Below are 241,844 nucleotides of genomic sequence, written 5' to 3'. Positions count from 1 at the left end.
AGGTTAGGTGTTAGGTTTAGGGTTGGGGTCAGGGGTTAGGTTTAGGGTTGGGGTCAGGGGTTAGGTTTAGGGTTGGGGTTAGGGTTAGGTTTAGGGTTGGGGTCAGGGGTTAGGTTTAGGGTTGGGGTTAGGTTTAGGGTTGGGGTTAGGGGTTAGGTTTAGGGTTGGGGTTAGGTTTAGGGTTGGGGTTAGGGGTTAGGTTTAGGGTTGGGGTTAGGGTTAGGTTTAGGGTTGGGGTTAGGTTTAGGGTTGGGGTTAGGTTTAGGGTTGGGGTTAGGTTTAGGGTTAGGGGTTAAGGTTAGGGGTTAAGTTTAGGGTTGGGGTCAGGGGTTAGGTTTAGGGTTGGGGTTAGGGTTAGGTTTAGGGTTAGGTTTAGGGTTGGGGTCAGGGGTTAGGTTTAGGGTTGGGGTTAGGGTTAGGTTTAGGGTTGGGGTTAGGTTTAGGGTTGGGGTTAGGTTTAGGGTTGGGGTTAGGGGTTAGGTTTAGGGTTGGGGTTAGGTTTAGGGTTAGGTTTAGGGTTGGGGTCAGGGGTTAGGTTTAGGGTTGGGGTTAGGGTTAGGTTTAGGGTTGGGGTTAGGTTTAGGGTTGGGGTTAGGGGTTAGGTTTAGGGTTGGGGTTAGGTTTAGGGTTGGGGTTAGGGGTTAGGTTTAGGGTTGGGGTTAGGTTTAGGGTTGGGGTCAGGGGTTAGGTTTAGGGTTGGGGTTAGGTTTAGGGTTGGGGTTAGGGGTTAGGTTTAGGGTTGGGGTTAGGTTTAGGGTTGGGGTTAGGGGTTAGGTTTAGGGTTGGGGTTAGGTTTAGGGTTGGGGTCAGGGGTTAGGTTTAGGGTTGGGGTTAGGGTTAGGTTTAGGGTTGGGGTTAGGTTTAGGGTTGGGGTTAGGTTTAGGGTTGGGGTTAGGGTTAGGGTTAGGGTTAGGGTTAGGGTTGGGGTCAGGGGTTAGGTTTAGGGTTGGGGTTAGGGTTAGGTTTAGGGTTGGGGTTAGGTTTAGGGTTGGGGTTAGGTTTAGGGTTGGGGTTAGGGGTTAGGTTTAGGGTTGGGGTTAGGTTTAGGGTTAGGTTTAGGGTTAGGTTTAGGGTTGGGGTCAGGGGTTAGGTTTAGGGTTGGGGTTAGGGTTAGGTTTAGGGTTGGGGTTAGGTTTAGGGTTGGGGTTAGGGTTAGGTTTAGGGTTGGGGTTAGGTTTAGGGTTGGGGTTAGGGGTTAGGTTTAGGGTTGGGGTTAGGTTTAGGGTTGGGGTCAGGGGTTAGGTTTAGGGTTGGGGTTAGGTTTAGGGTTGGGGTTAGGGGTTAGGTTTAGGGTTGGGGTTAGGTTTAGGGTTGGGGTCAGGGGTTAGGTTTAGGGTTGGGGTTAGGTTTAGGGTTGGGGTCAGGGGTTAGGTTTAGGGTTGGGGTTAGGGTTAGGTTTAGGGTTGGGGTTAGGTTTAGGGTTGGGGTTAGGTTTAGGGTTGGGGTTAGGGTTAGGGTTAGGGTTAGGGTTAGGGTTAGGGTTAGAGATTTCCATTGGCCCAAATTCCTGCTTTTTTTTCTGCTGGATGGTCTCCATGGAGCTCCTCACCTGGGATCAGCCAGGGTTAGGGTTAGGGTTAAGGTTAGGGGTTAAGGTTAGGTGTTAGGTTTAGGGTTGGGGTCAGGGGTTAGGTTTAGGGTTGGGGTCAGGGGTTAGGTTTAGGGTTGGGGTTAGGGTTAGGTTTAGGGTTGGGGTCAGGGGTTAGGTTTAGGGTTGGGGTTAGGTTTAGGGTTGGGGTTAGGGGTTAGGTTTAGGGTTGGGGTTAGGTTTAGGGTTGGGGTTAGGGGTTAGGTTTAGGGTTGGGGTTAGGGTTAGGTTTAGGGTTGGGGTTAGGTTTAGGGTTGGGGTTAGGTTTAGGGTTGGGGTTAGGTTTAGGGTTAGGGGTTAAGGTTAGGGGTTAAGTTTAGGGTTGGGGTCAGGGGTTAGGTTTAGGGTTGGGGTTAGGGTTAGGTTTAGGGTTAGGTTTAGGGTTGGGGTCAGGGGTTAGGTTTAGGGTTGGGGTTAGGGTTAGGTTTAGGGTTGGGGTTAGGTTTAGGGTTGGGGTTAGGTTTAGGGTTGGGGTTAGGGGTTAGGTTTAGGGTGGGGGTTAGGTTTAGGGTTAGGTTTAGGGTTAGGTTTAGGGTTGGGGTCAGGGGTTAGGTTTAGGGTTGGGGTTAGGTTTAGGGTTGGGGTTAGGTTTAGGGTTGGGGTTAGGGGTTAGGTTTAGGGTTGGGGTTAGGGGTTAGGTTTAGGGTTGGGGTTAGGTTTAGGGTTGGGGTCAGGGGTTAGGTTTAGGGTTGGGGTTAGGTTTAGGGTTGGGGTTAGGGGTTAGGTTTAGGGTTGGGGTTAGGTTTAGGGTTGGGGTCAGGGGTTAGGTTTAGGGTTGGGGTTAGGTTTAGGGTTGGGGTCAGGGGTTAGGTTTAGGGTTGGGGTTAGGGTTAGGTTTAGGGTTGGGGTTAGGTTTAGGGTTGGGGTTAGGTTTAGGGTTGGGGTTAGGGGTTAGGTTTAGGGTTGGGGTTAGGTTTAGGGTTGGGGTTAGGTTTAGGGTTAAGGTTGGGGTTAGGGAGCTCCTCACCTGGGATCAGCCACCAGAACGCCGATCACACCATCGAATCCTAGCGTGTGGGCAGCCATGCATGCAGCGGCCATTGTGTTGACGTTATTGGGGGCCACGGGGCACAAGCCACGCACTGGACCTTCATATAGAATTGTCCGACCATCAACAGCTCGATTCTTCTGTGCTAGCTCACCCTTCAGATGAAGACTGTCCGGGTGTTTGGTCATGGTGATCCTCAGACCCTACAAGAAAGAAAAACACTGGAGAATTGTCTGCAGTCTATGAACTATGATGTCATAGATCATCTATTTCTGTCCTACACCCCTCAATCCAATTTTGGGGCCCTCCACACTTATGTTCTCTGTTGTGGTGACCAATTACTGACCTCAGTGATCAATCAGTGAGCTCGGTGACCAACCAGTGAGCTCGGTGACCAATCAGTGAGCTCTGTGATCAATCAGTGAGCTCGGTGACCAATCAGTGAGCTCTGTGATCAACCAGTGAGCTCTGTGATCAATCAGTAATCTCTGTGACCAATCAGGTAGCTCTACAATCAATCAGGGAGCTCTGTGACCAATCAGTGATCTCGGCGATCAATCAATGAGCTCTGTGGCCAATCAGTGAGCTCTGTGAACAATCAGTGAGTTCTGTGACCAATCAGTGAGCTCTGTGATCAATCAGTGAGCTCTGTGATCAATCAGTGAGCTCTGTGACCAATCAGGTAGCTCTACAATCAATCAGTGATCTATGTGACCAATCAGTGATCTCTGTGATCAATCAGTGAGCTCTGTGACCAATCAGTGAGCTCTGCGATCAATCAGTGAGCTCTGTGACCAATCAGGTAGCTCTACAATCAATCAGTGATCTATGTGACCAATCAGTGATCTCTGTGATCAATCAGTGAGCTCTGTGACCAATCAGTGATCTCTGTGATCAATCAGTGAGCTCTGTGACCAATCAGTGAGCTCTGTGACCAATCAGTGAGCTATGTGACCAATCAGTGATCTCTGTGATCAATCAGTGAGCTCTGTGACCAATCAGTGATCTCTGTGATCAATCAGTGAGCTCTGTGACCAATCAGTGAGCTCTGTGACCAATCAGTGAGCTATGTGAACAATCAGTGAGTTCTGTGACCAATCAGTGAGCTCTTTGACCATCAGTGAGCTCTGTGAACAATCAGTGAGTTCTGTGACCAATCAGTGAGCTCTGTGAACAATCAGTGAGTTCTGTGACCAATCAGTGAGTTCTGTGACCAATCAGTGAGCTCTTTGACCAATCAGTGAGCTCTGTGATCAATCAGTGAGTTCAGTGGGTGAAGCCATTAATTCTGTTACAATTCATCAATTTATTCTCTTCCCCATCCCCCGCACGTATTTTTGGAAACAAGAGGAGTGCAGAAAAAAAAGAACATGATAAAATGTAAAGAGACCACGAGAACGTGTCCGGTGTGTTAGGACCGGTTCTCTTTCTTGTCATCTAAAAACTTGAAATCACCAAAAAAACACAAGAAATGGTTTGATCCGTAATTGAGACCACGTGAGATCATAATCAGTGATTGCGACCACGTGAGATCATAATCAGTGATTGCGACCACGTGAGATCATGATCAGTGATTGCGACCACGTGAGATCATGATCAGTGATTGAGACCACGTGAGATCATAATCAGTGGTTGCGACCACGTGAGATCATGATCAGTGATTGAGACCACGTGAGATCATAATCAGTGGTTGAGACCACGTGAGATCATGATCAGTGATTGAGACCACGTGAGATCATGATCAGTGATTGAGACCACATGAGATCATAATCAGTGGTTGCGACCACGTGAGATCATGATCAGTGATTGAGACCACGTGAGATCATGATCAGTGATTGAGACCACGTGAGATCATGATCAGTGATTGAGACCACGTGAGATCATGATCAGTGATTGCGACCACGTGAGATCATGATCAGTGATTGAGACCACGTGAGATCATGATCAGTGATTGAGACCACGTGAGATCATGATCAGTGATTGAGACCACGTGAGATCATGATCAGTGATTGCGACCACGTGAGATCATTATCAGTGATTGAGACCACGTGAGATCATGATCAGTGATTGAGACCACGTGAGATCATGATCAGTGATTGAGACCACGTGAGATCATTATCAGTGATTGAGACCACGTGAGATCATGATCAGTGATTGAGACTGTAAAGGCTACCCAGGTAGTGAGAGGGTATCAGCCGTTGGAGACGTCCTTTTCCCTGGCAAGTTGCTGTATGCAAGTACCGCCGGTATATCCCATCCACAAGATCCAGAGAGAGAGTCAGGCTCGGCTGTGAAAGGAGCAGAATAATAGTCCCATAGAATCCCCTTTTCAAGAACGAGACGGGGCTGCGTTTTAAAGGGCCAAAAAAGACTGACTTTTTAATGGTACATTCACCTAGCTTATATGTGGCTACAAGCTGTTACAGGAACAATGACTCTCCGCCCCCCCTCCTCACACAGTGGGGGGGCTTCAATACAGATACTTTAAAATAATGACATCTCCTTGAGTTAATCACTTAATCAGTATCTAGATGTTTCGGCCCCGAGATACATTTAACATGACCTGATCAGGCACATTCCTTTCTCAATAGAATTCAATTAACCTTTAGAACAATACACACTCACAGATAATCCCATCAGCCTACACCTGACAGAAGACTGCTAACCACACAAAAGAGAGTCAATTAGCTGAAGAAAGGGGGGCATTAGAATTTAGGAGTGAAAGAGTCACTCTACAATTAACCCTTTGTATGCCCCACTGCATGAGGATTATAGATGTCCAGGCAAGATACCTAGTTCCGTTACAGAGACCACCTGAGATCATGATCGGTGATTGAGACCACGTGAGATCATGATCAGTGATTAAGACCACGTGAGATTGTGATCAATGATTGAGACCACGTGAGATCATAATCAGTGATTGAGACCACGTGAGATCATAATCAGTGATTGAGACCACGTGAGATCATGATCAGTGATTAAGACCACGTGAGATCATGATCAGTGATTGAGACCACGTGAGATCATGATCAGTGATTGAGACCACGTGAGATCATGATCAGTGATTGAGACCACGTGAGATCATAATCAGTGATTGAGACCACGTGAGATCATGATCATTGATTGAGACCATGTGAGATCATGATCAGTCATTGAGACCACGTGAGATCATGATCAGTGATTGAGACCACGTGAGATCATGATCAATGATTGAGACCACGTGAGATCATGATCATTGATTGAGACCACGTGAGATCATGATCAGTGATTGAGACCACGTGAGATCATGATCATTGATTGAGACCACGTGAGATCATGATCAATGATTGAGACCACGTGAGATCATGATCAGTGATTGCCCATCTGCATGCCTCACTGTGCCCATCTGCATGCCTCACTGTGCCCATCTGCATGCCTCACTGTGCCCATCTGCATGCCTCACTGTGCCCATCTGCATGCCTCACGTTGTCCATCTGCATGCCTCACTGTGCCCATCTGCATGCCTCACTGTGCCCATCTGCATGCCTCACTGTGCCCATCTGCATGCCTCACTGTGCCCATCTGCATGCCTCACTGTGCCCATCTGCATGCCTCACTGTGCCCATCTGCATGCCTCACTGTGCCCATCTGCATGCCTCACTGTGCCTATATTTCTGTGCCAATCTCCCTACCTGATGTGCTGAAAAACTCGGCTTATACTCGAGTATATACGTAATAAAAAAATAAGTCCATAAAAATGCCTAAAAACACCGGAAACCATCACCATTCTCCATTCCACTTGCAGGCAACATTTTACCGGGGGGTAGGTATATTGACGACATCCTTCTCCTATAGAGGGGAGATCCGGAGTCCCATGATACTTAATTGGAATGATCGGGGTATGTCTGAGCTATGAGGCCAGCTTTACCTCCATTCATTTCCCTGTGAGCAACATTTTACCGGGGGGTAGGTATATTGACGACATCCTCCTCCTATAGAGGGGAGATCCGGAGTCCCTTGATACTTAATTGGAATGATCGGGGTATGTCTGAGCTATGAGGCCAGCTTTACCTCCATTCATTTCCTTGAGATAACAGTCGCTGAGCAACATTTTACCGGGGGGTAGGTATATTGACGACATCCTCCTCCTATAGAGGGGAGATCCGGAGTCCCATGATACTTAATTGGAATGATCGGGGTATTTCTGAGCTATGAGGCCAGCTTTACCTCCATTCATTTCCTTGAGATAACAGTCGCTGAGCAACATTTTACCGGGGGGTAGGTATATTGACGACATCCTCCTCCAATAGAGGGAGATCCGGAGTCCCTTGATACTTAATTGGAATGATCGGGGTATTTCTGAGCTATGAGGCCAGCTTTACCTCCATTCATTTCCTTGAGATAACAGTCGCTGAGCAACATTTTACCGGGGGGTAGGTATATTGACGACATCCTCCTCCAATAGAGGGAGATCCGGAGTCCCTTGATACTTAATTGGAATGATCGGGGTATTTCTGAGCTATGAGGCCAGCTTTACCTCCATTCATTTCCTTGAGATAACAGTCGCTGAGCAACATTTTACCGGGGGGTAGGTATATTGACGACATCCTCCTCCTATAGAGGGGAGATCCGGAGTCCCTTGATACTTAATTGGAATGATCGGGGTATGTCTGAGCTATGAGGCCAGCTTTACCTCCATTCATTTCCTTGAGATAACAGTCGCTGAGCAACATTTTACCGGGGGGTAGGTATATTGACGACATCCTCCTCCTATAGAGGGGAGATCCGGAGTCCCTTGATACTTAATTGGAATGATCGGGGTATGTCTGAGCTATGAGGCCAGCTTTACCTCCATTCCTTTCCTTGAGATAACAGTCGCTGAGCAACATTTTACCGACGGGTAGGTATATTGACGACATCCTCCTCCTATAGAGGGGAGATCCGGAGTCCCTTGATACTTAATTGGAATGATCGGGGTATGTCTGAGCTATGAGGCCAGCTTTACCTCCATTCCTTTCCTTGAGATAACAGTCGCTGAGCAACATTTTACCGGGGGGTAGGTATATTGACGACATCCTTCTCCTATAGAGGGAGATCCGGAGTCCCTTGATACTTAATTGGAATGATCGGGGTATGTCTGAGCTATGAGGCCAGCTTTACCTCCATTCCTTTCCTTGAGATAACAGTCGCTGAGCAACATTTTACCGGGGGGTAGGTATATTGACGACATCCTCCTCCTATAGAGGGGAGATCCAGAGTCCCATGATACTTAATTGGAATGATTGGGGTATGTCTGAGCTATGAGGCCAGCTTTACCTCCATTCCTTTCCTTGAGATAACAGTCGCTGAGCAACATTTTACCGGGGGGTAGGTATATTGACGACATCCTCCTCCTATAGAGGGGAGATCTGGAGTCCCTTGATACTTAATTGGAATGATTGGGGTATGTCTGAGCTATGAGGCCAGCTTTACCTCCATTCCTTTCCTTGAGATAACAGTCGCTGAGCAACATTTTACCGGGGGGGTAGGTATATTGACGACATCCTCCTCCTATAGAGGGGAGATCCGGAGTCCCTTGATACTTGATTGGAATGATCGGGGTATGTCTGAGCTATGAGGCCAGCTTTACCTCCATTCCTTTCCTTGAGATAACAGTCGCTGAGCAACATTTGGAATTTAAAACTTATTTCAAGCCTAGCGACCGGAATGGTCACATCGATAGTTGCCACCATGCACAGCGGCACAAATCAATGCCACGCAGCCGGAGGAACTGATTTCTTATCACAAAATCGATTTTTAGAGAAGTGTTATAGATCTCTAGATCTCGATACAGATCACCTTTCCTTGCTGATTGAACGCCCCAAACCTGACAATAAATTCAGATGGTCCTTTTTCACCATTTATTCCCCTCCATCCCGACAGATTAAGGAGATAATTAAAAAACATTGGGGAATCCTTCTGAGCGACAGATATTTCCAGAACAGGCTGGTGTTATATTTAGAGGGGCTCGGTCAATAGAAGGGAAAATTGCGCCTAATGTGATCGATCCCCATTCTTTCTTTCAGCAATGTAAGGGCCGATCAATCCATGCCGGGAGTGTAATGTGATAGACAACTTGTGATAGACGTAAAACACATTCACTTCATCGGTCACACAACATATCTACTCCATGAAGAACTACGAGATTCATCCTTTCCTTATTGACTTGTCCCTCTCATGGGACGTACTATCAGGACGTTTTTGGTGCAGGTCAACGAACGTTTGGCCAACATCAGGAAAGGAAAGTTTAGTCAAAGTGTTCCCCGTCATTATTTATAACGTCATCATAAAGATCCCATTGGAACAGTTTCAAATCATTGATAAGTTTGTTCAATCACAACCAATCACTATTTATATACTATTGGTACATTGTTCACTGTACACTACATTTCACATCAACATTTTACAGATAAACCAAATGGGATCATGCCAACTTATAGGCCTCCAGGGGGTTCAGGATCGCCAAACCTTGAAATACATCGAACATTTGAAGTTGAAACATTTCTCACTTTAAGGGTCCCGCGGTCTGCCATTCTCTGGATATCTTCTCCTCCCCATAATGCACCACTGGGAACGTACAATGTATGTCCAGAGGTGGTCGCTGTCTCCCTCAGTCTGCGCTCAATGTCGGGATCTGATAATACGGTGGGGGATCCGATCTAAACAGATACAGGAAGTCCATAATACCATGGTGGACAGCATTGTCTTCTGTACACTCTATATATTCTTTGGGCACCCATAGACTTCCACATGTTCTCAAACATGAGGAGGGGAGGGGATGGTGACGAAGGGAGGGGATGGCGAAGAAGGGAGGGGATGGTGAAGAAGGGAGGGGATGGCGAAGAAGGGAGAGGATGGCGAGGAAGGGAGGGGATGGTGACAAAGGGAGGGGATGGCGAAGAAGGGAGGGGATGGTGAGGAAGGGAGGGGATGGTGAAGAAGGGAGGGGATGGTGAAGAAGGGAGGGGATGGTGAAGAAGGGAGAGGATGGTGAAGAAGGGAGGAGATGGTGAAGAAGGGAGAGGATGGTGAAAAAGGGAGGGGATGGTGAAGAAGGGAGGAGATGATGAAGAAGGGAGAGGATGGCGAGGAAGGGAGGGGATGGTGACGAAGGGAGGGGATGGTGAAGAAGGGAGGGGATGGTGAAGAAGGGAGAGGATGGTGAAGAAGGGAGGGGATGGTGAAGAAGGGAGGAGATGGTGAAGAATGGAGGGGATGGTGAAGAATGGAGGAGATGGTGAAGAATGGAGGGGATGGTGGGAAAGGGAGGGGATGGTGAAGAAGGGAGAGGATGGCGAAGAAGGGAGAGGATAGTGAAGAAGGGAGAGGATGGTAAAGAAGGGAGAGGATGGTGAAGAAGGGAGGGGATGGTGAAGAAGGGAGGGGATGGTGAAGAAGGGAGGGGATGGTGAAGAATGGAGGTGATGGCGAAGAAGGGAGGGGATGGTGAAGAAGGGAGGGGGTGGCGAAGAAGGGAGGTGATGGTGAAGAAGGGAGGGGATGGTGAAGAAGGGAGGGGATGGTGAAGAATGGAGAGGATGGTGAAGAAGGGAGGGGATGGTGAAGAATGGAGGAGATGGTGAAGAAGGGAGGGGATGGTGAAGAAGGGAGGGGATGGTGAGGAAGGGAGGGGATGGCGAAGAAGGGAGGGGATGGTGAAGAAGGGAGGGGATGGTGAAGAAGGGAGGGGATGGTGAAGAATGGAGAGGATGGTGAAGAAGGGAGGGGATGGTGAGAAAGGGAGGGGATGGTGAAGAAGGGAGGGGATGGTGAAGAAGGGAGGGGATGGTGAAGAAGGGAGGGGATGGTGAAGAAGGGAGAGGATGGTGAAGAAGGGAGGGGATGGTGAAGAAGGGAGAGGATAGTGAAGAAGGGAGAGGATGGTGAGGAAGGGAGAGGATGGTGAGGAAGGGAGAGGATGGCGAGGAAGGGAGGGGATGGTGAAGAAGGGAGAGGATAGTGAAGAAGGGAGAGGATGGTGAGGAAGGGAGAGGATGGCGAGGATGGGAGGGATGGTGAAGAAGGGAGAGGATAGTGAAGAAGGGAGAGGATGGTGAGGAAGGGAGAGGATGGTGAGGAAGGGAGAGGATGGCGAGGATGGGAGGGATGGTGAAGAAGGGAGAGAAATTGAGAGGATGGGGGAGGGGGAGATAGGAGATGGAGGGGAGGGGACACAGACAAAACACGGAACGTTCCTTACCATAACGTTGGCTGCAGATAGGAAATGTTCTCCGTAATCTCGGGTTATATCGGGGTGAGCCACTTCCACAATCAGATCCGCCTGCCTGTAATCAGAAGTTATTGATCGATAAAGTTTTATACAGGAATGGAATTATTACGCTCCATGTTTTTGGCGTCATTCTTTTCATCTCTTGGAAGGTTTCAGAATTTCCACAAAGGGGGAATATTAAAGGAGACGCCCCCTGTGTGATGACATCATCCGATGTCATCAATGTAATCACATGTCCTGCTTATTGATCTATAGATGAATCTTCCTCCAATTGTATTATTTATTGATATAACCCCTCCCCCCCCCAGCATGTGTTACCGGGTCTGGAATTGGGAAAGTTGGTGGAGTTGTAGCCGAGGGTCGATCACCCCATCCATCTTCTTCATCGTTCTGTTCCAGACAAAGGCCAGCTCCAGACCACACTTCTCTCCTTCCTCCAGAATCTTCTGGGCCAGGAAATGGCCTGTCAGTGAGAAGAGGACCTGTCACTACAAACTCATCCATGACATCACAAATCTCATCCATGACATCACAAAACTCATCCATGACATCACAAATCTCATTCATGACATCACAAAACTCAACCATGACATCACAAAACTCAACCATGACATCACAAAACTCAACCATGACATCACAAAACTCATCCATGACATCAGAAAACTCATCCATGACATCACAAAACTCATCCATGACATCACAAATCTCATCCATGACATCACAAATCTCATCCATGACATCACAAAACTCAACCATGACATCACAAAACTCATCCATGACATCACAAATCTCATCCATGACATCACAAAACTCATCCATGACATCACAAAACTCAACCATGACATCACAAAACTCATCCATGACATCATAAACTCATCCATGACATCACAAAACTCATCCATGACATCACAAAACTCAACCATGACATCACAAAACTCAACCATGACATCACAAATCTCATCCTTGACATCACAAAACTCATCCATGACATCACAAATCTCATCCATGACATCACAAAACTCATCCATGACATCACAAAACTCATCCATGACATCACAAAACTCATCCATGACATCACAAAACTCAACCATGACATCACAAAACTCAACCATGACATCACAAATCTCATCCATGACATCAGAAAACTCATCCATGACATCACAAAACTCATCCATGACATCACAAAACTCATCCATGACATCACAAAACTCAACCATGACATCACAAAACTCATCCATGACATCACAAAACTCATCCATGACATCACAAAACTCATCCATGACATCACAAAACTCATCCATGACATCACAAAACTCAACCATGACATCACAAAACTCAACCATGACATCACAAATCTCATCCATGACATCAGAAAACTCAACCATGACATCACAAAACTCAACCATGACATCACAAATCTCATCCATGACATCAGAAAACTCATCCATGACATCACAAAACTCATCCATGACATCACAAAACTCATCCATGACATCACAAAACTCAACCATGACATCACAAAACTCATCCATGACATCACAAAACTCATCCATGACATCACAAAACTCATCCATGACATCACAAAACTCATCCATGACATCACAAAACTCAACCATGACATCACAAAACTCAACCATGACATCACAAATCTCATCCATGACATCAGAAAACTCATCCATGACATCACAAAACTCATCCATGACATCACAAAACTCAACCATGACATCACAAAACTCATCCATGACATCACAAAACTCAACCATGACATCACAAATCTCATCCTTGACATCACAAAACTCATCCATGACATCACAAATCTCATCCATGACATCACAAAACTCATCCATGACATCACAAAACTCATCCATGACATCACAAAACTCATCCATGACATCACAAAACTCAACCATGACATCACAAAACTCAACCATGACATCACAAATCTCATCCATGACATCAGAAAACTCATCCATGACATCACAAAACTCATCCATGACATCACAAAACTCATCCATGACATCACAAAACTCAACCATGACATCACAAATCTCAACCATGACATCACAAAACTCATCCATGACATCACAAAACTCATCCATGACATCACAAAACTCATCCATGACATCACAAAACTCATCCATGACATCACAAAACTCAACCATGACATCACAAAACTCATCCATGACATCACAAAACTCATCCATGACATCACAAATCTCATCCATGACATCAGAAAACTCAACCATGACATCACAAAACTCAACCATGACATCACAAAACTCAACCATGACATCACAAAACTCATCCATGACATCACAAAACTCAACCATGACATCACAAATCTCATCCATGACATCACAAATCTCATCCATGACATCAGAAATCTCATCCATGACATCACAAATCTCATCCATGACATCACAAATCTCATCCATGACATCACAAAACTCAACCATGACATCACAAAACTCATCCATGTGTGATCAATACATGGAAATCCCGAGACTCCACACACATTGATCATCTGGTGACAATGACATCTGAAAGTGGGAGGGATCTATTAGGTGACCCGTTTCCATCCAATCCGCCGGACAGATGGGGAACAGACCGGACCGGATTGGACTGGATGCCGGAGGGTATCAGGCAATCCTATGATAAGAACGGTACCGGAAATCACCTTACCGACATGGCCAAAGCCAACGATCCCGATCCTCCTCTTGGCCTCCATAGATCGGGTTTGATAACTGGAAATAAAGAAATGCCGTGTGTTGGGTGATTGGCACCTCAATGTCATCTCAGAGTAATCGATCACTTACCTGCTATCCAATGTATGATATCCAATCTCACTTTACAAGCCAGAGATCAGGCCATAAACGTATCGATTGGTCAGATAATGTCCCCTCCCCCAATGACCAAGGTTACGGCTTCCCTGGACAATCTCCAAGTATTCTTATGAAATGGGAAATCTCTTCATGATTGTAACATCTGAGAAACGATCGTTTTCCTGCCTTTCCCAGAAATAAAATCTCCAATCATTGGTCCTCCTCCCCCGGGAATGCTGTGCGGAGTGCGCATGCCGGGACTTTGTACCTCCAATCACCTCTGCAGGGAAAGTTCACCTGAAGACAGTCAATTATTTACTCCGCCGCTGGTGACTTCCTGTTGTGTAACTCAGAGAGACCAACAGCATTGTAACACCCTGAGCCCAATACCATTCCCATCAATTCATTCCCATCCATCCATTCCCATCCCTTCATTCCCATCCATCCCATCCATCCATTCATTCCCATCCATCCATCCCATCCATCCATCCATCCCATCCATCCCATCCATCCATCCATTTATTCCCATCCATCCATTCCCATCCCTTCATTCACCCATCCACCCATTCCCATCCATTCATTCATTCCCATCCATCCATCCCATCCATCCATTCCCATCCATTCATTCCCATCCATCCATCCATCCCATCCATCCATTCCCATCCATTCATTCCCATCCATCCATCCCATCCACCCATTCCCATCCATTCATCCCCATCCATCCATCCCATCCATTCATTCCCATCCATTCATTCCCATCCATCCCATCCATCCATCCCATCCATCCATTCCCATCCCTTCATTCCCATCCATCCATCCGATTCATCAATCCATTCCCATCCATCCCCATCCACCCATTCATCCATCCCCGTCCATCCCATCCATCCATTCCCATCCATTCATTCATCCATCAATCCCATCCATCCCATTCATTCCCATACATCCATTCCCATCCATTCATTCCCATCCATTCATTCCCATCCATTCATCCCCATCCATCAATCCCATTCATCAATCCATTCCCATCCATTCATTCCCATCCATCAATCCCATCCATCCCATCCATCCATTCCCATCCATCCCATCCATCCATCAATCCCATCCATCCCATTCATCCATTCCCATCCATTCATTCATCCATCAATCCCATCCATCCCATTCATCCATTCCCATCCATTCATTCCCATCCATCCCATTCATCCATTCCCATCCATTCATTCCCATCCATCAATCCCATCCATCCATTCCCATCCATCCCATCCATCCATCCATTCCCATCCACCCATTCATCCATCCCCATCCATCCCATCCATCCATTCCCATCCATTCATTCATCCATCAATCCCATCCATCCATCCCATCCATCCATTCCCATCCATTCATTCATCCATCCATTCCCATCCATTCCCATCCATTCCCATCCATTCATCCCCATCCATCCCATCCATCCATTCCCATCCATTCCCATCCATCCATCCCATCCATCCATTCCCATCCATCCATTCCCATCCATCCATCCCATTCATCAATCCATTCCCATCCATCCCATCCATCCATCCCATCCATCCATTCCCATCCACCCATTCATCCATCCCCATCCATCCCATCCATTCATTCATCCATCAATCCCATTCATTCCCATCCATCCATTCCCATCCATCCATTCCAATCCATCCATTCCTATCTATTTATCCCATCCATCCATTCCCATCCATCCATCCATCCATTCCCATCCATCCATTCCCATCCATCCATTCCCATCCATCCATCCCATCCATCCATTCCCATCCATCCATCCATCCATTCCCATCTATCCATCCCATCCATCCATTCCCATCCATCCATTCCCATCCATCCATTCCCATCCATCCATCCCATCCATCCGATTCATCAATCCATTCCCATCCATCCCCATCCACCCATTCATCCATCCCCGTCCATCCCATCCATCCATTCCCATCCATTCATTCATCCATCAATCCCATCCATCCCATTCATTCCCATACATCCATTCCCATCCATTCATTCCCATCCCTTCATTCCCATCCATTCATCCGATTCATCAATTCATTCCCATCCATCCCATCCATTCATTCCCATCCATCCATCCCATTCATCAATCCATTCCCATCCATCCCATTCATTCCCATACATCCATTCCCATCCATTCATTCCCATCCATTCATCCCCATCCATCAATCCCATTCATCAATCCATTCCCATCCATTCATTCCCATCCATCAATCCCATCCATCCCATCCATCCATTCCCATCCATCCCATCCATCCATCAATCCCATCCATCCCATTCATCCATTCCCATCCATTCATTCATCCATCAATCCCATCCATCCCATTCATCCATTCCCATCCATTCATTCCCATCCATCCCATTCATCCATTCCCATCCATTCATTCCCATCCATCAATCCCATCCATCCATTCCCATCCATCCCATCCATCCATCCATTCCCATCCACCCATTCATCCATCCCCATCCATCCCATCCATCCATTCCCATCCATTCATTCATCCATCAATCCCATCCATCCATCCCATCCATCCATTCCCATTCATTCATCCATCCATTCCCATCCATTCCCATCCATTCATTCACATCCATTCATCCCCATCCATCCCATCCATTCATTCCCATCCATTCCCATCCATCCATTCCCATCCATCCATTCCCATCCATTCCCATCCATCCATCCCATCCATCCATTCCCATCCATCCATTCCCATCCATCCATCCCATTCATCAATCCATTCCCATCCATCCCATCCATCCATCCCATCCATCCATTCCCATCCACCCATTCATCCATCCCCATCCATCCCATCCATTCATTCATCCATCAATACCATTCATTCCCATCCATCCATTCCCATCCATCCATTCCCATCCATCCATTCCTATCTATTTATCCCATCCATCCATTCCCATCCATCCATCCATCCATTCCCATCCATCCATTCCCATCCATCCATTCCCATCCATCCATTCCCATCCATCCATCCCATCCATCCATTCCCATCCATCCATCCATCCATTCCCATCTATCCATCCCATCCATCCATTCCCATCCATCCATTCCCATCCATCCATTCCCATCCATCCATCCCATCCATCCATCCGATTCATCAATCCATTCCCATCCATCCCCATCCACCCATTCATCCATCCCCGTCCATCCCATCCATCCATTCCCATCCATTCATTCATCCATCAATCCCATCCATCCCATTCATTCCCATACATCCATTCCCATCCATTCATTCCCATCCCTTCATTCCCATCCATTCATCCGATTCATCAATTCATTCCCATCCATCCCATCCATTCATTCCCATCCATCCATCCCATTCATCAATCCATTCCCATCCATCCCATTCATTCCCATACATCCATTCCCATCCATTCATTCCCATCCATTCATCCCCATCCATCAATCCCATTCATCAATCCATTCCCATCCATTCATTCCCATCCATCAATCCCATCCATCCCATCCATCCATTCCCATCCATCCCATCCATCCATCAATCCCATCCATCCCATTCATCCATTCCCATCCATTCATTCATCCATCAATCCCATCCATCCCATTCATCCATTCCCATCCATTCATTCCCATCCATCCCATTCATCCATTCCCATCCATTCATTCCCATCCATCAATCCCATCCATCCATTCCCATCCATCCCATCCATTCATCAATCCATTCCCATCCATCCCATCCATCCATCCATCCATTCCCATCCACCCATTCATCCATCCCCATCCATCCCATCCATCCATTCATTCATCCATCAATCCCATCCATCCATCCCATCCATCCATTCCCATCCATTCATTCATCCATCCATTCCCATCCATTCCCATCCATTCATTCCCATCCATTCATCCCCATCCATCCCATCCATTCATTCCCATCCATTCCCATCCATCCATTCCCATCCATCCATTCCCATCCATCCATTCCCATCCATTCCCATCCATCCATCCCATCCATCCATTCCCATCCATCCATTCCCATCCATCCATCCCATTCATCAATCCATTCCCATCCATCCCATCCATCCATCCCATCCATCCATTCCCATCCACCCATTCATCCATCCCCATCCATCCCATCCATTCATTCATCCATCAATCCCATTCATTCCCATCCATCCATTCCCATCCATCCATTCCCATCCATCCATTCCTATCTATTTATCCCATCCATCCATTCCCATCCATCCATCCATCCATTCCCATCCATCCATTCCCATCCATCCATTCCCATCCATCCATTCCCATCCATCCATCCCATCCATCCATTCCCATCCATCCATCCCATCCATCCATTCCCATCCATCCATCCATCCATTCCCATCTATCCATCCCATCCATCCATTCCCATCCATCCATTCCCATCCATCCATTCCCATCCATCCATCCCATCCATCCATTCCCATCCATCCATCCATCCATTCCCATCCATCCATTCCCATCCATCCATTCCTATCTATTTATCCCATCCATCCATTCCCATCCATCCATCCATCCATTCCCATCCATCCATTCCCATCCATCCATTCCCATCCATCCATTCCCATCCATCCATCCCATCCATCCATTCCCATCCATCCATCCATCCATTCCCATCTATCCATCCCATCCATCCATTCCCATCCATCCATTCCCATCCATCCATTCCCATCCATCCATCCCATCCATCCATTCCCATCCATCCATCCCATCCATCCATTCCCATCCATCCATTCCCATCCATCCATTCCCATCCATCCATCCCATCCATCCATTCCCATCCATCCATCCCATCCATCCATTCCCATCCATCCATTCCCATCCATCCATCCCATCCATCCATTCCCATCCATCCATCCATCCATTCCCATCTATCCATCCCATCCATCCATTCCCATCCATCCATTCCCATCCATCCATCCCATCCATCCATTCCCATCCATCCATCCCATCCATCCATTCCCATCCATTCATCCCCATCCATCAGTGAACTCCAGTTATCTGGCCCTGCAGACAACCCTTTTCCTTCTTTGACCATCTCTGTGTTCCTCTAGTGCTGGGGGGGGGGGGGAATGAGCCCAGCAGAGAGCAGTGTGGGGACTGTAGTCTCCTGAACAGACATCCTGATTCTGCAGAACTATTTCTGGACTACACATCCCAGCATGCCATCTGCCCCTAAGAAGGAACTGTGGGAGAGGCTTTAAAAAGGGTCATCAGACTAGACCCAAGCCTCTTGCTTCCCGGGGTCCATCAAGTAAACTCCCCTCCACTGCTGTTGCCTACCACGCGCGACGTGGCAACCCCAGCTCTGCCCTAGGCGGGTTTAACACCGCTTTCTACACAAGAGTACATCACTGCAGCATCACTGTAACCCGCTAGATCAGACGACTCACCGTCCCAGCAGCTTGTCTGGCATCTCCGCTCGTTCTGCAGAATGATGCATCCATTGAATAACTCTTCAGGAGGTTCCTGTGTTGTTCTTCAGTTTGGTGAGAGGGTATCCACTCGCCAATACAATCTTTGCTTTATCGTATCTCACAGAACACTGTATATAGACACCTCACACCTGGAATTGCCTTATCTTATCTCACAGAACACTGTATATAGACACCTCACACCTGGAATTGCCTTATCCTATCTCACAGAACGCTGTATATAGACACCTCACACCTGGAATTGCCTTATCGTATCTCACAGAACACTGTATATAGACACCTCACACCTGGAATTGCCTTATCCTATCTCACAGAACACTGTATATAGACACCTCACACCTGGAATTGCCTTATCTTATCTCACAGAACACTGTATAGACACCTCACACCTGGAATTGCCTTATCTTATCTCACAGAACACTGTATATAGACACCTCACACCTGGAATGGCCTTATCGTATCTCACAGAACACTGTATATAGACACCTCACACCTGGAATGGCCTTATCCTATCTCACAGAACACTGTATATAGACACCTCACACCTGGAATTGCCTTATCCTATCTCACAGAACACTGTATATAGACACCTCACACCTGGAATTGCCTTATCTTATCTCACAGAACACTGTATATAGACACATCACACCTGGAATGGCCTTATCCTATCTCACAGAACACTGTATATAGACACCTCACACCTGAAATGGCCTTATCCTATCTCACAGAACACTGTATATAGACACCTCACACCTGGAATGGCCTTATCCTATCTCACAGAACACTGTATATAGACACCTCACACCTGGAATGGCCTTATCCTATCTCACAGAACACTGTATATAGACACCTCACACCTGGAATGGCCTTATCCTATCTCACAGAACACTGTATATAGACACCTCACACCTGGAATTGCCTTATCCTATCTCACAGAACACTGTATAGACACCTCACACCTGGAATTGCCTTATCTTATCTCACAGAACACTGTATATAGACACCTCACACCTGGAATGGCCTTATCCTATCTCACAGAACACTGTATATAGACACCTCACACCTGGAATTGCCTTATCTTATCTCACAGAACACGGTATATAGACACCTCACACCTGGAATGGCCTTATCGTATCTCACAGAACACTGTATATAGACACCTCACACCTGGAATTGCCCTATCCTATCTCACAGAACACTGTATATAGACACCTCACACCTGGAATGGCCTTATCGTATCTCACAGAACACTGTATATAGACACCTCACACCTGGAATGGCCTTATCGTATCTCACAGAACACTGTATATAGACACCTCACACCTGGAATTGCCCTATCCTATCTCACAGAACACTGTATATAGACACCTCACACCTGGAATGGCCTTATCGTATCTCACAGAACACTGTATATAGACACCTCACACCTGGAATTGCCCTATCCTATCTCACAGAACACTGTATATAGACACCTCACACCTGGAATTGCCTTATCCTATCTCACAGAACACTGTATATAGACACCTCACACCTGGAATTGCCTTATCTTATCTCACAGAACACTGTATAGACACCTCACACCTGGAATGGCCTTATCCTATCTCACAGAACACTGTATATAGACACCTCACACCTGGAATGGCCTTATCCTATCTCACAGAACACTGTATATAGACACCTCACACCTGGAATTGCCTTATCCTATCTCACAGAACACTGTATATAGACACCTCACACCTGGAATTGCCTTATCTTATCTCACAGAACACTGTATATAGACACATCACACCTGGAATGGCCTTATCCTATCTCACAGAACACTGTATATAGACACCTCACACCTGGAATGGCCTTATCCTATCTCACAGAACACTGTATATAGACACCTCACACCTGGAATGGCCTTATCCTATCTCACAGAACACTGTATATAGACACCTCACACCTGGAATGGCCTTATCCTATCTCACAGAACACTGTATATAGACACCTCACACCTGGAATGGCCTTATCGTATCTCACAGAACACTGTATATAGACACCTCACACCTGGAATTGCCTTATCTTATCTCACAGAACACTGTATATAGACACCTCACACCTGGAATGGCCTTATCCTATCTCACAGAACACTGTATATAGACACCTCACACCTGGAATTGCCTTATCCTATCTCACAGAACACTGTATAGACACCTCACACCTGGAATTGCCTTATCTTATCTCACAGAACACTGTATATAGACACCTCACACCTGGAATGGCCTTATCCTATCTCACAGAACACTGTATATAGACACCTCACACCTGGAATTGCCTTATCTTATCTCACAGAACACTGTATATAGACACATCACACCTGGAATGGCCTTATCCTATCTCACAGAACACTGTATATAGACACCTCACACCTGGAATGGCCTTATCCTATCTCACAGAACACTGTATATAGACACCTCACACCTGGAATGGCCTTATCCTATCTCACAGAACACTGTATATAGACACCTCACACCTGGAATGGCCTTATCCTATCTCACAGAACACTGTATATAGACACCTCACACCTGGAATGGCCTTATCCTATCTCACAGAACACTGTATATAGACACCTCACACCTGGAATTGCCTTATCCTATCTCACAGAACACTGTATAGACACCTCACACCTGGAATTGCCTTATCTTATCTCACAGAACACTGTATATAGACACTGTAACAGCTACCCACTGGTAGTGAGGGGTATCGGCCGTTGGAGACGTCCTTTTCCCTGGCAAGCTGCGATATGCAGGTACCGCCGGTATATCCCATCGAACGCCCTTCCAAGAAACGAGACGTGCTACGTTTGAAGGGTCAAGTAGACTGACTTTATTTGGCATATTTCACCTGCTTATATCTGGTTACAACTGTTACAAGAACAATGACAGTTTCCGCCCTCCCCTTTTCCCAGTAGGGGGCTTCAACACAGACCCCCTGAAACAATGACATCTCCTTGAATTAATCACTTGACCAGTCTCTAGACGCTTCGGCACCTCACCCCACTTAACATTTCCTGGCCAGGCACATAGAATTCAATTAACCTTTAAAACAATTATCACTCACACATAATCCCCATCAGCATACACCTCACAGGGGGCTGTTTACCTGCACACAAAAGAGGGTTCATTATCTATGCGAAGGGAACATTAGCATTCAACAATGAAAAGAAACTTGTCCAATTAACCCTTTGAGCTCAGAATACAATGTGGTGCATCCACTTGTGACAGGCCATGCAGTTCCTTGTAGTCCCCCTGCACGAAGATTATAACTGTCTCGGCAGCATGCATGTGTCCGTTACACTACTCCCCCTTTGTGGAACACTCCGGCAGACCCGGATTGATCCTTTTCGGATCAACTTGGGGATGTCCGGTCTGCTGTTAGGGTAAAAGTTCAGTTTGCCTGGACAGTCCGTCGGCATTCCTATTGAATCTGCCAGGGCGGTATTGGATAGAAAAATTGTAGGGTTGTAGGGCCAAGCTCCATCTTAGCAAGCGCCCATTATCTCCGGCTACTCGGTTCAGCCATACTAGTGGGTTATGGTCCGTGATCAGGGTGAATTCCTGACCATACAGGTAGGGTGTGAGCTTCTTTAAGGCCCAAACCAGGGCTAAACATTCCTTTTCCACGGCCGCGTAGCTCACTTCCCTGGGTAACAGTTTTCTACTCAGGTACGCGACAGGGTGTTCTCCTCCATCCTCCCCAATCTGGCTTAGAACTGCCCCCAGTCCGTACATGGACGCATCTGTATGAACGACAAATCTTTTGTTAGGGACGGGGGCAGATAGGACAGGTGCGTTGATCAATGCTTGTTTCAAGGTTTGGAATGCTGTTTCACAGGCGGGAGACCACAGGACTACTCTAGGCAAATTCTTTTTGGTCAAATCCGTCAGGGGTTTGGCAATGGTACTATAGTCAGGGACAAATTTTCTGTAATACCCCGCTGTCCCTAGAAATGCCAGTACCTGGGTCTTAGTGTGCGGAGTTGGCCAATTGGCTACAGCCTCAACCTTAGCGGGTTCAGGTCGTTGTTTCCCACACCCCACTCTGTGTCCCAAGTACTGGACTTCTGCCATCCCGAAATTACATTTTTCTGGTTTCAGGGTTAGGCCGGCGGCCCTAATCTGATCCAGTACAGCCTCAACATGCCTCAAGTGTTCCCCCCAAGTCTCACTATAGATCGCAATGTCATCCAGGTACGCGCAAGCAAAATCCTGGAAGCCATCAAGGAGGCGGTCCACTAAGCGCTGAAATGTGGCTGGGGCGTTCTTCATCCCAAATGGCATGACCTTGAACTGGAATAAGCCAAATGGGGTGACAAATGCCGACTTAGGGATAGCCTCCTTGGACAGGGGAATCTGCCAATACCCCTTGCACAGATCGATTGTGGTCAGATAGCGTCCCCTGGCAATACGATCTAATAGCTCATCTACTCGGGGCATGGGGTAGGCATCGGTCACTGTTCTGTCATTGAGGCGTCGGTAATCGACACAGAATCTGGTTGTTCCGTCCTTTTTGGGTACTAGGACAACGGGCGAGGCCCAGGGGTTGTCAGATGGTTCTATGATCCCCAGTCTTAACATTTCTTGTATTTCCTTCCTCATCTCCTCTTTTACTGCCTCAGGGATTCTGTAGGGAGTCTGTCTGAGAGGGTTTTGTCCTGGGGTCTCTACGTAGTGAGTCGCTAAGAGAGTGTACCCGGGCTCCTGGGAAAATGTCAGTCCTTTCTCAGTTATCAATTGTCGCATCTGTCCCTTTTCTGCGGGAGGTAACCGCTCCCCTAGCTGTATCGTATTGAGCAGAGTCTTAGGTTCCGAATCTGCTAATAGATCTGGGATGGGTAAGCTGTCGGGGTCTTCAGTGGCTGGAATACATATGGCTGCTACATCCTCTGGTCTTTCCTGATACTCTTTTAATAAGTTTACATGAAAGGACTTCTGGACCCTTTCATCTTGGCTGCTGGCGATTACATATGTAGTATCGCAGACTTGCGCTACCACTTTGTAAGGGCCCTGCCATGAGGTCTGGAGCTTATTCCCTTTGACAGGCCTAAGCACCAGCACCTTCTGGCCCACTTGAAACGTTCTCTGACGGGCGCCCCGGTCGTACCAGTGTTTCTGTCGTCCCTGGGCTGTTTGGAGATGGTCCCGTGCCATCCGAGCTAAATGTTCCATGCGGTCCCACATTTCCAGCACATATGGCACAATGGGGACACCTTCATGTTCTGTCTCGCCCTCCCAGTGCTCCCGGATGAGGTCGAGGGGGCCTCGCACTCTCCGTCCATAGAGCAGCTCGAATGGGGAGAACCCTGTGGATTCCTGCGGTACCTCTCGATAGGCAAACAAGAGGTGCGGCAAAAATCGCTCCCAGTCTCTGTATTCCGCCGTAAAGGTCCGCAGCAATTGCTTGAGGGTACCATTAGCGCGTTCACAGAGACCGTTGGTCTGAGGGTGGTACGGTGAACTAAGCAGGGTCTTAATACCGCAGACCTTCCATAACTGTTGGGTTAGATCTGCAGTAAACTGGGTCCCTCGGTCGGACAGGATTTCCTGAGGGAACCCCACTCGGGTGAATATCCCGACGAGCGCACTGGCAACAGTGTCCGCCTGAATATTCGTCAGAGCGACGGCCTCCGGGTAGCGGGTAGCATAGTCTACTACGGTAAGAATGTATTTCTTACCTGAGGGACTGGGGTTAGGTAGAGGTCCCACTAGGTCGACTGCTACCCTGCTAAACGGTTCCTCGATCACGGGCATAGGTGACAGTCGAGCCTTAGGGTGGTCCCCTCTTTTTCCTACCCGTTGGCATACGTCACAGGTGCTGCAGTAACGTCGCACATCCTTCGAGATCCCTGGCCAAAAGAAAGTCTGGGTGATCCTGTAGGTGGTGCGGTTACCCCCTAGGTGCCCTGCCAACGGAATGTCGTGGCCGATTCGTAGAAGTTCCAACCGGTACTTTCTGGGTACCACTAGTTGGCGCTTTTGCGAAGGGACACCGCCTCTCTTTCTGCCTTCAGTCAATCTGTATAACCTGTCACCATCCCATACAAAACGTTCCCGCTCATCCCCTCTACTGTCTGCTAATTCTCGATACTTTTGAAGGGTGGAGTCCTCCCTAGTTTCCCTCGCAAATTCCTCTGGGGTGTCCCAAGCTATGGGTCTCTCTACCGTAGTGGGGTTACATGTCGGTTTTTGGCTTACCTGGGTCTCCTGGCCTGTTGTAGGATCATCTGTGATACGGGTCTGTGAGCGGGTGGTCACGGGGCAAGCTGCATCAGGTGTAGGTAGATACGCCGAAGTCAGAGGGCCAATGTCGTTGCCCAGCACAACCTCGGCCGGTAGGTTGTCCATGATACCGACTGTGGTCTTTCCTGACCCGACTCCCCAGTCTAAGTGCACCCGGGCGTTGGGTAAGCGGAATACAGCGCCCCCTGCGACCCGGACGGCAACTGTACGAGTGGACACGTTCTCTGGCTTTACCAGATGTTTTTGAACCAGAGTGATAGTGGCTCCGGTATCTCTCAAGCCTTGTGCTACTTGTCCATTCACCCGTACCTCCTGACGGTGATGCTGACGGTTATCCGGAGAGGTAGCTTGTATTGGGTCTGCCTCATACCAAATTCCCAGACATTCCTCCGGGCCCCCCTCGGTCTCCAGGCAGTGGGCCGCAGAGGGACGTGATGGAGTGACCTCTGTGTTGGGTGTTGTACGTCTCCAGTTGTTATTTGTAGCTCTTAGAGGGCAATAACGAGCAATATGTCCCGTGTTGCTGCAGTGATGGCACGTCACCCTAGATGAATCCCGGGGGTAGTTGTTAGGCCCCTGAGGACGTGGTGGTCCTGGTGGAACTGGAGCCCGAAACTCTGAGCGTGGGGTGACGGGTGGAGTACGCGGTTCTACCTTCTGAGCCAGCCGCATAGTACCCTGGCTTACTCTCCTTGTCTCCGCGTACTCATCTGCTAGCCGAGCCGCCTCGTTTAAGTTAGCGGGACGGCGATCTCGTACCCAGTCTTGTATGTCTGCGGCCAGGTCTTGGAAGAAATGTTCCATTAGGAACAGCTGCAATACTTCCTCCCCGGTGTTGGCCTTGCACCCTTGGACCCAAAGGGATGCCACCCTTTGTAACTGGTTTGCCCATTCCATGTGGGAGTCCACAGCCTTCTTCTTGGACTCCCGGAAGCGCCGGCGGTAGGCTTCTGGCGTTACGGCGTATCGGGTTAGCAGCGCCTTTTTAACTTGCTGGTATTGTAAAATATCCTCCGGAGCGAGAGCCCGAAAGGCTTCATTGGCTTTGCCCGACAATTTCCCCGACAAAATAGTGACCCATTGGTCTGGTGGTACCTGGTGTAGTGAGCACTGCCTCTCAAAGTCCGCCAAATATCCATCGATTTCCTCCTCACTTTCTACAAAAGCTTTGAATGCAGTGAACGGTATTTTCTTTCCTGTAGCAGCAGGTGGGGGGGTAGGAACTGCAGGTGTAATGGGCTGTCTCGCTCTTACCAGTTCCAGTTCTTGTCCCCTCTTAGTTTGTATCTCTTCCCTTGCTTCCCGGAACAGCTGGTTGATTAGTTCCACGGACGTTTCTGGATACAAGGATAATCTCCGCTGTACAATCCCAGTAATTACATCTTCCTCGCTGACCGGTGCAAGGGGCTCCGTTCCTTCCATGGATCCATCCATTTCGTCCAGCTCCAGCAGGTCAGCTATCAGCTCCCTCCGTGGTCTGTTGCTGGCGCTCCTACCACGAATCTCCAATAGATCTTTCAGTGTGTATCTTTTCAGCCTGCGTACTGCGACTCCATTCAGCACTTGCTCTTTGGATAAAAGGACCATCCCACCGCTGCCAACCAATGTAACGGCTACCCACTGGTGTGAGGGTCTCAGCCGCTGGAGACGTCCTTTTCCCTGGCAAGCTGCGATATGCAGGTACCGCCGGTATATCCCATCGAACGCCCTTCCAAGAAACGAGACGTGCTACGTTTGAAGAGTCAAGCAGACTGACTTTATTTTCCACATTTTTCCTCCTTATATCTGGTTACAAACTGTACAGAAACAAATGACACTCCCCCCCCCACCCAGGGGGGACTTCAATACACACACTTTGAAACAATGACACTCCCTTGAGCCAATCAGCTGCTAGACGTTTCGGCTCCTCAACTTAACTTGATCAGACAATAGAATTCAATTAACCTTTAAAACAATTATCACTCACACATAATCCCCATCAGCATACACCTCACAGGGGGGCTGTTACCTACACAAGAGAGAGTTCATTAGCTATGCGAAGGGCACATTAGCATTCAGCAGTGAAAGAGACTTGTCCAGTTAACCCTTTGAGCTCAGAATACAATGTGGTACATCCAATTGTGACAAGCCATGCAGTTCCTTGTAGTCCTTCCTGCATGAAGATTATCGATGTCCCGGCAGCATGCATATGTCCGTTACAACTATATCCTGTGATCTCTATCCCGTATACTATATCCTGTGATCTCTATCCTGTATACTATATCCTGTGATCTCTATCCTGTATACTCTCTCTCCTGTGATCTCTATCCCGTATACTATATCCTGTGATCTCTATCCTGTATACTATATCCTGTGATCTCTATCCTGTATACTCTCTCTCCTGTGATCTCTATCCTGTATACTCTCTCTCCTGTGATCTCTATCCTGTATACTCTCTCTCCTGTGATCTCTATCCCGTATACTATATTCTGTGATCTCTATCCTGTATACTATATCCTGTGATCTCTATCCTGTATACTCTCTCTCCTGTGATCTCTATCCTGTATAGTCTCTCTCCTGTGATCTCTATCCTGTATACTATATCCTGTGATCTCTATCCCATATACTATATCCTGTGATCTCTATCCCGTATACTATATCCTGTGATCTCTATCCTGTATACTATATCCTGTGATCTCTATCCTGTATACTATATCCTGTGATCTCTATCCTGTATACTATATCCTGTGATCTCTATCCCGTATACTATATCCTGTATACTATATCATGTGATCTCTATCCTGTATACTATATCCTGTGATCTCTATCCTGTATACTATATCCTGTGATCTCTATCCCGTATACTATATCCTGTGATCTCTATCCCGTATACTATATCCTGTGATCTCTATCCCATATACTATATCCTGTGATCTCTATCCTGTATACTATATCCTGTGATCTCTATCCCGTATACTATATCCTGTGATCTCTATCCCGTATACTATATCCTGTGATCTCTATCCCGTATACTCTCCATATACTCTCTCCTGTGATCTCTATCCTGTATACTATATCCTGTGATCTCTATCCTGTATACTATATCCTGTGATCTCTATCCTGTATACTATATCCTGTGATCTCTATCCTGTATACTATATCCTGTGATCTCTATCCCGTATACTATATCCTGTATACTATATCCTGTGATCTCTATCCCGTATACTATATCCTGTGATCTCTATCCCGTATACTATATCCTGTGATCTCTATCCCGTATACTATATCCTGTGATCTCTATCCCGTATACTATATCCTGTGATCTCCATACACTCTCTCCTGTGATCTCCATACACTCTCTCCTGTGATCTCCATACACTCTCTCCTGTGATCTCTATCCCGTATACTCTCTCTCCTGTGATCTCTATCCTGTATACTCTCCATATACTCTCTCCTGTGATCTCTATCCTGTATACTATATCCTGTGATCTCTATCCTGTATACTATATCCTGTGATCTCCATACACTCTCTCCTGTGATCTCCATACACTCTCTCCTGTGATCTCCATACCCTGTGTAACGGATTATGGACTATTCTGCCTGGGCATTGATAATAATTGCAGGATCTTGAGAGACTACAAGATGTTGGTTAATTGTGACCCCAACCAGTCAATATTCTATGACTCAGTCTAGTGACATGCTAATTGCGTCAGGGCCTGGGAGGCAGTCCATTGTCCTTGTATAAAGGTGTTGTAATGGACAGGTGTTAATCCCAGGTCTGCTCTCAGAACTATAATTATGCATGCTAAAAACTGTTTATGTGTAATAACACTGTCTCTGTATGCGGAGACGAAACGTCTGCCTAGGAGACGGAGTGGGTGAAGGTTTTGTTGTTATTAATTAACCACTTAAGCCCCGGACCAATATGCAGCCTAAAGACCCAAGGTGTTTTTACAGTTCGGGACTGCGTCGCTTTAACAGACAATTGCGCGGTCGTGCGACGTGGCTCCCAAACAAAATTGGCGTCCTTTTTTCCCCACAAATAGAGCTTTCTTTTGGTGGTATTTGATCACATCTGCGGTTTTTAGTTTTTGCGCTATAAACAAAAATAGAGCGACAATTTTGAAAAAAAAGCAATATTTTTTACTTTTTGCTGTAATAAATATCCCCCAAAAACATATATAAAAACATTTTTTTTCCTCAGTTTAGGCCGATACGTATTCTTCTACCTATTTTTAGTAAAAAAAATCGCAATAAGCGTTTATCGATTGGTTTGCGCAAAATTTATAGTGTTTACAAAATAGGGGATAGTTTTATTGCATTTTTATTATTTTTTTTTTTTTACTACTAATGGCGGCGATCAGCAATTTTTTTCGTGACTGCGACATTATGGCGGACACTTCGGACAATTTTGACACATTTTTGGGACCATTGTCATTTTCACAGCAAAAAATGCATTTAAATTGCATTCTTTATTGTGAAAATGACAGTTGCAGTTTGGGAGTTAACCACAGTTGGCGCTGTTGGGGTGCACCTAGTATGTGTTTACAACTGTTTGGGGGTGTGGCTGTAGGAATGACGTCATCGATCGTGTCTTCCCTATAAAGGGAATGACGCGATCGATGCGCCGCCATAGTGAAGGACGGGGAAGCCGTGTTTACACACGGCTCTCCCCGTTCTTCAGCTCCGGGGAGCGATCGCGACGGAGCGGCTATAAACAAATTGCCGCGCCGTGGTCCCGGATCGCTCCCCGAGCGGACCCGACCTCCGCATGTAGCGGGGGGGGTCCCGATCGGACCCCCCACCCGCTAATAGGCGAGGACGTACGTGTACGCCCATGTGCCTGTACGTGCCATATTGTGGACGTATATGTACATGCGGGGGTCGGGAACTGGTTAAAGAATGTTTAGTAATTAGCCTTAGTGTGTGATGAGGGGGGGAGTGTCATTTGTTTCTGTACAGTTGTAACCAGATATAAGGAGGAAAAATGTGGAAAATAAAGTCAGTCTGCTTGACTCTGCAAACGTAGCACATCTCGTTTCTTGGAAGGGCGTTCGATGGGATATACCGGCGGTACTTGCATATCGCAGCTTGCCAGGGAAAAGGACGTCTCCAACGGCTGAGACCCTCACACTACCTGGGTAGCCGTTACATTGGTGGCAGCAGTGGGATGGTCCTTTTATCCAAAGAGCAAGTGCTGAATGGAGTCGCAGTACGCCAGGCTGAAAAGATCCACACTAAAAGATCTATTGGAGAGTCGTGGTAGGAGCGCCAGCAACAGACCACGGAGGGAGCTGATAGCTGACCTGCTGGAGCTGGACGAAATGGATGGATCCATGGAAGGAACGGAGCCCCTTGCACCGGTCAGCAAAGAAGATGTAATTACTGGGATTGTACAGCGGAGATTATCCTTGTATCCAGAAACGTCCGTGGAACTAATCAACCAGCTGTTCCGGGAAGCAAGGGAGGAGATACAAACGAAGAGGGGACAAGAACTGGAACTGGTAAGAGAGAGACAGCCCATTACACCTGCAGTTCCTACCCCCCCACCCGCTGCTACAGGAAAGAAAATACCATTCACTGCATTTAAAGCTTTTGTAGAAAGTGAGGAGGAAATCGATGGATATTTGGCGGACTTTGAGAGGCAGTGCTCACTACACCAGGTACCACCAGACCAATGGGTCACTATTTTGTCGGGGAAATTGTCGGGCAAAGCCAATGAAGCCTTTCGGGCTCTCGCTCCAGAGGATGTTTTACAATATCAGCAAGTTAAAAAGGCGCTGCTAACCCGATACGCCGTAACGCCAGAAGCCTACTGCCGGCGCTTCCGGGAGTCCAAGAAGATGGCTGTGGACTCCCACATGGAATGGGCCAACCAGTTACAAAGGGTGGCATCCCTTTGGGTCCAAGGGTGCAAGGCCAACACCGGGGAGGAAGTATTGCAGCTGTTCCTAATGGAACATTTCTTCCAAGACCTGGCCGCAGACATACAAGACTGGGTACGAGATCGCCGTCCCGCTAACTTAAACGAGGCGGCTCGGCTAGCAGATGAGTACGCGGAGACAAGGAAAGTAAGCCAGGGTACGACGCGGCTGGCTCAGAAGGTAGAACCGCGTACTCCAACCGTCACCCCACGCCCAGAGTTTCGGGCTCCAGTCCCACCACGTCCTCAGGGGCCTAGCAACTACCCCCGGGATTCGCCTAGGGTGACGTGCCATCACTGCAGCGACACTGGACATATTGCTCGTTATTGCCCTTTGAGAGCTACAAATAACAATTGGAGACGCACAACACCCAACACAGAGGTCACTCCATCACGTCCCTCTGCGGACCACTGCCTGGAGACCGAAGGGGGCCCTGAGGAATGTCTGGGAATTTGGTATGAGGCAGACCCAATACAAGTTGCCTCTCCGGATAACCGTCAGCATCACCGTCAGGAGGTACGAGTGAATGGACAAGTAGCACAAGGCTTAAGAGATTCCGGGACTACTATCACTCTGATTCAAAAACATCTGGTAAAGCCAGAGAACGTGTCCACTCGCACAGTTGCCGTCCGGGTCGCAGGGGGTGCTGTATTTCGCGTACCCACCACCCGGGTGCACTTAGACTGGGGAGCCGGGTCAGGAAAGACCACAGTTGGTATCATGGACAACCTACCTGCCGAGGTGGTGCTGGGCAACGACATTGGCCCTCTGACTTCGGCTTATTTACCTACACCTGCTGCTGCTTGTGCCGTGACCACCCGCGTTGCTGGAATCAACCCACTTGCTGCTGAGAACCGGGTAAGACTACCTTCCCCGACATGTACTGTAGATCCGGCACAATATCACAGTCTAAAATGGGAATGTGACAAGTTGGCCAGTGAGAAATCAGAGATGCAACGACACTATGTCATGTATTATGAGATGTCCCGTGGCTTGAACATTGAAATGCACAAACAGGCTGAAATTGTCAAAAGATTAAATGGGATTTGCATCCAGGTGGTGCCGTATCTGTCCCAAGAGCATCAGCAACAGGTTTTGGGAGCCATTGAGAGAGCAAAGCAAGTGACTGTTCCAGAATTGAATTCTATTATTCACCGTCACCATCAGCTACCGACCTGGTAAGTCAATGGGAAGGCCGACGGACTGTCCAGGCAAACGGAACTTTTACCCTAACAGCAGACCGGACATCCCCAAGTTGATCCGAAAAGGATCAATCCGGGTCTGCCGGAGTGTTCCACAAAAGGGGGGCAGTGTAACGGATTATGGACTATTCTGCCTGGACATTGATAATAATTGCAGGATCTTGAGAGACTACAAGATGTTGGTTAATTGTGACCCCAACCAGTCAATATTCTATGACTCAGTCTAGTGACATGCTAATTGCGTCAGGGCCTGGGAGGCAGTCCATTGTCCTTGTATAAAGGTGTTGTAATGGACAGGTGTTAATCCCAGGTCTGCTCTCAGAACTATAATTATGCATGCTAAAAACTGTTTATGTGTAATAACACTGTCTCTGTATGCGGAGACGAAACGTCTGCCTAGGAGACGGAGTGGGTGAAGGTTTTGTTGTTATTAATTAAAGAAGGTTTAGTAATTAGCCTTAGTGTGTGATGAGGGGGGGAGTGTCATTTGTTTCTGTACAGTTGTAACCAGATATAAGGAGGAAAAATGTGGAAAATAAAGTCAGTCTGCTTGACCCTTCAAACGTAGCACGTCTCGTTTCTTGGAAGGGCGTTCGATGGGATATACCGGCGGTACCTGCATATCGCAGCTTGCCAGGGAAAAGGACGTCTCCAGCGGCTGAGACCCTCACACCAGTGGGTAGCCGTTACACCAAGTATCCTGTGATCTCTATCCCGTATACTATATCCTGTGATCTCTATCCTGTATACTATATCCTGTGATCTCTATCCTGTACTCTCCATATACTATATCCTGTGATCTCTATCCTGTACTCTCCATATACTCTCTCCTGTGATCTCTATCCTGTATACTATATCCTGTGATCTCTATCCCATATACTATATCCTGTGATCTCTATCCTGTACTCTCCATATACTCTCTCCTGTGATCTCTATCCCGTATACTATATCCTGTGATCTCTATCCTGTACTCTCCATATACTCTCTCCTGTGATCTCTATCCCGTATACTATATCCTGTGATCTCTATCCCGTATACTATATCCTGTGATCTCTATCCTGTATACTATATCCTGTGATCTCTATCCCGTACTCTCCATATACTATATCCTGTGATCTCTATCCTGTATACTATATCCTGAGATCTCTATCCCGTACTCTCCATATACTCTCTCCTGTGATCTCTATCCTGTATACTATATCCTGAGATCTCTATCCTGTATACTATATCCTGTGATCTCTATCCTGTACTCTCCATATACTATATCCTGTGATCTCTATCCTGTATACTATATCCTGTGATCTCTATCCCGTACTCTCCATATACTCTCTCCTGTGATCTCTATCCTGTATACTATATCCTGAGATCTCTATCCCGTACTCTCCATATACTCTCTCCTGTGATCTCTATCCTGTATACTATATCCTGAGATCTCTATCCTGTATACTCTCTCCTGTGATCTCTATCCTGTACTCTCCATATACTATATCCTGTGATCTCTATCCTGTACTCTCCATATACTATATCCTGTGATCTCTATCCTGTACTCTCCATATACTCTCTCCTGTGATCTCTATCCCGTATACTATATCCTGTGATCTCTATCCTGTATACTATATCCTGTGATCTCCATACACTCTCTCCTGTGATCTCCATACACTCTCTCCTGTGATCTCCATACTCTCTCTCTCCTGTATACTCTATCCTGTATACTATATCCTGTGATCTCTATCCTGTATACTCTCTCCTGTGATCTCTATCCCGTATACTCTCTCCTGTATACTCTATCCTGTATATACTCCCCCTGTGATCTCCATCCTGTATATACTCCCCCCTGTGATCTCCATCCTGTATATACTCCCCCCTGTGATCTCCATGCCGCCCCCCGCGGCCTTTGTCCCGTTCTGCCGGCGTTGCTGATTGCAGGCACAATGTCACATCAGCACTTCTCCCTCCAGAGAGTTCCGTATTCTCCGCATTGTCCTCGGGGAGGCCGGGGGGGTCTTTATAAAGAAGGGACCCCTCCCAGGGACATGCAGCCGCCGCGGGTCACTCTGGTTCTGGGATGGAGACGAGGACATAAGGTAAGTCCTGAGATCCGATCACAAAATACGGGACCATCGATATCCGAATTGCCGCAGATAGTCTGACACATATATAGGACTGTATGGGGGAGAGATATAGGACTGTGGACTGTATAGGGGGAGAGATATAGGACTATGGACTGTATAGGGGAGAGATATAGGACTATGGACTGTCTAGGGGGAGATATAGGACTGTATGGGGGAGATATAGGACTATGGACTGTCTAGGGGGAGATATAGGACTGTATGGGGGAGATATAGGACTATGGACTGTATAGGGGGAGATATAGGACTATGGACTGTATAGGAGGAGAGATATAGGACTGTATAGGGGAGAGATATAGGACTGTATAGGGGGAGAGATATAGGACTGTATAGGGGGAGAGATATAGGACTGTATAGGGGGAGAGATATAGGACTGTATAGGGGGAGAGATATAGGACTATGGACTGTCTAGGGGGAGATATAGGACTGTATGGGGGAGATATAGGACTATGGACTGTATAGGGGGAGATATAGGACTATGGACTGTATAGGGGGAGAGATATAGGACTATGGACTGTATAGGGGGAGAGATATAGGACTGTATAGGGGGAGAGATATAGGACTGTGGACTGTATAGGGGAGAGATATAGGACTGTATAGGGGGAGAGATATAGGACTATGGACTGTATAGGGGAGAGATATAGGACTGTATAGGGGGAGAGATATAGGACTGTGGACTGTATAGGGGAGAGATATAGGACTATGGACTGTATAGGGGAGAGATATAGGACTATGGACTGTCTAGGGGGAGATATAGGACTGTATGGGGGAGATATAGGACTATGGACTGTATAGGGGGAGAGATATAGGACTGTATAGGGGAAGAGATATAGGACTGTGGACTGTACAGGGGGAGAGATATATGACTGTATAGGGGGAGAGATATAGGACTGTATAGGGGAGATATAGGACTGTGGACTGTATAGGGGGAGCGATATAGGACTATGGACTGTATAGGGGGAGCGATATAGGACTGTATAGGGGGAGATATAGGACTGTATAGGGGGAGATATAGGACTGTATAGGGGGAGATATAGGACTATGGACTGTATAGGGGGGAGATATAGGACTATGGACTGTATAGGGGGGAGATATAGGACTATGGACTGTATAGGGGAGAGATATAGGACTGTGGACTGTATAGGGGGAGATATAGGACTATGGACTGTATAGGGGGGAGATATAGGACTATGGACTGTATAGGGGAGAGATATAGGACTGTGGACTGTATAGGGGAGAGATATAGGACTGTGGACTGTATAGGAGGAGAGATATAGGACTGTGGACTGTATAGGGGAGAGATATAGGACTATGGACTGTATAGGGGAGAGATATAGGACTGTGGACTGTATTGGGGGAGATATAGGACTGTACAGGGGGAGAGATATAGGACTGTATAGGGGGAGAGATATAGGACTATGGACTGTATAGGGGGAGAGATATAGGACTGTATAGGGGGAGAGATATAGGACTATGGACTGTATAGGGGGAGAGATATAGGACTGTATAGGGGAGAGATATAGGACTGTATAGGGGAGAGATATAGGACTGTATAGGGGGAGAGATATAGGACTGTATAGGGGGAGAGATATAGGACTGTATAGGGGGAGAGATATAGGACTGTATAGGGGGAGAGATATAGGACTGTATGGGGGAGAGATATAGGACTATGGACTGTCTAGGGGGAGATATAGGACTGTATGGGGGAGATATAGGACTATGGACTGTATAGGGGGAGAGATATAGGACTATGGACTGTATAGGGGGAGAGATATAGGACTATGGACTGTATAGGGGGAGAGATATAGGACTGTGGACTGTATAGGGGAGAGATATAGGACTGTATAGGGGGAGAGATATAGGACTATGGACTGTATAGGGGAGAGATATAGGACTGTATAGGGGGAGAGATATAGGACTGTATAGGGGGAGAGATATAGGACTGTGGACTGTATAGGGGAGAGATATAGGACTATGGACTGTATAGGGGAGAGATATAGGACTATGGACTGTCTAGGGGGAGATATAGGACTGTATGGGGGAGATATAGGACTATGGACTGTATAGGGGGAGAGATATAGGACTGTATAGGGGGAGAGATATAGGACTGTATAGGGGGAGAGATATAGGACTGTGGACTGTATAGGGGAGAGATATAGGACTGTACAGGGGGAGAGATATATGACTGTATAGGGGGAGAGATATAGGACTGTATAGGGGAGATATAGGACTGTGGACTGTATAGGGGGAGCGATATAGGACTATGGACTGTATAGGGGGAGCGATATAGGACTGTATAGGGGGAGATATAGGACTGTATAGGGGGAGATATAGGACTATGGACTGTATAGGGGGGAGATATAGGACTATGGACTGTATAGGGGGGAGATATAGGACTATGGACTGTATAGGGGAGAGATATAGGACTGTGGACTGTATAGGGGGAGATATAGGACTATGGACTGTATAGGGGGGAGATATAGGACTATGGACTGTATAGGGGAGAGATATAGGACTGTGGACTGTATAGGGGAGAGATATAGGACTGTGGACTGTATAGGAGGAGGGATATAGGACTGTGAACTGTATAGGGGAGAGATATAGGACTATGGACTGTATAGGGGAGAGATATAGGACTGTGGACTGTATTGGGGGAGATATAGGACTGTACAGGGGGAGAGATATAGGACTGTATAGGGGGAGAGATATAGGACTATGGACTGTATAGGGGGAGAGATATAGGACTGTATAGGGGGAGAGATATAGGACTATGGACTGTATAGGGGGAGAGATATAGGACTGTATAGGGGAGAGATATAGGACTGTATAGGGGAGAGATATAGGACTGTATAGGGGGAGAGATATAGGACTGTATAGGGGGAGAGATATAGGACTGTATAGGGGGAGAGATATAGGACTGTATAGGGGGAGAGATATAGGACTGTATAGGGGGAGATATATAGGACTGTATAGGGGGAGAGATATAGGACTGTGGACTGTATGGGGGGAGAGATATAGGACTGTGGACTGTATGGGGGGAGAGATATAGGACTATGGACTGTATAGGGGGAGATATAGGACTGTGGACTGTATAGGAGGAGAGATATAGGACTGTATAGGGGGAGATATAGGACTGTATGGGGGGAAAGATATAGGACTGTGGACTGTATGGGGGGAGAGATATAGGACTATGGACTGTATAGGGGAGAGATATAGGACTGTGGACTGTATAGGGGGAGAGATATAGGACTATGGACTGTATAGGGGGAGAGATATAGGACTGTATAGGGGAGAGATATAGGACTGTATAGGGGAGAGATATAGGACTGTATAGGATAGAGATATAGGACTATGGACTGTATAGGGGGAGAGATATAGGACTGTATGGGGGAGATATAGGACTGTATGGGGGAGAGATATAGGACTGTGGACTGTATGGGGGGAGAGATATAGGACTGTGGACTGTATAGGGGAGAGATATAGGACTATGGACTGTATAGGGGGAGAGATATAGGACTGTGGACTGTATAGGGGGAAAGATATAGGACTATGGACTGTATAGGGGGAGAGATATAGGACTGTATAGGGGAGAGATATAGGACTGTATAGGGGAGAGATATAGGACTGTATAGGGGAGAGATATAGGACTGTATAGGGGGAGAGATATAGGACTGTATAGGAGGAGAGATATAGGACTGTATAGGGGGAGAGATATAGGACTGTATAGGGGGAGAGATATAGGACTGTCTAGGGGAGAGATATAGGACTATGGACTGTATAGGGGAGAGATATAGGACTGTATAGGGGGAGAGATATAGGACTATGGACTGTATAGGGGGAGAGATATAGGACTGTCTAGGGGAGAGATATAGGACTGTGGACTGTATAGGGGGAGCGATATAGGACTATGGACTGTATAGGGGGAGCGATATAGGACTGTGGACTGTATAGGGGGAGATATAGGACTGTATAGGGGGAGATATAGGACTGTATAGGGGGAGATATAGGACTATGGACTGTATAGGGGGGAGATATAGGACTATGGACTGTATAGGGGAGAGATATAGGACTGTGGACTGTATAGGGGAGAGATATAGGACTGTGGACTGTATAGGAGGAGAGATATAGGACTGTGGACTGTATAGGGGAGAGATATAGGACTATGGACTGTATAGGGGAGAGATATAGGACTGTATGGGGGAGATATAGGACTGTATGGGGGGAGAGATATAGGACTGTGGACTGTATGGGGGGAGAGATATAGGACTGTGGACTGTATAGGGGAGAGATATAGGACTATGGACTGTATAGGGGAGAGATATAGGACTATGGACTGTATAGGGGGAGAGATATAGGACTGTATAGGGGAGAGATATAGGACTGTATAGGGGAGAGATATAGGACTGTATAGGGGAGAGATATAGGACTGTATAGGGGGAGAGATATAGGACTGTATAGGAGGAGAGATATAGGACTGTATAGGGGGAGAGATATAGGACTGTATAGGGGGAGAGATATAGGACTGTATAGGAGGAGAGATATAGGACTGTATAGGGGAGAGATATAGGACTGTATAGGGGAAAGATATAGGACTATGGACTGTATAGGGGGAGAGATATAGGACTGTCTAGGGGAGAGATATAGGACTATGGACTGTATAGGGGAGAGATATAGGACTGTATAGGGGAGAGATATAGGACTATGGACTGTATAGGGGGAGAGATATAGGACTGTCTAGGGGAGAGATATAGGACTATGGACTGTATAGGGGGAGAGATATAGGACTATGGACTGTATAGGGGGAGAGATATAGGACTGTATAGGGGGAGAGATATAGGACTGTATAGGGGGAGAGATATAGGACTGTATAGGTAGAGATATAGGACTATGGACTGTATAGGGGAGAGATATAGGACTGTATGGGGGAAAGATATAGGACTGTATAGGGAGAGATATAGGACTGTATGGGGGAGAGATATAGGACTGTATAGGGAGAGATATAGGACTGTATGGGGGAGAGATATAGGACTGTATAGGGGAGATATAGGACTGTATAGGGAGAGATATAGGACTGTATAGGGGGAGAGATATAGGACTGTGGACTGTATAGGGGAGAGATATAGGACTGTATAGGGAGAGATATAGGACTGTATAGGGAGAGATATAGGACTATGGACTGTATAGGGGGAGAGATATAGGACTGTATAGGGAGAGATATAGGACTATGGACTGTATAGGGGGAGAGATATAGGACTGTATGGGGGGAGAGATATAGGACTGTATGGGGGAGAGATATAGGACTGTATAGGGGAGATATAGGACTGTATAGGGAGAGATATAGGACTGTATGGGGGAGAGATATAGGACTGTATGGGGGAGAGATATAGGACTGTATAGGGGAGAGATATAGGACTGTATAGGGGGAGATATAGGACTGTATAGGGGGAGAGATATAGGACTGTGGACTGTATGGGGGGAGAGATATAGGACTGTGGACTGTATAGGGGGAGATATATAGGACTGTATAGGGGGAGAGATATAGGACTATGGACTGTATAGGGGGAAAGCTAAAGGACTATGGACTGTATAGGAGTAGAGATATAGGACTATGGACTGTATAGGGGGAGAGATATAGGACTGTGGACTGTATAGGGGGAGAGATATAGGACTGTATAGGGGAAGAGATATAGGACTGTATAGGGGGAGAGATATAGGACTGTATAGGGGGAGAGATATAGGACTGTGGACTGTATAGGAGGAGAGATATAGGACTGTATAGGGGAAGAGATATAGGACTATGGACTGTATAGGGGGAGAGCTATAGGACTATGGACTGTATAGGGGAGAGATATAGGACTGTATAGGGGAAGAGCTATAGGACTATGGACTGTATAGGGGGAGAGATATAGGACTGTATAGGGGGAGAGATATAGGACTATGGACTGTATAGGGGGAGAGATATAGGACTGTCTAGGGGAGAGATATAGGACTATGGACTGTATAGGGGGAGAGATATAGGACTGTATAGGGGGAGAGATATAGGACTATGGACTGTATAGGAGGAGAGATATAGGACTATGGACTGTATAGGGGAGAGATATAGGACTATGGACTGTATAGGGGAAGAGATATAGGACTATGGACTGTATAGGAGGAGAGATATAGGACTATGGACTGTATAGGGGAAGAGATATAGGACTATGGACTGTATAGGGGAAGAGATATAGGACTATGGACTGTATAGGAGGAGAGATATAGGACTATGGACTGTATAGAGATCGTCTATGTGAGAGAGATCGTCTATGTGAGAGAGATCGTCTATGTGAGAGAGATCGTCTATGTGAGAGAGATCGTCTATGTGAGAGAGATCGTCTATGTGAGAGAGATCGTCTATGTGAGAGAGATCGTCTATGTGAGAGAGATCGTCTATGTGAGAGAGATCGTCTATGTGAGAGAGATCGTCTATGTGAGAGAGATCGTCTATGTGAGAGATCGTCTATGTGAGAGAGATCGTCTATGTGAGAGAGATCGTCTATGTGAGAGAGATCGTCTATGTGAGAGAGATCGTCTATATGAGAGAGATCGTCTATGTGAGAGAGATCGTCTATGTGAGAGAGATCGTCTATGTGAGAGAGATCGTCTATGTGAGAGAGATCGTCTATGTGAGAGAGATCGTCTATGTGAGAGAGATCGTCTATGTGAGAGAGATCGTCTATGTGAGAGAGATCGTCTATGTGAGAGAGATCGTCTATGTGAGAGAGATCGTCTATGTGAGAGAGATCGTCTATGTGAGAGAGATCGTCTATGTGAGAGAGATCGTCTATGTGAGAGAGATCGTCTATGTGAGAGAGATCGTCTATGTGAGAGAGATCGTCTATATGAGAGAGATCGTCTATGTGAGAGAGATCGTCTATGTGAGAGAGATCGTCTATGTGAGAGAGATCGTCTATGTGAGAGAGATCGTCTATGTGAGAGAGATCGTCTATGTGAGAGAGATCGTCTATATGAGAGAGATCGTCTATGTGAGAGAGATCGTCTATGTGAGAGAGATCGTCTATGTGAGAGAGATCGTCTATGTGAGAGAGATCGTCTATGTGAGAGAGATCGTCTATGTGAGAGAGATCGTCTATGTGAGAGAGATCGTCTATGTGAGAGAGATCGTCTATGTGAGAGAGATCGTCTATGTGAGAGAGATCGTCTATGTGAGAGAGATCGTCTATGTGAGAGAGATCGTCTATGTGAGAGAGATCGTCTATGTGAGAGAGATCGTCTATGTGAGAGAGATCGTCTATGTGAGAGAGATCGTCTATGTGAGAGAGATCGTCTATGTGAGAGAGATCGTCTATGTGAGAGAGATCGTCTATGTGAGAGAGATCGTCTATGTGAGAGAGATCGTCTATGTGAGAGAGATCGTCTATGTGAGAGAGATCGTCTATGTGAGAGAGATCGTCTATGTGAGAGAGATCGTCTATGTGAGAGAGATCGTCTATGTGAGAGAGATCGTCTATGTGAGAGAGATCGTCTATATGAGAGAGATCGTCTATGTGAGAGAGATCGTCTATGTGAGAGAGATCGTCTATATGAGAGAGATCGTCTATGTGAGAGAGATCGTCTATGTGAGAGAGATCGTCTATGTGAGAGAGATCGTCTATGTGAGAGAGATCGTCTATGTGAGAGAGATCGTCTATGTGAGAGAGATCGTCTATGTGAGAGAGATCGTCTATGTGAGAGAGATCGTCTATGTGAGAGAGATCGTCTATATGAGAGAGATCGTCTATGTGAGAGAGATCGTCTATGTGAGAGAGATCGTCTATGTGAGAGAGATCGTCTATGTGAGAGAGATCGTCTATGTGAGAGAGATCGTCTATGTGAGAGAGATCGTCTATGTGAGAGAGATCGTCTATGTGAGAGAGATCGTCTATGTGAGAGAGATCGTCTATGTGAGAGAGATCGTCTATATGAGAGAGATCGTCTATGTGAGAGAGATCGTCTATGTGAGAGAGATCGTCTATGTGAGAGAGATCGTCTATGTGAGAGAGATCGTCTATGTGAGAGAGATCGTCTATGTGAGAGAGATCGTCTATGTGAGAGATCGTCTATATGAGAGAGATCGTCTATGTGAGAGAGATCGTCTATATGAGAGAGATCGTCTATGTGAGAGAGATCGTCTATGTGAGAGAGATCGTCTATATGAGAGAGATCGTCTGTAACGGACTTATGAACTATTCTGCCTGGACATCCTATAATACTCCTACAGTGAGGTCTACAAAGAACTGCATGGCTCGTTACAATTGGATTTAACACATTGTATTCTGAGCTCAAAGGGTTAATTATACAAGGGACTTTTTCACTGCTGAATGCTAATATTCCCTTTGCATAGCTAATGGACTCTCCTTTGTGTAGTTAATCCCCTCAACATACGGAGGCTGTTATGTGGGAGTGTATAATTGTTTTAAAGGTTAATTGAATTCTATTGTCTGATCAAGTCATGTTAAATATAAGGTTGGAGCCGAACGTCTAGAGACTGATTGATTCAAGGGAATGTCATTATTTCAAAGTATGTGTGTGAAGGGGGGGCGGAGAGTGTCATTGTTCATGTAAGCTTGTAACCATATAAAAAGCGAGGTGAAATGTGCAAATAAACTCAGTCTTGTTTGACCCTTCAACGTAGCCTTGTCTCGTTCGTGAAGGGGAATTCTCTCTCTCTCTCTCTGGATCTATTGGACGGGGATACCGGCGGTACTTGCATATCGCAGCTTGCCAGGGAAAAGGACGTCTCCAACGGCTGAGACCCTCACACCAGTGGGTAGCCGTTACATTGGTGGCAGCAGTGGGATGGTCCTTTTATCCAAAGAGCAAGTTCTGAATGGAGTCGCAGTACGCCAGGCTGAAAAGATCCACACTAAAAGATCTATTGGAGAGTCGTGGTAGGAGCGCCAGCAACAGACCACGGAGGGAGCTGATAGCTGACCTGCTGGAGCTGGACGAAATGGATGGATCCATGGAAGGAACGGAGCCCCTTGCACCGGTCAGCGAGGAAGATGTAATTACTGGGATTGTACAGCGGAGATTATCCTTGTATCCAGAAACGTCCGTGGAACTAATCAACCAGCTGTTCCGGGAAGCAAGGGAGGAGATACAAACGAAGAGGGGACAAGAACTGGAACTGGTAAGAGCGAGACAGCCCATTACACCTGCAGTTCCTACCCCCCCACCTGCTGCTACAGGAAAGAAAATACCGTTCACTGCATTTAAAGCTTTTGAAGAAAGTGAGGAGGAAATCGATGGATATTTGGCGGATTTACACCAGGTACCACCAGACCAATGGGTCACTATTTTGTCGGGCAAAGCCAATGAAGCCTTTCGGGCTCTCGCTCCGGAGGATATTTTACAATACCAGCAAGTTAAAAAGGCGCTGCTAACCCGATATGCCGTAACGCCAGAAGCCTACCGCCGGCGCTTCCGGGAGTCCAAGAAGATGGCTGTGGACTCCCACATGGAATGGGCCAACCAGTTACAAAGGGTGGCATCCCTTTGGGTCCAAGGGTGCAAGGCCAACACCGGGGAGGAAGTATTGCAGCTGTTCCTAATGGAACATTTCTTCCAAGACCTGGCCGCAGACATACAAGACTGGGTACGAGATCGCCGTCCCGCTAACTTAAACCAGGCGGCTCGGCTAGATGAGTATGCGGAAACAAGGAGAGTAAGCCAGAGTACTACACGGCTGGCTCATAAGGTGGAACCACATACTCCAACCGTCACCCCACGCCCAGAGTTTCGGGCTCCAGTCCCACCAGGACCACCACGTCCTCAGGGGCCTAACAACTACCCCCGGGATTCGCCTAGGGTGACGTGCCATCACTGCAGCGACACGGGACATATTGCTCGTTATTGCCCTTTGAGAGCTACAAATAACAACTGGAGACGCACAACACCCAACACAGACGTCACTCCATCACGTCCCTCTGCGGCCCACTGCCTGGAGACCGAGGGGGGCCCGGAGGAATGTCTGGGAATTTTGTATGAGGCAGACCCAATACAAGCTGCCTCTCCAGATAACCGTCAGCATCACCGTCAGGAGGTACGGGTGAATGGACAAGTAGCACAAGGCTTAAGAGATACCGGGGCCACTATCACTCTGGTTCAAAAACATCTGGTAAAGCCAGAGAACGTGTCCACTCGCACAGTTGCCGTCCGGGTCGCAGGGGGCGCTGTATTCCGCTTACCCACTGCCCGGGTGCACTTAGACTGGGGAGTTGGGTCAGGAAAGACCACAGTTGGTATCATGGACAACCTACCGGCAGAGGTTGTGCTGGGCAACGACATTGGCCCTCTGACTTCGGCGTATCTACCTACACCTGATGCGGCTTGCCCCGTGACCACCCGCTACCCGGAGGCCGTCGCTCTGACGAATATTCAGGCGGACACTGTTGCCAGTGCGCTCGTCGGGATATTCACCCGAGTGGGGTTCCCTCAGGAAATCCTGTCCGACCGAGGGACCCAGTTTACTGCAGACCTAACCCAACAGTTATGGAATGTCTGCGGTATTAAGACCCTGCTTAGTTCACCGTACCACCCTCAGACCAACGGTCTCTGTGAACGCTTTAATGGTACCCTCAAGCAATTGCTGCGGACCTTTACAGCGGAATACAGAGACTGGGAGCGATTTTTGCCGCACCTCTTGTTTGCCTATCGAGAGGTACCGCAGGAATCCACAGGGTTCTCCCCATTCGAGCTGCTCTATGGACGGAGAGTGCGAGGCCCCCTCGACCTCATCCGGGAGCACTGGGAGGGCGAGACAGAACATGAAGGTGTCCCCATTGCGCCATATGTGCTGGAAATGCGGGACCGCATGGAACAGTTAGCTCGGATGGCACGGGACCATCTCCAAACGGCCCAGGGACGACAGAAACACTGGTACGACCGGGGCGCCCGTCAGAGAACGTTTCAAGTGGGCCAGAAGGTGCTGGTGCTTAGGCCTGTCAAAGGGAATAAGCTCCAGACCTCATGGCAGGGCCCTTACAAAGTGGTAGCGCAAGTCTGCGATACTACATATGTAATCGCCAGCAGCCAAGATGAAAGGGTCCAGAAGTCCTTTCATGTAAACTTATTAAAAGAGTATCAGGAAAGACCAGAGGATGTAGCAGCCATATGTATTCCAGCCACTGAAGACCCTGACAGCTTACCCATCCCAGATCTATTAGCAGATTCGGAACCTAAAACTCTGCTCAATACGATACAGCTAGGGGAGCGGTTACCTCCCGCAGAAAAGGGACAGATGCGACAATTGATAACTGAGAAAGGACTGACATTTTCCCAGGAGCCCGGGTACACTCTCTTAGCGACTCACTACGTAGAGACCCCAGGACAAAACCCTCTCAGACAGACTCCCTACAGAATCCCTGAGGCAGTAAAAGAGGAGATGAGGAAGGAAATACAAGAAATGTTAAGACTGGGGATCATAGAACCCTCTGACAGCCCCTGGGCCTCGCCCGTTGTCCTAGTACCCAAAAAGGACAGAACAACCAGATTCTGTGTCGATTACCGACGCCTCAATGACAGAACAGTGACCGATGCCTACCCCATGCCCCGAGTAGACGAGCTATTAGATCGTATTGCCAGGGGACGCTATCTGACCACAATCGATCTGTGCAAAGGGTATTGGCAGATTCCCCTGTCCAAGGAGGCTATCCCTAAGTCGGCATTTGTCACCCCATTTGGCTTATTCCAGTTCAAGGTCATGCCATTTGGGATGAAGAACGCCCCAGCCACATTTCAGCGCTTAGTGGACCGCCTCCTTGATGGCTTCCAGGATTTCGCTTGCGCGTACCTGGATGACATTGCGATCTATAGTGAGACTTGGGGGGAACACTTGAGGCATGTTGAGGCTGTACTGGATCAGATTAGGGCCGCCGGCCTAACCCTGAAGCCAGAAAAATGTAATTTCGGGATGGCAGAAGTCCAGTACTTGGGACACAGAGTGGGGTGTGGGAAACAACGACCTGAACCCGCTAAGGTTGAGGCTGTAGCCAATTGGCCAACTCCCCACACTAAGACCCAGGTACTGGCATTTCTAGGGACAGCGGGGTATTACAGAAAATTTGTCCCTGACTACAGTACCATTGCCAAACCCCTGATGGATTTGACCAAAAAGAATTTGCCTAGAGTAGTCCTGTGGTCTCCCGCCTGTGAAACAGCATTCCAAACCTTGAAACAAGCATTGATCAACGCACCTGTTCTATCTGCCCCCGTCCCTAACAAAAGATTTGTCGTTCATACAGATGCGTCCATGTACGGACTGGGGGCAGTTCTAAGCCAGATCGGGGAGGATGGAGGAGAACACCCTGTTGCGTACCTGAGTAGAAAACTGTTACCCAGGGAAGTGAGCTACGCGGCAGTGGAAAAGGAATGTTTAGCCCTGGTTTGGGCTTTAAAGAAGCTCACACCCTACCTGTATGGTCAGGAATTCACCCTGATCACGGACCATAACCCACTAGTATGGCTGAACCGAGTAGCCGGAGATAATGGGTGCCTGCTAAGATGGAGCTTGGCCCTACAACCCTACAATTTTTCTATCCAATACCGCCCTGGCAGATTCAATGGGAATGCCGACGGACTGTCCAGGCAAACGGAACTTTTACCCTAACAGCAGACCGGACATCCCCAAGTTGACCCGAAAAGGATCAATCCGGGTCTGCCGGAGTATTCCACAAAAGGGGAGCAGTGTAATGGACTTATGAACTATTCTGCCTGGACATCCTATAATACTCCTACAGTGAGGTCTACAAAGAACTGCATGGCTCGTTACAATTGGATTTACCACATTGTATTCTGAGCTCAAAGGGTTAATTATACAAGGGACTTTTTCATTACTGAATGCTAATATTCCCTTTGCATAGCTAATGGTCTCTCCTTTGTGTAGTTAATCCCCTCAACATACGGAGGCTGTTATGTGGGAGTGTATAATTGTTTTAAAGGTTAATTGAATTCTATTGTCTGATCAAGTCATGTTAAATATAAGGTTGGAGCCGAACATCTAGAGACTGATTGATTCAAGGGAATGTCATTATTTCAAAGTATGTGTGTGAAGGGGGGGGGCTGAGAGTGTCATTGTTCATGTAAGTTTTTGTAACCATATAAAAAGCGAGGTGAAATGTGAAAATAAACTCAGTCTTGTTTAACCCTTCAACGTAGCCTTGTCTCGTTCGGGAAGGGGAACGCTCTCTCTCTCTCTCTGGATCTATTGGACGGGGATACCGGCGGTACTTGCATATCGCAGCTTGCCAGGGAAAAGGACTTCTCCAACGGCTGGGACCCTCTCCCTAGCTGGGTAGCCATTACATCGTCTATGTGAGAGAGATCGTCTATATGTCCATGCAATAAAATGTACGCAGGTAAAACCAAACGACAGCTCCGCATCCGAATTGGCGAACACATCAGTAGTATTAAAAAGAAAGATGATGATCGGCCAATCCCCTTACATTTTGTCAAGTTTCACAATGGTGACCCAAAAGCTTTAACTGTTAAGGGGACATATGTTCTGAATTTACCCCCTAGAAGGGAGACTTTGATACCATCCTCCTCCAAAAGGAGAAGAAGATGTGGATATTCAGATTCCATGATACCGCGGGGGTTAAACACAGAATGCAACTTCCAGCCCTTTCTAGAGAAATAAAATTCCCTGTCAATGTAATAGTGACTGGGCGACATTTCGTCCTCCTTTTACCTATTAATTCATCCGTTGTGATTATTGATTAGGAAAATGATCCCTGGATTGATATTCTTCAATTGACAAGATATTTGCAGCTCTATACTTGAGAAATAATTTACTGTCTATGAAGAAATCCTAATTGATCATTACCCGACTATTAATTGATTACCTGATGTACTAGCTTCTATTTACTTAATCTTATTCATTTCACCAATTTTTATCTATTAATTACTATGTCCTTTATCTTTGGTTGTTACCCTCAACAAACGTGATACTTTCTCCCGTGGAAAAAAATATATCTCTTAATCGATATCACAGAAGAACAGCTTGGACTGTAAGGACTTTGGACTGAATGGAGGAATAGCTATAGGACTATGGACTGTATAGGGGAAGAGCTATAGGACTATGGACTGTATGGAGGAATAGCTATAGGACTATGGACTGTATGGGGAAGTTCTATAGGACTATGGACTGTATAGGGGAAGAGCTAAAGGACTATGGACTGTATAGGTAAGAGCTATAGGACTATGGACTGTATAGGGGAAGAGCTATAGGACTATGGACTGTATAGGGGAAGAGCTATAGGACTATGGACTGTATAGGGGAAGAGCTATAGGACTATGGACTGTATGGATGAATAGCTATAGGACTATGGACTGTATAGGGGAAGAGCTATAGGACTATGAACTGTATAGGGGAAGAGCTATAGGACTATGGACTGTATGGGGAAGTTCTATAGGACTATGGACTGTATGGGGAACTTCTATTGGACTATGGACTGTATGGGGAAGTTCTATAGGACTATGGACTGTAAAGGAGGAGAGATATAGGACTGTGGGGGGTTAGGATTAGGACTAGGGTTTGAGTTGGGGTTAGGATTAGGGTCTGAGTTGGGATTAGGACTAGGGTTTGAGTTGGGATTAGGACTAGGGTTTGAGTTGGGATTAGGACCATGGTTTGAGTTGGGATTAGGACTAGGGTTTGAGTTGGGATTAGGATTAGGACTAGGGTTTAAAGTGGGATTAGGATTAGGGTTTGAGTTGGGATTAGGACTAGGGTTTGAGTTGGGATTTGGATTAGGACTAGGGTTTAAAGTGGGATTAGGATTAGGGTTTGAGTTGGGATTAGGACTAGAGATTGAGTTGGGATTAGGACTAGGGTTTGAGTTGGGATTTGGATTAGGGTTTGAGTTGGGATTAGGACCATGGTTTGAGTTGGGGTTAGGATTAGAACTAGGGTTTGAGTTGGGATTAGGACTAGAGTTTGATTTGGGGTTGGGATTAGGACTAGGGTTTGAGTTGGGATTAGGACCATGGTTTGAGTTGGGATTAGGAGTAGGGTTTGAGTTGGGATTAGGACTAGGGTTTGAGTTGGGATTAGGACCATGGTTTGAGTTGGGATTAGGACTACAGTTTGAGTTGGGATTAGGGTTAGAGATTGCTTAGTCTACCAGTCTGTCAGGAATTGCTGATGTTGATATCACACTATTTCTCGTAGGCCTCGGACAGGTAGAAGTCTGAACATGTACACTTTGATGGGCGGCGGTCTGCTATGTGCAGTCTCTGGATTGGTTCTGCTCATAGTTGCCACAGCGACTGACTTTTGGATGCAGTATCGGTACTCGGGGAGTCTGAGTAACCAAGGTCTGTGGAAGTTCTGTGTGGCAGGAAAATGTCATCCTCATACCATCACTGTAGGTGAGTGGCCATAAACCTATAATTGTGATATAACCAGATTTGGGGTCATTGGGAGGCCACAATGCAATGATTGGCTGGAGACTCAGGTCAGATCTGTATGGCCACCATGTTACGATAAGTCCATGTATCACTTGCCGCTCTCCCCTTCCCCAGCACTTTTCTCATAGATTATAACAGTGGCGGCTGGTGCTCAAATTTTTTGGGGGGGCGCAAACGGAAAAAAAAAAAACAATTGCAGCCTCACTGGGCCCATCAATTATCACCACTGTGCCATGCCATCAAACGCAACCACTGTGCCATGCCATCAAACGCAACCACTGTGCCATGCCATCAAACGCAACCACTGTGCCATGCCATCAAACGCAACCACTGTGCCATCAAAACGCAACCACTGTGCCATAAAATGCAGTCACTGTGCCATGCCATCAAACACAGCCACTATGCCATCAATTGTCACCACTATGCCATGCCATCAATTGTCACCACTGTGCCATCAATTGTCACCACTGTGCCATCAATTGTCACCACTGTGCCATGCCATCAATTGTTACCACTGTGCCACCAATTGTCACCACTGTGCCACCAATTGTCACCACTGTGCCCATCAATTGTCACCACTGTGCCCATCAATTGTCACTGTCCAGACATCCATCCACCTCAGAGCCTTATTGTATATGAAACCTGCTGGGACTTGTAGTTCTCCATCTTCTCATGGAGAAGATGGAGATTGGAGAACTACAAGTCCCAGCAGATTATACATACAATATGGCTCTGAGGTGGATGGGTGTGGATTGCATGCACCTATCAATCCCGGGGGTGTGCAGGATCGGATAACACTGTTATCTGATCCTGCCCCCCCCCCCCCCGGGGATTGATAGGTGCATGCAATCCACACACCCATCCACCTCAGAGCCTTATTGTATGTATAATCTGCTGGGACTTGTAGTTCTCCAATCTCCATCTTCTCCATGAGAAGATGGAGAACTACAAGTCCCAGCAGTCTAACTACAATAACAGGCTCCAATCGGGATGGGGATCAAGTAGTGCAGGATTGGCTTGATCGCCCCCAAAGTCATCAGCCGTGACGTGACACAACAACCCAGGCAGGCATCCATCGGCTTACCGTTCCGCTCGGGCTGTATGAAATGATGTGCGCTCCCGCGTGACGTCACTTCCGCTTTTCGTCTAAAAGACGAATGGCCGGAAGTAACAATGCTCCCGCCTCCCAGCGCCAATAGAAGCACTGTCAGGGGGACGGGAAGCTCATCAGCGCTTTGCAATGCGCTCGATAGGCGGGGATTGAAAAGCCGCATATGAAGCACCATGTATGCAATCTAAAGATTGCATTGATACGGCGCTTCATAGGGCAATGGTGGCCGGCGCTCAAACATGTTTTAAATAAAGGAAAAAAAAAAAAATTCAAGTTTCTTAAAGGGGCAACTGAAAAAAAAAAAATATATATATATATATATATATATATATATATTTTTGTGCCTACAGGAGGGGGGCGGCGCCCGGGCGCCCCCTATGGGCGGGCCGCCACTGAGTACAAGTCTAGATATATCTGGATTCCCCCTGATAGGAATCATGAGAACTCAAGGAGCAAAGGGATTAGTATCCAAGTTTTATGCAGGCCAAGATACGGGACTCTCCGCTTCAGATTAAGAGGCAAACGGTAGGTCCATCTATGACGGAGGAGATTTGGGGGGAAGCCTGCAAACCACATTGGACAGTATCACCCGCAAGCAATAATAGATTGGTACAGTTTTCCATAATACACCAGGTTTATCTTACACCGTATAAACGAAGCCTGATGGGGGAGGAGTAAACGCCGAGTGTCACCTCCCACGGGCGGACTTCCAGCACATGATATCCGGCATCAGTAGATATTGGAGAGGTTTTGGATATATTATCAGAAGTGGTGGGGGAGGCATCCCATTTTCTCCAGAAGTATGTCTATTGGGGTTAATCGAGAGTCAGAGGTGGAATGTAAATGCTAAGACTTGTCTACAAGAAACTTTATTTATGGCCCGCAAATTGTACTTGGATGGATGCAACCTACGCCTCCTTCGAAGGGACGACCTACACCTCCTTGGGGGGGGGGGGGTAAACCAAATCCTTCTATATGAGAAACTATTGTACGATCATAGAGGGACACCCCAGAAATATTATAGAGTTTAGGATGAGTGGTTGAACTCGGGTTAACTCTTAGTGGTGAAAAAGTAGAAGAGGGGCACTAATAGAAGGAAATTCTGATTATTGGAAGTCAGTAAAAAGGGGGGAGGGGCGCTGCAACCAGGGTAACGGGGTTGTTTGTCTTTATTGTTTTGTTTCCTTTTTGTTATCTGTTGTTTTTTCTTTTTCAAGGTGGAATGTAATGGATAATGACACTTTGTTTCTGTTGATGTGGTTGTATTTATGAAATGGGAAAAGATTTAATGAAGAAACATAATAATATTGACGGATGTAGACATGTGAAAGAATAAAATAAAAACGTATTTTGTGAAAGTATAAAATGCTGAGGGAGTGGAAGCTGAAAGGATACGTGTGCTAAAAGACAACCGGCCCTTTTATTTGTGTAGGACTTGGGCTCTGTGTAATTTTATAAATTGTTTACAGGTATGACGGAATTAAGTATGGCATTATGGGAAGTGTTAGGTATGGAGGTATGGTTAGGGTTAGGTGTGTAGTTAGGGTTAGGTGTGGAGTTATGGTTAGTGTTAGTTGTGGAGTTATGGGAAGTGTTAGTTGTGGAGTTATGGTTAGTGTTAGGTGTGGAGTTATGGTTAGTGTTAGGTGTGGAGTTATGGTTTGGGTTAGGTGTGGAGTTATGGTTAGTGTTAGGTGTGTAGTTATGGTTAGGGTTAGGTGTGGAGTTATGGTTAGTGTTAGGTGTGGAGTTATGGTTAGGGTTAGGTGTGGAGTTATGGTTAGTGTTAGGTGTGGAGTTATGGTTAGTGTTAGGTGTGGAGTTATGGTTAGTGTTAGGTGTGGAGTTATGGTTAGGGTTAGGTGTGGAGTTATGGTTAGTGTTAGGTGTGGAGTTATGGTTAGTGTTAGGTGTGGAGTTATGGTTAGTGTTAGGTGTGGAGTTATGGTTAGTGTTAGGTGTGGAGTTATGGTTAGTGTTAGGTGTGGAGTTATGGTTAGTGTTAGGTGTGGAGTTATGGTTAGTGTTAGGTGTGGAGTTATGGTTAGTGTTAGGTGTAGAGTTATGGTTAGTGTTAGGTGTGGAGTTATGGTTAGTGTTAGGTGTGGAGTTATGGTTAGTGTTAGGTGTGGAGTTATGGTTAGGGTTAGGTGTGGAGTTATGGTTAGTGTTAGGTGTGGAGTTATGGTTAGTGTTAGGTGTGGAGTTATGGTTAGTGTTAGGTGTGGAGTTATGGTTAGTGTTAGGTGTGGAGTTATGGTTAGTGTTAGGTGTGGAGTTATGGTTAGTGTTAGGTGTGGAGTTATGGTTAGTGTTAGGTGTGGAGTTATGGTTAGTGTTAGGTGTGGAGTTATGGTTAGGGTTAGGTGTGGAGTTATGGTTAGTGTTAGGTGTGGAGTTATGGTTAGTGTTAGGTGTGGAGTTATGGTTAGTGTTAGGTGTGGAGTTATGGTTAGTGTTAGGTGTGGAGTTATGGTTAGTGTTAGGTGTGGAGTTATGGTTAGTGTTAGGTGTGGAGTTATGGTTAGTGTTAGGTGTGGGGTTATGGTTAGTGTTAGGTGTGGAGTTATGGTTAGTGTTAGGTGTGGAGTTATGGTTAGTGTTAGGTGTGGAGTTATGGTTAGTGTTAGGTGTGGAGTTATGGTTAGGGTTAGGTGTGGAGTTATGGTTAGTGTTAGGTGTGGAGTTATGGTTAGTGTTAGGTGTGGAGTTATGGTTAGTGTTAGGTGTGAGTTATGGTTAGTGTTAGGTGTGGAGTTATGGTTAGTGTTAGGTGTGGAGTTATGGTTAGTGTTAGGTGTGGAGTTATGGTTAGTGTTAGGTGTGGAGTTATGGTTAGTGTTATGTATGGCGTCATGGTTAGTGTTAGGTGTGGAGTTATGGTTAGTGTTAGGTGTGGAGTTATGGTTAGTGTTAGGTGTGGAGTTATGGTTAGTGTTAGGTGTGGAGTTATGGTTAGTGTTAGGTGTGGAGTTATGGTTAGTGTTAGGTGTGGAGTTATGGTTAGGGTTAGGTGTGGAGTTATGGTTAGTGTTAGGTGTGGAGTTATGGTTAGTGTTAGGTGTGGAGTTATGGTTAGTGTTAGGTGTGGAGTTATGGTTAGTGTTAGGTGTGGAGTTATGGTTAGTGTTAGGTGTGGAGTTATGGTTAGTGTTAGGTGTGGAGTTATGGTTAGGGTTAGGTGTGGAGTTATGGTTAGTGTTAGGTGTGGAGTTATGGTTAGTGTTAGGTGTGGAGTTATGGTTAGTGTTAGGTGTGGAGTTATGGTTAGTGCTAGGTGTGGAGTTATGGTTAGTGTTAGGTGTGGAGTTATGGTTAGTGTTAGGTGTGGAGTTATGGTTAGGGTTAGGTGTGGAGTTATGGTTAGTGTTAGGTGTGGAGTTATGGTTAGGGTTAGGTGTGGAGTTATGGTTAGTGTTAGGTGTGGAGTTATGGTTAGGGTTAGGTGTGGAGTTATGGTTAGTGTTAGGTGTGGAGTTATGGTTAGTGTTAGGTGTGGAGTTATGGTTAGTGCTAGGTGTGGAGTTATGGTTAGGGTTAGGTGTGGAGTTATGGTTAGTGTTAGGTGTGGAGTTATGGTTAGTGTTAGGTGTGGAGTTATGGTTAGTGTTAGGTGTGGAGTTATGGTTAGTGTTAGGTGTGGAGTTATGGTTAGTGTTAGGTGTGGAGTTATGGTTAGTGTTAGGTGTGGAGTTATGGTTAGTGTTAGGTGTGGAGTTATGGTTAGTGTTAGGTGTGGAGTTATGGTTAGTGTTAGGTGTGGAGTTATGGTTAGTGTTAGGTGTGGAGTTATGGTTAGTGTTAGGTGTGGAGTTATGGTTAGTGTTAGGTGTGGAGTTATGGTTAGTGTTAGGTGTAGAGTTATGGTTAGTGTTAGGTGTGGAGTTATGGTTAGGGTTAGGTGTGGAGTTATGGTTAGTGTTAGGTGTGGAGTTATGGTTAGTGTTAGGTGTGGAGTTATGGTTAGTGTTAGGTGTGGAGTTATGGTTAGGGTTAGGTGTGGAGTTATGGTTAGTGTTAGGTGTGGAGTTATGGTTAGAGTTAGGTGTGGAGTTATGGTTAGTGTTAGGTGTGGAGTTATGGTTAGTGTTAGGTACGGAGTTATGGTTAGTGTTAGGTGTGGAGTTATGGTTAGTGTTAGGTGTGGAGTTATGGTTAGTGTTAGGTGTGGAGTTATGGTTAGTGTTAGGTGTGGAGTTATGGTTAGTGTTAGGTGTGGAGTTATGGTTAGTGTTAGGTGTGGAGTTATGGTTAGGGTTAGGTGTGGAGTTATGGTTAGGGTTTTGATTAGGGTTAGGGTTATGTATGGCATCATGGTTAGTGTTAGGTACGGAGTTATGATTGGTGTTATGGTTAGTGTTAGGTACAGAGTTATGGTTAGGGTTATGTATGGCGTCATGGTTAGTGTTAGGTGTGGAGTTATGGTTAGTGTTAGGTACGGAGTTATGGTTAGGGTTATGTATGGCGTCATGGTTAGTGTTAGGTGTGGAGTTATGGTTAGTGTTAGGTGTGGAGTTATGGTTAGTGTTAGGTGTAGAGTTATGGTTAGGGTTAGGTGTGGAGTTATGGTTAGGGTTAGGTGTGGAGTTATGGTTAGTGTTAGGTGTGGAGTTATGGTTAGTGTTAGGTGTGGAGTTATGGTTAGGGTTAGGTGTGGAGTTATGGTTAGGGTTAGGTGTGGAGTTATGGTTAGTGTTAGGTGTGGAGTTATGGTTAGTGTTAGGTGTGGAGTTATGGTTAGTGTTAGGTGTGGAGTTATGGTTAGTGTTAGGTGTGGAGTTATGGTTAGGGTTAGGTGTGGAGTTATGGTTAGGGTTTTGATTAGGGTTAGGGTTATGTATGGCATCATGGTTAGTGTTAGGTACGGAGTTATGATTGGTGTTATGGTTAGTGTTAGGTACAGAGTTATGGTTAGGGTTATGTATGGCGTCATGGTTAGTGTTAGGTGTGGAGTTATGGTTAGTGTTAGGTACGGAGTTATGGTTAGGGTTATGTATGGCGTCATGGTTAGTGTTAGGTGTGGAGTTATGGTTAGTGTTAGGTGTGGAGTTATGGTTAGTGTTAGGTGTAGAGTTATGGTTAGTGTTAGGTGTGGAGTTATGGTTAGTGTTAGGTGTAGAGTTATGGTTAGTGTTAGGTGTGGAGTTATGGTTAGTGTTAGGTGTGGAGTTATGGTTAGTGTTAGGTGTAGAGTTATGGTTAGGGTTAGGTGTGGAGTTATGGTTAGGGTTAGGTGTGGAGTTATGGTTAGTGTTAGGTGTGGAGTTATGGTTAGTGTTAGGTGTGGAGTTATGGTTAGGGTTAGGTGTGGAGTTATGGTTAGGGTTAGGTGTGGAGTTATGGTTAGTGTTAGGTGTGGAGTTATGGTTAGTGTTAGGTGTGGAGTTATGGTTAGGGTTAGATGTGGAGTTATGGGAAGCGTTAGGTGTGGAGTTATGGTTAGGGTTAGATGTGGAGTTATGGGAAGCGTTAGGTGTGGAGTTATGGTTAGTTGTGGAGTTATGGGAAGTGTTAGGTGTGCAGTTATGGTTAGTGTTAGGGTTAGGTGTGGAGTTATGGTTAGTGTTAGGTGTGGAGTTATGGTTAGGTGTGGAGTTATGGTTAGTGTTAGGTACAGAGTGATGCTTAGGGTTAGGTGTGGAGTTATGGTTAGTGTTAGGGTTAGGTGTGGAGTTATGGGAAGTGTTAGGTGTGGAGTTATGGTTAGTTGTGGATTTATGGTTAGTGTTAGGTGCGGATTTAGGGTTAGTGTTATGTATAGCATCATGGTTAGTGTTTGGTGTGGAGTTAGGGTTAGGTGTGGAGTTAGTGTTAGGTGTGGAGTTATGGGAAGTGTTAGGGTTAGGTGTGGAGTTATAGTTAGGGTTAGGTGTGGAGTTATGGTTAGTGTTAGGTGTAGAGTTATGGTTAGGGTTAGGTGTGGAGTTATGGTTAGGGTTAGGTGTGGAGTTATGGTTAGTGTTAGGTGTGGAGTTATGGTTAGGGTTAGGTGTGGAGTTATGGTTAGGGTTAGGTGTGGAGTTATGGTTAGTGTTAGGTGTGGAGTTATGGTTAGGGTTAGATGTGGAGTTATGGGAAGCGTTAGGTGTGGAGTTATGGTTAGGGTTAGGTGTGGAGTTATGGTTAGTGTTAGGTGTGGAGTTATGGTTAGGGTTAGATGTGGAGTTATGGGAAGCGTTAGGTGTGCAGTTATGGTTAGTGTTAGGGTTAGGTGTGGAGTTATGGTTAGTTGTGGAGTTATGGGAAGTGTTAGGTGTGCAGTTATGGTTAGTGTTAGGGTTAAGTGTGGAGTTATGGTTAATGTTAGGTGTGGAGTTATGGTTAGGTGTGGAGTTATGGTTAGTGTTAGGTACAGAGTGATGGTTAGGGTTAGGTGTGGAGTTATGGTTAGTGTTAGGGTTAGGTGTGGAGTTATGGGAAGTGTTAGGTGTGGAGTTATGGTTAGTTGTGGATTTATGGTTAGTGTTAGGTGCGGATTTAGGGTTAGTGTTATGTATAGCATCATGGTTAGTGTTTGGTGTGGAGTTATGGTTAGGTGTGGAGTTAGGGTTAGGTGTGGAGTTAGTGTTAGGTGTGGAGTTATGGGAAGTGTTAGGGTTAGGTGTGGAGTTATAGTTAGGGTTAGGTGTGGAGTTATGGTTAGTGTTAGGTACAGAGTGATGGTTAGGGTTAGGTGGGGAGTTATGGTTAGTGTTAGGGTTAGGTGTTGAGTTATAGTTAGGGTTAGGTGTGGAGTTATGGTTAGTGTTAGGTACAGAGTGATGGTTAGGGTTAGGTGGGGAGTTATGGTTAGTGTTAGGTGTGGAGTTATAGTTAGGGTTAGGTGTGGAGTTATGGTTAGTGTTAGGGTTAGGTGTGGAGTTATAGTTAGGGTTAGGTGTGGAGTTATGGTTAGTGTTAGGTACAGAGTGATGGTTAGGGTTAGGTGGGGAGTTATGGTTAGTGTTAGGGTTAGGTGTGGAGTTATGGTTAGGGTTAGGGTTATAGAGAAGAGCTTGGTTGGGATATGCTGGTGGAGGGTCATTACTACAGATTTATGGCAGAGAAGAATGCACCAAATTTACTCTCTAATTTTCTCTTCCATTTGCTTGTATTCAGCGTTCTGGGACGCCACCCGTGCATTCATGTTGTTGTCTATCCTGTCCAGTTTTGCTGGAATAATCCTCGGCCTTACTGCTTTCTCCAGTGGGGCCAAATCTGCTAGAACCCGCTCTGCAGGAGTCACATTACTGGTTGCAGGTAAGTGTTACCTAATGTCCTGGCTACCATCACAAAGAAAGGTATGCCAGAATTTGTGCCATATATATATTATTTTATACAGGATAAAGCACCAGCACTTTGCACAGCCCCTCCAATATAAAGGGAGAATTCAATGCAAAGGGGTTAGGTAGGCCCCGCTCACAAGAGCTTACAATCTATTCTCATGAAGATCCTTTGAAAAGCTTTTTTCCTTTTTTATATAAATTCATCCATCAAGCAGCAATGAACGGTTATCTATCAGTCTGATCTCTTCTGGCATCTGCCAGTGCTGCAATGCTGCCAACATCCACAGTGTCCTCGTCCATTCCCAGCGAGTGTCTTATACACCTCCATCCACTAGGTGTCAGCAGACTGTAAGTAGAACATTGTAGACAGATTTATACAGGGGAATTGTGAACATGGCTTCAGTCAGGTCTGATCGTCTTATTCCCTCGGCTCCATCACTTTTACCTCGAAAGAATCGCCTGTAAGTTCCCCTCGTCCAAAGTTCTGTTTTCAGCCAGGCAAGTAAAATATAAAGAGTACCTGTTGGACTCTCTGAAGTCTTTGAATTCAGCCTATTCCAGGAATTGGAGGAGAAGCTTCTTCAGATGCAGAGGAATGAATGGTGGTGGTGGAGGCCTTGTGACACAGAAGTCCAGACTTACTAAAGAGGCCGTGTGCGTCCCTATTGGCTGGATGAAGCCACAGACATCAGACGCTTTCTTCTGGGTCCGACCCGTTAGAAGCATTGAAATGGGGTCTCATAGTACGTGGGATGTGGGGGGACGGACCTGGAAGGAACGTGGACTTCAGACCAGTCATTGTTTAAAGAGGGAAATGAAATCTCAATTACAAAGTGTGAGCAAAAGTTTAATTTCTCAAACAATGGACAGCAACGTATCGAGGCCTTCCCGGTCCTTGTATCAAAGCCTTCCCGGTCCTTGTATCGAGGCCTTCCCGATCCTTGTACCGAGGCCTCCCGATCCTTGTACCGAGGCCTTCCCGGTCCTTGTATCGAGGCCTTCCCGATCCTTGTACCGAGGCCTCCCGATCCTTGTACCGAGGCCTTCCCGGTCCTTGTATCGAGGCCTTCCCGGTCCTTGTATCGAAGCCTTCCCGATCCTTGTATCGAAGCCTTCCCGGTCCTTGTATCAAAGCCTTCCCGGTCCTTGTATCGAGGCCTTCCCGGTCCTTGTATCGAAGCCTTCCCGATCCTTGTATCGAAGCCTTCCCGGTCCTTGTATCAAAGCCTTCCCGGTCCTTGTATCGAGGCCTTCCCGGTCCTTGTATTGAGGCCTTCCTGGTCCTTGAATCGAGGCCTTCCCGGTCCTTGTATCAAAAGCCTTCCCGATCCTTGTATCGAAGCCTTCCCGGTCCTTGTATCAAAGCCTTCCCGGTCCCTGTATCGAGGCCTTCCCGGTCCTTGTATTGAGGCCTTCCCGATCCTTGTATCGAAGCCTTCCCGGTCCTTGTATCGAGGCCTTCCCGATCCTTGTACCGAGGCCTCCCGATCCTTGTACCGAGGCCTTCCCAGTCCTTGTATCGAGGCCTTCCCGGTCCTTGTATCGAAGCCTTCCCGATCCTTGTATCAAAGCCTTCCCGGTCCTTGTATCGAGGCCTTCCCGATCCTTGTACCGAGGCCTCCCGATCCTTGTACCGAGGCCTTCCCGGTCCTTGTATCGAGGCCTTCCCGGTCCTTGTATCGAAGCCTTCCCGATCCTTGTATCGAAGCCTTCCCGGTCCTTGTATTAAAGCCTTCCCGGTCCTTGTATCGAGGCCTTCCCGGTCCTTGTATTGAGGCCTTCCCGGTCCTTGAATCGAGGCCTTCCCGGTCCTTGTATCGAAGCCTTCCCGATCCTTGTATCGAAGCCTTCCCGGTCCTTGTATCAAAGCCTTCCCGGTCCCTGTATCGAGGCCTTCCCGGTCCTTGTATTGAGGCCTTCCCGATCCTTGTATCGAAGCCTTCCCGGTCCTTGTATCGAGGCCTTCCCGATCCTTGTACCGAGGCCTCCCGATCCTTGTACCGAGGCCTTCCCGGTCCTTGTATCGAGGCCTTCCCGGTCCTTGTATCGAAGCCTTCCCGATCCTTGTATCAAAGCCTTCCCGGTCCTTGTATCAAAGCCTTCCCGGTCCTTGTATCGAGGCCTTCCCGATCCTTGTACCGAGGCCTTCCCGGTCCTTGTATCGAAGCCTACCCGGTCCTTGTATCGAAGCCTTCCCGATCATTGTATCGAGGCCTTCCCGGTCCTTGTATCGAAGCCTTCCCGATCCTTGTATCGAAGCCTTCCCGGTCCTTGTATCGAGGCCTTCCCGGTCCTTGTATCGAGGCCTTCCCGGTCCTTGTACCGAGGCCTTCCCGGTCCTTGTTCGAGGCCTTCCCGGTCCTTGTATCGAAGCCTTCCCGATCCTTGTATCGAAGCCTTCCCGGTCCTTGTATCGAGGCCTTCCTGGTCCTTGTATCGAAGCCTTCCCGATCCTTGTATCGAAGCCTTCCCGGTCCTTGTATCGAGGCCTTCCCGATCCTTGTATCGAAGCCTTCCCGGTCCTTGTATCGAGGCCTTCCCGGTCCTTGTATCGAGGCCTTCCCGGTCCTTGTATCGAAGCCTACCCGGTCCTTGTATCGAAGCCTTCCCGATCATTGTATCGAGGCCTTCCCGGTCCTTGTATCGAAGCCTTCCCGATCCTTGTATCGAAGCCTTCCCGGTCCTTGTATCGAGGCCTTCCCGGTCCTTGTATCGAGGCCTTCCCGGTCCTTGTATCGAAGCCTTCCCGGTCCTTGTATCGAGGCCTTCCCGGTCCTTGTATCAAGGACTTCCCGGTCCTTGTATCGAAGCCTTCCCGGTCCTTGTATCGAAGCCTTCCCGGTCCTTGTATCGAGGCCTTCCCTGTCCTTGTACCGAGGCCTTCCTGGTCCTTGTATCGAAGCCTTCCCGGTCCTTGTATCGAGGCCTTCCCGGTCCTTGTATCGAAGCCTTCCCGGTCCTTGTATCGAAGCCTTCCCGGTCCTTGTATCGAGGCCTTCCCGGTCCTTGTATCGAGGCCTTCCCGGTCCTTGTATCGAAGCCTTCCCGGTCCTTGTATCGAGGCCTTCCCGGTCCTTGTATCGAGGACTTCCCGGTCCTTGTATCGAAGCCTTCCCGGTCCTTGTATCGAAGCCTTCCCGGTCCTTGTATCGAGGCCTTCCCGGTCCTTGTATCAAAGCCTTCCCGGTCCTTGTACCGAGGCCTTCCCGGTCCTTGTATCGAAGCCTTCCCGGTCCTTGTATCGAAGCCTTCCCGGTCCTTGTATCGAGGCCTTCCCGATCCTTGTATCGAGGCCTTCCCGGTCCTTGTATCGAGGCCTTCCCGGTCCTTGTATCGAAGCCTTCCCGGTCCTTGTATCGAGGCCTTCCCTGTCCTTGTACCGAGGCCTTCCTGGTCCTTGTATCGAAGCCTTCCCGGTCCTTGTATCGAGGCCTTCCCTGTCCTTGTACCGAGGCCTTCCTGGTCCTTGTATCGAAGCCTTCCCGGTCCTTGTATCGATTGTGAAAAGCCCCCACGTGTTTTCCACAATTGTGAGACAAGCGAAAAGGCTTTTCTTTCCAGAGGGACGGCGCTGTGCCGAAGGGAACGGTTTGCACGTGAAGGTAGATGATAGATATAGGGGGACTCAGGCCAAAGAATAACACTCCAAAGATTTGGTTTGAAAAGCTGCATAAGAAGTGGGGAATAACGGGGCGGCAATGTGACCCGACTGAATGGCCAGCAGGCTTGTGATTGGGGTGCACTAAATGAAGAAACACCCACTGAGAGATCTTCTGAGATCTACCGAGATCTACCGAGATCTACCTACCAGCAGCTCACAAAGGGAATTCAAAATGGAGAGGTTTGAGGAGATGAGGTATAAATCAAGCAGGTTTGACCCCTGAGGGTGACTGAGGCCTGGGAAGGTGATTTTTCCACATACACAGAAATTTCACAGCCCCCCCCCCATCTACTGTATCTCTGTGAATGGAATGGTCGTCCTCAAGGCCTGGTACATGTGGGGTCCAGATAACTCCCTCCAAACAGAGCCAAAATAACACAATTAATCAAGATACAGAAATAGGTGACTGTCCAGCGACTGGAAGTATTTACACCCCCGTCTACGATTAATGATTACCCACCTGATCGTGAAGAAGACCGGATTCCATGTCAGTAGACTATTGTACTACCCAGATCTATTCTGTACATTATAGCCTGGTCAGTACATTCTCTATAATACTATATACACTGTAGATATAAAGTGGGGAGGGGGGGGGGGGGAATACCGATCGTCTCCCCTGAAGATTGTTACATAGAAATGAAGGGTCTATCATTTCTCTCATAGGTGTATTTATATGATAGAGACAGAATATCAACCAAAACTCCAGAGAGGTCACATGATACAAATGTTATAAATGGAGGAAAATAAGTATTTGACCCCCTTAGTAGTTGGGGGAGGTTCCTTGGTAGTTGGGGGAGGTTCCTCAGTAGTTGGAGGAGGTTCCTTAGTAGTTGGGGGAGGTTCCTTAGTAGTTGGGGGAGGTTCCTTGTTGGGAAGCACAGAGGTCAGACGTTTCTTGTAGTTGGTGATCAGGTCACCACACATCTCAGGAGGGATTTTCTCTTCTTCTTGAGCCCCTCCTTTGTTGCCTTGGCGATATGTTTTGGGTCATTGTCATGCTGGAAGACCCGTCCATGACCCATCTTCAGTGTTCTGTCTGAGGGAAGAGGGTTCTCCTCCAAGATCTTACAATACGTGGCCCCGCCCATTGGCCCCTCAATGCGGCAAAGTCGGCCTGGACCTTTATCAGAGAAACCCCCCAAATCCTCATGTTTCCCCCTCCCCCGTGTGACTGTAGGGAGGGAGTTCTTAGGGTCATAGTCACCATTTTTCTTCCTCGAAACACGGCGAGTCGAGTTGATGCCAAAGAGATGAATTTTGGTCTCATGTGACCTCAGAACTTTCTCCCGATCTTTTCTGACCTCAGAACTTTCCCCCGATCTTCTCTGACCTCAGAACTTTCTCCCGATCTTCTCTGACCTCAGAACTTTCCCCCGATCTTCTCTGACCTCAGAACTTTCTCCCGATCTTCTCTGACCTCAGAACTTTCTCCCGATCTTCTCTGACCTCAGAACTTTCTCCCGATCTTCTCTGACCTCAGAACTTCCTCCCGATCTTCTCTGACCTCAGAACTTCCTCCCGATCTTCTCTGACCTCAGAACTTTCTCCCGATCTTCTCTGACCTCAGAACTTCCTCCCGATCTTCTCTGACCTCAGAACTGCCTCCCGATCTTCTCTGACCTCAGAACTTCCTCCCGATCTTCTCTGACCTCAGAACTTTCTCCCGATCTTCTCTGACCTCAGAACTTTCCCCCGATCTTCTCTGACCTCAGAACTTTCCCCCGATCTTCTCTGACCTCAGAACTTTCTCCCGAACTTCTCTGACCTCAGAACTTTCTCCCAATCTTCTCTGACCTCAGAACTGCCTCCCGATCTTCTCTGACCTCAGAACTTCCTCCCGATCTTCTCTGACCTCAGAACTTTCTCCCGATCTTCTCTGACCTCAGAACTTTCTCCCGATCTTCTCTGACCTCAGAACTTTCTCCCGATCTTCTCTGACCTCAGAACTTCCTCCCGATCTTCTCTGACCTCAGAACTTTCTCCCGATCTTCTCTGACCTCAGAACTTTCCCCCGATCTTCTCTGACCTCAGAACTTTCTCCCGATCTTCTCTGACCTCAGAACTTTCTCCCGATCTTCTCTGACCTCAGAACCATCTCCCGATCTTCTCTGACCTCACAACTTTCTCCCGATCTTCTCTGACCTCAGAACTTCCTCCCGATCTTCTCTGACCTCAGAACTTTCTCCCGATCTTCTCTGAATCATTTAGATGTTCATTGGGAGACTTCAGACGTTCTGTACTTGTGTCTTCCTGAGGAGAGGGCCTTGTGGGGGCTGCAGGATTTCATTGTGTCCCCAATGGTGTGTTTGGTGACTGTGGTCCCAACCACCTCCCATGTAGTTCTGGGCTGATGCCTCACTTTTCTCATGATCACATGTCTGGGTTTCAGGCAATCTGAAACCAGGACATTTGATTCAATACCCGGAATGCCCGGGTGAATTCTGGACAGGTGGCAACCCTACACCTAGACTGGGGGGTCCTAAAAGGCTCCCCTCGATTGGATAATATTTTCATAAAAAGTGGATCGTTCTTGTCCCCCATACCATTTTTCTTCACCCTCCTTTCTGGGTTCCCCGCCGTTGTCTTCCCCCAATCTTGCTGTCCTTCATGAATAGATGAGAAAGACACAGAAATCCCAGAGCCGAGGTTCAGGGAAGGTTGGTGCGTCTGCTTGTCCTACTCGGGATGACGGCAAGAATTAGCACTAAGCCGACCCGGGGCCCAGTCCTATACACTGGACAATAATTCTACACTAATAGTGGCCCCTGTACTGCACTCAGCAATCCATGGGGCCACTCCTGCAAAGGTCTCTGGGTTTAGCCAATCAATGGATGTCATAATATCTAGAAGGTTGTGTATTTGTAGTTTAGGAGCCACAGGGCCCCCCATATAGTTCCCTACAGTCAGGGTTGGGGACTCCGTAGTGAGGAGTAGGTACTTAGGAAGCCCCTAGAATAGTGAGGGCCACAGATAGCTAGGAAGTGACAAGTCTGAACCCCAATAGTGTGGGGCATCATCTGTATGTCTAGCCCTGTGGAAGTCTACCTAGGATGCAGTACAAGGTCCATGGCATGGAAATAGGCCCCTTTAAGGGTCCAGCTCATGGGAGTGTCCCCTCCCCCCCCCAGAGAGGAAGTAATTATCAGGCGAACCCCTAAAGGTATGGCGCTGATCTCTGCTGCTTGTGGTGTCGGAAATATTCCATCTCCTGACCTCAAGAGGAGAACTTTTTCTGAAAACAAAACTTGTCCTGAACTGGGGTGCAGTGAGGCCCGAGGAAAATATGGAATGGGGTGCTGACATGGCCCGTCCTGGGGCCTCCTGGGGCCGCCTCTGTAGTGGTGTTTAGGGGACAATCCCATGTGTAAAACTAAGGAGACCACCTTATGAAGGATACATATCAGAATGTAAGGGGCCCCCCCCACCCCATGGATGGTACACGTGGAGGACACGGAGCTCACACACGGTGGGTACAATATATTTATTGGGACGCCGGCCTTTACACACATGAACTTTATTTTTGAAAAAGTAAAAGTTTAAAAGTAGAAAACCAGAGCGGAACACACATGTGAAATGTGATGAATTAGAGTGGAGACTGTGAGCCAGGCCTTCTCATCCAACATCAGTGCCTGACCTCACAAATGGTTAAACATTCCCATAGACACCCCCCTAAACCTTGTGGACCGCCTTCCCATAGACACACCCCTAAACCTTGTGGACGGCCTTCCCAGAAGAGGTGAAGGTGTTATAGCTGCAAAGGGGGCGGGGTCCAACTCAATATTGAACCCTCCGGACAAAGACTGGGGGGTCATGTGCGTGTAAAGGACAGCGTCCCAATACTTTTGGTGATGTAATGTGTTATATATGGTATGCTGTGACCTCCTCTTCTCCTCTGCAGGCTTCTTCGCTCTCCTGGCCCTGTCCGTATACACCGGGGTGACCGTGAACTTCTTCGGGAAGCGATATGCTGATTGGCGATTTTCCTGGTCCTATATTCTGGGCTGGATCGGAATTATTCTTACTGTGTCCGCAGGTATGAGAGTTTTCCATGTATAGAGGAACGTTTCCTCCAGCATGCTCCTCACACTGTACCATTGTTCCTCACACTGTACCATTGTTCCTCCAGCATGCTCCTCACACTGTACCATTGTTCCTCTAGCTGCTCCTCACACTGTACCATTGTTCCTCAAGCATGCTCCTCACACTGTACCATTGTTCCTCTAGCATGCTCCTCACACTGTACCATTGTTCCTCACACTGTACCATTGTTCCTCCACCATGCTCCTCACACTGTACCATTGTTCCTCCGGCATGCTCCTCACACTGTACCATTGTTCCTCAAGCATGCTCCTCACACTGTACCATTGTTCCTCTAGCATGCTCCTCACACTGTACCATTGTTCCTCAAGCATTTTCCTCACACTGTACCATTGTTCCTCAAGCATGCTCCTCACACTGTACCATTGTTCCTCCAGCATGCTCCTCACACTGTACCATTGTTCCTCCGGCATGCTCCTCACACTGTACCATTGTTCCTCAAGCATGCTCCTCACACTGTACCATTGTTCCTCTAGCATGCTCCTCACACTGTACCATTGTTCCTCAAGCATGCTCCTTACACTGTACCATTGTTCCTCTAGCATGCTCCTCACACTGTACAATTGTTCCTCCGGCATGCTCCTCACACTGTACCATTGTTCCTCCAGCATGCTCCTCACACTGTACAATTGTTCCTCCGGCATGCTCCTCACACTGTACCATTGTTCCTCCAGCTGCTCCTCACACTGTACCATTGTTCCTCAAGCATGCTCCTCACACTGTACCATTGTTCCTCTAGCATGCTCCTCACACTGTACCATTGTTCCTCCAGCTGCTCCTCACACTGTACCATTGTTCCTCAAGCATGCTCCTCACACTGTACCATTGTTCCTCCGGCATGCTCCTCACACTGTACCATTGTTCCTCAAGCATGCTCCTCACACTGTACCATTGTTCCTCTAGCATGCTCCTCACACTGTACCATTGTTCCTCTAGCTGCTCCTCACACTGTACCATTGTTCCTCAAGCATGCTCCTCACACTGTACCATTGTTCCTCCGGCATGCTCCTCACACTGTACCATTGTTCCTCAAGCATGCTCCTCACACTGTACCATTGTTCCTCTAGCATGCTCCTCACACTGTACCATTGTTCCTCCAGATGCTCCTCACACTGTACCATTGTTCCTCAAGCATGCTCCTCACACTGTACCATTGTTCCTCAAGCATTTTCCTCACACTGTACCATTGTTCCTCAAGCATGCTCCTTACACTGTACCATTGTTCCTCTAGCATGCTCCTCACACTGTACAATTGTTCCTCCGGCATGCTCCTCACACTGTACCATTGTTCCTCCAGCTGCTCCTCACACTGTACCATTGTTCCTCTAGCATGCTCCTCACACTGTACCATTGTTCCTCTAGCATGCTCCTCACACTGTACCATTGTTCCTCCAGCATGCTCCTCACACTGTACAATTGTTCCTCCGGCATGCTCCTCACACTGTACCATTGTTTCTCAAGCATGCTTCTCACACTGTACCATTGTTCCTCTAGCATGCTCCTCACACTGTACCATTGTTCCTCAAGCATGCTCCTCACACTGTACCATTGTTCCTCTAGCATGCTCCTCACACTGTACCATTGTTCCTCTAGCTGCTCCTCACACTGTACCATTGTTCCTCAAGCATGCTCCTCACACTGTACCATTGTTCCTCCGGCATGCTCCTCACACTGTACCATTGTTCCTCAAGCATGCTCCTCACACTGTACCATTGTTCCTCTAGCATGCTCCTCACACTGTACCATTGTTCCTCTAGCTGCTCCTCACACTGTACCATTGTTCCTCAAGCATGCTCCTCACACTGTACCATTGTTCCTCCGGCATGCTCCTCACACTGTACCATTGTTCCTCAAGCATGCTCCTCACACTGTACCATTGTTCCTCTAGCATGCTCCTCACACTGTACCATTGTTCCTCCAGATGCTCCTCACACTGTACCATTGTTCCTCAAGCATGCTCCTCACACTGTACCATTGTTCCTCAAGCATTTTCCTCACACTGTACCATTGTTCCTCAAGCATGCTCCTTACACTGTACCATTGTTCCTCTAGCATGCTCCTCACACTGTACAATTGTTCCTCCGGCATGCTCCTCACACTGTACCATTGTTCCTCCAGCTGCTCCTCACACTGTACCATTGTTCCTCTAGCATGCTCCTCACACTGTACCATTGTTCCTCTAGCATGCTCCTCACACTGTACCATTGTTCCTCCAGCATGCTCCTCACACTGTACAATTGTTCCTCCGGCATGCTCCTCACACTGTACCATTGTTTCTCAAGCATGCTTCTCACACTGTACCATTGTTCCTCTAGCATGCTCCTCACACTGTACCATTGTTCCTCAAGCATGCTCCTCACACTGTACCATTGTTCCTCAAGCATGCTTCTCACACTGTACCATTGTTCCTCAAGCATGCTCCTTACACTGTACCATTGTTCCTCAAGCATGCTTCTCACACTGTACCATTGTTCCTCAAGCATGCTCCTCACACTGTACCATTGTTCCTCAAGCATGCTCCTCACACTGTACCATTGTTCCTCCGGCATGCTCCTCACACTGTACCATTGTTTCTCAAGCATGCTCCTCACACTGTACCATTGTTCCTCACACTGTACCACTGTTCCTCCGGCGATGGGAAATCCTGGAGAGACGATCGATTGACTGATTGATCTCTGTGTTTTCTGCTTCCAGGAATCTTCCATCTCTGTGCCTACGCCAGAAGCAGCCCCCAGGATGTGGGCAATGTGTCCAGCGGATGAGACCCTTCCAGCTCCTCCCCCTTTATTATCTGTGACCCGGCCCCCGCGGGGAGAGTCACATGGATCCGCAGCACCTCCCCCGCTGTCTCTGTATTCACCGTTTTTCTATTTTGTATGAAGACACTTGCTTTTATACTGTGTATGGACTGACTGTGTCTAGCCAAGATCTCTCACTGGACTGCAGTTTGAATATTGATGAAATGATCTAGAAAATGTCTCGGTGTCAATAAAATCTACAAGTAAAAGCGCTTTCTGATCATCGATATGTTGGGATTGAAGTGTATGTACCGCCATGGTTGTCGTTAAGTAGAGAACTCTGTCTGTGTATCATTGGAGACATTTCCCTTCACTTCCTGACCCCGAGACACAACAGGAAGTTAGAGAAAATCTGTGATGGGGTTCCCCTCTGAGGAAAGCGTCCCGCTGGAAGACTAGCACTTACCTCTTATTCTGAGGATAAGTAACATCTGTAGCGCCCCCCCTGGGTCCTCTAAAGGCAGGGCGCCACCTCCAGAGACAGGGAGAGAGTTGGCATTTACCCCGGGGCCGCGCTCATGGCAGAGTCCAGGGCCGCGTCCAGGGCAGAGTCCAGGGCCGAGTCCAGGGCAGAGTCCAGGGCCGACTCCAGGGCCGAGTCCAGGGCAGAGTCCAGGGCCGCATCCAGAGCAGAGTCCAGGGCCGACTCCAGGGCCGAGTCCAGGGCAGAGTCCAGGGCCGCATCCAGAGCAGAGTCCAGGGCCGCATCCAGAGCAGAGTCCAGGGCAGAGTCCAGGGCCGAGTCCAGGGCAGAGTCCAGGGCCGAGTCCAGGGCAGAGTCCAGGGCCGAGTCCAGAGCAGAGTCCAGGGCCGAGTCCAGGGCCGCATCCAGGGCAGAGTCCAGGGCAGAGTCCAAGGCCGCATCCAGAGCAGAGTCCAGGGCCGAGTCCGGGGCCGAGTCCAGGGCCGAGTCCAGGGCAGAGTCCAGGGCCGAGTACGGGGCCGAGTCCAGGGCCGAGTCCAGGGCAGTGTCCAAGGCCGCATCCAGAGCAGAGTCCAGGGCCGAGTCCAGGGCAGAGTCCAGGGCAGAGTCCAGGGCCGAGTCCAGGGCCGAGTCCAGGGCAGAGTCCAGGGCCGAGTCCAGAGCAGAGTCCAGGGCCGAGTCCAGGGCCGAGTCCAGGGCAGAGTCCAGGGCAGAGTCCAAGGCCGCATCCAGAGCAGAGTCCAGGGCCGAGTCCAGGGCAGAGTCCGGGGCCGAGTCCAGGGCAGAGTCCGGGGCCGAGTCCGGGGCCGAGTCCAGGGCCGCATCCAGAGCAGAGTCCAGGGCCGAGTCCAGGGCAGAGTCCAGGGCCGAGTCCAGGGCAGAGTCCAGGGCCGAGTCCAGGGCAGAGTCCAGGGCCGAGTCCAGGGCAGAGTCCAGGGCCGAGTCCAGGGCAGAGTCCGGGGCTGAGTCCAGGGCAGAGTCCAGGGCAGAGTCCAGGGCCGAGTCCGGGGCAGAGTGTGGAGATCTGGGTGTGTCCTGAACAGGAAGAGGACAGCGGGGAGCATTAAAGTTCACTGAGAGGAACAGGCCTCTGCCACAGGCCTGACAACTTGAGATTTGTGAAATTAGATTGAGTGAATCCTCCCAGTCAGTTCAGAGAGTGTCACCCACTGACAGCTTAAGCGTACCTGTCATACGGTGTGGTGACCGGATCCCTGATGGTTCGTCTGGGCCTCCCGGACAACCTCTAGTTCTAGGTTCTCCCGAGCCAATCCCCCATCGCACAGCTCCCGGCTTAGGATCCTCTCAACAGAAGTTTGGGACCCAGCCAGTCGCTGGGGCCCCTCTCTTGGTTGGGATGAGGCTCCGCATGGTGCGTGACCCCAGTAAAGCAGGCCACGGTGGCGGGGCCCATGGATGCGCGCACCCTGAAGGTGGATGACGCACCTGGAACTCGGGCCCCGCACAGAACGGCCCAAAAGCGGTTGCCCAGATATATCCCCTCCCAGCATGCCCAACGAGGGAAGAACTCCTCTGATTGGCTGCTGGGAGAAGGTGGGTCTGTCAGAACCCCTCTAGCGCTAGCTGCCGCCCGGGGGTGATAAGGCACCCCCGGAGCGCAGACTGACCCACAGGACAAATTCTGAAAAATTGGCAACAGCCTAAATTTCCATAACTGTGAATGGGAGTAAACAAATCCTCCCATTCCCCACTAACTTTAGCGTAGCGCCCGCACTGAAAGTAAGGGGGCTCTACAATTGTCTGGTGATGGGTGGAACTACTACACCCAGCGACCCCACTGGGGCGCCACTACAAAACATTCTCTGCAGGTGAATATTCCAAAGAGAGCGATTGAATGTCGGGTGAAAATCACGTCGTGTCTCATCGCGTTTTCTCTCTCAGAAGAAACCAGCCGGGTGATTCATCCTCAATCAGAGCAGACAGGCAGTTAGTCACCCCAGAAAACCTCGCTCACCCTTCATATGTCAGGCAGCCTCGGACCCCGACCAGCCTTGGCCCCGGGCCCCGACCAGCCTTGGCCCCCGACCAGCCTTGGCCCCGGGCCCCGACCAGCCTTGGCCCCGGGCCCCGACCAGCCTTGGCCCCGACCAGCCTTGGCCCCGGGCCCCGACCAGCCTTGGCCCCGGGCCCCGACCAGCCTTGGCCCCGGGCCCCGACCAGCCTTGGCCCCGGACCCCGACCAGCCTTGGCCCCCGACCAGCCTTGGCCCCCGGGCCCCGACCAGCCTTGGCCCCAGGCCCCGACCAGCCTTGGCCCCAGGCCCCGACCAGCCTTGGCCCCCGGGCCCCGACCAGCCTTGGCCCCGGGCCCCCGACCTGCCTTGGCCCCAGGCCCCCGACCAGCCTTGGCCCCAGGCCCCGACCAGCCTTGGCCCCGGGCCCCGACCAGCCTTGGCCCCGGGCCCCGACCAGCCTTGGCCCCCGACCAGCCTTGGCCCCCGGGCCCCGACCAGCCTTGGCCCCGGGCCCCGATCAGCCTTGGCCCCGGGCCCCGATCAGCCTTGGCCCCGGGCCCTCACCCTGACAACTCCGCACAGGCAACTCACATTCCCAACTTTATCTTACAAACCATCAGCAAAGTCCTGCGATGTCTTTCTGGATTCATGTGAATGTTCTAGATCAGTGGTCTCCAAACTGCGGCCCTTTGCTTGCCTTTATCCGGCCCTTGGAGCACTACCCCTCCCACTGATACGAGACATTATTTTGCCACCTGACATCAAGGGGCATCATTTCTCCCACTGACACCAATGACGGGACACTATTCCTCCCACTGACACCAATGATGGGACACTATTCCTCCCACTGACACCAATGATGGGACACTATTCCCCCCACTGACACCAATGATGGGACACTATTCCCCCCACTGACACCAATGATGGGACACTACTCCTCCCACTGACACCAATGAGGGGACACTACTCCTCCCACTGACACCAATGATGGGACACTATTCCCCCCACTGACACCAATGATGGGACACTATTCCCCCCACTGACACCAATGATGGGACACTATTCCTTCCACTGACACCAATGATGGGACACTATTCCTCCCACTGACACCAATGATGGGATACTATTCCACCCACTGATACCAATGATGGGACACTATTCTCCCCACTGACACCAATGATGGGACACTATTCCCTCCCACTGACACCAATGATGGGACACTATTCCCCCCACTGACACCAATGATGGGACACTATTCCCCCCACTGACACCAATGATGGGACACTATTCCTTCCACTGACACCAATGATGGGACACTACTCCTCCCACTGACACCAATGATGGGACACTATTCCTTCCACTGACACCAATGATGGGGCACTATTCCTCCCACTGATACCAATGATGGGACACTATTCCTCCCACTGACACCAATGATGGGACACTATTCCTCCATTGACACCAATGATGGGACACTATTCCTCCCACTGACACCAATGATGGGACACTATTCCTCCCACTGACACCAATGATGGGACACTATTCCTCCCACTGACACCAATGATGGGACACTATTCCCCCCACTGACACCAATGATGGGACACTATTCCCCCCACTGACACCAATGATGGGACACTATTCCTCCCACTGACACCAATGATGGGACACTATTTGGGACCCTTATGGATCCATTCCAGAGCACATGCCTTTATACTTGGATGCGAGTGGGGCGGGACGGATGATCTTCTCTTCACAGATTTGTTTTCATTTCACATCAATAGAAAGTCATAGAAGATGTTTGTGTGTCGCTGAGTGCAGTGAGAGGCGCTTTGTCTGTCACACAATATCTCCGCTTGTACGCCATTGTGTCTATTCAATGTTGTCATGTCTCAGTGAACCTGAAACCGCGCCAGAATTCTTCTACATGACATGAATAGTGCGGAGGACCGATGCTCTGCGGAGGACCGATGCTCTGCGGAGGACCCGATGCTCTGCTGAGGACCGATACCCTGCGGAGGACCCGATACCCTGCGGAGGACCCGATGCTCTACGGAGGACCGATGCTCTGCGGAGGACCCGATGCCCTGCGGAGGACCGATACCCTGCGGAGGACCCGATGCCCTGTGGAGGACCGATACCCTGCGGAGGACCCGATGCTCTGCGGAGGACCGATACCCTGCGGAGGACCCGATACCCTGCGGAGGACCCGATGCTCTGCGGAGGACCCGATGCTCTGCGGAGGACCGATACCCTGCGGAGGACCCGATGCCCTGTGGAGGACCGATACCCTGCGGAGGACCCGATGCTCTGCGGAGGACCAATACCCTGCGGAGGACCCGATACCCTGCGGAGGACCCGATGCTCTGCGGAGGACCCGATGCTCTGCGGAGGACCAATACCCTGCGGAGGACCCGATACCCTGCGGAGGACCCGATGCCCTGTGGAGGACCCGATGCTAGCGTATGGAGGACCAATACTCTGCGGAGGACCCGATGCCCTGCGGAGGACCGATACCCTGCGGAGGACCCGATGCCCTGCGGAGGACCCGATGCTAGCGTATGGAGGACCAATACTCTGCGGAGGACCCGATGCCCTGCGGAGGACCGATACCCTGCGGAGGACCCGATGCCCTGCGGAGGACCCGATGCTCTGCGGAGGACCCGATGCTCTGCGGAGGACCCGATGCCCTGCGGAGGACCCGATGCCCTGCAGAGGACCCGATGCTCTGCGGAGGACCGATACCCTGCGGAAGGACCCGATGCTAGCGTATGGAGGACCAATACTCTGCGGAGGACCCGATGCCCTGTGGAGGACCGATACCCTGCGGAGGACCCGATGCCTTGCGGAGGACCGATACCCTGCGGAGGACCCGATGCCCTGCGGAGGACCCGATGCTAGCGTATGGAGGACCAATACTCTGCGGAGGACCCGATGCCCTGCAGAGGACCGATACCCTGCGGAGGACCCGATGCCCTGCGGAGGACCGATACCCTGTGGAGGACCCGATGCTAGCGTATGGAGGACCAATACTCTGCGGAGGACACGATGCCCTGCGGAGGACCGATCCTAATGTATGGAAGACCGATCCTATACAGCGTAGAGGTAAACTTCATACATAGGACCATTCTCATACTGTAGAGCAGCCATTCTGAACCAGGATTCTGGAGGTTCAATGAACAGAGACTAACTTCCCCTCTGATGGTTCCAGAGCCACTGACTCACTGAATCCATTTTTTAGGGGGGTTCCCTGAGACCCAAAATTATTTCTGAGGTATAAAAGGTTGAGAAAGGCGACTGAAGAGTTTTTATTTGGGTAATTTTGTTCCTGACGTTGATGACAAATCTCTCCAACACACCGTGGCCCGGATTCACAACGGACTTACGACGGCGTATCTCCATGTATGCCGTCGTAAGTCCGAATCCGAAATACAGTTTTTTTTGGGACTTTAACCACGATCAATAAACCTGAACCCATCACCTAACCCTGATCAATAAACCTGAACCCATTACCTAACCCTGACCACGATCAATAAACCTGAACCCATCACCTAACCCTAACCACGATCAATAAACCTGAACCCATCACCTAACCCTAACCACGATCAATAAACCTGAACCCATCACCTAACCCTAACCACGATCAATAAACCTGAACCAATGACCTAACCCTAACCACAATCAATAAACCTGAACCAATTACCTAACCCTAACCACGATCAATAAACCTGAACCAATTACCTAACCCTAACCACGATCAATAAACCTGAACCCATCACCTAACCCTAACCCTAACCACGATCAATAAACCTGAACCCATCACCTAACCCTAACCCTAACCACGATCAATAAACCTGAACCCATCACCTAACCCTAACCACGATCAATAAACCTGAACCCATCACCTAACCCTAACCCTGACCACGATCAATAAACCTGAACCAATCACCTAACCCTAACCCTGACCACGATCAATAAACCTGAACCCATCACCTAACCCTAACCCTGACCACGATCAATAAACCTGAACCAATCACCTAACCCTAACCACGATCAATAAACCTGAACCCATCACCTAACCCTAACCACGATCAATAAACCTGAACCAATTACCTAACCCTAACCACGATCAATAAACCTGAACCCATTACCTAACCCTAACCACGATCAATAAACCTGAACCCATCACCTAACCCTAACCCTAACCACGATCAATAAACCTGAAGCCATCACCTAACCCTAACCCCGATCAATAAACCTGAACCCATCACCTAACCCTAACCCTAACCACGATCAATAAACCTGAACCCATCACCTAACCCTAACCACGATCAATAAACCTGAACCCATCACCTAACCCTAACCACGATCAATAAACCTGAACCAATGACCTAACCCTAACCACAATCAATAAACCTGAACCAATTACCTAACCCTAACCACGATCAATAAACCTGAACCAATTACCTAACCCTAACCACGATCAATAAACCTGAACCCATCACCTAACCCTAACCACGATCAATAAACCTGAACCAATGACCTAACCCTAACCACGATCAATAAACCTGAACCAATTACCTAACCCTAACCACGATCAATAAACCTGAACCCATCACCTAACCCTAACCACGATCAATAAACCTGAACCCATCACCTAACCCTAACCCTAACCACGATCAATAAACCTGAACCCATCACCTAACCCTAACCCTAACCACGATCAATAAACCTGAACCCATCACCTAACCCTAACCCTGACCACGATCAATAAACCTGAACCAATCACCTAACCCTAACCCTGACCACGATCAATAAACCTGAACCCATCACCTAACCCTAACCCTGACCACGATCAATAAACCTGAACCAATCACCTAACCCTAACCACGATCAATAAACCTGAACCCATCACCTAACCCTGACCACGATCAATAAACCTGAACCCATCACCTAACCCTGACCACGATCAATAAACCTGAACCCATCACCTAACCCTAATCCTGACCCTGATCAATAAACCTGAACCCATCACCTAACCCTAACCACGATCAATAAACCCGAACCCATCACCTAACCCTAACCACGATCATTAAACCTGAACCCATCACCTAACCCTAACCACGATCAATAAACCCGAACCCATCACCTAACCCTAACCACGATCAATAAACCTGAACCCATCACCTAAACCTGACCACGATCAATAAACCTGAACCCATCACCTAACCCTAATCCTGACCCTGATCAATAAACCTGAACCCATCACCTAACCCTAACCACGATCAATAAACCTGAACCCATCACCTAACCCTAACCACGATCAATAAACCTGAACCCATCACCTAACCACGATCAATAAACCCGAACCCATCACCTAACCACGATCAATAAACCTGAACCCATCACCTAACCCTAACCCTGACCACGATCAATAAACCTGAACCCATCACCTAACCCTAACCACGATCAATAAACCTGAACCCATCACCTAACCCTAACCACGATCATTAAACCTGAACCCATCACCTAACCCTAACCACGATCAATAAACCTGAACCCATTACCTAACCCTGACCACGATCAATAAACCTGAACCCATCACCTAACCCTAACCACGATCATTAAACCTGAACCCATCACCTAACCCTAACCACGATCAATAAACCCAAACCCATCACCTAACCCTAACCACGATCAATAAACCCGAACCCATCACCTAACCCTAACCACGATCAATAAACCTGAACCCATCACCTAACCCTAACCACGATCAATAAACCTGAACCCATCACCTAACCCTAACCCCGATCAATAAACCTGAACCCATCACCTAACCCTAACCACGATCAATAAACCTGAACCCATCACCTAACCCTGACCACGATCAATAAACCTGAACCCATCACCTAACCCGAACCACGATCAATAAACCTGAACCCATCACCTAACCCTGACCACGATCAATAAACCTGAACCCATCACCTAACCCTAACCACGATCAATAAACCTGAACCCATCACCTAACCCTAACCCTGACCACGATCAATAAACCTGAACCAATCACCTAACCCTAACCACGATCAATAAACCTGAACCCATCACCTAACCCTAATCCTGACCCTGATCAATAAACCTGAACCCATCACCTAACCCTAACCACGATCAATAAACCTGAACCCATCACCTAACCCTGATCCTGAGCAGCATCAACAGAAACAACAAATACCAATAGTACAAACTACGAGCAAAAAAACAATGTAACAGCAGATTTATGAAGAAATTGTGAACACGCCTGGGTCCAGGCTCCTCCAATATGGTGGCAGCACCTAGTCTTCAACAAAATGGCCCTGACTTTTCTGTCTAGCACAATCCTCCAATCAGGAAGAGGGAGTAACAAGCTGCAGGGTAATTGAATGGGTCTATAGCCCAGGCTACATGGAACTCTCAGCCCCTTGTCTATGGAATGTGCCAGTCCCGGCTCCTCGGGTGTTTTTCGGGATTAATGTCGGCACTTTTCATGTGGCTACCAATTATAAGAGATACATTTATAACCGGAATGGCAGTTAGTTGGGGGGGCTCTGTCACTCCTCCACCTGATCCTGCAGAGCTGGCAGTCATGTGAACAATGGTGGGGGTGGAAACCAGAAAAACAACTTTTACCGGTGAAATGCCCCCCGGGACACAATGGCCGAAGGGGGCAACAATAAAAACACTTCATTTCCAAGACTTGGCTTTCTGAAACTGGTTCTTCAGGAGGCAACACAATGAGGTCTCTGTCACCTTTTATCACCTGAAAAATGGCAGCACTTCCTCCTCACAGGCTCAACACGCCCAATGCTGCGTTCTGGGGGATCGGGGTGATGGGTACATTATCCTGTATTCTGGGGGATCGGGGTGATGGGTACATTATCCTGTATTCTGGGGGATCGGGGTGAAGGACACATTATTCTGTATTCTGGGGGATCGGGGGGTGATGGGTACATTATCCTGTATTCTGGGGGATCGGGGTGATGGGTACATTATCCTGTATTCTGGGGGATCGGGGTGATGGGCACATTATCCTGTATTCTGGGGGATCGGGGTGATGGGTACATTATCCTGTATTCTGGGGGATCGGGGTGATGGGCACATTATCCTGTATTCTGGGGGATCGGGGTGATGGGTACATTATCCTGTATTCTGGGGGATCGGGGCGATGGGCACATTATCCTGTATTCTGAGGGATCGGGGTGATGGGTACATTATCCTGTATTCTGGGGGATCGGGGCGATGGGCACATTATCCTGTATTCTGGGGGATCGGGGGGTGATGGGTACATTATCCTGTATTCTGGGGGATCGGGGTGATGGGTACATTATCCTGTATTCTGGGGGATCGGGGGGTGATGGGTACATTATCCTGTATTCTGGGGGATCGGGGTGATGGGCACATTATCCTGTATTCTGGGGGATCGGGGTGATGGGTACATTATCCTGTATTCTGGGGGATCGGGGTGATGGGCACATTATCCTGTATTCTGGGGGATCGGGGTGATGGGTACATTATCCTGTATTCTGGGGGATCGGGGTGAAGGGCACATTATCCTGTATTCTGGGGGATCGGGGTGATGGGTACATTATCCTGTATTCTGGGGGATCGGGGGGTGATGGGCACATTATCCTGTATTCTGGGGGATAGGGGTGATGGGCACATTATCCTGTATTCTGGGGGATCGGGGTGATGGGTACATTATCCTGTATTCTGGGGGATCGGGGCGATGGGCACATTATCCTGTATTCTGGGGGATCGGGGTGATGGGTACATTATCCTGTATTCTGGGGGATCGGGGTGATGGGCACATTATCCTGTATTCTGGGGGATCGGGGTGATGGGTACATTATCCTGTATTCTGGGGGATCGGGGTGATGGGTACATTATCCTGTATTCTGGGGGATCGGGGTGAAGGGCACATTATCCTGTATTCTGGGGGATCGGGGTGAAGGGCACATTATCCTGTATTCTGGGGGATCGGGGCGATGGGCACATTATCCTGTATTCTGGGGGATCGGGGGGTGATGGGTACATTATCCTGTATTCTGGGGGATCGGGGTGATGGGTACATTATCCTGTATTCTGGGGGATCGGGGGGTGATGGGTACATTATCCTGTATTCTGGGGGATCGGGGCGATGGGCACATTATCCTGTATTCTGGGGGATAGGGGTGATGGGTACATTATCCTGTATTCTGGGGGATCGGGGTGATGGGCACATTATCCTGTATTCTGGGGGATCGGGGTGATGGGTACATTATCCTGTATTCTGGGGGATCGGGGGGTGATGGGTACATTATCCTGTATTCTGGGGGATCGGGGTGAAGGGCACATTATCCTGTATTCTGGGGGATCGGGGGGTGATGGGCACATTATCCTGTATTCTGGGGGATCGGGGCGATGGGCACATTATCCTGTATTCTGGGGGATCGGGGGGTGATGGGTACATTATCCTGTATTCTGGGGGATCGGGGTGATGGGCACATTATCCTGTATTCTGGGGGATCGGGGCGATGGGCACATTATCCTGTATTCTGGGGGATCGGGGGGTGATGGGCACATTATCCTGTATTCTGGGGGATCGGGGCGATGGGCACATTATCCTGTATTCTGGGGGATCGGGGTGATGGGTACATTATCCTGTATTCTGGGGGATCGGGGTGATGGGCACATTATCCTGTATTCTGGGGGATAGGGGTGATGGGCACTTTATTCTGTATTCTGGGGGATCGGGGTGATGGGCACATTATCCTGTATTCTGGGGGATCGGGGTGATGGGCACATTATCCTGTATTCTGGGGGATCGGGGTGATGGGTACATTATCCTGTATTCTGGGGGATCGGGGTGATGGGTACATTATCCTGTATTCTGGGGGATAGGGGTGATGGGCACATTATCCTGTATTCTGGGGGATCGGGGTGATGGGCACATTATCCTGTATTCTGGGGGATCGGGGTGATAGGCGGGGTGTATCGGGGTGATAGGTGGTGTATCGGGATGTATCGGGGTGATAGGTGGTGTATCGGGGTGATAGGCGGGGTGTATCGGGGTGATAGGTGGGGTGTATCGGGATGTATCGGGGTGATAGGTGGGGTGTATCGGGATGTATCGGGGTGATAGGTGGGGTGTATCGGGGTGATAGGTGGGGTGTATCGGGATGTATCGGGGTGATAGGTGGTGTATCGGGGTGATAGGCGGGGTGTATCGGGGTGATAGGTGGGGTGTATCGGGATGTATCGGGGTGATAGGTGGTGTATCGGGGTGATAGGCGGGGTGTATCGGGGTGATAGGTGGGGTGTATCGGGGTGATAGGTGGTGTATCGGGGTGATAGGCGGGGTGTATCGGGGTGATAGGTGGGGTGTATCGGGATGTATCGGGGTGATAGGTGGTGTATCGGGGTGATAGGCGGGGTGTATCGGGGTGATAGGTGGGGTGTATCGGGATGTATCGGGGTGATAGGTGGTGTATCGGGGTGATAGGCGGGGTGTATCGGGGTGATAGGTGGGGTGTATCGGGATGTATCGGGGTGATAGGCGGGGTGTATCAGGGTGATAGGTGGGGTGTATCGGGATGTATCGGGGTGATAGGCGGGGTGTATCGGGGTGATAGGTGGGGTGTATCGGGATGTATCGGGGTGATAGGTGGTGTATCGGGGTGATAGGTGGGGTGTATTGGGGTGATAGGTGGGGTATCAGGGTGTATCGGGGTGATAGGTGGTGTATCGGGGTGATAGGTGGTGTATCGGGGTGATAGGTGGGGTATCAGGGTGTATCGGGGTGATAGGTGGTGTATCGGGGTGATAGGTGGTGTTTTTCGGGGTGATAGGCGGGGTGTATCGGGGTGATAGGTGGTGTATCGGGGTGATAGGTGGTGTATCGGGGTGATAGGTGGGGTATCAGGGTGTATCGGGGTGATAGGTGGTGTATCGGGGTGATAGGCGGGGTGTATCGGGGTGATAGGTGGTGTATCGGGGTGATAGGCGGGATGTATCGGGGTGATAGGCGGGATGTATCGGGGTGATAGGTGGTGTATCGGGGTGATAGGCGGGATGTATTGGGGTGATAGGTGGTGTATCGGGGTGATAGGGGGGGTGTATCGGGGTGATAGGCGGGGTGTATCGGGGTGATAGGCGGGGTGTATCGGGGTGATAGGTGGTGTGTCGGGGTGATAGGTGGGGTATCAAGGTGTATCGGGGTGATAGGTGGTGTATCGGGGTGATAGGCGGGGTGTATCGGGGTGATAGGCGGGGTGTATCGGGGTGTATCGGGGTGATAGGTGGGGTGTATCGGGGTGATAGGCGGGGTGTATCGGGGTGATAGGTGGTGTATCGGGGTGATAGGTGGTGTATCGGGGTGATAGGTGGGGTGTATCGGGGTGATAGGTGGGGTATCAGGGTGTATCGGGGTGATAGGTGGGTGTCAGGGTGATAGGTGGTGTATCGGGGTGATAGGCGGGGTGTATCGGGGTGATAGGCGGGGTGTATCGGGGTGATAGGTGGTGTATCGGGGTGATAGGTGGGGTGTCGGGGTGATAGGTGGTGTATCGGGGTGATAGGCGGGGTGTATCGGGGTGATAGGTGGTGTATCGGGGTGATAGGTGGGGTGTATCGGGGTGATAGGTGGTGTATCGGGGTGATAGGTGGGGTGTCGGGGTGATAGGTGGTGTATCGGGGTGATAGGTGGGGTATCAGGGTGTATCGGGGTGATAGGTGGTGTATCGGGGTGATAGGTGGGGTATCAGGGTGTATCGGGGTGATAGGTGGTGTGTCGGGGTGATAGGTGGGGTATCAAGGTGTATCGGGGTGATAGGTGGTGTATCGGGGTGATAGGCGGGGTGTATCGGGGTGATAGGCGGGGTGTATCGGGGTGATAGGCGGGGTGTATCGGGGTGATAGGTGGTGTATCGGGGTGATAGGTGGCGTATCGGGGTGATAGGTGGGGTGTATCGGGGTGATAGGTGGGGTATCAGGGTGTATCGGGGTGATAGGTGGTATATCGGGGTGATAGGCGGGGTGTATCGGGGTGATAGGTGGGGTGTATCGGGGTGATAGGTGGTGTATCGGGGTGATAGGTGGTGTATCGGGGTGATAGGTGGGGTGTATCGGGGTGATAGGTGGGGTATCAGGGTGTATCGGGGTGATAGGTGGTGTGTCGGGGTGATAGGTGGGGTATCAAGGTGTATCGGGGTGATAGGTGGTGTATCGGGGTGATAGGCGGGGTGTATCGGGGTGATAGGTGGGGTGTATCGGGGTGATAGGTGGTGTATCGGGGTGATAGGTGGTGTGTCGGGGTGATAGGTGGGGTATCAAGGTGTATCGGGGTGATAGGTGGTGTATCGGGGTGATAGGCGGGGTGTATCGGGGTGATAGGTGGTGTATCGGGGTGATAGGTGGGGTGTATCGGGGTGATAGGTGGTGTATCGGGGTGATAGGTGGGGTGTCGGGGTGATAGGTGGTGTATCGGGGTGATAGGTGGGGTATCAGGGTGTATCGGGGTGATAGGTGGTGTATCGGGGTGATAGGTGGGGTATCAGGGTGTATCGGGGTGATAGGTGGTGTGTCGGGGTGATAGGTGGGGTGTATCGGGGTGATAGGCGGGGTGTATCGGGGTGATAGGCGGGGTGTATCGGGGTGATAGGTGGTGTATCGGGGTGATAGGTGGTGTGTCGGGGTGATAGGTGGGGTATCAAGGTGTATCGGGGTGATAGGTGGTGTATCGGGGTGATAGGCGGGGTGTATCGGGGTGATAGGCGGGGTGTATCGGGGTGATAGGCGGGGTGTATCGGGGTGATAGGTGGTGTATCGGGGTGATAGGTGGTGTATCGGGGTGATAGGTGGGGTGTATCGGGGTGATAGGTGGGGTATCAGGGTGTATCGGGGTGATAGGTGGTGTGTCGGGGTGATAGGTGGGGTATCAAGGTGTATCGGGGTGATAGGTGGTGTATCGGGGTGATAGGCGGGGTGTATCGGGGTGATAGGCGGGGTGTATCGGGGTGATAGGCGGGGTGTATCGGGGTGATAGGTGGTGTATCGGGGTGATAGGTGGTGTATCGGGGTGATAGGCGGGGTGTATCGGGGTGATAGGTGGTGTATCGGGGTGATAGGCGGGATGTATCGGGGTGATAGGTGGTGTATCGGGGTGATAGGTGGTGTATCGGGGTGATAGGTGGGGTGATAGGTGGTGTATCGGGGTGATAGGCGGGGTGTATCGGGGTGATAGGTGGTGTGTCGGGGTGAAAGGTGGGGTGTATCGGGGTGATAGGCGGGGTATCAAGGTGTATCGGGGTGATAGGCGGGGTGTATCGGGGGTGATAGGTGGTGTATCGGGGTGATAGGCGGGGTGTATCGGGGTGATAGGCGGGGTGTATCGGGGTGATAGGCGGGGTGTATCGGGGTGATAGGCGGGGTGTATCGGGGTGATAGGCGGGGTGTATCGGGGTGATAGGTGGTGTATCGGGGTGATAGGTGGTGTATCGGGGTGATAGGTGGGGTGTATCGGGGTGATAGGTGGGGTATCAGGGTGTATCGGGGTGATAGGTGGTGTGTCGGGGTGATAGGTGGGGTATCAAGGTGTATCGGGGTGATAGGTGGGTGTCAGGGTGATAGGTGGGGTGTATCGGGGTGATAGGCGGGGTGTATCGGGGTGATAGGCGGGGTGTATCGGGGTGACCTGCACCGTGGGTAAGTCTCTCTTGATGTTTTGGTAGATTTGTCACCCTCGTCCCTCCCCTCCCTTCTCGGGAATGGCTCCATGCAGAACTGGTCCGTCTAGTTTTATAATCCAGCTCTGAGTGAGACGCAGAGACAGTGACACCCTCCTCCTCGCCCTGCATTCAGCGTCAGACCCTCCAACAACTACAACCACCATGTCACCGGGACCCTGCCATCCCCCACTGTGGCCCCCCAGGATCTGCAACCATCTGAGGACCCTGCTCCTTCTTTTCCTCTGCTTTACAGGTAAGACACTAACATATGAACTGTGTACAGATGGGAGTACCGCCATTGTGTGTGCTGGGGGGGGTACCGCCATTGTGTGTGCTGGGGGGGGGGGGTACCACCATTGTGTGTGCTGGGGGTACCACCATTGTGTGTGCTGGGGGGGGTACCATTATTGTGTGTGCTGGGGGTACCGCCATTGTGTGTGCTGGGGGGGGGGGTACCACCATTGTGTGTGCTGGGGGTACCACCATTGTGTGTGCTGGGGGGGGGGGGTACCATTATTGTGTGTGCTGGGGGTACCGCCATTGTGTGTGCTGGGGGGAGGGGGTACCACCATTGTGTGTGCTGGGGGGGGTACCATTATTGTGTGTGCTGGGGGTACCGCCATTGTGTGTGCTGGGGGGAGGGGGTACCACCATTGTGTGTGCTGGGGGGGGTACCATTATTGTGTGTGCTGGGGGGGGTACCATTATTGTGTGTGCTGGGGGTACCGCCATTGTTTGTGCTGGGGGGAGGGGGTACCACCATTGTGTGTGCTGGGGGTACCACCATTGTGTGTGCTGGGGGGGGGTACCATTATTGTGTGTGCTGGGGGGTACCATTATTGTGTGTGCTGGGGGGGGTACCATTATTGTGTGTGCTGGGGGTACCACCATTGTGTGTGCTGGGGGGGGGTACCATTATTGTGTGTGCTGGGGGGTACCATTATTGTGTGTGCTGGGGGGGGTACCATTATTGTGTGTGCTGGGGGTACCACCATTGTGTGTGCTGGGGGGGGGTACCATTATTGTGTGTGCTGGGGGGTACCATTATTGTGTGTGCTGGGGGGGGTACCATTATTGTGTGTGCTGGGGGGGTACCATTATTGTGTGTGCTGGGTTCTGTCACTGTACAATGCAAGAATAGCTGCTGTCACTGGGTGGGTATTGTAGGGGGTGAAGTTACCCCAGAGGGGGGAACAGGGCACTGGGTGGGTATTGTAGGGGGTGAAGTTACCCCAGAGGGGGGAGCAGGGCACTGGATGGGTATTGTAGGGGGTGAAGTTACCCCAGAGGGGGGAACAGGGCACTGGGTGGGTATTGTAGGGGGTGAAGTTACCCCAGAGGGTGGAGCAGGGCACTGGATGGGTATTGTAGGGGGTGAAGTTACCCCAGAGGGTGGAGCAGGGCACTGGATGGGTATTGTAGGGGGTGAAGTTACCCCAGGGGGGGAGCAGGGCACTGGGTGGGTATTGTAGGGGGTGAAGTTACCCCAGGGGGGGAGCAGGGCACTGGATGGGTATTGTACGGGGTGAAGTTACCCCAGGGGGGGAGGAGGGCACTGGGATGAAGCAAGCCTGCTAGTACACAAAGGGAGAAGGGCAGGGCTGACACCTCGCCTCTTTAAACCTTCATTTGTACAATTTTTATGAAATGTGTCTGGAGGGTCACACGGGAGCCACCATTACTGGGGGGTCATCTTATTGGTGTTGGGTCAGGAGAGGACATTTTTTAACTTTCACTTGCTGCATGCTTGTTTTGGGTCTTTGTCTACATGGCGGTGATAGGAGGATCAGGCCTGCACCTCGGCTGCTTCTATTTATCTCTCTCTCTGTAGATCCAATATAAAGGGGGGCTGTGATTGTCCTGCTTCAGCTTCCATTGATTTAGAATGTAAGCTCCTGGGCTCAGCATTTCCTGTATGATTGGGAAATGTCCATGAAGGGGGAGGGGGGTGACACACACACAGAGCATTCCTAGGTCACCATGATTCATAATTCTGGGGTGACAGTAACCCGTACGGGACACTTTGCTGTCACGCAGGCCTCTGATCGGCTGCCGGAGTTTATAACACGCTGAATTCCTCGTAAATGGTTCCAGCCCTCCGTCTCCTCTGTAATTAAAGGTTTAGTGGAGGAGCTGTGAGAGTCGGCTGAGCTCTGTCGGTATCTGGAGGGGGGGGGGGGGAGATTCCGGGGCAGAAGGGGATCTTCTATCGATATTGGGGTGTTACATCAGTGTGGACTGTCAGTATGGGGGGTGTTGGGTCAGGTGGACTGTCAGTATGGGGGGTGTTGGGTCAGGTGGACTGTCAGTATGGGGGGTGTTGGGTCAGGTGGACTGTCAGTATGGAGGGTGTTGGGTCAGGTGGACTGTCAGTATGGAGGGTGTTGGGTCAGGTGGACTGTCAGTATGGAGGGTGTTGGGTCAGGTGGACTGTCAGTATGGAGTGTGTTGGGTCAGGTGGACTGTCAGTATGGAGGGTGTTGGGTCAGGTGGACTGTCAGTATGGAGGGTGTTGGGTCAGGTGGACTGTCAGTATGGGGGGTGTTGGGTCAGGTGGACTGTCAGTATGGAGGGTGTTGGGTCAGGTGGACTGTCAGTATGGAGGGTGTTGGGTCAGGTGGACTGTCAGTATGGAGGGTGTTGGGTCAGGTGGACTGTCAGTATGGAGGGTGTTGGGTCAGGTGGACTGTCAGTATGGGGGGTGTTGGGTCAGGTGGACTGTCAGTATGGGGGGTGTTGGGTCAGGTGGACTGTCAGTATGGAGGGTGTTGGGTCAGGTGGACTGTCAGTATGGGGGGTGTTGGGTCAGGTGGACTGTCAGTATGGAGGGTGTTGGGTCAGGTGGACTGTCAGTATGGAGGGTGTTGGGTCAGGTGGACTGTCAGTATGGAGGGTGTTGGGTCAGGTGGACTGTCAGTATGGAGGGTGTTGGGTCAGGTGGACTGTCAGTATGGGGGGTGTTGGGTCAGGTGGACTGTCAGTATGGGGGGTGTTGGGTCAGGTGGACTGTCAGTATGGAGGGTGTTGGGTCAGGTGGACTGTCAGTATGGGGGTGTTGGGTCAGGTGGACTGTCAGTATGGAGGGTGTTGGGTCAGGTGGACTGTCAGTATGGGGGGTGTTGGGTCAGGTGGACTGTCAGGATGGGGGGTGTTGGGTCAGGTGGACTGTCAGTATGGAGGGTGTTGGGTCAGGTGGACTGTCAGTATGGAGGGTGTTGGGTCAGGTGGACTGTCAGTATGGAGGGTGTTGGGTCAGGTGGACTGTCAGTATGGAGTGTGTTGGGTCAGGTGGACTGTCAGTATGGAGGGTGTTGGGTCAGGTGGACTGTCAGTATGGAGGGTGTTGGGTCAGGTGGACTGTCAGTATGGGGGGTGTTGGGTCAGGTGGACTGTCAGTATGGAGGGTGTTGGGTCAGGTGGACTGTCAGTATGGAGGGTGTTGGGTCAGGTGGACTGTCAGTATGGAGGGTGTTGGGTCAGGTGGACTGTCAGGATGGAGGGTGTTGGGTCAGGTGGACTGTCAGGATGGAGGGTGTTGGGTCAGGTGGACTGTCAGTATGGAGGGTGTTGGGTCAGGTGGACTGTCAGTATGGGGGGTGTTGGGTCAGGTGGACTGTCAGTATGGGGGGTGTTGGGTCAGGTGGACTGTCAGTATGGAGGGTGTTGGGTCAGGTGGACTGTCAGTATGGGGGTGTTGGGTCAGGTGGACTGTCAGTATGGAGGGTGTTGGGTCAGGTGGACTGTCAGTATGGAGGGTGTTGGGTCAGGTGGACTGTCAGGATGGAGGGTGTTGGGTCAGGTGGACTGTCAGTATGGGGGGTGTTGGGTCAGGTGGACTGTCAGTATGGAGGGTGTTGGGTCAGGTGGACTGTCAGTATGGAGGGTGTTGGGTCAGGTGGACTGTCAGTATGGGGGGTGTTGGGTCAGGTGGACTGTCAGGATGGAGGGTGTTGGGTCAGGTGGACTGTCAGTATGGGGGGTGTTGGGTCAGGTGGACTGTCAGTATGGGGGGTGTTGGGTCAGGTGGACTGTCAGTATGGAGGGTGTTGGGTCAGGTGGACTGTCAGTATGGGGGGTGTTGGGTCAGGTGGACTGTCAGTATGGAGGGTGTTGGGTCAGGTGGACTGTCAGTATGGGGGGTGTTGGGTCAGGTGGACTGTCAGTATGGAGGGTGTTGGGTCAGGTGGACTGTCAGGATGGACGATGTTGGGTCAGGTGGACTGTCAGTATGGAGGGTGTTGGGTCAGGTGGACTGTCAGTATGGAGGGTGTTGGGTCAGGTGGACTGTCAGTATGGAGGGTGTTGGGTCAGGTGGACTGTCAGTATGGAGGGTGTTGGGTCAGGTGGACTGTCAGTATGGAGGGTGTTGGGTCAGGTGGACTGTCAGTATGGGGGGTGTTGGGTCAGGTGGACTGTCAGTATGGGGGGTGTTGGGTCAGGTGGACTGTCAGTATGGAGGGTGTTGGGTCAGGTGGACTGTCAGTATGGAGGGTGTTGGGTCAGGTGGACTGTCAGTATGGAGGGTGTTGGGTCAGGTGGACTGTCAGTATGGGGGGTGTTGGGTCAGGTGGACTGTCAGTATGGAGGGTGTTGGGTCAGGTGGACTGTCAGTATGGGGGGTGTTGGGTCAGGTGGACTGTCAGTATGGAGGGTGTTGGGTCAGGTGGACTGTCAGTATGGGGGGTGTTGGGTCAGGTGGACTGTCAGTATGGAGGGTGTTGGGTCAGGTGGACTGTCAGTATGGAGGGTGTTGGGTCAGGTGGACTGTCAGTATGGAGGGTGTTGGGTCAGGTGGACTGTCAGTATGGGGGGTGTTGGGTCAGGTGGACTGTCAGTATGGGGGGTGTTGGGTCAGGTGGACTGTCAGTATGGAGGGTGTTGGGTCAGGTGGACTGTCAGTATGGGGGGTGTTGGGTCAGGTGGACTGTCAGTATGGAGGGTGTTGGGTCAGGTGGATTGTTATACAGGTGTATAGAGTCCCCCTGTTACCTGTCATACAGGTGTATGGAGAGTCCCCCGTTACCTGTCATACAGGTGTATGGAGAGTCCCCCGTTACCTGTCATACAGGTGTATGGAGAGTCCCCCGTTACCTGTCATACAGGTGTATGGAGAGTCCCCAGCTCAGCTGTCATACAGATGTATGGAGAGTCCCCTGTTACCTGTCATACAGGTGTATGGCGAGTCCCCCGTTACCTGTCATACAGGTGTATGGAGAGACCCCCTGTTACCTGTCATACAGGTGTATGGAGAGTCCCCCGTTACCTGTCATACAGGTGTATGGAGAGTCCCCCGTTACCTGTCATACAGGTGTATGGAGAGTCCCCAGCTCAGCTGTCATACAGATGTATGGAGAGTCCCCTGTTACCTGTCATACAGGTGTATGGAGAGTCCCCCGTTACCTGTCATACAGGTGTATGGAGAGTCCCCCGTTACCTGTCATACAGGTGTATGGAGAGTCCCCCGTTACCTGTCATACAGGTGTGTGGAGTGTCCCCCATTACCTGTCATACAGGTGTATAGAGAGTCCCCCGTTACCTGTCATACAGGTGTATGGAGAGACCCCAGCTCAGCTGTCATACAGGTGTATGGAGAGTCCCCCGTTACCTGTCATACAGGTGTATGGAGAGTCCCCCTGTTACCTGTCATACAGGTGTATGGAGAGTCCCCCCCGTTACCTGTCATACAGATGTATGGAGAGTCCCCGTTACCTGTCATACAGGTGTATGGAGAGTCCCCCGTTACCTGTCATACAGGTGTATAGAGAGTCCCCTGTTACCTGTCATACAGGTGTATGGAGAGTCGCCAGCTCAGCTGTCATACAGGTGTATGGAGAGTCCCCCGTTACCTGTCATACAGGTGTATGGAGAGTCCCCCGTTACCTGTCATACAGGTGTATGGAGAGTCCCCCTGGTACCTGTCATACAGGTGTATAGAGAGTCCCCCGTTACCTGTCATACAGGTGTATGGAGAGTCCCCTGTTACCTGTCATACAGGTGTATGGAGAGTCCCCTGTTACCTGTCATACAGGTGTATGGAGAGTCCCCCGTTACCTGTCATACAGGTGTATGGAGAGTCCCCAGCTCAGCTGTCATACAGGTGTATGGAGAGTCCCCCCGTTACCTGTCATACAGGTGTATGGAGACTCCCCCCCGTTACCTGTCATACAGATGTATGGAGAGTCCCCCCTTTACCTGTCATACAGGTGTATGGAGAGTCCCCAGCTCAGCTGTCATACAGGTGTATGGAGAGTCCCCCGTTACCTGTCATACAGGTGTATGGAGAGTCCCCCGTTACCTGTCATACAGGTGTATGGAGAGTCCCCAGCTCAGCTGTCATACAGGTGTATGGAGAGTCCCCCGTTACCTGTCATACAGGTGTATGGAGAGTCCCCCCGTTACCTGTCATACAGGTGTATGGAGAGTCCCCCCCGTTACCTGTCATACAGATGTATGGAGAGTCCCCCCTTTACCTGTCATACAGGTGTATGGAGAGTCCCCCGTTACCTGTCATACAGGTGTATGGAGAGTCCCCCGTTACCTGTCATACAGGTGTATGGAGAGTCCCCCGTTACCTGTCATACAGGTGTATGGAGAGTCCCCCGTTACCTGTCATACAGGTGTATGGAGAGTCCCCAGCTCAGCTGTCATACAGATGTATGGAGAGTCCCCAGCTCAGCTGTCATACAGGTGTATGGAGAGTCCCCTGTTACCTGTCATACAGGTGTATGGAGAGTCCCCGTTACCTGTCATACAGGTGTATGGAGAGTCCCCCGTTACCTGTCATACAGGTGTATGGAGAGTCCCCTGTTACCTGTCATACAGGTGTATGGAGAGTCCCCCGTTACCTGTCATACACGTGTATGGAGAGTCCCCTGTTACCTGTCATACAGGTGTATGGAGAGACCCCCGTTACCTGTCATACAGGTGTATGGAGAGTCCCCTGTTACCTGTCATACAGGTGTATGGAGAGACCCCCGTTACCTGTCATACAGGTGTATGGAGAGTCCCCCTGGTACCTGTCATACAGGTGTATGGAGAGTCCCCCGTTACCTGTCATACACGTGTATGGAGAGTCCCCTGTTACCTGTCATACAGGTGTATGGAGAGACCCCCGTTACCTGTCATACAGGTGTATGGAGAGTCCCCCTGGTACCTGTCATACAGGTGTCTGGAGAGTCCCCTGTTACCTGTCATACAGGTGTATGGAGAGTCCCCAGCTCAGCTGTCATACAGATGTATGGAGAGTCCCCCGTTACCTGTCATACAGGTGTATGGAGAGTCCCCAGCTCAGCTGTCATACAGGTGTATGGAGAGTCCCCTGTTACCTGTCATACAGGTGTATAGAGAGTCCCCTGTTACCTGTCATACAGGTGTCTGGAGAGTCCCCTGTTACCTGTCATACAGGTGTCTGGAGAGTCCCCTGTTACCTGTCATACAGGTGTATAGAGAGTCCCCAGCTCAGCTGTCAGGGCTGAACCAGAGATCTCAGGTGGGCAGCAGAGAGGCGGCTCCGTCTTTCTCAGGTGTGACGGTTGGGTGGCATAATGTGCCGGTGTGTTCCGTCTCCCTGAGTAGTTGGCCGGATTATACAAACATGAAGCAGTGAAAGGCCTGAATAGAAAACATTCTAATCCTTCCAAACATTCCGGCCGTCCCATTCCTGGTATTGACTCATCAAATATTCCACAATAGACAGGGAGGGTCAGATAAACATGGCCTGCACACTCACTACTCTGCACCGGGGGGGTTTATGGGACTTTTATCAGCTGGAAATTAGGGATGAGCTTCGACTCAAACATTACCTACCTGTTCGGCGAACAATTTGAGGTGTTCGCGGCAAATTCAAAAAGCCACGGAACACCCTGTAAGTCTGTGGGAGAAAAGTGATCATTTTAAAGGTTAATATGAAAGTTATTGTCCTAAAAAGTGTTTGGTGACCCGGGTCCTGCCCCAGGGGGAGTGTTTGGGGACCCGGGTCCTGCCCCAGGGGAGTGTTTGGGGACCCGGGTCCTGCCCCAGGGGGAGTGTTTGGGGACCCGGGTCCTGCCCCAGGGGGAGTGTTTGGGGGCCCGGGTCCTGCCCCAGGGGAGTGTTTGGGGGCCCGGGTCCTGCGCCAGGGGAGTGTTTGGGGGCCCGGGTCCTGCGCCAGGGGAGTGTTTGGGGACCCGGGTCCTACCCCAGGGGAGTGTTTGGGGACCCGGGTCCTGCCCCAGGGGAGTGTTTGGGGACCCGGGTCCTGCCCCAGGGGGAGTGTTTGGGGACCCGGGTCCTGTCCCAGGGGAGTGTTTGGGGGCCCGGGTCCTGCCCCAGGGGAGTGTTTGGGGACCCGGGTCCTGCCCCAGGGGAGTGTTTGGGGGCCCGGGTCCTGCCCCAGGGGAGTGTTTGGGGACCCGGGTCCTGTCCCAGGGGAGTGTTTGGGGGCCCGGGTCCTGCCCCAGGGGAGTGTTTGGGGACCCGGGTCCTGCCCCAGGGGAGTGTTTGGGGGCCCGGGTCCTGCCCCAGGGGAGTGTTTGGGGACCCGGGTCCTGCCCCAGGGGAGTGTTTGGGGGCCCGGTGTCCTGCCCCAGGGGAGTGTTTGGGGGCCCGGGATCCTGCCCCAGGGGAGTGTTTGGGGGCCCGGGTCCTGCCCCAGGGGAGTGTTTAGGGGCCCGGGTCCTGCGCCAGGGGAGTGTTTGGGGACCCGGGTCCTACCCCAGGGGAGTGTTTGGGGGCCCGGGTCCTGCCCCAGGGGAGTGTTTGGGGGCCCGGGTCCTGCCACAGGGGAGTGTTTGGGGGCCCGGGTCCTGCCCAGGGGACATGTATCAAGGCAAAAAAAAAAAAGTTATATAAACTTCAGTTTTTTCGGAAGCAGGGATTTTAATAATGCTTAAAGTGAAACAATAAAAGTGAACTATACCTTTAGATTTTGTACCTGGGGGGTGTCTATATTATGCCTGTAAAGTAGCGCTTGTTTCCCGTACATAGAACTGTCCCTGCACAAAATGTCATTTCTGAAGGAAAAAAAGTCATATAAAATCACTCGCGGCTATAATGAATTGTCGGCTCCCGGCAATACAGAGAAAACTCATTCATAAAAAAAAGCGCGTGGTGTTCCCCCCCAAATTCCACGTAACCCTGCAGGCCGCAGGAAAAGAGGGGGGGCGAGAGAGAGAGCCCCCCCTCCTGAACCGTACCAGGCCACATGCCCTCAACATTGGGAGGATGCTTTGGGGGTCTGTGACAAGGGCCTCATCCCCACAACCCTTGGCCGGTGGTTGTGGGGGTCTGCAGGGGGGGGGGCTTATCAGAATCAAAGGGGACCCCCAGATCCCGGTCCCCCCCCCTATGTGAATTAGTAATGGGGTACATTGTACCTCGACCATTTCACTAAGGAAGTGTAAAGAATTGTAACAGGAAAACGCACACCATTGGGAAAGTCTGCTCTCGGTCGCGGGGGCTCCAACGCTGTCGGTATCCTGCGACGGGTGATCTCCTCTCCGCCGGGGCCCAGCGATGAGAAGATCTCTTCATCCAGGTCCGGGATCCAGAGCGCAGCATCGCCGGCCGCCTGTCTCCACCGGAGTCATCCCGGCGAATGACGCGGCTTCAGCCAGTGACAGCTCTTATGTAGTGAGGGCGTGGCCACCCGTCACGTGACCTTGTCCCCCTCTGACGCAAGGGAGAGCCCAGGCTTCCCCAGTGACGCGACGGGTGCGTCAGAGGGGGGCGGGGTCACGTGACGGGGTGGCCCCGCCCTCACCTACATAAGAGCTGTCACTGGCTGAAGCCGCGTCATTCGCCGGGATGACTCCCGTGGAGAGAGGCGGCCGGCGATGCTGCGCTCTGGATCCCGGACCTGGATGAAGAGATCTTCTCATCGCTGGGCCCCGGCGGAGAGGAGATCACCCGTCGCAGGATACCGACAGCGTTGGAACCCCCGGGACCGAGAGCGGACTTTCCCAATGGTGTGCGTTTTATTGTTACAATTCTTTACACTTCCTTAGTGAAATGGTAGAGATACAATGTACCCCATTACTAATTCACATGGGGGGGGGACCGGGACCTGGGGGTCCCCTTTATTAAAGGGATCTTCCAGATTCCGATAAGCCCCTCGCCCGCAGACCCCCACAACCACCGGGCAAGGGTTGTGGGGATGAGGCCCTTGTCCCCATCAATATGGGGACATGATGCTTTGAGGGGGTCAATGCATCCTCCCCATGTTGAGGGCATGTGGCCTGGTACAATTCACGAGGGGGGGGTGCTCTCTCGCCCCCCCTCTTTTCCTGCGGCCTGCCAGGTTGCGTGCTCGGATAAGGGGTCTGGCTTGGATTTTTGGGGGAACTCTACGCCATTTTTTTTATTTGACGCGGGGTTCCCCTTAATATCCATACCAGACCTCACGCTTTTTTTTTTTATGAATGACTTTTCTCTGAATTGCCGGGAGTAATAATGTCATTTTGTGCAGGGACAGTTCTATGTACGGGAAACATGCGCCACTTTACAGGCATACTATAGACACCCCCCAGGTACGAAATTTAAAGGAATATTTCACTTTAAGCATTATTAAAATCACTGCTCCCGAAAAAACGTCCGTTTTTTTATGCATTAATACATGTCCCCTGGGGCAGGACCCCGGGTCCCCAAACACTCCCCTGGGGCAGGACCCCGGGTCCCCAAACACTGCCCCTGGGGCAGGACCCGGGTCCCCAATAACTCCCCTGGGGCAGGACCCCGGGTCCCCAAACACATCCCTGGGGCAGGACCTGGGTCCCCAAACACTCCCCTGGGGAAGGACCCCGGGTCCCAAAACACTCGCCCTGGGGAAGGACCCCGGGTCCCCAAACACTCCCCCTGGGGCAGGACCCTGGGTCCCCAAACATTCCTCTGGGGCAGGACCCCGGGTCCCCAAACACTCCCCCTGGGGCAGGACCCCGGGTCCCCAAACACCCCCCCTGGGGCAGGACCCCGGGTCCCCAAACACTCCCCTGGGGAAGGACCCCGGGTCCCCAAACACTCCCCTGGGGCAGGACCCCGGGTCCCCAAACATTCCTCTGGGGCAGGACCCCAGGTCCCCAAACACTCCCCTGGGGCAGGACCCCGGGTCCCCAAACACTCCCCTGGGGCAGGACCTGGGTCCCCAAACACTCCCCTGGGGAAGGACCCCGGGTCCCCAAACACTCCCCTGGGGCAGGACCCCGGGTCCCCAAACATTCCTCTGGGGCAGGACCCCGGGTCCCCAAACATTCCTCTGGGGCAGGACCCCAGGTCCCCAAACACTCCCCTGGGGAAGGACCCCGGGTCCCCAAACACTCCCCCCCTGGGGCACTTTTTAGGACAATAACTTGCATATTAACCTTTAAAATTAACACTTTAGATTTCAAACGTTCGCGTCCCATAGACTTTAATGGGGTTCTAAAGTTCACAGGAACGTTTGGTGTGTTCGCAGGATCGGGTGCGAACCGGGGGGGGGGGGGGGGGGGGGTGTTCGGCTCATCACTACTGGAAATACATTTTCTGCTCTTTCTGTAATATTTTCTCTAAAATATTCACTATTGATGAAGATCGGGGTAATCAATGCTTCTGATTATCGGTCCGGCTGTAACCTGCACACGTTTTATCCCCAAAAAGTGGCGTCATGTTGGGGGGGTCACTGATTTCTCCTCCCTTCCTCTCCATTTACAGTCATGGGTGGGACTGAATGGGACCCCTATATTGTGCCGGGGACTCGGGGGGGGGGGGGGACAGCAGCTCTGCTACCGGCACATTATGAGATAGAGGTGTAGGCATAAAATGTATATATTGTGGATATAGGTGTATATATATGCACTGTATTACCAAAAGTATTGGGACGCCCCCCCTTTACACACACATGACCTTTAATACCCCCCCCCCCAGTCTTGGTCCGGAGGGTTCAATATTGAGTTGGCTCCGCCCTTTGCAGCTATAACACCTTCACCTCTTCTGGGAAGGCCGCCCACAAGGTTTAGGAGTGTGTCTATGGGAATATTTGACCATTTGTGAGGTCAGACACTGATGTTGGATGAGAAGGCCTGGCTCGCAGTCTCCACTCTAATTCATCCCAAAGGTGTTCTATTGATTTGAGGTCAGGACTCTTTGCAGGCCAGTCAAGTTCCTCCACCCCAAACTCGCTCCTCCATGTCTTTATAGACCTTGCTTTGTGCACTGGTGGGCAGTCGTGTTGGAACAGGGAGGGGCCGTCCCCAAACTCCTCCCACAAAGTTGGGAGCATGAAAATGTCTTGGTATGCCGATGCCTTAAGGATCGGAGGATCATGGTGTGGGGTTATTTCTCAGGGGTTGGGCTTCGGCTCACTCCAGCAAATGATTTGGACCAGTGCACAAAGCGAGGTCCATAAAGACATATAAGACCGAGTTTGGGGGGGGGGGGGGGGACTTGACTGGCCTGCACAGAGTCCTGACTTCAACCCGATAGAACACCTTTGGGATGAATTAGAGTGGAGACTGCGAGCCAGGCCTTCTCATCCAACATCAGTGCCTGACCTCACAACATTCCCATAGACACACCCCTAAACCTTGTGGACGGCCATCCCAGAAGAGGTGAAGGTGTTATAGCTGCAAAGGGCGGAGCCAACTCCGGACTAAGCCTAGGGGGTCATTAAAGGTCGGCGTCCCAATACTTTTGACAATATAGGGTATATCCACAATGCAGACACACCCAAGTGAATGCAGAGGGAAGAGCATGTAAAGCGGACCCCCTGAGGTGACACTTTCACCCGCCGGGGCCCCGTGCTCTTCTGCTTGTGGGAGGGGGGAGGGGAGGGTCTCCAGAGAGTCTTGGCTGAATTCCTGTATTGTCTGATCAATTCTAATGGCGCGTACACGCGATCGGAAAAATAGGTCCCCCGCTGGCTCTCAGCCACAGAACGGAGCGATCACGTGACCTCTGATCGGTGTTTGGTCAGCCATTGCCCCTCCAGTTCTCACCGGAATGACGGGCAGGAGAGGGGGTGGGGACGGCTGGCTGTCAATCCTTCCAGAGTATGGAGCGGCTGTAACCCGCTGTTGGCTGATTCTGGGCCACAGGAGAGCATAAGTAAGTGCACCCCTGTAACCCACAAGAGAAGTATGACCAAAACGCGTTGGTCACACTAAATGGTTTTGCTACATTCAGGTCTCCCTTCCATTGCTGATGCATTTATCTCCTTTCCCAATAGATTCAGCCGTCTCCTCCTCTTTCTGTGCTCTGGTAGCACTGATAATGTGTTTGGCCTCCCTTTGTCGGTTTTTATACACTGCTCTATCAGCTACACTTCCTGTCTCCTTGAATCTCCTAGATGCTGATTGTGCCTCCTTTATTATCCTACCTACTTCTCTAGTGAATCATATTGGATCGTTCTTCAGTTTCCTCTTACTCATTACAGTGCCCACTGATTATTGACTCCTGTCATTTGATTTCATGGTTGGGCGAGGGAATGATGAATACAGGAGTGAAATCATGGAGGGGATGAAGGGTAATGATGGGAGTAGTAGGCCCATGGAGGGGATGAAGGGCAACGATGGGAGTAGTGGGCCCATGGAGGGGTGAGAGGGGAATGATGGGAGGGGTGGGCCCATGGAGGGGTGAGAGGGGAATGATGGGAGTAGTGGGCCCATGGAGGGGATGAAGGGCAACGATGGGAGTAGTGGGCCCATGGAGGGGTGAGAGGGGAATGATGGGAGGGATGGGCCCACGGAGGGGTGAGAGGTGAATGATGGGAGTAGTGGGCCCATGGAGGGGTGAGAGGGGAATGATGGGAGGGATGGGCCCACGGAGGGGTGAGAGGTGAATGATGGGAGTAGTGGGCCCATGGAGGGGTGAGAGGGGAATGATGGGAGGGGTGGGCCCATGGAGGGGTGAGAGGGGAATGATGGGAGTAGTGGGCCCATGGAGGGGTGAGAGGGGAATGATGGGAGTAGTGGGCCCATGGAGGGGTGAGAGGGGAATGATGGGAGGGATGGGCCCATGGAGGGGTGAGAGGGGAATGATGGGAGGGATGGGCCCATGGAGGGGTGAGAGGGGAATGATGGGAGTAGTGGGCCCATGGAGGGGATGAAGGGCAACGATGGGAGTAGTGGGCCCATGGAGGGGTGAGAGGGGAATGATGGGAGGGATGGGCCCACGGAGGGGTGAGAGGTGAATGATGGGAGTAGTGGGCCCATGGAGGGGTGAGAGGGGAATGATGGGAGGGGTGGGCCCATGGAGGGGTGAGAGGGGAATGATGGGAGGGATGGGCCCATGGAGGGGTGAGAGGGGAATGATGGGAGTAGTGGGCCCATGGAGGGGTGAGAGGGGAATGATGAGAGGGGTGGGCCCATGGAGGAGTGAGAGGGGAATGATCATGGAGGAGTGAGAGGGGAATGATGGGAGTAGTGGGCCCATGGAGGGGGATGAAGGGTAATGATGGGAGTAGTGGGCCCATGGAGGGGTGAGAGGGGAATGATGGGAGTAGTGGGCCCATGGAGGGGTGAGAGGGGAATGATGAGAGGGGTGGGCCCATGGAGGAGTGAGAGGGGAATGATCATGGAGGAGTGAGAGGGGAATGATGGGAGTAGTGGGCCCATGGAGGGGTGAGAGGGGAATGATGAGAGGGGTGGGCCCATGGAGGAGTGAGAGGGGAATGATCATGGAGGAGTGAGAGGGGAATGATGGGAGTAGTGGGCCCATGGAGGGGGATGAAGGGTAATGATGGGAGTAGTGGGCCCATGGAGGGGTGAGAGGGGAATGATGGGAGTAGTGAGATCATGGAGGGGATGAAGGGTAATGATGGGAGTAGTGGGCCCATGGAGGGGTGAGAGGTGAATGATGGGAGTAGTGGGATCATGGAGGGGTGAAAGGGGAATGATGGGCCCATGGAGGGGTGAGAGGTGAATGATGGGAGTAGTGGGCCCATGGAGGGGTGAGAGGGGAATGATGGGAGGGGTGGGCCCATGGAGGGGTGAGAGGGGAATGATGGGAGGGATGGGCCCATGGAGGGGTGAGAGGGGAATGATGGGAGTAGTGGGCCCATGGAGGGGTGAGAGGGGAATGATGAGAGGGGTGGGCCCATGGAGGAGTGAGAGGGGAATGATCATGGAGGAGTGAGAGGGGAATGATGGGAGTAGTGGGCCCATGGAGGGGTGAGAGGGGAATGATGAGAGGGGTGGGCCCATGGAGGAGTGAGAGGGGAATGATCATGGAGGAGTGAGAGGGGAATGATGGGAGTAGTGGGCCCATGGAGGGGTGAGAGGGGAATGATGGGCCCATGGAGGGGTGAGAGGGGAATGATGGGCCCATGGAGGGGTGAGAGGGGAATGATGGGCCCATAGAGGGGTGAGAGGGGAATGATGGGCCCATGGAGGGGTGAGAGGGGAATGATGGGCCCATAGAGGGGTGAGAGGGGAATGATGGGCCCATAGAGAGGTGAGAGGGGAATGATGGGAGTAGTGGGCCCATGGAGGGGTGAGAGGGGAATGATGGGCCCATAGAGGGGTGAGAGGGGAATGATGGGAGTAGTGGGCCCATGGAGGGGTGAGAGGGGAATGATGGGCCCATAGAGGGGTGAGAGGGGAATGATGGGCCCATGGAGGGGTGAGAGGGGAATGATGGGCCCATAGAGGGGTGAGAGGAGAATGATGGGCCCATAGAGAGGTGAGAGGGGAATGATGGGCCCATAGAGGGGTGAGAGGGGAATGATGGGCCCATGGAGGGGTGAGAGGGGTCTGTAGAACAATCCGATGCCCTCCGTGCCGTACGATAGACGGATAATATCTCTGTAGGACATTCCCCCCCCCCCCCCACCCACAGATTGCGCTTCATTCATTTCACGAGCGGGCTCCACCCTCGTTGCTCATCTTTGTTTTGTTATTCAACACTCCAGCTTAGGGCCCGGCCCAGGAACTCCCTTCCCTATTGTCTGTTGTGTTTATGAACGACGAGTAACACTAACTTGCTGTATTGCTCAATGAAGATTGTATGTCCTTATTCTGATTGGTGGTCAGGACTCTTCTATTTCCGGTGATATTTCTGATCAGGACAAGAACAAGGAGCTGCACAGGGGAGGGAAAACATGGAGTCTTACAATCACTTTGATGGCGCGTCCACGCGATCATTTTTCGGCTTCTGAAAAACGACAATTTTTTTCCGAACATGCTGCATTTCTTAACGACGTTTTAAACAATGTCGTTTTTCGGGTTGTAAAAAATGATGGTGTGTGGGCTAAAACAACGTGAAAAACCCGCGCATGCTCAGAAGCAAGTTATGGAGATCGCACATTCATCACGCTGTAACAGACAGAAAAGCGCGAATCGTCTTTTACTAACACGGAATCAGCTAAAGCAGCCCCAAGGGTGGCGCCATCCGCATGGAACCGCCCCTTTATAGTGCGTCGTACGTGTTGTACGTCACCGCGCTTTGCTAGAGCATTTTTTTAAAACGACCGTGTGTGGGCAACGCCGTTTTAATGATGAAGTTGGAAAAAACGTCATTATATAATGCTGAAAACGTTTTTTTTTTTCATGCCGAAAAATGATTGTGTGTACGCGGCATAAGGCGTCGGCATCCCAAGACATTTTGGACAATTTCATGCTCCCAACTTTGTGGGAGGAGTTTGGGAACGGCCCCTCCCTGTTCCAACATGACTGCCCACCACAGCACAAAGCAAGGTCCATGAAGACATGGAAGAGCGAGTTTGGGGTGGAGGAACTTGACTGGCCTGCACAGAGTCCTGACCTCAACCCCATAGAACACCTTTGGGATGAATTAGAGTGGAGACTGCGAGCCAGACCTTCTCATCCAACATCAGTGCCTGACCTCACAAATGCTCTTCTGGAAGAATGGTCAAACATTCCCATAGACACACCCCTAAACCTTGTGGACGGCCTTTCCAAAAGAGGTGAAGGTGTTATAGCTGCAAAAGGCGGAGCCAACTCAATATTGAACCCTCCGAACTAAGACTGGGGGGTCATTAAAGGTCATAAAGGCAGGCGTCCCAATACTTTTGGTCATATAGTGTGTGTAAAGGCAGGCGTCCCAATACTTTTGGTAATTTTGTGTATTATTCTTTTCTTCTCATAATAGAGGAAGCTCGTGTCCAGTCACTGTGGTTGTAGAGAAAGGTGGGCGTGGTTTGTTGAAGGGTCATTTGATTGGATCCCATCCATAGAGTGTCAGAAAATCCGCCATCTTGGATAATTCTCACCTTTAGATGGTCTTCGGGGTGTTTTCTCGCTCTGCCGAGTACCGGCTTGTTTCTCACTTCCTCGCTCTGCCGAGTACCGGCTTGTTTCTCACTTCCTCGCTCTGCCGAGTACCGGCTTGTTTCTCACTGCCGGCTCCTTTGTTCTATTCATTGATTCTTAGAGGGAAAATGTGTCCACTAATCCCAGACAGAGAAGATCCCAGAAGGTCTGCTGTTCCTGAAATACAGCCGCGCCTGCACAGGAGGTCTGCTGTTCCTGAAATACAGCCGCGCCTGCACAGGAGGTCTGCTGTTCCTGAAATACAGCCGCGCCTGCACAGAAGGTCTGCTGTTCCTGAAATACAGCCGCGCCTGCTGTTCCTGAAATACAGCCGCGCCTGCACAGGAGGTCTGCTGTTCCTGAAATACAGCCGCGCCTGCACAGAAGGTCTGCTTTTCCTGAAATACAGCCGCGCCTGCACAGGAGGTCTGCTGTTCCTGAAATACAGCCGCGCCTGCACAGGCAACTGTCAGAAACCAGACAAAGTGGAAGGAAAATCATACATTGGAAAGGAGCAGGGCTGGTGCTACCACTGGGCAGACTAGGCAGTCGCCTAGGGCACAGCCAGTTGTTCCTGGGCCCAAATACCCAGTCAGTGTCTCTGCTGCCAGTGTCACACCGCTCAGCAACAGTGCAGGCTGGTCAGCAATCAGAGCTGTCCCTGAAAGTATGGCGGCTGACAGCATCCACCGCCACCCGCTGTTCTCAGTGCTAGGACCGCCCATGTCCTAGCAACCAAGCATATGCTTGCCCCTCCTTCAGAGGAGGAGGAAGTTCATCCACAAAACCTATCCGGTCCCAGTGCCCACCAGTCCTGTACCCAACTGCTCCAATGAGAAGGAATGGATCCTGATGTAAGCGATTGGACCTTCACAATACTCCTGACATGTACTTTGGGAGTGAGCCTGACGTGCAGAGGGAGACCTCTCGTACCGTCCTGGTTTCCGGGATCACTGGGGTTGAGACAGTGACCGTAGGAGCACAGTGGGGTATGAGTGCCTGCAGAGTCTCTGAGATTGGAGATGAAGTCTAATGAGAAGGGCTGAAGTGCTGTAGGTGCAGGTCAGCTGGATGCAGATCAGCGGATGCAGGTCAGCGGATGCAGGTCAGCGGATGCAGGTCAGCTGGATGCAGGTCAGCGGATGCAGGTCAGCGGATGCAGGTCAGCTGGATGCAGGTCAGCTGGATGCAGGTCAGCGGATGCAGGTCAGTGGATGCAGGTCAGCGGATGCAGATCAGCGGATGCAGGTCAGCGGATGCAGGTCTGCGGATGCAGGTCAGCTGGATGCAGGTCAGCGGATGCAGGTCAGCGGATGCAGGTCAGCGGATGCAGGTCAGCTGGATGCAGGTCAGCGGATGCAGGTCTGCGGATGCAGGTCAGCTGGATGCAGGTCAGCGGATGCAGGTCAGCGGATGCAGGTCAGCTGGATGCAGGTCAGCGGATGCAGGTCAGCGGATGCAGGTCTGCGGATGCAGGTCAGCGGATGCAGGTCAGCGGATGCAGGTCAGCTGGATGCAGGTCAGCGGATGCAGGTCAGCGGATGCAGGTCTGCGGATGCAGGTCAGCGGATGCAGGTCACCGGATGCAGGTCTGCGGATGCAGGTGCGCCTGAGAGCAACATGCACATGCAGGTGCAGGCGACAGCAGGAGAGGAGTCAGACAGGCCAGGTCATACACAGAGGATCAGTACAGACAAAAGCAGCAGGCAAGGAATGGTCAGATTTCAGGCTGGATTCGGCAACAGAGGATCTTGCAGACAGGTAAACAGAGCAGGTCAGGACTGGAGATGGCAGCTGAGTCAGAAAGCCAGGTCAGAATGATGCAGGTTCCACTCTGCTCTTCCCTATGGAGAGGGAATGGGCTCTGGGGACCCTGATGTAAGGGGGGCTCTGGGTACCCTGATGTTAGGGGGGCTCTGGGGACCCTGATGTAAGGGGGTGACATTGGGGATCCCAATGAAAGGGGGAAGACTCTGAGGTTCCTGATTTCAGGAGGGGAGACTTTGGGAACCCTGATATAAGGGGAGCTCTAGGGACTCTGATTTAAGGAGGGGGGGCTATGTGGATCTTAATGTAGGGGGAGACTTTGAGGACCCTAATGAAAGTGGAATCTCTGATGTAAGGGCAAACTCTGGGGACCCTGATTTAAGAAGAGGGGGACTCTTGGAACCCTGATGTAAGGGGAAGGGGGGACTCTGGGGACCCTGATGTAAAGAGGGGAACTTTGGAGACACTAATGGAAGGATGTAAACTCTGATGTATGGGGGTCAGGCCTGGGGGCCCAGGTCTAAACTGTGTAAGGGGCCCCACATTTTCTGATGATTGTCCTGTTCCCCACACACTACGCCAACGTTCCACATACCGCTGCAGGATTGGATGATCTTAGCTGCAAAGTTCAGCCAATCCGTGAAGAAGAGGTTTCCCGCCTTTATTTTTTGGTAGGGGGGGAAATAGTCTAGCACTGGCCCTGGAAAGGGGACACTACCTCCTGAATGCTCGTTCAGCTTCCTAGAACCTAAGGGTTTGAGAGACGTTCCTCCGGTACTTGTGCCGCGGGGCTGGAAGGGTCAAGGAGCCGGTGAAATGCCGGTCGGTGTAAAGTCCCATACACATTCTATGGGCACATTTCTAATGTAGAGACACTTTCTTCGGCCCTATGGGGAAGGTGGCCGCGCCTCCACACATGCGGTCACAGGCCCCTCAGCATTGTGGGTAAGAAGTGTGTGAGACAATCTCTCAGAAAAGGTCGGATTCACAATGCAGACTGTAAACAATTGTGAAAAGAAGAATAGAATACTATGGAGGGGAATTCAGAGGTTTCCCTTTCACTAAGCAGAGAAGTCACGGCCTCTTACACCGTGACGGAGGGTGGGGACGGCTCTATAATCTTCCTAAGAAGGGTGCTGACTGTAAAGTACCCCCGCTGGTATGATGGGGGCTCTGAAGGCAAGTATGGGCTGGAACAGAATCCGGGACACACACAGACAGATGGGGCATGGGAACAATTCCCCCAGCTCCGCCTGATTGGAACGGGTCTGTAACGGAACGTCCCGCGCTCCGCGTGAGTGCTTCCATCATGGAGTGTCTAATAGAACCAAGAATACAACCTTATATACAGTTTAAGTAACCAGAACATAAATTAACATGAGCTAATTAACTAATCATTTACCCAGACGAGGTGACTCCGAGATATGACCTCTCAGAGTAGACATCCCAGCTCCTCTCACCTGCTATACAATACACATTATCCTAAGGGTAAGCACAGGACATCTTCATACAATAGCAGGGTCAATTAGCACAGAGAATAGAGAGATGGCTGGAGGTGAGGACATTAGCATCTAGCAGTATGAAGGAGTCACTCTTACAATTAACCCGTTGAGTTCAGAATCAACAACTAATAAATAGTTCTACAGATATCCTGGAATATATTGTGGATAATAAATACATGATAATCCCATCTCAGGTAGTCCATGATATCATTCCTCAGTCCTCCTATGCCCCTAGTGGACATAGGATGATTTTAGACATAAGAGGGTTCGGGGATGTCCCGGGTGAGTCTCTCACAGGGTCTACCTTGTCTGGCCAATGGGCTGGGAAGGCAGAGAGTCTGCGGGGTCAGTGAACCCTGGGAATTGGTCACCCCAGGGGTGCTCTTGGGTGTGGGACCCCCTCTGTCTGAACAGGCACATGGTCCCGACACTAACAAAAAACATTAAATGTACAAAAAAGGTGCATGCGAAAACACTTAAGGGTGAGCTTTTGTCCACCTCCTGAGGGGGTAGGACCTTTCCCTGCACCCCCGGGGCACAAGGCTCCTGACAGGGACAAGAGTTTGAACTTGGTCCACCTAGCCTGGCGAACCCCTCTCCACATCACCAGCCCAAGCTGACCAGAGTACTCGGTCAAACGACTTCTCCCGAAGAGACCCCTCAGTTCAGGGGCGGAAGGAACCTGATGGCCACATACCTTCCCCCCTAGACTTCAGGGTAAGCCAGAGGACCCAGACCCTCCATCCAATGAAAAAGTGACAAACGTGAGGAGAAAATAAATGGATAAATATTGGCCGTGCAACAAGCACTGGCTAGGCCCTGAGGCCCGATAACAAAAATTTCCCCGGAGGGTCCCGGCCCATGGAGGCGCAGTGCAGAAAAAATATTTTATTCATGATTGTTCCCTCAGGACAGGTCTGGATCTGCGAGGGTCTCTACAGAAAACATCCATCCAGCCTGAGAGGTCTCATGGGGAGCATTCTGACAGTGAGCATTCTCATGGAGAGCGGTCTCATAGGGAGCAGTCTCATGGGGAGCAGGTCTCATGGGGAGCGTTCTCATGGGGAGCATTCTCATGGGGAGCGTTCTGACAGTGAGCATTCTCATGGGGAGCGTTCTGACAGTGAGCGGTCTCATGGGGAGCAGGTCTCATGGGGAGCGTTCTCATGGGGAGCATTCTCATGGGGAGCGTTCTGACAGTGAGCATTCTCATGGGGAGCGGTCTCATAGGGAGCAGTCTCATGGTGTGCGTTCTGACAGTGAGCATTCTCATGGGGAGCGGTCTCATGGTGTGCGTTCTGATAGTGAGCGGTCTCATGGTGTGCGTTCTGACAGTGAGCGGTCTCATGGTGTGCGTTCTGACAGTGAGCATTCTCATGGGGAGCGGTCTCATGGGGAGCGGTCTCATGGTGTGCGTTCTGACAGTGAGCGGTCTCATGGGGAGCGGTCTCATAGGGAACAGTCTCATGGGGAGCGGTCTCATGGGGAGCGTTCTGACAGTGAGCAGTCTCATGGGGAGCAGTCTGACAGTGAGCATTATCATGGGGAGCGGTCTCATGGGGAGCGTTCTGACAGTGAGCGGTCTCATGGGGAGCGGTCTCATGGGGTGCGTTCTGACAGTGAGCGGTCTCATGGGGAGCGTTCTGACAGTGAGCGGTCTCATGGGGAGCGGTCTCATGGTGTGCGTTCTGACAGTGAGCGGTCTCATGGTGTGCGTTCTGACAGTAAGCGGTCTCATGGGGAGCGGTCTCATGGGGTGCGTTCTGACAGTGAGCGGTCTCATGGGGAGGAGTCTCATGGGGAGCGTTCTGACAGTGAGCGGTCTCATGGGGAGCGGTCTCATGATGTGTGTTCTGAAGATGTGCGTTCACATCTATGACCAGCTTTGTTCCAACAGGGAAGTCCACTGTACAGGTGCAGACAGTCCCTCTCTCTGTACAGGTGCAGACAGTCCCTCTCTCTGTAGAGGTGCAGACAGTCCCTCTCTCTGTACAGGTGCAGACAGTCCCTCTCTCTGTAGAGGTGCAGACAGTCCCTCTCTCTGTAGAGGTGCAGACAGTCCCTCTCTCTGTAGAGGTGCAGACAGTCCCTCTCTCTGTACAGGTGCAGACAGTCCCTCTCTCTGTAGAGGTGCAGACAGTCCCTCTCTCTGTACAGGTGCAGACAGTCCCTCTCTCTGTACAGGTGCAGACAGTCCCTCTCTCTGTAGAGGTGCAGACAGTCCCTCTCTCTGTAGAGGTGCAGACAGTCCCTCTCTCTGTAGAGGTGCAGACAGTCCCTCTCTCTGTACAGGTGCAGACAGTCCCTCTCTCTGTACAGGTGCAGACAGTCCCTCTCTCTGTAGAGGTGCAGACAGTCCCTCTCTCTGTAGAGGTGCAGACAGTCCCTCTCTCTGTACAGGTGCAGACAGTCCCTCTCTCTGTACAGGTGCAGACAGTCCCTCTCTCTGTACAGGTGCAGACAGTCCCTCTCTCTGTACAGGTGCAGACAGTCCCTCTCTCTGTAGAGGTGCAGACAGTCCCTCTCTCTGTAGAGGTGCAGACAGTCCCTCTCTCTGTAGAGGTGCAGACAGTCCCTCTCTCTGTACAGGTGCAGACAGTCCCTCTCTCTGTAGAGGTGCAGACAGTCCCTCTCTCTGTACAGGTGCAGACAGTCCCCCTCTCTGTACAGGTGCAGACAGTCCCTCTCTCTGTACAGGTGCAGACAGTCCCTCTCTCTGTAGAGGTGCAGACAGTCCCTCTCTCTGTACAGGTGCAGACAGTCCCTCTCTCTGTACAGGTGCAGACAGTCCCTCTCTCTGTACAGGTGCAGACAGTCCCTCTCTCTGTACAGGTGCAGACAGTCCCTCTCTCTGTAGAGGTGCAGACAGTCCCTCTCTCTGTAGAGGTGCAGACAGTCCCTCTCTCTGTAGAGGTGCAGACAGTCCCTCTCTCTGTAGAGGTGCAGACAGTCCCTCTCTCTGTAGAGGTACAGACAGTCCCTCTCTCTGTACAGGTGCAGACAGTCCCTCTCTCTGTACAGGTGCAGACAGTCCCTCTCTCTGTACAGGTGCAGACAGTCCCTCTCTCTGTAGAGGTACAGACAGTCCCTCTCTCTGTACAGGTGCAGACAGTCCCTCTCTCTGTACAGGTGCAGACAGTCCCTCTCTCTGTACAGGTGCAGACAGTCCCTCTCTCTGTACAGGTGCAGACAGTCCCTCTCTCTGTAGAGGTGCAGACAGTCCCTCTCTCTGTACAGGTGCAGACAGTCCCTCTCTCTGTAGAGGTGCAGACAGTCCCTCTCTCTGTAGAGGTGCAGACAGTCCCTCTCTCTGTAGAGGTACAGACAGTCCCTCTCTCTGTAGAGGTACAGACAGTCCCTCTCTCTGTACAGGTGCAGACAGTCCCTCTCTCTGTACAGGTGCAGACAGTCCCTCTCTCTGTAGAGGTACAGACAGTCCCTCTCTCTGTACAGGTGCAGACAGTCCCTCTCTCTGTACAGGTGCAGACAGTCCCTCTCTCTGTACAGGTGCAGACAGTCCCTCTCTCTGTACAGGTGCAGACAGTCCCTCTCTCTGTAGAGGTACAGACAGTCCCTCTCTCTGTACAGGTGCAGACAGTCCCTCTCTCTGTAGAGGTGCAGACAGTCCCTCTCTCTGTAGAGGTGCAGACAGTCCCTCTCTCTGTAGAGGTACAGACAGTCCCTCTCTCTGTACAGGTGCAGACAGTCCCTCTCTCTGTACAGGTGCAGACAGTCCCTCTCTCTGTACAGGTGCAGACAGTCCCTCTCTCTGTACAGGTGCAGACAGTCCCTCTCTCTGTAGAGGTGCAGACAGTCCCTCTCTCTGTAGAGGTGCAGACAGTCCCTCTCTCTGTAGAGGTGAATCCCTATCAGGTCCTTCGAGTAATGTGTGAATGCAGAACTGCCTGTGAGAGTGAACGAAGCTTCTTATTGGCTGAGAAACTGAATATAAAATGTAGCTCATCAAATCAATCAAAGCACTGCAACACATACAGTAAAGTTCCTATGAGCACCTACCTACCTATGAGCACCTACCTACCTACGAGCACCTACCACCACCTGATGGGAATCTGTGGACTTTTAGCTCATCCTGGGTGGTGAATGAAGGGCAAATACAGAAAATAAGTCCATAGACTCTGACCAATCACAAAGGATTGTACCTCCTCATGTGACCTCACATTACAGAACGATCGTTCACATTCCACACTGAATGTGAAAAAAACACTTCACATACACGGCAGCCCGATGAATCGGAATGTGTGAGAATATTGCTGCCCCCCCCCCCCCCCCGACAGTTCTGTGTATGAAACCAAATGTCCCTCAATGATTAGAAATGACACAATGAATGGACACAAATGTCCCTCAATGATTAGAAATGACACGATGAATGGACACAAATGTAACGGCTACCCAGGCTAGTGAGAGGGTATCAGCCGTTGGAGAAGTCCTTTTCCCTGGCAAGCTGCGATATGCAGGTACCGCCGGTATATCCCATCGAACGCCCTTCCAAGAAACAAGACGGGCTACGTTTGCAGAGTCAAGCAGACAGCCTTTTTGCCCCATTTTTCCTCCTTATATCTGGTTACAAACTGTACAGAAACAAATGACACTCCCCCCCAGGGGGCCTTCAATACACACACTTTGAACTAATGACATTCCCTTGAGCCAATCAGCCGCTAGACGTTTCGGCTCCTAAACTTAGCTCGATCAGACAATAGAATTCAATTAACCTTTAAAACAATTATCACTCACACATAATCCCCCTCAGCATACACCTCACAGGGGGGCTGTTACCTACACAAAAGAGAGTTCATTAGCTATGCGAAGGGAACATTAGCATTCAGCAGTGAAAGAGACCATTGTCCAATTAACCCTTTGAGCTCAGAATACAATGTGGTACATCCAATTGTGACAAGCCATGCAGTTCCTTGTAGTCCTCCCTGCATGAAGATTATCGATGTCCCGGCAGCATGCATAGGTCCGTTACACTACTCCCCTTTTGTGGAACACTCCGGCAGACCCGGATTGATCCTTTTCGGATCAACTTGGGGATGTCCGGTCTGCTGTTAGGGTAAAAGTTCTGTTTGCCTGGACAGTCCGTCGGCCTTCCCATTGACTTACCAGGTCGGTAGCTGATGGTGATGGTGAATAATAGAATTCAATTCTGGAACAGTCACTTGCTTTGCTCTCTCAATGGCTCCCAAAACCTGTTGCTGATGCTCTTGGGACAGATACGGCACCACCTGGATGCAAATCCCATTTAATCTTTTGACAATTTCCGCCTGTTTGTGCATTTCAATGTTCAAGCCACGGGACATCTCATAATACATGACATAGTGTCGTTGCATCTCTGATTTCTCACTGGCCAACTTGTCACATTCCCATTTTAGACTGTGATATTGTGCCGGATCTACAGTACATGTCGGGGAAGGTAGTCTTACCCAGTTCTCAGCAGCAAGCGGTTGATTCCAGCAACGCGGGTGGTCACGGGACAAGCAGCAGCAGGTGTAGGTAAATAAGCCGAAGTCAGAGGGCCAATGTCGTTGCCCAGCACCACCTCGGCAGGTAGGTTGTCCATGATACCAACTGTGGTCTTTCCTGACCCGGCTCCCCAGTCTAAGTGCACCCGGGTGGTGGGTACGCGAAATACAGCACCCCCTGCGACCCGGACGGCAACTGTGCGAGTGGACACGTTCTCTGGCTTTACCAGATGTTTTTGAATCAGAGTGATAGTAGTCCCGGAATCTCTTAGGCCTTGTGCTACTTGTCCATTCACCCGTACCTCCTGACGGTGATGCTGACGGTTATCCGGAGAGGCCGCTTGTATTGGGTCTGCCTCATACCAAATTCCCAGACATTCCTCAGGGCCCCCCTCGGTCTCCAGGCAGTGGGCCGCAGAGGGACGTGATGGAGTGACCTCTGTGTTGGGTGTTGTGCGTCTCCAATTGTTATTTGTAGCTCTCAAAGGGCAATAACGAGCAATATGTCCCGTGTCGCTGCAGTGATGGCACGTCACCCTAGGCGAATCCCGGGGGTAGTTGCTAGGCCCCTGAGGACGTGGTGGGACTGGAGCCCGAAACTCTGGGCGTGGGGTGACGGTTGGAGTACGCGGTTCTACCTTATGAGCCAGCCGCATAGTACCCTGGCTTACTTTCCTTGTCTCCGCGTACTCATCTGCTAGCCGAGCCGCCTCGTTTAAGTTAGCGGGACGGCGATCTCGTACCCAGTCTTGTATGTCTGCGGCCAGGTCTTGGAAGAAATGTTCCATTAGGAACAGCTGCAATACTTCCTCCCCGGTGTTGGCCTTGCACCCTTGGACCCAAAGGGATGCCACCCTTTGTAACTGGTTGGCCCATTCCATGTGGGAGTCCACAGCCATCTTCTTGGACTCCCGGAAGCGCCGGCGGTAGGCTTCTGGCGTTACGGCATATCGGGTTAGCAGCGCCTTTTTAACTTGCTGATATTGTAAAACATCCTCTGGAGCGAGAGCCCGAAAGGCTTCATTGGCTTTGCCCGACAATTTCCCCGACAAAATAGTGACCCATTGGTCTGGTGGTACCTGGTGTAGTGAGCACTGCCTCTCAAAGTCCGCCAAATATCCATCGATTTCCTCCTCACTTTCTACAAAAGCTTTAAATGCAGTGAACGGTATTTTCTTTCCTGTAGCAGCTGGTGGGGGGGTAGGAACTGCAGGTGTAATGGGCTGTCTCGCTCTTACCAGTTCCAGTTCTTGTCCCCTCTTCGTTTGTATCTCCTCCCTTGCTTCCCGGAACAGCTGGTTTATTAGTTCCACGGACGTTTCTGGATACAAGGATAATCTCCGCTGTACAATCCCAGTAATTACATCTTCCTCGCTGACCGGTGCAAGGGGCTCCGTTCCTTCCATGGATCCATCCATTTCGTCCAGCTCCAGCAGGTCAGCTATCAGCTCCCTCCGTGGTCTGTTGCTGGCGCTCCTACCACGACTCTCTAATAAATCTTTCAGTGTGGATCTTTTCAGCCTGGCGTACTGCGACTCCATTCAGCACTTGCTCTTTGGATAAAAGGACCATCCCACCGCTGCCAACCAATGTAACGGCTACCCATGTAGTGTGAGGGTCTCAGCCGTTGGAGACGTCCTTTTCCCTGGCAAGCTGCGATATGCAGGTACCGCCGGTATATCCCATCGAACGCCCTTCCAAGAAACGAGACGGGCTACGTTTGCAGAGTCAAGCAGACTGACTTTTTGCCCCATTTTTCCTCCTTATATCTGGTTACAAACTGTACAGAAACAAATGACACTCCACCCAGGGGGGGCTTCAATACACATACTTTGAACTAATGACATTCCCTTGAGCCAATCAGCCGCTAGACGTTTTGGCTCCTAAACTTAGCTCGATCAGACAATAGAATTCAATTAACCTTTAAAACAATTATCACTCACACATAATCCCCATCAGCATACACCTCACAGGGGGCTGTTACCTACACAAAAGAGAGTTCATTAGCTATGCGAAGGGAACATTAGCATTCAGCAGTGAAAGAGACCATTGTCCAATTAACCCTTTGAGCTCAGAATACAATGTGGTACATCCAATTGTGACAAGCCATGCAGTTCCTTGTAGTCCTCCCTGCATGAAGATTATCGATGTCCCGGCAGCATGCATAGGTCCGTTACAACAAATGTCCTTCAATGATTAGAAATGACACGATGAATGTACACTAATGTCCTTCAATGATTAGAAATGACACGATGAATGGACACAAATGTCCCTCAATGATTAGAAATGACACGATGAATGGACACAAATGTCCTTCAATGATTAGAAATGACACGATGAATGGACACAAATGTCCCTCAATGATTAGAAATGATACAATGAATGGACACTAATGTCCTTCAATGATTAGAAATGACACGATGAATGGACACAAATGTCTTTCAATGATTAAAAATGACACGATGAATGGACACAAATGTCCCTCAATGATTAGAAATGACACGATGAATGGACACCGTTGTGGATGTTTAGCGGGAGATTGGCCTGGATTCTTATATGGGGCCGTCACTTTACAGATGTATTGTAGCAGACCAGTGTAGGGTTAGAGCCGACTGACATCACAGACAGGTGGGAGGATGGATCAGACGTTGCACGTCACTCGTGTTTTCTCCATTTCCTTGATTGGAGCTGGAGGGATCGGCTCTCTTTGTTGGGATCGGCTCTCTTTGTTGGGATCGGGTCCCTCCCATTCATGTATATTTCATATTCTCCATAATCAGCTCACCAAGCGGCTGGGAAAGTATTCCGATGCCTCGTACACACGGCCGTGTCTAGGGGGAAAAGCTGCCAAGCCGGTTCTCGGTTTTCCCGGTGGACTTTATAACCGGTAGGAGGCCTTCTGGTGGATCAGATCAGGAGAAATACATTGTAAGGTTGGGTCCGGGCATCACCCGGGGTTCCCACCGACACCCAGTCCAGGTTTCTAACAGACTGGGGGGCAACTGTCATGTCTAAGGTGTAGTTATTGTCCAGGTGGAAATTTACGGCTAATTTCTATTGTTTCTCCAGATCCTGTAAGGCAGCGATGGTTGTGTGCTTTGTTCCATTGATGACCCTTCCAGCGTCCGTCCAATGGCCATCCAATGTCTATTGTTAGCTTGGTGGGTGACAATCCGAGGAACTTCCATCTTCCAACAATCTACAAGACCACCAAAATGACGCGAGGAGTGGCTTATAAGACATCCCCCCAACTTCCCCCCTCACATCCCCCCAACACATCCCCCAAACTTCCCCCCTCACATCCCCCAACTTCCCACCACATCCCCCCAACTTCCCCCCACACATCCCCTCACACATCCCCCCAACTTTCCCCCACACATCCCCCAACTTCCCCCCACACATCCCCCAACTTCCCCTCACACATCCCCCCAACTTCCCCCCTCACATCCCCCAACTTCCCCTCACACATCCCCCCAACTTCCCCTCACACATCCCCCCAACTTCCCCCCTCACATCTTTCAACTTCCCACCACATCCCCCCAACTTCCCCCCACACATCCCCCCAACTTCCCCCCACACATCCCCCAACTTCCCCCCACACATCCCCCAACTTCCCCTCACACATCCCCCCAACTTCCCCTCACACATCCCCCCAACTTCCCCCCTCACATCCCCCAACTTCCCACAACATCCCCCCAACTTCCCCCCACACATCCCCCCAACTTCCCCTCACACATCCCCCAACTTCCCCCCACACATCCCCCCACACATCCCCCCAACTTCCCCCCACACATCCCCCAACTTCCCCCCACACATCCCCCCAACTTCCCCCCACACATCCCCCCAACTTCCCCTCACACATCCCCCCCAACATATGGCTCCCCTATATGGATGAGTTATAAGACGTGGGTGGCATGAAGGAACTTGGTATTTGGGTTGGGGGGTGATTGGTAGGTGGATGGTTGGTATGGGGTGATTGGTAGGTGGGTTGGGGGGGTGATTGGTAGGTGGATGGTTGGTATGGGGTGATTGGTAGGTGGGTTGGGGGGGTGATTGGTAGGTGGATGGTTGGTATGGGGTGATTGGTAGGTGGGTTGGGGGGTGATTGGTATGGGGTGATTGGTAGGTGGGTTAGGGTTGTTCCATGTCCAGCATTTGCTCAGGAAGTTCCAGGTTGAGGTTGTAAAATGGGGGACCACGCTGACTCCTCCCACATGCATGGTGACCGTTTTTCACTGTTGCTCTCTGCCAGTCTCTGTGCGTTATCTCCATCCCCCGTTATCTCCATCCCTCGTTATCTCCATCCCTCGTTATCTCCATCCCTCGTTAGCCCCATCCCCCGTTAGCCCCATTCCTCGTTATCTCTATCCCTCGTTAGCCCCATCCCCCCTTAGCCCCATCCCTCGTTATCTCCATCCCTCGTTATCTCCATCCCTCGTTATCCCCATCCCCCGTTAGCCCCATCCCCCCTTAGCCCCATCCCTCGTTATCTCCATCCCTCGTTATCTCCATCCCTCGTTAGCCCCATCCCCTGTTAGCCCCATCCCTCGTTATCTCCATCCCTCGTTATCTCCATCCCTCGTTATCCCCATCCCTCGTTAGCCCCATCCCCCGTTAGCCCCATCCCCCGTTAGCCCCATCCCCCGTTATCTCCATCCCCCGTTATCTCCATCCCTCGTTATCTCCATCCCCCGTTAGCCCCATCCCCCGTTAGCCCCATCCCCCGTTAGCCCCATCCCTCGTTAGCCCCATCCGTCAATCTCTCAGGAGATGATTAGGAGGAATATTAAATGATAAACTATTATCAGGAAAATATGGAACAGCAATGGAATGTTCCTGTCCGGGTCAGACGACCATCCCACACATGTGATGGTCCAGCCAGGTAGGAGGTCCCCCTCTGTTATCATTGGAGGAGATGTGGTGGGCGGAGTGTTACTTTATGCCTGCTGCAAATGAAGAGATTTGGGTTTTCTGCATTGCTGACACTCTGCAGACGATGGAGAGGAATGTCACTTCGGCAGTAATAATCCCCCATTGTGCTCCGTGTCCCTCCCTCATTGTTCCACGCAGGACGCTAAATACACAACAAGCTGACAGAAGAAAATACCGAGAGACTGACACCCATGTGAGAGTGATACCGGGACCCCGAGAGCAATACCGGGACCCGGAGAGCGATACCGGGACCCCGAGAGTGATACCAGGACCCCGAGAGTGATACCAGGACCCCGAGAGTGATACCGGGACCCCCCCGAGTGTGATACCGGGACCCCCCCGAGAGTGATACCGGGACCCCCCCCCCCCCGAGAGTGATACCGGGACCCCGAGAGTGATACCGGGACCCCGAGAGTGAGAGTGAAACTAGGACTCTTAAAGTCATACCAGGACCCAGAAAGAGATACAAGGACCCGGAGTATGACACTGGGACACAGAGAGTGATACCGGGACCCCGAGAGCGATACCGGGACCCCGAGAGTGATACCGGGACCCCGAGAGCGATACCGGGACCCCGAGAGTGATACCAGGACCCCGAGAGTGATACCGGGACCCCCCCGAGTGTGATACCGGGACCCCCCCGAGAGTGATACCGGGACCCCCCCCCCCGAGAGTGATACCGGGACCCCGAGAGTGATACCGGGACCCCGAGAGTGAGAGTGAAACTAGGACTCTTAAAGTCATACCAGGACCCAGAAAGAGATACAAGGACCCGGAGTATGACACTATGGGAAAAAAACGTGCATGCTCAGAAGCAAGTTATGAGACGGGAAATTTGCATAATCAGCCCAAAGGGTGGCGCCATTGGAATGGAACTTCCCCTTTATAGTGCCGTCGTCGCGTTGTACGTCACCGCGCTTTGCTCAAGCTTTTTTTTCCACGATCGTGTGTAGGCAAGGCCGGCTTGAGAGGAATCATGTCGATAAAAATGTAGTTTTTTTTCCCATGACATGAAAAAAAGTCGTGTGTATGCAGCATTAGAGTGATACCAGGAGCCTGAGGGCGATACTGGGGCCCCAAGAGTGTTACTGGGAACAAAAATGATAGTGGGGCCCCAAGAGTGATACTGGGAGCAGAACATGATACTGGGACCCCAAGATCCCGTATTGGCTGAGATGTGCAGATGGAGTGTCTCCAGTCTCTGTTCCAGCTCTATAGAAGAAGAAGGTAGAAGCTCCATGTGATGTACAAAGTCTCCTCATTACTCATTTATGAGGCTTGGAATCGGCAGCTGCTGTGTGGGCGAATCTCCTCCATCGCTCTCATCTCCTCTCCTCCATCGCTCTCATCTCCTCTCCTCCTCCATCGCTCTCATCTCCTCTCCTCCTCCATCGCTCTCATCTCCTCTCCTTCTCCATCGCTCTCATCTCCTCTCCTCCTCCATCGCTCTCATCTCCTCTCCTCCATCGCTCTCATCTCCTCTCCTCCATCGCTCTCATCTCCTCTCCTCCATCGGTCTCATCTCCTCTCCTCCTCCATCGCTCTCATCTCCTCTCCTCCATCGCTCTCATCTCCTCTCCTCCATCGCTCTCATCTCCTCTCCTCCTCCATCGCTCTCATCTCCTCTCCTCCTCCATCGCTCTCATCTCCTCTCCTCCTCCATCGCTCTCATCTCCTCTCCTCCTCCATCGCTCTCATCTCCTCTCCTCCTCCATCGCTCTCATCTCCTCTCCTCCATCGCTCTCATCTCCTCTCCTCCATCGCTCTCATCTCCTCTCCTCCATCGCTCTCATCTCCTCTCCTCCTCCATCGCTCTCATCTCCTCTCCTCCTCCATCGCTCTCATCTCCTCTCCTCCTCCATCGCTCTCATCTCCTCTCCTCCTCCATCGCTCTCATCTCCTCTCCTCCTCCATCGCTCTCATCTCCTCTCCTCCTCCATCGCTCTCATCTCCTCTCCTCCATCGCTCTCATCTCCTCTCCTCCATCGGTCTCATCTCCTCTCCTCCATCGCTCTCATCTCCTCTCCTCCATCGCTCTCATCTCCTCTCCTCCATCGCTCTCATCTCCTTTCCTCCTCCATCGCTCTCATCTCCTTTCCTCCTCCATCGCTCTCATCTCCTCTCCTCCTCCATCGCTCTCATCTCCTCTCCTCCATCGCTCTCATCTCCTCTCCTCCTCCATCGCTCTCATCTCCTCTCCTCCATCGCTCTCATCTCCTCTCCTTCATCGCTCTCATCTCCTCTCATCTTCCTGTGTTCCCAACACAACCTGACCCAATGGAGACTCTTCCAATGTGCCAAGATGATGGAGCACAGCACACCGCTCAGTCCAGTGATTGCAGACAACAGCCAGAGTCCGGAATCTAACCCTAAACCCTAACCTTCTTCTATCACACAGGACACCTACCCTCATCTCTGCCCCTTATCCCAACCCTGACCCTAACCCTAACCTTCTTCTATCACACAGGACACCTCATCTCAACTCTGCCCCTAATCCCAACACTAACCCTAACCTTCTTCTATCACACAGGACACCTCATCTCAACTCTGCCCCTAATCCCAACACTAACCCTAACCTTCTTCTATAACACAGGACACCTACCCTCATCTCTGCCCCTAATCCCAAACCTGACCCTAACCCTCTTCTATCACACAGGACACCTACCCTCATCTCTGCCCCTAATCCCAACCCTAACCCTAAAACTAAACCCTAACCTTCTTCTATCACACAGGACACCTCATCTCAACTCTGCCCCTAATCCCAACCCTGACCCTAACCTTCTTCTATCACACAGGACACCTACCCTCATCTCTGCCCCTAATCCCAACCCTAACCCTAAAACTAAACCCTAACCTTCTTCTATCACACAGGACACCTCATCTCAACTCTGCCCCTAATCCCAACACTAACCCTAACCCTAACCTTCTTCTATCACACAGGACACCTACCCTCATCTCTGCCCCTAATCCCAACCCTGACCCTAACCCTAACCTTCTTCTATCACACAGGACACCTACCCTCATCTCTGCCCCTAATCCCAACCCTAACCCTAAAACTAAACCCTAACCTTCTTCTATCACACAGGACACCTCATCTCAACTCTGCCCCTAATCCCAACACTAACCCTAACCTTCTTCTATAACACAGGACACCTACCCTCATCTCTGCCCCTAATCCCAACCCTGACCCTAACCCTAACCTTCTTCTATCACACAGGACACCTACCCTCATCTCTGCCCCTAATCCCAACCCTGACCCTAAAACTAAACCCTAACCTTCTTCTATCACACAGGACACCTCATCTCAACTCTGCCCCTAATCCCAACACTAACCCTAACCTTCTTCTATAACACAGGACACCTACCCTCATCTCTGCCCCTAATCCCAACCCTGACCCTAACCCTAACCTTCTTCTATCACACAGGACACCTACCCTCATCTCTGCCCCTAATCCCAACCCTAACCCTAAAACTAAACCCTAACCTTCTTCTATCACACAGGACACCTACCCTCATCTCTGCCCCTAATCCCAACCCTAACCCTAAAACTAAACCCTAACCTTCTTCTATCACACAGGACACCTCATCTCAACTCTGCCCCTAATCCCAACCCTGACCCTAACCCTAACCTTCTTCTATCACACAGGACACCTACCCTCATCTCTGCCCCTAATCCCAACCCTAACCCTAAAACTAAACCCTAACCTTCTTCTATCACACAGGACACCTCATCTCAACTCTGCCCCTAATCCCAACCCTGACCCTAACCCTAACCTTCTTCTATCACACAGGACACCTACCCTCATCTCTGCCCCTAATCCCAACCCTGACCCTAACCCTAACCTTCTTCTATCACACAGGACACCTACCCTCATCTCTGCCCCTAATCCCAACCCTAACCCTAAAACTAAACCCTAACCTTCTTCTATCACACAGGACACCTCATCTCAACTCTGCCCCTAATCCCAACCCTGACCCTAACCTTCTTCTATCACACAGGACACCTACCCTCATCTCTGCCCCTAATCCCAACCCTGACCCTAACCCTAACCTTCTTCTATCACACAGGACACCTCATCTCAACTCTGCCCCTAATCCCAACCCTGACCCTAACCCTAACCTTCTTCTATCACACAGGACACCTACCCTCATCTCTGCCCCTAATCCCAACCCTAACCCTAAAACTAAACCTAACCTTCTTCTATCACACAGGACACCTCATCTCAACTCTGCCCCTAATCCCAACCCTGACCCTAACCCTAACCTTCTTCTATCACACAGGACACCTACCCTCATCTCTGCCCCTAATCCCAACACTAACGCTAACGCTAACATTGACGTTGACCCTGACCCTAATGCCGCGTACACACGGCCCGACTTTCCATTGGGAAAAGCTCCGCCAAAATTTGACGGAAAAATAGAGAACCTGCTCTCTAAGTTCATCAGAAATTCTGACAGAAAAAGTCCAATGGGGTACACACACGATCGAAATATCCGACGAAAAACTCCCATCAGACTTTTTCTGTCGGAAATTCCGACCGTGTGTGTACCCCATTGGACTTTTTCTGTCAGAATTTCTGATGAACTTAGAGAGCAGGTTCTCTATTTTTCCGTCAAATTCTGGCGGAGCTTTTCCCAATGGAAAGTCGGGCCATGTATACGCGGCATACCTCTGACCCTAAACCTAACTGTGACCCTAACTCTGACCCTCAGGATAACCAATGTCTAAATCCATCGATCATATTACTTCTTCTAGATCTGTGTAGTAATCCAGTGTGAGACTTCCTGTAGTAAGGACTGCTCACTGCTACTCTCTCTCCTTGTGTATGGGGACTGGTCTCCTGTAGTTTTCTATGGTGGATTGGGATTATTTTCGGTACAGGTAGTATCTTAGGTTTAGGTAAGAATTTTACGTTCAGGCAGTATTTTCAGTACAGGTAGTATCTTAGGTTTAGGTAGTATCTGAGGGTCGGGGAGTATTTTCGGTACAGATGGTATCTTAGGGTCAGGGAGTATTTTCGGTACAGATAGTATCTTAGGGTCAGGGAGTATTTTCGGTACAGATAGTATCTTAGGGTCGGGGAGTATTTTCGGTACAGGTAGTATCTTAGGGTCGGGGAGTATTTTCGGTACAGGTAGTATTTTAGGGTCGGGGAGTATTTTCGGTCCAGGTAGTATTTTAGGGTCGGGGAGTATTTTCGGTACAGGTAGTATCTTAGGGTCGGGGAGTATTTTCGGTACAGGTAGTATCTTAGGTTTAGATTGTATCTTAGGGTCGGGGAGTATTTTCGGTACAGATAGTATCTGAGGGTCGGGGAGTATTTTCGGTACAGATAGTATCTGAGGGTCGGAGAGTATTAGGTCACAGATTGGAAAGTTGTGATGTCCTCATAGCGGTATTACTAGAAATCTTCTCAGTGGGTTATATCACAGGGCACGGCGCCAAGGGCGGGGCCTGCAGCCTCTCTTCTAGTGATCAACCAATAAATCACGCCGTAATTATACAGTCGGGCGTCTGTCAGACTCGCTATTCTCCAAGCCGGCAGCTTGCCTGGGAAATGGGATATCTGCCCAGCTTGGTGAGATGGGCCAATCACAAGCATGGCTCACCGGGAACACAGACAGTTCAGGCTCTTCATTAATGAGGTCATCAGAAGATGAATAATAACGGCTTCTGTAACCATCATATCAGAGATGAAGACGACCGGAGCTTCCCTTTATTCACACTGGGAGCGTCTCCCCTCTGTCCACTGGGGGCGTCGCGTCTCCTCTCTGTCCACTGGGGGCATCGCGTCTCCTCTCTGTCCACTGGGGGCGTCGCGTCTCCTCTCTGTCCACTGGGGGCGTCGCGTCTCCTCTCTGTCCATTGGGATCGTCGTCTCCTCTCTGAGTGAATAACTTGTATAGAGCAACAAATGCGAACTTAATCGCCTCAAGGCGCTGGGATCCAGAGTTGTACAGGTCTTTCAGAAGAGGTGGGTCTTCAGTTTTTTCTTAAAAGGCCTGATGGTTTTCTTTCAAGCGGATGGTAGTGGGCGGAGCATTCCAGAGCCGTGGTCCTTGGATCGAGAATCTACGTTCTCCCTTAGATTTGTAGCGGGATTTAGGAATTTGGAGAAGGTTTTGGTTGGTTGACCGGAGCACGCGCTTGGTGACATAGGGTTTTATTTTCTCGTTTAAGTATTGAGGAGCGTTACCCTGTGTACATTTGTGGGTGAGGCAGAGAGTCTTGAATGTCACCCGGTCCTGTACGGGCAGCCAGTGGAGGGACCTCAAGGCCGGGGAGATTGGTTCCCATGGCTTTTTACCAGTTACCAGTCTGGCTGCCGTGTTCTGGACGACTTGTAGGTGTGAGATCTGGTATTTCGGTAGTCCTAAGTAGAGTGAATTTGCATAGTCGAGTCGCGAGTTGATGATTGTTCCAACCACTACTGCCGTGTCCTCTTCCGGGATGATGTTCCAACCACTACTGCCGTGTCCTCTTCCGGGATGAAGGGGAGGAGTCTACGTAGCATGCGGAGCAGATGATGAGAACCGCTGACGACTGATCCTATTTGTGCGTCCATCGTCATGTCTGAGTCAAAGATGACTCCGAGACTTTTGACTTTATTGCTTGGCGCAATGGTTTGTCCGAGGATGGTGGGTGGTGTCCCTGTGGTCCTGGAAATGGATTTCCTATTTGCGTGAAGGGTTCCGTTTTGGATCCGTTGAGTTTGAGGGAGCTTTCAGTCATCCAATTGTAGATCAGTGCAAGGCACTTTCCTAGTTCATGAAATTGGTATTTTTTGTTGGTGATTGGAAGGTAAAGCTGCGTGTCGTCCGCATAGGAGTGGTAGCACAGGTCCTGTTTGCTGATGATTTTGAGGAGCGGGCGGATGTAGATGTTGAAGAGTACGGGTGAGAGGGGCGATCCTTGCGGGACTCCGCAAGTAATGGTCCGTGTTTCTGAAGTAAAACCTCCAAGTGTCACGGTCTGAGTGCGATTTTGTAGGAAAGATGCGAACCACGGTAGGGCCGAGTCAGAGACTCCTGCTACTTCTTTGAGTCGTGTGAGCAATATGTTGGGGTCTACCGTGTCGAAGGCTGCACTGAGGTCCAGCAGCACAAGGAGACAGGATTCTCCGTCATCTGCTGCTTCGAGAGCGTCATCCCATATCTTGAGGTGAGCCGTTTCTGTGCCGTGGCCTGGGCGAAAACCTGATTGTAGGGGATCTATGAGTTTGTGGTCGTCCAGATGGGGCTGAAGCTGCTGTACCACTGCTTTCTCCATGATCTTGGAGAGGGTGTTCAGGCTTGTTACCGGTCTGCGATGGTTTGGGTCTTTGGGGTCGAGGTTGGGTTTCTTTAGGAGGGGTTTTATTATGCCTTGCTTGAGGGTGATCGGAACCATCCCTTCCCTGAACGATTGGTTTATGATGTGCGTTATGATGGGTGCCAAGATGTCAGTGCATTCTTTCAAGAGTTTTGTATGAATGATGTCATTTGGTGATGTGTTGTCTCGGAGGCTTCCGTCCATTGGGAGCGTCGTCTCCCCTCTGTCCATTGGGAGCGTCGTCTCCCCTCTGTCCATTGGGAGCGTCGTCTCCCCTCTGTCCATTGGGAGCGTCGTCTCCCCTCTGTCCATTGGGAGCGTCGTCTCCCCTCTGTCCATTGGGAGCGTCGTCTCCCCTCTGTCCATTGGGAGCGTCGTCTCCCCTCTGTCCATTGGGAGCGTCGTCTCATCTCTGTCCATTGGGAGCATCGTCTCATCTCTGTCCATTGGGAGCGTCGTCTCCCCTCTGTCCATTGGGAGCGTCGTCTCCCCTCTGTCCATTGGGAGCGTCGTCTCCCCTCTGTCCATTGGGAGCGTCGTCTCCCCTCTGTCCATTGGGAGCGTCGTCTCCCCTCTGTCCATTGGGAGCGTCGTCTCCCCTCTGTCCATTGGGAGCGTCGTCTCCCCTCTGTCCATTGGGAGCGTCGTCTCCCCTCTGTCCATTGGGAGCGTCGTCTCATCTCTGTCCATTGGGAGCGTCGTCTCATCTCTGTCCATTGGGAGCGTCGTCTCCCCTCTGTCCATTGGGAGCGTCGTCTCCCCTCTGTCCATTGGGAGCGTCGTCTCCCCTCTGTCCATTGGGAGCGTCGTCTCCCCTCTGTCCATTGGGAGCGTCGTCTCCCCTCTGTCCATTGGGAGCGTCGTCTCCTCTCTGTCCATTGGGAGCGTCGTCTCCCCTCTGTCCATTGGGAGCGTCGTCTCCCCTCTGTCCATTGGGAGCGTCGTCTCCCCTCTGTCCATTGGGAGCGTCGTCTCCCCTCTGTCCATTGGGAGCGTCGTCTCCCCTCTGTCCATTGGGAGCGTCGTCTCCCCTCTGTCCATTGGGAGCGTCGTCTCCCCTCTGTCCATTGGGAGCGTCGTCTCCTCTCTGTCCATTGGGAGCGTCGTCTCCCCTCTGTCCATTGGGAGCGTCATCTCCTCTCTGTCCATTGGGAGCGTCGTCTCCTCTCTGTCACCCTAAGGCCCCTTTCACACTGGGGCGGGAGGAGAGGTGGCGGTATAGTGCCGCTAAAAATAGCGGCGCTATACCGTCGGATTTTCCACAGGATTCGGCCGCTAGCGGTGCGGTATTAACCCCCGCTAGCGGCCGATAAAGGGTTAATACTGCGGTTTCCCATTGTTTTAAATGGCAAGGAGCGGTATACACGCCGCTCCAAAGATGCTGCTGGGAGGAGATTTTTTTCACTCCCGCCAGCGCATCGCCTCAGTGTGAAAGCCCTCGGGGGGGAACACATTGAGTCTGCAGTGCAGAAGTTTATCAGGCGGTATAGTAGTGCTATTTTTAGCGCTGTACCGCCTGAAAAACTCCTCAGTGTGAAAGGGGCCTTAGACAGGAAGTGTGTTACTGTTGGGATCACCAGGTGTAAGGAGAAGAAAATGAATGCAGCCGCCACATCTAATATCTGACTTTCCTGTGCTGAGGAATTCCTCAAATCCAGAAATATTACAGACATTCCAGAAGAAAAATTCAATACAGTCAAATGCCGAAAGTGACCAGTTCAAAAGACTCGGGACATGAGGACCAATCCCGGGACTGTCCCTGGGAATCCGGGACTGTGAGTTGCTGGTTTGTGGTGTCGATCTCCAGGAATCAGGGACTGTGAGTTGCTGGTTTGTGGTGTCGATCTCCAGGAATCAGGGACTGTGAGTTGCCGGTTTGTGGTGTTGATCCTCGGGAATCAGGGACTGTGAGTTGTTGGTTTGTGGTGTCGATCCCTGGGAATCAGGGACTGTGAGTTGTTGGTTTGTGGTGTCGATCCCTGGGAATCAGGGACTGTGAGTTGTTGGTTTGTGGTGTCGATCCCCAGGAATCAGGGACTGGGAGTTGCTGGTTTGTGGTGTTGATCCTCGGGAATCAGGGACTGTGAGTTGTTGGTTTGTGGTGTTGATCCTCGTTAATCAGGGACTGTGAGTTGCCGGTTTGTGGTGTCGATCCCCGGGAATCAGGGACTGGGAGTTGCTGGTTTGTGGTGTTGATCCTCGGGAATCAGGGACTGTGAGTTGCCGGTTTGTGGTGTTGATCCTCGGGAATCAGGGACTGGGAGTTGCTGGTTTGTGGTGTTGATCCTCGGGAATCAGGGACTGTGAGTTGCTGGTTTGTGGTGTTGATCCCCAGGAATCAGGAACTGTGAGTTGCCGGTTTATGGTGTTGATCCTCGGGAATCAGGGACTGGGAGTTGCTGGTTTGTGGTGTCGATCCCCAGGAATCAGGGACTGTGAGTTGCCGGTTTGTGGTGTTGATCCTCGGGAATCAGGAACTGTGAGTTGTTGGTTTGTGGTGTTGATCCTCGGGAATCAGGGACTGTGAGTTGCCGGTTTGTGGTGTTGATCCTCGGGAATCAGGGACTGTGAGTTGCCGGTTTGTGGTGTTGATCCTCAAGAATCAGGGACTGGGAGTTGCCGGTTTGTGGTGTCGATCTCCAGGAATCAGGGACTGGGAGTTGCTGGTTTGTGGTGTTGATCCCCAGGAATCAGGGACTGGGAGTTGCCGGTTTGTGGTGTTGATCCCCAGGAATCAGGGACTGGGAGTTGCTGGTTTGTGGTGTTGATCCCCAGGAATCAGGGACTGGGAGTTGCTGGTTTGTGGTGTTGATCCTCGGGAATCAGGGACTGTGAGTTGTTGGTTTGTGGTGTTGATCCTCGGGAATCAGGAACTGTGAGTTGTTGGTTTGTGGTGTTGATCCTCGGGAATCAGGGACTGTGAGTTGCCGGTTTGTGGTGTTGATCCTCGGGAATCAGGAACTGTGAGTTGTTGGTTTGTGGTGTTGATCCTCGGGAATCAGGGACTGTGAGTTGCCGGTTTGTGGTGTTGATCCTCGGGAATCAGGGACTGTGAGTTGCCGGTTTGTGGTGTTGATCCTCGGGAATCAGGGACTGGGAGTTGCTGGTTTGTGGTGTTGATCCCCAGGAATCAGGGACTGGGAGTTGCCGGTTTGTGGTGTTGATCCCCAGGAATCAGGGACTGGGAGTTGCTGGTTTGTGGTGTTGATCCCCAGGAATCAGGGACTGGGAGTTGCTGGTTTGTGGTGTTGATCCCCAGGAATCAGGGACTGGGAGTTGCTGGTTTGTGGTGTTGATCCTCGGGAATCAGGGACTGTGAGTTGCCGGTTTGTGGTGTTGATCCCCGGGAATCAGGAACTGTGAGTTGCCGGTTTGTGGTGTTGATCCTCGGGAATCAGGGACTGTGAGTTGCCGGTTTGTGGTGTTGATCCCCAGGAATCAGGGACTGGGAGTTGCTGGTTTGTGGTGTTGATCCCCAGGAATCAGGGACTGGGAGTTGCCGGTTTGTGGTGTTGATCCCCAGGAATCAGGGACTGGGAGTTGCTGGTTTGTGGTGTTGATCCCCAGGAATCAGGGACTGGGAGTTGCTGGTTTGTGGTGTTGATCCTCGGGAATCAGGGACTGTGAGTTGCCGGTTTGTGGTGTTGATCCCCGGGAATCAGGAACTGTGAGTTGCCGGTTTGTGGTGTTGATCCTCGGGAATCAGGGACTGTGAGTTGCCGGTTTGTGGTGTTGATCCCCGGGAATCAGGAACTGTGAGTTGCCGGTTTGTGGTGTTGATCCCCGGGAATCAGGGACTGGGAGTTGCTGGTTTGTGGTGTTGATCCTCGGGAATCAGGGACTGGGAGTTGCCCGTTTGTGGTGTCGATCTCCAGGAATCAGGGACTGTGAGTTGCCGGTTTGTGGTGTTGATCCTCGGTGCTCCCAGCTCTGAGATCAGAGACAATACAGCCGAGGGAGAAGGGAGGGGAAGAAAAACACACGGCAAAAATCTGGCTGATCAGGTTTGCTGTCTCCCTTCTCACGCATGTCTGCTGGGGACAACAAGGTGTGAGGACCACATGCGTGTGTCATGTGATCCCAGATCCCCCAACAAGGTGTGAGGACCACATGCGTGTGTCATGTGATCCCAGATCCCCCAACAAGGTGTGAGGACCACATGCGTGTGTCATGTGATCCCAGATCCCCCAACAAGGTGTGAGGACCACATGCGTGTGTCATGTGATCCCAGATCCCCCAACAAGGTGTGAGGACCACATGCGTGTGTCATGTGATCCCAGATCCCCCAACAAGGTGTGAGGACCACATGCGTGTGTCATGTGAGCCCAGATCCCCCAACAAGGTGTGAGGACCACATGCGTGTGTCATGTGAGCCCAGATCCCCCAACAAGGTGTGCGGCCCACATGCGTGTGTCATGTGAGCCCAGATCCCCCAACAAGGTGTGAGGACCACATGCGTGTGTCATGTGAGCCCAGATCCCCCAACAAGGTGTGCGGCGCACATGTGTGTCCTACAAAGGTGGGTGCCGCTCAGGCTCCATAGGATCGAATCCATTGCCAACTGGGAAATGTATCCTGAGATTTGGAAGAATGGAAATTGTTTTTAGAGAACACAAGAGATCGGAAACATGCTGTTATATATGGAGAGATCCTCCATCCAGACCGGGGACATCCTCCATCCAGACCGGGGAGATCCTCCATCCACACCGGGGACATCCTCCATCCGGACCGGGGACATCCTCCATCCACACCGGGGACATCCTCCATCCAGACCGGGGAGATCCTCCATCCACACCGGGGACATCCTCCTTTCCAGACCGGAGAGATCCTCCATCCAGACCGGGGACATCCTCCATCCAGACCGGGGAGATCCTCCATCCACACCGGGGACATCCTCCATCCGGACCGGGGACATCCTCCATCCACACCGGGGACATCCTCCATCCAGACCGGGGAGATCCTCCATCCACACCGGGGACATCCTCCTTTCCAGACCGGGGAGATCCTCCATCCAGACCGGGGAAATCCTTCATCCAGACCGGGGAGATCCTTCATCCAGACCGGGGACATCCTCCATCCAGACCGGGGACATCCTCCATCCAGACCGGGGACATCCCCCATCCACACCGGGGACATCCTCCATCCGGACCGGGGACATCCTCCATCCACACCGGGGACATCCTCCATCCACACCGGGGACATCCTCCATCCAGACCGGGGAGATCCTCCATCCACACCGGGGACATCCTCCTTTCCAGACCGGGGAGATCCTCCATCCAGACCGGGGACATCCTCCATCCACACCGGGGACATCCTCCATCCACACCGGGGACATCCTCCTTTCCAGACCGGGGACATCCTCCATCCACACCGGGGACATCCTCCATCCACACCGGGGACATCCTCCATCCACACCGGGGACATCCTCCATCCACACCGGGGACATCCTCCTTTCCAGACCGGGGAGATCCTCCATCCAGACCGGGGAGATCCTTCATCCAGACCGGGGACATCCTCCATCCAGACCAGGGAGATCCTTCATCCAGACCGGGGACATCCTCCATCCAGACCGGGGACATCCTCCATCCAGACCGGGGACATCCTCCATCCAGATCGGGGAGATCCTCCATCCACACCGGGGACATCCTCCATCCACACCGGGGACATCCTCCATCCACACCGGGGACATCCTCCATCCAGACCGGGGACATCCTCCATCCACACCGGGGAGATCCTCCATCCAGACCGATGAGATCCTCCATCCAGATCGGGGAGATCCTCCATCCAGACCGGGGACATCCTCCATCCACACCGGGGACATCCTCCATCCACACCGGGGACATCCTCCATCCAGACCGGACCCTTCACATTCCTGAACACGGGACACACAGAATCCTGAGCTTGGGAAGGTCGTCATTCCTTCTCCATTCCTCACCACACATCCTTTCATGAGGAAATCACTAATTATGTGTGACTGGTGAGGTGCAATTAGAGAAGATCGTCCATTATTAGAGAGTCAGAAACGTGTCATCTCATTGGAGGGAAGAGCGCTGATTGTACGGTGTGGCCACACACATACCAACCCGGGACGAAACATTCCCAACAAGGACTATAAAAGGTTTATGAGACCTAAATATAAAGACAATTATCATTTTATTGTGACACCTTTTCTTCAAGCCAAACCCCAACACTTTGGGTGTCCCATGGAGAGTATTAATGGGGGGCCCCATGGAGAGTATTAATGGGGAGCCCCATGGAGAGTATTAATGGGGGGCCCCATGGAGAGTATTAATGGGGGCCCCATGGAGAGTATTAATGGGGGCCCCATGGAGAGTATTAATGGGGGCCCCATGGAGAGTAATAATGGGGGGCCCCATGGAGAGTAATAATGGGGGGCCCCATGGAGAGTATTAATGGGGAGCCCCATGGAGAGTATTAATGGGGGCCCCATGGAGAGTATTAATGGGGGCCCCATGCAGAGAATTATTGGGGTGCCCCATAGAGAGTATTATTGGGGGCCCCATGGTGAGTATTATTGGGGGGCCCCATGGAGAGTATTATTGGGGGGCCCCATGGAGAGTATTATTGGGGGGCCCCATGGAGAGTATTAATGGGGGCCCCATGCAGAGAATTATTGGGGTGCCCCATAGAGAGTATTATTGGGGGCCCCATGGTGAGTATTATTGGGGGGCCCCATGGAGAGTATTATTGGGGGGCCCCATGGAGAGTATTATTGGGGGGCCCCATGGAGAGTATTATTGGGGGGCCCCATGGAGAGTATTATTGGGGGGCCCCATGGAGAGTATTATTGGGGTGCCCCATGGAGAGTATTAATGGGGGATCCATGGAGAGTATTATTAGGGTGGCTCTTGGTGACATCATCTCTCTGCGCCCGAGTGATGCTGAACTTGCCCCCAGACAACGGCCTGCACCTCCCACACAGTAACAGATTGGTGTGACTACATGGTTACTTTGGGAGCCACAGCCTGGTCTGAATAAAGTGTCCGGGTTTCAGTCTTCCTGATTCAAAACCCGGACTGTCTGGCTAAACCCCGGACAGGTGGCAACCCTACACTACAGCGATGTCTGACTTCCTAGAAATGTGCTTTCCCTGTATGTGCGGGCGGGAGGGTCACTAGTGCCAAGCATATTCCAGGTGGCACAACGCTTTGCCCAGATCTGTGGAGAATGAAAGGATCGCTACTTATGGGTGAGGCACAAGGATGGGGTCCTATGCAGGGGCGGGACGGACAGCTGGGCACAGCGGGTGTAACGGCCCCATTGGCGAGAGCTTGTAATATTATTTCTTTTGCCTCAGAGGTGTCACCACAGAGGTTAATCTTTTTGCCTCCAAAGAATGTCTGCGAGGCAGAGAGAGAGAAGAGTGTAATAAATTCCTTCCTCTATATCACCTCCGGGGTTCTACTTTCTGTGAATGAGAATTCACTTCCTGGTTTGTGGCGCTCGTTCATGTAAGAACTACATTTCCCAGGATGCATTGCGGCGCGCTCAGTAATTCACACCTCCTTGAAGTCTCAGAGATAGCGTCCCAGGAGGGGGCGGGGCACGTCACTGGCCACCACAGTAAAGCCTCCTGTCACGGTGGTGAGTGACAATCAGACAAGCAGAACAGAGAAGAAATAGAGCAACTTGTGAGGAAGTGAGAAGAGGAATGTCTGCAGGGAAAGGAGGATTATTATGAAGTAACCCTTTAAGCGCCATAAGTAACGATTTCACCGTGAAAAGTGTAAAAAGACGCAGAAAACATCACCACAGAGGGGGTCACAACCCAATTACAAGGCGGGGTTCAGTTCTCTGCATGGAGGCGGGACTAGGGGCAGGGGGGGTATTTAGGTTTTGTGCTGCCCTAGGCCGGACTAAACTCGTGCACCCCTAATTTAAATAAGACCCACCCCTTCTTGTCAAGGCCACACCCCTTTCTGTTTAACCCCACCATGAAATTTTTGAGTGGGGACACTAGTTCTTAGGGCCTGGGGGGGGGGGCATTAAATTCCCTTAATTTGCATAGATTTGCTCTCACTTCCTGTTTGGCTATGGGGACAGGAAGTGAAGGGAAATCTCTGACAGGGGCAATAAGATATAAGCATGCCAATGGTGCAGCAGAAAACATAGAGCACAGTGAGGAAGGTTTGTGGTCCAGGACAGTCAGCAGCTTGGGTGACATTCTAAGGGCCCTTTCACACGGAGCGGATCAGTAATGATCCGCGTGTGCGCAAAGCTCCGCAGCTGACAGGGCGGTCCCCGCACATTGTTCAGGGACCGCCGTGCGTTTCCTCCGCTCTCCACCTATGGGGGATCGTATGTCCGTGTTCATCCGCTGACACCGGTAATCACATAGGGACCCATCCATGTATGTCCCGTGTTCATCCGCTGACACCGGTAATCACATAGGGACCCATCCATGTATGTCCCGTGTTCATCCGCTGACACCGGTAATCACATAGGGACCCATCCATGTATGTCCCGTGTTCATCCGCTGACACCGGTAATCACATAGGGACCCATCCATGTATGTCCCGTGTTCATCCGCTGACACCGGTAATCACATAGGGACCCATCCATGTATGTCCCGTGTTCATCCGCTGACACCGGTAATCACATAGGGACCCATCCATGTATGTCCGTGTTCATCCGCTGACACCGGTAATCACATAGGGACCCATCCATGTATGTCCCGTGTTCATCCGCTGACACCGGTAATCACATAGGGACCCATCCATGTATGTCCCGTGTTCATCCGCTGACACCGGTAATCACATAGGGACCCATCCATGTATGTCCCGTTTTCATCCGCTGACACCGGTAATCACATAGGGACCCATCCATGTATGTCCCGTGTTCATCCGCTGACACCGGTAATCACATAGGGACCCATCCATGTATGTCCCGTGTTCATCCGCTGACACCGGTAATCACATAGGGACCCATCCATGTATGTCCCGTGTTCATCCGCTGACACCGGTAATCACATAGGGACCCATCCATGTATGTCCCGTGTTCATCCGCTGACACCGGTAATCACAAAGGGACCCATCCATGTATGTCCCGTGTTCATCCGCTGACACCGGTAATCACATAGGGACCCATCCATGTATGTCCCGTGTTCATCCGCTGACACCGGTAATCACATAGGGACCCATCCATGTATGTCCGTGTTCATCCGCTGACACCGGTAATCACATAGGGACCCATCCATGTATGTCCCGTGTTCATCCGCTGACACCGGTAATCACATAGGGACCCATCCATGTATGTCCGTGTTCATCCGCTGACACCGGTAATCACATAGGGACCCATCCATGTATGTCCCGTGTTCATCCGCTGACACCGGTAATCACATAGGGACCCATCCATGTATGTCCGTGTTCATCCGCTGACACCGGTAATCACATAGGGACCCATCCATGTATGTCCCGCTTTCATCCGCTGACACCGGTAATCACATAGGGACCCATCCATGTATGTCCCGCTTTCATCCGCTGACACCGGTAATCACATAGGGACCCATCCATGTATGTCCCGTTTTCATCCGCTGACACCGGTAATCACATAGGGACCCATCCATGTATGTCCCGTGTTCATCCGCTGACACCGGTAATCACATAGGGACCCATCCATGTATGTCCCGTGTTCATCCGCTGACACCGGTAATCACATAGGGACCCATCCATGTATGTCCCGTTTTCATCCGGTGACACCGGTAATCACATAGGGACCCATCCATGTATGTCCCGTGTTCATCCGCTGACACCGGTAATCACATAGGGACCCATCCATGTATGTCCCGCTTTCATCCGCTGACACCGGTAATCACATAGGGACCCATCCATGTATGTCCGTGTTCATCCGCTGACACCGGTAATCACATAGGGACCCATCCATATATGTCCCGTGTTCATCCGCTGACACCGGTAATCACATAGGGACCCATCCATGTATGTCCCGTGTTCATCCGCTGACACCGGTAATCACATAGGGACCCATCCATGTATGTCCCGTTTTAATCCGCTGACACCGGTAATCACATAGGGACCCATCCATGTATGTCCCGTGTTCATCCGCTGACACCGGTAATCACATAGGGACCCATCCATGTATGTCCGTGTTCATCCGCTGACACCGGTAATCACATAGGGACCCATCCATGTATGTCCCGCTTTCATCCGCTGACACCGGTAATCACATAGGGACCCATCCATGTATGTCCCGCTTTCATCCGCTGACACCGGTAATCACATAGGGACCCATCCATGTATGTCCGTGTTCATCCGCTGACACCGGTAATCACATAGGGACCCATCCATGTATGTCCCGTGTTCATCCGCTGACACCGGTAATCACATAGGGACCCATCCATGTATGTCCCGTTTTCATCCGCTGACACCGGTAATCACATAGGGACCCATCCATGTATGTCCCGTGTTCATCCGCTGACACCGGTAATCACATAGGGACCCATCCATGTATGTCCCGTGTTCATCCGCTGACACCGGTAATCACATAGGGACCCATCCATGTATGTCCCGTTTTCATCCGGTGACACCGGTAATCACATAGGGACCCATCCATGTATGTCCCGTGTTCATCCGCTGACACCGGTAATCACATAGGGACCCATCCATGTATGTCCCGTGTTCATCCGCTGACACCGGTAATCACATAGGGACCCATCCATGTATGTCCCGTTTTCATCCGCTGACACCGGTAATCACATAGGGACCCATCCATGTATGTCCCGTGTTCATCCGCTGACACCGGTAATCACATAGGGACCCATCCATGTATGTCCCGTTTTAATCCGCAAACGGAGAGAGCTAGTCCGCTAGTGTGAAAGGGCCCTAACAGTGTAGCACAAGCCGGCAGGGGCTCTTTCCGTGCTGCCCCCCTGGAAAGTGCTGCCCCCCTGGAAAGTGCTGCCCTAGGCCTGGGCCTGGATACAGCGTTGACTAGAGGTTTAAACATGAGGATTGTCTGCAGAATATCTTCTAAGAGCAGCGACTCCATTCATACCTAAAACACAAATCATGACAATGACAGCGACAATGACGGCGACAATGACGGCGCACCTTTACCGCACTCCTCGCTCCGCTTTCCAAGGGGGTGAAAACTTTGGAGAACAATCTCCTTCCCGGTACAGATAGAAGATGGTCTGTGCTTTTCTCTCACACTAGAGGAAGAAGGAGGAAGTGTCCGGTAATTAAACATTCCCCAGAGGAAGACAATAAAGGTTCCACCTGCCAGGCAGTGCTGATTGCTGAACAAAGGCGGGGATTTTGGGGGGTTGTGCTGCTAGAACAGGGGTGTCCAAACTTTTTTCGCAGAGGGACAGATTTGATGAAGTGAACATGCGGGAGGGCCGACCATTTTGCCGACATTCTTTGATCCATTAAAATTCGGTCTCAGTGTTCCTCCGAGCGACTAATACACACGGCCCAATCAGAGTTCTCCCGCCTGTGTGGGGAAGAGAGGAGCTCGGCGTGTTATTTGGATACATTGTATATATTTATTTTGTGGCCCCAACAAATCCCAGAGCGCTGCTCAGGACTAAGGATGAGCGCGGTTATTTGGATATACCATCGTTATCGGCGTATAACACGCATGGGCTTACCATTGCAACCAATGCAGCCTCACCATTGCAACCAATGCAGCCTCACATGTGCCATGAATGCAGCCTTACCATTGCAACCAATGCAGCCTCACATGTGCCATGAATGCAGCCTTACCATTGCAACCAATGCAGCCTCACATGTGCCATCGGTGCAGCCTTACCATTGCCATCGGTGCAGCCTTACCATTGCCATCGGTGCAGCCTCACATGTGCCATGAATGCAGCCTTACCATTGCCATCGGTGCAGCCTGATCGATGCCCATCTGCAGCCTCGAAGGAGAATCTCTTGTTTGCTCTGTGGCCTCTTTAATACAAAGTCCCGCCTCCTATGATAGACAGAACAGTCGTCCAATGGCATCCCAGGTGACGGGACTTCCAATAGAGACGCTGCTGAGTAAACAGGAGATTCTCTTCCTGTAATCTGACGGCGCTCGTCCTGCCCCCTCCCTGCCCCCTCCATGGCAGCGCCGATAAATACGGTATATATCTTTTGTGCCCCCAGGGGCCACAAACAATATCTATATCCAAATCGCCAGGAAGGCCGTATAAAATCAACAGGGGGGCCGCATTTGGCCCGCAGGCCAGACTTTGGACATGCCTGTGCTAGAATCAGTGGCGATGCGTCCGTAGAGGGCGCTGAGGCGCCGCCCCCTCCCTCCTGCATCGCCACTGAATACAATACATAGCATTGCATGAATCTGTGTATTGTCGCTGCCGCCCCCTATTCCGATGGCCGGTCCCCTATTCCGATGGCCGGCCCCCTATTCCGATGGCCGGCCCCCTATTCAGATGGCCAGTCCCCTATTCCGATGGCCGGCCCCCTATTCAGATGGCCAGTCCCCTATTCCGATGGCCGGCCCCCTATTCCGATGGCCGGCCCCCTATTCCGATGGCCAGTCCCCTATTCCGATGGCCGACCCCCTATTCCGATGGCCGGCCCCCTATTCAGATGGCCAACCCCCTATTCCGATGGCCAGCCCCCTATTCAGATGGCCAGCCCCCTATTCAGATGGCCGGCCCCCTATTCAGATGGCCAGCCCCCTATTCCAATGGCCGGCCCCCTATTCAGATGGCCAGCCCCCTATTCCAATGGCCAGCCCCCTATTCAGATGGCCAGCCCCCTATTCCAATGGCCGGCCCCCTATTCCAATGGCCAGCCCCCTATTCCAATGGCCAGCCCCCTATTCAGATGGCCAGCCCCCTATTCCAATGGCCGGCCCCCTGGTGAGCACCGGGCAGCTGGTTGGCTGTGGAAGTGTCTATCAGGGCCAGCAGCTCTGATAGGCTTCCTGATTACAGCCTGAGGGCTCTAATCGGCTTCCAAATAGTTAACCAGGGGACACACGGGGGGGTTGGGTTCGCTGGCTAACAGTGACGCGCATCTCAGTCAATCAGGTTCACCAGTTCTGGTTACCAGTAACCTGATTGGCTGAAGCGCCATCGAGGGCGGGAGAAGACATCGAGTGATATGGAGGGAGGATGGCTGACCGAGAAAGGTAAGTGCCGGGTGGGGGGGGGGCAATCTGGCAGCATTTTACAGGGCACAGTGGTGACAATTGATGGGCTCAATGGTGACAATTGATGGGCACAGTGGTGACAATTGATGGGCACAGTGGTGACAATTGATGGGCTCAGTGGTGACAATTGATGGGCTCAGTGGTGACAACTGATGGGCACAGTGGTGACAATTGATGGGCACAGTGGTGACAATTGATGGGCTCAGTGGTGACAATTGATGGGCACAGTGGTGACAATTGATGGGCTCAGTGGTGACAATTGATGGGCACAGTGGTGACAATTGATGAGCACAGTGGTGACAATTGATGGGCACTGTGGTGACAATTAATGGGATCAGTGGTGACAATTGATGGGCTCAGTGGTGACAATTGATGGGCACTGTGGTGACAATTAATGGGCTCAGTGGTGACAATTGATGGCACAGTGGCTGAGTTTGATGGCACAGTGGTGACAATTGATGGGCACAGTGGTGACAATTGATGGGCACAGTGGTGACAATTAATGGGATCAGTGGTGACAATTGATGGGCTCAGTGGTGACAATTGATGGGCTCAGTGGTGACAATTGATGGCACAGTGGCTGAGTTTGATGGCTCAGTGAAGCTGCAATTTTTTTTTGTTTGTTTGTTTGCGCCCCCACAAAAATTTTGAGCACCCACCGCCACCGACTAGAAAGGGTATTGGGGAGGGGGATTTGTACTAAAATAGTGAAGCGGGGGAATTTTTTAGGGGGAGAATTTGGGCTTACAAAGGGAATTCATGCTTAGGGGTAAGTGTGAAGATTATTGCTCAGTTTTTTTAGGAGGAGGGAGAGGATTTTTGCTGGTGGGGGGGGGGGGCTGGTCCGTTGGGTGCAGCACAGCGATGGGCTCCTATGTGAACATATAAGATTATCTTGGTATATCGTTGATGTGACATGGAGTAACGATTGGGTGGGAATAATAACATGTGACATGGAGTAACGATTGGGTGGGAATAATATCATGTGACACGGAGTAGCGATTGGGTGGGAATAATAACATGTGACACGGAGTAACGATTGGGTGGGAATAATAACATGTGACATGGAGTAAGGATTGGGTGGGAATAATAACATGTGACATGGAGTAACGATTGGGTGGGAATAATAACATGTGACATGGAGTAGCGATTGGGTGGGAATAATATCATGTGACACGGAGTAGCGATTGGGTGGGAATAATAACATGTGACACGGAGTAAGGATTGGGTGGGAATAATAACATGTGACATGGAGTAGCGATTGGGTGGGAATAATATCATGTGACACGGAGTAGCGATTGGGTGGGAATAATAACATGTGACACGGAGTAACGATTGGGTGGGAATAATAACATGTGACATGGAGTAAGGATTGGGTGGGAATAATAACATGTGACATGGAGTAACGATTGGGTGGGAATAATAACATGTGACATGGAGTAGCGATTGGGTGGGAATAATAACATGTGACATGGAGTAACGATTGGGTGGGAATAATAACATGTGACATGGAGTAACGATTGGGTGGGAATAATAACATGTGACATGGAGTAGCGATTGGGTGGGAATAATATCATGTGACATGGAGTAACAATTGGGTGGGAATAATAACATGTGACATGGAGTAGCGATTGGGTGGGAATAATATCATGTGACATGGAGTAACGATTGGGTGGGAATAATAACATGTGACATGGAGTAACGATTGGGTGGGAATAATAACATGTGACATGGAGTAACGATTGGGTGGGAATAATAACATGTGACATGGAGTAGCGATTGGGTGGGAATAATAACATGTGACATGGAGTAACGATTGGGTGGGAATAATAACATGTGACACGGAGTAACGATTGGGTGGGAATAATAACATGTGACATGGAGTAAGGATTGGGTGGGAATAATAACATGTGACATGGAGTAACGATTGGGTGGGAATAATAACATGTGACATGGAGTAGCGATTGGGTGGGAATAATATCATGTGACACGGAGTAGCGATTGGGTGGGAATAATAACATGTGACACGGAGTAAGGATTGGGTGGGAATAATAACATGTGACATGGAGTAGCGATTGGGTGGGAATAATATCATGTGACACGGAGTAGCGATTGGGTGGGAATAATAACATGTGACACGGAGTAACGATTGGGTGGGAATAATAACATGTGACATGGAGTAAGGATTGGGTGGGAATAATAACATGTGACATGGAGTAACGATTGGGTGGGAATAATAACATGTGACATGGAGTAGCGATTGGGTGGGAATAATAACATGTGACATGGAGTAACGATTGGGTGGGAATAATAACATGTGACATGGAGTAACGATTGGGTGGGAATAATAACATGTGACATGGAGTAGCGATTGGGTGGGAATAATATCATGTGACATGGAGTAACAATTGGGTGGGAATAATAACATGTGACATGGAGTAGCGATTGGGTGGGAATAATATCATGTGACATGGAGTAACGATTGGGTGGGAATAATAACATGTGACATGGAGTAACGATTGGGTGGGAATAATAACATGTGACATGGAGTAACGATTGGGTGGGAATAATAACATGTGACATGGAGTAGCGATTGGGTGGGAATAATAACATGTGACATGGAGTAACGATTGGGTGGGAATAATAACATGTGACACGGAGTAACGATTGGGTGGGAATAATAACATGTGACATGGAGTAAGGATTGGGTGGGAATAATAACATGTGACATGGAGTAAGGATTGGGTGGGAATAATAACATGTGACATGGAGTAACGATTGGGTGGGAATAATAACATGTGACATGGAGTAGCGATTGGGTGGGAATAATAACATGTGACATGGAGTAACGATTGGGTGGGAATAATAACATGTGACATGGACTAGCGATTGGGTGGGAATAATAACATGTGACATGGAGTAAGGATTGGGTGGGAATAATAACATGTGACATGGAGTAGCGATTGGGTGGGAATAATATCATGTGACACGGAGTAGCGATTGGGTGGGAATAATAACATGTGACACAGAGTAACGATTGGGTGGGAATAATAACATGTGACATGGAGTAAGGATTGGGTGGGAATAATAACATGTGACATGGAGTAACGATTGGGTGGGAATATTAAAGCGGGAGTTCACCCATTTGTAAAAACAAAAAAATTCTCCCCTTAGCTTCCTGCTCGTTCGGTCTAGGGGAATCGGCTAGTTGTTTTAAAATATGATCCGTACTTACCCGTTTTCGAGATGCATCTTCTTCCGTCGCTTCCGGGTATGGGTCTTCGGGAGCGGGCGTTCCTTCTTGATTGACAGTCTTCCGAGAGGCTTCCGACGGTCGCATCCATCGCGTCACTCGTAGCCGAAAGAAGCCGAACGTCGGTGCGGCTCTATACTGCGCCTGCGCACCGACGTTCGGCTTCTTTCGGAAAATCGTGACGCGATGGATGCGACCGTCGGAAGCCTCTCGGAAGCCTGTCAATCAAGAAGGAACGCCCATTCCCGAAGCCCATACCCGGAAGCGACGGAGAGGATGCATCTCGTAAACGGGTAAGTACTGCACATATTTTAAAATAAATAGCCGATTCCCCTAGTAAAAACGAGCAGGAATCTAAGGGGGAAAAGTGCCCTCTAAGGGTGAACCCCCGCTTTAACATGTGACATGGAGTAACGATTGGGTGGGAATAATAACATGTGACATGGAGTAGCGATTGGGTGGGAATAATATCATGTGACACGGAGTAGCGATTGGGTGGGAATAATAACATGTGACACGGAGTAACGATTGGGTGGGAATAATAACATGTGACATGGAGTAAGGATTGGGTGGTGTGACGAGATCCTTCCTCGCCCAGGTCCTGCTCTCCCGACACTCCTCTGCTACCAGTGAGTCAGCTTGCAGATTGCAACGTCTGATGGTCCAGTCATCCAAGGTTCCGGGATCCGAATTACAGCTATGTGCCATTCAGACCCATTAAGAACAAACACCAGGCAGGCTGTATGTAAGTTCCAACAGGACTCTTTATTTCAAGTACACAGCACACTTTTATACAGAATTTTGGAACATCCCACTCCCAACAACCGCTTTCCTATTGGTCAATTGTAAAGTATATCCAGTCTTCACTCAGGTCCCCCTTGACCATGCAAATGAGGACTTGAAATTGTCAACAGGGATTGGTCCAATAGCTTGGATAGAAAGACTTGTGTATTGAGACAGAAGCCCCAGGGGGTAATCAATGTACACAATAACCTGGTTCCAGCTAGACGGCCTGACTCCGACACCCGCTCTTAACCTGCAGAACACAATAAAAGGTATTTCGCAAGCTGGTTCCACTTAGCATTTCAAAAGCCTTGCATTGAATGTCCCTCTCCTGTGTAACATATGTCAAGTAGAAACACTTTAATATCTCAAGGTCCATGACATTACTTCCCCTGGGAACCAGTCCAACAGCCGCAGTGGGACCCAAACGGGTCAACTCGAGGATGTTGGAAAAGTAGTCTTAAGGTTCCAGGACTGTCCGCTGGGATGACCCATCTGCCTTCCTGTTTTGAGGTCCTGGCCCATAATCGGATGGCAAGAGGCTCACATTCAGTCCTCTCCAAAAGCCCCTGTCCCGGCTAGGTCTGTCACACATCTCCCCCTTTGGCAGGAGACTAACACTGGGAGAGATCCCAATTCCGGTACCCACCCAGTACCCCAGATACCTTGTCCCAAACAGAGCATTACTCACCCAGCCAATCTCTGCCTCTCTCAGAGAACACGCCTGCCGCTGGGGAGAGGCCTGGACTGGCCCTTCTCCCTGGAGTCCTTTCAGCCGCTGGAGAGAAGACAGGGTGGCTGGGCTCAGTTCATCATGCCGTTGGGAATCTGGGCCAACTGGCCACCATTCCTGGGGTATACCAGTGGAGACTGCAGTCCCATCCACTGAGGCTAGGTAAAAATCCCCCGGTGCTTGCAAAGCAAAGCCGACATCCTCCTGTCTCAGTGCCGCACCATGTTCTGGGGTTGTGTCCGTGGAGATCGGAGTCCCATCCACTACCACCGGAACCCCCTCTTCTGTTAGTTGAGAGCAGAGGCCCGGGGCACTCTGCTCTGTTGCCAGCTCTTCCGCTGGGTTGATGTGAGTGGGGACCACAGTCCCATCCACCGATATCCGCTCAAGCTGTAGTGGTGTGCAGCAGCCAGTAGCATCCTGCCCTGCTGCCAGTGATTCAGCTGGGAGTAACAGCTTCACTACCTCAGCTTGTTGCTGCGGAGGGGGGCCAACCGCCCCGGCTCCCTGGAACTCCACAGTTGGTCCCGGTGCTGGGCAGAGATGGCTAGCATTCTGCCCTGTTGCCAGCACTTCTGCTGGGGGTGCATAATCCATAACATCCTCTGAACAGTCCATACATTCTGTAATCTGTGGCTGGGGAGTGATCGCCATCTTCTCACCCTGAGCCTCCGGAACTGCCACAGGGGTGGGGCAGAGGTCTTGATCCCTCTGTCCGGTGACCAGCGCTTCAGCTGGGGAAGTTCCTTGTAACTCCACAAATACTGTCCTTGGTGCTGGGCAGAGCACAGTGAAGTTTGGCCCTGATACCAGCTCTTCTGTTGGAGGCTCCCCAGGTTGTTCTTCCTCAGCAGAAAAGTCTATCAAATCCCCTGTCTCTACAACTGGTGTCTGGGGATAGAGGTTCACCATCTCCTGTCCATGGAACCCAGAAGATGCTATGGGTACTGAGCAGAGGTTAGCAGAGCTCGGCCCTGCGGTCAGCACTTCAGCTTTGGGAATGGCAAGCTCCCGATTTTCCACTGCTGATTCATCAGCCAGGATTTCATCACTGTCAGCTGATATTTCCTCATAGTCCCAGGTAAAGGGAACCTCACCCTGCTGCTGAGCGGAGTCTAGCAGCTGTTTGTAGGCAATTTCCAGTTCCCATTCCTGAGCGGCCAGGAATTCCAAATCTTCCTGTAACCAGTGCACTTCCGGGACATTCAGTCTTCGCTCTCTGTGCTCCATTATTTCCTCCCAACGCCACTCCCGATCGCTCCCAAAGTTGGGATCCCTGGACATCCTCCAATACAACAATCCCAGGCCATCATAGTCAAAGCCTTCCGTGGGGCTGTCATCCGCTGACCACGGGCACTCTTGGACTACATACCACCGGAGGGCTCTGTAGCTCTCGTCCAACCGCATCTCTTCCCGGATCAGCCTGCTTAACTCTGCTGTCCACTCCTGTTTTGGTTGTTCCCCCAATAACAACATCCGTACTTCATACTGTGACCAGTACCTTACATGGATGGAGGGGAGAGCTTTTCCCTGGTGTCGCTGCTCGCAGGCTAGCGCTTCTTTCCAGAGTTCGCAGCGGATCGAATCAGACCATCCAAGCAGGACCTCCTCTGATACTGGTCCTCTGCGCTGTATCTGCTTCTCTCGCAACCTCCTTCTGAATTCCTCTTCCATGGTTACTGATATCTGTACCTCTCCTCTTCTTTCATTTGGTGCTGCTTCTTTAGGCGTTGTCACCGATCGCTGTATTTCTGCAATTCTCAGCTCCTGTTGCCGCTCTCGTTCTCTCTGTTGTCGCTCTCGTTCTCTCTGTTGCCACTCTCGTTCTCTCTCATCCTGCCGCTGGAGGTCTCTAATGGTATTCTGTATGGCGGTCTCTGATGGGTTCGCACCATATAATGCCAACCGCTGTTGAACTCGCTGCTGGAACAAGTCTTCAACTGACCGGGGTCCTGCATCACCATCCCTCTGATCCATCTCGGCTAGCGCAATGATCAGGGTGGCCTTGTTCTTCCCACCGGTCCCTCCACGGCTCTCAAGCAAGTCTTTTAGCATGGTTCTCCTCCAGGCTGCATAGCTGGTCATTCATGGTGGTGGTTTGGAGTTGTCCCAGTAACTGGAGAGCAAATCCCACCGCTGCCAACCAATGTGACGAGATCCTTCCTCGCCCAGGTCCTGCTCTCCCGACACTCCTCTGCTACCAGTGAGTCAGCTTGCAGATTGCAACGTCTGATGGTCCAGTCATCCAAGGTTCCGGGATCCGAATTACAGCTATGTGCCATTCGGACCCATTAAGAACAAACACCAGGCAGGCTGTATGTAAGTTCCAACAGGACTCTTTATTTCAAGTACACAGCACACTTTTATACAGAATTTTGGAACATCCCACTCCCAACAACCGCTTTCCTATTGGTCAATTGTAAAGTATATCCAGTCTTCACTCAGGTCCCCCTTGACCATGCAAATGAGGACTTGAAATTGTCAACAGGGATTGGTCCAATAGCTTGGATAGAAAGACTTGTGTATTGAGACAGAAGCCCCAGGGGGTAATCAATGTACACAATAACCTGGTTCCAGCTAGACGGCCTGACTCCGACACCCGCTCTTAACCTGCAGAACACAATAAAAGGTATTTCGCAAGCTGGTTCCACTTAGCATTTCAAAAGCCTTGCATTGAATGTCCCTCTCCTGTATAACATATGTCAAGTAGAAACACTTTAATATCTCAAGGTCCATGACAGGTGGGAATAATAACATGTGACATGGAGTAACGATTGGGTGGGAATATTAACATGTGACATGGAGTAACGATTGGGTGGGAATAATATCATGTGACATGGAGTAACGATTGGGTGGGAATAATATCATGTGACATGGAGTAACGATTGGGTGGGAATAATAACATGTGACACGGAGTAACGATTGGGTGGGAATAATAACATGTGACATGGAGTAAGGATTGGGTGGGAATAATAACATGTGACATGGAGTAACGATTGGGTGGGAATAATAACATGTGACATGGAGTAACGATTGTGTGGGAATAATAACATGTGACACGGAGTAACGATTGGGTGGGAATAATAACATGTGACATGGAGTAACGATTGTGTGGGAATAATAACATGTGACATGGAGTAGCGATTGGGTGGGAATAATAACATGTGACATGGACTAGCGATTGGGTGGGAATAATAACATGTGACATGGAGTAGCGATTGGGTGGGAATAATAACATGTGACACGGAGTAGCGATTGGGTGGGAATAATAACATGTGACATGGAGTAGCGATTGGGTGGGAATAATAACATGTGACATGGAGTAACGATTGGGTGGGAATAATAACATGTGACATGGAGTAGCGATTGGGTGGGAATAATAACATGTGACACGGAGTAGCGATTGGGTGGGAATAATAACATGTGACATGGAGTAACGATTGGGTGGGAATAATAACATGTGACATGGAGTAACGATTGGGTGGGAATAATAACATGTGACATGGAGTAGCGATTGGGTGGGAATAATAACATGTGACACGGAGTAGCGATTGGGTGGGAATAATAACATGTGACATGGAGTAACGATTGGGTGGGAATAATAACATGTGACATGGAGTAGCGATTGGGTGGGAATAATAACATGTGACATGGAGTAAGGATTGGGTGGGAATAATAACATGTGACACGGAGTAACGATTGGGTGGGAATAATAACATGTGACATGGAGTAGCGATTGGGTGGGAATAATAACATGTGACATGGAGTAGCGATTGGGTGGGAATAATAACATGTGACACGGAGTAGCGATTGGGTGGGAATAATAACATGTGACATGGAGTAAGGATTGGGTGGGAATAATAACATGTGACACGGAGTAACGATTGGGTGGGAATAATAACATGTGACATGGAGTAGCGATTGGGTGGGAATAATAACATGTGACATGGAGTAACGATTGTGTGGGAATAATATCATGTGACACGGAGTAACGATTGGGTGGGAATAATAACATTACGGAATCTGGAGACCTGAACCTGGTGCTTTATCTCTGTGAACCTTCCATTCGATGAATTCTTGTTTGTAGGGGGGAAACGATCGTTTCTATTCCTGTAGATCGGTCTGATGACTCGCAGACGTCTCAGTGACGCCATTTATTTTCAGGGATAATGGAATCCATAACATAATGTGAGGAACTTCTCTCCAATCTTATAATAAAGTGATTTTCTTTTCTTGTTTTCTGATATCAAATCCTACAAAAGTAGATCTGGACCCCCCCCGCCCCCCCAGTTGTCACAAGTGGAATCCGTCCCACTTCCCCTCTAGAGGCCAAAGTAGAAGGCAGACCCACCTTAGTCCTCTAATGCCGCGTACACACCATCGGATCTTCCAACAAGAAAAGTTCGATGTGAGCTTTTGGTTGGGAACGCATGCTCGGAAACAATTCTACGCATGCTCTGAAGCATTGAACTTCATTTTCTCGGCTCGTTGTAGTGTTGTACATCACCACGTTCTTGAAGGGCGAGAGTTCAGAGAATTTTTGTGTGACCGTGTGTATGCAAGCCGAGCTTGAGCGGAATTCCGTTGGTAAAACCATCCAAGGTTTTTCCGACAGAAAATCCGATCGTGTGTGCGCGGCATCAGAGGAAAATGTTGGCTCATCGGCCATTGAGAAAGAAACGATCAGTAGATTAGACAGGTGCCGGCGGTGGAATGTTCTGCCAGTGGTGCGCCCGTCCCATCCTATCAGGACTGGACAGGTTTCTCTCTTGGACCCACCCACTATAAATAGATCGAGTGATGGGGCCCCGACTACCAACTGTAGGGTTCCTGACTGCTTAGTATGTTACTTGTTGTCAATGTTATTACCAGGAAAGCTGTGATGGTGGCAGAATGTTGCCCAGGAATGGGCACCAGTTGTGAGGATAAATGAGAAGCTTCTCTGGGGCTCCTGAGATGTTTATTGTAGGGGCCCCGGAGCAGCCTGACCCATCACAATACCAATCCCACGATGGAGCTCCTCCCTCCTCCTATCGTCTTTGTATCTCTACATTGGCAGGCCGATTGGATGATGTGGGTTGGGGGGATCTGGTGCCTCCTCTCGGTATCTGGTGAACGATCGATGATAAACGATCGGTGATGAATCTCTTCCTGACATGAATCAGATGATTGGCTCCGGCAGACCGCCAGGTGCATTATCTGGAAATCGCTGACTCGTCGCTCGGCGCCCCTTTCTCAGCTTTGACAGCTCTTTTGGCAGAAGGATTAGCAAGTTTTTGCACGATGCCGCGCCGGAGCGATCGATGGAATCCGGACCGACTGGTTTTTCCTGAGAAAAATACTTCAACATTTTCAGCTTCATTTGGCTGATTGCAGATCTGAAATGCAATGATTGCTTTCTCAGCACACCCAGCCGGAAACGCGTTTCACAACCAGCCGTCGTGTCCTTACTCATGAGACGTCTCACCAAAACGCCTAAATCAGAACTTCTGTCCGGGACCATGGAAGACGGGCCAGACCCACAGAGGTCCATTCCCATTGGAAACAATCCAACCAATCAGAGCCTTCATCTCATAGTGTGGGAAAGGTCCCCACTTATCTCCTTATCTCTCGTAGAAGAGCCTCTATGGATGCCATCGTGGGGCACCTTCTCATAGAAGAGCCTCTATGCATGCCATCGTGGGGCACCTTCTCATAGAAGAGCCTCTATGGATGCCATCATGGGGAACCCTCTCGTAGAAGAGCCTCTATGGATGCCATCGTGGGGCACCTTCTCATAGAAGAGCCTCTATGGATGCCATCGTGGGGCACCTTCTCGTAGAAGAGCCTCTATGGATGCCATCGTGGGGCACCTTCTCGTAGAAGAGCCTCTATGGATGCCATCGTGGGGCACCTTCTCGTAGAAGAGCCTCTATGGATGCCATCGTGGGGCACCTTCTCGTAGAAGAGCCTCTATGGATGCCATCGTGGGGCACCTTCTCGTAGAAGAGCCTCTATGGATGCCATCGTGGGGCACCTTCTCGTAGAAGAGCCTCTATGGATGCCATCGTGGGGCACCTTCTCGTAGAAGAGCCTCTATGGATGCCATCGTGGGGCACCTTCTCATAGAAGAGCCTCTATGCATGCCATCGTGGGGCACCTTCTCATAGAAGAGCCTCTATGGATGCCATCGTGGGGCACCTTCTCATAGAAGAGCCTCTATGCATGCCATCGTGGGGCACCTTCTCATAGAAGAGCCTCTATGCATGCCATCGTGGGGCACCTTCTCATAGAAGAGCCTCTATGGATGCCATCGTGGGGCACCTTCTCATAGAAGAGCCTCTATGGATGCCATCGTGGGGCACCTTCTCATAGAAGAGCCTCTATGGATGCCATCGTGGGGCACCTTCTCATAGAAGAGCCTCTATGGATGCCATCGTGGGGCACCTTCTCATAGAAGAGCCTCTATGGATGCCATCGTGGGGCACCTTCTCATAGAAGAGCCTCTATGGATGCCATCATGGGGCACCTTCTCATAGAAGAGCCTTTTTGGATGCCATCATGGGGCACCTTCTCATAGAAGAGCCTCTATGGATGCCATCACGGGGCACCTTCTCATAGAAGAGCCTCTATGGATGCCATCATGGGGCACCTTCTCATAGAAGAGCCTTTTTGGATGCCATCATGGGGCACCTTCTCATAGAAGAGCCTCTATGGATGCCATCACGGGGCACCTTCTCATAGAAGAGCCTCTATGGATGCCATCATGGGGCACCTTCTCATAGAAGAGCCTTTTTGGATGCCATCATGGGGCACCTTCTCATAGAAGAGCCTCTATGGATGCCATCATGGGGCACCTTCTCATAGAAGAGCCTGGCACTGCCAGCGATGGGAATGGGAGGCTTCCTGCGTAGAGTCCGTCATACTGGTCAGACGACTTCCACAAGCCCTAACCTGCTCTCCCGCTCTCCCCCTCCATAGGTGTGCACCACCCTCTCCTTTAATGATCCCTCTCTTTGTTACACACAAATACAGGGATTACTGGCTGCCTGACACCTCTCACCTCTCACACAGACACTTGAAAGTCGTGAAATGTAATTACAAAGCCTATTATTACTCTCCTCCTTGTGAATTATGTGTGGAGAGTAAACAGGAAATTGTCCATCAAGTCGGAGAAATCTGCATAGAATGGGACAAGAAGAGATAATAATGGAAGGGGGGCTACAAGATAATGATGGTGGGAAAGTAGGGAGGCCAATCAACTGAGCCGGTCACCTGGACACGAGAGGGGCCGTGTGTGAGGGATCATGTGTGAGGGGCTGTGTGTGAGGGATCGTGTGTGAGGGATCGTGTGTGAGGGATCGTGTGTGAGGGATCGTGTGTGAGGGGCTGTGTGTGAGGGATCATGTGTGAGGGATTGTGTGTGAGGGATCATGTGTGAGGGGCTGTGTGTGAGGGATCGTGTGTGAGGGATCGTGTGTGAGGGGCTGTGTGTGAGGGATCATGTGTGAGGGATTGTGTGTGAGGGATCATGTGTGAGGGGCTGTGTGTGAGGGATCTTGTGTGAGGGGCTGTGTGTGAGGGATCGTGTGTGAGGGGCTGTGTGTGAGGGATCGTGTGTGAGGGATCGTGTGTGAGGGGCTGTGTGTGAGGGATCATGTGTGAGGGATCATGTGTGAGGGACCATGTGTGAGGGATCGTGTGTGAGGGGCTGTGTGTGAGGGATCGTGTGTGAGGGATCATGTGTGAGGGGCTGTGTGTGAGGGATCGTGTGTTAGGGATCGTGTGTGAGGGACCATGGGTGAGGGATCATGTGTGAGGGATCGTGTGTGAGGGGCTGTGTGTGAGGGGCTGTGTGTGAGGGATCGTGTGTGAGGGGCTGTGTGTGAGGGATCGTGTGTTAGGGATCGTGTGTGAGGGACCATGGGTGAGGGATCATGTGTGAAGGATCGTGTGTGAGGGGCTGTGTGTGAGGGATCGTGTGTGAGGGGATGTGTGTGAGGGATCGTGTGTTAGGGATCGTGTGTGAGGGACCATGGGTGAGGGATCATGTGTGAGGGATCGTGTGTGAGGGACCATGGGTGAGGGATCATGTGTGAGGGATCGTGTGTGAGGGATCGTGTGTGAGGGACCATGGGTGAGGGATCGTGTGTGAGGGGCTGTGTGTGAGGGACCAGGGATGAGGGATGATGTGTGAGGGATTGTGTGTGAGGGACCATGGGTGAGGGATTATAAACTGGGCCCAAGGCTAAGGCTGTATACAGACTGGCAGTGATGCACCTCCTCCCTTGGTGACCACATTGTCCCAAATCCCACCAATATTCCTTCTGGGTAAAGACCCCCCCCCCCCACAATGGTTTGCAATGAATGTTTAGATGGGCAGAAGAGACCTTCAATCTACAATAAGAGACACGTGTGGGACCGTCAGATGGATACAAAGGGGCCGATTCCGGGAACTTTTCTATATTTTTATTCTTCTGCTGAACTTTGTTTTTGTTTTTTTGCTGTTTGTGTTTTATGTTGAAAATCCCGGTGACACCTCATCTGTGCACAAGAGCTTACACTCGTACTATTCATTTCTGTTCTTCTCAACTCTGTTTGTTTGGAAATGTTACCATGACTTCCGCCCGCCCGTCTTCCCACAGAGCCAACGCGTTTCACATCTATAATTATCTGTTAGAGATCTGAATCCAGGTCATCCACCTACACTGCCGGGAGTACAGTCATCCGCAAAAACAACCATTGCAACCGAAACACCTCCATAGTCCCCACCGACACTCCACCGAAACACCCCCATAGTCCCCACCGACACTCCACCAACCACCACCCAAACACCTCCATAGTCCCCACCGACACTCCACCAAAACACCCCCATAGTCCCCACCGACACTCCACCAAAACACCTCCATAGTCCCCACCGACACTCCACCAAAACACCCCCATAGTCCCCACCGACACTCCACCAAAACACCCCCATAGTCCCCACCGACACTCCACCAAAACACCTCCATAGTCCCCACCGACACTCCCCCATAGTCCCCACCGACACTCCACCAAAACACCCCCATAGTCCCCACCATCCCCCACCAAAACACCTCCATAGTCCCCACCGACACTCCACCATCCCCCACCGACACACCTCCATAGTCCCCACCATCCCCCACCAAAACACCTCCATAGTCCCCACCGACACTCCACCAAAACACCCCCATAGTCCCCACCGACACTCCACCAAAACACCTCCATAGTCCCCACCGACACTCCACCATCCCCCACCAAAACACCTCCATAGTCCCCACCATCCCCCACCAAAACACCTCCATAGTCCCCACCGACACTCCACCAACCCCCACCAAAACACCCCCATAGTCCCCACCGACACTCCACCATCCCCCACCAAAACACCTCCATAGTCCCCACCATCCCCCACCAAAACACCTCCATAGTCCCCACCGACACTCCACCGACCCCCACCAAAACACCTCCATAGTCCCCACCGACACCCCACCATCCCCCACCAAAACACCTCCATAGTCCCCACCGACACTCCACCAAAACACCTCCATAGTCCCCACCGACACTCCACCAACCCCCACCAAAACACCTCCATAGTCCCCACCGACACTCCACCAAAACACCTCCATAGTCCCCACCGACACTCCACCATCCCCCACCAAAACACCTCCATAGTCCCCACCGACACTCCACCAAAACACCCCCATAGTCCCCACCGACACTCCACCATCCCCCACCAAAACACCTCCATAGTCCCCACCATCCCCCACCAAAACACCTCCATAGTCCCCACCGACACTCCACCAACCCCCACCAAAACACCCCCATAGTCCCCACCGACACTCCACCATCCCCCACCAAAACACCCCCATAGTCCCCACCGACACTCCACCATCCCCCACCAAAACACCTCCATAGTCCCCACCGACACTCCACCAAAACACCTCCATAGTCCCCACCGACACTCCACCAACCCCCACCAAAACACCCCCATAGTCCCCACCGACACTCCACCATCCCCCACCAAAACACCTCCATAGTCCCCACCGACACTCCACCAAAACACCTCCATAGTCCCCACCGACACTCCACCAACCCCCACCAAAACACCCCCATAGTCCCCACCGACACTCCACCAAAACACCTCCATAGTCCCCACCATCCCCCACCAAAACACCTCCATAGTCCCCACCATCCCCCACCAAAACACCTCCATAGTCCCCACCGACACTCCACCAAAACACCTCCATAGTCCCCACCGACACTCCACCAACCCCCACCAAAACACCCCCATAGTCCCCACCGACACTCCACCATCCCCCACCAAAACACCTCCATAGTCCCCACCATCCCCCACCAAAACACCTCCATAGTCCCCACCGACACTCCACCAACCCCCACCAAAACACCCCCATAGTCCCCACCGACACTCCACCATCCCCCACCAAAACACCTCCATAGTCCCCACCATCCCCCACCAAAACACCTCCATAGTCCCCACCGACACTCCACCAAAACACCTCCATAGTCCCCACCATCCCCCACCAAAACACCTCCATAGTCCCCACCGACACTCCACCAAAACACCTCCATAGTCCCCACCGACACTCCACCAACCCCCACCAAAACACCCCCATAGTCCCCACCGACACTCCACCATCCCCCACCAAAACACCTCCATAGTCCCCACCATCCCCCACCAAAACACCTCCATAGTCCCCACCGACACTCCACCAACCCCCACCAAAACACCCCCATAGTCCCCACCGACACTCCACCATCCCCCACCAAAACACCCCCATAGTCCCCACCGACACTCCACCATCCCCCACCAAAACACCTCCATAGTCCCCACCGACACTCCACCAAAACACCTCCATAGTCCCCACCGACACTCCACCAACCCCCACCAAAACACCCCCATAGTCCCCACCGACACTCCACCATCCCCCACCAAAACACCTCCATAGTCCCCACCGACACTCCACCAAAACACCTCCATAGTCCCCACCGACACTCCACCAACCCCCACCAAAACACCCCCATAGTCCCCACCGACACTCCACCAAAACACCTCCATAGTCCCCACCATCCCCCACCAAAACACCTCCATAGTCCCCACCATCCCCCACCAAAACACCTCCATAGTCCCCACCGACACTCCACCAAAACACCTCCATAGTCCCCACCGACACTCCACCAACCCCCACCAAAACACCCCCATAGTCCCCACCGACACTCCACCATCCCCCACCAAAACACCTCCATAGTCCCCACCATCCCCCACCAAAACACCTCCATAGTCCCCACCGACACTCCACCAACCCCCACCAAAACACCCCCATAGTCCCCACCGACACTCCACCATCCCCCACCAAAACACCTCCATAGTCCCCACCATCCCCCACCAAAACACCTCCATAGTCCCCACCGACACTCCACCAAAACACCTCCATAGTCCCCACCATCCCCCACCAAAACACCTCCATAGTCCCCACCGACACTCCACCAAAACACCTCCATAGTCCCCACCGACACTCCACCAACCCCCACCAAAACACCTCCATAGTCCCCACCGACACTCCACCATCCCCCACCAAAACACCTCCATAGTCCCCACCATCCCCCACCAAAACACCTCCATAGTCCCCACCGACACTCCACCAACCCCCACCAAAACACCCCCATAGTCCCCACCGACACTCCACCATCCCCCACCAAAACACCCCCATAGTCCCCACCGACACTCCACCATCCCCCACCAAAACACCTCCATAGTCCCCACCGACACTCCACCAAAACACCTCCATAGTCCCCACCGACACTCCACCAACCCCCACCAAAACACCCCCATAGTCCCCACCGACACTCCACCATCCCCCACCAAAACACCTCCATAGTCCCCACCGACACTCCACCAAAACACCTCCATAGTCCCCACCGACACTCCACCAACCCCCACCAAAACACCCCCATAGTCCCCACCGACACTCCACCAAAACACCTCCATAGTCCCCACCATCCCCCACCAAAACACCTCCATAGTCCCCACCATCCCCCACCAAAACACCTCCATAGTCCCCACCGACACTCCACCAAAACACCTCCATAGTCCCCACCGACACTCCACCAACCCCCACCAAAACACCCCCATAGTCCCCACCGACACTCCACCATCCCCCACCAAAACACCTCCATAGTCCCCACCATCCCCCACCAAAACACCTCCATAGTCCCCACCGACACTCCACCAACCCCCACCAAAACACCCCCATAGTCCCCACCGACACTCCACCATCCCCCACCAAAACACCTCCATAGTCCCCACCATCCCCCACCAAAACACCTCCATAGTCCCCACCGACACTCCACCAAAACACCTCCATAGTCCCCACCATCCCCCACCAAAACACCTCCATAGTCCCCACCGACACTCCACCAAAACACCTCCATAGTCCCCACCGACACTCCACCAACCCCCACCAAAACACCCCCATAGTCCCCACCGACACTCCACCATCCCCCACCAAAACACCTCCATAGTCCCCACCATCCCCCACCAAAATACCTCCATAGTCCCCACCGACACTCCACCAAAACACCTCCATAGTCCCCACCGACACTCCACCAACCCCCACCAAAACACCCCCATAGTCCCCACCGACACTCCACCATCCCCCACCAAAACACCTCCATAGTCCCCACCATCCCCCACCAAAACACCTCCATAGTCCCCACCGACACTCCACCAACCCCCACCAAAACACCCCCATAGTCCCCACCGACACTCCACCATCCCCCACCAAAACACCTCCATAGTCCCCACCATCCCCCACCAAAACACCTCCATAGTCCCCACCGACACTCCACCAACCCCCACCAAAACACCCCCATAGTCCCCACCGACACTCCACCATCCCCCACCAAAACACCTCCATAGTCCCCACCATCCCCCACCAAAACACCTTCATAGTCCCCACCGACACTCCACCAACCCCCACCAAAACACCCCCATAGTCCCCACCGACACTCCACCATCCCCCACCAAAACACCTCCATAGTCCTCACCATCCCCCACCAAAACACCTTCATAGTCCCCACCGACACTCCACCAACCCCCACCAAAACACCCCCATAGTCCCCACCGACACTCCACCATCCCCCACCAAAACACCTCCATAGTCCCCACCAACACTCCACCAACCCCCACCAAAACACCTCCATAGTCCCCACCGACACTCCACCATCCCCCACCAAAACACCTCCATAGTCCCCACCGACACTCCACCAACCCCCACCAAAACACCCCCATAGTCCCCACCGACACTCCACCATCCCACACCAAAACACCTCCATAGTCCCCACCGACACTCCACCAACCCCCACCAAAACACCCCCATAGTCCCCACCGACACTCCACCATTCCCCACCAAAACACCCCCATAGTCCCCACCGACACTCCACCAACCCCCACCAAAACACCCTCATAGTCCCCACCGACACTCCACCAAAACACCTCCATAGTCCCCACCATCCCCCACCAAAACACCTCCATAGTCCCCACCGACACTCCACCAAAACACCTCCATAGTCCCCACCGACACTCCACCAACCCCCACCAAAACACCCCCATAGTCCCCACCGACACTCCACCATCCCCCACCAAAACACCTCCATAGTCCCCACCATCCCCCACCAAAACACCTCCATAGTCCCCACCGACACTCCACCAACCCCCACCAAAACACCCCCATAGTCCCCACCGACACTCCACCATCCCCCACCAAAACACCTCCATAGTCCCCACCATCCCCCACCAAAACACCTCCATAGTCCCCACCGACACTCCACCAAAACACCTCCATAGTCCCCACCGACACTCCACCAACCCCCACCAAAACACCCCCATAGTCCCCACCGACACTCCACCATCCCCCACCAAAACACCTCCATAGTCCCCACCATCCCCCACCAAAACACCTCCATAGTCCCCACCGACACTCCACCAACCCCCACCAAAACACCCCCATAGTCCCCACCGACACTCCACCATCCCCCACCAAAACACCTCCATAGTCCCCACCATCCCCCACCAAAACACCTCCATAGTCCCCACCGACACTCCACCAACCCCCACCAAAACACCCCCATAGTCCCCACCGACACTCCACCATCCCCCACCAAAACACCTCCATAGTCCCCACCATCCCCCACCAAAACACCTCCATAGTCCCCACCGACACTCCACCAAAACACCTCCATAGTCCCCACCGACACTCCACCAACCCCCACCAAAACACCCCCATAGTCCCCACCGACACTCCACCATCCCCCACCAAAACACCTCCATAGTCCCCACCATCCCCCACCAAAACACCCCCATAGTCCCCACCGACACTCCACCAACCCCCACCAAAACACCCCCATAGTCCCCACCGACACTCCACCATCCCCCACCAAAACACCTCCATAGTCCCCACCATCCCCCACCAAAACACCTCCATAGTCCCCACCGACACTCCACCAACCCCCACCAAAACACCCCCATAGTCCCCACCGACACTCCACCATCCCCCACCAAAACACCTCCATAGTCCTCACCATCCCCCACCAAAACACCTTCATAGTCCCCACCGACACTCCACCAACCCCCACCAAAACACCCCCATAGTCCCCACCGACACTCCACCATCCCCCACCAAAACACCTCCATAGTCCCCACCATCCCCCACCAAAACACCTCCATAGTCCTCACCATCCCCCACCAAAACACCTTCATAGTCCCCACCGACACTCCACCAACCCCCACCAAAACACCCCCATAGTCCCCACCGACACTCCACCATCCCCCACCAAAACACCTCCATAGTCCTCACCATCCCCCACCAAAACACCTCCATAGTCCCCACCGACACTCCACCAACCCCCACCAAAACACCCCCATAGTCCCCACCGACACTCCACCATCCCCCACCAAAACACCTCCATAGTCCCCACCGACACTCCACCAACCCCCACCAAAACACCTCCATAGTCCCCACCGACACTCCACCATCCCCCACCAAAACACCTCCATAGTCCCCACCGACACTCCACCAACCCCCACCAAAACACCCCCATAGTCCCCACCGACACTCCACCATCCCACACCAAAACACCTCCATAGTCCCCACCGACACTCCACCAACCCCCACCAAAACACCCCCATAGTCCCCACCGACACTCCACCATTCCCCACCAAAACACCCCCATAGTCCCCACCGACACTCCACCAACCCCCACCAAAACACCCTCATAGTCCCCACCGACACTCCACCATCCCCCACCAAAACACCCCCATAGTCCCCACCGACATTCCACCATCCCCCACCAAAACACCTCCATAGTCCCCACCGACACTCCACCAACCCCCACCAAAACACCCCCATAGTCCCCACCGACACTCCACCATCCCCCACCAAAACACCCCCATAGTCCCCACCGACACTCCACCAACCCCCACCAAAACACCCTCATAGTCCCCACCGACACTCCACCATCCCCCACCAAAACACCCCCATAGTCCCCACCGACACTCCACCATCCCCCACCAAAACACCCCCATAGTCCCCACCGACACTCCACCATCCCCCACCAAAACACCCCCATAGTCCCCACCAACACACTTCCCACCATCCCCCACCAAAACACCCCCATAGTCCCCACCGACACTCCACCATCCCCCACCAAAACACCCCCATAGTCCCCACCAACACACTTCCCACCATCCCCCACCAAAACACCCCCATAGTCCCCACCAACACTCCACCAAAACACCCCCATAGTCCCCACCAACACTCCACCAACCCCCACCAAAACACCTCCATAGTCCCCACCGACACTCCACCATCCCCCACCAAAACACCCCCATAGTCCCCACCAACACACTCCACCACCCCCCACCAAAACACCGTCCTACCCTTCCGTGTACCAACACACTCCATCATTCCCCACCAAAACACCGTCCTACCCTTCCGTGTACCACCAACACACTCCACCACCCCCCCCAAAACACCGTCCTACCCTTCCGTGTACCACCAACACACTCCACCATCCCCACCAAAACACCGTCCTACCCTTCCGTGTACCACCAACACACTCCACCACCCCCCACCAAAACACCGTCCTACCCTTCCGTGTACCACCAACACACTCCACCATCCCCCACCAAAACACCGTCCTACCCTTCCGTGTACCACCAACACACTCCACCGTCCCCACCAAAACACTGTCCTACCCTTCCGTGTACCAACACACTCCACCATCCCCCACCAAAACACCGTCCTACCCTTCCGTGTACCACCAACACACTCCACCATCCCCACCAAAACACCGTCCTACCCTTCCGTGTACCAACACACTCCACCATCCCCCACCAAAACACCGTCCTACCCTTCCGTGTACCACCAACACACTCCACCATCCCCACCAAAACACTGTCCTACCCTTCCGTGTACCAACACACTCCACCACCCCCCACCAAAACACCCTCCAACCCTTCCGTGTACCACCAACACACTCCACCATCCCCACCAAAACACCGTCCTACCCTTCCGTGTACCAACACACTCCACCATCCCCCACCAAAACACTGTCCTACCCTTCCGTGTACCACCAACACACTCCACCATCCCCCACCAAAACACCGTCCTACCCTTCCGTGTACCACCAACACACTCCACCATCCCCCACCAAAACACCCTCCTACCCTTTCCGTGTACCAACACACTCCACCATCCCCCACCAAAACACCCTCCTACCCTTCCGTGTACCTCTGGTCTACGTATTGATCGTCTCTGGTCTATGTATTGATCATCTCTGGTCGATGTATTGATCGTCTCTGGTCTATGTATTGATCGTCTCTGGTCTATGTATTGATCGTTTCTGGTCTATGTATCGATTGTCTCTGGTCTATGTATTGATCTGGTCTATGTATTGATTGTCTCTGGTCTATGTATTGATCGTCTCTGGTCTATGTATTGATCGTCTCTGGTCTATGTATCGATCGTCTATGTATTGATCGTCTCTGGTCTATGTATCGATCGTCTATGTATTGATCGTCTCTGGTCTATGTATTGATCGTCTCTGGTCTATGTATTGATCGTCTCTGGTCTATGTATTGACCGTCTCTGGTCTATGTATTGATCGTTTCTGGTCTATGTATTGATTGTCTCTGGTCTATGTATTGATCTGGTCTATGTATTGATCGTCTCTGGTCTATGTATTGATCGTCTCTGGTCTATGTATTGATCGTCTCTGGTCTATGTTCTCACGTTGGGTGTTTCCTTTTTCTTGCAGGGTCTTCTGCTGGAATTGTAAAGACAGAGAAGAGCGTCACCGCAGTCCTGGGACTTGATGTTACTCTCACTTGTTACTATGAAGCTCAGGATGGAGAGAAGGTCTCCCAGGTTGTTTGGTCAAAGAAAAGCTCTGGGGGGCAAAGTGTTCAGATTGCCACCCTGAATGCAGAATTCGGGGCTTTTGTGTATAAAGAGTTTGAAGGAAGAATAAAAGAAAAATCCCCATTACAGCCGGAGGATGGCACAATAATCCTGAAGAACCCTGTGCAGGCAGACGAGGGCACCTACCAGTGCCGAGTCATCACTTTTCCAGCAGGGAACTTCGAAGCGGATCTGAAGCTTACTGTTCTGGGTAAGAGTCAAGTACTTCTGATTATTTAGCATATTCAATGCCCAACAGGGTTACTCTTTAAGTGCAGGAAGAGCTTGTTAAAAATGTGGGCACTTCAAACATCTTCCAATATTTCTTCGATCACTGCAATAAACCAATCATTGTGCAGTACATTGGCACGCAACCATTTAGTAAGGAAAGTCACGACAGTCCTGGGAGGCTTGTAATAAGAATTAGGTGAGGGGTCTATCGGCCTATTACCACGTACACGCGATCGGAAATTCCAACAAGAAAAGTTCGATGTGAGTAGCTTCAAGATTCCAGAAAGCCTCCTGCCCACAGACCCCCACAACCATCACCCAGTTTTGTGGGGAAGAGGCCCTCATGGGGACAAGGTGCTTTGGGGCAGGGGGGAGCCCTTATGGTTAGCCCCCTTTTTTTCCTGACCCGGCCAGGCTGCATGCTCAGATAAAGGTCTGGTATGGATTGCAATGGGGGGAGGGGAACCTCCACACTGTTTTTGCTGCCACTGGTTTGTTTATATTCTGCTGTTACCTGGGAATCCCGCTGACAGCAGATGAGCCATGGTTGCTAAGGACGCGACGGCAGGGCGGCCGCCCTGCTCCTTAACAACCAGCTATTATCAAGCTCATTCAGTTTATTTCAGATTCATTGAAATTCGTTACTTTTGTATTCGGAAATTCTAATACTTCCTGAATTTCTGGAAAATGCAAATTGTGTTCAAATTTCAATTCACAGAGAAACGAATCGCAGATGTCTAGTGACAGGCAGATGCCTTGTCTTTATAAAGACATGGATGAGCAAGTTTGGGGAGGAGGAACATGACTGGCCTGCCCAGAATCTTAACCTCTGGAATGGAACACCTTCGGGATGAATTAGAGCAGAGACTGTGAGCCAAGCCTTCTCGTCCAAATACAGGGCCTGACCTTTACAAATGCTCTTCTGGAAGAACGGTCAAACATCCCCATAGACACCCTCCTAAACCTTGTGGACAGCCTTCCCATAGACACACCCCTAAACCTTGTGAACGGCCTTCCCATAGACACACCCTCCTAAACCTTGTGGACGGCCTTCCCATAGACACACCCCTAAACCTTGTGGACGGCCTTCCCAGAAGAGTTGAAGGTGTTATAGCTGCAAAGGGCGGAGCCAACTCAATATTGAACCCTCCGGACTAAGACTGGGAGGTCATTAAAGTTCATGTGTGTGTAAAGGCCGGCGTCCCAATACTTTTGGTAATATAGTGTACTTGTGGAGGAAAGGATCAAAGGCAGATAATCTACATCCTTTACCCTACAGTGTGTCCAGGCCTCATACCCCCTCATTCATAGCAGTGGACATCTCATGTAATGAGCCTATAGAGCTTCTTCTTATGTTCTTCTCCATCTCTTCTTCTTCTTATCACAGTTCCTCCTTTGCCAACGCTGAACCCCGGACCACCGCTGGTGGAAGGAGTGGGCCAGACAATAGTGGCCTCCTGTACAGCAGAGGGAAACCCCGCCCCCAGACTGACCTGGCAGACAGAGGTGATTGGCACAAACTCATCTCGCACTTACGATCACTCCCGATCGACCTCGGTGACCAGCGAGTTTTATGTTGTGCCGGTGCGCAGTATGAATGGCAAGGTGCTGAGCTGTGTGATATCCCACCCTGGTTTCCAGGAGGAGAAGAGGATCACCCATGTGCTCTCTGTGAAGTGTAAGTACTCCAAGCCTGAAGCAAAAACTGTCTGAATTGCCTCATTGCCATCAAATTCCAGCATTCTGATCCCAAATTGATATTTCCCTCGACAGATCTCGCTGAGGCAGCATCTATACAAGGCCATGAGGGCTGGTTTGTGGGGAAAGATGGCGCTTCCCTCCAATGCTTGTGTGATGGCAACCCGCCTCCAGTCTTCCAGTGGTCCAGGTAAGGGTTTCCGTTATACCGACATGAACCAATTTTATTATGGAAACAAATCACCCACCCGTCATAGAGTCCTGATTCCAGTCAATGAGAATATGAACCGGCACACATCTGGTAACGGTCAGCACCATGTCTGCTCACTGCCCATTCTGGTGACAGGACCCAACCCCAGCGATGCAACCAACACACACCGAGAGTGACCATCAGTCTCAAAGTCTGATATAGTGGTGACCAAGAGATACCAAGCCAATCATGTCAGGATCTGTCTGTGATCACTCAGAACCAATGTTATGAAGGCCGGCAGTGTGGTGAGGTCACGTGATCACTCAGAGCCAATGTAGTGAAGGCCGGGCGTGGGGTGAGGTCATGTGATCACTCAGAGCCAATGTAGTGAAGGCCGGGCGTGGGGTGAGGTCATGTGATCACTCAGAGCCAATGTAGTGAAGGCCGGGCGTGGGGTGAGGTCATGTGATCACTCAGAGCCAATGTTATGAAGGCCGGCAGTGGAGTGAGGTCATGTGATCACTCAGAGCCAATGTAGTGAAGGCCGGCACTGGGGTGAGGTCACGTGATCACTCAGAGCCAATGTAGTGAAGGCCGGCAGTGTGGTGAGGTCACCTGATCACTCAGAGCCAATGTAGTGAAGGCCGGGCGTGGGGTGAGGTCATGTGATCACTCAGAGCCAATGTAGTGAAGGCCGGCAGTGTGGTGAGGTCACCTGATCACTCAGAGCCAATGTAGTGAAGGCCGGCAGTGTGGTGAGGTCATGTGATCACTCAGAGCCAATGTAGTGAAGGCCGGCAGTGTGGTGAGGTCACGTGATCACTCAGAGCCAATGTAGTGAAGGCCGGCAGTGTGGTGAGGTCACCTGATCACTCAGAGCCAATGTAGTGAAGGCCGGGCGTGGGGTGAGGTCATGTGATCACTCAGAGCCAATGTAGTGAAGGCCGGCAGTGTGGTGAGGTCACGTGATCACTCAGAGCCAATGTAGTGAAGGCCGGCAGTGTGGTGAGGTCACCTGATCACTCAGAGCCAATGTAGTGAAGGCCGGGCGTGGGGTGAGGTCATGTGATCACTCAGAGCCAATGTAGTGAAGGCCGGCAGTGTGGTGAGGTCACGTGATCACTCAGAGCCAATGTAGTGAAGGCCGGCAGTGTGGTGAGGTCACCTGATCACTCAGAGCCAATGTAGTGAAGGCCGGGCGTGGGGTGAGGTCATGTGATCACTCAGAGCCAATGTAGTGAAGGCCGGCACTGTGGTGAGGTCATGTGATCACTCAGAGCCAATGTAGTGAAGGCCGGCACTGTGGTGAGGTCACGTGATCACTCAGAGCCAATGTAGTGAAGGCCGGCACTGTGGTGAGGTCATTCTAGATTGGCCTGCTGAGAACCACCATGTTTTAATCAGAGCAGTGCAGTGGGGGAGGGTGAATCTATTCCCACCAAGGTCGCAAAGGTCACACTTGAGCCCGGGCCCTGGCATTCTGGAACTGTCAGGGGGTCTCAGTGAGGTTTCTGGCTGCAGAGCTCTGAGTCTCTCATACAACCCAGAGTCGGCACTGACAGTTCCCCCTCCCCCTCCCTCACACAGATGGGAGAGGAGAGAGCCGATCTGCCCCTTCTCCTCCCGTCCTTCTCCTCTCCTGTGTGCACCGCGGGATGTGTGAAGCTGCACTGACAGGCACTGGTAGGCTGCAATGATAGGCTGCACTGATGGGCACTGATTGGCTGCACTGAAAGGCATTGATAAGCTACACTGGTGGACACTGATTGGCCGTACTGATTGGCTGCACTGATAATCAGTGTAAACAATATACTGACCGTTTTGCCAGGTTATCGGCTCTCCTTTCCTCACACAGACACGGCACGGGAAGAAAAGACTGCCGATAACAGGTAAGTCAGCTGATCACATGGTAAAGGGTCGCTGTGATTGGCCCTTTACCATGATCAGCTGTGACCGAAAGACACAACCGTCACAGAGCGCACTGGATGATCGCCGCAGGGGGCACACGGGAGGCGGGGCTCTGCGAATCCTCCAGGGATGCCCTCCCAGAACTGGATGCCTGGGGCACGGAAGGTTCTAATTAGGCCTCTGATACCCACCATGTGATATTCGGAGCAGTGCGACGGGGGTGGGGATATATATGATAGAGGGAGCAGTGTGGGGGGGGGGGGGGGGAATGTGTACCCACCATGTGATAATCAGTGCAGTGCGGCAGCTGGGGGGGAGGGGATATATCATAGTGGTAGCAGTGAGGCAGAGGGGGGTGCAGTGTGGCGGGGGAGTGCAGTGCGGTGGGGAGAGAGCAGTGCGGCAGATGGGGGATATATGATAGTGGGAGTGCAGTGCGGCGGGGGGAGTGCAGTACGGCGGGGGGGGGTTTGCAATGCGGCGCGGGAGGGGGATATATGATAGTGGGAGCGCAGTGCGGTGGGGGGAGGGGGATATATGATCGTGGGAGTGCAGTGCGGCGGGGGAGGGGGATATATGATCGTGGGAGCGCAGTGCGGCGGTGGGAGGGGGATATATGATCGTGGGAGCGCAGTGCGGCGGGGGGAGGGGGATATATGATAGTGGGAGCGCAGTGCGGTGGGGGGAGGGGGATATATGATCGTGGGAGCGCAGTGCGGCGGTGGGAGGGGGATATATGATAGTGGGAGCACGGTGGGGGGAGGGGGATATATGATCGTGGGAGCGCAGTGCGGCGGTGGGAGGGGGATATATGATAGTGGGAGCGCAGTGCGGTGGGGGGAGGGGGATATATGATCGTGGGAGTGCAGTGCGGCGGGGGAGGGGGATATATGATAGTGGGAGCGCAGTGCGGTGGGGGGAGGGGGATATATGATCGTGGGAGCGCAGTGCGGCGGTGGGAGGGGGATATATGATAGTGGGAGTGCAGTGCGGCGGTGGGAGGGGGATATATGATAGTGGGAGCGCAGTGCGGTGGGGGGAGGGGGATATATGATCGTGGGAGCGCAGTGCGGCGGTGGGAGGGGGATATATGATAGTGGGAGTGCAGTGCGGTGGGGGGAGGGGGATATATGATCGTGGGAGCGCAGTGCGGCGGTGGGAGGGGGATATATGATAGTGGGAGTGCAGTGCGGCGGTGGGAGGGGGATATATGATCGTGGGAGCGCAGTGCGGCGGTGGGAGGGGGATATATGATCGTGGGAGCGCAGTGCGGCGGTGGGAGGGGGATATATGATAGTGGGAGTGCAGTGCGGCGGTGGGAGGGGGATATATGATAGTGGGAGCGCAGTGCGGTGGGGGGGAGGGGGATATATGATCGTGGGAGCGCAGTGCGGCGGTGGGAGGGGGATATATGATAGTGGGAGTGCAGTGCGGTGGGGGGAGGGGGATATATGATAGTGGGAGCGCAGTGCGGCGGTGGGAGGGGGATATATGATAGTGGGAGTGCAGTGCGGCGGTGGGAGGGGGATATATGATCGTGGGAGCGCAGTGCGGCGGTGGGAGGGGGATATATGATCGTGGGAGTGCAGTGCGGTGGGGGGAGGGGGATATATGATCGTGGGAGCGCAGTGCGGCGGTGGGAGGGGGATATATGATAGTGGGAGTGCAGTGCGGTGGGGGGAGGGGGATATATGATAGTGGGAGCGCAGTGCGGCGGTGGGAGGGGGATATATGATAGTGGGAGTGCAGTGCGGCGGTGGGAGGGGGATATATGATCGTGGGAGCGCAGTGCGGCTGGGGGAGGGGGGAATACAGTGGAATCGCGCTGACGTCAGCCTCCAGCTTGGATATAAATTCACAGATGAAAGTGAAGATGTCATCTGGGATGAGACAGAAATCGCTGATTCATCCAGAAAAGGAGAAGCAGCGAAACGCGCCGAGACACGCCTGGGCGAGAGCGATACCAAGTGCGGACCGGTCATGTCAGCCTGGTTAGCCGCCATTTCTGGGGTCCTCGGGTTTCATCAGGTTACTATAGACAGTCTCTATGGTCATTAGACAGGAGGGGCCCCGGGGCCCATCTCAGCGCTCTCATGTCTGGACACCCCGGGGCTCCTCGCCCGTCACTGTGTGGGAATCGGAGCAGCTGGAGATTCTGGTCGGACCGGTTGATGATGTCATAGGATGATCACACCTTTCCTGCGAGCCGCAGCTTGTGTCTGAGTAACCCTTTCATCTGTAGAGAAGAGAAGGATTGAGGGGAGATATATTCCGGCACACCGCTGACTTCCTGCCCCGATGTCCCCCAACAACCAGGGGGGAGTCATTTTCCGGCACACTGCTGACTTCCTGCCCCGATGTCCCCCAACAACCAGGGGGAGATATATTCCGGCACACCGCTGACTTCCTGCCCCGATGTCCCCCAACAACCAAGGGGGAGTTATTTTCCAGCACACCGCTGACTTCCTGCCCCGATGTCCCTCAACAAGCAGGGGGGAGTTATTTTCCGGGACACCGCATACTTCCTGCCCCGATGTCCCCCAACAACCAGGGGGGAGTTATTTTCTGGAACACCGCATACTTCCTGCCCCGATGTCCCCCAACAACCAGGGGGGAGTTATTTTCCGGCACACCGCATACTTTCTGCCCGATGTCCCCCAACAACCAGGGGGAGATATATTCCGGCACACCGCTGACTTCCTGCCCCGATGTCCCCCAACAACCAGGGGGGGGGAGATATTTTCCGGGACACCGCATACTTCCTGCCCCGATGTCCCCCAACAACCAGGGGGGAGTTATTTTCCGGCACACTGCTGACTTCCTGCCCCGATGTCCCCCAACAACCAGGGGGAGATATATTCCGGCACACCGCTGACTTCCTGCCCCGATGTCCCCCAACAACCAAGGGGGAGTTATTTTCCAGCACACCGCTGACTTCCTGCCCCGATGTCCCCCAACAACCAGGGGGGAGTTATTTTCTGGAACACTGCATACTTCCTGCCCCGATGTCCCCCAACAACCAGGGGGAGATATATTCCGGCACACCGCTGACTTCCTGCCCCGATGTCCCCCAACAACCAGGGGGGAGTTATTTTCTGGAACACCGCATACTTCCTGCCCCGATGTCCCCCAACAACCAGGGGGAGATATATTCCGGCACACCGCTGACTTCCTGCCCCGATGTCCCCCAACAACCAAGGGGGAGTTATTTTCCAGCACACCGCTGACTTCCTGCCCCGATGTCCCTCAACAAGCAGGGGGGAGTTATTTTCCGGGACACCGCATACTTCCTGCCCCGATGTCCCCCAACAACCAGGGGGGAGTTATTTTCTGGAACACCGCATACTTCCTGCCCCGATGTCCCCCAACAACCAGGGGGGAGTTATTTTCCGGCACACCGCATACTTTCTGCCCGATGTCCCCCAACAACCAGGGGGAGATATATTCCGGCACACCGCTGACTTCCTGCCCCGATGTCCCCCAACAACCAGGGGGGGGGAGATATTTTCCGGGACACCGCATACTTCCTGCCCCGATGTCCCCCAACAACCAGGGGGGAGTTATTTTCTGGCACACCGCATACTTCCTGCCCCGATGTCCCCCAACAAACAGGGGGGAGTTTTTTTCCGGCACACCGCATACTTCCTGCCCCGATGTCCCCCAACAACCAGGGGGGAGTTATTTTCCGGCACACCGCTGACTTCCTCCCCCGATGTCCCCCAACAACCAGGGGGGAGTTATTTTCCGGCACACCGCATACTTCCTGCCCCGATGTCCCCCAACAACCAGGGGGGAGTTATTTTCTGGCACACCGCATACTTCCTGCCCCGATGTCCCCCAACAACCAGGGGGGAGATATATTCCGGCACACCGCATACTTCCTGCCCCGATGTCCCCCAACAACCAGGGGGGAGTTATTTTCCGGCACACCGCTGACTTCCTCCCCCGATGTCCCCCAACAACCAGGGGGGAGTTATTTTCCGGCACACAGCTGACTTCCTGCCCCGATGTCCCCCAACAACCAGGGGGGAGTTATTTTCTGGCACACCGCATACTTCCTGCCCCGATGTCCCCCAACAACCAGCGCTCAGTGATTGCCGAGTGATCCGCAGTGGAAAATCTCTGACTCATTATCCAGCATTGTGGCCCTGAGACTGAATGTGTTACATTGTAGCATTGCATCCGATACATTTCACCCTATAGGATCCCCTGATCTAATGAGGGGGTATATGGTCAGAATGTGGCCCCTGGGGACTCTTGGGTGAAAGTTTTATCCTGTGATTTTCTCTTCCAGGGAGAACGGATCTCTTCCCAAGGAGGTGACCTTGGATGGGGACAGATTGCTCTTTCCGGGGCCCCTGAGTGCGACGGACGCGGGTCTCTACAGCTGCCAGGCATCCAATGACGTGGGCAGAAGACAGGCCAGTGTCAGCGTCTCTATCGCCGGTCAGTATACATCGGGCCCTTCTAGGTGTCGTGGCGGGGGAGGGGCCCCTTATTCCCTCTAGCTCAGCCACAATTCCGGTCCAATATGTAAATACAGTATATATATATATGTGTGTGTAATGACATCACATATACGGCCCCGCCCACATCACTAACATCCCCTCCCACTCATAGATGACCCCGGGGAGAAGTCATATCTAATGTCACTGGCAGTTTTTATTTCTCCAAATCTGTGGAAACAAAGCAGATTATCTTCAGCTCACTGCCAGCACCGTCCTGTCCTACAGCAGAGTCCCCACTCGCCCGCCCCCGAGGGTCCAGGAAAGGTCACCACACTTCATCAGCCCCCCACTATCTCTCATAACTGTGTCCCGTTCCTCACCCTGAGTACCCCAAAACTCATTATTTTCTTGTCCACAACCCAGATAATGAGAACACATATCAACCATCCCTACTCATCCCTACTCATCCCTACCCATCCCTACCCATCCCTACCTATCCCTGCTCATCCCTACCCATCCCTACTCATCCCTACCTATCCCTGCTCATCCCTACCCATCCCTACTCATCCCTACCCATCCCTACCCATCCCTATCCATCCCTACTCATCCCTACCCATCCCTACTCATCCCTACTCATCCCTATCCATCCCTACTCATCCCTACTCATCCCTATCCATCCCTACCCATCCCTATCCATCCCTACTCACCCCTACCTATCCCTGCTCATCCCTACTCATCCCTACCCATCCCTACCCATCCCTATCCATCCCTACTCATCCCTACCCATCCCTACCCATCCCTACTCACCCCTACCTATCCCTACTCATCCCTACCCATCCCTACCCATCCCTACTCATCCCTACCCATCCCTACCCATCCCTATCCATCCCTACTCATCCCTACCCATCCCTACTCATCCCTACTCATCCCTACCCATCCCTATCCATCCCTACTCATCCCTACCCATCCCTACCCATCCCTATCCATCCCTACTCATCCCTACCTATCCCTGCTCATCCCTACCCATCCCTACTCATCCCTACCCATCCCTACTCATCCCTACCCATCCCTACCCATCCCTACTCATCCCTACCTATCCCTGCTCATCCCTACCCATCCCTACCCATCCTTACTCATCCCTACCCATCCCTACTCATCCCTACTCATCCCTACCCATCCCTACCCATCCCTATCCATCCCTACTCATCCCTACCCATCCCTACTCATCCCTACTCATCCCTACCCATCCCTATCCATCCCTACTCATCCCTACCTATCCCTACTCATCCCTACCTATCCCTGCTCATCCCTACCCATCCCTACCCATCCCTATTCATCCCTACCCATCCCTACTCATCCCTACCCATCCCTACCCATCCCTATCCATCCCTACTCATCCCTACCTATCCCTGCTCATCCCTACCCATCCCTACCCATCCCTATTCATCCCTACCCATCCCTACTCATCCCTACCCATCCCTACCCATCCCTATCCATCCCTACTCATCCCTACCCATCCCTACTCATCCCTACTCATCCCTACCCATCCCTATCCATCCCTACTCATCCCTACCTATCCCTACTCATCCCTACCTATCCCTGCTCATCCCTACCCATCCCTACCCATCCCTATTCATCCCTACCCATCCCTACTCATCCCTACCCATCCCTACCCATCCCTATCCATCCCTACTCATCCCTACCCATCCCTACCTATCCCTGCTCATCCCTACCCATCCCTACTCATCCCTACCCATCCCTACTCATCCCTACCTATCCCTACTCATCCCTACCTATCCCTGCTCATCCCTACCCATCCCTACCCATCCCTATTCATCCCTACCCATCCCTACTCATCCCTACCCATCCCTACCCATCCCTACCCATCCCTACTCATCCCTACCTATCCCTGCTCATCCCTACCCATCCCTACCCATCCCTACCCATCCCTACTCATCCCTACCCATCCCTACCCATCCCTATCCATCCCTACTCATCCCTACCCATCCCTACCTATCCCTGCTCATCCCTACCCATCCCTACTCATCCCTACCCATCCCTACCCATCCCTATCCATCCCTACCTATCCCTGCTCATCCCTACCCATCCCTACTCATCCCTACCCATCCCTACCCATCCCTATCCATCCCTACTCATCCCTACCTATCCCTGCTCATCCCTACCCATCCCTACCTATCCCTGCTCATCCCTACCCATCCCTACTCATCCCTACCCATCCCTACCCATCCCTATCCATCCCTACTCATCCCTACCTATCCCTGCTCATCCCTACCCATCCCTACTCATCCCTACCCATCCCTACCCATCCCTATCCATCCCTACTCATCCCTACCTATCCCTGCTCATCCCTACCCATCCCTACTCATCCCTACCCATCCCTACCCATCCCTATCCATCCCTACTCATCCCTACCTATCCCTGCTCATCCCTACCCATCCCTACTCATCCCTGCTCATCCCTACCCATCCCTACTCATCCCTACCCATCCCTACCCATCCCTATCCATCCCTACTCATCCCTACCTATCCCTGCTCATCCCTACCCATCCCTACTCATCCCTACTCATCCCTACCCATCCCTACTCATCCCTACCCATCCCTAGTCATCCCTATTCATACCTACCCTACCCATACCTACCCAACAACACCTCCCAAGACCCAATTCCACACTCCAAGACCCAATTCCACCTCCCAAGACCCAACTCCACACTCCAAGACCCAATTCCACCTCCCAAGACCCAACTCCACACTCCAAGACCCAACTCCACACTCCGAGACCCAACTCCACACTCCAAGACCCAATTCCACACTCCAAGACCCAATTCCACACTCCATGACCCAATTCCACACTCCAAGACCCAATTCCACCTCCCAAGACCCAACTCCACACTCCAAGACCCAACTCCACACTCCGAGACCCAACTCCACACTCCAAGACCCAATTCCACACTCCAAGACCCAATTCCACACTCCATGACCCAATTCCACACTCCAAGACCCAACTCCACACTCCGAGACCCAACTCCACACTCCAAGACCCAATTCCACACTCCAAGACCCAATTCCACACTCCAAGACCCAACTCCACACTCCGAGAACCAACACCACCTCCAAAGACCCAATTCCACACTCCGAGACCCAACTCCACACTCCAAGACCCAACTTCACACTCCGAGAACCAACACCACCTCCCAAGACCCAATTCCACACTCTGAGGCCCAACTTCAAACTCCAAGACCCAACTCCACACTGCGATCCCCAACTCCACCTTCCGAGACCCAACTCCACCTTCCAAGACCCAACTCCACCCTCCGAGACCCAACTTCACCTTTCCGAGACCAACTCCACCTTCCGAGACCCAACTCCACCTTCCGAGAACCAACTCCACCCTCCGAGACCCAACTTCACCTTCTGAGACCCAACTTCACCTTCCGAGACCCAACTCCACCTTCCAAGATCCAACTCCACCTTCTGAGACCCAACTCCACACTCCAACACCCAACTACACACTCCGAGAACCAACACCACCTCCCAAGACCCAATTCCACACTCCGAGATCCAACTCCACCTCCCAAAACCCAATTCCACACTCCAAGACCCAACTCCACACTCCAAGACCCAACAACACCTTCCAAGACCCAACTCCACACTCCAAGACCCAACTCCACACTCCAAGACCCAACTCCACACTCCAAGACCCAACACCACACTCCAAGACCCAACACCACCTTCCAAGACCCAACTCCACACTCCAAGACCCAACAACACCTTCCAAGACCCAACTCCACACTCCAAGACCCAACTCCACACTCCAAGACCCAATTCCACACTCCAAGACCCAACTCCACACTCCGAGAACCAACACCACCTCCCAAGACCCAATTCCACACTCCATGACCCAATTCCACACTCCAAGACCCAACTCCACACTCCGAGACCCAACTCCACACTCCAAGACCCAATTCCACACTCCAAGACCCAATTCCACCTCCCAAGACCCAACTCCACACTCCAAGACCCAACTCCACACTCCGAGACCCAACTCCACACTCCAAGACCCAATTCCACACTCCAAGACCCAATTCCACACTCCATGACCCCATTCCACACTCCAAGACCCAACTCCACACTCCGAGACCCAACTCCGCACTCCAAGACCCAATTCCACACTCCAAGACCCAATTCCACACTCCAAGACCCAACTCCACACTCCGAGAACCAACACCACCTCCAAAGACCCAATTCCACACTCCGAGACCCAACTCCACACTCCAAGACCCAACTTCACACTCCGAGAACCAACACCACCTCCCAAGACCCAATTCCACACTCTGAGGCCCAACTTCAAACTCCAAGACCCAACTCCACACTGCGATCCCCAACTCCACCTTCCGAGACCCAACTCCACCTTCCAAGACCCAACTCCACCCTCCGAGACCCAACTTCACCTTTCCGAGACCCAACTCCACCTTCCGAGAACCAACTCCACCCTCCGAGACCCAACTTCACCTTCTGAGACCCAACTTCACCTTCCGAGACCCAATTCCACCTTCCAAGATCCAACTCCACCTTCTGAGACCCAACTCCACACTCCAACACCCAACTCCACACTCCGAGAACCAACACCACCTCCCAAGACCCAATTCCACACTCCGAGATCCAACTCCACCTCCCAAAACCCAATTCCACACTCCAAGACCCAACTCCACACTCCAAGACCCAACAACACCTTCCAAGACCCAACTCCACACTCCAAGACCCAACTCCACACTCCAAGACCCAACTCCACACTCCAAGACCCAACTCCACACTCCAAGACCCAACACCACACTCCAAGACCCAACACCACCTTCCAAGACCCAACTCCACACTCCAAGACCCAACAACACCTTCCAAGACCCAACTCCACACTCCAAGACCCAACTCCACACTCCAAGACCCAACTCCACACTCCGAGAACCAACTCCACACTCCGAGAACCAACACCACCTCCCAAGACCCAATTCCACACTCCAAGACCCAATTCCACACTCCATGACCCAATTCCACACTCCAAGACCCAACTCCACACTCCGAGACCCAACTCCACACTCCAAGACCCAATTCCACACTCCAAGACCCAATTCCACCTCCCAAGACCCAACTCCACACTCCAAGACCCAACTCCACACTCCGAGACCCAACTCCACACTCCAAGACCCAATTCCACACTCCAAGACCCAATTCCACACTCCATGACTCAATTCCACACTCCAAGACCCAACTCCACACTCCGAGACCCAACTCCACACTCCAAGACCCAATTCCACACTCCAAGACCCAATTCCACACTCCAAGACCCAACTCCACACTCCGAGAACCAACACCACCTCCAAAGACCCAATTCCACACTCCGAGACCCAACTCCACACTCCAAGACCCAACTTCACACTCCGAGAACCAACACCACCTCCCAAGACCCAATTCCACACTCTGAGGCCCAACTTCAAACTCCAAGACCCAACTCCACACTGCGATCCCCAACTCCACCTTCCGAGACCCAACTCCACCTTCCAAGACCCAACTCCACCCTCCGAGACCCAACTTCACCTTTCCGAGACCCAACTCCACCTTCCGAGACCCAACTCCACCTTCCGAGAACCAACTCCACCCTCCGAGACCCAATTTCACCTTCTGAGACCCAACTTCACCTTCCGAGACCCAACTCCACCTTCCAAGATCCAACTCCACCTTCTGAGACCCAACTCCACACTCCAACACCCAACTCCACACTCCGAGAACCAACACCACCTCCCAAGACCCAATTCCACACTCTGAGATCCAACTCCACCTCCCAAAACCCAATTCCACACTCCAAGACCCAACTCCACACTCCAAGACCCAACAACACCTTCCAAGACCCAACTCCACACTCCAAGACCCAACTCCACACTCTAAGACCCAACTCCACACTCCAAGACCCAACTCCACACTCCAAGACCCAACACCACACTCCAAGACCCAACACCACCTTCCAAGACCCAACACCACACTCCAAGACCCAACACCACCTTCCAAGACCCAACTCCACACTCCAAGACCCAACAACACCTTCCAAGACCCAACTCCACACTCCAAGATCCAACTCCACACTCCAAGACCCAATTCCACACTCCAAGACCCAACTCCACACTCCGAGAACCAACACCACCTCCCAAGACCCAATTCAACACTCCAAGACCCAATTCCACCTCCCAAGACCCAATTCCACACTCCAAGACCCAACTCCACACTCCGAGACCCAACTCCACACTCCAAGACCCAATTCCACACTCCAAGACCCAATTCCACACTCCAAGACCCAACACCACCTTCCAAGACCCAATTCCACACTCCAAGACCCAACTCCACACTCCGAGAACCAACACCACCTTCCAAGACCCAATTCCACACTCCAAGACCCAACTCCACACTCCGAGAACCAACACCACCTCCAAAGACCCAATTCCACACTCCGAGACCCAACTCCACACTCCATGACCCAACTTCACACTCCGAGAACCAACACCACCTCCCAAGACCCAATTCCACACTCTGAGGCCCAACTTCAAACTCCAAGACCCAACTCCACACTGCGATCCCCAACTTCAAACTCCAAGACCCAACTCCACACTGCGATCCCCAACTCCACCTTCCGAGACCCAACTCCACCTTCCAAGACCCAACTCCACCCTCCGAGACCCAACTTTACCTTTCCGAGACCCAACTCCACCTTCCGAGACCCAACTCCACCCTCCGAGACCCAACTCCACCTTCCAAGACCCAACTCCACCCTCCGAGACCCAACTCCACCTTCCGAGACCCAACTCCACCTTCCGAGACCCAACTCCACCCTCCGAGACCCAACTCCACCTTCCAAGACCCAACTCCACCCTCCGAGACCCAACTTCACCTTCCGAGACCCAATTTCACCTTCCGAGACCCAACTCCACCTTCCGAGATCCAACTCCACCTTCTGAGACCCAACTCCACCTTCCGAGACCCAACTCCACCCTCCGAGACCCAACTCCACCTTCCAAGACCCAACTCCACCCTCCAAGACCCAACTCCACCTTCCGAGACCCAACTTCACCTTCCAAGACCCAACTCCACCCTCCGAGACCCAACTTCACCTTTCCGAGACCCAACTCCACCTTCCGTGACCCAACTCCACCTTCCGAGACCCAACTCCACCTTCCAAGACCCAACTCCACCCTCAGAGACCCAACTCCACCTTCAGAGACCCAACTCCACCTTCAGAGACCCAACTCCACCTTCCGAGACCCAACTCCACCTTCCGAGACCCAACTCCACACTCCAAGACCCAACTCCACACTCCAAGACCCAACACCACACTCCAAGACCCAACACCACCTTCCAAGACCCAACTCCACACTCCAAGACCCAACAACACCTTCCAAGACCCAACTCCACACTCCAAGACCCAACTCCACACTCCAAGACCCAACTCCACACTCCGAGAACCAACTCCACACTCCGAGAACCAACACCACCTCCCAAGACCCAATTCCACACTCCAAGACCCAATTCCACACTCCATGACCCAATTCCACACTCCGAGACCCAACTCCACACTCCAAGACCCAATTCCACACTCCAAGACCCAATTCCACCTCCCAAGACCCAACTCCACACTCCAAGACCCAACTCCACACTCCGAGACCCAACTCCACACTCCAAGACCCAATTCCACACTCCAAGACCCAATTCCACACTCCATGACTCAATTCCACACTCCAAGACCCAACTCCACACTCCGAGACCCAACTCCACACTCCAAGACCCAATTCCACACTCCAAGACCCAATTCCACACTCCAAGACCCAACTCCACACTCCGAGAACCAACACCACCTCCAAAGACCCAATTCCACACTCCGAGACCCAACTCCACACTCCAAGACCCAACTTCACACTCCGAGAACCAACACCACCTCCCAAGACCCAATTCCACACTCTGAGGCCCAACTTCAAACTCCAAGACCCAACTCCACACTGCGATCCCCAACTCCACCTTCCGAGACCCAACTCCAACTTCCAAGACCCAACTCCACCCTCCGAGACCCAACTTCACCTTTCCGAGACCCAACTCCACCTTCCGAGACCCAACTCCACCTTCCGAGAACCAACTCCACCCTCCGAGACCCAATTTCACCTTCTGAGACCCAACTTCACCTTCCGAGACCCAACTCCACCTTCCAAGATCCAACTCCACCTTCTGAGACCCAACTCCACACTCCAACACCCAACTCCACACTCCGAGAACCAACACCACCTCCCAAGACCCAATTCCACACTCTGAGATCCAACTCCACCTCCCAAAACCCAATTCCACACTCCAAGACCCAACTCCACACTCCAAGACCCAACAACACCTTCCAAGACCCAACTCCACACTCCAAGACCCAACTCCACACTCTAAGACCCAACTCCACACTCCAAGACCCAACTCCACACTCCAAGACCCAACACCACACTCCAAGACCCAACACCACCTTCCAAGACCCAACTCCACACTCCAAGACCCAACAACACCTTCCAAGACCCAACTCCACACTCCAAGACCCAACTCCACACTCCAAGACCCAATTCCACACTCCAAGACCCAACTCCACACTCCGAGAACCAACACCACCTCCCAAGACCCAATTCAACACTCCAAGACCCAATTCCACCTCCCAAGACCCAATTCCACACTCCAAGACCCAACTCCACACTCCGAGACCCAACTCCACACTCCAAGACCCAATTCCACACTCCAAGACCCAATTCCACACTCCAAGACCCAACACCACCTTCCAAGACCCAATTCCACACTCCAAGACCCAACTCCACACTCCGAGAACCAACACCACCTTCCAAGACCCAATTCCACACTCCAAGACCCAACTCCACACTCCGAGAACCAACACCACCTCCAAAGACCCAATTCCACACTCCGAGACCCAACTCCACACTCCAAGACCCAACTTCACACTCCGAGAACCAACACCACCTCCCAAGACCCAATTCCACACTCTGAGGCCCAACTTCAAACTCCAAGACCCAACTCCACACTGCGATCCCCAACTTCAAACTCCAAGACCCAACTCCACACTGCGATCCCCAACTCCACCTTCCGAGACCCAACTCCACCTTCCAAGACCCAACTCCACCCTCCGAGACCCAACTTTACCTTTCCGAGACCCAACTCCACCTTCCGAGACCCAACTCCACCCTCCGAGACCCAACTCCACCTTCCAAGACCCAACTCCACCCTCCGAGACCCAACTCCACCTTCCGAGACCCAACTCCACCTTCCGAGACCCAACTCCACCCTCCGAGACCCAACTCCACCTTCCAAGACCCAACTCCACCCTCCGAGACCCAACTTCACCTTCCGAGACCCAACTTCACCTTCCGAGACCCAACTCCACCTTCCGAGATCCAACTCCACCTTCTGAGACCCAACTCCACCTTCCGAGACCCAACTCCACCCTCCGAGACCCAACTCCACCTTCCAAGACCCAACTCCACCCTCCAAGACCCAACTCCACCTTCCGAGACCCAACTTCACCTTCCAAGACCCAACTCCACCCTCCGAGACCCAACTTCACCTTTCCGAGACCCAACTCCACCTTCCGTGACCCAACTCCACCTTCCGAGACCCAACTCCACCTTCCAAGACCCAACTCCACCCTCAGAGACCCAACTCCACCTTCAGAGACCCAACTCCACCTTCAGAGACCCAACTCCACCTTCCGAGACCCAACTCCACCTTCCGAGACCCAACTCCACCCTCCGAGACCCAACTTCCCCTTCCGAGACCCAACTCCACCTTTCCAGACCCAACTCCACCTTCCGAGACCCAACTCCACCCTCCAAGACCCAACTTCATCTTCCGAGACCCAACTCCACCTTCCGAGACCCAACTCCACCTTCCAAGACCCAACCCCACCTTCCAAGACCCAACTTCACCTTCCAAGACCCAACTCCACCTTCCCAGACCCAACTCCACCTTCCGAGACCCAACTCCACCCTCTGAGACCCAACTTCATCTTCCGAGACCCAACTCCACCTTCCGAGACCCAACTCCACCTTCCAAGACCCAACTCCACCTTCCCAGACCCAATTCCACACTCCGAGGCCCAACTCTAAACTCCAGACGAAAATCCACATTCAGAGACCCAACTTCACACATGGAGACCCAACTCCAAACCCCAAGACCCAATTCCACACGCCAACACTCAACTCCACACTCCGAGACCCAAATCCACACTCCAAGACCCAAATCCACACTCCAACACACAACTACACACTCCAAGACCCAACTCCAAGATGAAAATCCACACTCCGAGACCCAACTCCACACTCCGAGACCCAATTCCACACTCCGAGACCCAACTCCACACTCCGAGACCCAATTCCACACTCCGAGACCCAAATCCATACTCCGAGGCCCAACTCCACACTGAACTGACATCTCCTGAAGTTCATCTAGTTATATTTTCCCAGCAGAACTCCCTGTTCTGTCCAACTATTGCAGCCAATATCGAACCAAATGATGGTGTCATCTCCTTGCGGAGAGGTTCCTCAGAGTGCACAATAAATAATGAATTGTGGAGTGCTACACTGAGCGTGGGGGGGAGGGGAGGATTCCAGAAATCAGTACAGTGAGAATTTGTCTGTAGGTCACTCCATTATATGTCCATCATTTGGCCCCTGCGGACAGCCTCTTGGAATGAATGGGTTAATATCACACACTCTCCTCTCCCATCTATTATTACTGATAACTTTTCCCTCATCCACAGAGAGCGAGCCCAGGAAGGTGGACCTCATGTCCGTGTCACTGGTGTCAGTGGCTGTGGTGACCGCCATCCTGCTGGTGATCCTGGTGACAACGGTTGTTATGGTGAATCGTCATCATAAGAGGAAGACGAAGAGACTCTCCGAGAAAATGTACGTTCCACAAACAGGAGCCTTCCCGCTTCTTCTACCATTATATATGGGGGAGGGGATTTGGGTGGCTGGGGGCCTCTATAAAACAGGTATTGGATCTGGGGGCTTGGGGCTCCCTGTAATAGAGGCAGGGAATCTCTGGTAGGGGGTCTGGGCCCTGGGGACCTCTGTAATTGGGACAGCGCTTCTGGGGGTCTGGGGCCCTTTGTAATACAATGATGTGCATTGATAGGGCTCCTGTTGGTCATGAAGCCCTTCCCCATCAGCAGATATCCACCATATAGGACAGTCTGACGTCTCCTACTATCCGCGTCCCGTTGTTGTCAGTAATTTTTTTTCTGTTTTTCAGTGAGGAACTTTCTACGTTGTCCAGACAGGCATCAAGGAGAAGACTTTCCACCTCGGCCAGCACAGACACGCGCATGCAGGTGAGGGAAGGACACCACCTCATCCTATATGGAGGGTGTCACAATTCCTCCTCTATGTTCTGACCTCTTTCTTCTTGAGGAATGAGCCGGATATAACGTTCCGGATATAACGGTCCGGATATAACGATCCGGATATAACGTTCCGGATATAACGCTCCGGATATAACGTTCCGGATATAACGATCCGGATATAACGTTCCGGATATAACGCTCCGGATATAACGCTCCGGATATAACGCTCCGGATATAACGTTCCGGATATAACGCTCCGGATATAACGCTCCGCATATAACGCTCCGGATATAACGCTCCGTTTCTCTTGTGTTTCAGTTGGAGGAAAGTCATTATATGAGGAATCACCCCGACAGTCTGAGGGACCCGAGTATCAGCTCAATCATGGTGAGGATTCTGATTGTGGAACAATGTCTCCCCCTGGTGGACATAAAGCAAATTATCTCTGTCTGGTCAGAAGATATTTGCTGTGCGTGTTCTGGGGATAGAATTGTCTTCCAGCCAATAATAATACATATATTGTATGGACTATAGGGGTCAATGAACTATAGAGGGTGATTATATGGACTATAAGGGAGTGACTGTATGGACTGTAGGGGGTGACTGTATGGACTGTAGGGGGTGAGTGTATGGGGGTGACTGTATGGACTGTAGGGGGTGACTGTATGGACTGTAGGGGGTGACTGTATGGACTGTAGGGAGTGAGTGTATGGGGGTGACTGTATGGACTATAGGGGTGACTGTATGGACTGTAGGGGGTGACTGTAGGGACTGTAGGGGGTGACTGTATGGACTGTAGGTGGTGACTGTATGGACTGTAGGGGGTGACTGTATGGACTGTAGGGGGTGAGTGTATGGGGGTGACTGTATGGACTATAGGGGTGACTGTATGGACTGTAGGGGGTGACTGTATGGACTGTAGGGGGTGAGTGTATGGGGGTGACTGTATGGACTATAGGGGGTGACTGTATGGACTGTAGGGGGTGACTGTAGGGACTGTAGGGGGTGACTGTATGGACTGTAGGGGGTGACAGTGAGTGGATTGGAAATCTCACAGGTAGAAAGTCTCTGTTTCCAAGGAAGGGTCGTTATCCTTATTGTTATTTTCCTCTTCTGCAGGGAGAAGAAATGGACCGGCGCAGTTACTCCACCTTGACCACCGTGCGGGAGACAGAGACCCAGACGGAGCTCCTTTCCACAGTCCCGGATGAGGAGGGGAAGGAGGAGAGCGAGGGCGAGCAGCAGGAGGAGGATAGGAAAGATCTGGAGCAGAGTGAGCGAGGCAGCACTGAGGTCATAGAAAACCAGCCCTTCATCAAACAGGGAATGATGCATTTCTATCAGGAGAATGGGACCTTACGTGCCAAGCCAAGTACCAATGGGATCTACATCAATGGCAGAGGGCACCTGGTATAACTGGACCTTCCAGACTGAACATCAATGACATGAGGCAACTGATATAACTGGATCACCCACACTGGGCATCAATGGTATGGGGCATTCAGTACAACCAGACCATATAAATGGACCACCCACGCTGAACATCAATGGCATGGGACAACTGATTTAACTTGACCACCCACGCTGGGCATCAATGGTATGGGGCACTCGGTATAACTGGACCACCCAGGCTGTATGGGAGAAGGACTTGAACTGAAGACACTCTCACTCCTTCCACACTGATGCCCCTCAGTGCCGCCATCTACTTGTATTGTTACTGATCACACGGAAGCTACAGTGGCCTTCATTGTTCTCCCAGATGAGGCCCTAGACTGCAGTCAGTATTACTCTGGTTACATTGCTGGTGCGATGGAGATTATATGCCGTTATAATGGACGTGACCGCCCGGGACTGAATGGGACACTCCGACATGTACAACACAGAATGGGGTGTGACCCCAGATAATGGGAATGGAGCCTCTCCACTCTCAGCCTTCAGTCTGTGGACCCTTTAATACCTGTCTGCAGGATATCTCTCCTGCCTACCAGCTCTAGCCACACGCTGAACATACTGCCAAATGGAAGCCGCCCCATGACGTGGACCTCTGATGTAAAATATGACATGGACCTCTGATGTAAAATATGACATGGACCTCTGATGTATAATATGACGTGGACCTCTAATGTTCACCACGACGTGGACCTCTGATGTTCACCACGACGTGGACCTCTGATGTATAATATGATGTGGACCTCTGATGTAAAATATGACATGGACCTCTGATGTTCACAATGACGTGGACCTCTGATGTAAAATATGACGTGGACTTCTGATGTTCACCACGACGTGGACCTCTGATGTTCACCACGACATGGACCTCTGATGTTCACCACGACGTGGACCTCTAATGTTCACCACGCCGTGGACCTCTGATGTATAATATGACATGGACCTCTTCTGTACAATATATCTCTGGTCTTGACCCTAGTTGTGGGTTTTTAAGGGGAGCCTCTTCCACCCAATGAAGGGTGAATATCACAGAGGGGTCCCTCAGCACATTAAAGGGGTTCCAGCCAGAACTTCATTTTGTTGTGAAGAGTGTAGGAAGGGTTAGAACCTCTATTTAGTATTTATTGCTGTTTGTGACCCCATACAAATTGAAATCTCCCCAAAATGGGTAAAAAGTCCCCCTCCCCCAGTTGGCTACCAGAACATTGGAAGATATCCCCTCTAATGCTGTTCTGGTGACAACGTTATGTTCCCCCTTACTGGAAGAGACAGGAAGTGAGTGTATTTCTCCTTGATGGGGACACAGACAGTAATATGAAGCTGACAGAGGTGTTAACCCTTCCACATCCAGGCTAGATTATGGGTAATGTGAAGACCATCTGAGCCCTTCTTGGCCATGGTTGTTAGAAATGGTGGTGTCATAGATACCCAGCTGAACATGGTGTAACCGTTGTTATCCAATGGTCTGTGTTCCCATTGGATGATCTCAGAGAAGGGCCAGCTAACGCTTGTAAATTGCTGAAAGGTCCCCTCTGTAAGTAAGTGGAAAGTTGAACCCTTTCCTAGAGAATCGTATTAATAATATTTGTTCTGTGTAACGTAGTCTGTCCAATAAGAAGCCACTCTAGGCAGCGTTCCTCCCCCGAGCACCAAATATCGTATCTGCTGGCGCCACACTCCAAGGAAAGTGAAGACGGGAGAGATGAGTGCTGCTCAGAAGAGGACAGATTGTAAAAAAGGGGGCTGGGGGGGGCTCAGATTTTCTGCCTGCTGGCCCATCATTGACCAGTTCCCTGCTGGGGAAATGCAGCAAGGCAGAGGGGTGATGAAAGGGTTAACTGTCGCTCGTCTTTAATACTCCCACTTCTGGTTGCTATGGGAGACGGCACTTTACACATTTACACATCATCATCATCATCCTTACTATCTGTGGGGATTGAGTCACAAAGCATGTGTCCCTCTGGGGCCCCATTAGGATGGATTGACCTATATCCTGTACATAGTTCTGTAAATAAAGTTTCAGCTTGTTTTCTATGGAAAAGTTGGCAGCCAGGAAATTGTATTTATGTGGAATGTATATATTTTATACTTGTATTTATATCGGGGTTCCGAGGATTGCACCCCCATCCCTGCGCAAATTCCTGTACAAAACTGATTGTTACTTGAAGCTGATTGTTTGTAAATGAGAAATAAGGGGGATGTCAAATATCCTGAGTATGTGTCTGTCATTTCCTCGCATATGGTGCCAGAACCTGACCCTCCAAAACATACAGAGAGCAGAAAGGTGGAGGAGGGGTATACAGGGTGCAGAAAGGGGGAGGAGGATCATACAGGGTGCAGAAAGGGGGAGGAGGATCATAGGGTGCAGAAAGGGGGAGGAGGGTCATACAGGGTGCAGAAAGGGGGAGGAGGGGTATACAGGGTGCAGAAAGGGGGAGGAGGGGCATACAGGGTGCAGAAAGGGGGAGGAGGATCATACGGGGTGCAGAAAGGGGGAGGAGGGTCATACAGGGTGCAGAAAGGGGGAGGAGGGTCATACAGGGTGCAGAAAGGTGGAGGAGGGGCATACAGGGTGCAGAAAGGGGGAGGAGGATCATACGGGGTGCAGAAAGGGGGAGGAGGGTCATACAGGGTGCAGAAAGGGGGAGGAGGGGTATACAGGGTGCAGAAAGGGGGAGGAGGGGTATACAGGGTGCAGAAAGGGGGAGGAGGTGCAGAAAATGGAAGGAGGGGCAAACGGGATACAGAAAAGGGAAAGGGTGGCATACAGGGGTGAAGAAAGGGATAGGAGGGGCATACAGGGTGCACAAAGGAAAAAGAAGGGCATACAGTGTGCAGAAAGGGGAATGAGGGGTATACAGGGTGCAGAAAAGGGAAGGAGGGGCAAACGGGTGCAGAACAGGGAAAGAGTGGCATACGGGGTGCAGAAGGGGAAGGAGTGGCATACGGGGTGCAGAAGGGGAAGGAGTGGCATACGGGGTGCAGAAGGGGGGCATATAGAGATCAAAATAGCAGAGGAGGGACATACAGGGTGCAGAAAGATGAGGGGCAGAATGGAGGAAGAGGGGCATATTGGGGGCATAGCTGAGAAGGTCACACCAGAGGAGGGGGAGCATACTGGCAGCAGAGTGGGACAAAAATGGCATACCAGATGGAGAAGGAAAAAAAAGAGGAGGTTCAGAAATGGGAAGGAGCATAATGGGTGCAGAGAGGTGGAGGGGAGGCATACCAGGTGCATTAACCTGTCCTGTAGTTTTATCAGGATCGACTACAATTGGTCCTGAATTGCAACCATAAAGATAGGCTCCGCCATGAGATCTTACCCCATCAGGGAGAATTTGGGTTGCAGCAGCTAGAGCAGAATGAGATAGATGAAGAAAGTCTGATATTAGGTCCAGCAGCAGCAGCAGCCGACTTCCATAGATGAAGAAAGTCTGATATTAGGTCCAGCAGCAGCAGCCGACTTCCATAGATGAAGAAAGTCTGATATTAGGTCCAGCAGCCGACTTCCATAGATGAAGAAAGTCTGATATTAGGTCCAGCAGCAGCAGCCGACTTCCATAGATGAAGAAAGTCTGATATTAGGTCCAGCAGCAGCAGCCGGCTTCCATAGATGAAGAAAGTCTAATATTAGGTCCAGCAGCAGCAGCCGACTTCCATAGATGAAGAAAGTCTGATATTAGGTCCAGCAGCAGCAGCCGACTTCCATAGATGAAGAAAGTCTGATATTAGGTCCAGCAGCAGCAGCCGACTTCCATAGATAAAGAAAGTCTGATATTAGGTCCAGCAGCAGCAGCCGACTTCCATAGATGAAGAAAGTCTGATATTAGGTCCAGCAGCAGCAGCAGCCGACTTCCATAGATGAAGAAAGTCTGATATTAGGTCCAGCAGCAGCAGCAGCCGACTTCCATAGATGAAGAAAGTCTGATATTAGGTCCAGCCGACTTCCATAGATGAAGAAAGTCTGATATTAGGTCCAGCAGCAGCAGCAGCCGACTTCCATAGATGAAGAAAGTCTGATATTAGGTCCAGCAGCAGCAGCCGACTTCCATAGATGAAGAAAGTCTGATATTAGGTCCAGCAGCAGCAGCCGACTTCCATAGATGAAGAAAGTCTGATATTAGGTCCAGCAGCAGCAGCCGACTTCCATAGATGAAGAAAGTCTGATATTAGGTCCAGCCGACTTCCATAGATGAAGAAAGTCTGATATTAGGTCCAGCAGCAGCAGCCGACTTCCATAGATGAAGAAAGTCTGATATTAGGTCCAGCAGCCGACTTCCATAGATGAAGAAAGTCTGATATTAGGTCCAGCCGACTTCCATAGATGAAGAAAGTCTGATATTAGGTCCAGCAGCAGCAGCCGACTTCCATAGATGAAGAAAGTCTGATATTAGGTCCAGCAGCCGACTTCCATAGATGAAGAAAGTCTGATATTAGGTCCAGCAGCCGACTTCCATAGATGAAGAAAGTCTGATATTAGGTCCAGCCGACTTCCATAGATGAAGAAAGTCTGATATTAGGTCCAGCAGCAGCCGACTTCCATAGATGAAGAAAGTCTGATATTAGGTCCAGCCGACTTCCATAGATGAAGAAAGTCTGATATTAGGTCCAGCCGACTTCCATAGATGAAGAAAGTCTGATATTAGGTCCAGCAGCAGCAGCCGACTTCCATAGATGAAGAAAGTCTGATATTAGGTCCAGCAGCCGACTTCCATAGATGAAGAAAGTCTGATATTAGGTCCAGCAGCCGACTTCCATAGATGAAGAAAGTCTGATATTAGGTCCAGCCGACTTCCATAGATGAAATAGTCTGATATTAGGTCCAGCAGCAGCCGACTTCCATAGATGAAGAAAGTCTGATATTAGGTCCAGCAGCTGACTTCCATAGATGAAGAAAGTCTGATATTAGGTCCAGCCGACTTCCATAGATGAAGAAAGTCTGATATTAGGTCCAGCAGCAGCCGACTTCCATAGATGAAGAAAGTCTGATATTAGGTCCAGCAGCTGACTTCCATAGATGAAGAAAGTCTGATATTAGGTCCAGCCGACTTCCATAGATGAAGAAAGTCTGATATTAGGTCCAGCAGCAGCCGACTTCCATAGATGAAGAAAGTCTGATATTAGGTCCAGCCGACTTCCATAGATGAAGAAAGTCTGATATTAGGTCCAGCAGCAGCCGACTTCCATAGGACATCGCACACCTTCCTGGAGAAACGGCTCATCAATACAAAGATGGGTGCTGAAGCGATCACCAGTTGGGTACTGGAACAATCAACCACATGAACATATTCTCCAGCACACCTCACATCCTATATAACGTCCAAAAGTTTTAATGCACAGAAAGCATCACAAGAAGTGCAACGTTTCGAGGCCACGCAGGACCTCTTCCTCAGGCAAGTGATAAAAAAGTCAGTGCAACACCATTAAATATGTAGAAATAGCCACCAATAAGAACATGTGAAACAAATTGCATTATCCCTCCCCCTCATAGGACAAGGACCATCCTTGGAATACATTCTAATGCCATGTACAGACAACAACGGTTTTCTCGACATGATTCCTCTTAAGCCTGCCTTGCCTACACACGATCGTGAAAAAAAACGCTGGAGCAAAGCTCGGTGACGTACAACACGTGCTTTAGAGCATGCGCGTTTTTTCCCCCTCGCTAAAGCCTACACACGACCATTTTTAACGACAACGTGAAAAACGTTGAGAAAAAATAGAGCAGGTTCTAAATTTTTAATGGCCATTTTTCACGTTGCTAAAAATGCTCTGGAGTCCACACACGATCGTTTTTCACGACCAATTTAAAAAATTGCATTTTTCTCGTCATGAAAAACGGTCGTGTGTACGCGGCATAACCCTAATGCCAACCAAAATCCTAACTCAATTCCAAATGCCAACCCTAACCTTACACTGACTTTTCTAAGAAAGCCATAGATGACCATGGCGGGGCTCCCGTTACCGGCCCAGCAAAGCCGTCACCACCATTGTACAGAATTTATACTAAATAAACAAATGAAATAAAAAAACTGTAATAAAAGTATAAAATAAGGTTTTACATTTTATCTTTTTAGAAAAGTCCCCAATTAAAGGCGCCTCGGGAGCCGTAAAACCACCAGAAGCCTCTCCACTGCCACCAATGATGCCAAATGTTGTCAGAATTGTGTCCTTATTTGTCCGGTTGCCGGCGTTTACCTCGGATCCTGGAGTCTGGGAGTTGATCCAAGAAGACATTGGGGGTTCTTTACGAAAGGAAAATCCACTTTGCACTACAGAAAAGTCCCTGTGGAAGTTCAGTCGCTGGAGATCTGAGGGGAAGAAATGAGGGGAAGCTCTGCTGATTTTATCATCCAATCATGTGGAAGCTAAAATGCTGTTTTTTATTTTCCTTGCCCCTCCCCCTCGGATCTCCAGCGACTGACCTTGTAGTGTAAAGTGTATTTGCCTTTCGTAAATAACCCCCAATGTCCCGGGAAACTCTGAGCTCCGAGGGGGCGGGGCTGAAGACATCATGGGGCCGATCTACTAAAGGCAAACAGGCCGATCACTCTGCAAGGGAGATTGGGGAACGAGGAAAGGTTGGAATATCAGGGAAGTGTCGGAAGCTGACCAAAAAACATTCCCACCTAAAACTGGAATATCTCGGTACTGATAGACAAAAACTTAATCATTAATTATTTATTACATGAAAAAATTGGATAATCAATATACAAATACTCCCCCCAAGAGGTGTCTGTTGAGGGAGTATTTCTCCTCTACTAGTTTCGCACTACAGACTTGGCTTCCTCAGGAGGAGAAATCTCAGACAAATATGAAGGAAGGCAGAACGAATGATGACCATTGGGAGAACACAAAGGGGAAACTGGACTCTTCCCCAGAGCTGACACTTCACTGTACAATAAGGTGACCAGATTAGAAGATCCAGGGATTTTTATATAGTAATAGCGGCAATCAGCGACTCATACACACGATCGGATTCTCTGACGGGAAAAGTGTGATGGCGGGACGTTGAACCGTTTTTATGGTCCACTGGAAAATTGTCTGAATTTCCGACAACAAATGTTGGATAGCATGTGTTAAAATTTTCTGACAACAAATGTGTGATGTCGGATTATCCGATCGTGTGTTCCTAAGTCCGTCAGAAAAAAATCCAAAGTACAAACACGCATGCTCAGAAGCAATGCTCACCATAACACAACATTAGCAAAAGTTGCCCAAATGGTGGCGCTAAAGAGCTGAAAAAACACATTGTTTCGTATTTGATGGCCAACAATTCTTTGCCGTTTGTATGCAATACAAGTTCACGGCCAACGCCCTTCGAACAAAAGTCCTACGCGTTGTCTGATGGAAATCCGATCGTGTACATGGCTTTACTCTCCGGGCCCCGGCTACTACTGGGTGGGAAGTGGAGGAAGATCGCTCCCGCCAGGGTGGGCCCGGAGACAAGCAGGCAGGTGGCTGGCCGGGACTTGAGCCAAGGTAGAAGAACATGAGAGCGGAGCTGGATGGGCACCCGAAACTGAAGAAATATTACCCCCCCCCCTCCCCGACCAGCACATGGTCATCAGAGAGGGGCACAGATAATGGGAAATGTAAATCTAATTGTTTTTTTAAATTCTGCACTGTCTTTGAAATTGCCCCAGCCCCTGTTCAAATCCAATCTGGGGACAAAACCGGGGACAGACTTGGCCTGGGGACAGTGTCCTCATTTCGGGGACTGTCCCCAGAAACCGGGGATGTCTGGTCACCCTACTGTACAAGGAATACCCAATCAGATGTAAGGAAAATAAAATAAAAGCAGATTTGTTTGAACATGATTGGATGAAGTCAGCAGAGCTTCATCACCTTCACTAAGCTCTGGTGGATTCCCGTGGAGAGTGAGGACCCCAGTAGGTGGAGCACCACTTTAATCACATAGGGGGGGGACCTTGGACATTATTGGAAATGGAAGGTCCCATAACTCCCTGCAGAAGAGAATCCGGCACTTAAGGTTACGTTCACGATGAAAGCATGACGAGTTGCCGACGTCATTTGGAGCATGCGCACTGGGATTCAGTCGCGGCTGGCATGTGCGCAGTTCGTTCGGCGCAGGGACGCGCATCATTTAAATGATACACGCCCCCTACCCGCCGAATTTGAATTCCGCCGGGTGGATTTACGCTACGCCGCCACAACATTACAGGCAAGTGCTTTGTGAATAAAGCACTTGCCTGAAAAACTTGCGGCGGCGTAACGTAAATGAGATCTAAAGATCCGCTCACCTATCTGAATCTGGCCCCAAATCTTTATTTGCCAGTTGGAGGCCGTGATTGGCCGTGTCGATCGTCCACAATGACAGGTGCTCAGGCTAGGAGTGGCTCTGCTCTGTGAACATGTTCTGCGGTTTGGGTGATGCTCTAAACAGGATGTGGTTTTCGCGACACTTGCTTGCGCTTCCTCTAAACCTTCGATCAGAACATTCAGAGCAGAAATGGTGCAGGAGGAGTTAGTGCAACGCTCTTCACGTCAAGGCTGGTGATCATTTCTGTAACACAACTGCTTCCTCTACCCGACCACTTCCTTTACACATCGAATTTCTCTTCTAATCTGCACAACGTCGGTGGGGAGCGCCGAGCCACCGCTGGAAGGTATGGGCCGCTCCTGGTGGGCTTGGTGACTCCATCGCCCAACGTCAACGGGCCGGAAATCTGAAGTCTTCCGCCATGTCCCGAGCCATGAAGGCCAAGCAGAAGGTGAAGAAGAAGATCGTGAAGGACAAAGTCTTTGGGTGCGATTTGATGGAGCATCTCCAACTCTCAGGCCACGAAGGTAAGTCACTCATGTGAGATGGAAAGGAAAAGGAAGACTGAGGATGAGGAAGACTGAGGATGAGGATGACTGAGGATGAGGAAGACTGAGGATGAGGATGACTGAGGATGAGGAAGACTGAGGATGAGGATGACTGATGAAGACTGAGGATGAGGAAGACTGAGGATGAGGATGACTGAGGATGAGGAAGACTGAGGATGAGGAAGACTGAGGATGAGGATGACTGATGAAGACTGAGGATGAGGAAGACTGAGGATGAGGATGACTGAGGATGAGGAAGACTGAGGATGAGGAAGACTGAGGATGAGGAAGACTGAGGATGAGGATGACTGATGAAGACTGAGGATGAGGAAGACTGAGGATGAGGATGACTGAGGATGAGGAAGACTGAGGATGAGGATGACTGAGGATGACTGAGGATGAGGATGACTGAGGATGAGGAAGACTGAGGATGAGGAAGACTGAGGATGAGGATGACTGAGGATGAGGATGACTGAGGATGAGGAAGACTGAGGATGAGGAAGACTGAGGATGAGGAAGACTGAGGATGAGGATGACTGAGGATGAGGAAGACTGAGGATGAGGATGACTGAGGATGACTGAGGATGAGGATGACTGAGGATGAGGAAGACTGAGGATGAGGAAGACTGAGGATGAGGATGACTGAGGATGAGGATAACTGAGGATGAGGAAGACTGAGGATGAGGATGACTGAGGATGACTGAGGATGAGGATGACTGAGGATGAGGAAGACTGAGGATGAGGAAGACTGAGGATGAGGATGACTGAGGATGAGGAAGACTGAGGATGAGGATGACTGAGGATGACTGAGGATGAGGATGACTGAGGATGAGGAAGACTGAGGATGAGGATGACTGAGGATGAGGATGACTGAGGATGAGGATAACTGAGGATGAGGAAGACTGAGGATGAGGAAGACTGAGGATGAGGAAGACTGAGGATGATGACTGAGGATGAGGATGACTGAGGATGATGACTGAGGATGAGGATAATTTAGTATGAGGACTCCGGATGAGGATGACAATAGGGGAGTATAGGTTATGGAAAAAAAGAGGAAGGCTGTTTACTTACATATCTACTGGATGGAGAAACACGTCCACCAGAAATCACTGTGAGCAGACATGACTCGAGCACCCAGACAACGCAGGCCCCAATCACTGTGAGCAGACATGACCCGAGCCCCAGACAACGCAGGCCCCAATCACTGTGAGCAGACATGACCCGAGCCCCAGACAACGCAGGCCCCAATCACTGTGAGCAGACATGACCCAAACACCCAGACAACGCAGGCCCCAATCACTGTGAGCAGACATGACTCGAGTACCCAGACAACGCAGGCCCCAATCACTGTGAGCAGACATGACCCGAGTACCCAGACAACGCAGGCCCCAATCACTGTGAGCAGACATGACTCGAGTACCCAGACAACGCAGGCCCCAATCACTGTGAGCAGACATGACTCGAGTACCCAGACAACGCAGGCCCCAATCACTGTGAGCAGACATGACTCGAGTACCCAGACAACGCAGGCCCCAATCACTGTGAGCAGACATGACCCGAGTACCCAGACAACGCAGGCCCCAATCACTGTGAGCAGACATGACTCGAGTACCCAGACAACGCAGGCCCCAATCACTGTGAGCAGACATGACCCGAGTACCCAGACAACGCAGGCCCCAATCACTGTGAGCAGACATGACTCGAGTACCCAGACAACGCAGGCCCCAATCACTGTGAGCAGACATGACTCGAGTACCCAGACAACGCAGGCCCCAATCACTGTGAGCAGACATGACTCGAGTACCCAGACAACGCAGGCCCCAATCACTGTGAGCAGACATGACTCGAGCACCCAGACAACGCAGGCCCCAATCACTGTGAGCAGACATGACTCGAGTACCCAGACAACGCAGGCCCCAATCACTGTGAGCAGACATGACTCGAGCACCCAGACAACGCAGGCCCCAATCACTGTGAGCAGACATGACCCGAGCACCCAGACAACGCAGGCCCCAATCACTGTGAGCAGACATGACTCGAGCACCCAGACAACGCAGGCCCCAATCACTGTGAGCAGACATGACCCGAGTACCCAGACAACGCAGGCCCCAATCACTGTGAGCAGACATGACTCGAGCCCCAGACAACGCAGGCCCCAATCACTGTGAGCAGACATGACCCGAGCACCCAGACAACGCAGGCCCCAATCACTGTGAGCAGACATGACTCGAGCCCCAGACAACGCAGGCCCCAATCACTGTGAGCAGACATGACTCGAGCCCCAGACAACGCAGGCCCCAATCACTGTGAGCAGACATGACCCGAGCACCCAGACAACGCAGGCCCCAATCACTGTGAGCAGACATGACCCGAGCACCCAGACAACGCAGGCCCCAATCACTGTGAGCAGACATGACTCGAGCCCCAGACAACACAGGCCCCAATCACTGTGAGCAGACATGACCCAAACACCCAGACAACGCAGGCCCCAATCACTGTGAGCAGACATGACCTGAGTACCCAGACAACGCAGGCCCCAATCACTGTGAGCAGACATGACCCGAGCACCCAGACAACGCAGGCCCCAATCACTGTGAGCAGACATGACCTGAGTACCCAGACAACGCAGGCCCCAATCACTGTGAGCAGACATGACCTGAGTACCCAGACAACGCAGGCCCCAATCACTGTGAGCAGACATGACCCGAGCACCCAGACAACGCAGGCCCCAATCACTGTGAGCAGACATGACTCGAGCACCCAGACAACGCAGGCCCCAATCACTGTGAGCAGACATGACCCGAGCACCCAGACAACGCAGGCCCCAATCACTGTGAGCAGACATGACCTGAGTACCCAGACAACGCAGGCCCCAATCACTGTGAGCAGACATGACCCGAGCACCCAGACAACGCAGGCCCCAATCACTGTGAGCAGACATGACCTGAGTACCCAGACAACGCAGGCCCCAATCACTGTGAGCAGACATGACCCGAGCACCCAGACAACGCAGGCCCCAATCACTGTGAGCAGACATGACCTGAGTACCCAGATAACGCAGGCCCCAATCACTGTGAGCAGACATGACTCGAGTACCCAGACAACGCAGGCCCCAATCACTGTGAGCAGACATGACTCGAGCCCCAGACAACGCAGGCCCCAATCACTGTGAGCAGACATGACTCGAGTACCCAGACAACGCAGGCCCCAATCACTGTGAGCAGACATGACTCGAGTACCCAGACAACGCAGGCCCCAATCACTGTGAGCAGACATGACTCGAGCCCCAGACAACGCAGGCCCCAATCACTGTGAGCAGACATGACTCGAGCCCCAGACAACGCAGGCCCCAATCACTGTGAGCAGACATGACTCGAGTACCCAGACAACGCAGGCCCCAATCACTGTGAGCAGACATGACTCGAGTACCCAGACAACGCAGGCCCCAATCACTGTGAGCAGACATGACTCGAGTACCCAGACAACACAGGCCCCAATCACTGTGAGCAGACATGACTCGAGTACCCAGACAACACAGGCCCCAATCACTGTGAGCAGACATGACTCGAGTACCCAGACAACGCAGGCCCCAATCACTGTGAGCAGACATGACTCGAGTACCCAGACAACGCAGGCCCCAATCACTGTGAGCAGACATGACTCGAGCCCCAGACAACGCAGGCCCCAATCACTGTGAGCAGACATGACTCGAGTACCCAGACAACGCAGGCCCCAATCACTGTGAGCAGACATGACTCGAGTACCCAGACAACGCAGGCCCCAATCACTGTGAGCAGACATGACCCGAGCACCCAGACAACGCAGGCCCCAATCACTGTGAGCAGACATGACCTGAGTACCCAGACAACGCAGGCCCCAATCACTGTGAGCAGACATGGCTCGAGCACCCAGACAACGCAGGCCCCAATCACTGTGAGCAGACATGACTCGAGCCCCAGACAACGCAGGCCCCAATCACTGTGAGCAGACATGACTCGAGCCCCAGACAACGCAGGCCCCAATCACTGTGAGCAGACATGACCTGAGTACCCAGATAACGCAGGCCCCAATCACTGTGAGCAGATATGACCCGAGTACCCAGACAATGCAGACCCGTTTTGAGCGGGCAGGACCCGAGTACAATGGGATCATAGGCACTTGGAAGGGCAGGCACTGGGTCACAGACACCTGGAACTGTAGACCATGGGGTGACTGGCACCCGGAACTGTAGACCATGGGATGACAGACACCAGGAACTGTAGACCATGGGATGACAGACACTTGGAACTGTAGACCATGGGATGACAGACACCAGGAACTGTAGACCATGGGATGACAGACACCTGGAACTGTAGACCATGGGATGACAGACACCAGGAACTGTAGACCATGGGATGACAGACACCAGGAACTGTAGACCATGGGATGACAGACACCTGGAACTGTAGACCATGGGATGACAGACACCAGGAACTGTAGACCATGGGATGACAGACACTTGGAACTGTAGACCATGGGATTGCAGACACCTGGAACTGTAGACCATGGGATGACAGACACCGGGAACTGTAGACCATGGGATGACAGACACCTGGAACTGTAGACCATGGGATGACAGACACCTGGAACTGTAGACCATGGGATGACAGACACCATTCGATGGCAGAAACCTGGAACTGTAGACCAAGGGGGGACTGGCACCTGGAACTGTAGACCATGGGGTGACTGGCACCTGGAACTGTAGACCATGGGATGACAGACACCTGGAACTGTAGACCATGGGGTGACTGGCACCTGGAACTGTAGACCATGGGATGACAGACACCAGGAACTGTAGACCATGGGGTGACAGACACCTGGAACTGTAGACCATGGGGTGACTGGCACCTGGAACTGTAGACCATGGGATGACAGACACCATTCGATGGCAGAAACCTGGAACTGTAGACCATGGGGTGACTGGCACCTGGAACTGTAGACCATGGGGTGACTGGCACCTGGAACTGTAGACCATGGGATGACAGACACCTGGAACTGTAGACCATGGGATGACAGACACCATTCGATGGCAGAAACCTGGAACTGTAGACCATGGGGTGACTGGCACCTGGAACTGTAGACCATGGGGTGACTGGCACCTGGAACTGTAGACCATGGGATGACAGACACCAGGAACTGTAGACCATGGGGTGACAGACACCTGGAACTGTAGACCATGGGGTGACTGGCACCTGGAACTGTAGACCATGGGATGACAGACACCAGGAACTGTAGACCATGGGATGACAGACACCTGGAACTGTAGACCATGGGATGACAGACACCTGGAACTGTAGACCATGGGGTGACAGACACCAGGAACTGTAGACCATGGGATGACAGACACCTGGAACTGTAGACCATGGGATGACAGACACCAGGAACTGTAGACCATGGGATGACAGACACCTGGAACTGTAGACCATGGGATGACAGACACCTGGAACTGTAGACCATGGGATGACAGACACCTGGAACTGTAGACCATGGGATGACAGACACCAGCAACTGTAGACCATGGGATGACAGACACTTGGAACTGTAGACCATGGGATTGCAGACACCTGGAACTGTAGACCATGGGATGACAGACACCGGGAACTGTAGACCATGGGATGACAGACACCTGGAACTGTAGACCATGGGATGACAGACACCTGGAACTGTAGACCATGGGATGACAGACACCAGGAACTGTAGACCATGGGATGACAGACACCTGGAACTGTAGACCATGGGATGACAGACACCTGGAACTGTAGACCATGGGATGACAGACACTTGGAACTGTAGACCATGGGATGACAGACACCTGGAACTGTAGACCATGGGATGACAGACACCAGGAACTGTAGACCATGGGATGACAGACACTTGGAACTGTAGACCATGGGATTGCAGACACCTGGAACTGTAGACCATGGTATGACAGACACTTGGAACTGTAGACCATGGGATTGCAGACACCTGGAACTGTAGACCATGGGATGACAGACACCTGGAACTGTAGACCATGGGATTGCAGACACCTGGAACTGTAGACCTTGGGATGACAGACACCTGGAACTGTAGACCATGGGATGACAGACACTTGGAACTGTAGACCATGGGATGACAGACACTTGGAACTGTAGACCATGGGATTGCAGACACCTGGAACTGTAGACCATGGGATGACAGACACCAGAAACTGTAGACCATGGGATGACAGACACCAGGAACTGTAGACCATGGGATGACAGACACTTGGAACCGTAGACCATGGGATTGCAGACACCTGGAACTGTAGACCATGGGATGACAGACACCAGAAACTGTAGACCATGGGATGACAGACACCAGTAACTGTAGACCATGGGATGACAGACACTTGGAACTGTAGACCATGGGATTGCAGACACCTGGAACTGTAGACCATGGGATGACAGACACTTGGAACTGTAGACCATGGGATTGCAGACACCTGGAACTGTAGACCATGGGATGACAGACACTTGGAACTGTAGACCATGGGATGACAGACACTTGGAACTGTAGACCATGGGATGACAGACACTTGGAACTGTAGACCATGGGATTGCAGACACCTGGAACTGTAGACCATGGGATGACAGACACCAGAAACTGTAGACCATGGGATGACAGACACCAGGAACTGTAGACCATGGGATGACAGACACCAGGAACTGTAGACCATGGGATTGCAGACACCTGGAACTGTAGACCATGAGATGACAGACACTTGGAACTGTAGACCATGGGATGACAGACACTTGGAACTGTAGACCATTGGATTGCAGACACCTGGAACTGTAGACCATGGGATGACAGACACCTGGAACTGTAGACCATGGGATTGCAGACACCTGGAACTGTAGACCATGGGTTGACAGACACCTGGAACTGTAGACCATGGGATGACAGACACCCGGAACTGTAGACCATGGGATGACAGACACCTGGAACTGTAGACCATGGAATTGCCGACACCTGGAACTGTAGACCATGGGATTGCAGACACCTGGAAGAGTCAGCGGTGGGGTGACAGACACCTGGAACTGTAGACCATGGGATGACAGACACCTGGAACTGTAGACCATGGGATGACAGACACCTGGAACTGTAGACCATGGGATTGCAGACACCTGGAAGAGTCAGCGGTGGGGTGGCAGACACCCGGAAGAGCCAGAGGTGGGGTGGCAAACGACTAGAAGAGTCAACGGTGGGGTGACAGACACCTGGAACTGTAGACCATGGGATGACAGACACCTGGAACTGTAGACCATGGGATTGCAGACACCTGGAAGAGTCAGTGGTGGGGTGGCAGACACCCGGAAGAGCCAGAGGTGGGGTGGCATACACCTGGAAGAGCCAGCGGTGGGGTGAAAGACACCTGGAACTGTAGACCATGGGGTGACAGACACCTGGAAGAGCCAGAGGTGGGGTGGCAGACACCTGGAAGAGCCAGAGGTGGGGTCACGGGTGCCTGGAAGGGGCAGGATTGGCAGATTTTCGAAGGTTACAGAATTTTTCTATGGAACTGATGTGGTGCTGATCAGTTCCTCAGGTTCTGAAAAGCTGCACGGAATTCGTAGAAGAACACGGCATTGTGGACGGCATTTATCGGTTGTGTGGCATTTCCTCCAATGTTCAGAAATTACGGTGAGTCCGGGGGATGGACGCTGGTCATGTGACACGTGTTTTGGGTCTTATATCACATGACATCGTGTGTTTTCCTACAGACAAGAGTTTGATTTGGAGCGACTTCCAGATCTAAATAAGAGTCCTTACCTACAGGATGTGCACTGCGTCAGCTCCCTGTGCAAGGCCTACTTCCGAGAACTGCCCAACCCGCTGCTCACCTACCAACTCTATGACAAGTTTGCTGTGAGTATCAGATCTCTTACCATCACTACAATGTTCAATCATCAGGTCCCCCGAGCATGGCAATATTCATCAGCACCGGAATCCCTATGTCTTCCAGTGTCCTCACCTTCACCTTCTAAATAGCCCTGTGTGACTGCAAAACAGTGTTCCCAGGGTTTAGCTCCACCCTATATGAGGTTTTAATAGCCCCATCCACACACACTGGAGCCCCACCCACACACACTGGAGCACAGAATCATGTAACATGAGTCTGAAGCCCCAAATCTGATAAATCAATGGTTTCACCTTTCCTTGTACTGAGAAGTTTGGAGACCGCTGGTCTAGAACATTCTCGGCCAGTTCTCCTCCAGAGGTTTCTGGGGTTCCCTTATATTTTGTCTGATTGATCTGAAATCTGATGGTGACATATAGCTAGATTCAGAGAGACTTAGGCTGGCGTATCAGTAGATTATCAGTAGATACGCCAGCCTAAGTCTGAATTTGCGTCAGCGCTAATTTAAGCGTATTCTGGTAACCAGATACGCTTAAATTAGGCTCAGGTACGAGCGGCGTAAGTGTCTTACACCGTCGTATCCTAAAGTGTAATTTTTAGGCTGACTGCTAGGTGGCGCTTCCATTGCGGTCGGCGTAGAATATGTAAATCACTAGATACGCCTATTCACGAACGTACGCCTGGCCGACGCAGTACAGATACGCCGTTTACGTAACGCATTAGCAGGCCTAAAGTTATTCCATCAAATAGCTGGAATAGTAATGTTAAGTATGGCCGCCGTTCCCGTGTCGAAATTTGAAAATTTTACGTCGTTTGCGTAAGTCGTCCGTGAATAGGGTTTTACGTCATTTACGTCCACGTTGTAATCAATAGGACCGTGTGGCGTACTTTGCCGCAATGCACACTGGGAAATGTAGGCGGATGGCGAATGCGCCGTTCGTAAAATACGTCAATCACGTCAGGTCAAGCCCCATTAACATAAAACACGCCCCCCTCAACTAAATTTGAATTAGGCGCCATTACGCCCGCCCGATTTACACTACGCCGCCGTAACTTAGCAGGCAAGTACTTTGTGAATCATGTACTTGCCTCGCTAACTTACGGCGGCGTAGTGTAAACACGATACACTACGCCGCCGCAAAGTTAGGACGCCCTTTCTGAATCTAGCTAATAGTTCCAGGGCCGATACCACTTGGTGGAACCAGAAGCAAGACCCCAACAACCAGTCTAGCTGTCTGTAAAGCGGGGTACACATGGCAAGGTTTTCTTCCTTCAACCAGCAGGCTGAACAAAAAAACCTCACATATTCCGGCATCCAAACGAGCGAGGTGGAAGCAGGAATTCTCCCCGCGGTACTATTATATTCTGACAGCGCGGACTTCTCTCCTGTCAGAATACAATGATCAGCACTGCAGCCATTGGCTGTAGCTGCTGATCGAATGCTGGTTTTCCAGCAGGACTGTTCGAGGTTGTCTAACGATCAACTTCTGTTGAACAGAGAGGACTACACCCAGATCGAAATGTGTCCAGTTCCTGCTGAACTGGCTGCATTTGACCCATGGGGTGCTTCCTCCCACTGACCTCTGATGAAGGAGTTTTTAGCAGGATTCCCCGAGACCTGAGAAGAGAATTACTTCAATGGTTCCTCTAGGGCAATGGTGCTCAACCTGGGGTTCGGGACCCCCTCGGGGGTCGAATTATGATTTGCCAGGGGTCACCGAATCCTGGGCTGGTTCTGAAGCCCGCACAACTCTCCCAGACTTCTTGCGGCCACCCAGCCGGGCTGTTCCTGAAGCCTTTGGCTGCCCAGCTGGGCTGTTCCTGGAGCCTGCAGCCACCCACTCAGCCTCTTATCAGGTGCCCATTCAGTTCACAGCATGGCTGGGGGGCAAAGAGGTCAGCTGACTGGTGAGGAATGTGAAGTGGGAGGGGCTGGAGGAGACCCTATCTCCTGATTTCAGCACAGGTGTCACTGCTATGAGACACCACAAAGTGGGAGAAACAGTGAGTGACACTACCTGCGATTATAGTTGCCATTAAAAAGACTCAGGTATCGCTAAATGTCCGTGGGTTAGGGGTGCAAATTACTTGTCTTGCCCCGGTTGCTGACAACCTACGCTACGAAAATTTTACTGTTAGCGGTCCCCACAACTTGGGAAATGTTATCAAGGGGTCACGGCACTAAAAGGTTGAGAACCCCTGCCATACGGTAAGGAGGCCGAGAAAAGGATAATCTAGAGAAACTCTCCAGGAGGGAAGAAGAATAGGGGTCATCACTTGTACCCATGAAATGAAGACATTCATTCCTGTGAATTAACAGAAACCTTTTTCCTCCTACTGAAGGATGCGGTGGCCATACAACTGGAAGAACAACGTTTAATAAAGATCAGAGACGTGTTGAAGGAGCTTCCTCTTCCCCATTACAGGTACAGTGCCAACCCTACCAGCACGCCGTCTCCCTGACATCCATCCTAAATCAATGAAAAAGTTCCACTACTAAGACGGCTTCTTCAATATCTACAACAATCTGGTTGGTGCCTCAAGTGTGCAGCAATTTATGCATTAATGATTGATGGCCGAATCTGTTACCATGAGAGCACATTGTCCGGGGATGGCATCTGCCTAGCCTGCTTGGGTTACCCCACCAGTGCTGGGACAAGGCCATTTGGTGCCCAGGGCGAAGATGGCAAACTGTGCCCCCCCCAAACGCCACCGCCCACCCCATAACCCTGAAACTAAGTAGATGATTTACTACAATGTATTAATACTAGCATGGGCTTACTTAAGATCTTGCACATTGCAGAGCTTAGTCCCTCCTCCTCAGCTTCTCTACGTGGCAGTTCAAGCTGCGCTCTCTACTCCTCCTATCACGCTGCACTCTCTGCTCCTCCCATCACGCTGCACTCTCTGCTCCTCCCATCCCGGTGGGAGGTCTGATCCCCTGCTCCTCCTCCCATCACGCTGCACTCTCTGCTCCTCCCATCACACTACGCTCTTTTCTCCTCCCATCACGTTGCGCTCTCCTCCTAGCTGGTGACGTCACACCGGGCGGGACTACAGTACAGAGTGCCTGTCAGGGGTAGAATCTCCGCTGACAGGGTGCAAGGCAAATGAAAAGCTTGTCTGCGTAGACTTGTGTCAGGTGTGTAGGACTCAGCGCACTCGGCACATCGTTACAAGTGCAGGTGATAGCGGCAGGAACCTTCCGAGCAATCACTCCAGTCCTGCGCCCCCCACACCAAATAAATTGTACCGCCCAGGGCATCTGCCCCTTCCGCCCCCCCCGCCCCCTTGTACTGGCTTTGTACCCCACTGATTATCAATGTTTTCAGAAGAACCCGCTAAATTGGCTGAACCAGGAAAGTCTTCACTAAAATGTCCACTAAGAGCCATCACATCCACCTCCAATATATCCATAAACCCTTATCTCAGGAGGGATCAGATCTGAAAATGTCTTTTTTTATATTAAACTTTTCAGTGACAAAGCAGGATGGGAGTTCTTCTCCATGTGATCCCTTCCTTCACCCTCCTCCAATAAATACATTATTATGTGTATCTAACAGGACTCTGGAGTATCTCATGAAACATCTGATCCATGTGGCTTCATTCAGCGCACAAACCAACATGCATACCAGGAACCTGGCCATCGTGTGGGCACCAAATCTTCTGAGGTAAGAAGGAGCAGCCCATGTGTGGATCATCTTCCATGATCAGGCCCCCTATCCATAGAGGTTGTTCCTACTCCAGCTCTACGTTCCGGAATTGCTTCCATATGATCGTTCTTGGAAAATAAATATGAAATGGAAACAAAGGTCAAAGCAGCCATAGATCCAATCGGCTGTACTTAGCTTCTAACATAAACAATGTTATTCCTCAAGCAAAGTCATATAGAACTGAAGGATTCATCTAATAATTGTTATTACTGTGCAGGTCCAAGGACATCGAGTCATCTGGGTTTAATGGCACGGCAGCCTTCATGGAGGTCCGAGTCCAGTCTATTGTGGTGGAATTTATTCTGACCCACGTGGAGCAGTTATTTGGAATTGTCTCCGGTGATGGTGGGTATATAGATGGGTATATAGATGATGATGTCATTGTTCAGTTTTCAGATTATTCGTTAATGATGTGAGAATATTGGGAGATCATTCAGAAGCCTCTGGAGCAGGGGTTCTCAACCCTTTTAGTGCCGTGACCCCTTGATAAAATTGTGGGGACCCCTAACAGTAAAAATATTTTCGTAGCGTGGGTTGTCAGCATCCAAGGCAAGATAAGTAATTTGCGCCCCAAACCCTCAGACACTTAGCTCACCCCGAGTCCCTTCCACTCCACATTTTAGGATGTTCCCATCTTTATTTCCCTTTTTATCTCTCTCTATCGTAATTTCTTGTTTTTTTCCCCCCATCCCCCTCTCCAGACGGTTTTCTTGTTCTTTCTCTTTTTTTTATTTGAAAATTTCTGTTTATTAAAGATTTTATAGACATACAACGACAACATCCCTTGGCACACCGCCAAGCTTACCTATCGGCCAACATGACCGGGAACATATAACAGTGCCATCGCAGATGGCATAATCCCCATCAAACCCCTCCCACCCCCCCCTCCCATCCCCCCCTACTCAGTTCCCCCTCCCCACCAAACCATACTGTAACTGAGGACATATTTAACATTTGCACTCCCCCCAGTGGTACGTCACATACATTTATCTCCGATGCACCTGCAAAGAGTTCCCCCTACAATTTACACACGTATCAACAAGGATTAAGTATCCATCATTTTACCCAACCGTTTGGTCTGATTCATACCAGGCCCTCCACACCTTCTCGAATTTCCCAGCACATCCCCTAGATAGATACGTAGCCTTATAATATGGTAGCATTGCGTTCACCAAACCTTTCCAAAAAGCAACCTCCGGGGCCCCTGGACTCCTCCATTTAAGCAAAATAGCTTTTTTGCCATAAAACAACAAAATACTCAATAATGTTCTGTGAGCTCTAGACGGATCTTGTTCTTTCTCTTATTCTTTATTTTCCTTTGTTCCTCCCCCCTTTCCTCTCCCTTACATGTATTCTCTATTTTCATTCCTTCTCTTACTCCTTGGTGGGGGTAATGGGATCAATGGCAGTGCTTGCGGGGACTTGGGATGATGAGTGGCATTGCTGGGGGGAGTTCTGATTGGCCAACTTAGGTGCTCTTGATAAAGGTCATCTGCTGGTCTGAGAACTGTAGTGGGGACTTTTAATGGGCAACTAAAATCACAGGTAGTGTTACTCACTGTGTCTCTGACTTTGTTGTGTCTCCGGCTTTATGGTGTCTCGTAGCAGTGACACCTGTGTCAAAATCAGGAGATAGGGTCTCCTCCAGCCCCTCCCACTTCACATTCCTCACCTTTCAGCTGACTTCTCTGCCCCCCAACCATACCGTGAACTGAATGGGCGGCTGCGAAGTGGCTGATTGGGCGGAGGCGGTCTCCAGTAACAGCCCAGGATTCGGTGACCCCTGGCAAATCATGATTCGACCCCCAGGTTGAGAACCACTGCTCTAGATGATGAAGTCCCTGAGACCACCACCAATGCACACCTTGTATTGTCTCCCTCCCATCACCTCGGCCCACGCTCTGCACTATTATGTGAAATGATAAACTTTGTGTTTGTTACCAGGAAACCTGAACAGCCCCTCAGCCACGACAAACTGGTCAGCGTGTGTTCCTGAGGACTATTATCGCTCTTTATCATACAACCTACCAAGCATGTTGAACCACGGTGATGGGCCTCCACAGATACGACCATACCACACAATCATAGAGTTCTCAGATCATAAGTAAGTCACCATTCTAAATCTCTGACCAAGGTCTCTGTAAGGATAATCCGGCCCCTTTAAACTTCAATGTGAGCTGAACGAGCTGCCTTCCTTGCGCTCACCGTTCCTCAATATATTTCAGTCCTACTGGTCCCCAGCTCTTCCGCACCATGTGGGTGTGATGAACTCCATCCATGTGGGGCATTCCTTCCCAATGATATCTATGAGATGTAAACCACTCTATGGGAGAGGTGTTACTTCAATACATGTACAGTATGTGGGTGGTAATCCTGTTGGTGAAATGTTGTGTGGCCTGCACAGCTCTGTTTCCATGCTTGGCATCCAAAAGAAGGTCCGAGATACCATGCTTGTGTATCAAACCGTATAATCAAAATCTAATCAAAGTAAGTGATTTAACCTTATTAGAGGTTTTCACCCATAGTAACAAAAAAGTCCATTAAAAAAAGTCCATTAAAGTCTTGCAAATGAAAGTGTTGAGATCTTCTCCCGTTGAGATAAATATCAATCACACACCACCTCGTGTTCACTGGTGATCCCCCTGTTCACGGTGTAAACTCACCAAATCACAAAGCCTCCCACTCTTATGGCTGGCATAAAACACTTATTTGAATATCCAGCTGTTTGGGTATGGAATGTCACCAAGTATCTCCCCAGGATTCATACATGGCCATTATCAGGTGAACAAATCAGAGATATCCCTGTAAAGCAAAGGTGACATCAGGCTCTGTCTCTCTGTGTGATAGTCATATGTTGGTCCCACAACTGGCTCTGCGTCTACTTCCGGATCTGACATCACCTGCGTTTCGTCACTTCCGACTTCGTCACAGGGGGTATTCACATAAGTGTTTTATGCCAACCAATCAGAGTGGGAAAAAGAAGAGGCTATCACCAGGTCAGATGCCCAGTGTTGTGGGTACATCCTGGGTTGGATAGAACAAGAAAGAACCCCCCTAAAAAGACACTTTGAAAACCACACACACTGGTTTATATCAAAAATGTGATTTATTATATAAAGATTAAAAAACATAAAATGTCTTGTAGAATGTACATGTGACAAAAAAAAAAACAACATAAAACAACAATAGCAATTCATATGGATGACAGTGGCACTATCCGATGGGTGATGGTCCCCAATACCCGACGAGTTTCCAGATTTCACACCTTCATCAGGGGTACAAAAAAGGGGGACAGTACCGTCAATTTTTTTTTTAACTCGGTTGGAGTATCAATATAGAAAATATTGTAGAGGCACTTGTCAGGACAGAGATGCAAATGGGCACCAGACCCAAAAATACTGTTGGTTGCAGAATAAGCGGGTCACAGACACATGTAAACCCACAACTAACAACACGATAAATTCCTGCGGTTAGAAGTGAAACAATGGTGCTATTGGAAATGTGGAAGGGGTTAACCTGAACCTGCAATGAAGATCCACCATCAAAAGGTAATACCCAAAATTCCCACTCTGAAAAGCCCATGTAGACTGGGTCTGTGCCTGTCAGTGGCGTGTCACCTCCTATGAAGTCTGCCGCGAGAGTGGGAGGCCTTGCGGTTTGGTGAGTTTACACCGTGCTGGGGGGGAGGGATCACCAGTGCATGCGAGGTGGTGTGTGATTGATATTTATCTCAACGGGGGAGGATCTCAACACTCTCAATCGCACAACTTTGGTGGACTTTACTTTGTGGACTTTATTGTTACTATGGGTGAAAACCTATAATGAGGTTCAATCACAGCGCCACTTTTGGAGTGATAATTCTCTAAACTACCTACTTATTCCATCCGAAAGGTGTCCATAGAACCACCAACCACTCACTCCGACCACTACATTCACATTTTACCACAACAATAATCAAATAATGACAATAACTGTTTGCAGGAGAAAAGGCTCTTTAAAAGCCAAGAAATGGAAATCCATCTTCAACCTCGGCCGATCGAATAACGACTCCAAGCGCAAGACAACGAAGCAGGATGAGAAAGGTTTGGCCCCTCCTTCTTTATCATATATTTACTTTCTAAATAATGAAGATTTGTAGGAATATATGATTTATGACCTCCAGTCAAATACCAGAACCCATAGAGTATTAATATACAAGCACAGGCTCATGTCCCCCAGATATCGACTCTTCATTCTTAGATTGCACAGAAGACTCCTCCCACCAGGAAATATTATTACAAAGAGCAACGGGACATTTCTACAGCACAGTCCTGCAACTGGGTCACCTCTACATGTATTTCCTCATTTAGAAACATTTGGCTGATCATTGAGGTTGGTGCTGTTGCTGAATATATTCCATCCAAACTCCTGTTCTATTACCTAACGCCTATCCCACCAGTCTGGACCCCTGTGCCACCAAACCTAACACCTATCCCACCAGTCTGGACCCCTGTGCCACCAAACCTAACACCTATCCCACCAGTCTGGACCCCTGTGCCACCAAACCTAACACCTATCCCACCAGTCTGGACCCCTGTCCCACCAAACCTAACACCTATCCCACCAGTCTGGACCCCTGTGCCACCAAACCTAACACCTACCCCACCAACCTAACACCTATCCCACCAGTCTGGACCCCTGTGCCACCAAGCCTAACACCTATCCCACTCAGTCTGGACCCCTGTGTCGCCAAGCCTAACACCTATCCCACCAGTCTGGACCCCTGTGTCGCCAAACTTAACACGTATCCCACCAGTCTGGACCCCTGTGCCACCAAACCTAACACTTATCCCACCAGTCTGGACCCCTGTGCCACCAAACCTAACACCTATGTCACCAGTCTGGACCCATGTGCCACCAAAACAAAAACACCTATCCCATCAGTCTGGACCCCTGTGCCACCAAACCTAACACTTATCCCACCAGTCTGGACCCCTGTGCCACCAAGCCTAACACCTATCCCACTCAGTCTGGACCCCTGTGTCGCCAAGCCTAACACCTATCCCACCAGTCTGGACCCCTGTGCCACCAAACCTAACACTTATCCCACCAGTCTGGACCCCTGTGCCACCAAGCCTAACACCTATCCCACTCAGTCTGGACCCCTGTGTCGCCAAGCCTAACACCTATCCCACCAGTCTGGACCCCTGTGTCGCCAAACTTAACACTTATCCCACCAGTCTGGACCCCTGTGCCACCAAACCTAACACCTATCTCACCAGTCTGGACCCATGTGCCACCAAAACAAAAACACCTATCCCACCAGTCTGGACCCGTGCCACCAAACCTAACACTTATCCCACCAGTCTGAACCCCTGTTCCACCAAACCTACTGCAGCATCCTCCTGTGGACACTCTACAGAGTTTGGAAACTGTAGCGCCCTCTTGTGAACCGACTACAACCTTGGAAACTATAGTACGTCCCTGTGGACAAACTACAATCTTTGATACCACAGGGCCCCTGTTTACAAAGTTTTACGACTACAGCAACCTTCTATGGACCCTCTACGACCTTTGGATACTGTTGATCCCCCCTTCCCCCATAGACCCTCTACAATGTTTGGATACAGCAGCGCCCTCCTGTGGACTCTCAGCAACACTTCTGCTCATCAGTAACTTCTAAGCAGATTAGTGCTGGGAGCCCATAAGAGGTATCAGTAGAGGGTCTCCTACACTAACAGATGTTTTCAGGTCATTTGTTCCTCTATAAATTATAGTTTCAAATGTTTCTTCTAGATGAAGACAAAATGAACCTGCGGCCAGCAAAAAGCATGGATTCCCTCAGCTCTGTCCCATACACAGCGGATGGTGAGTAAAGAAAGCAATGTTTCAGCTATAGTTGGGGTCTGGTGGGATACGTTTCCTAAAGTTTTCATATATGTCCCCACAATTCTTTGCTCGTTTCCCCCCCTACCGTCTCCTCTTTCTGCTCCAACATGGCATCCCCTCAAATGGCCATGACCTGTGATCAGATCTCTCCCGGGAATGGAACGTCATCAGTATCTGCTCATTGCATTCTCTATGAATCTTCACATGAATCACAATAACAGAAACACAAAAGAACGTGAAAATCAAAAAAATTGTAATCCCCCATACCCCCAACATCCTCAATATTTAAATGTAACCTTAACTCCTCCCAGATCACATGACATCACTTCCCCCAGATAGAAGATAAAATGTTCTTCAGCTCCCCAGAAACCCCAATAACTGAGTTTAGGTCGGACTGACCCAAAACAGACGTCAGCTGCATGTTACTACATCTCTGCAAATATTTACTAATCCTTTCATTGAATGGTTCTTCTTCTTCCCCCTTTACAGCTAATGATTTGGAGCAGCGAGGCCTGACAAGAAGATCGGCCAAACATCAAGTTCCTTTTCGAAGAGAAAGTCTCTGGGCCGAGTCCAAAAAGGACGAAGCTGGTTATGAATTTTCCGGTGCAGTCGAGCAGGCTCAGCCGGGGGAATCCCACGATGGAGACTACGAGGAAGAAGGCCAGGCCAAATCAGAACCAACAACACCAAAATCAGGAAGGGCTTCCATGGTGACAACTCCACAAGGCCGATCACCCAAGAACAATCGTAACCGAGCAGAGAAATGTGTTGGAGTCCACATCTCCGGACCCTTCTCCGTAACACTGCCCTTCCACATCACATCCAACCTTTCTCGGCTGACCAGAGGGATGGAGTGCCCAAGTCTCAGCTATTCCTCCTTCCACAGGAGCTCCGAGAGGCTCTTCTCCCTAGATGGAAACCTCTTCATGGGCAGCAGTGACACCGACAAAGTCAGACTCACTATGATGTCTCACATTGACAAGGAGAACAGCGAGCCTAAAGGTGACCGTCACTTCTCTGATACCTTATTAATACAGACTCATAGCTATGATATTAAATGTGTCCTCAACAAGACCCCAGAGTCAGGGCCAGACCGAAGGGGTGAGCAGAAGAGATGTCCGCCTTGGGGGCTTCAGCAAGGAAAGGGGGGCAAAAATGAGGATAGGATATATCAGGTATACAGTAAGTGCATTGTTTTCAGCGGGTTGCATTGAGAGAAGGGGCAGTGAACCTATGAGTAGTGCTGCAAAGAGTAAAGCAGAACCAGAGTATGTTATGAGTACAAATGGCTGCCCCCATGTACAGATTCAATGACTCACTATAACCAAGAACAAGCTTTATTTAAATAACACAAAATAATAAATCATATCTTTTAATTTATATATTAAACAGTGCATTTTCAGAACATTTTCACAAAGAATCTATATAAAAAAGATGGCGGAATAGTCAACGTTGACTTCCTGTCTCCAAATCTAAAAAATAATAGCAATATGTATTCGCCTTCAGTAAACCAAAATGGCGGCTAAAGCAGAGGAAAGAGCTGTACAGAGCAGTGACCCCCATGAATCAGAGGGATGGGGGCTTTATACACACAATATATTGATGGTCACAGGGAGTCACTCCAGGTAGTTTCTTGTTTTAGGATTATTTCTTATTGAATCCAAGAATTAATGCTACTTCATGTATTAATATATTATCTCTCATAAGGGGAGGGATAAGAGTGGAGTTTAGGGGTTAAATTTAGGTTTGACGGTTAAGGTAAGGGAAAAGAGCAGGTTAGGTTTGAGGGTTAGGATAAGGGGAGGGATAAGGTAAGGTTTTAGGGTTAAGGTAAGGGAAAAGAGCAGGTTAGGTTTGAGGGTTAGGATAAGGGGAGGGATAAGGTTAGGTTTTAGGGTTAAGGTAAGGGAAAAGAGCAGGTTAGGTTTGAGGGTTAGGATAAGGGGAGGGATAAGGTTAGGTTTTAGGGTTAAGGTAAGGGAAAAGAGCAGGTTAGGTTTGAGGGTTAGGATAAGGGGAGGGATAAGGTTAGGTTTTAGGGTTAAGGTAAGGGAAAAGAGCAGGTTAGGTTTGAGGGTTAGGATAAGGGGAGGGATAAGGTTAGGTTTTAGGGTTAAGGTAGGGGGAGGGATAAGGTTAGGTTTGAGGGTTAGGATAAGGGGAGGGATAAGGTTAGGTTTTAGGGTTAAGGTAGGGGGAGGGATAAGGTTAGGTTTGAGGGTTAGGATAAGGGGAGGGATAAGGTTAGGTTTTAGGGTTAAAGGGTCAGTAAAGGAAAACATTTTATTAGCTAAATAGCTTCCCTTACCTTAGTGCAGTGCTGTTTTCATGTCCTCATTGTTGGTTTTAGCTCAGATGTTCTTGTATGGCTTTTCTGTACTCCCCACTTCCTGGTTGTCTGTGTGAGAAAAGCATAGCAGAGCGAGGGGATTAATGCTGTGTGGAGAAACGTGCTCGCCCCCTCCTCTGCAGACTCTCTGCGTCTGGACGCTGTGTACGTCTTCCAGACAGCAAGGAGGTGTGAATTACAGGGTGTGTCTGTAACACCCCAGCACCTCCTCTCTAGCAATACGTTTTTCCCCTGTGGGTGCTGCTTGCTGTCTTGTGCAGTGTATCGCTGGCTGGCTGTGTGGGTGGGTTGAATAGCTTGATTATTCATTGTTGGGCGGTATAGTGGGAGGTATAGTGGGCGGGTTATTTAAATTTTAATACAGCGCGCGCGTCCCGCTTTTTTTTTAACTGCGCATGCGCGATGGGCAAAGCATTCTGGGAAATGTAGTTCCCAGCATGACGGCGACGTCGCTCTCATGAACGAGCGCAGAGATTGAGGAAGTAAAAAGCAGAAACGAAAGTAGATAGAAGAAGGTAAGAGATATGAAGAGATTTAATCCATTGTCACCATTTTTAAAACAAAATCAATAAACTTTTAAGACTTTATACGATACAGCAGTGCATTTTAGCCCAATTTTTTTTTCCTTTAGTGATCCTTTAAGGTAAGGGGAGGGATTAGGTTAGGTTTTAGGGTTAAGGTAAGGGAAGATATAAGACTAGATTTGAGGGTTAAGAAGATAAGATGAGAGATAAGGTTAGGTTTGAGGGATAAGGTTAGGTTTTAGGGTTAAAGTAAGGGGAGGGATAAAGTTAGGTTTGAGGGTTAAGGTAAGGGGAGGGATAAGGTAAGGGGAGGGATAAGGTTAGGTTTGAGGGTTAAGGTAAGGGGAGGGATAAGGTTAGGGGTATGATAACGATAGGATGAGGGTTAAGGTAAGGGGAGGGATAAGGTTAGGGGTATGATAACGATAGGATGAGGGTTAAGGTAAGGGGAGGGATAAGGTTAGGGGTATGATAACGATAGGATGAGGGTTAAGGTAAGGGGAGGGATAAGGTTAGGGGTATGATAACGATAGGATGAGGGTTAAGGTAAGGGGAGGGATAAGGTTAGGGGTATGATAACGATAGGATGAGGGTTAAGGTAAGGGGAGGGATAAGGTAAGGTTTGAGGGTTAAGGTAAGGGGAGGGATAAGGTAGGAGGAGGGATAAGGTAAGGGGAGGGATAAGGTTAGGGGTATGATAACGATAGGATGAGGGTTAAGGTAAGGGGAGGGATAAGGTTAGGGGTATGATAACGATAGGATGAGGGTTAAGGTAAGGGGAGGGATAAGGTTAGGGGTATGATAACGATAGGATGAGGGTTAAGGTAAGGGGAGGGATAAGGTTAGGGGTATGATAACGATAGGATGAGGGTTAAGGTAGGAGGAGGGATAAGGTAAGGGGAGGGATAAGGTAAGGGGAGGGATAAGGTTAGGGGTATGATAACGATAGGTTTAGGGATAGGGAAGATGTTGAAGAAAGGAAAATGATGATGTCATTTTCACTGTTTCCTGTGCAGAATCCACAATTGAAGAAGAGAGTGAGCAGAAAACTGAGACACATCGAATGTCACTGGAGGTCCAAGACACCTTCTCTTTCCTGGACAGCCAAGACACAAATCTCGATGAGACAAAATCTGTCTGTAAAGCTGCGGAGGAGAAACCTATAGAGAGAACAGAGGAATACTCTGCGGAGGAGAAACCTATAGAGAGAACAGAGGAATACTCTGCGGAGGAGAAACCTATAGAGAGAACAGAGGAATACTCTGCGGAGGAGAACCCCACAGAGCGAATAGCAGAATACTCTGCGGAGGAGAACCCCACAGAGCGAATAGCAGAATACTCTGCGGAGGAGAACCCCACAGAGCGAATAGCAGAATACTCTGCGGACAGCGAAATGCTACAATATGATCTTCAACACAACATTCAGGCAAGTGTTGTCCAGAAGAAGTGTCAGCTCTTGAGTTCAGACAATAAGTCCTGGACTCTGAGCAGAGCCTACATCTAGGAATATTCCCTCATAGCGTATCTCTGCTTCTCGGAGGCAGACAAGGGACAGTTCTATACACAATAAATAATAATGACGTTAGGGTCCATGTTGCCATAGTCTCTCTACACTGTGCGTCTATCCATATTATCCCTATTTTTATTTATTTTTTATTATTTTTATTGAAATTTTTTCAACACGACATACAAACACAAAAAAGAGAGTACCACGGCACAACACCATGTCTCTCGCGACCAACATGGTCGTAACATTGACACCTTACCTAACATAGGTAACTGCCTCCAAAAACATGCCCCACAACCCCGACCACCACCCCCCTCCCTCCCGTAGCCCCATTACTCAGTCCACCACCACCTCCAGCATTAGTACCAGCAAAAATGAGAGTCAGGTACGTACAATTCGGCAGTACAAACAGTTATTGGCAGGTATACAACTCATTAATTAACTACACTCCCCAGCCTGCATCCCACCCCCGCCATGGGAATGGCCATAGAAGGGACCCGCACGGCCCCCCCTCCACCACTACAGCATAGGTATGCCCATCCGTTTTACATGTACAGTAGGTCATTTAGAAGTGAAGCTCCCCGTTCAGCCTTCCATTCTAACCTGCAGTGGCATCCGCATCAAACCAGGACCGCCAGACCTTATTAAACTTCTTCTTGCACTCCCTGGAGAGATAGGTCGCCTTGTAGAAGGGCATCATCGAGTTCACCAAGCTCTTCCAGAACGCTATACCCGGTGGGTATAGCGTTTCGTCGGAAAATCCGACCGTGTGTAGGCTCCATCGGACTTTTGCTGTCGGAATTCCCGCCAGCAAAAGATTGAGAGCTGGTTCTCAATTTTCCAGACAGAAAAAATTCCTATCGGGAAATCCGATCGTCTGTATGCTTTTCCGATGCGCAAAAAAACATGCATGCTCGGAAACAATTCGACGCATGCTCGGAAGCATTAAACTTCTATTTCTCGCCTCGTTGTAGGGTTATACGTCACCACGTTCTTAAAGGGTCACTAAAGGAATTTTTTTTTTTTTAGCTAAATAGCTTCCTTTACCTTACTGCAGTCCTGGTTTCATGTCATCATTGTTCGTTTTTGCTCTGATGTTGCTGTAATTCCTCTCTGTTCTGGACACTTCCTGGTTGTCTGTTTCCTGATCACCACAGTACTGGGAGCTTCTAGTTTGTTTTCAAACCCTTACTTCTCTATGGCTCTATACAGCACAGAGGCAGCATAACATGCAAAAACGAAACTGAAACTAAAGGTACATTATATGATTGTTTCTTATCTATTTTTAATCGTATTATGTCTCTATACCCTGTAAACAGTCATTTGAGCAAAAATAAATTTTTCCTTTACAACTCCTTTAACACTCAAAAGCTCAGAGAACTTTTGTGTGACCGTGTGTATGCAAGCCAAGCTTGAGCGGAATTCCGTTGGAAAAAACATCCAACTTTTTTCCGTCAGGAATTCCGCCCATGTGTACAGGGCATAAGATGACACTTAATTAATAATTCATGTTATGTGACCACGCCCTCGATTCCCTGGAGGATGGACTAAATCTAATATATATATCCTTTCTTATTATTCAGATGGAGGAGTTTTCTGTGGAGCCGCCCCAGGATGATCCCTGTACAGAAGATGAGTTGGATCAGATGTACTTCACTCCGGCAGGCTGCTTGGACAGTGAGGACCCATTGAGGGCCTGGCATGACAGCTTGGAAGATGTTTATCTAAGTGCTTATGATGACCTGAGCCCCTTATCTGAGAAATCGAATGATCTTTATGGGCTGGAGGAAGGGAATACTGAGCATGGAGAGAAAGAACAAAGCAAGAGGCCCAAGGAGAAGGAAAGGATGGAGGAGAAGACGTCTGATGGACCTCCTGACACAACCACAGATGGACAGGAAAAAGCTCTGTGTGATTTCCAAAAGCCTATTAGTCAGCCAGACGTGGTTGATGGATCAAACAATACCCAAAGAGATAAGGAGAATCAGTGCAGTCCACAATATATTCTATCAGATGGAGCGACATCAGAGGTCATCAGTTCTACTGAAGAACCCGGCTACTGTACAGAGAGAGATGATATAACTTGTGTTCATGAAGACAATCCAGGCAAGGAGACAGCGGAGAGCTCCAATGCTGGAGATGTAACTCCAGGCCCCAATCTGGAGGACAAAGACAGTGTGGAGGAGAAGGGCCAGGAGGAAATCTCTGTCCTTCTCAAACTACAAGATGGCGCCATTGGCAGAAAGGATGATATGCTGGAGTTAGAAGCAATGTTATTACATTTATGTTCTCCAGATTTACTTCTCCCTGAACATTACAGCAAGGACATTCCACTGGTGGTTGAGTTTAATAATAAAGACTTGGATTGCCCAGAACAGCAGGAGCTTGATCTATACAGTCAGGAAGTGCTACTGATGAATCAACCAACCGTAATTAACCTGGATCTGGCAGATGTACGGGATCTTCAATATCATGACAGTGATGTCCCTCTAGTACTGGATCTTCAATATAATGACGGTGATGTCCCTCTGGTACAGGATCCTCAATGTCATGGTAGTGATGTCCCTCTGGTACCGGATCCTCAATGTCATGGTAGTGATGTCCCTCTGGTACAGGATCCTCAATGTCATGGTAGTGATGTCCCTCTGGTACAGGATCCTCAATGTCATGGTAGTGATGCCCCTCTGGTACCGGATCCTCAATGTCATGGTAGTGATGCCCCTCTGGTACCAGATCCTCAATGTCATGGTAGTGATGCCCCTCTGGTACCGGATCCTCAATGTCATGGTAGTGATGTCCCTCTGGTACCGGATCCTCAATGTCATGGTAGTGATGTCCCTTTGGTACCAGATCTTCAATGTCATGGTAGTGATGTCCCTCTGGTACCGGATCCTCAATGTCATGGTAGTGATGTCCCTCTGGTACCAGATCCTCAATGTCATGACAATGATGTCCCTCTGGTACAGGATCCTCAATGTCATGGTAGTGATGTCCCTCTGGTACCGGATCCTCAATGTCATGGTAGTGATGCCCCTCTGGTACAGGATCCTCAATGTCATGGTAGTGATGTCCCTCTGGTACCGGATCCTCAATGTCATGGTAGTGATGTCCCTCTGGTACAGGATCCTCAATGTCATGGTAGTGATGTCCCTCTGGTACAGGATCCTCAATGTCATGGTAGTGATGCCCCTCTGGTACCGGATCCTCAATGTCATGGTAGTGATGCCCCTCTGGTACCAGATCCTCAATGTCATGGTAGTGATGTCCCTCTGGTACAGGATCCTCAATGTCATGGTAGTGATGTCCCTCTGGTACCGGATCCTCAATGTCATGGTAGTGATGTCCCTTTGGTACCAGATCCTCAATGTCATGGTAGTGATGTCCCTCTGGTACCGGATCCTCAATGTCATGGTAGTGATGTCCCTCTGGTACATGAGTTTACATTGAAGAACTTGGACTCTCCTAAACATCATGACAAAGATGACATTTTGCTGGAAAAAAACATGGATCCCGACTCTGAGAAAGTCCGGCTTGGCTTGGAATGTGCCGAAGATTTGAATATTGTAGAGGATAATTTGTCTCCAAAGACTACTGAGAATATAGAAGAACCTCCATGCCGCCCATCAGACACCCCCATATACAATAATCCTCAGCCAACAGCGGAAATAGTATTTCCTGAAACAGCCGAGGATCTACATCAGGAAAATGAAGCAAGTTCTTGGGAAGAAGATGGATCCACTATTGGGAACCAATTGCAGGACAGTGAAAGCTCACTATGTGACCTTGGCTCACCCCATGAGATGATACAAAAAGACGGTTTGTCGGATACAGTAACTATGACCCTCCAGGTATATGATCCGGTTTCAGGTACTCCTCACCATAGATCACATCAACCCCAACTACTAAACAGCCAAATCTCTTCTTTCAAAGAGCAGCAACCATCAAACTCCACCAAGTCTCCAGCCAGATCGAAAAGCTCAGGATCCTCAAGTATGAACCCAGATGGAAGTGTCACCATGAAACTGTCTGTCAGCCCAAATAAGGTTCAGCATGTCAAATCTGTCCCAGTGGTGCCACCAAAACCCCAGTTTGCCAAGCTGCCCCCAGCTCTTAAGAGTAAATTTCATGCTAGTTCCTTATTATCCACAACCAGAGATACACCCAAGTCCTCAAAACCAGACAAAGCTGTTGGCTCAGAGCCTGCAGAATCAGGAATTGACTGCACCCCAAAAAGGAGAAGCAGCTGGAGGAACGCCACCAGTGTGTCTTTCGATACGGCAATGGCTCTAGCCAAAGATCGTCAGCAGTCCCAAAACCCAGTTAGGCGCATGCAAACATATTGCATTGGAGATTCTTTTGATGTCATGGACTCTAAGATGGAAAACTCACCCAACTTTCCCAAATTTACTATAAAGGCCGCCAGCAGCAGAACACACCGGCCACTTAGCTGTATGTCTTCTGCCGAAGCCGAATTTAGAGGAAATAACTTTCTACAGGAAGATCTGTCCATACACGGAGCCCAATCTCAGTCCCAGCAGGAAGTCTACACCAAGGAATTTCCCCAGAGGAACCGCCTTAGCATACCAAGGATAGGCCAACAGTCCACCGACGATGTCCACAACATACACGCAGCTTGTCACCAACGCCGCTCCCTGCTCTGAATATCATGTGACTGCTCCCATCCAATGAGCCTGCAACCCAATTCATGGAGGAATACAGGATCTTGTAATATGAGGGTCGTGTTGTGCAAATGGTGAGGGAGCCGGGATGTTCCTTTTATTTTACGAAAGAACTTCCATCATTCTATGTACATTCTGTGAAGGAACGTCACCTTTACATGATGGAATACCATGCAGGACACGTGTATGGATGAGCCCGGCTCATAGAACTACCTGGAAGTGGGCGGAGCCTGAACACAAAACGCCTACTATCCAATAACAGGTCAGAAAGTAATGGAATGTCAATGTATGTAAATCTGCCGATCTGTACAATAATAAACGTGTGGAGACACCAGCCTGTCCGAGCCTTGTCTGTACATGAGAGGACCCCCATATATACACCTTGTACCCCCCGTGTACCCAATATGTGTATACTATATATAGAGTCACCAGTCTGTACATGAGAGGACCCCATCCACCGTATGGAGGGGTGATATATACACCTTGTACCCCCGTGTACCCAATATGTGTATACTATATATAGAGTCACCAGTCTGTACATGAGAGGACCCCCATCCAATGTATGGAGGGGTGATATATACACCTTGTACCCCCTGTGTACCCTATATGTGTATACTATATATAGAGTCACCAGTCTGTACATGAGAGGACCCCATCCATCGTATGGAGGGGTGATATATACACATTGTACCCCCTGTGTACCCTATATGTGTATACTATATATAGAGTCACATGTCTGTACATGAGAGGACCCCCATATATACACCTTGTACCCCCCGTTTACAAAATATGTGTATACTATATATAGAGTCACCAGTCTGTACATGAGAGGACCCCCATCCACCGTATGGAGGGGTGATATATACACCTTGTACCCCCTGTGTACCCTATATGTGTATACTATATATAGAGTCACCAGTCTGTACATGAGAGGACCCCATCCACCGTATGGACGGGTGATATATACACCTTGTACCCCCCGTGTACCCAATATGTGTATACTATATATAGAGTCACCAGTCTGTACATGAGAGGACCCCCATATATACACCTTGTACCCCCCGTGTACCCAATATGTGTATACTATATATAGAGTCACCAGTCTGTACATGAGAGGACCCCCATATATACACCTTGTACCCCCCGTGTACCCAATATGTGTATACTATATATAGAGTCACCAGTCTGTACATGAGAGGACCCCATCCACCGTATGGAGGGGTGATATATACACCTTGTACCCCCCGTGTACCCTATATGTGTATACTATATATAGAGTCACCAGTCTGTACATGAGAGGACCCCATCCACCGTATGGAGGGGTGATATATACACCTTGTACCCCCCGTGTACCCTATATGTGTATACTATATATAGAGTCACCAGTCTGTACATGAGAGGACCCCCATCCACCGTATGGAGGGGTGATATATACACCTTGTACCCCCCGTGTACCCTATATGTGTATACTATATATAGAGTCACCAGTCTGTACATGAGAGGACCCCCATCCAATGTATGGAGGGGTGATATATACACCTTGTACCCCCCCGTGTACCCTATATGTGTATACTATATATAGAGTCACCTGTCTGTACATGAGAGGACCCCCATATATACACCTTGTACCCCCCATGTACCCTATATGTGTATACTATATATAGAGTCACATGTCTGTACATGAGAGGACCCCCATATATACACCTTGTACCCCCCATGTACCCTATATGTGTATACTATATAGAGTCACATGTCTGTACATGAGAGGACCCCCATATATACACCTTGTACCCCCCATGTACCCTATATGTGTATACTATATATAGAGTCACCAGTCTGTACATGAGAGGACCCCATCCACTGTATGGAGGGGTGATATATACACCTTGTACCCCCTGTGTACCCTATATGTGTATACTATATATAGAGTCACCAGTCTGTACATGAGAGGACCCCCATATATACACCTTGTACCCCCTGTGTACCCTATATGTGTATACTATATATAGAGTCACCAGTCTGTACATGAGAGGACCCCCATATATACACCTTGTACCCCCCATGTACCCTATATGTGTATACTATATATAGAGTCACATGTCTGTACATGAGAGGACCCCCATATATACACCTTGTACCCCCCGTTTACAAAATATGTGTATACTATATATAGAGTCACCAGTCTGTACATGAGAGGACCCCATCCACCGTATGGAGGGGTGATATATACACCTTGTACCCCCTGTGTACCCTATATGTGTATACTATATATAGAGTCACCAGTCTGTACATGAGAGGACCCCCATATATACACCTTGTACCCCCCATGTACCCTATATGTGTATACTATATATAGAGTCACATGTCTGTACATGAGAGGACCCCCATATATACACCTTGTACCCCCCATGTACCCTATATGTGTATACTATATATAGAGTCACCAGTCTGTACATGAGAGGACCCCCATCCCTAATATTGAGTAGCTCCCCCTTTCCTGACCCATAGAGAAATGGACTCCACTAGACCCCGGAAGGTACGCTGTGATATCAGGCACCAGTAGCAGATCCTTTAAATCAGTTGTATGCCCGACCAAAAAAAAACCTGTAAGGCAAACGCATAATGAGCTAGTATACATCGCATACTAGCCCATTATGAAATACTTACTTTAGAACGAAGCCCCCTGTCCCGCCTCCCGGTCACCGCTGCGGGAGCTGACATGTTCCCTCGCCATTTTTTCTGCCGCTGTGAGTGGCTGGTGCCACGATGACGTCACTCCTGTGCATGCGCGGGAGTCCTCCATTTCGGCAAGGAGCTCTGATTTTACGGCAACGTCCGCTGGAACTTCAGAGCATGCGTCGCTGATGCCAGTGGCTGCATGCAAGGTGAATATCTCCAAAACCATACAGGCCTTATTATCTGCTTGACGACCAGCGCACGACTATATACGTCGATAGCATGGCACAGACAGGCAGAAGGACGTATATAGAAGCCGGCATTGTGGGCACGCCCGCTGGGAGCTCCGTGACTCCGACCGCAGGTCCCACGGACTCGATGTCCACGGGCATATCCACCATCGTCTCATGGTGAGGAAGAACGGGGATATGCCTAGTGACAATGACACTGATCACCGCTTCCTATAATCAAAAGCGGTGATCACCGTCTTGTCACATGTAGCCCATCCCCCCTACAGTAAGAATCACTCCCTAGGGAACAAGAGAGGGGTGGAGGACACTGAATGGAGACCAGTGGAGGGATTGGTGGAGAGGGGTGGAGGACACTGAATGGAGGCCAGTGGAGGGATTGGTAGAGAGGGGTGGAGGACACTGAATGGAGACCAGTGGAGGGATTGGTAGAGAGGGGTGGAGGACACTGAATGGAGGTCAGTGGAGGGATTGGTAGAGAGGGGTGGAGGACACTGAATGGAGGTCAGTGGAAGGATTGGTAGAGAGGGGTGGAGGACACTGAATGGAGACCAGTGGAGGGATTGGTAGAGAGGGGTGGAGGACACTGAATCGAGGTCAGTGGAGGGATTGGTAGAGAGGGGTGGAGGACACTGAATGGAGACCAGTGGAGGGATTGGTAGAGAGGGGTGGAGGACACTGAATGGAGGTCAGTGGAGGGATTGGTAGAGAGGGGTGGAGGACACTGAATGGAGGTCAGTGGAGGGATTGGTGGAGAGGGGTGGAGGACACTGAATGGAGGTCAGTGGAGGGATTGGTAGAGAGGGGTGGAGGACACTGAATGGAGACCAGTGGAGGGATTGGTAGAGAGGGGTGGAGGACACTGAATGGAGGTCAGTGGAGGGATTGGTAGAGAGGGGTGGAGGACACTGAATGGAGACCAGTGGAGGGATTGGTAGAGAGGGGTGTAGGACACTGAATGGAGGTCAGTGGAGGGATTGGTAGAGAGGGGTGGAGGACACTGAATGGAGGTCAGTGGAGGGATTGGTAGAGAGGGGTGGAGGACACTGAATGGAGGTCAGTGGAGGGATTGGTAGAGAGGGGTGGAGGACACTGAATGGAGGTCAGTGGAGGGATTGGTAGAGAGGGGTGGAGGACACTGAATGGAGACCAGTGGAGGGATTGGTAGAGAGGGGGTGGAGGACACTGAATGGAGACCAGTGGAGGGATTGGTAGAGAGAGGTGGAGGACACTGAATGGAGGTCAGTGGAGGGATTGGTAGAGAGGGGTGGAGGACACTGAATGGAGGTCAGTGGAGGGATTGGTAGAGAGAGGTGGGGGACACTGAATGGAGGTCAGTGGAGGGATTGGTAGAGAGGGGTGGAGGACACTGAATGGAGACCAGTGGAGGGATTGGTGGAGAGGGGTGGAGGACACTGAATGGAGGTCAGTGGAGGGATTGGTAGAGAGGGGGTGGAGGACACTGAATGGAGACCAGTGGAGGGATTGGTAGAGAGAGGTGGAGGACACTGAATGGAGGTCAGTGGAGGGATTGGTAGAGAGGGGTGGAGGACACTGAATGGAGGTCAGTGGAGGGATTGGTAGAGAGGGGTGGAGGACACTGAATGGAGACCAGTGGAGGGATTGGTGGAGAGGGGTGGAGGACACTGAATGGAGACCAGTGGAGGGATTGGTAGAGAGGGGTGGAGGACACTGAATGGAGGTCAGTGGAGGGATTGGTAGAGAGGGGTGGAGGACACTGAATGGAGACCAGTGGAGGGATTGGTAGAGAGGGGTGGAGGACACTGAATGGAGGCCAGTGGAGGGATTGGTAGAGAGGGGTGGAGGACACTGAATGGAGGCCAGTGGAGGGATTGGTAGAGAGGGGTGGAGGACACTGAATGGAGGTCAGTGGAGGGATTGGTAGAGAGGGGTGGAGGACACTGAATGGAGACCAGTGGAGGGATTGGTAGAGAGGGGTGGAGGACACTGAATGGAGACCAGTGGAGGGATTGGTAGAGAGGGGTGGAGGACACTGAATGGAGGTCAGTGGAGGGATTGGTAGAGAGGGGTGGAGGACACTGAATGGAGGTCAGTGGAGGGATTGGTAGAGAGGGGTGGAGGACACTGAATGGAGGTCAGGGGAGGGATTGGTAGAGAGGGGTGGAGGACACTGAATGGAGGTCAGTGGAGGGATTGGTAGAGAGGGGTGGAGGACACTGAATGGAGGTCAGTGGAGGGATTGGTAGAGAAGGGTGGAGGACACTGAATGGAGACCAGTGGAGGGATTGGTAGAGAGGGGTGGAGAACACTGAATGGAGACCAGTGGAGTGATTGGTAGAGGGGGGTGGAGGACACTGAATGGAGGACAGTGGAGGGATTGGTAGAGAGGGGTGGAGGACACTGAATGGAGGACAGTGGAGGGATTGGTAGAGAGGGGTGGAGGACACTGAGCGGTTGGTAAGGTGGATAAGTCTGGCAGCAGCATTCATGATAGACTCAAGAGGGGATAGCTTGCAGAGAGGTGGGCCTATGAGGAGAAAGTGGCCTATGAGGAGGGAGTAGCCTATGAGGGGGTGGCCTATGAAGAGGGAGTAGCCTATGAGGAGGGAGTGGCCTATGAGGAGGGAGTAGCCTATGAGGGGGTGGCCTATGAGGAGGGAGTAGCCTATGAGGGGTGGTCTATGAGGAGGGAGTGGCCTATGAAGAGGGAGTAGCCTATGAGGGAGTAGCCTATGAGGAGGGAGTGGCCTATGAGGAGGGAGTGGCCTATGAGGAGGGAGTAGCCTATGAGGGGGTGGCCTATGAAGAGGGCGTAGCCTATGAGGGAGTAGCCTATGAGGAGGGAGTGGCCTATGAGGAGGGAGTGGCCTATGAGGGGGTGGCCTATGAGGAGGGCGTAGCCTATGAGGAGGGAGTAGCCTATGAGGAGGGAGTGGCCTATGAGGAGGGAGTGGCCTATGAGGAGGGAGTAGCATATGAGGGGGTGGTCTATGAGGAGGGAGTGGCCTATGAGGAGGGAGTTGCAATAGTTAAGGTGAGAGATAAGGAGGGAGTGAATTTGGGGTTTCGGGGGCACATTTAGAGATGTTACGGAGGTGAAGTCCACACGGTTTTGACGATTGGAGAGAAGTCGGAGTCTAGGATTACACCCAGGACCCTGGCGTGAGGGGAGGGATTGATGGTGGAATTATTGATCTTGATGGAGAAGTCATGGAGGCGGGGGGGGGGGGTAGTCACTGGCGGTGGGGGGGGTAGTCACTGGCGGTGGGGGGGGTGATTATCTCAGGAAATGGTGCGACATCCAGGCTGAGATGTCCGGTAGTACGTATTGAATGAGGGAGGAGACTGAAGGAGGGAGGTGAGGAGTAGAGAGATAGGTTTGGGTGTCATCGGCGTATAGATGGTATTGGAAGCTGTGGGAGGTTATCAAGTGACCAATGGGAGGAGGTTTTGACAGACCCAACCAGGACAGGGCTTTTGGAGGGGACTGCAGGGTGGGCCCGGGCCTTTGAGGGGGCTCAATTCTTTATTCTTGGGCGGTGTATGCCTGGGGGACCCTGTGGGTGGTCATGCTTCAGATTCAGGTCTGTGGCCCCCCAGAACACACAGACTCTGGGAACCAAGGACCTGGATACAGATTTGGGGCCCTTGTGCCCGAAACCAGCAATGACTGCTTCACCCCCTCCTAGACAACCTGATTTTGGGGTCTCCTGCTATCATCTGTTTATTGGGTGTGCCCTGGTATCATCTCCCCATTTGTCACGGAAGCATGAATCAGACGTACAACAGATAAATGAAATAGGAAGGCTTTATTAAAAACCAAACAGCAAGGTTAAAGTCCAAACGGATGATCAAACAGTAAGCAGAGTCTTCCACCGGAGCCAGGGATCAGGAGCCAGAAGGATAGTCCGAACGAAGCCAGGGATCGGGAGTCAGAAGGATAGTCCGTGGAAGCCGGGTCGGTAACCAAAAGCAGCAGCACAATCTCAGGAGCATGTGTATACAAGAGGACCAAGCAGGGAACTGAAGGAACAGACCTCCTATATATCTGCAAGGCATCCAGCTCCTCCCAGTGGGAAGGAGGAGCCGCAGGGTGTGGTAAGTTATAAGAAGCCCAGGAACCAATATGGCCGCCAGCACATGTCAGATGAAAGGAGCCTGCAGAGAGGTAAGACCATGACAGTACCTCCCCCTCAAGGGCCCCTCCTCCGCGGCGCAAAAAACGGTTTCTGGGGGAAGCGCGCGTGGAAGGCTCGGAGCAAGGCAGGAGCATGGATATCTGCGGAGGGAACCCAGGAACGTTCCTCTGGACCATAACCATGCCAGTGGACCAAAAACTGCACCCGGCCGCGGACCAAGCGTGAGTCCAGGATATCGTTCACCTCATATTCTTCATGATCGCCAACCTGGACCGGACGAGGCCGAGGAACCGAGGAGGTGAAGCGATTGCACACCAGTGGTTTCAACAGGGAAACGTGAAACACATTGGAGACCCGCATACCAGGTGGGAGCGCAAGGGCATAGGCAACCGGGTTTACCCTGCGAAGCACTCGGAAGGGACCAACAAAGCGAGGAGCCAGCTTAGGAGTGGGCACTCGAAGGTTGAGGTTGCGAGTGGACAACCATACGCGGTCTCCGACCTGGTAGGAAGGAGCAGGCGCCCGTCTGCGATCAGCCTGGAGTTTCTGGCGCTGCGCAGAGACCTCAAGGGACCTCTGGATCTGTACCCAAGAAGCACGTAGAGCAGAAAGGTGATCCTCCACAGCCGGAATATCCTGGGGAGAGAATGACTCCGGTAACACGGCAGGTTGGAACCCATAATTGGCCATGTAGGGAGACGTCCCAGAGGAAGAGTTCACCGCCGTGTTCCTGGCAAACTCAGCCCATGGCAGAAGGTCAACCCAATTGTCTTGATGATCGGAGACATAGCAACGAAGGAATTGCTCCAGGGCCTGATTGGACCGTTCTGCGGCCCCATTGGACTGAGGGTGGTAGGCCGAGGAGAAGGAGAAATGAATCCCCAACTGGGAGCAAAAGGCGCACCAGAACCTGGACACAAACTGACTTCCCCGATCCGACACTATCTCCGTGCAACCGGAAGACCTCCCTGGCGAAAACCGTGGCCAACTCTTGTGCAGAGGGTAATTTCTTGAGAGGAACACAGTGGCACATTTTGGAAAACCGATCCACAATCATGAGAATGACCGTATGGCCTCGGGATGCAGGAAGGTCCACAATGAAGTCCATCCCAAGGTGTGACCATGGGCGCTCCCCAGTGGTGATGGGTTGCAGAAGGCCCAACGGAAGGTGCCGAGGGGATTTACTCTGGGCACAAACAGAGCATGCCGCTACATATGCGGCGATGTCAGAACGTAGAGAAGGCCACCAGAACAAACGTGAAACAGCCCAGGACAGCTGATTCTTTCCAGGATGCCCCGCGGTCTTGGAGTTATGGTAGGTTCGCAACAACCGAGTGCGCAACTCCTCAGGCACAAAACATCTGCCGTTGGGTCTCCCAGAGGGAGCACCAGATTGGGCCGCCAAAATCTGCTCTCCAAGGGGAGAGGTCAGGCTGGTGCGAATGGCGGCCAGGATCTGATTAGGAGGTATGACCGAAGTCGGTATCGATTCCTCCCTGGACAGCTCGGAGTATTGACGTGATAAGGCATCCGCCCTGACGTTCTTGGAACCGGGTAGGTAGGAGACCACATAATTAAAACGTGACAGGAACAGAGCCCATCTGGCCTGACGTGGAGTCAATCTCTTGGCCTCAGAAAGGTAAGTCAGATTCTTGTGGTCCGTCAGGATGAGAACCGGAACCACCGAACCCTCGAGCAAATGCCTCCACTCTTTGAGAGCCTGCATGATGGCCAACAACTCTGTCACCAATCTGGTAGTTGCACTCCGCGGGAGACAGTTTCCGGGAGTAAAACCCACAGGGAAGCAGAGGACCCTCTGGAGTCCGACGCTGAGACAGAAGGGCGCCTACTCCCGTCTCAGACGCGTCCACCTCAAGAACAAAGGGCAACCCACGGTTGGGATGAGACAGTATTGGAGCCGACACAAAGGCAGATTTTAGAGCCTCAAAAGCCTGGATGGCCTCGGCCGGCCAGACCTGGGAATTACAGCCCTTCGAGGTCAGATCCGTGAGAGGCTTGGCCAGCATGGAGAAGTCCCTGATGAACTTCCAATAATAATTGGCGAAGCCCAAAAAGCGCTGCAGGGAACGAAGACCACTGTAAGACAGCCGAAACCTTCTCAGGGTCCATGGAGAACCCCTCCGCGGAAATGATGTAACCTAAGAAGGTTACCTGGGACCGGTGAAATTCGCATTTCTCAAGCTTACCGAACGGCTTGTTCTCTCGTAACCGTTGCAACACTCGCTTGACATCCAGAATGTGGGCCTCCATGGATTCAGAATATACCAAGATGTCATCTAAATAGACCACCACACACTGCTGCAACAGGTCACGGAAAACATCGTTGATGAATTCCTGGAAGACTGCGGGCGCATTGCACAACCCAAAGGGCATAACCAAGGATTCATAATGACCGGTCCTGGTGTTGAACGCGGTCTTCCACTCGTCACCAGCCTTGATCCTTACCAGGTTATATGCCGCCCTCAGGTCGAGTTTGGAAAAGACCGTGGCCCCTTTCAGGCGATCAAACAACTCGGAAATCAAGGGTATCAGGTATGCGTTCTTGATTGTGATGCGATTAAGGCCCCTATAGTCGATGCAAGGCCTCAACTCTCCGCCCATCTTTTTCACAAAGAAAAATCCAGCCCCTGCCGGGGACGAGGATTTGCGAATGTGACCACGGGACAGCGCCTCCATCACGTACTCCTCCATGGCCTCATTCTCCGCAACCGACAGTGGATAGACCCTGCCACGAGGAGGAACGGCACCAGGTTGTAAATCTATGGCACAATCGTAAGGGCGATGCGGGGGTAGGAACCCAGCGCGCACCTTATCGAATACATCCCGGTACCCCTCGTATTCAGGAGGCAACACAGAGTCCGAGGAGGTACACAACAACTTGACAGGCCCAAGGATGCAACTAGCCCCACACTGTGGTGACCACGAGAGGATTTAGGCCGATCTCCAATCGAAAGTCGGATTATGCTTCTGGAGCCAGGGGTACCCCAAGACCACAGAGTAGTGGGGAGACGAAGTGACCTGAAGGCAGGCCGACTCCCTGTGAACGGCCCCAATGGCTATCCCCACTGGAAGGGTCTCATGAGTCACGTGCGACGGCTGGAGGGGTCTGCCGTCTATCGCCTCGAGAACCAGCAGGGAAACTCGAGCCTGCAGAGGAATGGAGTTGGCGGCAGCGAACTTACTATCAATGAAAAATCCACCAGCACCAAAGTCCACCAACGCCTGGGTTGTCACCGAGGCCCCCGACCCAGGAGAGAACAACGGTGATCAGTGGTTTATCAGCACGGGAAACCAGAGTACGAAACTCAATGGCGTATTTGGCTACCGATCATGAACCCTGTCTGACGGACATAAGGAGATTCGCAGCAGAGGCAGAGCGAGCCGGTACATCGAATACTTTCTGAAGAGAAGCAACAAAACCGGAAAACTCGGCAACCACCGGATTGTTGTTCTCCCATAAGGGGCTGGCCCAGGCCAAGGCCTTGTCCGAGAGCAGCGAGATCAAGAAGCCCACCTTTGATCTCTCAGTGGGAAAGGCATGTGGCAGCAACTCAAAATAAATGCCCACTTGGTTAAGGAAACCTCGGCACTGAGTTGGCTCTCCCCCAAAGCGCTGCGGAAGGGGGGCAGAACCGGTCATACCCCGAGACACCACAGGCGCAACAACAGGTGTCGGGGTAGACTCTGGCGCAACAACCGGAGCGGCAGTAGGAGCGGACCCAGGAGCGACAACCGGCCTATCGGCAATGGGAGCGAGATGAGCCGTGCGTGCAAGCAGGGTTTGCAACGCCTGAGCGAACTGACCCAGCAGGTGATCCTGCTGATCCAGTCTGGCAACCAGCATGGGTAGCGAAGGTGGCCCTGTACCGTCAGAATTCATGGCTTGGTCCTAATGTCACGGAAGCATGAATCAGACGTACAACAACAGATAAATGAAATAGGAAGGCTTTATTAAAAACCAAACAGCAAGGTTAAAGTCCAAACGGATGATCAAACAGTAAGCAGAGTCTTCCACCGGAGCCAGGGATCAGGAGCCAGAAGGATAGTCCGAACGAAGCCAGGGATCAGGAGCAAGAAGGGTAGTCCGAACGAAGCCAGGGATCGGGAGCCAGAAGGATAGTCCGTGGAAGCCGGGACGGTAACCAAAAGCAGCAGCACAATCTCAGGAGCATGTGTATACAAGAGGACCAAGCAGGGAACTGAAGGAACAGACCTCCTATATATCTGCAAGGCATCCAGCTCCTCCCAGTGGGAAGGAGGAGCCGCAGGGTGTGGTAAGTTATAAGAAGCCCAGGAACCAATATGGCTGCCAGCACATGTCAGATGAAAGGAGCCTGCAGAGAGGTAAGACCATGACACCATTGTGTGCCTCCGAAGTGTGGATGCCCGTTAATAGACTGAATCACCTATTGTTTCTGTCTGTCTGCTCATCCTTTTAGAGATTTGGAGAGCCCCTGGGTCTTATATTTTTTTTTTAAAGGTTAACTTTTTTATTGTTTTTTATAAACATAACACGTAACAGTTACACAGGCGTATAGTCATAGTGAACATCGCTGCAAACATAGTGCAATAAGTTATTCAGGTATACAGGTGAATAGTGTGAAACATCAGCACACAGCATAGTTTACTCTAGTCAGGGCCGAGGCACTGGCAGTAATCAGACCATAATATCCCTCGTACGAGTTGTGCCCTAGGGGGCAGGTGGTATGGGACTATCTGAGGTAACCCAGGAGTTCCATATTTTGGAGAACTTCTTTGGACATCCTCTCGCTTCGTATGATAACTTGTATAGTGGTATGGCTTGGTTGATAATGGTAAGCCAGAACTTTATAGTTGGTGCGGATTGGGATTTCCGGTGCATGGTTATCGTTTTTTTTTGCGTAAAACATCACTATGCGTATAAAGGATTGCACATTCTTGGACAATCCTTCATCATCAATGTATCCCAGCAGACATCTAAGGCCCCATACACACGGGAGGATTTATCCGCGGATACGGTCCAGCGGACCGTTTCCACGGATAAATCCTCTCGAGGAGATGGAAGAACGTGCCATCAGCAATTTCGCATGAGATGGAAGAACGTGCCATCGGCCATTTTACATCGGATGGAAGAACGTGCCATCAGCCATTCCACATCAGATGGAAGAACGTGCCATCAGCCATTCCACATCGGATGGAAGAACGTGCCATCAGCCATTCCACATCAGATGGAAGAACGTGTCATCAGCCATTCCACATCAGATGGAAGAACGTGCCATCAGCCATTCCACATTGGATGGAAGAACGAGCCATCAGCCATTCCACATCGGATGGAAGAACGAGCCATCAGCCATTCCACATCGGATGGAAGAACGTGCCATCAGCCATTCCACATCAGATGGAAGAACGAGCCATCAGCCATTCCACATCGGATGGAAGAACGAGCCATCAGCCATTCCACATCGGATGGAAGAACGAGCCATCAGCCATTCCACATCAGATGGAAGAACGTGTCATCAGCCATTCCACATCAGATGGAAGAACGTGCCATCAGCCATTCCACATCAGATGGAAGATCGTGCCATCAGCCATTCCACATCGGATGGAAGAACGAGCCATCGGCCATTCCACATCGGATGGAAGAACGTGCCATCAGCCATTCCACATCGGATGGAAGAACGAGCCATCAGCCATTCCACATCAGATGGAAGAACGAGCCATCAGCCATTCCACATCAGATGGAAGAACGAGCCATCAGCCATTCCACATCAGATGGAAGAACGTGCCATCAGCCATTCCACATCAGATGGAAGAACGTGTCATCAGCCATTCCACATCAGATGGAAGAACGTGCCATCAGCCATTCCACATCGGATGGAAGAACGTGCCATCAGCCATTCCACATCAGATGGAAGAACGTGCCATCAGCCATTCCACATCGGATGGAAGAACGAGCCATCAGCCATTCCACATCAGATGGAAGATCGTGCCATCAGCCATTCCACATCGGATGGAAGAACGAGCCATCGGCCATTCCACATCGGATGGAAGAACGTGCCATCGGCCATTCCACATCAGATGGAAGAACGAGCCATCAGCCATTCCACATCAGATGGAAGATCGTGCCATCAGCCATTCCACATCAGATGGAAGAACGAGCCATCAGCCATTCCACATCAGATGGAAGATCGTGCCATCAGCCATTCCACATCGGATGGAAGAACGAGCCATCAGCCATTCCACATCAGATGGAAGATCGTGCCATCAGCCATTCCACATCGGATGGAAGAACGAGCCATCGGCCATTCCACATCGGATGGAAGAACGTGTCATCAGCCATTCCACATCGGATGGAAGAACGTGCCATCAGCCATTCCACATCAGATGGAAGATATATTCTCTGTGAGGTATATTCTCTGTGAGGTATATATTCTCTGTGAGGTAAATTCTCTGTGAGGTAAATTCTCTGTGAGGTAAATTCTCTGTGAGGTATATTCTCTGTGAGGTATATTCTCTGTGAGGTATATTCTCTGTATATTCTCTGTGAGGTATGAGGTATATTCTCTGTGAGGTATATATTCTCTGTGAGGTATATTCTCTGTGAGGTATATTCTCTGTATATTCTCTGTGAGGTATGAGGTATATTCTCTGTGAGGTATATTCTCTGTGAGGTATATTCTCTGTGAGGTATGAGGTATATTCTCTGTGAGGTATATTCTCTGTGAGGTATATATATATATATAGGCAGAGTTTGTATATGATGTCTGTATACGTGTTGTATGGGGGAGGGGACACTCAGGAATGGGAGGTTCTTTGCTGATATTTTACCTTCTTCTTCTTCTTCTTCTTCTCCATATTGAGGAGCGCGGAGTACAATCTGCAGCCACTGCGCAGGCTCAGGACTCACAGGAAAGATTGCCCTTAATAAAGATGGCTGACCAGAGTTAGTGGGGGGGGGGGGGAATCCGGACACCAAGATGGCGGATCAGCCTCCGCTTGCCCTCATCAAACATGGCCGTCACACTGCGGTTGTACAGAAAGACCGCCCTCAGTAAGTATGGCTGCCCGGCGGAAGTGCCGCGCTCCTCCGCCACTCCGAATAAAGATGACGGCGGGGCGGGACTGCGCATGTCCGGACTTCCATGGCTAGACGGAGCGGAGAGCGGCGGAGAGAGAGCGGGTAACCGGGACCGGGGCTGGGCGAGGGGGGAGGGGATTACCTCCGCTATGTGTTTACACCCCGATTTTATATATACCGTCCCCCTCCCCCAATATACACCCCCCACCATGTATATACCCCCCCCCTCCCCCAATATACACCCCCCACCATGTATACACCCCCCCCCATATATATACCCCCCACCATGTATATACCCCCCTCCCCCAATATACACCCCCCACCATGTATATACCCCCCTCCCCCAATATACACCCCCCACCATGTATATACCCCCCTCCCCCAATATACACCCCGATTTTATATATACCGTCCCCCTCCCCCAATATACACCCCCCCATATATATACACCCCCCCTCCCCCAATATACACCCCCCCATATATATACCCCCCCCTCCCCCAATATACACCCCCCACCATGTATATACCCCCCTCCCCCAATATACACCCCCACCATATATATACCCCCCCTCCCCCAATATACACCCCCCACCATGTATATACCCCCCCTCCCCCAATATACACCCCCACCATGTATATACCCCCCCTCCCCCAATATACCCCCCCACCATGTATATACCCCCCCTTCCCCAATATACACCCCCCACCATGTATATACCCCCCCTCCCCCAATATACACCCCTCCCCCAATATACACCCCTCCCCCAATATACACCCCCACCATGTATATACCCCCCCTCCCCCAATATACCCCCCCACCATGTATATACCCCCCCCTCCCCCAATATACACCCCCCACCATGTATATACCCCCCCTCCCCCAATATACACCCCTCCCCCAATATACACCCCTCCCCCAATATACACCCCTCCCCCAATATACACCCCCACCATGTATATACCCCCCCTCCCCCAATATACCCCCCCACCATGTATATACCCCCCCCTTCCCCAATATACACCCCCCACCATGTATATACCCCCCCTTCCCCAATATACACCCCCACCATGTATATACCCCCCTCCCCCAATATACCCCCCCACCATGTATACACCCCCCTCCCCCAATATACACCCCCACCATATATATACCCCCCCACCATGTATATACCCCCCTCCCCCAATATACCCCCCCACCATGTATATACCCCCCCTCCCCCAATATACACCCCCCACCATGTATATACCCCCACTTCCCCAATATACACCCCTCCCCCAATATACACCCCTCCCCCAATATACACCCCCCACCATGTATATACCCCCCCCCCCCAATATACACCCCCACCATGTATATACCCCCCTCCCCCAATATACACCCCCCACCATGTATATACCCCCACTTCCCCAATATACACCCCTCCCCCAATATACACCCCTCCCCCAATATACACCCCCCACCATGTATATACCCCCCTCCCCCAATATACACCCCCACCATGTATATACCCCCCTCCCCCAATATACACCCCCCACCATGTATATACCCCCCCTCCCCCAATATACACCCCCCACCATGTATATACCCCCCTCCCCCAATATACACCCCCCACCATGTATATACCCCCCCTCCCCCAATATACACCCCTCCCCCAATATACACCCCCCTCCCCCAATATACACCCCCCTCCCCCAATATACACCCCCACCATGTATATATCCCCCCCTCCCCCAATATACACCCCGATTTTATATATACCACCCCCCTCCCCCAATATACACCCCCACCATGTATATATCCCCCCCCCTCCCCCAATATACACCCCGATTTTATATATACCACCCCCCTCCCCCAATATACACCCCCCTCCCCCAATATACACCCCCACCATGTATATATCCCCCCCCTCCCCCAATATACACCCCGATTTTATATATACCACCCCCCTCCCCCAATATACACCCCCCCTCCCCCAATATACACCCCCACCATGTATATACCCCCCTCCCCCAATATACACCCCCACCATGTATATACCCCCCTCCCCCAATATACACCCCCACCATGTATATACCCCCCTCCCCCAATATACACCCCCCACCATGTATATACACCCCCCACCATATATATACCCCCCCCCCAATATACACCCCGATTTTGTATATACCCCCCCCCACCATGTATATACCCCCCCTCCCCCAATATACACCCCCCACCATGTATATACCCCCCCTCCCCCAATATACACCCCTCCCCCAATATACACCCCCCACCATGTATATACCCCCCCACCATGTATATACCCCCCCTCCCCCAATATACACCCCCCACCATGTATATACCCCCCCTCCCCCAATATACACCCCCCACCATGTATATACCCCCCCTCCCCCAATATACACCCCTCCCCCAATATACACCCCCCACCATGTATATACCCCCCCACCATGTATATACCCCCCCTCCCCCAATATACACCCCCCACCATGTATATACCCCCCCTCCCCCAATATACACCCCCCACCATGTATATACCCCCCCTCCCCCAATATACACCCCCCACCATGTATATACCCCCCCCAATATACACCCCGATTTTATATATACCCTCCCCCTCCCCCAATATACACCCCGATTTTATATATACCCCCCCTCTATATATATATATATATATATATATAAATCATCCCCCAATATACACCCCTCCCCCAATATACACCCCCCACCATGTATATACCCCCCTCCCCCAATATACACCCCCCACCATATATATACCCCCCCTCCCCCAATATACACCCCCCACCATGTATATACCCCCCTCCCCCAATATACACCCCCCACCATATATATACCCCCCCTCCCCCAATATACACCCCCCACCATATATATACCCCCCCTCCCCCAATATACACCCCCCACCATGTATATACCCCCCCTCCCCCAATATACACCCCCCACCATGTATATACCCCCCCTCCCCCAATATACACCCCCCCACCATGTATATACCCCCCCTCCCCCAATATACACCCCCCACCATGTATATACCCCCCCTCCCCCAATATACACCCCCCACCATGTATATACCCCCCTCCCCCAATATACACCCCCCACCATATATATTCACACCCCTCCCCCAATATACACCCCCCACCATATATACCCCCCCTCCCCCAATATACACCCCCACCATGTATATACCCCCCCCTATATATATATATATATAAATCATCCCCCAATATACACCCCCCACCATGTATATACCCCCCCTCCCCCAATATACACCCCCCACCATGTATATACACCCCCACCATGTATATACCCCCCTCCCCCAATATACACCCCCACCATGTATATACCCCCCTCCCCCAATATACACCCCCACCATGTATACACCCCCCCTCCCCCAATATACACCCCCACCATGTATATACCCCCCCTCCATATATATACCCCCCACCATGTATATACCCCCCTCCATGTATATTCACATCCCTCCCCCAATATACTCCCTGATTTTATATATACCCCCCCCTATATATATAAATCATCCCCCCTCCCCCAATATATATATTATAGGATGACGTGTATACACTCCCCACCCCCTCCCCATATATATATTCTCACCCCCCCCCCCCTACACAGAAGTGCTCATAAGTTTTCATACCCCGGGGCAGAATTTCTGGTTTCTCTGAGAATATAAATAATAAATCTTCTCTCTCATGATTGGCCGGTGATCGGATTGGTCGGGGATCGGATCGGATGAAGACATTTATTATCGATCACCAGAAACTCCCCCGATCAAACGTTTTCTTAATACCGTGTATTTCCCCCTTTAACCCTTTCAATACCGGGGGGCCCAGGCCAATTTCCAGCTGTCGGCGCTGTCGCTGTGTGACTGAGAATTGCGCGGTCATGTGACGCGGGACGCACATCATTTTCATCTCCTCGGCCGTTTTTATGACATTTTTTTCTTTGTTTCTGTTAGAAAATGTTGTGGTGAGCTGTGATTGGACACGACTGATCATGTGGTAAAGAGCGTCACGCCGCCAATCGCAGTGATTCGCATAAATAATAAATGGCTTCAGCCAATCGTGAGAGAGAAAAGATTTTACCAATTCTGCCCGGGGTATGAAAACTTATGAGCACAGCTGTGTGTGTGTATTATATATCCCTCCCCCTCTGTACACCAATCGGCCAGAACCTTGTGGGCGGGATATGAGAGGCAGGGAGTGAACATGTTCTCCCTGAAGTTGGAGAATACATTGTAATGTTCTCTAGAAATGTTTCTCAGTCACGGCGCCATTTATAATTCCATACGACCTCGGGGCGCCCCCCCCCCCAATGTGTCTGCTCCCCCCCCCAATGTGTCTGGAGCACCCCCAATGTGTCTGGCACCCCCCCCAATGTGTCTGGCCCCTGGCACCCCCCCCAATGTGTCTGGCCCCTGGCTCCCCCCCCCAATGTGTCTGGAGCACCCCCCCCAATGTGTCTGGCCCCTGGCTCCCCCCCCAATGTGTCTGGCCCCTGGCTCCCCCCCCAATGTGTCTGCTCCCCCCCCCACCCCAATGTGTCTGGAGCACTCCCCCCCAATGTGTCTGGCTCCCCCCCAATGTGTCTGGCTCCCCCCCAATGTGTCTGGCTCCCCCCCAATGTGTCTGGCTCCCCCCCAATGTGTCTGGCTCCCCCCCAATGTGTCTGGCTCCCCCCCAATGTGTCTGGCCCCTGGCTCCCCCCCCAATGTGTCTGGAGCACCCCCCCCAATGTGTCTGGCCCCTGGCTCCCCCCCCCAATGTGTCTGGCCCCCCCCCCAATGTGTCTGGAGCACCCCCCCCCCAATGTGTCTAGCCCCTGGCTCCCCCCCCCCCAATGTGTCTGGCCCCTGGCTCCCCCCCCAATGTGTCTGGCTCCCCCCCCAATGTGTCTGGAGCACCCCCCCCCCCCAATGTGTCTGGCCCCTGGCTCCCCCCCCCCCCAATGTGTCTGGAGCACCCCCCCCCAATGTGTCTGGCCCCTGGCTCCCCCCCCCCAATGTGTCTGGCCCCCCCCAATGTGTCTGGAGCACCCCCCCCCCCAATGTGTCTGGCCCCTGGCTCCCCCCCCCCAATGTGTCTGGCCCCTGGCTCCCCCCCCCAATGTGTCTGGCCCCTGGCTCCCCCCCCCAATGTGTCTGGCCCCTGGCTCCCCCCCCCCCAATGTGTCTGGCCCCCCCCCAATGTGTCTGGAGCACCCCCCCCCCCAATGTGTCTGGCCCCTGGCTCCCCCCCCCAATGTGTCTGGCCCCTGGCTCCCCCCCCCCAATGTGTCTGGCCCCTGGCTGATGAATGCTGATCTAGAAGACGGGTCAGAGCTAATATATAAATGGGGGGGGGTTGTATTTGATCGGCGGCTGATTCTGTGAGAAAGAATCGATCGGTCTCTATAATTTTATTGGTCGGATTATTATATAACAGGGAGAGAAAAACAAGAAAAATATCCAGAAAAAGACATTTCATAAAAGTTATAAATTTATTTTCATTTTAATGAGTGGAATAAGTATGTGAACCCCTACCAATCAGCGAGATTTCTATACAGGAAATGAGCTGAGATGAGAGAACTCTCTTATAGGGAGCACTCTCCTCATCTCAGCTTGTTTCCTGTATAGAAGACTCCTATCCACAGAATCGATCAGATTCCGATCTCTCCACCACGGGGAAGACCAAAGATCTGTCAGAGGATGTCGGGGAGAAGATCGGAGATCTACACAAGGCTGGGATCGGCTACAAGACCATCGCCGATCAGCTTGGTGGGAGGAGACGACAGCTGGTGGGAGGAGACGACAGCTTGGTGGGAGGAGACGACAGCTTGGTGGGAGGAGACGACAGCTTGGTGGGAGGAGACGACAGCTTGGTGGGAGGAGACGACAGCTTGGTGGGAGGAGACGACAGCTTGGTGGGAGGAGACGACAGCTTGGTGGGAGGAGACGACAGCTTGGTGGGAGGAGACGACAGCTTGGTGGGAGGAGACGACAGCTTGGTGGGAGGAGACGACAGCTTGGTGGGAGGAGACGACAGCTTGGTGGGAGGAGACGACAGCTTGGTGGGAGGAGACGACAGCTTGGTGGGAGGAGACGACAGCTTGGTGGGAGGAGACGACAGCTTGGTGGGATTTATTCACAAATGGAAGAGACACAAAATAACGATCACTCTCCTCGATCTCAGGGGTTGTCACCTCATTCCTATAAACCCGATCACATATGAATCACTCGGGTTCTGAGGATTTAATGCAGATAAGACACCAAGGGAGTTTAATCTCCACCTTCATCAGCCTCAGAACCTGTGTACTTCATGGCTACATTCTCCCCCCACTTCAATTCTTTGGTCCCCAAAGAGGTAAGGATATCGAACTAACCAAACATTAATGAAGAAATGGAGGTGTTCAGGATTAAAGGGATGAGGTGACAACCCTACTCCTTCGATGATCGTGTCCAGCAGGGTGGGGGAAGTCCTTGGCTGATCGTGTCCAGCAGGGTGGGGGAAGTCCTTGGCTGATCGTGTCCAGCAGGGTGGGGGAAGTCCTTGGCTGATCGTGTCCAGCAGGGTGGGGGAAGTCCTTGGCTGATCGTGTCCAGCAGGGTGGGGGAAGTCCTTGGCTGATCGGGTCCAGCAGGGTGGGGGAAGTCCTTGGCTGATCGGGTCCAGCAGGGGGGTAGAAGTCCTTGGCTGATCGGGTCCAGCAGGGGGGTAGAAGTCCTTGGCTGATCGGGTCCAGCAGGGGGGTAGTCCTTGGCTGATCGGGTCCAGCAGGGGGGTAGTCCTTGGCTGATCGGGTCCAGCAGGGGGGTAGTCCTTGGCTGATCGGGTCCAGCAGGGGGGTAGTCCTTGGCTGATCGGGTCCAGCAGGGGGGTAGTCCTTGGCTGATCGGGTCCAGCAGGGGGGTAGTCCTTGGCTGATCGGGTCCAGCAGGGGGGTAGTCCTTGGCTGATCGGGTCCAGCAGGGGGGTAGTCCTTGGCTGATCGGGTCCAGCAGGGGGGTAGTCCTTGGCTGATCGGGTCCAGCAGGGGGGTAGTCCTTGGCTGATCGGGTCCAGCAGGGGGGTAGTCCTTGGCTGATCGGGTCCAGCAGGGGGGTAGTCCTTGGCTGATCGGGTCCAGCAGGGGGGTAGTCCTTGGCTGATCGGGTCCAGCAGGGGGGTAGTCCTTGGCTGATCGGGTCCAGCAGGGGGGTAGTCCTTGGCTGATCGGGTCCAGCAGGGGGGTAGTCCTTGGCTGATCGGGTCCAGCAGGGGGGGGTAGTCCTTGGCTGATCGGGTCCAGCAGGGGGGGGTAGTCCTTGGCTGATCGGGTCCAGCAGGGGGGGGTAGTCTTTGGATGATTGGGTCCAGCTGGGGGGGGTATTCCTTGGATGTTGGATGATTGGGTCCAGCAGGGGGATAGTCCTTGGCTGATCGGGTCCAGCGGGGGGGGTATTCCTTGGATGATCGGGTTGAGCAGGGGGGGGGTATTCCTTGGATGATTGGGTCGAGCAGGGGGGGGGTAGTCCTTGGATGATCGGGTCCAGGGGGGGGTATTCCTTGGATGATCGGGTTGAGCAGGGGGGGTAGTCCTTGGATGATTGGGTCCGGGGGGGGGGGGTAGTCCTTGGATGATTGGGTCCAGCGGGGGGTAGTCCTTGGATGATTGGGTCTAGCGGGGGGGGGGGTAGTCCTTGGCTGATCGTGTCCAGCAGGGGGGGGTAGTCTTTGGATGATTGGGTCGAGCAGGGGGGGTAGTCCTTGGATGATTGGGTCCAGCTGGGGGGGGTATTCCTTGGATGTTGGATGATTGGGTCCAGCAGGGGGGTAGTCCTTGGCTGATCGGGTCCAGCGGGGGGGGGGGGTAGTCCTTGGCTGATCGTGTCCAGCAGGGGGGGGTAGTCTTTGGATGATTGGGTCCAGCTGGGGGGGGGTATTCCTTGGATGATTGGGTCCAGCAGGGGGGTAGTCCTTGGCTGATCGGGTCCAGCGGGGGGGGGGGGGGGTAGTCCTTGGATGATCGGGTCCGGGGGGGGGGTAGTCCTTGGATGATCGGGTTGAGCAGGGGGGGTATTCCTTGGATGATCGGGTTGAGCAGGGGGGGGTGTGATAAATTTGCCTATATGTCTCAGTGTACTGCTCCCTGCTAGCCATGGGTAGAGGTAGAAAGGAATTTCATGTGATTCATTCCTCTGACAGGTTATTGATGTGCTAATGTCCCCTCACTATTTCTAAAGGTTAATTGATCTATTGTGTTGTGTGAAGGAGAGCTGGGTTTAAGTGGCTTGTGTTAATTATTCTGATTGCTTCATTGTGGTAATTATCTCCCTATATGCGGGGTCGAGCGGTCTGGTTGATGTATTCAGTACAGCTAGTGCTCAGCGTCCTTGATGTCATTGTCTAAAGAAAATGTGTTTTCAGCGTCGGCCCCGTCGTGTCTACCTAATCATCTGTATGGAGGCCCCAGTGTGAGGGGGGCGGAGATTTGTCATTGTAACAGTTTTGGAAATGACATATAAGCTGTGTGATATAACATTAAAGTCTGTGTTGTTCTAGCAGTAAGCTGGTCTCATGTGTGGCTTTCTGGGCGATTCCAGGGATATCCCTCCTCGTGGAATATTGGGGTGATTTTCGTTATGGGAAGAAGGGAACGTTGACGGGGATATCATACCGATACCGTCACAAATTGGTTGGCAGCAGCGGGATCTTCCCTTCTACTCTCCTTTACACCCGGATTCCAAGCAGACACTGGGAACAGTGAATGGAAGGCTGCTACACCCTGCTTAAAAGAAATACACTGAAAGAACTACTGGAAGTTCGTGGAAGGATTGCTAGCAACAAAACCAAGCGGGTCATCATAGCAGAATTAATGGAGCTAGACCAGGAGAACGGGATTGCAGCAACGCCAGCAGTACAAGAGATGGAGACACCAGTGATTCAGGAGGAGGAGTCACCAACCAACAAGCTAATGAGAGAGAGAAGCTAGCGTGGTTCGGCCCGAACCCAACGCCGGATGTGGTGCTGAAAGTGATGGACCTGTTAGCGGAGGAGGCCAAACAAATAAGAGACGCAGAGCTACAGAAGGCTAAAGAAATAAGAGACGCAGAACTACAGGAGGATAAACAAATAAGAGACGCAGAGCTACAGAAGGATAAACAAATAAGAGACGCAGAGCTACAGAAGGCTAAAGAAATAAGAGACGCAGAACTACAGAAGGATAAACAAATAAGAGACGCAGAGCTACAGGAGGATAAACAAATAAGAGACGCAGAGCTACAGGAGGATAAACAAATAAGAGACGCAGAACTACAGGAGGATAAACAAATAAGAGACGCAGAGCTACAGAAGGCTAAAGAAATAAGAGACGCAGAACTACAGGAGGATAAACAAATAAGAGACGCAGAGCTACAGAAGGATAAACAAATAAGAGACGCAGAGCTACAGAAGGATAAACAAATAAGAGACGCAGAACTACAGGAGGATAAACAAATAAGAGACGCAGAACTACAGGAGGATAAACAAATAAGAGACGCAGAGCTACAGAAGGCTAAAGAAATAAGAGACGCAGAACTACAGGAGGATAAACAAATAAGAGACGCAGAGCTACAGAAGGATAAACAAATAAGAGACGCAGAGCTACAGTTAAAACTGGCAGCAGTCCAACAAGCAGCCGCACATTCTACGAACAGTGAGTACAGCACAGCAGACGCAAGGAAGATTCCGTTTAGCGCTTTTAAAGCTTTTGATGAAAAGGACTGTGAGATTGATAACTTCCTGGCGGATTTTGAGCGACAATGTAACCTGCACCGAATAGCTAGAGGAGAGTGGGTTGCAATATTGTCAGGCAAACTGTCAGGCAAAGCTTCTGATGCTTTCCGGACCGTGCCAGATCAGGATATCCATAGCTACGCCAGGGTTAAAGAAGCGCTCCTGGCTCGTTATGCAGTAACCCCAGAGTCCCACCGACAGAAGTTCAGGGACTCACGCAAAACCACGGAAGACTTACGCAGAATGGGCATGCCAGCTGTCCCTGTCGGCCTCTAACTGGGTTAACAGCAGCCAGGCCACCACCGCAGAGGACATTTTGCAACTAATGCTCCTGGAGCAATTTGACAATCACATCCAGACGGATGTCAAAGATTGGGTGAGAGATCCCAGGCCCATGACTCTACCAGAGGCCGCGAAGTTGGCGGATGAATATGCGGATACTCGCAAGACAAACCAGGTCACACCACGGGTACAACCCCCACAACCAACGGCGCCCTCACACCCACCAGCCGCTAGATACCAACCGCCTAACAGACCGATGACATATAGCCCTCGCTACCCACGCCAGGAGGACAACGAACAACGCTGCTTCCGGTGCAAACAGTTGGGTCACTTCAAGCAGAATTGCCCCATGAATGACAACACCAGGTCAAATTGGTCTCAACCTGGGTACCGCCCACCAGCAGCAGCCCATTGTGTAGACTCAGCTTGGGATCCCCAGGAGCTGGGTCAGGAAGAACCATTGGGCACCCCTTACGAAGCCCTCATGGTACAATCTGTTATTACGGACAACAGGGAACACCATTGTCAGCTGGTCATGGGCGACAGCCATGAGCCGGAGGGGCCTTGGAGGGAGCTGGGCAGAAAGAGGCACCGCCAGCTACCCTCCAAGAAGAAGAGGTCCTGGAAGTCATATAACCAGCGGACCTGGGAGGAGAAGAAGCGACTGGAGGAGATGGAATCGCAGCGGGCGCCCCAGATGCGAGCCGAGATGTTCGCCAAGGGCCCACCGGTGGCCCCTTACACCACCACCCAGTTCCTGATGATGGACCACGTGGAGAGCCTGCAGGACATGAGCAAGCAGGATCTGATCCGTGAGTACATAGAGCTGGAGGAGTGCATAAGCCGCATGGAGGAGGAGGAGAACAACCACCTGAGGTCACAGCGGGCTGACCCCCCCAGGCTCCATGAACTGGAGATGGAGCTGGAGAAGCTCAAAGAGGAGAACCGGCGGCTGCGGAGGGAGCAGGGGGTGGCTGACCTTATGGGGCTCTGATTCCCCCCCCCCCCCCCCCCCCCCGACTCTGAGCACCAGTGCTACAGCATTTCAACAAATATAACTTTTTCTTTTTATGAATCTCCTGGGATTGTCACTTCAGAGCCATTACCTGCCCCCTCCCATAGCGGGACACCTAGACGGCGGTGCACAGACCCATTCGCTGTCTTCACACTGACTTCTGGTGACTTTGCAGATCGCACAAAGACTTGGGGACTGACCGGCGTGTGATCTGACGACCCGGTGACATACCTGAGTCTGAAGCAGTTGCCAAGGGAGGTCAGTCATGCCAAACGGAGTTAACCTCGGACTAAAAGCTCTGAACCCGTCAACCCTACTGGACCAGGGAAGGTCCAACCGGGTTTGCCGGAGCAGGGAGCAAAAGGGGGGCCATTGTGATACATTTGCCTATATGTCTCAGTGTACTGCTCCCTGCTAGCCATGGGTAGAGGTAGAAAGGAATTTCATGTGATTCATTCCTCTGACAGGTTATTGATGTGCTAATGTCCCCTCACTATTTCTAAAGGTTAATTGATCTATTGTGTTGTGTGAAGGAGAGCTGGGTTTAAGTGGCTTGTGTTAATTATTCTGATTGCTTCATTGTGGTAATTATCTCTCTATATGCGGGGTCGAGCGGTCTGGTTGATGTATTCAGTACAGCTAGTGCTCAGCGTCATTGATGTCATTGTCTAAAGAAAATGTGTTTTCAGCATCGGCCCCGTTGTGTCTACCTAATCATCTGTATGGAAGCCCCAGTGTGAGGGGGGCGGAGATTTGTCATTGTAACAGTTTTGGAAATGACATATAAGCTGTGTGATATAACATTAAAGTCTGTCTTGTTCAAGCAGTAAGCTTGTCTCATGTGTGGCTTTCTGGGCGATTCCAGGGATATCCCTCCTCGTGGAATATTGGGGTGATTTTCGTTATGGGAAGAAGGGAACGTTGACGGGGATATCATACCGATACCGTCACAGGGGGTATTCCTTGGATGATCGGGTCCAGGGGGGGGGGTAGTCCTTGGATGATCGGGTCCAGGGGGGGGGGTAGTCCTTGGATGATCGGGTCCAGGGGGGGGGGGGTTAGTCCTTGGATGATCGGGTCCAGCGGGGGGGGGGGGAGGTAGTCCTTGGATGATCGGGTCGAGCAGGGGGGGGGGTAGTCCTTGGATAATCGGGTCGAGCAGGGGGGGGGGGGTAGTCCTTGGATAATCGGGTTGAGCAGGGGGGTAGTCCTTGGATGATTGGGTCCAGGGGGGGGGTAGTCCTTGAATGATCGGGTTGAGCAGGGGGGGGGTATTCCTTGGATTATAGTCCAGCGGGGGGAAGCTGCGTGATCAGAAACCAGGGGCTCTGCAGGGGAGGAGCCGTTGCTGGGACTGCAGAGGGGCGGAGACTCTTTTCCATCGGTATGAAGGAGATTGGATGCTTCCGGCCGCGCAGTCCACGCTGGCTTCTTGTGCACTTGCGGTGACGTCATCGAGTTGCGCGTTCTGTGCTGGTACAATCCGTCTCTATTGGTCTATGATCACCCCTCCCCCTCCATGCTTCACACACATGATGAGTCTTTACCTTCTACCTCCAGCGAGTGTTTTTTTTCACCTCGGCCCGAATTTCTGTGGGCGCGATCCCGCGTTGCTTTCCCAAGGTCTTGACAGCTCTTCAGCTCTTCATTGGATAGATTGATAGCAGCGCAGCCATTGGCTCCCGCTGTTGTGAATCAAATCCAATGACCGGGGGGGGGGGAGTCATACAATTGGGGGCTATGGACACCGATGTTCTGTCAGGTATGGGAGCGCGCCGACAAGCTAACCCCCCTCTGGGAAGCTCTCTCTCCTGAGACGAAGGACCTGCACCTTGGGGGGGGGGGGGGGGGGGGGGAGAGGATGGGAGGTTGTGGCCTCGGTGAGATGAAGGACCTGCACCTTGGAGGGGGGGGGGGGAGGATGGGAGTTGTGGCCTCGGTGAGACGAAGGACCTGCACCTTGGAGGGGGGGGACGATGAGAGGTGTGGCCTCGGTGAGATGAAGGACCTGCACCTTAGGGGGGGGGGGGAATGAGAGGTGTGGCCTCGGTGAGATGAAGGACCTGCACCTTGGGGGGGGGGGATTGGAGGTGTGGCCTCGGTGAGATGAATGACCTGCACCTTGGGGGAGGTGTGGCCTCGGTGAGACGAAGGACCTGCACCT

General features: G+C 51.1%; 4 protein-coding genes and 1 long non-coding RNA gene across 11 annotated transcripts; 4 read left to right on the top strand and 1 right to left on the bottom strand.

Annotated features, from left to right (window-relative positions):
* Positions 1–2,551: 2,551 nt before the first annotated feature.
* On the bottom strand, positions 2,552–13,978 carry LOC120920150 (putative L-aspartate dehydrogenase). Its single transcript, XM_040332065.1, has 6 exons — positions 13,641–13,978; positions 13,507–13,568; positions 11,143–11,287; positions 10,795–10,879; positions 9,104–9,253; positions 2,552–2,779 (listed from the first exon to the last, which is right to left on the bottom strand). Exons 2-6 carry the CDS (start codon positions 13,550–13,552, stop codon positions 2,552–2,554), a joined length of 654 nt encoding a protein of 217 aa, XP_040187999.1. The 5' UTR covers positions 13,553–13,568; positions 13,641–13,978.
* Positions 13,979–34,518: 20,540 nt separating this feature from the next.
* LOC120921176 (lens fiber membrane intrinsic protein-like) lies at positions 34,519–69,098 on the top strand. Its single transcript, XM_040333890.1, has 5 exons — positions 34,519–34,588; positions 49,842–50,041; positions 58,290–58,430; positions 66,016–66,150; positions 68,910–69,098. The coding sequence occupies exons 2-5, from the start codon at positions 49,867–49,869 to the stop codon at positions 68,975–68,977; spliced, it is 519 nt and encodes a 172-aa protein (XP_040189824.1). The 5' UTR covers positions 34,519–34,588; positions 49,842–49,866; the 3' UTR covers positions 68,978–69,098.
* A 15,109-nt stretch (positions 69,099–84,207) lies between these two features.
* On the top strand, positions 84,208–181,318 carry NECTIN4 (nectin cell adhesion molecule 4). The gene is made up of 9 exons (XM_040332185.1): positions 84,208–84,399; positions 157,602–157,955; positions 159,363–159,653; positions 159,749–159,863; positions 166,066–166,217; positions 177,068–177,215; positions 177,565–177,643; positions 177,974–178,042; positions 178,775–181,318. Exons 1-9 carry the CDS (start codon positions 84,309–84,311, stop codon positions 179,069–179,071), a joined length of 1,596 nt encoding a protein of 531 aa, XP_040188119.1. The 5' UTR covers positions 84,208–84,308; the 3' UTR covers positions 179,072–181,318.
* Positions 181,319–182,084: 766 nt separating this feature from the next.
* LOC120920229 lies at positions 182,085–184,726 on the top strand. Of its 6 annotated transcripts, none has more exons than XR_005744699.1 (4): positions 182,085–182,628; positions 183,028–183,885; positions 183,925–184,228; positions 184,269–184,726. It is a non-coding gene; the product is annotated as an uncharacterized LOC120920229 (long non-coding RNA). The 6 variants fall into 6 exon arrangements; XR_005744698.1 differs by having other exon boundaries at positions 182,088–182,628; positions 183,925–184,099; positions 184,143–184,726; XR_005744701.1 differs by having other exon boundaries at positions 182,091–182,628; positions 183,028–183,277; positions 183,318–183,885; positions 183,925–184,726.
* Positions 184,727–187,480: 2,754 nt separating this feature from the next.
* ARHGAP30 (Rho GTPase activating protein 30) lies at positions 187,481–214,832 on the top strand. Of its 2 annotated transcripts, XM_040333486.1 has the most exons (14): positions 187,481–187,915; positions 195,535–195,637; positions 195,718–195,862; positions 198,198–198,280; positions 199,418–199,525; positions 199,785–199,912; positions 201,512–201,671; positions 203,549–203,649; positions 205,343–205,414; positions 205,925–206,440; positions 209,329–209,465; positions 209,505–209,738; positions 211,403–211,731; positions 211,912–214,832. In XM_040333486.1, exons 1-14 carry the CDS (start codon positions 187,810–187,812, stop codon positions 214,478–214,480), a joined length of 4,791 nt encoding a protein of 1,596 aa, XP_040189420.1. In that variant the 5' UTR covers positions 187,481–187,809; the 3' UTR covers positions 214,481–214,832. The 2 variants fall into 2 exon arrangements, with proteins under 2 accessions (XP_040189420.1, XP_040189419.1); XM_040333485.1 differs by having other exon boundaries at positions 187,484–187,915; positions 209,329–209,738.
* The last annotated feature ends 27,012 nt before the right edge of the window (positions 214,833–241,844 follow it).

Source organism: Rana temporaria, chromosome 13 (genome assembly GCF_905171775.1).
Source record: "Rana temporaria chromosome 13, aRanTem1.1, whole genome shotgun sequence".
Classification (NCBI taxonomy): domain Eukaryota; kingdom Metazoa; phylum Chordata; class Amphibia; order Anura; family Ranidae; genus Rana; species Rana temporaria.
The sequence above is the reverse complement of the archived record's forward strand: the minus strand, read 5'-3'. Positions and strand labels throughout refer to the sequence as shown.

Bases quoted from the DNA above. Each gene is read 5' to 3' on its own strand.
- LOC120920150 (XM_040332065.1), bottom strand. From the start codon at position 13,552: ATGGAGGCCAAGAGGAGGATCGGGATCGTTGGCTTTGGCCATGTCG. The intron at 10,880-11,142 runs GTAACACATGCT...TTCTGATTACAG, and splicing joins CTTTCCCAATTCCAGACCCG to GCAGGCGGATCTGATTGTGG. The intron at 9,254-10,794 runs GTAAGGAACGTT...GTATCTGTTTAG, and splicing joins TATCTGCAGCCAACGTTATG to ATCGGATCCCCCACCGTATT.
- LOC120921176 (XM_040333890.1), top strand. From the start codon at position 49,867: ATGTACACTTTGATGGGCGGCGGTCTGCTATGTGCAGTCTCTGGATTG. The intron at 50,042-58,289 runs GTGAGTGGCCAT...GCTTGTATTCAG, and splicing joins TCCTCATACCATCACTGTAG to CGTTCTGGGACGCCACCCGT. The intron at 66,151-68,909 runs GTATGAGAGTTT...TTCTGCTTCCAG, and splicing joins TATTCTTACTGTGTCCGCAG to GAATCTTCCATCTCTGTGCC.
- NECTIN4 (XM_040332185.1), top strand. From the start codon at position 84,309: ATGTCACCGGGACCCTGCCATCCCCCACTGTGGCCCCCCAGGATCTGC. The intron at 157,956-159,362 runs GTAAGAGTCAAG...TTCTTATCACAG, and splicing joins TCTGAAGCTTACTGTTCTGG to TTCCTCCTTTGCCAACGCTG. The intron at 159,654-159,748 runs GTAAGTACTCCA...TTCCCTCGACAG, and splicing joins CCATGTGCTCTCTGTGAAGT to ATCTCGCTGAGGCAGCATCT.
- ARHGAP30 (XM_040333485.1), top strand. From the start codon at position 187,810: ATGTCCCGAGCCATGAAGGCCAAGCAGAAGGTGAAGAAGAAGATCGTG. The intron at 187,916-195,534 runs GTAAGTCACTCA...GGTGCTGATCAG, and splicing joins CCAACTCTCAGGCCACGAAG to TTCCTCAGGTTCTGAAAAGC. The intron at 206,441-209,328 runs GTGACCGTCACT...TTTCCTGTGCAG, and splicing joins GGAGAACAGCGAGCCTAAAG to AATCCACAATTGAAGAAGAG.